Source organism: Phascolarctos cinereus, unplaced genomic scaffold (genome assembly GCF_003287225.1).
Source record: "Phascolarctos cinereus isolate Bilbo 61053 unplaced genomic scaffold, phaCin_HiC Scaffold_4;HRSCAF=312, whole genome shotgun sequence".
NCBI classification, from domain to species: Eukaryota; Metazoa; Chordata; class Mammalia; order Diprotodontia; family Phascolarctidae; genus Phascolarctos; species Phascolarctos cinereus.
In genome coordinates, this window is record NW_027555847.1 from 362,046,388 (window position 1) to 362,334,745 (window position 288,358).

General features: G+C 38.3%; 2 protein-coding genes across 12 annotated transcripts; both read right to left on the reverse strand.

The window, feature by feature from the left end:
• Positions 1-13,391: 13,391 nt before the first annotated feature.
• LOC110215964 (O-acyltransferase like protein-like) lies at positions 13,392-87,154 on the reverse strand. Its single transcript, XM_078151760.1, has 15 exons — positions 87,007-87,154; positions 68,243-68,382; positions 62,164-62,242; positions 52,716-52,841; positions 45,485-45,727; positions 42,414-42,593; positions 39,513-39,615; positions 36,578-36,679; positions 35,150-35,315; positions 24,346-24,425; positions 20,553-20,666; positions 16,494-16,626; positions 15,703-15,889; positions 14,710-14,852; positions 13,392-13,667 (listed from the first exon to the last, which is right to left on the reverse strand). Exons 1-15 carry the CDS (start codon positions 87,152-87,154, stop codon positions 13,533-13,535), a joined length of 2,079 nt encoding a protein of 692 aa, XP_078007886.1. The 3' UTR covers positions 13,392-13,532.
• A 17,756-nt stretch (positions 87,155-104,910) lies between these two features.
• ZNF532 (zinc finger protein 532) lies at positions 104,911-218,358 on the reverse strand. Of its 11 annotated transcripts, XM_020994915.2 has the most exons (12): positions 217,349-217,975; positions 216,805-216,829; positions 216,010-216,168; positions 215,360-215,468; positions 166,079-168,441; positions 153,451-153,632; positions 147,788-147,964; positions 134,382-134,544; positions 129,928-130,209; positions 114,565-114,677; positions 111,548-111,695; positions 104,911-106,897 (listed from the first exon to the last, which is right to left on the reverse strand). In XM_020994915.2, exons 5-12 carry the CDS (start codon positions 168,419-168,421, stop codon positions 106,403-106,405), a joined length of 3,903 nt encoding a protein of 1,300 aa, XP_020850574.1. In that variant the 5' UTR covers positions 168,422-168,441; positions 215,360-215,468; positions 216,010-216,168; positions 216,805-216,829; positions 217,349-217,975; the 3' UTR covers positions 104,911-106,402. The 11 variants fall into 11 exon arrangements, with proteins under 11 accessions (XP_020850574.1, XP_020850590.1, XP_020850582.1 ...); XM_020994931.2 differs by lacking the exon at positions 216,805-216,829; XM_020994923.1 differs by lacking the exons at positions 216,805-216,829; positions 217,349-217,975 and adding an exon at positions 216,830-217,234.
• Positions 218,359-288,358: the final 70,000 nt, after the last annotated feature.

The following is a 288,358-nucleotide window of genomic DNA, read 5'->3' on the forward strand; positions in this document are numbered from 1 at the left end:
TGGAGGTAATCTTTCCCTGAAACCAGCAACATCTGCATCTCTCCCTCTCCCCCTGCCAACCCTGCACTGGCTGATCTCTTGACAAAGAGCCTTTATGGACTAAGTCCTGGCTGGCCCCACCTCTTCTTGCTGCTGCTCTTCCAGAAATGTTTTCTCACTGAAGAGCGTTCCAGGTTCTCCATCACCATTGTCACATTCAATGCTTGATACAATCTCCCGGCAGTTTGTCATACACCACCAGAACCTGAAAAGATGGGACCTCTAGTCCCCTTTTCTTTCTCATTACTACCTGAAGTGATTTGCTTTGTTCAGAACAGCGTAGTAAAGGTAATCATTAAATCTTGGAAATGATTGTCTTATTAAGCTAAATATTATCCACACTGGGCTGTCATTGAGTACAGTGTTTCGAAAGTCCCCCTCGCCCCTCACGACTGTCAATGAGCTGGGTTCATTGTTCAGCACCCCAGACCTAAGGACAGAGTCCCATGGAAAGAAAGCCTGGACTACTCAGGCTTTAAAAAAAAAAATAGGTACACCCTTTACAAGACCTTGCTGCTGCCCAAGTGGAGGTTTTGCAAATTTAGAGTGTGGAGTTCAATTCTTTTGACAGAAAAAAAGAAAAATCAGCATTAGGGAACCCCTCTCAAGAATGACAGAGGCCGACTCAGCTAGTTGAAAAGATCCTTACTCGGGAGATTTGAGTTAGTTAATTGCTGGTGTTTATAGAGATCTGTTATAGACCAGGTGTATGCTGGTTCCAAGTGCAGGACCAGCATCTGGAATTCTTGAATCAAGGAGGAAGAAAATTGTTTAAAAACTAGTACATTACTAAATACAAATACTCAGCTAGGAGGTACATTGGCAAGTACAGGTCTCCAGGTCCCACTCCTGGGGATGCACCCAAGATGATCACAATAATAGCTCACAATAACAGAAATGAAACAGGAATGAAAGAGCTACCTTCTCTTTTTGAAGGGAAAAGAATAGGCCAAGGGTGGGGAATCTACAGCTACAAAATGTTCTATGATGTTTGGATTTAATCAAAGGGCTGTACTTGAGGACCTAGAGGGTCACATATGGCCTTGAGGCTGCAGGTTCCCCACCCCTGGAATAAACATTTTTTAAGTGCTTAGTATTTGTCACACACTGTACTGAGCACTTTACAAATATTATCTCATTAGATCCTCATAACAAGCCTGGGACGTAGGTGTTGTCATTATCCCCATTTTATAGTTGAGAACATTGAGGCAGGCAGAGGTTAAATGACTTGCCCAGAATCGCAGAGCCGGTAACTGTCTGAGGCTGCATTTGAACTCAGGTCTTCCTGACTCCAGGCCCAGTATCTTATCTACTGCACCACCCAGCTGGCTTCTCAAGAGTGGTTTGCATAGGATTTCCCAAAAAAGTAGGCCTCAGTGCGTTCAGTCTCTTCCCATTTTAGGTCTCCATAACTTACCAGTTAGCCCCTTAGGGCCCAAAGCCTGAACAGAATGAGTAACGCACAAGACAAGAGCTTTAAGATTTACAAAATATTTCACCCACATTATCTCTTTCAGTCCTCATAACATTCCTGTGAGGTTGTTAGTCCAGGTACAACGACTGCCATTTTGTAGATGAAGGACTGAAGCTCAGAAATCAGGTGACTTTCCCATAGTCACACAAGTAGTAAGTGATAGAGGGGAAATTCAAACCAGGCCTTCCTGATTCCAGATCCCATGCCGTCCCACCACATCATATGGCCTCTTCTAACTCGCATATTGATGAACTATATGATGTTAGGCAAACTCGTTAACCTCAATTTTCCTTAGATTCACTACTGGTAAAACGTGACTAACTACCCAAGAGGAAGTTCCCTGATTATCTCTGAGTCTTTTTAAGGACTAATTAATTCTAAAGGAAGACATTGTTCAATTTTTGTAGGTACATAAACAGTTACACTTCACTGCATTTCTCAGGCCATCTCCCATACCTGGAATGTCCTCTCTCTTAATCTCTACTGACTGAAATTCTTATTTTCCTTCAAGGATCAATACAGGTACCATCTCCTCCATGCAGCCTTCCTTGATACACCTCCATCCATGTCCCAGCTAAAAATGACCTCTCTCTACTCAAATTTTCTTCGATCATTTTATCTGGTTCTTTGCTTTGCCCCATCATATTCTACTTTGAATCAAAAGGATAGGGACTATACCTATGACTTCATGGATACAGGGAACTTTCAGATGAGGAAAATTCCTCTACCAATGTCAGCACCTTCTCTGCAACTCACAGTCTTAGAAAAATTAGAAAATTCCCAGAGCACTGACAGATTAAGTGAACTACTTATCCTTCATCATGCAGCCAATATGTGCTAGAGACAGGATTGAAATTCAGTCTTCCTGAACACCATATCATGGCTGCCTCTCATCTGTGTCATACCTGTAATGATTTATACAAGGGTTTTGTCAAGGGAATTCTTTGACCAATTTGATTATGTATCCAGAGTGCCTTTATTTGTTTTCTGTAAGTCGCTTATGTTTTATGCATTTTCCGTGGGGTGCTGTCCTATACCCAATACTATTTGTTATCCTGTGTGCTTGTGTAGGATCTGAGAACTCTGTTACATATATCAATGGAAACCTGAACATACATGAACTGCATTTAGAAATTTTTCCAAGTATAAACTCTGGGTAAAGGCAGTGAACCAAAGAAAATACAACCTTTTGCAGGAAGTCTCTGATGTCAGATCTGGTCCATGTGAGTCCAAAACTTAGAGCACTCTGGGCCATGATTTACATTTGAATGTGTCATATTCCTTCTAATAGGTTGTAAACTACTGTAAACTTAAGCAGGGACTGTTTGAATTTTTTTTTCTTTGCCTAGCACAGTATCTTGAACACAGTAAATGCATAATATATGTCTATCAACTTGACTGTAGATGAATTGAAATCCTAGTATGATATTTATTGCACTAGAAATATCCCATTCAAAAACCATGGGTCAAGAAATGATAGGTCGCTAGTCCCTTTCAGACTCTCAGGTTTTTATTAATAGGTCCAAGCACACATAGGTTCAGAATATGTTGTCTGTAATTTTGATGGAGGTTTATATGAGGCATAGTGCATAATTTGGCCATTTCTAGGGATGCAGAATGAAGCTGTAGGGAGAACACTACTTTGGGGTCTTTGGCTCTCTAGACCTAGTTTTGGGATAATGAGCCATTGAATATCTCTTCTTCCTCAAGATGTAGGAACTCACAGAATCCCTCTGAAAATCACTTAGGAATGCCATGCTCTTTATTGGAGATTGGTCTGATATAGGAAAAGGTGCCCCAGACTGTTAGCTTTATTTTGGAAGGAGTCTCTAGAAAAATGGTGCCTTGATGGGTCTAAAGGAAAGAACATCAAAAAAGTGAGCCACTTGCTTCCCCTTGCCAGATTTAGTCAGGCTCGCTATTAGCAATAGTCTGGGGTCACTTTTAAGCACATACAATGGGTCACAGATTCATAGACTATCAGAGACTGAAGCAATCTTAGGAGATGCTTAGTCCAAATCCTCATTTTCCAGATAAATGAATGAAAAAGTATGTATTGATTATTTATTATGGGCCAAGCTCTGTGTTATGTTCTGGGGATACAATTAGAAAAATAAGACAGCCTCTGCTCTCCAGGAGCTCACATTGTAATGGAGGAAAAGGGAGACCACAGCACATATGGGAGGTTTCAGCTGCAAGGCAGGTAGAAAGGCCCTAATGTCCTTAGGGTACATTAGCAAAGCAGATTGTAATGCCTCTTCTTTGATCATGTCTGTCTCTGATATTAAACAATCTGACATTGCCAAGGACTTCAGTGGCAAAAACTTTCTTTTCTGGGTCTTCTGGAAGTCTAGTTACTGAAGAGATGGGGGCTTTGGCCTCCAACGATGAGGAACCTGAAGCCCATGTAGGCCAAGGGACTGCATGGAGGTGAAGGGACTTATATTGTCATTATTCATTTTGCCCAGTGATGATTTGGTTGCTATCAAGAATCCTGGTGTGGAAGCTCTCTCCAGAAATGTCAATCAGCATGTAGTCAGGGAATGCTGGGTCACAGTTTACATCTGTTCATGTCACACCCCTTAAATTATGTTTTTTATATATATGTGTGTGTGTGTGTGTGTGTGTATGTATATGTGTATGAATGTATATATATACACATATATGTACATATACCCACATTACATGTGTTAAATATACATATACACACACACACACATATATATATATATAATGCAACATGTTAAAGGCAGGGAAGGGTTATTTTTCACCTTTGTGTAGCACACCAGCTTGAACACAGTAAGTATATAATAAATAAATGTCTGTTGACTTGAGCATGAAGGTTAAATGATTTGTTCTGGCTCAGACAGCTTTAGAAGTAGAATTTGAACTCAGATCTTTCTGGCTTTTAGCCCAGTCCTCTCGCTATTATCTCACATTGCCATTTTGTGTTGTTAACATAATGCATAAAAAACCACAACTGACTAAATTCTTGGTAGCAAAAAAAACACCTCTCTGTAGCAATCACACACAATTTTTTTGTTGTTCAATTGTTCTCAGTCGTGTCCAACTCTGCATCCCTATTTGGGGTTTTCTGGGCAAAGATACTGGAGTGGTTTGCCATTTCCTTCTCCAGCTCATTTAACAGATGAGGAAACTAAGGCAAACAGAGTTAAGTGACTTACCTAGGGTCACATAGCTCATAAATGTCTGAGGCTGGATTTGAACTCAGGAAGACAAGCCTTCCTGACTCCAGGCTTGATGCTCTATCTATTTACTGCACCACCTAGCTGCACATCATACACAATACAGGCAGGCAATATGAACATGTAAAACAAATTACATCAACTCAAATCCCTTTAGAACGACTGGGAAGTGTTAGGAATTTTCTGTGTTGAAGTGAGGCCTGATTTAAAAGCACTGACAGCATCAACTCTTCATCTTGTGATTAGAGCAGATAGCAGATGCATTGCCAAAATAGAAACTGCATCAGGCCAAGATGCTCAAAATAGCCTTGTTACATGCACTGTCCTGGGGCATATTTGCCAAACAGAGATGATATTATTGAGTGTTACGTATCTGGGTGCTGACAGCCCCTATCATAGTGCTGAGTCTTTCTTATCTAGTACTTTGCTTTGGGCTGTTTGGGGCTGGGTCAGCTCACCATCAGTCATCGCCATTATCCTCCATGTTATCTAATAATCAAGCTTCTCAAAAACTCAAAGAAAAACATGATGTAGGAAAGAAACCACTGACCTAAAATCTGAAAGATCTGGATTCAAATCCCAACTCTACAATTAAATAGCTATATGACTCCGGGCAAATCACTTCCTTCTAGGTCTCAATTTTCTCATCCGTCTAAGAGGGTGAGGAGTTTAGAACAGCTCTAATATTCTATCAGTGAGATGATAGATGTATAGAATTTTGTAAACCTCATAAATACAAAATCTATAGAAAGGTGATCTATTATTATTCTATTGCTAGTTAAGATGGATAATGGCTCTTAAAGAGAAACAAGATGGGAAAAATATCCAGATTGGACCAAATGTCCAACTGGATACAGGAAGTTTGTGTTGAAGGAAACAGAGTTGTGAAGGCATTGAAGAATTGGATCACAAGGTATACAGAGGGAAGGTAAACCAATCTGTATGGTAGGCACTCTGATAGACTCTAAGTAGGCAAAGACAGAAGTGAATCCATTCCAGACCCTGAAGATCTTACACTCTACAGCAGAGGGATACCATGTACATATATAAGTAAAATAGATATAATTTTCAAGGGAAGGCAATGACCACTGAGAGAATAAAGAAGGGCTTCATGTAGAAGAAGGTGACTGAGCTATGACTTGAAGGAAGCTGGGGATTCTGAGAGGCAGAGGCATTCCTGATTTGCAGGACAGCCAGTTCTAAAGTGCAGTGATAGGAGATGGCAAGCTCCAGGTGAACAAAAGTAAGAAGGCCAGCTTAGCTGGACCTGCAGTCCATTAAGGAAGTAATAAGGATGGAAAAGCTTACTGGGGCCAGAATGTGAAGAAAGTGCTTTGAAACACAACCGAGAAGTTTGCACTTGATCCCAAAGGCAATAGGGAGCACTTGGAGTTTATTGAGAAGGGGAATGACCTGGTCAGTCCTTCACTTTAGGAAAATCACTTCAGCAGCTGAGTACAAGATGAATTGCAGTGGGAAGGCAATTTGAGGCAGGGAGCCCAACTGGGAGATTATTGCTATGGTCCAAATGAAAGATGATGAGTGCTTGAACTAGGGCAATGGCTGTTTGGGTGGAGAGATGGATAAATTTGAAAGGTTGTAGAGAAATGACAAGATTTGGCAAGTGATTGAACATGTGGGATGAGGAGTGAGAAATTGAGGATGATACTAAGGCTGCAAACCTGGGTGCCTGAAAGAATAATAGTGGCTTCGACAGATTTAGGGAAGTTAAAAAAAAAGAGTTGGGAAATGACGATGGGAGCAAGTAGTATTCTGACTCCAGGCCCAGTGTGTCAGGCCTCATGAAAGAAGGTACAACCAATGATGGAAATAAAAGCTATGGACACAGTTTCATCTGGAGGGAGCCAGGTCTCCACGAGTGCCATAAGGTGGAAGGAGCACAAGAAGAAGAGGTCTAAAATGAGAAGAAGCTCGTTAATTATGAGATGGAAATTCCAGATGGTACAATGAATGGAGAAGGCTGGGTCAGAGTGGAGTGTTAGAGAGGTGGGGTATGGTGGCAGGAAATGAGATCACAGCAGCAAGGGGTGGGGAGATGGATATTTTACTTTCACGTATTAGGAATTCACTAACAATAGATTGGGAGAATAAGAAGGATGGAAGTTTGCTAACCATAGAAGAAGAGTCTGGGCAGATGAGACTGATCATGGCAGATGAGTAGAACATTCTACTTCAGTAAGTACCTTCCCTTGGGAGTCATACTAAAGGCATAGGGAGAAAAAAACCTCAAACCTTATTATTCCCTAAAATAAATGAAAAAGAAAACCTCAACAATGCCAATCTAATGCCTACTTTCCCATCTATATAAAATTTCAAAGAGACTTATCTACACATGAATTAATGACATCCTCGATAAGGATATTATTAAGGAACAAGCAAGCATTTGGAAGCGATATTCTGCAATATCAAATTGGATTACAAACAATATTCTGTAATACATCATAAATTTGCTGTTTTGCAATTTACTAAAAGATGTAGAGAATACAAGATTCTACTGTTTGTTGTTTGTTGACTATGAAAAAGCATTTGATGCAGTATAATAAAACATCATCTTAAAAGTTTTCTTCCAACAAGATATCTCCCATTCATACATTGAAATCATTCAAAATTCCTTGAAAGACATAACAGAAATAATCCCGTCCAACAACTTCCTGGTCATAAAAATCAAGCAATGCATGAAATAGGATCTGTTGTGGTGTGTATCTGAACACAAGATAATGGTGATGACCATTGTGATAGAGGAGATCTGTCACAGAGTCCAGGTTAATGAGGTGGAAAGGTCTTCCAAATGTTTCTGTAGATGCATCATGCTGGATGCATTAGTTCAAGACCCAGATCATTGCAGAGTCTTCTGGAATAGATCCATAACCACTGAAAAAATTTTCCTGACTTATGATGAAAAATGCCATCTACCTCCAGAGAAAGAACTGATGGAGTCTGAATGCAAATTAAAAGAACACTTTTTAAAACTTTCTGTATAATTTTTGGTTTTTCAGTCTGCATTTTCTCTTGCAACATAGCTAATGCAGAAATGTTTTACAGGACTGTACATGTATATTCTATAACAAATAACAAATTCTATAACAAAATTCAAGAAGGGGACAGAGGAGGGAGAGCTTGAATTTAGAACTCAGAAAATTTAAAAATGAATGTTAAAGATTTTTGTTTATATTTAATTGAGAAAAAATAAAATAAAAATTAAATGTAAAATTAAAAAGTTTACCCTGACTGTGGAAAGACAGAAGGAAAAGATGGAGACAGATGAAGAGCGTCTGTTGCAATCTTTAGAGTTTGCCCATGAGTATATTGAGTTGAAACAGACAGCACAAATGGACAACATATTGAACCTAAAATTAAACGTGAGTAGGAGAACAGACTGGATTGCCTTTGAGACTGAAAAGCTCCTTTAATGACTCTGAGCTTCTCCTAGAACTAAAGGCCCATGTTTTTGTTGTTGTTGCCTGAGTGTGAGACATGGAAGACAATAGTCTCCGAGGAAATGAAAATTAATACTACACAGATGGCAATTAAGAAATGCATGGCGAGTGTGAACAGTCTGCAACATATAATCAATAAAGAACTTGGAAGAACCAGAGTTAAAGATTTCATCAGAGAAATGTAGGAAAGAAAGAAAAGATGGGCTGATCCTATGCAAAGTGAGAGGGATGATAGATGGACAGTCCACATTCTCCACCAATACCTTATCAATGTAATGAGGCCTCCAACACAATGAAGGTGGACCATATGTGGATAATTGGTGGGAGGACATGGACAGGTATGGCCCAGATAGGCTATGATCTGCATCACTGGAGAAAACATCAAGACAGATGAGATCATAGATCTGTTTGAGTATTTGAGAGAAATCTAGTTAAAAGTTTCCTTCTGATTTTATTAAGTCTCCCCAGTGAGGCAGGACTGGGACTGAGCTTTCATCTCAGTCTTATTATAAGATCACACCATTTTCCTCTGAGCACCAGTTTTACATTTCACCAAGACCAGCTGCAAGGTGGTTATTAGGCTAAGTGCGCAGAGACAAATGAGGAAGGGGCCAGTCACTAAGTAGCTACTATCTGGGATAATTGGATAAGTGACCTTATTTATAGCCTCTTAAGCTTTTTCTGGGAGAGTAGACAGCAAGATAGCTCAGTGGATAGAGCACTGGACCTGGAGTCAGAAAGACTTGAGTTTAAATCTAGTCTCAGACACTTCCTAGCTGTGTGACCTTGGGCAAGTCACTTAATCTCTGTTTGCCTAGGAGGCAGCTAGGTGGCTCAGTAGATAGAGCACTGGGCCTGGGATTAGGAAAACCTGAATTCAAATCTGACCTCAGAAAATTACTAGCTCTGTGGCCTGGGCAAGTCACTTAACCTCTGTTTGCCTTATTCCACTGGAGAAAGAAATGTCAAACCACTCCAGTAGATACTGGGTACTTGGTAAAGATTTACCAAGAAAACCCCATGGACCGTATAGTCCACAGAATCACAAAGAGTCAGACACAACTGAATGACTAAATAACCACAACACTTGAATCTTAAAATCAGACAATGTTAGAGATGAAAGGGATATTAGATACTATTCAGTTCCACCCTTGTGCATTATAAATGAGGAAACTGAAGCACAGAGGTAGGAAGTTTCCTTATGCTTTGTATACACGAATATATTTATATCTTGTCTCCCCTAATCAACATAAGCTACTTGAGAGCAGGGCTTCTTTTTTTTCTGCCTTTGTATACCCAAGATCTAGATAAGTGCCTGGCACATAATAAACAGTTACAAATACTCCTCGATTGTGTAAGAGGGATATGTCCACATGGATTGTCTAAATATATAGGTGCAGCTTGAGGATGGTATGGATATATATGATCTGAGGCCTGGCCTGCCTCTAGGAAAAAGAGGGTGGTCTAAGGGCTGTGACTAGCCCAGCAGGCTGGTGAGGAAGAGGAGCAGGCAGGCTTCAGTACAGATACTAAGGCTGGGTGTGCTTTTCTTTAGTTTCCAAGATGGGGTATCAGGAGAAAATTATATCTATCTGCTCCCGTCAAATGTCTCTGGTCTAAGGGTATGGGACTGGTTTCACAAGGAAAAACACTTCCTAGTCACTCTTAAGGGAGAGGGCTAGCTTTAGCTTATACCCACTAGCTCATCTGCTTCATGATTACACAAAAGACCACAACAAAGAGCAAATGACAAGAAAAATTATTTATCCAAGCAAAACAGTGAAAAGAAATGGCAGAAGACCTACAGAGCAGAATATAACAAAACACAAGAATAAATGAGCTGTCAGAAAGAGAGATGGGGTGGGAGGGTGGGGTATGGGGAGACAGAGAGAAGGGGAGGAAAGGAGACAGAGTGAGAGAGGGAGGGAGAGAGAGGAAGAGAGAGAGAAGGAGGAGAAAAGGGGATTGGGAGGGGAAAAGAGGAGAGAGGGAAGAGAGGACATGAAGAAAGTGAGAGAGGGAAGGAGGGAGAGGGAAGGAGGGAAAGGGGGAGAGGCAGAGAGAGAGAGAGAGAGAGAAGAGAGAGAGAGAGAGAGAGAGAGAGAGAGAGAGAAGCGATCTTACTCAGAGAAGTTTCTCTAATTGTAAGTGATAGAAGTCCAATATTTTGAGGTGGTTGGATTTCCCTACATGTCTACAGCTCTGGAAGACATTCAGCACTTGCTCTTTCAACTATTTCTCTCCTCCTTTAGAGTATCTTTGGTGCATTTTATTAAGTTTTAATCACTGAATGGGTACTGCCTCAGTTAAATTTTGTACACATTACCATAAAGCAAGAAGATAACATAGTACTTTCCAGCTATCTCTGTACTTAATTATTCAGCCAGTCAACTAGTATTTATAAAGCACCTACTATGTGGCACAGACGCTGTACTAAGAGTGGAAAAATAGCATTTATATAGTATTTAAGGTTTACAAAGCACCTTACAAATGTTCTCATTTTAACTTCACAACAACTCTAGGAGGTAAGTTATATTATTATACTTATTTTACAGCTGAGGAAACTGAAGCTGACTGTGGTTAAAGTGACTCACCCAGGATCACTCAACAAGTAAATGTCAAAGACCACATTTGAATGCAGGTCTTCCTGATTCCAGACCCATTGTTTCATCCACTGCAGCACTTAATCTGCCTATACTTAAGGTCCCTCATCTCTAACTACAATCTTCAAAGATCTGAAATCTCTGTGTATGAAAAATAAACAGGGATGCATCCAACTTCACAGTCTCTAGTTTATATTTTCCGAAAGAAGATATCAGAGTTGCTTTTGATTTTCTTAAAAAGGAAAAATTTCCCTGAGTTGTGTTTGTAAGATGATCTCCAGGCTTGATTTCCTTTGGATGCATGTGGCAATTCTGCTGCTGAGCAAGGCAGTCAATTGCATAATTTCCCATAAGGCCTCATCTTTATTGCAATATTAGTCTTTGTGATGCCACTCTGCCCACCACGTCACCTTCCAGGCCTTATTACAAGCAATGGCATGCAGGTGCTAAATCAGCCACCAGGGGGCTCCCATGGAGCTCAATGAAGTCCTGATTCACCTAGAGAGCCCCAAGGCTTTATGTAACAAAGAGATGTGAAGCCTGGGATGAAAGGATAGATCTCACACTCTGGCCAAATTCTGTAGCCAGTATAGGGCAGCTTTCAGGGAGGTGGCAAGTCCCACATTAGTCGCTCCTGATTCGCCGAGCCAGGCTGAAAGGAATCCCAGGATCATAGAATATTAGGGCTGGAAGTAAGGTTGCCAAGTCCCTGGGTCTTTGCCCAGCTTGGCTGGTATTTGCATCACAGACGCCAGTTTCAGCTAATTGATATGTCACGCTATAGCTTATTTTGTTTTCATTTGCCTTTTTAAAACTGTGGCCAAAAGACACGCTAATGATCATCTAACCCAACCCCTTCGTTTAACAGAGGAGGAAAATGAGGCCTCATCCTCACCCCCCCCTCACCCATATCCAACCTGTTCCCAAGACCTGTCAGTTTTACCTTCTTAACATTTCTCCCATATGCCCCTTCTCTGCTCCGACAATGCTCCCTGTCTGGTGCAGGCTCTGGTCACCTTACACCTGCTGGTGGGTGTGCCTGTCTCAGGTGTCTCTCATTCCAGATCACCATTCCTTCAGTAGCTAAAGTGATCTTTTTGTTGTTCCTGTTTTGTTTTGTTTTTTAGGCAATTGGGGTTAAGTGACTTGCCCAGGGTCACACAGCTAGTAAGTGTTGAGTGTTTGGTCTGAGGCCGGATTTAAACTCAGGTCCCCCTGACGTAAGGGCCGGTGCTCAATCTACTGCACCACCTAGCTGCCCCCTAAAGTGATCTTCTTAAAGGGCAAGTTTGACCATGTCACTCCTCTACTCAGTAAACTCCAGTGGCTCCCTGTTGCCTACAGGATCAAATATAAAATGCTCTGTTTGGCATTCAATTCATAACCTATTCCCCTCCTACCTTTCCAGTCTTCTTATACCTCACCTCTCTCTTCCTCTTTCTCTGCCCTTGATCTTTAAGGGCTATGGAAACAGTTCCACCCTTTTTGGATCTTTCAGCCTTGGTATTCTTTTCTTCTGTTTTTCTCTCTTGGTTTTCCTGGAGGTGGGGGGGAGGGGATGTAAGAGGATGGGGGACAGGTGGTGGAGATTTCTCTTCTTTCTCCCTCTAGCAGCAAGGTTAGCTTAAAAAAGAAGCACATGGCAGCTGGAAACATGTTCTTACCTAGGTGAGTGTAAAATTGGTCTTTAATCCTCCAGTTGACTTCTTCCTTTCTTTTTCTGAGTATAGGTAGGTTGCTAGAAAGCCAGAGAAATGGATATATTTCCAGTGTTAGTGTTTATCCTGAGTTTGAAAGTCCCTGAATCCAGGGCTCGTCACCCAGGAAAGAAATTATTTTTTCCTTAACAGCATGCTTCATGGAAGAGAGAAGAATATCACTGCTAGGATTATCTTGCATCTGAAGAACAAAAGTCCTGGCTGTGTAAGGGATATGAACCTTGCCAACCCTCTGTGATTATTGCTTTGAATTCCTTGGGCAGTGTGAGTCTGAGATGAATGCAGAATACCTGTTCTTCAGCACCGCAAAGGAATTTACCTTTCAGGGAACTATACTGAGTGAAATTAGCCAATGGAGTATTTTATGCTTTCTATATTTGTTCATGTATGCCTCTTGTGTCCTATGTAAACACCAATGTTAAGGAAATAAACATCTATCCTATCCCTGTCACCCATATTATACACTGAATACTTTTTTGGGAGGGCATCCTGTTTTCCACTTTTGGAGAAACTCCATATATGAACCATACCTAAACTTTGCCTTAGAGATTTCCCTGGAGTTTTAATCCAGAGTTGGGGCAGTGCCATAGAGAGAAACAGGACCACTCTGAAGTCAGACTCAACAGGATTGAACCACATACCCTGAAGGGGATATTCTGGGCTTTGGAATATATGCATAAGAAAATATAATACATGGAATTATGGGTCATGCTTTTCTCAGTGGAAGGTGAAATGATAGGTAATGTTATTTCATTATACAAAACATTAAATTTACCCTGTTTTGACAGTTTCAGATGATCTTTATTGTACATGCATTAAATAAAATATATAGGATTACAAAGAAAACTAATTATGTTGAAATAGTTATCAAAAATTTTTTTTAAATCCATAGACTCCAGATTAAGAACCCCTGTTTTAAATAATGAATCCCCACTTTTACAATAACTAATTCATACACAATTTTTCAGGAACACAACTACTATATAAGGCAAGCTATACATGTGTTGGTCAATCCCATCCTCATGGTGTGAGGATCATCCATTCTGATGACTGGTGAACACTGCCCCAAGAAGATATTGCTTCAATTCTTGAAAGGGCTTCTCAATGAACATAGTCAGGACCAGTCCAATGGTAAATGTCAAAAAGCAGTGTCCAGAGAAAAGGTAGAACTAAGGAAAGGAAGGAAAGGAAATCAGAGTGGATATGATTGTTCTCTAGGGAAAAAAAAATTGACTCATCTTTTTTTTTTTTACTCAGTAAATATGCAATTGCAAGCAGGGCTTCAATATAAACACATGTTTATGCGTGCATATAGACATAAATGTATATAAACATATGCATTGGAGCAGAGCCATTCACACCCTTGCCTAGGATTCCCTTTAATCTTCATAACACACTTCTCTCTGATGGAAACTGTATCCCCCACACCCATCCCTCTTCCCCCAGAGATCTAAGCTTGCTATAAGACAAGTTGCAGATTTGTGTGAGAATTTGCCATACTGATGAAATCATAGGTCTAGACCAAATAATGATGATGAGAATAGTAGAATGACCACTGTCAGTTATATTGATTCAAACTTTGATGTCAATATTTTTAAACCCAAAGGACAATGACAAATAAAATGCTTTGTAGTAATAGTATAAAATGCGGTCAGCTAGATAGCACTCTGGATAAAGCATCAGGCCTCCAGTCAGGAAGGCCTGAGTTCAAATCCAGCCTCAGATACTTACTAGCTATGTGACCCTTGGCAAGTCACTTCACCCTGTTTTGCCTCAGTTTCCTCATCTGTAAAATGAGCTAAGGAAAGAAATGGCAAACTGCTCCAATATCTTAGCCAAGGAAACCCCAAATGAAATCATGAAGAGTCAGACACAACTAAAACAATTCAACAACAACAACAAATAGTCTGAAGTGCTATTTATCTATGTTTCCATTTAGATCTTGATCAGTTCCTCCCCTCTCTAAATTCTATAGTCACAGGATTTGCCACTGTGACTGCATCAACTAGCTCTGCTGACCAGTTGGCCCCCAAACCCTCGTTACACTAAGAAAAATTATAGGGATGTCATGCTATGCCAAAACACTTCTTCTACCCTCTTTCAAAGAAAACCAAGAACAATTAGGCTCAAAGAAAACGGCTTTTTATCGCCTCCTTTTCCCAATGAAAGAACAGATTGTAAGTGTCACAAAGAGCCAACAGGAGAACTTACCATGTTGGTGTCAGTGTAGTGAATAAGAGTTTCCTGAAGGCCATTGTAGAGTATGATCAGCATCGGATGTACCAAGAAGCAAGCGTAACTAATGTTGGCAAGTAAATTCCAAATGTCACAAGAAAGCACTTGATTCACCAGACCTGTGAAAACACAGTTTTTGACTCACTGTGGTAGTAAACACTTTCTTTTTTTCATTTTTGCTTCCTCTGGCTTAGAAGTCAAAATCTGGGAAAATTATTCTAAGGAAGCATCTACTTATTTGGATTTAAAAGGGTTTAACACCATTATCAAAACACGAAGGAACAGCTTCTTTTCACTACTAGTGGGCCTAGAGAGGTTAAGTAATCGGTTTGCACCCACATCCCCTGACTCCAAATTAACACTTCCCACCATGCCATGCTGCCCTCTTTTACCAGTCTTCCTAGCCTTTGAAACTAGGCCATGACATGGACATATCATTCATTTCCTTATTAACCACTATGGTTACTAGAACACCACTGGCCATACTTCTTAAACAGACTGTGTCTTTTTTCAGAACTCACATTTGTAAAAAGAAAAAAAAAGATTTAAACAAAACATTATACAGTTCTAAAAACAGAGCCATAAACATGGAAATATGTTTTGCATGATTGCACATGTATAATCTATATTGAATTGTTGGCCTTCTCAAGGAGGGGGAGGGAGGGAGAAAATTTAGAACTCAAAATTTTTAAAGAAATGTTTAAAATTGTTTTTACATGTGACTGGAAAAATATAACAATTTTCATATTTAAAAAAAAAAACAGAGCCATACAGTGGCTTAGCTACAGTAAAATTTTACAATTTTTCATCACTGAGCCAACATCATTCAGTGACTGGTTACTTCACCGATTAAAAAGTCCTTTATGGTCATCTTGTGTTTTTCCTTTTTCCTATTTTTTTTTTACATTAGTCACCTTCCAAGAAACAAGACAAATGACTCAAAAATACACGTCCTGTGCTATACTATACCTCCATGGCCTTCTTGACATGCAAAAATGATCCAACCCACAGCAATAGCCCACAGTGTTCGGTGAGTTGCCTGATAGATGGCAGCTGCCACTGAGTAAGTGTCGAAGGAGTCATCCACCATATATGCCAGAGAGACAACTGCTAAGAGGGTGAATAAGCAGCAAAGCCACCCGGCAAGAGCCTGTACCTGGGGGAGGAAAATATTATTTATAGCTTCTTTGGTACTGTCACTCTTTCTTTCTTCCTTCTATTTTTCCATATATCTCTTTATTCACTGCACTTGTTAAAGCTGTCTTTGTGGTATATTTTGCAAGCCCGTCTCAAGGCCAAAGTATGGCAAAGAGAGCATCTTGGATGTGTGTGAGGAAGGAAATTGTGGGGAGGGACATGGGATTTGTAATGTTCTGACTCCAGTCTATGTCACTAGCTCTAGGACATCCCAAGAACTTCCTTTCACTTCTACTGCTTGAACCCCAAGGTGTCAGGCCCTGGAAACATGTTGGGAAGTTGTCTGTTGCCTTCTCTGACTTTCTTCTTTCTGGTTATCTGCTCCAGATGATGGGCCAGAAAGGAAGAGGAGAAATCATAACAACTTTTAGAACTAAAATAGGTCTTAGGAATTATTTTATAATTCCTCTCCCGTTTTGTAGATGAAGAAACCGAATCTCAAAGAAGTGAAATGACTTGCCTGTAGTCACACAGCTAGGTAGGAGCAGAGCAAAGCTAAACCCTAGGGCTTCTGGTTTCCAGTCTTTGCATTGCCCTACACAGCCTCTCAAGGAAGGACTTACCTTGCTCTTGAGAATATCAGCCTGGTCATTGTGGTGCATGAAGATACTGAGTAACACACCCACAAGGAAAGGTCCGTATCTGCAGTAGGGCTTGGTGTAGTACTCCAGGAAATACAAGACAGCTTCATGTTCTCTGAAAAAATTTAAGGAAATTAGGGAGGTAGGTGGCTCCGTGGATAGAGCGCTTGCCCTGGAATCAGGAGGACCTGAATTCAAATCTAGCCTCAGACATTTACTAGCTGTGTGATCCTGGACAAGTCACTTGACCCTGATTGCCTCCCTCTACCACCACCAAAAAAAAAATGAGGAAATTAAGGTCAAAAGATTTAGGCAAGAGAGTTGAAAAGTAGCAGAAGCCCATAGATTCATGGGAACGGGGAACAGTGCAAGTCTGAGAAGCAATTTGATAAAGCAGGAAGATAACTGGCTCTAAGATCAAAGGGCATGGATAGGTTTGGATACCAGCTTTGCTACTGAGTGACTCCAGGCAAGTGATTTCATCTCCTTTTTTTTTTTTTGGTTGGGCAATGGGGGTTAAGTGACTTGCCCAGGGTCACACAGCTAGTAAGTGTTGTGTCTAATGTATTTGAACTCAGGTCCTGCTGAATCCAGGGCCAGCGCTCTATCCACTGCGCCACCGAGCTGTCCCCTATGCAAGTGACTTTATCTTGGTGAGTCTCATTTTTCTCAACTATAAAATGAAAGTGTTAGATTAAATGATTGCCAAGTCCCCTTCTAGCTGCCTTTAGGTTACACAGTGGATAGAGTGCTAGGCCTGGAGTTAGGACTCAGACACTAGCTGTGTGACCCTGGGCAAGTCACTTAACCTTTGTCTTCCTCAGGTTCCTCAACTGCAAATGGGGATGATGATTAAACCTACCCCTCAGGGTTGTTGTGAGGATCAAATGAGATCATATTTGTAAAATGCTTAGAGTGGCACCTGTTACATAGTAGGTGCTACATAAATGTTTATTTTCTTTCTTTTCCCTTCTAGCTCTAAAGCCTGTGAGCCTTAGAAAGAAGCACAGCTATCTTCAGAAACTAGAGAGAAGAGAAGACAGGAAAATATTAAGGTATGAAAGAGGGTTGAGGAAGCTTGAGTCACATGGCCTTGAGGTGAGATCACCTATTAGAGAAAGAGAGATTTTGAATTTGGACAATTAGGAAAAAAAAATATGTATATATATATATATATATATATATATATATATATATATGTATGTGTGTGTGTGTGTGTGTGTGTGTGTGTGTGTGTGTGTGTGTGTGTGTGTGTTTAAAAAGGCAGAGACTGTCTGGAAGCCAAAGAATGTCATAATGTCATAACTATGTCTATGCTCTGTAACTGCTTTTGGCTTTTATTCCAGAGCTGCTGACCCATTAAGAAAAGCACCAAGACTTGTTCTTTTGTCTTTATCTATGTGAACTCCACATCAGCAACCATCTCCCCATGCTGTCCCTCGCATTTCTATAAGTAAGAGACACACATACTTCATATCTGAATCCTCGGCAAATATAGAAGTGGCCAAGGGAACAGCTAAAACCATTCCCGTAATTGTTGCTGAGTTCCCACACACTTTGGAAAGGCTCCATGGAGCAGCTGAGGGTAGAGCAGTTTTGAAGGAAGAAAGGGCCTTGGTATGGTATGGATGGAAGTTCCACTGGGTGGGAGAAATCAGAAGGAATGGAGGGGAAGGCTTGGAAGAGGCAATGAATGGGTCCTGAGCAGAGAGACTGGCTGGAACAAGAAAAACAAAGCTGGGAAATACAAGCATACCTCATTTTATTGCATTTCGCTTTATTGTACTTCACAGCTATTGTATTTTTTACAAATTGAAGGTTTATGGCAACCTTGCATTGAGCAAGTCTATTGGTGCCATTTTCCCAACAGCATGTGCTCATATTGTGTCTCTGTGTCACATTTTGGTTTTTCCTGCAATATTTCAAACATTTTCATTTTTATTAAATTTGCTATGGTGATTTGTGATCAGTGACCTCTGATGTTACTATTCTATATATAAGACAGTGTACTTAATCAGTAAACGCTGTGTGTATTCTGATTACCCCACAACCAGCCATCCCAAATCTCTCTTCCTCTCCTCAGGCCCCCCCTGCTCCCTGAGACACAATGATATTGAAATTAGGCCAAGTAGTAGCCCTACAATGGCCTCTAAGTGTTCAAGTAAGAAGAGTCATTCCATATGGCAAACTCTGTTGTTGTTTTAGTTTAAGAAATTGCCACAGCCACCCCAACCTTCAGCACCCCCACCATGACCAGTCAGCAGTCATCAACATCAAGGCAAGACCCTTCACCAACAAAAAGATTACGACTTACTGAAGGCTCATGATGGTTAGCATTTCTTTTAGCAATTAATCATTTTTTTATTTAAGGTTATGTGCCCTGTTTTATTACACGTAATACTACTGCAGACTTAATAGCCTATGGTATGGTGCGAACATAACTTTTATATGCACTGGGAAACAAAAAAAAATTGCGCAACTTGCTTTTTTGCAATATTCGCTTTATTGCAGTGGTCTGGAAACAAATCTGCAATATCTCTAAGGTATGCCTGTGTAGATTTAGGAAATGAGGGCTAGGTAGGGGGGTTAACTAGTGAAGGGCCTGGAAATTCAGAATAAAGAGTTTTATTGGGTTCAAGGGATAATTGGGAGCTGTATTTTTCTTTTATATTGTCACCCTTTGTGAAAAGAATTTTAAGAGTGAGAACAGTCCATGTTTCCCTTGTATGTAAGTATAGAATTCCAGATGAAATCTTAATGGCTTAGTAGTTTAAGGTGAAAAATATATTTAAAATTCCAACTTGGATGAACATTTACCTCAAATATACTAATAAGAATAGGGAATAGATTGTGACTTTATTGGTAGAAACAACTGGCTGGTGAAGAAATTCCCTTTACTAATAAAACTCTGCACCTTCTCAGAAGCCTCGGTGGGTCAAACTCCAATACATGTGTGTATGTATGTGTGTGTGTATGTATATATGTGTGCATGTGTGTATATATGTGTATATATAGACACGTGTGTGTGCGCACATAAATACATATACGTGAGCATACAGACATATAGTGTTTTGAGGTTTACAAAGTGCTTTCCTCAGGATACACCAGTGAAGTAGATAGTGTGAGAATGCTAAAATGTGATAGCAGTAGTGATAGTGATAGAGAGTGAAATGGTGATACTAGTAACATCTACTACGTTAAATCATTGTGAAGATCAAATGAGCTAATGTATTAAAAAACCTTGTAAACGTTACATTCTTTTGTAAATTTTGATTATAGGCAGGGTTGTTGTTCAGCCCTCTGACTCTTCTTGACCCTGTGGACCATACTGTCCATGGCGTTTTCTTGGAAAAGATACTGGAGTGGTTTGCCATTTCCCTCTCCAGCAGATTAAGGCAAATGGAGGCTAAGTGACTTGCCCAGGGTCATACAGCTAGCAAGTGTCTGCAGCTGGATTTGAACTCGGGTCTTCCTGACTGCAGGCCCAAACTATTGAGACATCTAGGTGCCCCATAAGTAGGGCACACATTGCCAAATCTTCTTATCATCTCTTTCTAGTGCCCTGACAGGGGGGCCAAGAGCAGGATTAATCGAGCCATCATTAAGCATTTATTTACCACCTACTACGTGTCAGATACTATGCCAGATGTTGGGGACCCAGACACAAAAATGAAGCAGTCCCTGCCCTCAGTGAGCTTACATTCTATCGGTGGAATCTACAGTTACACATGTAAAGAAATGAAAGATATATACAAATAAATGCAAGGTGATTGGGGTAGGAGAGAGGCACTAGAAGCAGGAGGCAGAGGAAAAAGAGGAAAAGCCTCATGTGGAAGATGGCATTTGTGTTGAACTCTGAAGGAAACTAGGGAAGCTAAACGGTAGAGGCAAAGAGGGAATGAATGCTCTTCCAGGCACAGGGAAGAGCTTTCATAAATGCACAGAGATAGAGACTACGAGTTACGTGTGAGGAACAGCAAGAAGGTTAGTTTGACTGGACGGTAGAGGCCAAAAGAAGGGGATGTGGAGATCATCACTTACCTTGCTTCTGATGGGGATGCCACAGGAAGTTTCCAAGCCAGTGAGAGCTGAGCAGTGATGGTGAAGGATGTCAGGAAGAGTACAGTTCCCAGGAATGTCAGAGCACATTTACCTCTGGGGAGAGAAAAGGGACCACTCTGAAAGGTGGACCCTCCAGCTTCCCGAGGCTACAAAGCTTCAACCTGAAAGGCTGGGAGAGGAGCAGCAGCCTGAGGGTAGTTGCCTAAGTAGGCAATCAGAAGATATTCTAAGCACAGAGATCTCTAGGTAGAGCCCTTTCTGGAGGTCCCCAGTTGACTCACAGTTGCCATGGTTCTGAGACGGACCAAAGCATCATGCTGTCACTCACGGGCATGTAGACACACTTTCTGTCTTCCCCTAGGCCTTCGGAGCAGTGAGTGAGAAGAGCATCCCATTTCTACATTTTTTTCTACATTTTTCTACATTCTAACATTTTTTACCAGTGTTTTCTGGTAAATATTTTGTTTGCTTGTTTGGTAGGGGGAAAATATGCCAGGGCATTCCCCAACTCCAACCTCTGCCTCTCCTCAACTCTGACTGGACTGCAGGCATCCCAGCACTAAGAAGTGTCCAAACTTTAGTCAGTGAAGAAAAATACTCCAGAGCCTAGTCCAGGATTCTGTCAAAGGGCCACACTTGAGGACCTAGAGGGCCACGTGTGGCTTTGAGGATGCAGGGTCCCCACCCTTGCTGTAGTCCTTTACTACGCCTCTTCATTTGGGAAACTCAGGATGTATCTACAGGTGGGGAGGGAAGAGGGCATTTCCAGGTCTGAGCTTGGGGCCTGGATTTGTTGCCTTCTGTAACGACTTCCTACAAATCTGCTGAACATGACCTAGGGACTCCAAATGGGTACATGGCCCACTGGTTATCATGGTTATGACCATTAGTCCCTGTTCCCAAACTAAGAATTCAGTCTCTCCATCCTCCCAGAACGTTTTGAACTTTTCTGTTAGACTATCCAAAAGATATCAAATTCAATTCAATTCAATAAGCATTTATGAAGAGTTGATTATATGTCAGGCACCATGCCAGGACTAGGGCAGCCAGATGGTGCAGTGGATAGAGCACCAGAGTCAATCAGGAGGACCTGAGTTCAAATCCAGCCTTAGACACTTAATAGCTGTGTTTGCCTCAGTTCCTCGTCTATAATACAAATTGGAGAAGGAAATGGCAAAGCACTCCAGCATTTTTGCCAACAAAACCCCAAAAAGGAGTCATGGAGAGTCGGACACAACTGAAATGACTCAATGACAATGATGACAAAGATAAAAATAAAAATAGTTCCTGTCTTCAATGAGCAGGGAATGCTGAGGGAAGAGAAAAGAGAACATGTACCCTGCAAATAAAACTATGTAGGGAAGAAATGCAAAGGAATCTGAGGTTTGAAAATCACTAACAGTTGGGGGAACTGAGGCTTCAGGGGAGGGAAGTGTTCTGAGAAGCGCAAAGGCATGGGAGTGGGAGGTGGACGGCATGTCCTGCGCAGAGAACAGCAAGTTAGGCGATGGGCTGCAATACAGGAGGGTCAAAGGCGATCAACTTGGAAACAGAGTCAGGAGCCAGATTGTGAAGGGCTTTAAATGCCAAACAGAGAGTTTGCATTTTATCCTACGGACAATAGGGATCCACCACAGCACCTTAAGCAAAGAAGAGTGCCACAGTTAGGTCTATGCTTTGAGACCATTCATTTGGCAGCTCTGTGGAGAGAGGCTTTGAGAAGAGGGAGGCTGGATGCAAGGAGTCCAATGAGAAGGCTACTGTGGTAGTCCGGGAGGGAGGTGATTGGGGTCTGAACTGGGCTGATACAAATTACTACAGTTGAACTTCATGAAATTCCCCTGGAATGCTGGACTGAGCTCCTGGTCTCTGTTCTTAAAGATAGACAAGCTCTTCCTTGTCCACATGAATTGAGGCAAATGGTGGCACTGATAATTTGGAGGCACTGAGCAATCCAAAAGTGGTACGTATGTATGTACATGTATGTATGTATGCATATGTGTATGCATGGGTGTATATATATGCATGCATACATTTGGTATGGGAATGTATTATTTGCTGGGGGAGGGAAGTAGAGTTTCAGATTATCTTTTGTTTACTAGGCTGTTGATAGCTTCATATTGAAATCAAAGTGTGTTCTTTTTTTCTGAATTTGCTGGGTGACTGGAGAAGGTGCCAAAGCAGACTGGGGGAGATCAAATAGATGAAAACTCTAACACAGATAATGCACAAATTGCAAATCCACCCATAGGGGCAGCTAGGTGGTGCAGTGGATAGAGCACCGGCCCTGGAGTCAGGAGAACCTGAGTTCAAATCTGGTCTCAGACATATAACATTCACCAGCTGTGTGACTCTAGACAAGTTACTTAACCCCAATTGCCTCACACAAAACAAATCCACCCATAAGTAATGAAACCCTTAAAACTTTGCTGAAACAAAATAAATAGAAGTGATTAAAAACTAGTGTTGGCAGGGTTCCATGGCAAAACAACGCATACATTGCAGGCTGGCATTTTCAATTGGTCCAGTGTTGCTGGTGAATAGTCTTGGGTGCTATGTATGTAGCAAGAGTTACAAAGCTGTTCATGCCCTTTGACCTGGTAATCCCATCCCTGGAAATATACTGAAGGAAATCACCCCAAAGGGCGGGAAAATAATCTGTGCAAAGTTATTCCTAGCAGACCTGTGTATGGCAGCCAAAAAACAAACAAAAAAACCCCTGGAAACATCCTGCATGCACTATAGTAAGGGAAATAGCTTATAAACTACGAGTTATTAAGATGCTGAAATATATAGGGATTTTAAAAGACTATCAGTATGTAAAAATGTACTTATGTGATAATATTTAATGAAAGCCATAGCATAAGCTAACATGCATACAATGACAGCAGCTGTAGAAAAACCTAGTAGAATGTAAGGTCCTTGAAGGCAACAACTTTTTTTTTAATCCCCAGCATTAGTACAATGCCTTGCACACAGTAGAATGTTTTCGTTTTTGGTTTTTTTGGTGAGGCAATTGGGGTTAAGTGACTTGCCCAGGGTCACACAGCTAGTGTCAAGTGTCTGAAGCTGGATTGAACGCAGGGCCACCTGACTCCAAAGCCAGAGCTCTATGCACTGCGCCACCTAGCTGCCCCTAGAAGAATGCTTTTTAGAGGTAGCTAGGTGATATAGTGTGCAGAGCACTCCAGGCCTGAGTCAGGAAAACCTAAGTTCAAATACAGCTTCAGATACTTGCTAGCTGTGTGACTCTGGGCCTCAGTTTTCTCATCTTTAAAAGAAAGGGATCGGACCATTTATCCCATTAGGCTAATTCCAACTGAATCTCTGATTCAACGGGACAGAAATGAGAAGGAAACTTTGAGGAATGTCACTAGGTTAGCATGTGTTATTCATTTTCTGTTTGTTTTTCATAGAAAGTACTTGAGTTGTTGTCCAGTCATGTCTGACTCTTTGTGACCCACTTTGGGGTTTTCTTGGCAAGGATACTAACTAGAGTGATTTGTCATTTCCTTCTCCAGCTTTTACAGATGAGTAAATTGAGGCAAACAGGGTTAAGTGACTTGCCTGGTATCACACGGCTAGTAAGTGCCTGAAGCCAGAACTGACCTCAGAAAGATGAGTCTTCCTGATTACAGGCCTGGCACTCTATCCACTGTGCCACCTAGCTGCCACTTGCTTAAGTATCTAACTAAAAAATCTTATTTCCTTTTACTAAGGCCCTGTGGAGAGGCGCCACCTTAGTAACAGCCCAGGCCCAAATGAAACTCACTTTCTATGGATGAAGATCACTAGAGGTGTCGTAAGATGGAACTGGAAATCATTAGCGAGATACCATGTCCAGCCATTGCACTGAAAACAGAGAGAAATAAAAAGTCACATCTTTCTCACACTTTCCAGCAAAAATAAACTTCCGGAAATCACAGCTTTTCCTGACTACTCTGGCCATGAGAAGGAGATGCTAAAGGGGAATATTTGGACAGCTGCAGAACACTTCTGTGGGCAAGCTGTTTCCAGTGGGGCTGAAAGGATGTTTGGGCAGCTGGGGGGGTCATTCTGTGGGCAATTTTTGCCCTCTGAGCAACTGGAGGGAATATGTATAGTTGTGTTCAGAGCTGCAAGCTGAGTGAGGTGACTGGGATTCTGCTACAGAGACATGACGGAGGAGGGACAATAAGCATGCTGTTTCCTCAAAGCAGTCTTTCAGCCCACTCTCCATGTACTTTTTGGTTTTCCTCTGGCCCAGGCCACTTGGCATAGCACTCTTTGTTCCCTTGCTTGATTAACCCTGGGCAGCCACCCTCCCACTTTCAGACTTCCATCACGATGGGGTCCCCCATTCTCTCAGCTGAGGCCAAATTTAGTCGCAGGGGAAAGAACAATCTCCCCTGGTAAGATAAATTATACATATATTTTATTTCATTTATTTAATTATTAATATTAATTACTATTATATCATTATAATTTATTATAATCAGTAATAATTAATAAATCTATTATTTAAGTGTATATGTGTGTGTATGTGTCTTAACTGTTTGGAAAATTGATACACATATTCCTAATACCTGGAGAATTTATATGGAGCTCTGATGGTGCGTATAGTCCTATTTCCAGTGTTTGATTAGAGAACTAAAAAACATGCTCTCTGGATTCATACTATGATGCCTTCAAGAGAGTGGACCTGGATGGTTCTTGGTTAGTCTGGCACCACCACCATCACCACCATCAGTCCCATCTAAATTTGTTTCAGATATAGGAATTTCTAATCATAGTTCTGGCCACTTAACAACTACTTAGCATCAGAAGATAGGAAGAATCCCATATTCAGCCTAAAATGCACAGGAAAAAGGAGTCACAAGAAAGGGAGAAGATAAGACATTCATTCATTCAACAAATTTTAATTAAACACTAACTACAAGCATGAATATCATCGAGGAGATCCTTTAATGTCCTGGGGTTTGTTGCAATCATCACAGTATCATCTACTCTCAGGAGCATCCTCTACATCTATAGGGATTCCCTTTTCCATTTGGACATTACACAAGACATTTTCCATGACATAGGAAACACCTTTGTTGAGTATTCTTTGTTCTGTTTTGTGCCGCATTTGGCATTAAGAAGATCACTAAGCAGAGGAATCGGAGATTGTGATCATTACAATTCATTTGTTACCTACTGGTATCCTTATAGCTAGCAAATTCCCACTATCTCTTACTCTCTTTATCCTTTGATTAATTAATCATCTCCTACATAAGAGTAAATCAAGTCTCAGCTCATTACAATTACAATCTCACACCCATGTTCCATTCCAACTCTGTGTACTTCTCCCATTGTGCCCTCTGAAATTCCCATTCCATAATGAACAAACTTCCCTTCATTCTGGATCTCTTTCTTTCCAGCTCCTTCCTCCTTCTGGAGCTCATAGGGACCTAGCTTCTTCTGGATGACACTGCCTCCCTGGACATCCTACATCTGTTCTTGATACCATTCTCTTCAGTCTTTGCCATCAAACTGCCCCCTCAATCATCCCCTTCCTTCCTCTAATCTTCAGTCTCTCTCTGTCTACTTCTTTCTTTCTCAGCATCTTCAAGCATCCTCAAGTGTCTTGGAACTTTATAAAAATTTCCCTAGACCCTACTATCCTCTTAAGCTTTTATTCTATATTTTTTCCTCCTCTTCTCAGCCACATTGCTAGAAAAACAAACTGTTTGCAATCACCATTTCCACTTCTTCTTCTCTCCCAGTCACTCCTCACCCCCTTTGCAATCTGGCTTCCAAACACACCACTCAAGTAAAACTACTTCTCCAAAGTTTCCAACAATCTCTTAATTGTCAGACTCCGTGGTCTTTTCTTATGCCTCTTCCTTCTTGACTTCTGTTGCATATGACAGTATTGATCACTCTTCTCCCTTTCTTCTCTCTGGGCTTTAATAACACACTACTCTCTCCTAGTTCCCTTCCTATCTGCTGTACATGATGACCCCTTCTCAGTTTCTTTTGCTGGATCAGCATCCATATCAAACTCCCTAAATGTGGGTATTCTTCCAATGCTCCATCCTTGGCCTTCCTTCTCTTTCTGTATTTTCTCTCCTGGTAACCTTATCATCTCCTGTGAGTTTAATTTGTCATCTCTAAGCAAAGACTCACAGATATCTACATCCAACCTCAAACTCTTTACTGAGTTTCACTTCTGAATGACCAGCTGCTTCTTGGACATTTCAAACCAGATATCCCAGAGAAACCTCAAACTCAACATGTACAAACAGAACTTGTTACCTTTCCTCTACAGCCCACCTATCTTCCTATTTCTCTTAAGGTGGACCCCATTTTTCTAGTCTCCTAAGTTTATAACCTTGATTCCCCACACAGTTACACCACACATTCAGTTGGTTGGCATATTTTGCTATTTCTACCTTGAAAATATCTCTTGTATCTGATGCCTTTTCTCTGCTTACACCACCACCTTATTTTAGGCCCTCTTCAGCTTTCATCTAAACTAAGTAATGATATATTTTCTTAATTGCTCTCCTTATCTCAAGCCTTTTGTTACTCTTTTTACTCCAATCCATCTTCCACCCAGTTGCAAAAGTGATTTATCTTAAGTGCAGATCTGAGCATTTCACTCCCCTACTCAAAATATGTAAGTGACCTCCTCTTGCCTCTAAGATAAGGCTGTTTGATTTTAAATCCCTTCACAACCCAACCCCAATTTATCTTTCCAGACTGATTACACATTACTTCCTTTTCCCCTTACTCTATAATCCAGGCAAACACTTTCACTGTAACTCATGCATGGTACTTCATCTTCTATTTTTGAGCCTCTGCACAGGCTCAAAATGGGTTATCCCCCATACACAGAAAGAACTTATTCCTCACCTCCAATGAAGTATATAATAAAAATCTAAAAACTTTCTAAGTTAATTTATATTTTGGTGCCATATAAACTACCAAAGTATTATATTATGGAGCTAAAAAAAATAAAATTCATCTGGAGGTACATAGGTCAAGGCTCTCAAGGGGAAATGATGAAAAAAGTAGCAAGGATAGGGGTCTAGCAATACCAGTCTCAAACTATTAGAGGCAGCAGTCATTAAAACTATTTGGTAATGGCTAAAAAATAGAAAAGTTGGGGCAGCTAGGGGGCATAGTGGATAGGGCACTGGCCCTGGAGTCAGGAGGACCTGAGTTCAAATCTAGCCTCAGACACATAACACTCCTTAGCTGTGTGACTCTGGGCAAGTCACTTAACCCAATTACCTCACCTAAATAAATAAACAGACAAACAAACAAATAAATAATAGAAAAGGTGATCAATGGAACAGATTAGGGACACAATAGAGAAAAGCCAACAAAACAGTGGCATGATGTTTGATAAACCCAAAGAATACAACTATTGAGACAATGACTCACTATTCAACAAAAACTGCTGAGAAAATTGGAAATGAGTCTGGCAGAAATTTAAACCACCTTCTCATACTATATGTCAAGATAAGCTCAAGACATGTACATAACTTAGATGTAAAAAAAAATCACACCATGAACAAATCAGAAGCAAGGAAGAAAATATCTGCCACATCTATGGACAGGGAAAGAGTTCAAAACAGGAAGGATAGAGAAAATCACAGAAGATAATAAAGTGGTACAAACAATATCAATGTAGTTAAAATAAGAAGGGAAACTATTAACTAGAGAAAAATATCTTTGCAACAAGTTTTTCTCATAGCAGTCTGATGTCCAAAAACTAATTCAGTTACATAACAAGAGCTGTTTCCTAATAGATAAATGATCAAAGAATATGTACAGGTAATTCTCAAAGGAATAAATCCAACCTATCAACAAGCTTATGAAAAAAGTGTTAACAATAATTAGAGAAATGCAAATTAAAACAACACAGGTTCTGCCTATGCCCCTCAGATTAGCAAAAATGATGATGATGATAACAATGATGACAATGACAATGATGACAACTATGGTCATTGTATTGATCAGAGTTTTTAAATCTTTATTTTTCTTTATAGTGTTATTGTTCTTGTATTATTTTCTAGGTTCTGCTAACTTCACTCTGCACCAGTTCAAGTTTTCCCAGGTTTCCCTGAAATTGTTTTTCCTCATTTCTTTTTAAAATTTTTATTTTCTTTTCTAAATTTTCTCCCTCCATCCATCCTTTTCCTACCCACTAAGAAAGTAAGAAATACAATACCCATTTTACATATTTTTCATCATTCCTTAAGGGGTAATAATATTTCATTATATTTATATGCCATAATTTCAGATATATACCCTATATACCATAATTCATTCAGACATTCCGCAATTGATTGCTATGATAAAAGGTGCGCTTTAAATACTTTTGTATATATGGATTCTTTTTCTCTTTCTTTGGTCTTTTTTGGGCTATAGGTCCAATAGTGATATATCTGGAGTACATTTTAGCAACTTTTAGGGAACAGTTCCAAATTCCTTTCCAGAGTGGCTGCACTAATTCATAGTTCCAGTAACAGTGTATTAATACAACATTTGTCCTACAATATTAAATTAAAAGTTAAATTAATATATAATGCATAATTAATTGCAAACTAAAGCTTTCTATAAATGTTATTACTATTGTTATTATTATATACAGTTATAAATGGCTCTGAGATATTGGCCTGCTCTATTTAGTTTTCTTCTGCCTAACTCACTTCTTACTCTGGTCCTTGATGTAGATTAAATTCTAGTTCAGAACCATGGAATCAGATAATCAGAGCTACCTTTTGCAGTCTTCCAGAAGCTGCTGCTTTAGCCATCACTATGGCATGCAAGACTTAGAGACCTACCCAGGGACTTTTCTACAACCTCCAAGGCAGTTTGTGATGTCTTCTCTGACCCAATGGCCGTGGTCTGGGAAAGCCTATCCTATGTCTCCCAAATTTACAGCTGGAAGGAGTCTTCCTTATTTGGATCTGAAACCTGTCTTTCCCCAGGTTTCAGGCTTACCTGAATGAAAACCACTGGTCTTCAATTTTTCTTTGCCATCTTTCATTTTGTTCAAGGCTCTGTCTTAGATCATCTTCTCTTCTGGACTATCATATTAGCCTTTTAACTCATCATTCTGCCTCCAGTCTTTCCTCTCTCCAATTCATCCTTCATACATCCCTCACACAAAGCAATATTCCCAAAGCACAGGTTTGACATATCAGCTCCTTGTTCAATTAACTCTCATGGTCCCCAGTTATTCCTGGGATCAAATACAAATTTCTTGCTTTGGCGTTTAAAGCTTTTCACAAGCTGGATCCAATCTAACTTTCTCATCCCCTTCATCCATTCCAGTCCAAACTAGCCTTTATACTGTTCCTCGTGAATGATGTTCCATAATCAAGTAAGCCTTTGCACTGGCTGTCCCACATGCCTGGAATCCACTCCCTCCTCCCCTCTACCTCTTAGAATCCCACACTTCCATCAAACCTCAACTTAAACACTATCTCCTTCCTATACGAGATCATTCCTTATTTCATGTATCTGATAGTGCCTCCTGACCAATATTACTTTTTTAAAAAATATATTCTTTATATAATTTCTTTAAAACATGCTTATATATATGTATGTTGCCTCTTCTGATAGAATGTGAACTCCTAGAGAGCAGGGATGCTTTTATTTTATATTCCCAGTACCTAGCATAGTTCCTGACACATTTTTGTTGTTTAGTCATGTTTCAGTTGGGTCTGACTGTTCATGACCCCATTTGGGGTTTTCTTGGCAAGATAAATGGAATGGTTTGCCATTTACTTCTTCAGCTCATTTTACAGATGAGGAAACTGAGGCAAACAGGGGTAAGTGACTTGCCCAGGATCACACAGCTAGAATTGTCTGAATTGCCCAGAAACAAGAAGTGGAGATCAGAACAGAAGCATTTGTCATGCATGACACCAAGACAGGATACCTGCTTCTATAAAATATATTAAATTGTTCTTATCCACTGGGAGTGTGATTAAGTATTGAGCCCCTTCAAGAAGCTGCTGCTAATTCTCCAAGCCTACCTTAGTTAGTTGCTAAAAATACCATTTCCATTATAGTTGTTTCTTTGCCTAGAGGTTTACTGGCATGAGTCATAGGTAGTTGGCAGTCACATGGTTTTTAAATCTAAGACCTCCTCTTCTCTTACAGTTCTTTGCATCATAAGTGTTACAAAGGTTATTCCTGATGCACCATCTCTTTTTAAAAGAGTATGCTGAGGGCTAGAAGGCCATGACAAAGAGGCCAACATAAGTGCCTTCTTCTAGGCCTGAAAGATCCCTTATTTTTGTCCCAATTAAAATATCATCCCATTTTAGGAAAGTTGAGTCATAGGTACCGATATCTACCAGGACATCCACTTCCCCAACATGAGTTAGGCTAGATTTTCCCTAAAAGGTAACAAAGCTGGAATTTGTTTGACCTATGGGTGGGACAAGGATTAAGCTGTGCCACACTTGATGCAGCTTTCTGGTGTCCTCTGGCTGTACTGATGGGAATTTTTGGTCATCTGGGGCACAAAGGGGCCATCTACATCGGGTGGCACCCTTTAGAATTGGTGTTTGCCTAAAGATATGTCACCATATCCTGCCCTGATGAACAGACTAGTTTCTGGGATGCCTAGCTAAGTCCTAACTATATTCAGGTTGTATCTCCTTACTATGTTAAGGAAAAATAAACTTCTTTTTGTTAACTATTCAATGACCTCTGAATCTCTCATTTCATTCCAACATCAAACCTGAACTAATAGAGTGCTGGCTGATCAGCATAAAAGCCCTGATCTGCTCCATTTCCAATTTGGTCTTATTTGCTCCACCTTTTTGCAACGTGGAGGGACCCTCTCCACCCTTAGGGGCTTATAAAATTAATGCCTAACTTAGTATATTATTAGCTTAGCTTATTACTGCTCAGACTCACCCCCTCAAGCCCAAGAGATGCTCCAGCCTCAACCTCCCCAGTAGCTGAGATTTCAGGTGTGCCCCATCACTCCTGATGCATTTCTTCAATAAGAAAGGAAAGATATCCTCAAGTACTTAAAGGCATATTCTGTAAGAGGAAAAAAACTTAAGACCATACAATCACAAATTTAAAGCTGGGTCATCTGTTCCCACCGCCCCTTTTACAGATGAGGAAACTGAAGCCCAATACTGTGATCAGATTGACATTTCTCATACACAGGAGACAATTTAAAAAATATCATCAAAATCTGCAAAGACAAACTAATCTAGAGAGTCATAAAGCAATGTAAATAAAATGATGGCAAGTTTCTAGGAAGTTTGGCAGGTTAGGGAAGGCAGTAGTCAGAAGCAAAATACTGTTACAACAAGAACAATGCTATTTACATAATACTTTCAGGTTTGTAAAGTGCTTTACAGTTATTATCTCATTTTATCCTCACAATAACCCTAAGATGTAGGTGCTATTATTATCTCCACTTTACAGATGAGGAAACAGAAGAAGAAACAGGCTAAGTGACCAAGGTCATACAGATAGTAAGTATCTGAGGTGGAATTTGAACTGTACGCATAGGAGCTTTGCCAGCGTTGCTAAGCCTTGTGATTACACCACCATATGTAAAGCAAAATTTGTATTGTGTTTGTGTTCCATGCTTCTGAAGCACAGTACGTGGGGCCTCTGACTTAGGTCCCAGTTACATCATAAATAAAGCTTAGCTTTCTTTTTCTTTCTATATTTGATTTCTGGTTTTTCTCGAAAAAAACAAAAGCTCCTTAGGGCCCAAAATGGATCACTTGGATATACCATGTGAACACCATTAAATCTTATGCTCCCATGTGTACTTTTTTTTTTAATTTTTTGGGCAATGGGGGTTAAGTGGCTTGGCTCAGGGTCACACAGCTGGTTAAGTGTCGAGTGTTTGGTCTGAGGCCAGATTTGAACTCAGGTCCTCCTGACTTCAGGGCTGGTGCTCTAGCCACTGCACCACCTAGCTGCCCCTGTAACTGAGGTAGATGGATCCTTTAGGACTGCTCTGGCCAGGACATACCAGCACTAAAGACAGTTCTGCTCCTTCCTTAAACTAGGAATATGGGTCCCTGATGCTTATCTCCCGGGTCTATAGTCCTAGAAGTGCTCTATACAATGTTGGACCTAAAAGGTTCTTACTCAAGGCTATATCATTTCAAATACTGTCCCTGTTTGTGCTAAATGAAGCAGCTGCTTTTTCTTGAAGCCAAGAAAATCCTTGGAGCAATTAATTTGATTTGTTCAGGGAGAGAAAGACCCTGAATACTCTCTTCCTGCAGCCTGACAGGGAGGGAAACAGAACAATCAGATGCAAGCACAGCTTTGCCTGTTGAAAAGGAAACTCCTGCCAGGGAAGGGATTTCGGGCACACTTGCTGCTGAGAACCTGAATAATTCTGATTTTGGGGATTCGTGGTGCCCTGTAATTGAAATTAAATGGCACCAGATTCATATCCTTACCACTCGGATTCCCACAGAGTGCCACAGGCTATACATACTGGGGCCTCAGTGACCATGCCAAAGCTCAGACTATTTCAGGGAGGACAGATCAGAACCATCCACTATGCTCTTGTACCCTTCCTCAGGGAACTTTCTACGCCTGCAGGTATTTAGACAGTGATTTATACTCTTGTCTAAACTCCTGGGCATCAGTGAACAGAAGGCAGCTGTTTTGTTTATCAGCTGGGTTATGTTGGGTAATTAGGAAGCTGCCACACATGAACAGTTTGCCATTCAGCAGATTTTGCAGCTACATACCCAGAATCAGGGACATCATTTAATTACAGGCATAAAGCTTTTATTCGCAAGAAGTGAATTACAAGAAAATTGCTTCAATGTCTTCAGAAGCAGCTATGGCACTCACTGCAACCAGTCCAGCTAGAAATTGAAGACCAACTGTGATGCTTGGGCCAGGAGGTAAGGGTAACTGACCCATATGTTGTGCTTTCTGTGTATAGAGCGACCAAGATGCACAATGTATCATGAAGCGTTCAGGAGACAATCCACTAATTAACCAGCATTTATTAAGCACCTACTATGTGCCAGATACCACGACAGGCACTGAAGATTATAAGGCAAAGTGAAATAATTTCTGATCTCACAAGGAGAAAGAACAAACCATAGGGCAAAGTTCAACACCTTATGACATGCATACTAAGATGTCTTGTAAATCTTTTGTCTTCCTTGCCTTCCTCCCTGCCACCTGAGAGGATCATCTTCTTATTCAAAAGTTAACACCATAATCACCCTTCCCCTATCAGATTGGCTAATATGACAGAAAAGGAAAATGATAAATGTTGGAAGGAATGGGAGGAAATTGAAACACTAGTGTACTGTTGGTGGAACTGTGAACTGATTCAACCATTCTGGAAAGCAATTTGGAACTATACCCAAAGAGCTATAAACTGTACACACCCTTTGACCCAGCAATACCACTACTAGGTCTGTGTCCCAAAGAGATAAAAATAAGAAGGAAAAGGATCTATACATACAAAATATTTATTTCAGCTCTTTTAGTAGTGGCAAAGAATTAGAAATCGAGGGGATGTCATCAATTGGGGAATGGCTGAACAATGGTATACGACTGTAGTAGAATACTATAGTGCTATTATAAGAAATTATGAGCAGGATGCTCTAGGAGAAACCTGGAAAGACTTACATAAACTGACACAAAGTGAGGTGATCAGAACCAAGAGAACAGTGTGCATAATGACAGCAAAATTGTGCAATGATTGGCTGTGAGTGGCTTAGCTATTCTCAGCCATGGGATGATCCAGGGCAATTCCAGAGGACTTGTGATAGAGAATGCCATCCATCTCCAGAGAGGAAACTGATGGAATCTGAGTGCAGACCAAAGCATGCTTTTTAAAACTTTGTTTTTCTTTTTTTTTGGGGGGGGGTCTGTTTTCTTTTGCAACATGACTGATAAGAAAATATTTTGCATAACTGCACACAGATAGCCTGTATCAAATAAATTGCTTGCCTTCTCAATGAGGGCAGAGGAAGGATGGAGAGAATTTGGAACTCAAGATTTTGAAAAATGAATATTAAAGATTATTATTGTATGTAATTAGGGGGAAATAAGTATTAAATAATTGAATTGTAAACAAAAAATTAAATTCAATTAAAAAGTTAACACCATAACCAGAGGTGTGCTGGAGCCAGCTCTAACTAGCTTGCAAGCCATTGTTAAATGTTTGGTGTAGCATTCACACCTCAAAAATCAACAAACTGCTACAAGTCAGGGCTTGATTACTGTTCTATTGCTCATCTGACTTAATGAAGTGTTATTAATGCAGACAAAACTTTAAAGTGTGTATATATACATACACACATATGTATGTATATACGCATGTATGTATGTATATTTCTCCCCAGGTGAGCCCTCTTGTTAAACATTTTCCATCACAGCCGTGACTATAATCCTCCATTCCCCACTGGCGATAGAATTAGCAGCTGGCAATTTAGCCCTTAAACTTCTAAGACATCATCCAGAGTTCACCATCAGCCCTCCTCTAGACCAGAAGCATACCCAAAGAAAGGGGATCAGGACCTTGGCCCATCACTTTCAAAAGGTTGTCAACTCCACAAGTGAAGACTTACAGGATTCTGTACAGAGATGAAGTTGTTCAGAAGGAGCAGATTCGTCCACCACATCCTCCTGCAGTTATCCAGATGGTATATGGGAATCTCCCAGAAAGCTCCCCAGGGAACAAGGGAATACAATCCAACTAGCAAACATACTGAATACAAGTGGAGAGGCTGCAACCTGGCAAGAGATCCAGGAGAGTGTAAATGTAATTTAGCGATGATCCATTTGATCCTCCACACGAGTTTTTCTGCTTGGTTTGGTTTGGACAGAGAGGTGGGCAGATCACCACCCTCTTCTCCCAGCTGTCTCATTCCCATGACTTGGATTACTGAGGTGATGAGAAGACAGCCCACAGGCGGAGTGGCAAAAATGCTGAATTTAGGGTCAAAGGTCTGTTCCTGTTCCTGTTCCTCTTCTTCCTAGCTATGTGACCTCAGACAAGTCACTGACTTTCTATGAGTCTGTTTCCTTAGTTGTAAAATGGAGATAATAAAATATAGACTGCCTACATCAAAGGACCATGGTGAGGAAGGAGTGCAAATGTTTTTAAACTCCTTTGTAAAACAGAAACCACTAAGGCCCAGGGAGGTGAAATTATTTGTCCCAAGTTCAGACAGAGCTAGAATTCCTAACCAGATATTCTTACTTGAAGTCATACACCTTCCAACATAACATGCTGCCATCTTACCCACAGCAGATGTAAAGCACATGGGGCAACTCCTGTTACAACTCATTTGAAGGAACCATCCCAATTCTTTGTTGCCTGAAAATTTGGTGATATGGAACACTGCTTGAAATAACAGATATCTGCTAGGTGTAGTGGTATAATCCCTGAGGTCCCTGCTACTGGCGATGTTGAGGCTGGTGGATCTCACACTTGGGAGTTCTGAGCTGCAATGAGCTCAGGAGATCAGGTGTCCAAACTATTGATGTTAATATGGTGAGCTTGGGAGCCGGGGATTACCAGGTTACCTGAGGAGGGAAAACTGGCATATGTTGGAAACAAAGTCAAAGCTCCCATGCTGATCCATGTGACCAGGTGACCAGGCCAATAAATAGCCTCTACCCTTATAGCCTGACTAAGATAAAGAGACCCCATGGTGAAAATAGAGGACAGGAAGGGAAGACTGGGGAGAGAAACCAAGACTTCTCTGAGAAATCTGTAGAAATTCTTACAACATTACTATAACTAGTCTTGACTCCTATTCAGCATCAGAAACCAAGTTGCAAAGAACAAAGTATCTTTTTTTATCTGGCTTTCCTTTTCATTGAGAAACCTTCCAGTAAAAGAAACTCCTTTATCTATTCAACAGATATTTTCTAAGTATCCACTATATATACAAGGCCCAGAGAAACATGATGCCTACTATATGAAAATATAAATTAGTCCTATATTATTACAGAGCAATGATAAAATGAAAATATATGAATAAACATGCCTTGCGAGTTGATTGAAAAGGTATCTCAGTATGACTTCGGGGGTTATTCCTTTTTCAGAATTCCGGTACAGCTCTAAAAATGACCTTGCACTTAAATAACCACTGAAAGAGAATGATAATTCAATTATCAAATGAGATTTACTTATTAAAAATACTACTGATGAAAAGAAATACCTCCCCTTTAATATTGTACCATATAGCTTTCAAAGTTCTTGCAATACATGATCCCAATTGATCTCCTCAACTGTAGGCTTGAACTATCACCCCCTTTTTACAGATGAGGAAACTGATACACGGTGAATTGAAGTAACATGCACAAGATAACATGAGTAAAATGCTTAACCCCAAATGATTTGGTGACAAAGCTCATTAGCTACATTTTACAAATAGAGAAACTGAGGTTTTGCTTTTAAGGTCAGCTCTTTTTTTTTCTTTTAGGTGGGACAGAGGGTTCAGATCTGTGAGTTCATCATTAAAGGGAACACTTATTGTGGAAACTCCCTCCATCAGTGAATATCAAAGACTCATCTATAGTATAGGCTTAAAGAGTTGTGCAAGGCACTGAGAGAGCTATAAAGTTAGCTAATAATTCAGGAGTAAAAGGAAAGAACTGAACCCAAATCTCCTGACTTGCAAGTCTAGTATTCCTAGCCAGAAGTCCTTACTGATAGGCAGCTAGGTGATACAGTGGATAGAGTGCTGGGTCTGGGGACAGGAAGACCTGAGATCAAATCCAGCATCAGATACTTACTAGCTGTGTGACCCTGGTCAAGTCACTTAACCCTGTTTGCCTCAGTTTCTTCATCTATAAAATTAGCTGTAGAAGGAAATGGCAAACCACTCTAGTATCTTTTCCAAGAAAACTCAAAAAATGGGGTCATGAAGAGGTGGACACAACTGAAAAAAAAAAAAACTGAAAGTCCTTACTGATTGTTTGATTAATGACTCAATATGTCTCACCCTGCAGAAAAAGGATGAAAGTGTCAGTGACAGGATATAAGGTGAGATTTCTAAGGAAGTCTTTCATTCTGTTCCTACTGTATTTTCCTGTGAAATCAGGTAGGATGATTCACGCTAGAAATTAAAATTATGTGGCCATCAAAGGAGATGTACCCAAAATCAGAAGTAGAACAACCAGTTCCAATTTCACTCCCTTCTTCATTTCAAGGTAGAATGAAGTTCCAGAGATCTTTAGCCTTGCTGTGGAAATTTAAATATCTTATACCAGCACCTGGTTTGATGTAAGGAGGGTGTGTGTTATTGTTTTCACAAGGGTGAAGGTAGGAACCACAGAGAGAACCAAACACAAGAAAAGGGAATCAGAAGAGTATAAACGATCAGAAAGGACAGAAAGACAGATAAACTTGTGAAACTGAGTCTTCCTCCTCCGAAAGGGTGAACAGAGGTCTATAAAGATCAACAGGAGGAGCATGGCACAACAGAAAGAGCCCTGACTGGTTGTTCTAAGACCTGTGTTTGTGCCCCAGCTCTAATATGTAATAGCTAAGTGACTGTGAGCAAGTAAGTTCCAGCCACTCAGTTTTCTGTAACTTGGGATGATTATATTTGCATTAGCTACTTCTCAGGGCTGTTGGGAGGATCTAACGAGATAATGTATATGAATGTTTTGTGTGCCTATAAATGGGAGCTGTCATTATTGTACAAGCTCTTATTATCTAACCTGAGAAAGTTACTTACCTCAATCATAAGTTAATAAGTAGAAATCATCTTTGTTCAAAAGGCAGTTTTATGGAGGTGGCCAAGCTCATTTGATACAAAAGCAGAAATGAAAGAAAATGTTTGTACAGATCAAAGAGAGAGGCAAGTGGGCTCAAGCTTGCTCTTGGGGCTCTCAGGAGCCCATTGTTAAATTTTCAGCATGAGAATTTACACTTGGGAAATTGGCAAGTGCTGCAGATTTGGTGCTTGGTTTGTTGTTTTATTGATAATCTAGACTCAAGTCAGTGAAAGAGAATACATTAATAATAGTACAGAATACTTAAAAGGACATAGTGTGTACTTTTTTTTCAGAAAGACAGTTGTTCAACATTTACCAGCACACTCCTGCAAAATATCCATGGGTACAAAAATTTATAGCAGCTCTTTCGTGATAGCAAATGACTAAACCTAAGGGAGTTTGCCTATCAATAAAGGAGTGGCTGAACAAAATGTGGTATATGAGTGTGAGAGAATATTATTTTGGTGTGAGAAATGACAAAAGAGTTGGTCTCAGAAAAACCTAGAAAGATTTGTATGCATTGATGTGGAAGGAAGTGAGTAGAACCAGGAGAAGAACTTGCACAATAATGACAACTTTGAAAGAATTAAGAATTAGGGGCAGCTAGGTGGCACAGTGGCTAAAGCACCGGCCCTGAAGTCAGGAGGACCTGAGTTCAAATGCGGCCTCAGACACTTGACACTTACTAGCTGCATGACCCTAGGCAACCCCAATTGCCTAAACAAAAAAAAAAAGAGTTAAGAATTCTGATCAATGCAGTGACCAACTACAAAATGATTCCTAAGGACTCAAGATGAAACATGCTTTCCATTTCCAAATAGAGAATGGATGAACTCAGGGTAAAGAATGAAACATAAATTTTTTGGATATGGACAATGGGGGTATTTGTTTTGCTTGATTATGTATATTTGTTATGAGGGTTTTGTTTTTCTGTCTTTTTCCATTAGGGAGTGAGTACCTGGGAGGAAGAGAAGGTGGATTTTTGTTAATTGAAAAAAAAAGTTTTTAAATAGGAAAAAAATGTTTGTGGCTTTAAAGCAGTGAATAGAAACAGGGAGAAAAATCAGTTACCTAAAATTAAATTTGCCCATACATCTTTTCTCACTGAGAAGATAATTGGGGGCGGGTGCCAGGAAGAGGGACAGGAAGGAACTTGAAAAAAAAAAGGAATTAAAAAAAAAGTCTGACATTATTTACCTGATCAAGAAAAATGTGTCAACCCCAAGGTAGAATGGACCACTTCGAGAAAAGAGGTAGAGGGGATTTTTAAGCACTCTGGTTTTCCATTCAAGCACATTGTCTACAATGATCATAAAAGTACATGTAAGACTACTTTTTCTTAATTTAGTCAATTTTACAATAAAAGATAAACATACACTAAGCATCCATGGCAATTTACTAATAACTAACACTTTAATCTCTTCCATCCCTTGTGATATATTTTAACAAGATCGGTGTGGATACAGGGCAATAAATTCTCTTCTTTTAGCTGCATTATTTTTCTCTAGACTTCCCCATATTTCTATATATTCTTCATATTTTCCCCTTTTGATGCCCATCATTTGGGGAATGGCTGCACAAGTTGTGGTATGTGATTTCAATGGAATACTATCGTGCTATAAGAAATGATGAGTGGGATGTTCTCAGAAAAGCCTGGATAGACTTGCATGAGCCGATGCAAAATGAAATGTACTGTGCACAAAGTAACAACAATATTGTAAGATGATCGGCTGTGAATGTCTTAGATGTTCTCAGCAATACAATAATCCAAGACAATTCAGAAGGACTTATGATGAAAAATGCTATCCATCCCCAGAGAAAGAAATGATGGTGTCTGAATACAGATTGAAGCATTTTTTTTAAACTTTATTTTCTTGAGATTCTTTTTTGGTATATGTTTTCTTTCACAACATGACTATTATGGAAACATTTTGCATGACTACACATACATAACCTATATCAAATTGCTTGCCTTCTCAATGGGGGGGGTGGAGAGGAAGGGAGGGAGAGAATTTGGAACTCAAAGTTTTAAAAATGAATGTTAAAAATTGTTTTATATGTAACTGGGGAAAAATAAAACAGTAAACAAACACATTTTCCCCTCTTAATGGTGATATAGCCTTCATTCAAATTTTTTTTTGTATGTCTGAGCTGTTTCCAGATTTTTTTTTTAGTATTGTAATTAGTACAACCATGACTATCTTTGTACAAATTGGTCTCTTTTTTGCTTCAAATCATTTCTTTGGAATATGTTCTCAGGAATAGAATTTTTTAGTCAAAGGGTCATAAGGAAGGTTGCCAGCCAGATGGTATTTGACCAGCTTGGCCAGCAATTTATCACGGAATCCGGCTGCTTCTCCCTGACAATCCATGTTAATAATGTTCAGTGTTTTATAGTTTTGGTTTTCATAACTCACTCAAAAGCCAGTTTTATGGCTCTTGCTGCATATTGCCAGATTGCTTTCCACAAAGTTGATACTAATTTGCATGGCCACCATCATTATCAATCACTAATGTACCTGTTTCCCCATGGTGACCTCTATAAAAGGTTTCATGATTTTTTATCTATTTTTGCTAAATATGAGTGTGAGGTAATACTTCATACTTGTTTGAAAATGAATTTCTTTCAGAACTATTGAGGTTAAAAATTTCTGCAACTATATATTTTTTTGCTATTGTTTTCCTTGTTTATGAATTGCCTGTTACTTTGGTCCATTGGGGCCTGGATATTACCTGTTCTGTTTTAATGGAAACAAGGTCATCTAATGTTTTGTGGTATGTTTGAAATAAACAAAAATAATGAGTTTCTCTCATGTTTGAAGGTTAAGTACTACTTAGGTCCCCTGGACAGCATGCCACAGTGGATAATGTGTTAGGCTTAGAATCAGAAGAAGTCTGGGGTTCAAATCTTGACTTAGTCACTTGCTGGCTTTTTTTGCCTGGCATCACACATAACTCTATGTGCCTCAGATAACTTCCTGGTTTACCTCGTAAGACATGGGTCAAGTTCTCTAGGGATATTGGATATTAGATCTCAAATGGATATCAGATATAATCTAATTTAGTTCTACTGTTTTAAAGACAAAACAGGGTCAGAGAAGTAATGATTGATACTAGTTGCAAATTAGAAAATGAAGTACCTCACTTTATCTAGGGATTCAAATTTCTTTCATTTTGGCTCAAAATTGTACATCATCCTTGCAAATGTAATTTTTTTTACATGATTTGTCATTAAAATTGTACTGTAATATAAATTCTACTCCTTCGGTTCTCAACAGCTATGCCAGTGGAGCATGAATTCAGGCAAGTCTCATCAAGCTAAAAAGATTTTAAGTACTGATCCAGAAATAGGCTACATGCCTGTTATCTCAAGACTGGCCATACTAAGTTTGAAGAAGCTTATCACCTGAAGGTTGACTATACTCAGTGACAAATATTTTTGGCCACAGTAATTCATGAAGATCGTATACTAAGTCATGGAAAGGATGTTGCCAGCACCAATGGACCTTTTGAATTATTGAAGTAACATTAGCTGACTGAAATAAAGAGTTCTACTTATCCTTAAGGAACATTGAGTTACTTTTAAATTGTGCTAATTTTTGGCCTAAATAGCCATGCCTATGGGTGGTCTGGGAGTTGCAGAAATGTTGAACTTGTTACCGCTGTCCACAAGTAGCCACAAAAGCTCCGGGCCTGAACTAGATTAAAATGTAATTGGGAAAGGTTTAATAAATAAAATACAATATAACAAAGATAATATTAATTTGGGTGTTTTTAAGTCAATATGTGGCCCACAGGGATCCATTTCTATTAGATTTTGATATCACTGGTTTAGACAATGAAGTACCTAGGTATCATTGGCAGGAGGGTCAGAAAAACAAGGCAGATGCTCAGAGCAGAGGCTTAAGGCCACTGAGTGAATAGCAAAATGACTAGTAAAAGTCTCTCTGCTCAACTTTCAATAATAAAATGTAGTACTGACCAAACTCCATCTGTGACTATGTCTAACAGCAAGATGCTCTCCATAATAATAATAATAATAATAATAATAATAATAATAATAATAATAATAATAATAATAATAATAACTCTCCATACCCAGAGACTGCCAGGCGGTCATCTGACTGGTGTGTCCAGAAATGACCCATAAGAGACTCAATACTCGGATGCCACTTAATGTGGAGCAGGCCCCTTCAGGGAGCTTCTGAGTCCAGACAGCATGCATATTCTTCTGCCAGGAAAAACATTTCAGAGTTTGGTCCAAGATTCCTAAGAAGGCTAAACAACAAAAATGGCTTCATGAGGAAGTCTGACCAAGGCAGATCATGTTTTCACCCCAGATGACATCTCTAGTGCTTTTATCAGTTGAACACACACACCAGGAACATTTCTGGTGTTAGCCAAGGAATGAGGACAGGGCCTATAATTTTATTGATGTAGTGATCCCCTAAACAGCTTTTTAAACATTCTTTTTATATTGGTAGGGGGAAGTAAGTTACTGTCTTCAGGGTTGCTTTTTCTTTTTCATTTAACTCAACAAACACTCATTAAGCATCAATTTTGCAGAATACAGAGACAAAAAAAATGAATAACTGTCCTCAAAGCACTTACGTCCAACAAATATATGTTTTGAGTTTTGACTACATACTGAACAACTTTTGCCCGATACTTTGCTAGTTCACAACTGATGAGAATTCTAATGGTTTCAGACAACGATAGCATCTCTAAAAGTTCCTGGTTTGTTTCCAAGAAATAACTTACTTATTATCAAGATCTGGCCAAACTTTTAAAATCACTAAGCTTTTCAAATCAAATATAATTTTATTTGATGAAAATGGAATTGATTTTACCAGAACTCTTATGGTCTGCTCTCAAATATTAACAATTTTCAGCCTCAGTTTCCAAATCTCTATTGTAAAATAGAGATAATAATACTTGCATTACCTACTCCACCAGGTTGCTGGAAGGATCAGATGAGATAATGTATGTAAAGCATTTTTAAAGCACAAGTCCATATCTTCATTATTTTTAGTAGTTCCATGTTGTTGCCTGGTTTCTAGTGGAAGTTGTTCTTCTCACTCAGCCTTTTTTCCCAGGCAGAATCAAGAGGCAATAAAGGCAGCTGCACATGAGCAAGAATTTCTCAATTTGCACCCTGCCTTGATCAGTTTTTTCTCTGGATCCATAGTGAGTGAGGAACCATACAGAACGAGGAAAGAGCTTTAGGTTACTTTAAAATATATTTTTAAAATTTGTATTCATGTCTTTTGTTTTCATATCACCTTCATTCCCAAATATGTCCCTCCCCCTCCCATACTCAGAAAGCTATCCCCTTTAATACAGAATAAAAGAGAAATTTTGTTGTTGTTCAGTTGTTTTCAGTTGCATCTGATTCTTCATGACTCCATTTGGGGTTTTCTTGGCAAAGATATCAGAGTGGTTTGCCATTTCCTTCTCCAGCTCATTTTACAGATGAAGAAACTGAGGCAAACAGGGTTGAGTGACTTGCCCAGGGTTACAAATCTAGAAAGCATCTGAGTCCAGATCTAAATTCAGGAAGATGAGTCTTTCCGACCCCAGGCCCAGCACTCTATCTACTGTGCCACCTTGCTACTGCTAAAAGAGAAATAGAAAAATGGAAAACAAGAAAGCAGTTCTAGAAAACTAACCAAAGCACCAACTTGTGCAGTGCCACACACACATAGCCCCCATCTCTCCAATGAAGGGAGGGAAGGAGGTAAATGGTTTTGTTGCTTCTTGTAAGCCAAGTTTGGTCATTGAGGTATCCATTTTCTTTGTTGTTATTGTTCTTGTTTTTCTTGAGGCTAGAACTTGGTAAGTACAACATACATGTGAGTTGTTACTTAAATCAGGCTTAACCGAAAGCTGAGCTAATCAGAGGATTACAGAAATTAGATCAAGAAAAGACCTTCACCAATCTCTCCACCCAACCAGGTCACATTATAGCTATTTCTGATTCAGTATCTGTGTTGTCTTGTTAGGTCCCTGGTATATGTATACCTTTGCAATCACACACACACACACACACACACACACACACACACACAAATAAACTTATTTCAGTAGAATTTACAGAACCTTTACCCTGTGTATAAAGATAGACATCACAGAATTATCACTTGGAGAATTGCTAGAAGGCAGCTAAGCCCTACTCTGCCCTAGGACTTTACTGGCATAGGATAAAGCTAGGTAATTATTAGAGAAGCAAAGCAGCATCTTTCAACAGTCATGCCCTACAACATTGTGCGGGACTGCATAGCAGGTGGATATATCCATGATAAACAAACTCTGTCTGTGACACAGTGGGAAGAGTGCTGATTTTAAGGTACAAACACCCTGGGTTCAAATTCCCACCTCTGATGCTTACTGTACTCATGTAACCATGGGTAAGTCATTTCATTTCCTTGAGCCTGTGTTTCCTTATTTGTAAAATGAGGGGGTTAGAATAGATGATCTTTAAAGACCCTTCTGAGCATATTGGTGGCACAGTTGATAGAGTGCTAGGCCTGGAATCAGGAAGACCTGAGTTCAAATCTTGCCTCAGACACTTACTAGCTGTGTGACTCTAGGCAAACCACTCAACCCTATTTGCCTCAGTTTCCTCATCTATAAAATGAGCTGGAGATGGAAATGGTAAACCACTCCAGTATCTTTGCCAAGAAAACTCAAAAAAATGGGGTCCCAAAGAGTCACAACTGAAATGACTGAGCAATAAAAGTCCCTTCTAGACTTAAATCAGGGGCCTAGATCTAGAGAGAGTGCTGGGCCTGTAGTTGGGAAGACCTGAGTTCAAATTTGACCTTGGATACTTACTGGCTGTGTGACCCTGGGCAAATTACTTCACCTGTCTATCTCAGTTTCCTCAAATGTAAAATAAAGATAACAGGAGCACCTACTTTCCAGGACACTTGTAAGGATAAAATGAGACATTTGTAAAGTGCTTTATAATCTTAAAAATACTCCATAAATGATGGCTTTTAACCATCCTACAATCCTTTCAAAGGCCTGGCCATATTGGAATATGTGAAAAGAGTCTAAAATTGCATGTGAAAGAATAGTCTTTGGCATGATTTCTCAAGTGAAACCTTGTCTCTAGGTCATATACTGGTACAAGCACATACACACACATATGCGTCATGGTGTCATACGAATACCTACTTTTTCTTCTGCAAGAGGTATTATCACAGGCTCCCGGTAGTGATGGACTACTCTGAGACTCAATCCATCCCATATTTCTTCTTGATCCTTCTCCCGCTCTCTCCGCCAAACTCCCATAAGAGGCCAGACATAAGTCAGCAGATGGCGATTCCCCACGATTTCTTGCCCAGCCCACAGCTGCCACATAGAGAGTACCAGCTGCTGGCAAGGCAATGAACAGCAAACTAATGCACCTGTAGAGAACAAGGACCAGGTTTTCTTCTGCTCACTCCTGCTTTCCCTCCCACCTAGAGCCATTCCTGTCTCCTCAGAAAGGCTTTATTCCTCCCAAATAGTTCAGTTCAAGCTCCTCTTTATTTTTTTATATGGTGCCACAAGGCCTATTCTAAATGATCTGTGCAGTAAGTCCTAAATAACTCTGTTTAAAAAGCCACCTTCTCCAGGAAGCCTTCTCCAATCAGGCTAGTGTTGCATTAGACTTTTCTATACATAATGCACAATTCACACACACACACACACACACACACACACATGTTTAGTTTATATAGTTAGTGCCTCAGCACTAACCCTCAGGGTTATTCAACAAAAGTGTGAAGTAGAAAAATGATGTTTGTCTTCCATAGTGTACCTACTCTCCTTTCTGTGTCTCTTCCCATTTCAGTGTTCATGTCAAGCATCTTCATGTGGCCCTTGCATGTCCAATGCTCACCTTCCAAGCTTTACCCTCATACTATGGAGACAATTGAATTCCTTACTGAAATTTCCTTGTCCTGTGTGTCCATCTATGAAGCCTTCTGAGGTAGTTAGATTGCTAATTTCTGGTGACCTATTTCAGCTGAGGCCCTAGCCACAGGCTCTATGCCTGTCGTTTGAGGACACATATCTAAGTTAGGAGAAGCTGTGTGTCAAACAATACATTTTTCAGCTACCAAGACTCAAAGAAGGATTTCCATTTACCTTGGTGGCAAAAGCAGATACAGACAAAATCACAGATCCTTGAAACTGTGTTTAGTACCAGAGGGGAGGAGTAACAGACAGTCCACTGTACTGTGTGCTCATCAGACCACATCTAGACCATTAAGGCCCAGTGGTGAGTACTATATTTTAAAAGAAGTCATTGACAAACAGTAGTGTGACCAGAGGAAGTTAATCAGAATTATTATTATTTTTTTATTTTTAGGCAATTGGGGTTAAGTGACTTGCCCAGGGGCACACAGCTAGTAAGTGTAACTTCTGTTACAGGGAACCCCTTGTTCCTAACTGTCTCCTCTGAAACTTTCCAATTTCTGTGTAATCCTTTTTCCAGATGGTATCCTTTTAGATATTTGAAGGTAACTATCACTTCCCCCTAAATCTTTTATTTTTCAGGATCAACATTCCCAGTTTCTCATCTGAAATGTGGTGTCAAGTCTTCTTATAATTCTGATTATTGGGGCAGTTGGGTGGCACAGTGGATAGAGCACCGGCCCTGAAGTCAGGAGGACCTGAGTTCAAATCCAGCCTCAGACCAAACACTTGACACTTACTAGCTGTGTGACCCTGGGCAAGTCACTTAACCCCAATTGCCTAAAAAAGAAAAAAAAAGAAAAGAAAATGCCTACAGTCCAGAGCTGGAGTTACTTGTGAGAGCAAGAGCAGGGAGGTCAGTGTCACTGGATCACAGTATGTCTGCTGGAGAGGGGACAGGGTGTAAAATACGAGAAGACTGGAAGGGCTGGATGTGGCCTCTTTATGAAGGTCTTTGAAGGCTGAACAAAGGATTTTATATTTGATTCTGAGCGTGATGGGGAGCCACTAGAGTTTATTGAGTGGGGGGAAGGAAGAGGGGCTGACATAGTCAGACATATGTTTTAGGAAAAATCACTTTGATAATCGAGTGAAGGGTGAATTGAAATGGAGAAAAACTTGAGGCAGGCAGACTCACCAGTAGGCTATTGCAATAGTCCAGGCATGAGGAAATACAGGCTTATACCAGGGTGATAGCAGTGTCAGAGGAGAAACAAGGGTATATTTGGGAGAAGTTACACAGGTAAAATGCACAGGCATTGGTTACAGATTGGATATGGTGGATGAGGGCAAATGAGGATCGAGAATAACAGAGGTAGGATAGTGGTACCCTCAACAGTAATAGGGAAGTTTGGAAGCTGGGAGGGTTTAAAGGGAAAGATAACGGACACATTGAGTTTAAGACATCAATGAGACATTCAGTTTGAGATGTCCAGTGGGCAGTTGGAGATGTGAGTCTGGAGGTCAGCAGAGAGATTAGGACTGGATGAGCAGATCTGAGAATCATCAACATAGAGATAATAATTAAAGAAAACCATGGGAGCTGATGAGTTAATGAAGTGAAATGGTAGAGAGGAAGAAGAGAAGAAAGCCCAGGACAGAGGTCCTAGAGGATACCCACACTTAGTAGGTGTGTCCTACTAAGATTCAGCAAAGGACACTGAGAAGGAACAGTCAGATAAAGAGGAGAAGAACAAGGAGAAAGTAGTGTCCCGAAAACCTAGCGAGGAAAATTTTTAAGGAAAAAGAAGGTGATCCACAGTGTCAAAGGCTTCAGAGAAGTCAAGAAGGATGAAGACTGAGAAAAGCCCAATAAATTTGGCAATTAAGTGTAAAGGGGGCTTGTCTTTGGATTAGAGGTGTAAAACTCTGGGGAAGGCTGAACCAGATTAAAATATAATTAGGACATATTTAACAAAATTTTAAAAAAAAGACAATTCAACATTTGTTGTTCTTCAGTAGACTTATGACCCCATTTGGGGTTTTCTTGGCAAAAACACTGGAGTGGTTTGCCATTTCCTTCTCCAGCTCCTTTTACAGATGAGTGCCTTTTACAGAGCACACAGGATTAAGTGACTTGCCCAGGGTCACACATCTAGTAAGTGTCTGAGGTCAGATTTGAACTCAGTTCTTCCTGACTCCAGGCCCAGTGCTCTATACATTGCACTATTAGCTGCCCGCAATACAACATAGATGTGCTAATTTGTGATTTCTAAGTCAGTATGCCCATTTCTATTTGAGTTTAATATCACTGCTTTATAGCATGCTCAGCTTGCCTAACATAGGGTACCCTGAAGGGCTTGTCCTGGGAGTATTGAGATCTCCAAAGATGGAGGAGCTTTTCCACTACAATCACCTTTGATTGGCTGATTAAACAGGTGGTATCTTTAAAATGGGAGATTGAGACATTCACTTTTTTTCTGATTCTCTGAATCAACTTCTTTCCTACTGCTTCCAGAGGGTGAAAAAATCACAGTTCACCCACAATGGGAGTGCCCTGAACTGAGCAGAAAGAGAGGGTACCATTTCTTCCCTCTCTTCTTTTCAATCCCCATGGATGGTAGTGTTTGTTTTGCTGTGTTTCATCTGCCCTCAATTTCAGGTCCCAACAGTGATCCCCACCAGACCTAGACATTCTAGCAATGGCGACCTTGGAGCTAGGATTCCAGGCAGGATGTTGCAGCCAGCTAGCTTGGCAGGGAAGCCTTGGGAAGCCAGGGTGTCCTGGGCCTGGAGCGCAAGGAGGGTTTTGGATTTGGAACTGGGACTATGTTCTATAAGAACCAAGCTAAGTTGTTTGTATATTTTTTATATCTTTGAAATAAATATTTCTTTGTAAAAGCTGGAACTACTGTTCAGAGGAGTCCCTCTTATACTTGAGGGAAATGCACTACTAGTGGAAGCTGAAGCTATTTGCAGAGTGCCTAGACACCCCCAATCACCTTAAGGGTACCAGAAATCCCCAGAGGAGGATTGAAATGTAACATGCATGGCCTTCAGGCAATAGGGACCAGGGAGGCTAGTTTTACAGTAACCATAGAAACTATATAGTTTCAATTGAATGATGAGGTTGGAAGCCAGACAGTAGAGATTTTAAAAGAGAGTGAGAGGATAGGAAATGGAGGCACCTGTTGTAGAAGATCTTCTCAAGGAGTTTGGCCACAAAAGGGAGGAGAACCATAGGATGATAGCTGGGGGTGGGTGGGGCATGGATAGTTAAAGAGTTTAGGTGTTTGTTGTTGTTTTTTGAAGTGGCGGAAGGATGACACGAAGAGATTAAAAGCAAGTGAGAAGGGGCAGCTAGGTGGCACAGCGGATGGAGCATTGGTCTTGGAGTCAGGAGGACCTGAGTTCAAATTCGGCCTCAGACACTTGACACTTACTTGCTGTGTGACCCTGGGCAAGTCACTTAATCCTAATTGCCTCACCAAAAAGAGGGGGGGAAGCAAGTGAGCGAGTGAGGATAATAGAGACAGCAAATCTGACAGAGAAGACAGGATGGAATGGGAGCACTTGTACATGTGAAGGGATTTCCCCTTAGCAAGGAGAAGGGAATTTCTGATTTGCCCTGAATAAATGAGCAGTTAAGTAGCAGTGCTACTTGAATTCACCTCTGTTAATGCCCAGTACAGTGGTCTTTCTATGCCATTTATTCATTCAAGAAACATTTCTTAAGCACTTGTGATATTGCCTGGGAACTTATAAGGCATCTAACATACATCAATAACTATTCTTTCAGTAACAAAGTCCACAGTACAATGCTATTTGGCACTTGAGAGAAGAAAGGTCATTACTGATAGGTACAATGAAGGAATGCTTCCTGGAGGAGGTGGCATTCAAGTTAGATTCTAAAGGATTTGTAAGAATTCAAAAGGTGGAGTGGGGAGTATATTAAACATTGGTAACAGCTCACATTTATAGAGCGCCCTGTATTTGCTCACGTGAACTCATTTCTCCAAAACAACTCTGTGACATACAGGTAGACATTATAATAATCATTTATAATAATTGTCAAGATATTGGGAGACACCCTGTTTTCCAGAGCTAAGGCCCAGCAAGCAGGCTGTGCCCTGAGTTTGGCATAACAACAATCCTTTGTGCTCCCCCTCTGGATGAATCATGTGATCATTGTATTGCTTTGACCGGCACCAGGTGTTCTCTGAGCTCAAACACCTGATGTATTCATGTTCCAGTCATGAAGTCCTACTGTGAATCAAACTTGTCTCATTGTTACTGTTACCCCTCACTGTCAGGGCTACAGCTCACTGTGTAATCACAGGTATAAGTATTGAGATCTAGTTACACTAAAGTGGGTTCCCCCACAAGAGGCGGGACCCTGGCACATGTATCCTTGCTTGAAAGCTGTTTTTCTCGCTTTAAAATTAAACTTCTGTTTGATTTCTGACTCTCTTGTCTCTAGCCTGCCCTGTTTGGCTCCGGCCATCTGCAGGTTAGAGGCCAGTTCCATCCAGTTGATATTAATTGGCGTCAGGAGTGGGACTGGACACAGAACTGGGCCATTGGACTCTCCAGTACCAGTGGGAATGAACTAGACACCACCAGAGATTTGTTTTTCCGGAGTCCATCCCCACTTTGTCTGGTGGGTCCTCTATCCTTGTTCCTGACTCTCCTGTCTTTAGCCTGCTCTGTTTGGTTCTGGCCATCCACAGGTTACAAGCCAGTTGGGTCCAGCTGACATAATTAATAAGCATAACATCCATTTAACGTCCACCTTACAGGTGAGGAAACTAAGATTTAGACAGATTGACTTGAGTAATTTGCCAATGGTCATGGACCTAGTGAATGTCTGAGGTAGATTTGAGCCCAGGCCTTCTAGTGCTTTAGTTAGCACTAAACTATGCTTCTTCTCAAAAGCACAGAGCTGGAAACATGCAGAGAATTTTATGAGAAATCACAGGACGGTGTGGGGATCTATGAGGTCAAAACTTTTTCCATAATGATACTAAGATTTTCTAATTCATTAGATTTCAATAGATATACCATATACATAAAAAATTAGGATCTTCATTAATTTTTAAGATTGCAAAAGGGTCCCAAAAGTTTAAAAAGGGGCAGGGGACAGTCATTTATCAAGCAGCAACTATGTGCCAGGCACTGTGCTAAGTGCCTTACAAATATCGCATTTGATCCTCACAACAACCCTGGGAGATAGATATTGTTGTTTCCATTTTATAGATCAGGAAACTGGAGCAGAGAGGTTAAGTGGCTTGCCCCCAAGTGTCTGAGTGCCAAAATGGAATTCAGACTGATGCCAGGCCCAGCACTCTAGCTTATTGTACTACATGTTCAGTTGTTTCAGCTGGTGACCCCATTTGGGGTTTTCTTGGCAAAGATAGTGGAGCGGTTTGCCATTTCCTCCTCCAGCTCATTTTACAAATGAGGAACGGAGGCAAACAGGGTGAAGTGACTTGCCCAGGGTTACTCAGCTAATAAGTATCTGAGACCAGATTTGAACTCATGAACATGAGTCTTCCTGATTCCAACCTGGCACTCTATCCCCTGCACCACCTAGCTGCCCCACTATGCTATACAGCCACCTCTTAAAGTGTCTAGTCTAAAGCAGTGACATCAAACTCAGATAGAAATGGAGGCCACTGAATCATATACACAGATCCCTGTGAGCTGCAAGTTGACTTGGAAAACCACATGTTCATATATTTCTTTTTTATTAATACATCACCTCATTAAAATTGGATAGGAACTACATTTTTATCCAGCTGGAACTGCCCTCTGGAATGTTATGGGCTGCCTGAGTCTCTGCAGGCCACATGTTTGACACTTCAGGTCTAATGTATGAAGTACCTGGAGGGGAATAGTATGAAATAAAGATGGGAAAGTAGGGTAGAGCCCAACTCAGAAAGATCTTGATTACCAGACTGGGGAATTTAAATTTTCCAAGCAATAGTGAGCTACAGTTAAGTTTCGAGCAGAAGAGTGAGAAAAACAGCTCTGTAAATGGAAATAACATTGCAGCAATGTGAAAAATGAGCCAGAAGCAGAAATAGTGGAGGCTCAAAGACCTTTAAGACTGCTCAGTTTTCTCATCTGTAAAATGAAGTGGGAGGGGGGAGTTAGGACTAAGATGACCTAGTAAATGTATGTTGAATGCTGAAAGAACAAATAATCTTTAAGATTTCTTCCGACTCAAAGGTTCTTCGATTTTCTACCCTAGTTATATATAAAGTCAGCTCTCCCCTTGGATGAATGAAACTATCTTGGGTCTTTTTTTTTCCTTTACCTTGCTTGGACTAGATTGTGATTTTTCAAAACAAAAGGCATCAATTACCCCAGAATCACCCAATAAATGAGAAGTCATTTCCATTTACGTTAAAGACTGAGAGGCTTATGTCACTGCTCCCCATGAAATATACCTTAATCAGTCAGACCGTGACTTCTATACTCACAGACACAAACCAGCAAATTCATCAAGTGGTAGAAGCCCAGGTGCACATCTGGCAGTGCACCACGTTGAGGAGGTTGAATTTAAAGAGAAGTCTAGAAAGGGGGCTGAAAATGAGACATTCCTGAATTTTAAAATATCTGCCAAAAGAGAAAAAAAATTATTAATAATAATGCTTTCTAGTCTTACAGTACTTTATGCTTTTCTTTTTAAATTAAATTTATTTTATCAATTATCATGCTTTTTTTCTCCTTACCACCTCTATCCTGCTTAAAAAAATAAAGAAAAGAAAAAGAAAACTCATGTGAAAAATAAACAGTTAAGCAAAACAAATCCTTGAATCGACCATGTCCAAAAACATGTGTCTCATTCTGTGTTTTAGTGTATTTCCTCTCCATTAATAAGTAGGCAACATGCATCACCATCATCATTCTGGAATCATGGTCAATAATTCTGAAAAATTGTCTTAGATCATTATCTTGCTGTGAATAGCTAAGCCATCCACAGATGATCATCATACAATGTTGCTGTTACTGTGTACAATGTTCTGCTCTCTTCACTTTGTATCAATTCATGTTAAGTCTTTCCAGGTTTTTCTGAAAGTATCCTGCTTATCATTTCTTACAGCACAATAATATTCCATCATGATCATATACCACAATTTGCTTAGCCATTCCCCAGTTGATGGGCATCCCCTCAGTTTCCAATTCTTTGCCACCACAAAAAGAGCTGCTATAAATATTTTTGTACATATAAGTCCTTTTCCTTTTCCTTTTTTTTTAAATTTCTTTGGGACCTAGTAGTGGAATAGTTGGGTCAAAGGGTATGCACAGTTTTTACAGCACTTTTAAGCATAATTCTAAATTGCTTTGCAGGATAGCTGGAGCAATTCACAACTTCACCAACGGAGCACTAATATATCTCTTTTTCCATAGTTCCTCCAATTTTTGTCATTTTCCTTTTTGTTTTTTTTTTTGGGGGGGGCAACTTTGCCTATCTGATAGGCATGAGGTCTGAGCATCCTCAGAGCTGTTTAAAGCCTTTATGCTTTTCAAAGTGCTAGCTTATCTTCGATCTTATTTAATTCTTACAACTTTTTTTTTTTAATACTTTAAGCATCTACGAATGCATTGGTTTGGGTACCTCCTCTACTGATCCATTGATGATAAGCCCTTGCAGGATTAGGCAGATGGGTGGTGCAATAGATAAGAGTACTGGGCCTGGAATAAGGAAGGCCTGAGTTTAAATCCAGCCTCAGACACTTAATAGCCCTGTGACCTTGGGCACTCCTTTGATAAGAGCACCTAGTTTGCAAGGCTTTTGTCTGGCATATAGGAAGCACTATATAAATGCTTATTTGCTTTCCCTTCATAGATTTAGAGCTGGGTCTAGTACACCTCCTCATTTTACATTCAGCAGCTGAATGTGTTTGTGGTAGTAGGCTTTGGGCTGGATGGAGTCTAGGATGCACATTCTCTCAGCTGCATTTGAATAATGAAACACACAGATCAGCAATGCAATGGTTAACCACATTTTTGTCTTTGAACAACAGCAGAACAGAAAGTAAGACAGAATCCTAAGAAATAGGGATCAGGAAATTAGCTCATTTATCTCTGGAGAAAGAGAACATCACCATTTCTGGTCTCAGCAGCATAAGTAGCTCCCATTACTGTGAATTTGCCCGGTGTGGCTTCCACATAGCTTAGCAACAGTCTTTGTCTTAGCATCTCGGCAATTCTTCCCCTGCCCTTAGGTTCATGCGGACAGTGCCCAGGCCACGCCCTTTCTCACTCTCAGCTTCAGTGCAAAGGCCACCATAGCCCCGGCTTCCCCCTAAGCCTCAGAGTGCTTGTACCACTCTCTTCCCTCTGATTCAGTTTTCATTTCTCTCCTGAGACTTCCTGAGACTTCTCTGCCTCCTTCCTTCAGGATTGGTGAGGTAAGTTCTCGAGGAATTCAGAAGATATAGAATGGGCATTTCCTGTCTTCCAGGAGGCTTGAGTCTCTACCAATATCCAACTGCATACAGATGAGGCAACTCAGACCTAGTGACTTGCTCAAGTTTACATAGGTGGTTGAGGCAATATTTGAAATCAGGTCCTCTGACCCTAGGGGCAGCTAGGTGGCGCTGTGGATAAAGCACTGGGTCTAAAGTGAGGAAGACCTGAGTTCAAATACCACCTTGGACATCTACTTGCTGTATGACCCTAGGCAAGTCACTTTACCCTGTTTGCTTCAGTTTCCTCATTCATAGAAAGAGATGAAGAGGGAAATGGCAAACCACTCCAGTACCTTTGCCAAAGAAACCCCCAAATGGGGTCACAAAGAGTTGGACACAACTGAAAAATGACTAAAAACTAAACACCTCTGACTTTCAGAGCAAGAGTTCTTTCTACTATACCACTCTGATATGAATGTATAAGGATATAGAGACAGGAATCTTCAATTACACTGGCCTAGGGAATTGCATGCAATGTGAGGAAATTTATTCTACCTATTCAGATCCACACCTTCTCTTTTGTTTATATTTTTAGAGAGATGTGTCAAAGGCCAGACTTGAACCTAGTTCTTCTGGACTCTGAGGCTGGCTTTGCATCTGCTATGCTATGCCACCTTTCGTTTTAAAATATATACAAGGGGAAAAAAAATTAAATCCTTATTAAAGACTCTATGTTACGTAATTGATGGTGTGGAAACTTCTTCTACTTGATCTTGCCTGTAATTTATCGTCTTAGAGAAGTATTTGGAGGGCACTGAGAGGTTAATTGACTTTCCCAGGGTCACACAATCAGCATGTATCATGGGCATTACATGAACTCAGGTCATTCTGACTCCGAGACTGTCTCTTTAACCACGTTACCCTTTGATGAAATCTCAGATCCAGACCAAAAAATTATGATGACTGCAAAACCATGCATGAAATTAAAGAACAAAGAGTACCTCTGTAGGCCCAGATTAAATTTCCATTATATTCCATGATTTCAGAAAGCATAACATTTCTCTCATGCTTGAGTCCTCAGTTTCCAAAGAGTACAAGTTAATAGCAGCTTGAAAAGCCTTCATTCTGTTTCATTTGAAAGCCTCTCTGCGTATAACTCATACCCCTACTCTCATTAGCATCACAGCCAGATGCCAAAACAAGTTACAACACAGGCTATCTCAATTATCCCAGGATCCAGCCTCCTACAGAGTTGGCAATAATTTGGAGGTAATTCTCTTAAGGCAAAAATCTGAAGCATTATTGCCCAGGGAGTAGGAGACGGAGCACTGGTTTCTGGACCTGCCCTCTGCTGTTAATAAATTGGATGAACTTAGTCAAAGCATTTAACTTCTGAAACTCAGCAACCCCACCCACAAGTAAGAAAATGATACCCTTTGTCCTTATTCCTAAGAAAATTCCAGGCGGGGTCATTGCAAAATGACTGAGCCATGGAGTTTCCTAATAGTACCAAGCAGTATGACCATGTATGCCTTGTGACTCAGGGAGCAAGCATTGCTAACAAGCCCCTGAGCATCTACAAAAGAAATGGGGAAATGCAGAACAGCTTGGAAAGCTTCTGAGGCCGCCCAGAGGCTCAGATGAGGCCTGCTCTGGGCCCAGGGAGTTTCCTTCAGCCTCCCAAGATTTGGATCAGGAGACCTGGAGGCTAGTCCTGGTTCTACCATTCACCGTCTAAGTTGAAGTAAATCATTTAACTACAGTACTCTGGGCCTCATTCATAAAAATGCAGGACCAAATGATCTCCATTGTCCCTTCTAGATACAAAACCCTATAATTCTCAATAGGATAAGAAAACTGGGGAGAACAGGGGGAACTTAAATCCACCAATACGCAATTTTCAGATAATCCAGCTCCCAGTATGTCTTCCCCTTCTCTGAACTCCTAAAAGCCTCCAATGTTAATTATTTTCTTATGTGTACATTTTGCCCCACTAATTAGATTCAAAATGCCTGGAGGGTAGAGAATGCACTCTTATACTTCTTTTTAATTTTCCTAAGTTCCATGCAAGGCATTTGTACCTAGAGATAGCATTGCCTGGTAGAGTCCTAAGTCAGTCACCTATTGCCTGTGTGACCTTGAACAAATCATCGCATCTCTGATTTTCAGCCTTCTTATCTTTAAACAAAGGCATTGTACTAGAGAATTGTACAGTTGCTAAGAAAACTTGAATGTTACTAAGGTTACAGAATTATATTGGATGGAACTACAGAGGCAATTTCTATCTGTATCTGAGCAAAAATTCCAACAACATCATTCCCAACAAGTGGTCATTTCAGAATCTTGGCTAAGAGACCTCCAAGGAGAGGGAACCCACTGTTGTCCCCACCAGTCACTTCCACTTCTGGGTGACAAATTGGTAGGTAGGCTTTCCTTGCTTCAAGTCTGAATTCGCCTTTTTGCAAACCACCTTTTGCTTCTTCAAGTCTTAATTAACACTCTAGGTGATTATTTTCTCATTGAACTGAACTAGACTGCAAGTAGGTGTCTGCTAAATGAGATCATTATGTAAAGCACTTTGTAACTAGGTCTCTATATAAATCTACATATAAATGTAACTCTATATAAATATAACTTCTTGTGGTGACATTCTTTGACATTTTTAAAATTCCTTAGCCAAAAAATACTACTATACACAAAATCAAGAGATCTAATGAGTTTTTGCTTCAATATTTCGGACAGTAAACATCTCTGAGAGAATGTACAGAGTATGGTCTTGGATTATACCAAGACAGAATCTTTGATTATACCCAGTTACAAACGTGACCAACAAAGGAGACTGAGATAGAAAGGACAGATAGGTTGGAGAAGAACTAAGAGAGTAGTGTTACAAAAGACATAGAGCAGAGCAGGTATGTAGAAGAGAAGGTATTCAATAGTGTCAACAGATTCAGAAAATCAAAAAGGTTGAAGACTGAGGAAAAGGTCAGAAGGAGAAAATTGAAGATTTAGCAATTAAGAAATTGTTGATAACTTCGGGGAGTTTCAGTTGAGTGATAAGGGCAGAAGGTATATTGCAAGGAGTTGGGAAATAAATCAGAGAAGAAATAAATGATTTCAGAAAGATTTTCCCAGGAATTTGGCTAGAGAAAGAGGATAATAGCTCGAAGGGATGATAGATCAAATGAAAGTTTTTGAGGATGGGAGAGATATGGCATTAATAGGCAGCAGAGACTGAATGAAAATTCATTATTTAAATGAATGAAGTTAATTCTTTTTAAGGGATAGTGGGAAAATAGGTGGTACATAGTTTCTCCCAAAGGCAAATGTCAAATGTCAAATGGGATTGTCAGTTAATAAATCACTAGATTTTTCTTTAGAAATTCAGAGCAGTGCATGTTATGTACACTCCCTTGCTCCCTTGTTGATTTATCTGTTTATGTTCAAAGTCTCTGAGTTTTCTTCATCTTGAAATCTTTGGTGCTTTCAGTCTTCCCCCCCTATTTTCCTTATCACTCACTTCCTGACTCCCTCCCCTCAGATTGTGATTTCTTTGTGGGCAGAATCTCAAAGCATCTCAGCCTTCTTCCATACTGGGCAATTCATGGTTCACTGTAGTTCACCTCAGCTGGATCTGTGCTCTTTCTCTCAGGCTTCATGGAGTGTTGTACAGCCCCGGTGTCTTGTCCTGGTGACTTGTCCCACTCTCTCTATTCCTGAGTTTTCTGGCCCAGCGCAGGTAGTTCAAAGACTCTTTTCCCCAGCATTGGCAATTCAGAGATTTGCACTGCTGATGCTTTCAGGCAGCCCCACCACCCTAACTCCCAACCTACTGCCTTTTGCTCCTGGTGGGTGGTGGTGGGTGGTGAGCGCATTGACTGTGAAGACCCAGGAAAATTTCTATAGCTTGGAGCCAGGCTGTCCACAGCGCTGGAAAGAGGGAGGGAGAACTGTGGAATGGGAAATAGTTTTGATGTAAGTCTGTGTCATGTCCTTAGGTCTGCTAGTGCAGCTTCACTCCCAGTAGGATGGGAGGCTGGGGAGGGGTTCTAAGTGAGCTTGGGGTCAATGAGCATCAATGAACCTGGGTTCATTCATTTCTTTTTAAGCTTTCTTTTGGATTTTGGGTGTCCTAGTGGCTTATCTTTGGCACATGATTTCCATTTTTGAGAGGTTTGAGCAGTTATGGGGATTGGAAATAATATCTGCCATTTTTTTCTCACATGACCCAGAAGTCTCTAAACATTTCTTTTTAAAGCAGCCTTCTCTAGAATGGCTTTTTCAAAACCTCCAAATGTTAATTTTCTATTTTCTCTGTTTTGAACAAAATTGAAGCTAAGTGTTATCTGCTTATTATTAGGAACTCATTAATCATAATTCTTTGCATGCAATCATAACTCAAAGAGCAGTGTGCAAAATCAAACACTCTCCCTCCCAAGGGAGGCCTATCCCCTGGTCCAAGAGACATATTCATTTCCATCAGCTGCTTTTCTACTTACGGTATAGAAATGTCTTAGAAGAAATCTAAATTTCACAAATAAATTCAAGACAAATCTGCTGAAATAGTAACTAGACTGTTTTCCTTTCTTTCCCCTACCCCAGCTCCTTAGGGATAGTCATCACACTATGATAGAAATCATATTATGGCCTAGAAAGGGACACTGAGCAAATGAATTTTCTTGGCTTGTTATTTGTTTATTATTTTAATTCTTTTATGTTCAATGTTAAGGGTTTTGTATAAGATTTTTCTCCTTGTTTTATATGCTTATTTATTTTTATTGTTATTAAACTCAAAATAAAAAATAATCTTTAATTTATTTTGTTTTCTTTTTCTTTCTTTCTTTTTTTTTTTGGTTCTTCAAAATAGGTCAAAATGTGTCAGTAATATTATATGCAGGGTGTCCCAGGGTATCTTATTGCAGTTTTAAACTATTTAAGCTATTAAACTTTATTACTTCATGAAGACTTTTAGAATATCCTATATATATTAATACTAGGCTACTAATAAATTCCAAACTCACACTATTATTTAAGGTAACTAGGTGGCTATAGTAGATAGTAGCAGACCTGGAGTCAGGAGAATTGAATTTTAATTGATACTTTTGTGACCCTGGATAAGTCACTCAACCTCAGTTTACCCAGCTATAACACAGGAATAATATAGTCTGCTCTCATAGGGTTGTAGTGATGATCAAATAAAATAATATATGAAAAGCACTTTGAAAATTTAAAGGGATATGTGTGTATATCTACACATATATACATACATATGTATGTAATCTACATATATGTACATATACATATACCTATATACACTTGCCCTTGTTCATATCCTGTGGCTAATCTTACTACCAGCCAGGCCCTTGTTCATATCATGTGGCTAACCTTACTACCAGCCAGACTTGGAAAATCTCCTGAAGAACAAAGTATGAATTTTCTCATGAACAAAGGTTGAGGAGGTATCACCTCATATGAAAATGCTAAGTACAGATGAAATGCCACTAATAATTGCTGATCTTGAAGGTGTGATTTAATATTTTCAAATCTGCATTTCTTTTACCAAGAAAGGTAAAGATTAGTTTATTTTAACAATCACTGGAGTTTGGACCTGGAGGTCCAATTACTCTTCTAACTGATACACATACATTAAAACATATGTAACTTCAACCCTGAAGTCAGAGCTAATTCAAGAGATAGGGCTGGAGGAGACCTCACGGAGTCCAGCTCCCATGTATAAATAGCTAAAAAGGCTGATGTTGGTGACTGTCTCCAGACCTCAAACTTAGCTGGGGGCAAATAGGGATAGAAGGCAGCTGTCTTCACTCTGATACCACCATACTCCAGTGCTTTCCATAGTCCTAGTGGTGTAGGATGGCCTTCAGGAGTTGTGAATATGGACATCTGGCCATTTGCACATGAGTATGTTTATCTGTGTGCTTATCTAACAGGGGAGCTTTTCCATTTGGGCCATATTGTAGAAACACTCCAAGTATGATGTGTCAAAAATAGACAACATATAAAGTAGCTGAAGGAAAGGTGACAAACCCAATTAGAACAGAGCAGATTTACAACAAGCTTTGTGATTAAATTTGTAAGAATAGCAGCCAGTCGCCAGTTGATTGATGGTCAAAGGATATGAAGAGGAGATTCTCAAGGGGAGAAATCCAAACTATTTAATGCCAAATGAAGAAAATGTTCCAAATCACTAATAATTAGATAAAAGCAAATTAAAGCAACTCTGAGATTCTTTCTTATACCCATTAGATTGGCAAAATTGACAAAAATGGAAAATGACAAATGCTGAAGGGGCTATGGGAATATAAGCACACTAATACACTATTGGTAGAGCTGTGAAATGGTCCAGCCATTCTGGAAAGCAATTTGCAACTATGCCCCCCCAAAAGCTACTAAACTAAATCCAGCTACTACTATCTCATAGAGTCAAAGAAAGAGGGAAAGGACCTGTATTTATAGCAGCTCTTTTTATAATGGAAAAGAATTAAAAACTAAGGAGGGTGGTGGGTATCCATCACTTGAGAAATGGCCAAACAAATCATGGTATATGAATGTAATGTAGTGCTATAGTGCTGTAAAAAATGATTAAGGGGACAGTTGCAGAAAAAGTTGGGAAGACTTGTCTGAACAGATGCAGAGTGAAGTGAGCAGAACCAGGAGAACAATTTATATTATAACAATGATAGTGTAAACAGGAACAATTTTGAATGACTAAATAACTCTGATGAATGCAACAATCAAGTATTATTCCAGAGAACTAATGATGAAGCATGCTGACAGAGAGGCAATAGACTCAGGATGTAGAATGAGACACACATTTTTGGACATGGCCAATATGGTAATTTGCTATGCACTATGCATTTTTTAAAAAGGTTTTCTTTTTTTCTCCACTGAAGGAATTGTGGGGTAGGGCTGGAGGGGAGTAGGGGGAATATCTTTTTAAAATTGTTTTTGAGAGGCAATTAGGGTTAAGTGACTTGCCCAGGGTCACACAGCTAGTGAGTGTTAAGTGTCTAAGGCCAGATTTGAACTCAGGCCCTCCTGACTCCAGGGCTGGTTCTCTATTCACTGTGCCACCTAGCTGCTCTGGGAATAGGGGGAATAAGAGAAGGAGAATAAGAAAATACAAATGCATGATAATTGAAAAAAAATTTTTAATTTAAAAAATAAATAAAAGCTGTGTGATCCTGGACAAATTATCCAACCTCCCTGAGCCTCTGTCTCTTTATCAATAAAATGAGGATAGTGGGACCAAGGTTGTCTTGAGGAAAGTACTTTGTAACCCTAAAAGTACTATATAAAGGCGGGTTACTGCATTATTTATCTTCTGACTCTTTTCACTTGTCCTTCCTTCTCAACCCACATAGCTCTGCACCGCTTAATTCCTGAAGGACTAATTCATTATTGAAGAAATTGTCTCTCTTCACTCCAGGAAATTGAAAAGCATAAAATTTTATACTCAGAACCCCCAATGTCTATAAATCAATATGTATTATTTTTTGTCTTACCTAATTGTGTCATCAAAGCTATATCCTCTTCAGTGCAGGAGTCAGGAACACACAAGCCAATACTGTAGCCAATGCCACCCTGGGAAACATTATGTTGAAAACCTTGAGTCCAAATGGTCACAAGGACATATGTAATATTTTCTTAGTAATTCTATAGCTGATCAATTATAAATCAATTAGGTTGGATAAAGTCCTTCAAGATTGGACAATCTCAATACATCCAACTCTCAATTTTCTGACAGGGGCGAGTAGCAGATCTTGTTCTCAACTATTTCTTGTTGATTTTCTCACTCTGCTTTTTCCAGCTGTCATCATTACCAACAGTGTTTTAACATTGCTCCTGTATACAGCCTGAAGTCTAGCAAGGCCTGGATAAAAAGCCCACCCCACCTCTTTTTTAACATTTTGTTTTATTTGTATTGATAACTTTTATTTTTATATAATATTCTTTTGCAAATACAGCTTTCTCTCTTTACTATCCAGCAAACTACCTCTTGTAACAAAGATTTAAAAGAAAGATTTTAAAAAGCAGCTCAGCCAAACCAACCACCACATTAGCTATACATGACAGTATCTAAAATATTCTACATCTGTTGTCTTCCCAGGGGGGAGGTGAATTTTATCAACTCCTCTCTAGGTCCAATCTTGGCCAATATAATTACACGGCATTCAGTTTCATTGGTGGTGGTGGTGGTGGTGGTGGCAGCGGCATTTTTTCTGTTTACATTAGTAATTCGGTGCTCATATTGATTTGCATAAGACTCTTATTATTGGTAGAAATTGATTACTCAATTCCTCATGCCTGTATGAGGAATAGAGTTGGGGAAAGCTTGAGATAAATGAGAGGTTTGTTGGTCTTCTGGCTTTCAGCAGCAAAAGAGAAAATGTGCAAATCCAGATTTTTTTTTGGGGGGGGGATAGAGTCCTGAAGGGAAAGAAAGCTATGGAAAGAAGCCAGCATGTGGAACAGCCAGCTTTTTGATCATGTCCCTATCCCCAGCTTACCACAATAGAGACTTTGGGCAATTTCCTCTTGCATAAGACCTGAAACTCTTACTCTTGAGCTGAGATACTTTGCATCCAGTGGGAGAGCTTTTACTCTGTGTATTGTCACAGAGGTGGGGAACCTTTGGCCTTGAGACCACATGTGGCCCTCTAGGTCCCAGGTGCAGTCTATGAAGTTTGGATTCAGTCAAAAGGCTGCACTTGAGGACCTAGAGGGCCACACATGGCCTTGGGGCCACAGGTTTCCCATCCTTGAAACTCTAGTACATTCTTACCTATGTAAATTGCTTAACTTTTTTGTTTGCTATCAACTGGGATAAATGAGTTTATTTGCTATTCGTATAGTCATTGTATAAGTAAAATTTGGTGGGAAGGGAGCTAAGCCTTAGATATATAGTTTAGGTACTCTTTCCTTGTTAAGAGATAGAAATCAGGTGGCAGCTAGGTGGCAGCTAGGTGGCGCAGTGGATAGAGCACTGGCCCTAGAGTCAGGACGACCTGAGATCAAATATGGCCTCAGTACGAACACTACGCACTTACTAGTTGTGTGACCCTGGGCAAGTCACTTAACTCCAATTCCTCACGGAAAAAAAAAGAGAGATAGTAATCCGGAGGGCAGCTCGACCCTAAAAATTCTTTTCCCCAGATAATACAGGGTGACCCAAAAGTCTTAATGTAGGTTTTAAGCTATTAATCAATCAATAAACATTTATCAAATACTTACTATATTCCAGGCACTGCACCAAGCACCAGAAATTGCAAAAAGAGGCAAAAGATAATCCCTGCCCTCAAGGAGCTTACAAACAAAATATATACAAAGTAAGCTATATACAGGATAAATAGGAAATAATTAATAGAGGGAAGACACTAGAATTGTGGGGTTAGAGAAGGCAAGCCAGGGAGGAGTAAAAGTGGGAGAGCATTTCAAGCATGGGGGACAACCAGAAAAAAATGCCCATAGTCAAGCTTGGAGTTTCTTGTTCAAGGAACAGCCAGGCGACCATTGTCATTGAATCGAAGAATATGTGTTGGGGAGTAAGGTATAAGAAGACTGGAAAGGTAGGAGAGGGCTGGTTTTTTAAGGGCTTTGAATGCCAAAGAAAGTGTTTTGTCTTTGATTCTGAAAGCAATATTAATTCTTAAAACCTCACTAAGACTTCTGGGATGGTGTATTGAGGGAGAGGCAAGTAAATAGAATTCTATTTGTTACCTCCCTCTGAGGAGAGCAGAGTGGCCCCATTCCTGGTGGAGACTTGAGATGACATTCATGCCTCCCTGTGAGCCACATATAGATGGATACATGAGCACATACATAACCTCCATGGGCAGTGCGCATATGCGCATACACACACATACACACACACACACACACACACACACACACACACACCCCGTTACATATTGCTGTAGTCACTGTGTATATTTTTCTGGTTCTGCTTACTTAACTCTGCATCAGTTCATATAAGTCAATAGTATGTTACTGTGACAATACACAGAGTGAAAGCTCTCCCACTGGATGCAAAGTATCTCAGCTCAAGAGTGAGAGTTTCAGGTCTTAGGGCTTTTTAAAACAAAATACTTAAAAACATTTAATCCACGATCACTATGGAGGTATAAATCATGAAAAAAAAATCCAATCTAAGATCTTACTTAACTCTACTTTCATCATTCTTGAGATGATACTTTCTGAATGCTGTAGTGGGATAATGGCATAATGGGAATTATGCTAAGAGATGGAGGACATAGGGTGAGAGGCAGAAAGCTAGATGTGTTTCCTGATTCCTCCTGAATCAGGTCTTTTCATGAAGTGTAACTTCATCATTTACTTTGGAGTATCCAGAAATATCAGGTACCTCTATGTTTAAACAGAAGCAAAAAACCCCTGGCAAAAGCTTGAAATTTTTCTGTTCTTTTGGTTTGGGAGGAACTGCACCTGTGACTTTCTCCATGAATACAGATGACTATGATGCAACTGCTCTCCATATTTTGTATCAGCAATTTAATGTAAAAAATGTATCAACTACAGGTTTTATTAATATCCTAGGCTAATAAATGGAATGTCACTCCTGAGGAGGAATATATAACATCACAAATTAAAACCTCCGGCATGTTTTTGTCAAACCCAGAATTTGTGACCATTTTGCTTTTGATTCAAATTTATTAATCTGTTTCAAAATGTAAGAAAAGAAATTTGTATGCACTGATTAAAAACAATAAATCATCACCATCATCACCATTGCCCAACAGGGCCTCAGCTACAAACATAATGATGAAGATAATCTTCTTTGTCCATTCTCTTAAATAATATGAATCAGTTTGATAGTACTAGGGTGTGGCATATGTTGAAGAACTCACTTTTCTTATTGCTATTTTTATTTAATATTTGGTCTCCAAGAAATGTGACTTTCTTTTAGCCATTTGTAATGTTAATTTTTTTTGAGCTTAAAGAGAAAGTAAACCTTCTACAGCTTGTCAAAACAGAAAGGAAGTTATATGACTTCAAAATAGAAAGGTCCTTTATATTTTATCATTATTGATTACAGACTTAGAAATGGAAGGGGCGTTGAAGGTCGTCTAATACAGCACTCCCATTTTACTGATGAGGAAACTGCAGCCCAGAAAAGATAGAAGACTTGCCCGAGATCACATAGGTAGTAAAGTAAATAACAGAGCTGGGATTCAAAAATCACTTCCTCTAATACCAAATCCATTGTTGTTTTTCTCCATTTAATCTTACTGTAAATTATCACAATCATGCTATTATATTCTTGAGTCCAGTCTTCCAGATCAGCCCTAGCTTTGTGCTTCTGACCCTCTTTTCTTTTTTCTTTTCTTTTCTTTTCTTTCTTTAGGCAATTGGGGTTAAGTGCCTTGCCCAGGGTCACATAGCTAGTAAGTATTAAGTGTTGGTCTGAGACCGAATTTGAACTCAGGTCCTCCTGACTTCAGGGCCAGTGTTCTATCCACTTTGCCACCTAGCTGCCCCCGGACCCTCTTTTCCAGGAAAGGAATTGTTGGTATTGGGAAATCCAAATCTTACTTTAAAATCTCTAATAGTGGAAAGGAGAAAAAGCCGAAGACCTGGCAAAAGTGGCAAACATATGTTTATATTATGATTTCCATAGCCCTAAGCAACCTTTGGTTGCCCATTTATCTCCATTCAGCTTGGAGTGTTGACATAGTCCCTGGAAGCATAGAGAACAAGCATGGGTTCACTTTGGAAGGGTTGTGGAGATTCTCAAAGAGCCACTTCAGTGGTGAGTAGATCCTAATTAGTCTTTATGGCTCAGTAAGGTTCACTCAAACTGTATGTTGGATAGAAAAGAAAAACTGGAATATTGGCCATATTGTTCATTCTCCCATCTCCCTGTGACTGTAGGGAATTGGTGGCTGATTCACTTGCAAGAACCTTTGTCCTCACACAGACCTGAGATTCTTACAGCTGAGGAATCAATTCTCCCCAATCCTAGTGAACTCTAACTGTGGATAACAACATCTTACAGACAAGACCAGCAGTCCTATAAGTCATGTGGCCCACTCAGGCAGTTCTGAAGGGAGTGTGTTAGGAGGAACCTTCCAAGGCCTGTATTGTTGGTGGAAGGAGAACTTCTTGCAGTGATTTGGAATCTGAATTTGCTGATGTTGTTCAGTCATTTCAGTCACATCCAACTCTTTGTGACTCCATGTGAGGTTTTCTTGGGCAAAGATACTTAAGAGTTTTACCATTTCCTTCTCCAGCTCATTTTACAGATGAGGAAACTGAGGCAAAAAGGATTAAATGACTTGCCCAAGGTCACAAAGCTAGTAAGTGTCTTGAGGCCAGATTTGGACTCGTGAAGATGAGCCTTCCTGACTCCAGGCCTGGTGCTCTATCCACTACGCCACTGAGATGCCACTAAGTGTTTGTTTTTGTTTGTTGTTTGTTGTTTGTTGTTTGTCCTTCGTTCTCCAAGAGGACCAATGACATCAGGAGGGGGATGTCTTGACTTGCGAGGGCTTTGGATTTAAGTGAGGCAAGAGCTGTGCAGAGTCATCAGCCTCACTCTCTCCTCCAGTGTCATCAGAGTCCAGTGGCAAGACACAGGTCAAGATGACTGGCAATGGCCCAGCAGGAGTCTGAACATACAGGCTCAAGTACCTCCTTGCTTACTCACTCCTTGTGTGACCTTAGGTTAATCTAATTGACTTCTCTGAGCCCCAGTTTCCTCAGCTGTAAAATGGAAGAGGAGTGGAGGGAGACTCTAAAGGCCTTTTCAGATCTAAGTGATACTGTCATCCCAAGTAGGGTTTTGTTTTGGTTTTTTGTTATTTGACGCTCTGAATTAAGAGAATGCTCAACAAAGAACACAACTGGGGACATTCCTAAGCTTTAGCCAATGTGCAAAAAGTTCTTATACACTAGAAGAGCATCTAAGCATTTTTTCAAAGATAGATTAAATGTGAAAAGTTGTGTGGCCATGGGCACTTGGCTTCCTGAGTCTCCGCTTTTTCATTTACAAAATTGAGATGATCATATGTGCACTACCCAACTTACAGGCTTGTTGAGAGGGACGCATTTCGTAAATATAAATGTAAGCTATTTCATGTAACTTATCAAATACATTTCATTATCCTAATGCTGGTCAGTCTCATAAAAAAGAGGCCTTTTGTAAAAGAGATAGTCTTTATCACAGGGGAATTCACAAGAGGCAGCAGTTTGATATAAGATTTTTAGGGAATGGAAGTTCTAATTGAAGCCCTATTATGCCTCACAATCCTCAATTTATCCATTTGAGAAATGGGAATACTACTTTAGATCCACTTTTTGGGTGTATTTAATTGGATGACAATGGCAAATCACTTCCCAAAATTTTAAATGTTTAAGAGATAACAATCAAACAAAAGCGAGATCGTACATTTTAAAGTGCTTTTTGTCCTTCGAGAAGAACTCTACATAATCCCAAGGAATTATTCTTAAACCCATGTTAGTCTTTTGAAAGAAGTTGATTTTCATAGGAGAAGGAACCAGTGGGATGGCAGTGAATTACAATTATGTGCCAGGACCGCACACAGAGAAATAAATGGAGTAACCAACCTGCTGTATCTGAAGCTTGCAGTATTGCCCATGGAAATGCTCCCTAGGAGATGTGGCAGAGAGGCATTCGCTGTAAGATCCCAGTCTGTCCACATTCCCATTCAGGATGTTGCTACCCAGCTTCCCAGTGGCATCATACACTAAGGATTAAGAACACAAGCTCTCATGTAAAAAGGCTGAGCGTGGGAATCTCAGACTTCAGGAAGGGGCAGCTGATCTGTCCTTCTTCTGCTTAGGAACAGTATCTGACCAGGAAAAAACACATACTATTTTGTACAGACATCCTCCATTTTCTTCAGTGGATAATAAATAAATTAGATAGATAGATACATAGATAGACAGACAGACAGACAGACAGACAGACAGACAGACAGACAGATAGATAGATAGATAGATAGATAGATAGGTAGATAGATAGATAGACAGACAGACAGATAGAGAGATAGACAGACAGACAGACAGACAGATAGAGAGATAGACAGACAGACAGACAGACAGACAGACAGATAGATAGATACATACATACATACATAGATACATAGATAGACAGACAGACAGATAGATAGATAGATACATAGATACATAGACAGACAGACAGACAGACAGACAGACAGACAGACAGACAGATAGATAGATAGATATAGATAGATAGATACATAGATACATAGATACATAGATACATAGATAGACAGACAGACAGACAGACAGATAGATAGATTCCCAACTGGTGTTTTTTTAAACAAGTAGTTTCTCACTTTAATTTTTGTTAACAACAACATTATGGGAAGTAAAAAATTGTAGCTTAAATCAAACTTTAAAAAGAAGAAGACTAATATATATGCTTAAATGGAATTTTAGGAACTACCTAGTTCAACTACTTGTCCAACAAGTAACAATAACAACAATAATAATGGCTAGCATTTCTATATTATTTTAAAGTTTATGAAGTACTTTACAAATATTACCTCATTTGATCCTCACAACAACTCTGTGAGGTAGATGTTATTATCATCCCCATTTTACAGAGGAAGAAACTGAGGCAGACAGGGGCTAAGTGACTTGCCCTGGGTCACGCAGCCAAAAAGTGTCAGAAATCAGATCTGACCTCAGGCCTTCCTGGCTCCAGTGCTCTTTCTACCAGCTGCCTATGGAAGCACTTGGCTGCTTCATTGTATGGTTGAATGATTCATCTGGTGGAGTAAGAATGAGGCCCCCAAATGCCAGGCTTTCAATCTAGTCCTGCTCCCACTCTACCTCTTGTTGTCGTTGTTCAGTTGTTTTCAGTTGTGTCTGACTCTTTGTGACCCCTTTTAGGGTATTTTTGGCAAAGATACCAGGTGGCCTAACAACACTTTTTGGGGGGCTGTGGAAAGGAACTAGAAGTTATTCAGCATTTTTTCAGTCATGTCCTTCGTGACCTCACTTAAGGGGTTCTTGACAAAGATGCTGGGAGTGGACAGGGTATTCAGGGAGGACCAGCACCTCGGGTAGGAGGGCTTGCTGAGCAGGGCCGCTTATCCCCCTTTGGTGTCTCCTTGGCACTTAGCTCTCACCTATGGCTCCAAGAAGCTGTAGCACGCACAGCAGCCACACCCCAGCAGACAGGCTAAACCAGGTTGAGGGTAACTGACAGGCCACAAACCCTTCAGTGAGTTGGAAAGGGTGTCTACCCCAAGCATGTGAAGACTTCCCTCAGCAGAATGGGTGGAGGGGAACAATTTGTTCCAACAGCCGTAAAGGCGGCTGAAGCAGCACTGGGGAGCCCTTAGAGTCTGGTCAGACATCAAAGACACCGAGGTCATCCACTACATCCCAAGCCCTCACCAGTCGTCTTGACTTTCATCTTACCACTGGACTCTGACTCTGAGAGAGAGAATGAGCTACTTTGTGCAATTCTGCCTCACTTAAATACAACTCACCCAAGAGTCAAGACATCACCCTGTGATGTTGTTATACCTCTTGGAAAAGGAAGGACAAACAACAACTGGAGTGGTTTGCCATTTCCCTCTGTAGCAAACTTTAAAAACGAGGAAACTGAGGCAAACAGGGTTAAGTGACTTGCCCAGGGTCACACAGCTAGTAAGTGTCTGAGGCCAGATTTGAACTCAGGAAGATGAGACTTCTTGACTCCAGACCCTATTCACTGTGCCACCTAGCTGCCATAATGCCATGTTGAATGTAGAATCACTTCAGGAAGAGACTGAATTTTTCTGGGAGGCTATTCTCATAGTCTTCATATATTTCCTCCAGATTGTATTGTGATCCATTTTTGTGTGGTACAAAGAGTCCTAGGGAGCAGAAATCAAGAGCTGTAAGTTCTGATCCCAGCTCAACCACAAAAGAGACACAGACCTCTCCCATGGTCCATTTCTTCATCTGGCAAATGAAGGATGTGTTTCGACTACAGCCTCTAATGTTTTAAAAGGCTATGCTTCTACAATGTTACTAATTTAGACGAAGTGACAGAGAAGAGCACATTGGAAAGACTTGTGGATTTGCAGTCAAAATACTTCAGTTCAAACTTTGATTTACGTATTTATTGTCTGTGTGAATTTGGTCAAGTCCCTTACTTCTCTGGGCCTCAATTTCCTCATCTATAAAACAAGGGGAGAGGATTATATACCTTTAAGGTATTTCCAGCTCTAATCTATAATCCTATAAGCTTGTGCAAGAAGCTTGGTGGCACAGTGGATAGAGCACTAGGCCTGGAGCGAAGAAAACCTGAGTTCAAATCTAGCCTAGCTGTGTGACGCTGGGCAAATTACTTACTCCTGTTTGCCTCAGTTTCCTCATCTGTAAAATGAGCTGAAAAAGGAAATGGCAAACCACTCTGTATCTTTGCCAAGAACACCCCAGATGGAGTCGTGAAGAGTCAGACATGACTGAAACAACTGAACAACAGCGAAGTTTGTACTCCAAGTGCCTGATAAGGAAGTCTGTGGCAGCTGGCTCAGTGCAGTCTTAACAGACAGGCTCTGATCTCTGAAGGATCTGGGACTACAGTAAATCTAGAGAGATACTGTGCCATTTCATAAGCTTCAGACCCCTTTTTAATTAATAATCTTTCACTGAGTGAGAGAATTAAAAAATTTAAGCTTTTAAACTAATCAAAGCACAAAAGCCTAAATAATTGGTTATAAAATGGTATCTCATATATGGTAATTCACCACTTACGCTTTGGGCACTAAACCATGTTTTCACAGGATCATAGAATCTTAGGTTTAAAGCTGGAAGGGGCCTCAGAGACCACTGAGAATACCTCCCCCTTTATCTTACAGATGAGGAAACTGAGGTTCAGAGAGGTAAAATAACTTCTGCAAAGTCACACAGGTAGTAAGTGACTCTAAATTTAGTGTCCTTTCCACTGTGTCAGGCTGTTAGAGTTGCAACTTCAGAACTGAGCTCCTAGAGCTCTCTAGAAAGTTTAAGTGGAATCTTTTCTTTTCATAGGAAATCACCTTGAAGTGACTTAAGGTATTATTGGTTACTGATTGTGGGAGTGTTTTGTTTTGTTTTTCAGGAAGCCCTATGAGCCACCATTTGGAAAATATCATCAGACCTTGGTCAGGTCTGGTAACCAAATCATTGGTGCCAACAGACTCCTCTTCTTTTGGCTAGCTCTGTTGTTCAGGGGTGGAGGAAAACAACCAGTGGGAGTGAGTTAACATTGGCCTTTTGGAAAGAGGTTTGTACTGTTCCAGGTTGTTATCATGTGATGGGAAGAACTGCCCACCCCATCCTCCTCCACACACGTTGGCCTCTGCACTCAGAAGTCTTCAGCTAGAAGCTGGCTCACTCATTTGCATGTGCCCTCCCTCTAGCTACGAGGCTGAACTTGCAGAAAGGTTCAGTTGAATACCCAAATTCAAATCCCATGAGAAAACATTGCCACGTCTCACCACTGTGACTCATCAGAACATAAATTTATAATCAGAAGGGACCTCAGAAGTCCTTGAGTCCAACTATGTCATTTTACAGATGAAGAAATTAAAGCCCAGAGAGGACTTTAAAAAAAAGTGAGGGTCAACTAGAGCGAGGAAGGAAGGGAATAAGCATTTTTATATAGTACCTTCTACGTGCTTTGTAAATATTATGTCATCTTCACAACAAACCTGCAAGGTAGGTAAGTATTATCTCCATTTTACAGTTGAGGAAACAGGCAAACAGAGGTAAGTGACTTGACCAGGGTCACACAGCTAATAAGTGTCTGAGGCCAGATTTGAACTCGGGTTTTCTTGACTGTAGACCCTGCACACTATCCACTGAACCATCTAGCTGCCTCAGGAAGGGTCTGAGGTAACATTTCAATCCAGGTCTCTCAGTCTCCACTGATTCTCATTCCCCATCTCGGTGGAGCCTGGAGTTCAGAATTAGAAGCAATCTCAGAGATTATTTAGGCAGTAGTGTCAAAGTCAAATAGAAATGGAACCCTGCAGGCCATACATATTGACTTGGAAAACCACAAATTATCAATTATCTGTTTTACTTACTGCGTTTTTATTTATTTTGTTAACCGTTTCCCAATTACATTTTAATCTGGTTTGGGTTGTACTGGAGATTTTTGCTGGCAACAAATTCCACTCTAGTGGAATCCTTTCATATGGATGACAAGGGTCGTTTTGAAGTCCAAAGTGACTTTTCTAGGTCCACAGAGGTAATGAGATAGCAGAGCTGGAATTCAAAACAGGTGTCCCGATTCCAAATTCTGTGTGTTGTCACTAAATCATGAAACTCCATTTCCTGTGTCAAGTGCACGGCTTATTACTGGTTGTTGGGTGTTTTGGGGGTTTTTTGAGGGTTTGCCAAATGATGTAATTCTGAGTACCACAGGGAGGTTTGCTTTATATTCGTTTCCTTTCCTATTATAGACTCCCTAGAGCAAATTGCCCTTTTCTAGTTATCTCTTTAATATGCTTTTATTGTGGCCACAAGAGACCTAGAGGCACTTCTGCATTAAAATGTATTATGATGATGAAGATGAAGAGGAGGAAAAAGAAAAGTGATGATTAGAGGTACCTGCTATTTAAAGTAACATTGTGCTCATTGCAAGTTTTCATTTCCCGAAGATTAAAAACAATTCATTTCAATTATGTTGGACTAATGGCAGCCACATTTCCTTTTCCAAGTAGAAATGTGCAGACGTTATCAGATATTAGTTTCTGAGATGGGATGGAAATGAAGTAAAAACCTTGACCAAAGCACCTTAAAATGCCAAAATGTAGTCATCTATCTGAAAAATCTGAGGCAAGAATATCCCCAAATAATGTCTGAGGAAGCAAAGAACTTAGTCACCAGATGGCCCACCCCCCTTTATCTGACAGATAGAGACACCTTACAGGTTAATCAGTTTAGTCAATGTCACATGACTAATCTAAGGAGTCATATAGGCCAATGCTCAGTTCACTTTATCAAAATACAGCAGCATAGAAGTAAGTCATGGGGAAATGGCTCGCTTGAATAACAGTTTATAAACACAATTCGAAACCCAGCCTTTTTCCAAAGGGCTATTTATTTCATTTAACAAGAGCAGTGTGATCTAGTAGGAGTAGGAGTTTTGACGCACTGCTCTGCTACTAACTAGCTGTGCAACCTCAGACGAGTCTCTTAAGTTTTCCTGTGGGAGCATCAGTTTCCTCATCTTTGAAGCAAGGGAATTAAACTAGTTACTATTTTTAGTTGTGTGATTCTAGCACCGAACCCGGGGTTAGGAAAGACCTAGGATACACCTTGCCTCTGACATTTGCTAGCCATGTGACCATGGGCAAACATATAACCTCTCGGAATCTGTAGAATTTGTTTTAAGGAAAAATAAGGATTAGATTTTATTAAGTTTTAAAAGTAAATGGCAAGATTAACAACCCCATTGTTTTAAGGCAAGGAAGGTAGGTGGCTAGTTTAGAAGTAATCCAAGAGTGAAGAAAGAAAAAAAATTAGGTAAACTGCACCTTATAGCAACCTCTTGTTAACCCTTCCTTGACATTTCTGATCATGAAAAGAGAAAAGACTATTCAAACCAAAAATGTCTTGTAACTCCCCCAGGTCAGAGATCCTCTCTCTCTCTCCCTGTTAACCCCTCTCATCCCAAATCAGATTCCAAATACAGGTGTTGAAGAAAAAATGCTGGAAAAATAAAGAAAAATTCATGTAGGAAAACATGAATTATATTCCAGTTGCAGAAATTTATTAGCTGTGTAATTTTAGGCAAGTTATCTTATCTCTGTTTGTTCCAGTTTCCTGATCTATAAAGAGAAAAATAATAATGGTACCCACCTCCCAGCATTGTTGTAAGGATCAAAATAATATAATGGTTGTAAGGTGCTTAACACAGTAACTTGTATATGCTAAGCACTACATTATTATTATTTCTTTAATTGAATGTAACTGTTCCATGCCTGATAACTCTAGAGTGGTTTTAAAATGTCAAAGTGGTAAGATCAATGATTTTTGTTTGGGATAATTTGGAAACACAATTGATGTCACCTGAAGTTTTGTTTTATATTTTAAATATATAATATTGTTTATGTTGTTATTATATTTCTAAATTCTCTTATATTGTGCAATTTGAGAGACCACTGTAACAGAATGCTGTTAGACAAAATCAACTTTTTAATCTGAATGCTATTGAATTGGGCTTTTAAAAGGATGTAATAAAAAATACATATTAGAAAATTGTTAAATATTTTAATGAGGTATATTTTGTTATAAAGCAGATAATATATATATAATAGCAAATTTTCATTTAAAATTCTTGGCCATTACAAAAGTGTATATGGTGTTTAAAGATGTAGCTTCAACATAGTAATGATGAGTGAGCTATTAGGTATTTGCTGCGTGGGAAGCCCCAGAATATGGGTGGTTTTAATGTATAAGTAAGGTTAGTGAAGTTTTGCTATTTAAGCAAAAATTCTTCGGACTGTAATTTACTATTGTTTTGAGCTTTGATTACAAGGATAGTTGTCTGAATTGTCATGAAGCCAATAGTAGAAAATGGCATGTGCTGCAGTCTGGGAACTGCTAAAGGTGTCTGTGCCTGGGAAAGGTTTTGGGGATGACTTTGGCAGGGCCAATGTAGGATTCTCCCGACCCTATTTCCCTATTGTGCTATTTCCCTTCTGAAAAGGAAAATTCCCACCTGGTTAATCCTGAGTCTTGCTTTTAACACCCTGTGACTACATATTTTACTAATAAATTCTCAAAATTGGATTAAGATTTTACACATAAATTATATGGATAATGGTAAAGAAAGTGAAATTATTTTCCCATTATTAAAGTATCTATCTGATAATTATAAAAGGCAGAAGAACTCATTTTATGGTTGGATTCTCATAAATTTTTAAAAGATTCTTATATCAGCTACAAGATTTAGGTAAGGATAGAAACAGCACATGTCATGTAAACTAAAATTCTCTGAAGTTTCAAGATTGGAGAATCAAATTTAAGTGATTATACTAAATTATATTAAGTCAGAATTACCTAGGAACCTCTAAATTTGGAACCAGAGAAGCACCTCCTTTAGAGTCACCCTGAGAATAAAGCCTGCTGTCCAAGAAAAGATATCTAGGGATCAGACATTTGGGACTCAAAATGTGCTGGTTAAATGGATATTGAGAATGGGTTACTAGGATACAGGGAGACAATGTTAGCTAACATTGGTGATAATTATTGTATTGCTTTGCATAGTTTATGTTTAAGTTTTCTTGGTTACCTTGGTGACATGTAAATCTCCTTTCTCAAAACTCATCCATTGCGAGTCCTCTAAGTAGTTTGATCTGTAACATGACATTAATGTGACCTCACTTATAATTATGCAATTATGGGAATTGTGAGAAAACCTTATTGTATTGTTTGAAACTAGCCCTGTGTGGCTGGGAAACCAGACCATCTCTATGTGCTAGACCTTTAACCAAGAATGCTGACTAGAAACTTAGATTCAAAGATTGATGCAAGGAGTTTTCTCACAATTGTACATCTCAAGCTAGGGACCCCTACCAGGTCCTTCTAACTATTCTCATAGCTGCCAAACTTGTGGGTATGGACTCCTGGATCATCTGTAGAAAGCCCCTGGTCCTGAATGGATGACAGAACCCTCCAGGGACCTCAAGGTTCTTCTAGTATAGGCCCAGAAGCAGCTGACATCCAGAAGAGATAACTGTCCCAGGATTCTGGACGAGGGTTGAGTATACTGTCCTAGCTTTTCAGCTCTTCCCTTTTATTACGTGCGCAACTACCAAGGCCCTGATTCAAGCATGTGTTAGCATTTTCTCCTTCTATAATCATTCTTGGCCTCCCTTCTCTTTTCTGCTTAAAAGCAAACAATGGCTAGCAATGCTACCTGGGACACACTTCCCCTATAGGTTCCCTCAAGGAGCTAATTCCCTGGACAACATCTTGTCCTGACCCAACTGGCCTCTAGCAGGATCTTGGCTTATACCTGCCTCTCCTTTATTGGCCAGAAGGGTAGGGATTCTTTCAGATTCCCTCTACCTTTGACCAAAAGGGGGAAATACCAAGGAGACACCCTGTTTTCCAGAGCTAAGCTCCAGCAAGCAAGCTGTGCCCTGAGCTTGACATAACAACAATCCTTTGTGCTCACCTTCTGGAACTGGTGGTCCCTGAGCTAGGGCAAGCACCAGGCCCAGACATGGAGGCCTGGTGTGAACATGAACATGAAGACATGAGCAAACTTTTTATCACTAGACAACCTTGCCTCACTGTTGCTGCTGTGCATTGCTACTGTTGTTACACTACACTGTTTGACTCTTTGTCTAGCCACAAACATATAAATCAAGGGTCAGCCATGCTAAAGAGGGTCCCCCCCCCCCAGCTGGGGCAGGGCCCCAGCACATATGTCCTTGCTTGCAAGCCATTTCCCTCACTTTGAAATTAAACTTCTGTTTGATTCCCGACTCTCTTGTCTCTAGCCTGCTCTGTTCAGCTCCAGCCACCCACAGGTTAGGGTCCAGTTTGGTCCGGCTGACAGTGCTATAGTTATGAACCTGACTTAGTATTAAATGCTATCCACTTCATTCAAGGGGATGGTTGAGAAATACTGCCAACTCTTAATTCTCCATGGCATTGGAGGTAGGCAGTTGAAATTCACAGATGATCCAGAAATGTCATCTCAGACAACGGTGTCAACTCTCTCCCTGAAAAACTTTTTAACAGATTGTCCTGCGTTTCGTCTTTTCTCTTTATTGGTTCCATCTCTAAGATGAACAGTTTCTCAAAGGGAATGCAGTTAGACAGAAGGAAGGGAATCCAGTTAGACACAGAGGCTGAATAATTTACAAGCTAGAAAATGAGCCCCTAACAAATCCAGAGTTGATTGTACTTGGGGAGAAAGAGAAGGAAGGAGAATAGGAGGAAGTAGCGGAACGTTCCTGTGAACCAGGTGTCAATAGTGCTGGGCAAGACACTATGAGAAAGATGAAAGGACAGCACATCTCTGGTCTGTCATTTATTACCTGTATGGCCTTCAGCAAGTCACTTCCTGCCTGGGTTTTAGCTTCTTCATCTGCAAGATGAAGGGGTGGGGAAAGTTGCTATACTACATACCCTTAGCCACTACTAGGCCAGATCAAAGAAAGAGGATAAGGTCCTACAGAACAAAAATATTTATAGCAACTCTTTTTGGGGTGGCAAAGAACTGGAAACTAAGGGAGTGCTCTTCAACTTGGGAATGGCTGAAAAAGTTATAGTATGATAATATAATGGGATACTATTGGACTAAAAATGACAAGAGATCATTTCAGAGAAACCTGGGAGGATTTGTATGACCTCATGTAAAGTGAAGAGCACAATGAGAATGATTTATACTGTAATGCAAATGTAAAAATGAAGAATTTTGAAAAACTTGAAGAACTATCAGTGAAGTTATAGACCATGAATCCAGAACACTGATGTTGAAGAATGCTACCTACCTCTTGACAGAGAGGTGACTAAATATGCAAAATGAGTCACATTTGGGACATGGCAGTTATAGGATTTGCTTTGCTTAATTATACTTACTTGTTACATGGGATTTGTTTTTATTTCTTTTTCTAAAAGCGGGCGATAGCATGTATAACCTATATCAAATTGCTTACCCTCTCAGGGGGCGGGGAGGGCGAAGAGAGTAGGAGGTAAAGAATTTGGAACTCAAAATTTTTTAAAAATCAAATGTTAAAAAATAGTTTCTACATGTAATTGGGGGGAGAAGTAAAACATTCATAGAAAAAAGTGGGTGATAGGTGGAAAGTAGAAAAAAATAAATGCTTGGTAATTAAATATAGAATTTAATTTAAAAATAAAAGATTACAGCTGATAGTAGAAATTAAAGCTTAAAAATGAAAATAAAGGGGCTGTATTAAATGACTTTTAAATCCTGTCATTCTTCACAGTCTTTTTGCCCTTCATGAACTTCTGATCTAGTGGAGAGATAAGACTGATGCACAAAAGACAGTTAAATAGCAGTGAAAGGCAGGACCAAAGTGAATGATATGGTGACTGCCATTCAGAGTCAGAGGAGGTCAACATGAGTTGGATAAGTCAGAGGATGGCATGATGGAGGAAGTGAAACTTAAACTAAGCCTTCAACGCCAGGTTCTGACTGAGGGAATGAAACTCTAGAAGTGGAGTATTTCAACAAGACTTATGGTCAAGAATGAGTGTGATGTGACTTGGAGAGGACAGTGAAGAGATGGAAGGCAAAAGTACAAGTTTCCTGTTGAGAAGTGGAGGAGGTTAGTTTGCGTAGGCAGTATGGGATACTAGGCTATGGAAAGCCTCATAAATTAGGCTGTGGAACGTGGACTTCAAGAATTTGCACAATACAGTGGGAAGATAAATGGCTCTTGAGTCAGAGGACTCTAGTTTGAAGTTGACATTTCTACTTATTTCCTGTATGACCTTACTGAAGTCCCTTGACCCCTGACCCTCAACTCCTTCACTGTAAAAGAAAAGGTCAGGCTAGATTATCTAGGGTTACTTCCAGCCTATGACTTTATCCTCTAGATCTGGGAAAGAAAACTTTCGGTTTTCCTAAAATGGGTCAGAATATCATAGAATGTTATAACTGGAAGGCATCATCTAACTCAATGCTTTCATTTTTTAGATCAAGAAGATGAATCCCCTAGAAGTTAAGTGCTGTGCCGACCATGCCAGCAACAAAGCCACTTCTGGTCCCTAACTCCTAGTCTGTTGATTTTTTTTTTACCCTATCACAGTGATCAACAGAAATAGTTACAGTCTTAAATTTAAAGCTCAAAAGGGACCTTAGAAATTCTCTAATCCAATCCTTTTATTTTATAGATAAGCAAACCGAAGGCCAGAGGTGATGTGATTTGCTAAAGGTCACATAGTCAGTAAGCATTGAAGGGTGGTGGTTTTTAGTTCAGGTAGGAGAGTTGGATGTGGAAAGGACAATAGGAGAGTTTAGCTCAGCAGACTGGTTTAGTTCAACCGCTGCAGTCGTTGGCTTCTTATGGAGAAGTGTGTTTTTTCCAGCTGGCACTGCCTTTCAGCTTCCCCTAAATAAACTGCAGCCAGACTCCTCCCCACCTTCTCTATTTCCCTGGCCAAGTCTTTATACTCCTTCCACTCCTTGGAATTTCAAGGAGGGGATAAACCCCAAGGCTCTTTCCTAAGCAGGGCCTCTTACTTTCTCCTTTGGTGACCTCCACTGCTCCTGAGGTTTCAATCATCACCTCTATGCAGATGACTTCTAAACACTTCCCTCCTTAGCTCCCTGGAATTCTCTGCTCATTTCCAATAGCTTGATGGATGTCTTCCAACTCAACAAGGTCCAAATCATTCTCACCACCCTTTTCCTTAAACCTGACATTCCTCTTGGGGAAAAGGGGATAAGAGCAGTGTAACTAAATGAGTGACAGTTTTATGACAGAGGTTTGAGTGATCTAAGGTCCCTCCCAGCTCTAAATCCTAAAATTTTTAAATCTCACGCCCCTGATGGCTATGCTTTTAATTTTTTAGACTTCAATACCATGCCTCAGCTGCAGGCTTACACTGGACCCTCTCAGGCATCTTTCTCTCTGGTCTTCTCACCCTGGACTATCTCTCCTCTATGTTGGCCCCCTCCTTTTATTATTAAGTTCCTCCTGGTTCCTTTGCTTGGGGAGGAGAGATACTGCAGATATGAAGTGACAAGTGACTATATTTGTATAAGAAGGGTAATGAAGGCCCAGATAAAGAAAATATATTTTTAAAATTTTTACTTTTAGTTCCAAATTCTGTCCCTTCCTCCACTCTTCCCCACCCATTGAGAAGAGAACAAATATAATACCCATTATACATATGAAATCATGCAAAACATTTCCACATCAGCCATGTTGGGGGGGGGAAAGCAATAAAAAAATGAGAAAAAATATGCGTCAATCTGCACTCAAGAATCCATCAGTTCTCTATCTGGAAGTAGATAGAATTTTTCACCATGTGTCTAAAAAGGATATTTTGAAGGAACAATCAACAGGACTTGGTAACTTGGAAATAGAAGAAGGAGAAAGATTCCTTCTCCAATTGTCTTCCTAAAAGATGATGCTCATATGTATATATGAGGTTTTGTGTGTGGGTAACTGGTGATCCCATTAATGTAGATAGGTAATATAGGAATGGAAAGCTAATTGGGAAAGAAGAAGATGATGAGTTAAGTTTTGGATATCTCAAGTTTGAGGTGAAAGTAAGTCATCTAACAAATGGACTGTAACACAAGCCAGGCCTGTCGATATAGACTTCAGAGTCATAAACATAGAGCTGATCTCTGAAGTAATGAAATGGCAGGTGGGGGTAGGGGGAGAGATAGAAAGACAGAGAGAGGCAGAAGCAGAGAGAGACAGAGACAGAGAGATGGAGACAGAGACAAAGAAAGACAGGGAGGGGAGAGGGAAGAAAGGAGGGAGGGAGGGAGGAAGGAAGGAAAGAAGGAAGAAGAAGAAAGGAAGGGAGACAGAGAAGTGGAATGAGGAGCCAAACTAATTTAGAATATAAACTCATTTGTAAAAAAATAGCCAGAGCCTAGCCTTAGCACAGACTCAGGTTAAAAAAAGAGAGTTATCAGAGGGCACCAAGAAGAAAGAAACTAAAAAATGGGAGGAACTCCCAGAAAAAGTCAGTGGCAAGGAACAACAGAAATGAGGAGTCTCAAAAAAGAAAAGGGTTGTGGTCATTAGTATTAAGCATCACAGAGAGGTCAAGTAGAATGAGGATTGAGAAAAGGTAACAAAATTGACCCAGAGTAAGGTCACTGGAGATCTCGAGAGAGAAGAGAAGAGTAGAGGGAATAGAGCCTAAATTGTAAGGGACTGAGGAAAGAGTGGGAGTGAGGAAATGGAGCCATCAAAATAGAGGTTTGTCACTTAACAGGAAGTGGAGAAATAGAAGGGTAACTTTTGGAGCCAACAGAATGTCAAAGCAGTTAGGTTTGGTTTGTTTTTTAAGATGGGGAAGGCCTGAGTTCTTTGGAAAGCAGAGCAGGGACCGGTAAAGAGGAAGTGATGAAACTTCCCTCTCACACCTGAGTTACCTTAATAGATTAGTCAGCAGGTATCCCTTCCTCCAGCCTGTCTCTGTCTCTCTATTTCACTGGAACAAGTCAAAAATTCTCTGTTTGTCTTTCTGTCATCTGGGTTCACCCTACCTTTTCAAGCTTATTTTCCTTACATAGATAGATATTTAGATAAATAAATAGATAGATATAGATATAGATACACACACACACACACACACACACTCATGTTCTCTATTCTTTATTGACCTGCTCACATGTTAAGCTTTCTTCCACATATATGTCTTTGCTGATGTAGCTTCCCTTCATCTTACCTACCCCTATGCAACACCCAAAGCCCATCTCAAGCCTCACTTCCTCCTTTATGAAGCCTTTTCTGATTAGTCATGGCATTTCTCCCTTCTCCTAACTCTATGTTCAAATACTACAGAGCATTTTCCTCCATTTATAATGTTATTATTTTTCTCTACCTGGGCAGCTACGTGGTACAGTGGATAGAGCTCCAGGCCCAGAATCAGGAAGACCTGACTTAAAATCTGGCCTCGGACACTTAGTAGCTGTGAGACTCTGGGCAAGTCACTTAACCTCTGGTTGCCTCAGTTTCCTCAATTGTAAAAAAATGGGGAAAATAACAGCATCTACTCCCCAACATTGTTGCCTGGCACCTAGTAGGCACTTAATAAAACTTGTTTCCTTCCTTTCCCACAAGATTGTGAATTCCATTAGGACAAAGATTGTGTCTTATACACTTCTTCATAGCCCAAGCCCTAGAGCCCATCTCCAACCTAGGCCCATAAGGATAAAGATTGGACCTGAGTCCATTGAGGAGAGGGAGGGTAGGAATAAGCATTTATATGGTGCCCACTCTGTGCCAGACACTGTGCTAATTACTTTACAAATATTATCTCATTTAATCCTTACAAAAACCCTGAGGTAGGTGCTTTAATTATCTCCATTTCACATTTGAGGAAACTGAGGCAGACAGAAGTGAAGTGACTTGCCCATTGGTACATGGGGCTCCCAGATGAGCAGCCTCTCTCTCCCAGTAGAAAACAGTGCTCTCACTTTCTCTCTCCAATTTAGAGAATTGTCTAGAGAACTGAGAATTTGTGACTTTCTCTGGATCACACAGGCTGTATGTACTACAGGCAGGATCTGAACCCAAGTCTTCCTGGCTTCAAGGCCAGCTCTTTATCCACTATACCAGAGGTGGTAAACATGCTGCTTGTGACCTAGCAACACCCCAGAGTGCATCCAAGCTAGATTAAAATGTAATTGGGAAATATTTGACAAGATAGGTAAATATACAAAAAACAAACAAAAAAACCCCAGAAAATGTTACATTTGAAAACAAAGTCAAGGGCACAGCTAGGCTGCGCAGTGGAAAGAGCACCAGCCCTGGTGTCAGGAGGACCTGAGTTCAAATCTGGCCTCAGACACATAACACTCACTAGCTGTGTGACTCTGGGCAAGTCCCTTAACTCCAATTGCCTTCCCAGGAAAAAAAAAAAAAGAAAACTAAATCAGTATGTGGTCTGCGTAATCTTTTGACACCTCTGGGCACATAATCTGGGAATTCCTCCATAAATACCTGTTAGTTTACTCATTTATTGATGACCACCAACAGCAGTCATTGCTTGCTGATTAGCTCCACTTTTTTTTTCTCCCTAAGAATTATTGTTACTAGAAAAACCCAGCTGAAAAGATGGGACAGAATCCCAAACCACGCTACAAAAAGACACACCAAGTTCAAGAGCAGACACTGCTTAAACCAGGACTAGCTGCCGCATGAGAACGGAAATCAGTTCAGACATGCAGGGACCTAAATCATATTCCCCATATAGCCAAAGGACACAATGATTCATTCTATTCATTTTGGGACCAAATAACTCTATCCTATTTTTAGCTTTGCAAAAGAAAACATGCTGTCTCTTCGTCCCGTCCCCACCCTTCACCACCAATGGTCAATTTTCAGAGTCCTACACATAACACAACCTTCTTGACATGATATTCAAGTAATGAAGCAGCAAGATAAGTAGCTGAAATGGAATGGAATTAGAGACAAAAGCTCTGGGTAATCATCCCATCAGCAGATGCTGCTCTGAAATAGGTCGGGTCCAGCCTACTGATTTGGCCTTCAGTTTACCAGACTATTCCTAGTCAATATCAGACAACTCCATCAATTCAACAAATAGTAATTGAAATTACTTTGCTTATTGGAATCACTTCTTACATTTTTCTTAAATAACAATAGAGTTATCAGACATCTGGCAGAAAAGATAACTGTTTCAAATTCCATGATGTCATGAATAAGCCACTGTTAGTGCAACTGGGTTTTCCTGCATTGTTATTGTATATTGAAATAAAGTATATCCTTATTATTATCATTGTATGTTTATAAGAAGTAGGACATGGATCCTAAAATGAATAAAAATGGAAATTATCATTTTAATTATTCTATATTAGAAAAAGATGAACTTTTTACACACACACACACACACACACACACACACACACACCCCTACCTTGACTCTTTGTCTTAGATCTGGGTTTCCACTGACATCACGGTCAAATTCAATAGACATTTAAGTGCATACTATTTTTAAGGCACTAGGATGGCCACCCATGTTGCCTACAGTAGAGGTGTCTAGCACTGGTGTACAATACTCTCAAGGGCCTTCAAAACCAGATCAAAATGTAATGGGGGGGGCAGCTAGGTGGTGCAGTGGATAGAGCACTGGCCCTGGAGTCAGGAGGACCTGAGTTCAAATGCGGCCTCAGACACTTGATACTTACTAGCTGTGTGACTCTGGGCAAGTCACTTAACTCCATTGCACAGCAAACAAAACAAAACAAAAATGTAATTGGGAAACATTTAACAAAATAAACAAAAAAATAACAGAACATAAATAATGTTAATATCCGGTTTTCCAAGTCAATATACTGCCTGCAGGTATACTTGGGCATGGTTCAGTGGACCCCATTTCTATTTGAGTTTTACCCCACTGGTCTATAATGAGGATGAAGAGTAGGCCCAGAATGGAGGAGGAGTATTCTATAGGAAGATAAAATCAGTCAATCAATCCAACTGCCTCATTTTATAGATGAGGAAACTGAGATGCAGAGAGAAGGTGACTTGACTAAAGTTACGTAACTAATTAGTTGTAGAGCTGGGCCTGGAAGGCAGGTTGTCCTGTCTCATGGAATCAGATAATCTTACAGTTGGAAGGGACATCACAGGCCATCCAGTCTAACCTATACCTAGCCAAGAACTTCCTTTATAACATCTCCAACAATCAGTCATTCAGCTTTTGCCTAAAAACCATGAATGAGGGAAAATCCAAGACTTCTAAGGGTAGTATATTCTACCTTTAGAAAGCTCCAATTGTTAGGAAGTTTTTCCTTGTATAGAGCCAAAATCTGCCTCTTTGTAGCGTCTACTCATTGTTCCAACTCTTGCCCTCTAAAACTGAGCAGAATGAGGTGAATCTCTTTCACATGAAAGTTTGAAAATAGTTGACACATCCTCTGAAGTCTTCTACAGCTAAACATCCTCGATTCCTCCCGTGCCATGATGTCAAGGCCCTTCAACAACTTGGATAGCTTTCTCTCTATGTTCTCTAGCTTATAAATATTCTTTCTGAAATACTGGGCTCAGAACCAAACATGGCCCAAGATGCAATCTCTTAGCGCAGTGTTCATTCTGTGCTACTTCTTTATAAATGAAACATATGGTATGGCCTTGGGCAAACTGACTTACTCCTCTAGGTCTCAGTTTCTTCATCTGTCAAATGAGAGGAACAGATTAGATAATCACCATGTTCCTTCCAGCTAATTTAGCATTCTTTGATTCCAAAATTCTATATATTTGTTTTTGTCCCACCCCCTAGGAGAACCTCTGGGTCCTTTCTGTTTAGTTGGGTTCATGGGTGATCATGGAGAATAATTTTGGGAAATCAATGAAGCAAAAATATTGCTTACCAGTTTATCCAAGCTTGCCCAACACTCCTTACGTTCCCCCCATCCCCCCCACCCCCAGCCAGCTTTGGCTATTGTACAGATTCATTGACAACACTCTATAGGATTTTTTTAATGGGCTATTTAGGAAGCAGGATTTATTGCCTGAAAAATGAGGAAATGAATTCATTTTATAGATTAGGCTAGACATGAAGAAATCGAGATTAAACAGTCATTTCTTACAATTCAGTAGAGTATTATTCATTTCAATTAGCACCAACGGAAATGTATTTTGAAATGAATAATTTGTTGAAACAACAAGTATATGTTTTAAAATAACTTTTATCCTGTTACAGAAGCTGGTTCTAATATTATTCTTTCTGGTTAGGTTTGCAATCACTTGGAGTCACCTTTAAAAACCAAACACCTCAATTTCTCAACGTAATTGGAAAACATTTAACAAAATAAATAAAAACACAATAGAACATAAATAATATTAATATGTGGTTTTCAAAGTTAAAATGCTGCCAGCAGAAATCTTTCTACATGGTTTAGTGGCCCCCATTTCTGTTTGCATTTGACACCAGTGGTCTACAGTGAATATGAGAAGTAGGCTGGGAAGGGAGGAGTGTTATTCTGTAAGAATATAGAATCAATCAATCAATCCAACCCTCTTCTTTTATAGATAAGGAAACTGAGAACAGGATCCCAGTGCAAATGGAAAAAGCAGGTTTGTTTTCCCGGTTTTCTTTTGAAAATTCTTGAATGTTAAAATAATAGCAATAATAATAATACTGACATTTTCCTAGTGGTTTATCTCTTGCAAAGTGCTTGGCATATATTATATACTGGGGGTAGCTAGGTGGCACAGTGGATAAGCTCCAGCCTTGGAGTCAGGAGGACCTGAGTTCAAATGTGGCCTCAGACACTTGACACTTACTAGCTGTGTGACCCTGTGCAAGTCACTTAACTCTGATTACCTCACCAAAAAAAAGGCAAAAAAAATACATTATCTACTGTCAGTTTAACAGAAAACATACATAGTAATTATTAGAATGGTATTCCCATTTTATAGAAGAGACAGTTTAGGCTGAGAGAGCTTGAGTGACTCATCTAGGATCCTATAATGAATAACTCTATAAGGCAGGATTTGAAACTGTCTCCTGACTGCAAGTCTAGTACTGTCTCCTCTGTATCTCCCAGTATGAACAACTGCACAGTCCTTGGGCTAGTTACATGTCAGTTTCCAAACCTATCCACCTATAACTGCCCTGCAGCCCACCCCCAGCCCCTGCCAAAGCCCACTTACTTCTTATTGCATACGCCTTGGGAACTACTGAATTCAGATCAGAAAGGAACTCCTCAGTGTCTTGAAAGCACCCCAAAGAAAGGTCTCTTGCAGAAAAGGCACAAGACCAATGAAGAAGGAGCCAAAGTGCTAACAACCTGGGGGTCATCGTTCTCCCTTTTACCTGCCCAAATGGAGTGCTCTTCTTGGAGATAGAACCCTATATTTATGGAACAGTGGCCTTAGACTGTGCGTAAGAAGAAAATGTAATCCTTCTTTCTCTTAATTTACAGAGACAGGCTGTGTTGTCTCCAATACCTGCAGAATAGCCAAGATGAACAAAGCGTGAAAGGCAATTTATATACAATTTATTACTGTTGAATAGAATAGATCTCTGGATTCGTGTGTTCTCCAGAGCACCTGGCTTCCATTAGTTTTGCAGATCAAAATATCCATTTCATGTAGAGAAGCCTAGTTTCCTTCAGTTGGAAAGCTCTATGTTATATGCTGGGGTTTTAAATATCCAAAGTATGTTCCACTTAAACTACTCAATGGTAACACTTATTTTTTGCTCAAGAATGACCATAAATTTAACTCTTAAAATAGATAAACACTAAGGAAGCAATTATTGTGGCCCCCCATTTCTTTCTGCATGTAACATCACTGAGTGTGAAGAGTAGCCTGGGAACAGAGGAGTGTTATTCTATAGGAAGTTAAAATCTTCCTTAAAGTAGACAAACACTAAGAAAATAATTATTGTTTATCTGTGCACATTTGTATATATGTAGTGCCAAACTTTATATAGAAGTATGTCCTTAATTTCCTTGGGAATTGATATATTCTTCTATCAGATTTTTGGTAAACATGATTTTTTGGGGAGAAGATTCAGGTCAGAAAACAAGGTAGTCTAAATTTTATTTTTTTCAAAACTAGTTTGCTAAAATCATGCCATAGGAATAGTCCCAAGTCTAAGAAAATGTGACATGTGCAAACACATTTTTTTGTTCTTGTTCAGTTTCAGTTATATTCAACTCTTTGTGGCCCCATTTGGAGTTTTCTGAGCCACTTGCTGCCCTAAACATAGACTTACAAAGTAGAAAAATTAGAGTATGACTATTATATCCTAGAGTAGAAGGGTAGCTAGGTGGTTCAGTGAATAGAGTGTGGGGCCTAGAATAAGGAAGTCTCATCTTCCTGAGTTCAAATCTGGCTTCAATCACTTATAGCTATGTGACCCTGAGCAAGTCACTTAACACAGTTCACCTCAGTTTCCTCATATTTAAAATAAGCTGGAGAAAGAAATGGCAAGCCATCTAATGTCTTTGCCAAGAAAACCCCAAATGGGGTCACAAAGAGTTGAACATGACTGTAAAATGACCAAACAACAAAAAGAGTTATAGAGCTGGATTGGCCCATAGAGATAATTTAATTTGACCTATCTAATGGCTAATTCTCCTTTATGAAGCCCTGGATGTTACATCATAAGAACACAGATCCAGAAAGGGCCTCAGAACCTATATAGTGCAACTGCCTCATTTTACAGAAGAAGAAACTGAAGCCCAGGGAGTTTAAATGACTTGGCTAAGGGCATATAGGTAGTAAAAGTTGGAGATGAGACTTACTCTTTCTGCCATATACACTGTCTTTCAACAGGTCACTGTTGTTGTTGTTGTTTCTCCTTTGTTTTTGAAGAGGACCATGGCATTAGGAAGGTGGTGCCATGACTTGTAGGTGAATTGGATTGAAGTGAGGGAGAGCTGTGCAAAGGCCCCAACCTCACTTTCTCCTCCAGAGCCATCTTGGTCCATTGACAAAATATAAATCAGGACAACTGGAGATGGCCCTGGATGCAGTGGGAGACCTTGGCCTTTTTAAGCTCAGGCCTTTCCCACATTTCCATTTGACTGAGGCAACAATAGGTCATCTACCTTCTGCTTAAACACCTACAGTGCCAGCCCGCAACTCATAAAGCAGGCCATTTCATTTTTGGAAAAATCTAAACTCTAGGCAGTACTTGCTTATAGAGTTGAAATTTGCCTTCTCATGACCCACTTGTTGACTCTGATTCTTCCTTTTGGAATGAAGAATAACAAATTTAATCTCTCTTTCAAGTGGGACCTAAAAGGATTCTGTCTTCTTACCTCCATATTCTTCACTGATGACAGAGGGAGGCTGAACCTCAAATCCACACTCCTAGACAAAAGCCTAATTAACCTAGTCTGGGGCCAGATTTCACCAGCAATTGCTGCCTTAAGCAACCTGATCAGTTCAGACCTGTCCTGACTCCTTTCACACACTTCAAAATAAATACAGAAAGCCAAAGTGTAGCAAATCTGGTTCCCTTATCTTTTCCTTCTTCTACTCATCTCTGGAGATTCCCATTTTCCCAGAAACTCAAGAAAGAGATATATTTCTCTTGGCAAAAAAGGAGCTTATTTAGCTCACCAGCATTTGACCCTTTGCTGATTCTGGATTAACCAAGATGGCTGCCCAAATGGAGGCAAGCAGATCAGCTTCCCCACACCAAAAACCTAAAAATCACAGCAGGCTGACTAATGATGACTAATAATGTGAAAGTAGAGTAAGTTACTTACTTCTTCTATGCCTAGAACTATGCAAAAAGTTAGCCAGATTCCCATAGGCAACAGGAAAGGGAACCGCCAGCTAAGTCAATGCCAGCACAAACAATCATGGGTATGCTGGTAAATGTTTAGCAACCTGCACTTCAGGAAAAATGTATGCTGGACACACTTTTAAGTTTCATCTGCATTTTTAACATTTTCCTTATCACTTTCTTAAGTTTAGACAGTCAACAAAATAACAGATCAAGCCCTGGTTTGTAGCTTTGCCAGTTTCTGAAAATCTAACAATTGGCTCAGTGAGCTTGAGTTGGTTCCAGTACACCCCTACAAACAAGCCAGCAGCAGCTCAGCAAGATCAGAGAGAGAATGGAGGCACTAGCAGCCTGCAGGGCTCTTTATCTGGAATCAGCAAGAGCTGAGGGCTTTCCCAGAAAACTGGGTAGTTGAAAGCCAAACCAGGGAACCTTAGAGGCCATCAGCAGTGGCAGGGACCAACGTGGGCCTGGTCCTTACTGTTGTTGTTCTTCAGTCCTGTCCAACTCTTTGTGACCCCATTTGGGGTTCTCTTGGCAAAGATAAAAGAGTGGTTTGTCCTTTCCTTACCCAGCTCATTTTATAGATGAGGCAACTGAGACAAATAGGGTTAAGTGACTTACCCAGAGTCACATAGCTAGCAAAAATCTAAGCTCAGATTTGAACTCAAGTGTTCCTGATTCCAGGCCAGATGCCTTATCCACTTTGCCACTTAGCTGCCCCATGGGTTTGGTGGCCCTCAGAACGGACACCCTTAGCAAGGCTCCAAGGACCCTAGCATTATTTTCCCTGAGATATCATAGAATGCCATGCAGATCCAGTGCTCTGAGCCTCAAATATCTATTTCTGAAGGTACTTAACCTCAGGCAGTATGGGTTAATGCAGGAACCCATGTAACCCAGGTCAAGAATAACTAGCATCCACAACCCCATCCAAAAATGTGGCAGGACCTGTCCTTGACATTAAGCTTCAGTTCAGGAAATAAGACTGCAGTGCAGAGTAAAACAAAGAAAACACCAACCACTATGAAGAACTATTATAGATCTAGAGATATAACAAAAGCCCAAACTAAAAAGTGACTAGCACTGTAATAATTTCAAGTAGAAAATCAAGGGAAAAAATTGATTTTCCACAAGGACTTCATGAATACCTAGAAGAAATACAGCAAGAGATTAAAAAAAAAAGAAATAAAAAAACTTTACTGGAGTAAAAAATAGAAAAGAGAATAAATAGCTTAGAACAGAAAATGCTAAACCTTATCAAAGTAACAGATTTCCTTAAAATTAGAAGAGACCAAATAGAAATAGCTTCATAAGATAGCAAGAAATATTAGAACAAATTCAAAAGATTGAATAAACAAAAGAAAATGCAAGATACCTAATATCAAAAAGAACTGAGCTGGAAAACAGTTCAAAGAGAGATCATTCATAAACTTTTGGACTCCTTGAAAACCATGAAAAAAAATCCTGGACACTATATTTCAAGAAATCATAAATGAAAACTGACCAGATCTATTAGAACCAGAGGGCAAAATGAAGACAGAAAGAAACTACTGATGACTTCCTGAAAGGAAAAGCCCCAGGAATGTCATGACCAAAATCCAGAGCTTCTACATCAAAGAAGAAATGTCATAAACATTCAGAAATAAGAAACTCAAATAACTATGAACTACAGTCATGATCATACAAGACCTGGCAGCTATTACGCAGAATGACAGGAAACCTGGTAACACAATATTCCAAAACACAAAAGACATGGGTTTTCAACAAAGAATAACTGACCCTGAAAAGCTGAGTATAATCCTACAGAACAAAAGAAACAGGCCCTTAGTTGAAGAGACTTTCTTTTTCATTTCATTTTATTTTTAATTTAGGAAATAAAACAAGCATTTCCATAACATCACAGAATAATAAAAAAAAAGATAATTGTACATGAAATTGCAAATCTATTATGTACTACTTATTCCTTTTAAATACATAATACATTTATCATGTAAACTTTTTTTTTCTTCCCTCCCCTCTTGCCCTAGAGATGGCTATCATTATACACAAATGTGTGTGTGTGTGTGTGTGTGTGTGTGTGTGTGTGTGTGTGTGTGTAAAATCATCCTATACATACTTCTATTTATCAGTCCTTTCTCTGGGTGCAGATAGCTTCTTCCCTCATATGTCTTTTGTAGTTAATATGGGTATTTATAATAGTCAAAATGACTTAGTTGTTCAAGTTGTTCTTAAAACAATATTGCTTTTGCTGTGTACAATGTTCTCTTGGTTCTGCTTATTTCTTTCTTCATTATTTCATCCAACTCTATCCATGTTTTTCTAAGATCATTGAGCTCATCATTTCTTATAGCACAGTAGTATTCTATCACGATCATATATCACAACTTGTTCAACCATTCCCCAATTGCTAGGCATCCCCACAATTTCCAGTTTTTTGCCACCACAAAGAGAGCTGCTACAAATATTTTAGAATATATAGGTTCTTTTCCTTTTCCCTAATCATCTTTGGAAATAGACTTAGTAGTGGTATTGCTGGATCAAAGGGCATAGGCAGTTTAATAACTCTTTGAGCATAATTCCAGATTGCTCTCCAAAATGGTTGAATCAGTTCACAGATCCACCAACACTGAATTAGAGTTTCAATTTTTCCACATCCCCACGAACATTTATTGCTTTCCCCTTCAATCATTTTAGCCAATCTGATAGGTGTAAAATGATATGTCAAGGTTGTTTTAATTTGCATTTCTCTAATCAATGATTTACAGCATTTTTCATATGACTAAATTGTTTTGATTTCTTCATCATAAAACTGTTCATATCCTTTGACTATTTATCAATTGAGGAATGATTCATATTCTTACAGATTTTACAAAGTTCTTTATAATTTGAGATATGAGGCCTTTATCTGAGAAACTGTCTAAAAACTGTTTCCCAGTTTTCTGCTTTCCTCTGATCTTGGCTACATTTGTTTTATTTGTACATAACCTTTTGAATTTGATGTAATAGAAATTATCCCTTTTATACTTTTAAAGATTTATAAGTGAGAATTCTGAAATACAAATACTAGTATCAACAAAAATCTAGAAATGTAAGTTTATTTGAATAACCAGAAGGGGCTATAAGATGATGTGGTGCTACCTATCTATTAGGAGAAGAGGAAAGCAAGTCTCCTTTCAAAACATTAGTGTCTTCAGAAGGAGTGAAAAAAGAAAAAAATATATATTATAGGTCCTGGAGATGGATTGTTTCTCTTCTGAGGGTTTAAGAGGGGAAAGGCAAGGGAGAGAAAAAGGAATATTCTAGTATAGAAGGGAAGAAGAAAGGGCTAGAACTTGATTTTTTTCATAATTATTGTGTGTGAGAAGAGTATACAAATATGGAGGAAAGAGTTGGGACAGTGGGCATCAGATGAACTGCACCCTTATCTGAAATGGACAAAAAACCAAGGAACACACACACACACAGAGCTTTGTGTAGAAAGAAATCAAACTCAATAGGAAACAAGCAGGGATAGGGAAAGGATGGCTAAGAGGAAGGATGATAGGAAGGAAACAGTCACAAGCCAAACAAGCTGCCTGATCCCAAAGCAGGGATTAAAGGATGGGAAAATGAAACAACTGGAACCTAAGGGGGTATCTATAAATTAGAGAAAGGCTGTACAATTTGTGGTGTAAGAATGTAATGGAATAGTACAGCTGTGCAAAATGAGAAAAAGAGATGATTTCATAGAATCCTAGCAAGCAGGATTTCATGCAAAGTGAAGTGAGCAGAATCTGGATAACATATACAAAGACACCATTATAAAGAAAAACAATTCTGAAAGACTTATGAACTCTGATCAAAGCAATGATTACTCATGTCTCTAGAGCCCTAACAGAGACGCGATGGACTGAATATGCAGAAAGAGATTTATATTTTTGGACACAGGCACTCTGGGAATTCATTTTGCTCAATTATGCTTACTTGTTACAAGAATTTTTTTCTCTGCTTTTAATGATAGGAAGTAAGGCAAGAGAGAGGTTAGCAATAGTGATGAGAAGAGAGCAATTTAAACATTTTGAAAAATGCACAGAGCAAATAAAAGCATATTCAGAAGGAAGCAAAAACAAGCAAGATGATTTTGAAAGTAACATGAGGAGTTTTGTATCCATACATGCAGATATATGCATATAATAATATAATTAAATAATATACACATATATATTGCACCAAGTGGTATGAAATGGAGACTTGCAGTTTCATCCCACTTTGTGTTCTTCTCTCTACATGGAAATACTGTTTCTTGTGCACGTGGGTGTGTATGTATGTGTGTGTTTGTGTTTAAGTTAAAAATATTTTTAAAAAAAACCAAACAACAGACATCGACTATTTCTGGCAGGGATCACTGATTAATAAGCACCTTGGGTGTAGTTGTGCTTCATGTAAGGTTGCTTCCAGTCTACTACACACCTGCCCCCTCACCTCCCCTGGGCATCTCAGCTGTAATAACCTGAATTAGTGACAGCTGTTGATTAGTGGGCATGGCTCCAGTTAAGCATGTGTAGATATGTTTACCTCCAGCAGCACCTGCACCACTAGTGCCTCAAGGATTTTCTAATGTAGAGCTGCCTCCATTGTCGACCAAGCAAACCCCAAACCACTGACAAGCCCTTGAGATATTTGAAGACAGTGACTGAGTCCCTGACAATAACACGAATTTGATTAACAAAAAAAGGATTGCTTTAAATAGCCACCTGTAAATAGTGCACACACAGAAAAGCTAATTCACTTAGAATATGACTGAATTGACAAAAATTGAAACTATGCTTCAAGAATACTTGTATAGCACAGAGCAAGTCACATGATCTCAGCACCTTTAATCTCTAAAGTATGTGCAAGGCACTGTGCCAGGTATGAAGACAGGTCATCAACATAGGTAACAGTTACTTCTGAAAATAGGCATAGAAGTACATCTAACTTATGTTTTACCCTAAATGTGACTGGTCACCTAGATGCTAACGTGGGTGGCCCTAGAAACTCTCCTTTCTTCCCAGAGGCCACTCCTGTGGATTTTTTTCCCTGCTCTTTCCCCCTCCTTGAAGCATTGCTGGCTGCTGCTTGGTACCTCAACTTTCTCTGAGTTTCTCTCTCTGGTCAGCTTGACTCAGTGACAGTACAGAGCAAGACGGAAGATGGCAAAGAAGCGCGAGGGAGACTTTCCTTGTCATCCCAACTGTTGATCCCTGAGCTCTTGGTGGTGTCCTGGCAGTATTCTTAGCTACTTCTCCTCCCTTACCTCTTTCCTTCCTTTTCTTAGGGCAATGGCCCCTTCCTCCCCCATCCCAAAGCCTCAGGTACAGTTCCCTTGAGGAAGTGTTTAGGGTACTCACTGGAATAATATTGTTCCAGTAAAATGTAGACTCTTATTCCAGTTCTTTAAAAGCTACAAGACCCTATTATGCACCTGTGTGCAACAAAGCAGGGGTGGGGGAAGGATTTGAAGTGAGGGAGGTACAAAGGAAGAAGACTTCTTAGACTCTTGATATTTTTCTGTTTCTAGCCATAAAAAAGTTGAGGAAAACTTCAAATGCAGTGTGTGCTTGCTTCAGAAATAGGAGGGTAAATGGGAAAAATTATAAGACTGCATTTTTTCCTTTGTTTCACAGTGGATCAGAGAAGGAGAAAATGCCTGGTCAGAAGCAGAAGATGATGTCCATTCAAAGAAGCAGGCAGGCCAGTTGATAAAAGGAAGGAAAGTCCTCAAAAAGACTTGATAGCACATCAGTCTTGACTAAAATGTGTTCCCTGGGATTTACCTTAACAAACAGAAGGTTCTGACACTTCCCCATAAGCTTCTCACTAAACCCCTGAAACCTTGGCTCCTGACTTAGAACACTTTTGCCTGTCTCAGTACAACTAACTGGCCCACCTTCCTGAGGCCATGGAAGTCACCAGAGGGAGGTGAAGGAAAAACAGAGGAAAGGATAGGGAAGACCCCATTTCTTTCCTTAGCCAATTCTAAAGTGAGAGGAAATTTACTGCTGGAATCCTGAGAAAGGTTCCCCTCAGATGCAGTAAAGGAGTAAAAAAAGTTGTGTGGGGGCCTTGAAACCTAACCATCTCCCTGGATCTGTTTGTTCATTTGTAAAATTAGGAAGTAAGACTAAATTATCTCTAAGGTATCTTTTCAGCTTGAATGATCAATTAAACTTCTACAGATGGTATTGTTTCTATAGGAAAATGCACTTTAGATTTACAGGCTCAAAGATTTAGAACCAGAAGTTTCTTACAGGTCTAGTCCAACATCCTCATTTATGAATGGGGAAACTGAGGCCCAAAGAAGGGGAGTGACTTATCTATGTTCACATAAACAGTAGGCAACTGAGCCATAATTTGAACCCAGGCTCTCAACTTCCAAATCCCATGTTAATTCCACCACAACATACTACCAAATAAGTGACTCACAATGACTGGGAATAAGTTATACTTGCATATCACTTCCTAAGACAACAACAAGAAATTTATTGATGGTCATTAATTCTGCCGAATTTATTTTATTTTTAATTCTGCAGGGTTTTTTTGTTTAAACATTTTAATATAATGTTATTTTATTTTTCATTCTGCAGAATTTTTAAAAATTTTTAAATTTTCAGAATTAAAAAAAATCTTTGAAATAGCTCTTGCTGATTATAATAATTCCACACATGGAAATTTAACACATGTAAATCTATTGCCATAATAAGAAATATCAAAAGAACCTAAAAAGTGCCTTAGTCAAAATTGCTTGTCTTATCAAGCAAAGAGATGTAGCAGCCAAGGTCAACAACAATTCAGAATATAACCTTTTTTTCCTAAAAATCTCACAGCGAAAATGCTGGAAGATTATGAGCAATATCACCTCATAAACAGAGAGGAACAATCGAGCATAAAACCAGTTTTAAAAAAGCTTGGCAAGAGACCCAATGAAACAAAGTCACCCTGAGAGCATTTAAAGACAAAACTGAAAGGAAGAAAATAAATATCTGATGAAAGGTAGAAAATATCTGTGCATGGTGAGCGTAATCAGGCTGGAACACATGACAAAGAATTATGGAGGAGGTCTAGAGTAAAAGATATCAACAAGGAAATGTAGAAGCAAAAACAGATGTTTGGTTCCATGGAAAGGTAAAGAGACAACAGGTGAATGACCCATGTGTTCTGTAGTGTGCTCTTGATGTCAAGAGAAAGTGAGGAAGGCTCCCAACAAGTTGGGTGTACTGTGTGTGGTGAACTTATGGGAAGACATGGATGAATTAACTGAAGGGCAAGCATGGATGAATTGGGTTTCATATTATTGGAGGAAACACACATAGATGGGATCATGGATCTATTTTGAATGTCTGAGAAACAACTTCATGAATAAAGTAACAATATTAAACATCTTAACATCTGTAAGTGAAATTGAGAAAACATTTTATCTTTGTTGAATCAAGAAAGATGTCTCCAATTCTACAAAATATATATGTATATGTGCGTATGTGTGTGTGTGTGTGTATATACACACATGTAATATATGTGTGTGTGTGTGTGTGTGTGTGTGTGTGTGTATATACAATCTTCATTTAGAATGTTTTGCTTCTAAAGTGATGGAATGAAAAGTAGTTGCCACTTACAGTGTCAACAAATGTTACACAGATTGCAAAGCAGGTGGAAACCACAAACCATAAGAGAGTTCTGCACAGGGCAACTGTTTCAGCCACCAGTAGTGCATGCATTTCAATTTATCTCAGCATCTAGACCATCTCTGTAATAACAACTGAAACTGCTAGGCATTGTTTAGGCAGAATCTTCATTCATTGTGAGACATGATTAGATGAATGGAAGCCATCCACCATGTTGTATTGGTGCCTTCCCTGTGTAATAATAACAACAGTTGTCATTTATATAGCGTTTACAATGTGCCACACACTGTGCTAAGCACTTCACAAATATTATCTCATTACTCAAAGGGAGCAGGTCAGAAAATTCAAAGCTCTCAAGATTTTCCCCCACAAAGGAGATAAAATAGTACCTTAGGGCAAACAAAGTGCAGGTAAAAATAAATAAGAATACTGAGTCACAACAGGGATTCCCCTGGGACAATTTGAGAATATCAGAAGAAAAATCCCAAAGAGGTTTGGTCCTAGTGAAAAGTAAACACCTCCAGGCTACGGTCCGGGTTAACAAGGGCAAGCCCTGGGGTTAGCTGGTTTGTTAGACTGCCTCGGCCCCAGACACAGGGACCTTTGCCCCCGAGATAGAGAGGGGAGTTGGGTGTCTGAGCCCGGGAAGATTGAAAGAACCTCTGCTGACAAAGAACCGAGACCCAGCTGTGCTGCTGAGAGGGGCAAGGGTGAGAAGGAACCAGCACAGGCCTGGTGAGTGCAGAAGCAGTGGGGCAGAAGGCCCCTGGCTGTGGGCACTTACAGGAGGCTGGAGGTTTGGCTTTGGTTCCAGATTAGAGGGGAGAACTGAAGATTTGGGGCAAGAGGCACCATCCTCCATACCCCAGGGCTAGAGGTGATTACAAAAATCAAGCTATTACTAACAAAAAAAAATGCACAGGCAAAGGAGAAAGAACTCAACCATAGAAAGATATTATGGGAAGACAGAAGACTAGGGTTCATCTTCAGAGCTTCTGAAGCTCTTAAAGAAACCTCCTTGTACCCCAAAGAATAATGTCAAATGGTCACCTGCCCAAAAAGAATTCATAGAAGAACTTTAAAAAGACTTTAAAAATCAAATGAGAGAGATAGAGGAAAAACTAAAAAAAGAAAAAAAAAGAATAATCCAAGAAAAACAAGAAGATGATGAAAAGAAAGTTAACCAATTAGAAAAGGAGATCCAGAATCTTGGGGAAGAAAATGACACCTTGAAAATTAGAATTGGAAAAGATGAAGCCAGTGAAGAGATAATCAAACAAAATATGAAGAATGAAAAGATAGAAGAGAAAGTGAAACATCATATAAAAAAAACTGATCTAGAGAACAGACCAAGAAGAGAAAACATAAGAATAATTGGATTGCCTGAAAGCTGTGATGAAAAAAAGAATCTTGATATTATAATACAAGAAATAATTAAAGAAAATTGTCCTGAAGCATTAGAAGGGGGAGAAAGGAAGGAGGGAGTAGAAATAGAAAAAATCCATCTATCATCACTTGAAAGAAATCCTATGAGGAAAACTCATAGGAATATTACAGTCAAATTCTGAAATCCCAGCTCAAGGATAAAATATTAAAAGCAACAAGAAAAAGAAACAATGTAAATATGACAGTGCCACAATTAGAATCACACAAGACCCAGCAGTGGAGGCATTAAACGACGACAGGTCTTGGAACATTATATATGGAAGAGCAAAAGAACTGGGGCTCCAGCCAAAAATGTCATACCCAGCAAAGTTAAGCATAATCCTGAATGAAAATAAAATGGACATTTGATCAACTGTCAGACTTTCAAGACTTTGTTTAAAAAAAAACAACTTGAACTTAATACAAAATTTGACATACAAGAACAAAGAGAAGCATAAGGTAGATTCCAAAAACTGATTACAAGGGGTTCAATAAGGACAGGCCATTTACTTTTTATACATGTAAAATATAAAATATATGTCTAAGATTGTCATTAGTAATTGGGTAATTCATAAGAAAGACTGGGATAGACCTGAGTATTATATGACTTTAAAAAGTAAAACCATTTAGGAACAGCTAAAAAGAGTAATTATTTTGTACAAATGATGTGCAAGAGGAAGAATCCATACAGAGGAACTAGATGGGGGAGGAGGGCTGGCACTTCTGGTAACCTAATTGCATTGGGAGTGGGTTTAAGAGGGAACAATATATATACATACATATATATAGGTATATATATGTGTATACACACACACACACACATATATGAGAGTATAAAAATCTAAATTCAGAAGAAATAAATCAGTAAGAGGATAGGGAGCGGGGAAAGAACAAGGGAGGGATCTCTAGAGGGGAGGATGAGGGAATAGGTTATAGAAGGGTGTTTAGATTTATGGGAATGGGAAGATAGGGGCGGGATTCTTAGAGGGGTTAAGGTAGGTTAAGTAATAGGAGGGCAAGGTAGAGGGTAGAAGTAAAGTAGAGGAGTTAAGGAGGGATAGGAAACAAGAGATATGCACAAACATAAAAACAAAGATCAGGAGTAGAATTTGTTAGGGAAAGTATATATGTATATATATGTGTGTATATATATGTATATGTGTATGTATATCTATATCTATGTGTATGCATATCTATATCTATATAGAAATATATCTGCATTTAATCGTAGCCTTCAGGGGCAGGGAGAGGGGAAGGAAGGGCAAAAAAAGAACAAAGTAAAAAAGTGCACAGCAGAAAACAAAAGAAAATTTACAAGAAAGCAAAGAAAAGATGGACAACTTTCAACACAACATATAGTCCTTTCATACAGGCTTTCTTGAAATGAAAATTTATCGTTTTCATATTTTGAATCCTTTCTTATGTTCTGCTATGCACACGACATGCCTTTTTTCTTACTCTGTATTTAAGTTCCAATATTTAAGTTTATGATGTATTTTTTTTTCTTTTCTCTATTTTGTATTTGTGTTCTGGTGTCTGAGTCTAAAATAAAATTAAAAAAAGAAAAATGAAACAGAAAACAACAACAAAAAATATCTCATTTGATCCTCAAAAGAAGTCTGGGAGATAGATGCTATTGTTATCCTTATTTTATAGTTGAGCTGAAGCAAACAGAGGTTAAGTGACTAGGCCAGGGTCACACAGCCAGTGGGTGCCTGAGATTGGATTTGGACTCAGTATTCCTGACTCCAGGCCTAGTGCTCTACCCATTGTGCCACCCAGCTGCCTTACAAGCTAGTTTTCTCCATTAATCAAGAGGCAATTGTCAACACTGCTGGTTCTACAAGTGAGCCAATATGGAAACATCTCCTTTCCTTTCCTTTCCTCTCTTAATCCTTCTCTGTGACCCTTAACCTGAGATGATGATTAAGCTATGATTGCTATAATCTAATGACCAAAGGGGAGAAGGGAAAGAACGAGCATTTATTAAGTGCCTACTATGTGCCAGGCACTGTGCTGAGGCCGTACACGTATCTCATTTATCCTCACAACAATGCTGGGAGGTAAGGGCTATTATCCCCTTTTTACAGTTCAGGAAACTGAGGAGATGGAAGTTAAGTGACTTGTTTAGGTCACACAACTTTTTGTTGTTGTTCAGTAGTTTTCAGTCATCCCAACTCTTTGTGATACCATTTAGGGTTTTCTTGGCAAAGATATAGGAGTGGTTTGCCATTTCCTTCTCCAGCTTATTTTAAAGATGAAGAAACTGAAACTGTGCTAAGTGACTTGCTCAGGGTCATGTAGCTAGGAAGTGGTTGAAGCCACATTTGAACTCAATGCCTTCCCAACTCTGGCCCAGTGCTCTATCCACTACACCAAACAAAAACAGATTGTTTCTTAAACTTGAGGAATACCCTGAGAAGAGATACAGGAAGCGATACTACATACCACCATGTGACCCTGAGCATCTTTTTTTTTTGGGGGGGGCTAGGCAATAGGGTTGAGTGACTTGCCCAGGGACACACAGCTAGTAAGTGTTATATGTCTGAGGCCTGATTTGAACTCAGGTCCTCCTGAATCCAGGGCCAGTGCTCTATCCACTGCCCTACCTCACTATCCCAAAGTCTTTAAAGGCCTAAGCAAGGCAATATAGGACCAGACTGCTTTTTGCAGGGGAGGCAATTGGGGTTAAGTGACTTGCCCAGGGTGACAAAGCTAGCAAATGCCTGAGGCTGGATTTGAACTCAGGTCCTCTTGACTCCAGGGCCAGCGCTCTATCCCCTTTGCCACCTAGCTGCCCCAACCCTGGGCATCTTTGTGACACCTTTGAGCCTTACTTCCTTATCTGTCAAATGAAGGGGCTGGACTAGACCCCCTAATGTCCCTCCCAACTCTGGGTCTCTGATCCTATGAATTTCCCTTTGATCACAGAACATAACTGACTCATAGTTGTAATATGGCCCCTCACACCTCCCCCATACACACATACATGTTCACACACATATGCATGTATATGTAAACGTATACACACAAACATCAGAGCAGCAGAAACACAGTAGTGGAACGAGCATTTGATTTGGAATAAGAAGACACTGATTTGGACCTCGATTCCATACTCTGTGGCTGTGTTGACTACTGGAAAGTTAAATCATTTCTCTGAGCTTCAGTGACCTAATCTGCAAATTAGAGAAAAGTATATTTACACATCTACTTCACAGTGTTATTTCACAGGATTAAATGAGATAATTTATAGGCATGCATCGTGTAAGCTGCAAAGTACTATAAAAATGTGTGCTCCAATTTAAGGAGATACTGATGGGGGAGAAGGGAAGACAAATTGTACCTAGAATCAATTCTCAGTCTTTTGACTAAGATCATGTAAGTATACAGAAAGAGGAAAAAATAATTTGCAATTTGAAGCAGCAGATTTCTCACCCGAAATTGTTATCCACATTTGTGCATCAGTCTAAGCCAGCTAGCCTTGATCTAAAATTTAATCATTTTTTTTCTGGGATAAGAAAAATAAACTTTCAGCTTTTTATTGGCTCATGATCCCATACTGCTTATAGTCCACTTGCAGATGCACTGTGGAAGGTAAGATGAAAAGGAATGAAATAAGAATTTATTAAGCACCTACTATGTACCAGACACCGTGCTAAATGCTTACATACGTATCTCACTTGATCAGTACAACAACCCTGTGAGGTAGGTAGCTATTATTATCCTAATTGTACAGATTAAGCCAGAGGTTATGTTACTTACCCAGGGTCACACAGCTAGTAAGTGTCTCAGGCCACATTTAAGGTTTTTTTTTTTAATTTCAATTGAATTGTATATTTACCAGATTTTTTCCTTTCATGTTGGGATTGATCCCATAAGCACTTGTAAGGAAGACAAAGTGGGAAATCTCTAAATCATTCCTTTCAGTCTTCATGAAAACTTCAATTTCTTGTTTTCCTTTCCTATTTTTCCTTTCAATAACTAGCTATACAGAAGTAGGATAGTTCAAGGCTAGTAAGGTGATTATATTAATTTGAAATAACCTTCCATAATTTTAAACAGCTGGCTGCATGTTATCTTTACTGGTAAACTCAAATTTGGTTAAGAACATTAGAACACAAGCTGTCTGGCTTTGCTTTGAAGCTTCTCATAAATAATCATTAATGAGCCACTACAAAGCAGAATACAAAGACCTTTCTTTCCCACCATATACTTAAGGAATTAGACTATTTTTCATAGGGGGGTAGGAGCTGTTTTTAGAGAAATTCTTTGAAGAGTAGTATACACTAGACATTGAATTGATAGCATCTGAGCTTATTTTTTTCTGAGACTGATTTAAAAAGAAAAACAACACCTGTTTTGGGAATATTTATTTTCATACATTACTCATATAACAGGTGAAAAAAAAGCAAGGATGAATGACAAAATACATGACTGATAAAAATATATGCATGTCTAAAACCAAACCCACCATCTTCCCCAAATTTCTTACCAAAACTTTTCTTTGTCCAGTCAAAATTTCAGAATAATTTCACTGTCACTTTCACCTAATAAATCCAATTAACTGCCTAGTTCTGTTGATTTTAGCTCTAAAATATCTTCCCTAAGTTCCTTTCTCTACATAACTTCAGTCACACTACATACAATTGAGTCTTTGTTATCTCTTAGTTACTAACACTTCTATTAACTAGCTTCTTGCCTCCAACGTCACTCCACTGTCCCCCTAGTCTATCTTGCCATCAGAGGTCTGCCAGCATTTCTCATTTCAAAATCCCCACTAGCTCCCCAGTCACTTCCAAACAGTCAAAATTCCTAAGCTGGGATTCAGATCTACTTTTCTAGCATTATGTGCCACTATGCCTTCACTTACCCTTTTTTCTGGCCAAACTGGATGACTTGCTGTTGCATGAATATGCCTTGGGCCTTCATAACCTTTCTGTCTTCTATTCAGGCCTTTCCCACCACTTAGAAAGTCCATATTCCTCATCTTTGCCGTTGTTCAGTTGTATCTGATTCTTTGTGACCCCATGGACCATAGTATGCCAATACTATCCATGGAGATTTTTTTTCTCCACTTAATAGCATTTTATTTGTCAAGTTTGCCATTTCCTTCTGCAATGGAGTAATATAAACAGAGGTTAAGTGACTTGACCAGGGTCACCCAGCTAGTAAGTATCTGAGGCTGGATTTGAATTCAGATTTGACTCCAGGCTCAGAGCTCTACCCTCTGGAGCTATGTAGATGACTCCCGAGCTTTGCCCTGTTAAAAAAAAAAACCTACTTTTCCTTCAAATCCAGCCCATCTTAATGACATCATATAAGAAGTTTTATTTCCCTTCCCTCTCAGAAATTCTCTCTCCTCCCTACTAACTCTCACATTATTTTTAGGTAGCTAAGTGGTACAATGGATAGTACTGGATCTGGAGTCAAGAAGACCCAAGTTCAAATCCAGCCTTACTTACTAGCCTGGATAAGTCAGTAAACCTCAATCTCCCTCAGTTTCCTCATTTGCAAAATCGGGACAACAATAGCACCTACCTACCCGCCATGGTTGTGTGCAGATAAAATGTAATTATCTGTAATGTGCTTTGCAAACTTTAAAGTACTATATTAATCCTAACTAGTTATTATTTACCATATCTCTCCTAAGGCCATTATTATTCTGCCTTGTAAGATAGCTGTTTGTATATATTTCATCTCCCCATTAAATTGTAACCTTCCTAAAGGCAGTCTGGTGGTACAGTGGCTATAACCATAGACCTAGAGTCAGGAAGACTGGAATCTGAATCCAACCTCAGATATTCACTAACTGTGTGACCCTGGACAAGTCACTTGGCCTGTTTGCCTCAGTATTCTCAAAACTATAAAAATGAGAACAGCACCTTCCTAAAAGGGTTGTTGTGAGGTTCCCATAAGATATCTGTAAAGCACTTAGTATCAGTGCCTAGTATACAATAAGCACTTGTTTAATCCCTTCCCCCATCCCCTACACCAAATTCAACCACATAGCCTGAGAAAGCCTAATGTTGCCTTTTACCTAGCAGACAGGCTTAAGAAATATTTGTTAAATGAATAGTGGAGATCCCCAAATAACCAGCTGGTGATGGGAATGAGCACTTCTATATTTCTAGGATGAGGATTTTAAAAATCATATTCTTACAGTCCATTTTCTAGTAACTAATAGCTTTCTAAAATTCATAAAGTTGTCAGAATTCAACTATAAATAAAAGTGACTCACAGACGCACAAGGGCAAAATGTGCCACATTTATTTACATATGAAATGTGTTTAATACGGTTATAATGAACGTAGTGTATAACATCTGACAGCAGCAAGACCCTTTAAGGAACGGAACGATAACTACAGTATATCATGCAAGTATCTATATATACACAAAAGTTTTTTTTTAAAAAAAAGTACAAAACTTGTTTAGGGATAAATACAAGATATAAAATACAAAACAAAAAAACACAAAAAATATAACTCTCACAGAGAACTATATATGGAAGGGACAGAACGGTACCTTTGCTGTGCTTCATTAAAGCATAACTACCAATGTTAGATATACTTATTGAAATGACAGAACGAAAACCTGGCAGCTGTGTGCTCAATCTGAAATGGCCAATTGTGATTCTATAGGCTGCTGTATTAACACATCGATGGATAGCAGCTTCAGTTGCGCATCCTAACTCTAAGTACCAGAACATTTGGCATTAGCACCCAGAATAGGAAAAGTCAATTCTTGAGACAGCACAGGGTTAAATGAACTATTTTCTTCCTTTAAAAGCCAAAGAAATACTTGGTTTTTTATTTGTCTCTATGTTTAATAAATTACAAGACAAAAACCAGACTGTATAAAAATCTATTGATCTAGTTACATATTTGTTTCTTCTACAGCAGTCCAGCCCTTTCATCAAGCTTACATCCCTGTGATCTTAAAACAGTCTTGCAAATATATATGAAAAAAAATTGCCAGCCCACAACTCTTTCTGATCTAATTTTACAATGGACTCCTTCCCTTTCTCTTCACAGACAACATTAAGGAAAACCATTCCCTTCTACTTGCCTGGTCTAAGTTGTTATCCACCAGTGGGTTATTTGCAAGACTGCTTTAAAAACTTTCTCTTGTGGCCCTAAAAAATACCTAGAGATGCACAGATATGCAATGATGAGTTTCGAGGCGCGCACATACTTCTTTCAAAGTAGATACACTGAGAACTAGTGCTAAGACACTTGAAGAGCCTAGTGTTCTTGACACCTAAAACCAACTACAATTTATGTAGTGAATTCTAAAAAATAAAAAATACTAAAAAAGGCATTATGTTAGCCTGTAATTTAATTAGCTAAACCATTCAAACTCATGGCGTACAAAACAGTTTATCTGAATCCAAGGAACTGCCCCCAGTGCTAAGAACTCTGTTTTAAAGAAACTTAGTACAAAAAAGAAAAATACTAAACAAAAAAAACCTTAAAACATTACCCACTAAATACTGATACAAACACGTAACAAAGAGTATAAAAGTTATTAGTTTAAATATATACAAACTCTTTTTAAACTCAAATACTGTTTTAATACTTATTGAGGGTATATACGATGAGGTGAAGAGGATACATTTAAGGAGAATATATTGCAACAGCCTAAACAGTACTGTCAACTCTATTATACTGCAAACTTTCTGTAACAAAAAAAAGTTTTTTCCATTCCAATGTGGAGAGAGATTTTCCTTTTGGAATACTCATTTTTCAGCTGAACTCATTCTTTTAGACTTAATGAAGGCCATGCCATGTGTTCTCATGTGAGTATTTAAGGCAGCTTCAGTTTCAAATGTCTTTGCACACACTTTGCATTTTCTGTCTGACATCAGGCTATCAGATGATTCGTCTTCATGACTGGGTTTGTTTTCCTGTTGATTATCTTCCCCAGAACCATTCTGCTTAGACACAGGTTGAGGTTCCTTTAATTTATGGACTATGAAGAGATGCCGGGAGAGAGACACATGGGAGGTGTAGCAAAGGCCACATTCTCGACATTGGTAAGAAGAGCCGTCAGACTTATGCTGAGGGATGTGTTCGTGAAACTGCAGAAGATTTTCTGTTGTAAAGCCACACACAGCACACTTGTGAACTTTAAAAACATTTATCTTTAGTTTCTTCAATGGCTGAGTAATTGCTCCTCGTGGGGGTCTGAATTCTAAAACGGGTTCTTCTAATTTCCGCTTTGGACTGGGGGCCTGATAAGAGACAACAAGCAAAAAACATTGATCAAATTAAAATAGTCCTGCTATTTTCCTGAAGAATGATCATCTCTGATTGAGCTAAAAGACAGTAAGATATGATCACATTTTGGCATTAATAAAAAAAAAGACATGCTTCTGCAATGTTTTACCCTGTTTCCAATATTAATGTGATCTCACTCTTACGCTGTCCTTAATCTTCTGCCAGTCACAGTTCAATATACAGACATCTATCTCTGGCTGAGGGCAGCTAGATGACACTGTGGATAAAGTGCTGGGCCTGGAGTCAGGAAGATCTGAGTTCGAATGTGACCTCAGACACTAGCTGTGTGAACCTGGGCAAGCCACTTAACCCTCTTTGCCTCAGTTTCCTCATTTGCAAAATGAGCTGGAGAAGAAAACAGCAAACCACTCCAGTATCTTTGCCAAGAACATCCCAAATGGGTTCACAAAGAGTCGGACACAACTGAAATGACTTAACAACAAAAATCTCTTGCCGATAAGAATACTACAAAGACCGTACCCTTGGGGCAGCTAGGTGCCCACTGGATAGAGTGCCGGCCCTGAAGTCAGGAGGACCTGAATTCAAATCCAGCCTCAGGCCAAAACACTTGATGCTTACTACCTGTGTGACCCTGGGCAAGTCACTTAACCCCAATTGCCACCCCCCCCCAAAAGACTGTACCTTAGCTCTGATGCTTATTATCTGTGATCGACCTTACCATTTTTGCCACCTAACTACTCTGCATCTGTTTCCTCATGTATAAACAAGAAGGCTGGACTACTTGATGTCTAAGCCTATGCTCAGTTTAACTACAAATTCCCCAGGGAAAGGTAATACAAAGGAAATGCCCAGCTCTTTCTATTTCTTTCAGTTATAATGCTTATTTTAGGCAAAGGTCTTGTGCTTTAAAGGATGAAACTATTGCCAAATGTTGGAAGTAGTTAATCAGTACCCAGGAAGAGAAGCTGGTGTTCCAAGCCTGCTGAAACCAGGGGCCTCAGTTGCAATAAAAACATGTTGTTGAATCTCCCATGTCTTACCTCCCAGCGCTCTCTTATTCCAACTCGATGCTCCTCCCACCATCCCCCCTCAAATTTGTTCCTGCTGTTCCTCTTTTCTCCCCCTCTCTAATTAAATGCTTCAAGACCCAGCGGCACTGCTTTCCTAGACGGTCCCAGCTCACAATGATCTCTCCCTCTCGACTGTACCATTCATTTGGCACTAAATCACTTATTGCTTTGTACCATTGGTTCTCTCTCCACAGGTATGTCTTCAACAACTTCAGTTTAATTCCACAAATATGTATTAAGCATCTTCCATAAGTCAGCTAGTTGCCACAGTAGATAGATTCCTGGGCTTAGAGTCAGAAGGACTCATTTTCCTGAGTTCAGATCTGGCCTCAGACACATCCTAGCTGTGTGACCCTGGGCAAGTCACTTAACCCTCATCTGTAACCCTTATCAAGTCAGTTTCCTCATCTGTAAAATGAGCTGGAGAAGAACATGGCAAACTATTCCACTTGACAAGAAAACACCAAATGGGGTCATGAAGAGTCAGACATGCCTAAAAACATGCCTAACACAACTCAACAACGTATCTCCCATAGAATGGGAGATACTGAGAGACTAAAAAACAAAAATAAATATAGTTCCTGTTGTTCAGAAGGCTAAGATTGAATAGGTGTTAATGCACTTTACATAAAAATGAGACAAAATAAAATATGACCAGGCTAAGATCAAGACAAATCTTAGAAGAGAGAGAACTTACTTTCCCTTGAGAGGGGAAAGTGAAGTTATTTATACAGCACGTGGATTGGGCTTCAAAGAAAGAAAAGGATTTCAACCGGTGGAAATGAAGAGGAAGAACGTTTCAAGTGTACGGGAGGATCTACATAAAAGCACACAGATGAGAGCGTACAGGATGAAATTGGGAAAAAGACAACAACTCAACGTGGCTGGACCACAGAGTGTATAAAGGGGAGTAGTATGAAAAGAGTGTACTGTAGCCAGATTGTTGGGGCTTTAACTGGCAGGTTAATAGTTTTATTTTATCCTGGGCCAGGGCTTCTTAAACTTTTTCCATTCATGACCCCTTTTCCATTTGGGCACCAGTGCCTTGGAGTTGTGTGGCCTGAGGACATGTTTTGTGTTCAGAAGCAAGGCTACAGATAACACCTCAGATTCATTCTGTGTTTGATTTTTAATTTGGCTGTTGTGCATTCTGAAATCTTTTACTCTTGCCAAATTTTTCATGATCCCATGTGGGGTTGCGACCCACAGTTTAAGAAGTGCTGCTTTAGGCCAAAAGTTTTCAAAAAGTGACCCAGGGGTCCCAGGTGGGGGGGAGGGGGCTGAGACATTTTAAAATGTTCCTGAGGTCAAGATTATTTTCATAATACTAAAATGCTTTTATTTCTAGTTTAATAAGTATTGATAGCTATGACCCACATAAACAAAAGTTCTTTGGGGGATCCTCAATATTTTTTAAAAGTATAAAGGGGTCCTGAGATGAAAAAGTTTGAAAGCCGCTGCTCACAGCAATAGGAAGAATCGATATCTGGATTAAAGAGGGTCAAGGTAGAGATCAGTTAGGAGGCTATTATAACACATTGTGCTATATTACATTACATGTATTATATTTATTACATTACTGGATGACCACCAATAGCACTACACTGTCTTTCAGTACCTGACTCACAGTACCTGGGTTCCAATCCCACCTATGATATGACCTGGGTGACCTCAAGAAATTCATTTATCCACGTGGGCTTCAGCTTCCTCATCTCTAAAATGAGGCAAATGGACTATATATTTATATTGCACCATATCATATCATATATCATATCACAGCATAGTTAATATTAGGGCAGCTAAGTGGCACAACGGATAGAGCGCTGAGTGTGAAATCAAGAATGTTCATCTTCCTGAGTTCAAATCTGGCTTTAGACACTTACTAGCAGTGTGACCCTGGGAAAGTCACTTAACCCTGTTTGTCCTGTTTCTTCATCTATAAAATGAACTAGAGAAGGAAATGGCAAACTGCTTCAGTCTCTCTGCCAAGAAAACCCCAAATAGGGTCATGAAGAGTCAGACATCACTGAAACAACCGAACAACAAAAATATTATAATATTAAATAGTCCAGGTGCTGTTAAAGGCCTGAACTAGGGTGGTGTGATAAATTAGCTAACTAGAGCAGAGGGGATAGGTATAAGAAGTACTGTGGAGGCAGAATCCTTAGAGAGGGAGAAAAGGAATGTTAAAGAGGAGGAAAAAATTTAAAATGTCTGAGATTTTAAGTTTTGCATGAATCGGGGGGGTGACAGTGTCATCAACAGATACAGAGAAGTTGGGAAGAGAGGCGAATGATATTCTGAATACATTAGGTTTGAAGTGCTCGTGGGACATCTAGATAGTTACATACATACAGTTATGTATGGGGCTTAGGGAAGAGACTCAGGTTGAATTCTGTAAAACTTCTCTTTCATCCTCAACTAAATCATCAGCTCCCGAGGGGATTAGAACAGCAAGTGGTAGTGGGAAATGAGTGAACCACACTAACTCCATCTTATGACTCAATTCTAAAGCTAGACTGGTTCCCTTTCTATTCAATTATGGGTCTAGTCCAATTTTGTTTTGTGAAAAAACTATTCAATTGTGGGAGCTGAGAGAAAAGCTTCTCTTTCACCAGCCACACTTCCTAAGTACAAAGACCATATCTTGTACTTTTCTCTCTGTTCCCCACAGCACCTAGAACAGTCCTCTGCATAGAGGGCATTCAATAAATATCTGTATATCTGTATATGGATTTAAACTGTAAATCTGATCTAAGGCCAAAAGACAGAAAAAGTGTGAAAACACTGGGATAGTGTATTTCATCCCTGACACCAATAAATTTCCAAGTGCTGATTTATATTTTGTTGTTACAGCTATGCAATTTGTAAGAAGCATTATATCAAAGAGGATCATCGAAGCATTTTTTAAAATGCATAGAAGATGGGGGCAGCTAGGTGGCACAGTGGATAGAGCACCGGCCCTGGATTCTGGAGGACCTGAGTTCAAATCTGGCCTCAGACACATAACACTTACTAGCTGTGTAACCCAACCCCCACTACCCAACTAAAAAAACCAACCAAAACAAAAAATACATAGAAGAGAACAGAAGGAAATTCAGAAACAAACACAGACAAGCTGGACAGATGTGAAAGTAACAAGTTGACATTTATTATATTCTTTGTTTAAAAAGTAGGCTTGTACACAATAGAAAATTGCAGTTTCACATATAACCTTTCTGTTCTACTTTGTATAAGGAAAGGTCCTCTCTTTTGTTATTTGTGGAGTTCAGAATTTAAAAAATTAAACTAAAAAAAAATAAGTAATGTGTTGCAGTGTTGTGCAATGGAAAAAGCACTGGACTTACAGAGTCCAAAGGCCTGGTTTCCAATTCCCTACTAGCTTTTCTCAGGATGTTTATCAAATGATGGGGTGAGATCAGGTGACTTCTAGGGCACCTCCAGCTTTGACATGTTATGATTTTCTGTCACATATCTATCTTTCACTGTATTAGAATTAGCATTCAGAGATAAATCTACCTAGCTTCCTATACTAATAGTCACTGCAAAGAGAGCAATTCTTATGTGTTTTACCTTGGTCTCTTCTTTTATTTCTGTTTCCTCCACACTGGTAGATTCTGTCATTTCTTTTAAATCAGGGTCCTTAATCCCATGCATCAGCTGAATGTGTTTCTCTAGCATTAACCGTTTTGTAAATGTGCGCCTTGATTCTGGGCAGTGCCTACATAAAACAACAAAAGTCATGTACACATTTTGCTTATAGGGATTTTCAAAAGAACTCTAGGCCCACAAATATGTTTACTGGTCTTCAAGATCTTCACAAGCCAATTTCATACTTACCAGTATCAAAGGCATAAAAGAGCAGCAACAGCCTAAGAGCACTGGCTCTGGAGGAAGGACCTGAGTTCAAATCCCATTTAGGACACTACCTAGGTCACCTGGGGAAATTCATTTATGCTCCCTGGGCTTCAGTTTAATTCAGTTCATTTCTAAGATGAGGCAGTTGGACTAGATAGGCTCTGAGGTCCCTTAGAAGCTCCAGATCCACAGCCCTGTTGTTCTTATTTCCCATTTTATTAAACATTTTAAATTGTTAGTGTCACTTTTTTTTTTTGTAAACTCGGATCATTTTGGTTCAAGTGCCTTATAAAATATTCCTGGTTAAGCACCAGTATTCTCTACTTTCTTGAAAAGGAGAAGCTCTCAATTTAATTTTTTTTTCCCTTTAAGATGACTTTAAGAGCATTCCTGCAGAGGTGCTTTAATATGAAAGAAAGAAGGAAGAAGATGGTCTTCTACCAACTATTAATTAGTGATGCCAGCTATATAACACAGAGAAACCTGCTCTTTATCATCTGAAGCATGCAGCATGGGCAATTCTTCATGAAAATAATAATCATATATATATATATAAAACTTTAACTTTATGGATAAATTGTTTTTTAGTGGTCAACCAATGGGTTAAAATGCAGGCATTTAAAAACATTGGTCTATGTTGAGTGAGAATATCACAGGTAAAAGGAAGAATACAATAAGCTCCAATTTAATATTGTACTTTACAAAGCCAAAGCTTATAGACAAGAAGTGACTTGTTCATGGTCACACAGCTAGGAAATGAACCTAAAGTCTTGGGACTCCAGTCCAGTACTTTTTCCATTTTACTACCCCTCTTCTCTAAAAACAACTCTGTAGTAGCAAGGGATATATCCATGTAGACATTATTTTGTTTCCTTTTTTTTTCTGAAGATGAGAAATCATCACTTTTTAGATAATAGCTTCAGAAATCCTAGAGTTTATTAACTCAATAGCTACTTAGAGATGTACATTATAATGTAGACACCAAGAGCAGTGAAGAAACAAATAGGTGACTGAAAATTCTACGGGCTTTTTCAGAACTAGATTTGCTACTTTCCAGAGAGCTCAGAAGAACTTGATATGTGCACTAAAAAAAATAACTGAAACATTTTCTAAACCCTTCTGCGCAAGCAACAAATGAAACCAGCACTGATACGTAGGGTGACAACATTTTTCTGTTCAATCATTTTTAGTGACTGCAATTTTGCTATCACCAATGAGTTTGCTGGATGTTTTTGTGAGTCTACAAATGACTTCCCTGTGCAATAAATATACTGATTTTATGCTTCTACATAAAAAATACTAACATTGTGTTTCAAAGCTAGAGTTTCACTAGGGCCACACTCAATCACCTTAAAGTCCACACCTTCTTCTACTACTCAGTCAAGTCTCTCTACTTATCCCCTTCTAAGCATCACTCCCAAACTTTAGCCGAATCCCTGGCTATACTCTAATCATAGAATGCAGTCACCTCAATACACTCTTTTTTCCTTTTACTCAGAAAACTCCCATGTCTTCTATTAAGTTTCCCTGACTAACCTCAGGAGATGCAGGAATTCTACTTTGCCAAAACCTTGTCTAAATGTGAAATTCCCATGACTCAGTTTCAAGATGTAATGTCAACTTACAACTTCTGTATTTACTGTGCATATATGAATATATGTAAGTATATATACATATACACACTCAATTTCTTTACCAATAAATTTTATTTAATATGTATGTATCTATGTATATGTCTGGTGTTTGTCCAATCGTCTTAAGCATCTAAAGGGAAGGTACCACATTTTCTCAACTCACTTTGGGCAAAAATTAACACAGCAACACAAGCAGGCTAACTACTTCAAAAACACTTTTTACTGATAATAATGTAATGACACTTTGACCTTAATTACCAGATGATATTAGTGACTATAGACTGATGATGAATTTAGGTCAATTTCTCTTTTTACTGATTCCCTTCTAACCAATGCCATGAACTGGCAAGACAATTTGCATGGGTTACAACTAGACATCTCAGGGCATGGAAAAATGTTTCAGATGAGGAATGAACCCACGACCTTATTCTTATTGGCATAAAGCCTTAAACAAGTAGGCACTACTGAAGATAAGGTTTTACAGGTGACAGCTTGGCACAGTGACTGGAAAGTCAATCAGTTATTCTGAAGAAATGTTTTCAGTAATACAATCTATCACCATATGATACTGCACTTTTTAGGTTGGGTTAATATATTAGCATAGGGCAATCAAGATTATAATGATTATTTTACCTTAAAAAAATTCTGTTAACATCACATAGCATATCAAAGAACCAGGTGACAAAATGGGTTGAATTCTAAAGCAAAGCAGAGTGGTACAGTGACACGAGCCTTGACTATAGCTTCAAAGAGCATGGATTCACATCCCTTCTCCAATGTTTATTACCTGTGTGACCTTGGGCAAATCCCTTAACCTTTCTGGTCTCAGTTTCCTATTTGCAAAGTGAGGAGAGTGAGTTGAACTAGATGGGCTAAGTTTTCTTCACTTTCCAAATCTATGATCCTATGATCTATAAAAATGAAAGCGCTAGAGGAGATGGCCTCTGAGGTTCCCTCTAGGGGGCAATGTAGGTGATGTAAAAACAAAAGGTATCAATAAATATTAATTTTAAAAATAAAGAATCAATATAAAGTCAAACAAAGAAAAGGTCTTCTTTTAATTCTCTCATGACCTTTATATTAACAACCATCACTTACGAGCAGGTGTAAACTTTCCTAATGCCTTTGTGTTTGATTCGATTATGGCGACAGAGGCTGTGCGATGAGCTGAATGATTTGTCACACTGGCGGCAAGGATGCTTCTTCATTTGCTTTATTAAAGAGAAGAAAGGAAAATGTCAGCGGCAGATCTTTAAAACCAGAACACACTTTTAAAATGAGAAACCCTGTGTTATAAGCTGAATTTAACAGGTGCCTGGTAGGACCTGACAACTCTTCAATCAATGCACCTAGATGGGAAAGGGGGAAAAAAAAAAAGAAAGAAAAGTTTGGTTTCAGAGAGCTAAAGGAAACTTTACCAGGAGAGTAGAAAATTAGGATTTTGTAGGAAGACTTTTTTTGGGGAGAGCGTGGGAGTTAAATGATTTGTCCAGGATCACACAGCTAATAAGTATCTGAGGCTGGACTTGAACTCAGGTTCTCCTGATTCCAGGGCTGGTGCTCTACCTATTTATTGCACCACCTAGCTGCCCTTCTAAGAAGACTTTTAAGTTGAATATCTCTTTCAAAACACAAATGCATGGTTTTTCTAAGTTACACCTATCTGAAATGAAAAAAAAATTATCCTTTAAACTTTACCACAAAAGCAGGCAGTAAACACAATACTGCCCTTTCAATACATGCCCAATAAGCATGGCACGTACATAGAATCCATACTGTTTCATTTGTGAATCATTTTAAATTAAGTCCCTTAAGGAGAAAGTCTACCTGACTAATTTTAAAATTCCATTTCCCTCACCCAATACTATATTGATTGAGTAGGGACAGAACAGAGCTGAGATTTCACTAGTGTATAGTGAGGAAATTCCCTTTAACAATGATGATCAACAACTTTTATGGGCTCAGTGCTCTGGGACACTGAGATTAAAGTGACTTGCCCAGGTTTACACAATTACTACTTTTCAAAAATGAGACTTGAAACTAGGTCATCCTGACTCCACAGAAGACAAAGCCAATGGTTTGCCAAAGGGCTTTCTGTGTGTGTGTGTGTGTGTGTGTGTGTGTGTGTGTGTGTGTGTGTGTTATTTAAACAGAATCACTAGATTTCCCATGAACACTAATATGGGAAACTTTCCCAAAGGAATAATTTTAAGAAAACAAAAATAACCACATGACATAAATGTAGTCAAGTTTAATTTCCACTCTACCCCTGAAAAGAATGACAGCTTATCCCCCTAAAACATATTTTAATCCAAGAATTGACCTTCATACCTCTGCAAACTCAACTTAAAATAACTTAATCTCTACAGGTATAAATTATAGAGCAGTTGCTGCTCTGCACTGGTAGAGGAAGTTTCCTAATTGGAGTTCCCTGACCAACGATGATAGCCCATGCCACTTCCCAAAAGTGATGATGGTGAAGAGATACAAAAGACAATAATGGTGCACTGGAAGAAAAGCACTGAACCTGGGCAGAGGCAGAAGATCTGGGTTCTAATCTGGATTTTCTATTACTCTTCCTCCTAGAGCCTCAATTTCTTTACCTGTAAAATGAGGAGGGTGACCTAAACTATTTCTAAGGTCTTTCCTAACTCTAAAATTTTGTGATTTTTAGACACCTCTGTTTCTCTTCTTCATCTTTGTTAAATATAAACAAATGCTGTAACACAGGGAATATAAAACAATAGTCACAAAGTGCACAGTCCCAAAAGTGTTTATGCTGTTAAGTGAGGACATCATGGAATCTTGGGAACTTTCAGCTCTAAGATTTTATGTTCTTAAAGCCCATATATCCTAGAGCACAGCACAAAATTTACTTAGTTTTACTTAGTTTGGTAGTTTCTACTGGTTTATACGTCTAAAAACCTTAGACAATTCAAAATTATTTTAGATACACCCAAATGTATTCATTAAAATGTATTTTTAACATGACAGTGACCACTGATTAAGTAAAAAATGTGATAATGATTAGTGACACCTATAGGAATTAAGTGAGTAAAAATCGCCATGTGGAAACCCATGATAAATAGGTGTTATACATGTCCTGCTAACTTTTTCTGTGCAAACTCTCAATTCTCGTATCACACTGCAACCCTTAAAGCCACCCTCTCAGCCAACATATTTTCACAGAACTATTTTCTCACCATTGCCACAATCCTATCATACTTGTGCAGTTTATTTCTGGAATCCAAATACAGGATTTTTCACCTCAAGGTATTAAATTTAATCTTAAATGCATCCCATTGTTTCAGCCTATTAAGATCTTTGGGAACACAAATTACAATCTGGCTTATACACTCAGTAAACCAGTAGTTTATACTATTGAAATTAAGAAATCATTCAACATCACAGTTATCTTCCCCAAGCTTCATGTCATCTAGTAATTTGATAAGTGTGCCCTAAGTCACTGATTAAAAATGCTGGGTTGAACAGTGCCAAGGATGGAAACCTATGACACCAAATCAGAAAGCTCCTTCCAGACTAGCATCATTCCATGAATCACCAGTTTATGTGGTAGAGTTGGTCATCCATTCAAAGGTCAGCTCAAGTGCCACCAACTACCAGAACTAGTTCTTAATTCACCTTGCCCTTAATGGTATCCCCATCTTACTCTATCCTGCAGTGAAATGACTTGGTACAGCACGTAGCCTGTACCAAATAGAATGTATTCCCAGAGCCTAAGATAATGCCTTGCACAAAAAAAACATTTAATAAATGCTTGCTGAACTGAATTTAACTGACCCTTCTACCTTCTAAATGATGAAATTATTCAAAAGCAAATTTCAATTTCTCTACATTTATGAAAAACATCTGGCAGAAATACGGATGGTGGTTGAGCAGTTGGTATATGCTGCCACCACATCTCTTCTTTTGTCTCTTTTTCTCCTTCTCCAAATGATCTTCATCATGCTTCTTCCCTTTGGATTTCCTTCCTCTGTCTTCTTGATATACAATGCTATTTCAGTAACCTTTTTTTTTCTACTGAATAAATTGCCTTCCATCGCCTTATTCGAGTCAGGAATAAAATCTCATTAAACATCAAGGATGCCAATGAGTTTGTATTTTCCTCTCTCAATTAAGATTTCAAGGTTCATTTTTTTCCTAAAGTACCTATCCTCAGTGTATTTGGGTAGAGACATGTTAGGGCATGAAAAATGTCTTTCTTCAATGTTTCTTGTGAATTAACTATTATGCCATACCTGCCACTTCCTCTGGCTTAGTCCTTAATGGGGCAGTTTTCTCTACTCCACTTGCAGTATAAAATCTCCTTGATCAGATTGATAAACCTCAAATAAACATTCTTCCCTATCCTCACTATGTCTGACAAGTCTTTCACGTTTTCCATTGTGCACCAGATACACTGGTCATGTAAGCTCACTACCCTGTGGCACAGTCACCAAGTACCTTTTCTTGTGACCAGTAACAGAGGTATCTATGTAGCCTCACTACCATTATATGACACAGAGTCCATTTCCTCCTCAGATGGTCCAGCTCCATACTCTAAGGGGAAGTCTTAAATCTCTTGAGAAGGTCACTAATAATTTACTAATGGCCAAACCCAGTGGCTTTTTCTCAATTTTTGACCCCTTTAACCTCTCTGTAGCATGTGACACTAGTTACCACACCATCTTTCTATGGTTTCTATTTCATTGCATTATCTTGGTGTTCTGCCTCTGATAAACCTTTTTTTTTTCTTTTTAAAGGGAATTGGAGTTAAGTGACTTGCCCAGGGTCTCACAGCTAGTAAGCATCAAGTGTTTGGTCTAAGGCCACATTTGAACTCAGGTCCTCCTGACTTCAGAGCCGGTGCTCTATCCACTGTGCCACCTAGCTGCCCCTGATAAATCTCATTTAAAATCTTCAATTAATCCTCTTTCTTCTCTTGCCCTTTACCTTACATTGGTCATTCCTCAAAGTTTTTCATTCTTCGCTGTTTTCTTCCTATCATATATATCCCTCTCCCTTGATGATCACAGCCATTCCCCAACGACTAATTCCTAAATCTATATCTCCTGCACTATAACATCTCTGCCAAACTACAGTCCCTCATTTTTGCCTTGGGGGCATATATTGTGTATATATCCTTATAATACTTGCTACAGTGCAAAATGTTGAGCATATACTTTATAAATATTTGTTGAATGAATGAGCCATGTATAATGAATGAGATTAAGATGATCAGAAGTTAAGCATTTCCAAGGTATGAATGAATGAATGTCCTGCATGAATAGTTTCGAAAACACACATTGTACCTACAGTAGGCTTATATTCAAACAAAAGGCAGGAAAAGAACAGAAAGATAGCATCACATAAGTAATTCAGCAACAGGTTAGAAATTGAAAGACACACAGTTCTAACTTGGGCTTTGCCTTTATCTTAGTTTTTTGTTTTAATATTCCATTTTTTCTTTCATGTCCACACAACTCCTTTTCTTCCCATTTGCCTTCTTTCATTCTACAAACCTCCTACTTACCTATTCCTCCCCCATTACTACCATATTTGCTTTCCTATAATATAATCAGATAAAACTAAAATAAAGTAGGACTACACTATGAAATTTTTAAAAAAATATTTATTAACAACTAAAATCTTAACAATTAAAGAAACAGATATGAAATTTTAATCTGAAAAGTCTTAAGGTAGTACTCATTTTCTGACCAAATAAAATCTTAAGCCTTCAAAGATAATTTTTGTATCAATACTTGCCTCCAAGACTATAGTAAAATTTCATCTGTATCAGTTCATAAAGTTCTTGTTTTTTTTAAAGAATTTAAATTTAAAGAATTTCTCACATTCTTTACTTGTTGGAACATATAATATTTTGCTTCTTATGCATGGCTCTTGTTTGTTTTTATACCTAGCTTTCTAATCAAGCTTAAAATGTAGCAATACTTGCCTAAAATCTAAGTGAATTAAGATCTGGCCTTTGGGGCCATAACAAGAATAACTCCTTTTTACCCACATGTACAAAAATATTTATAGCAGCTCTTTTTGTGGTGGCAAAGAATTGGAAACTGAGGGAATGCCCATCAATTGGGGAATGGCTGAACAAGTTGTGGTATATGAATGTAGCGCTATAAGAAATGATGAGCAGGTGGACTTCAGAAAAACCTGAGAAGACCTGTATGGACTGATGCTGAGTGAACTGAACAGAATCAGGAGAATGCTATACACAGTTACAGCCACGTTGTGTGATGACTAAAGTTGATAAACTTAGACCCTGTCAGCAATGCAAGGATCTAAGACATCTCCAAAGGTCTCATGATAGAAAATGCTATCCGCATGCAAAGAAAGAACTATGGAGTTTGAATGCAGATCGAAGTATATTATTTGCTATTTTTTTTCTTCTGTCGTGTTTTGTTTCCTCTTTCTGGTGGTTCCTCCTATTGGTTCTAATTCTTACTTACAACATCACTAATGTGAAAATGTGTTTAATAGGAATGTATACGTATAGCCTATATCAGATTGTGTGCCATCTTGAGGAAGGAGTTTGGCAGGAAGGGGGAGAAAAATTTAAAACTCAAGAGCTTATGGAACCGATTGTTGATAAAACAAAATAAATTAATTTTAAAAATAAGTTATGTCACCTAAAAAAAAAAGTATAGCTCCTTTTTGATCTCTCCGAGAAGTATATAAGCTCCTTGACTCCCCTCTCTATTCCTAAGTTCATAATAATGGATACCCAAGGGCTGGCCTCAGAGTGTGGATGATTTAAGTTCAAGTCAAATACTATATTTGATACATACCTAACTTGAGGTAGCTAGGTAGTATAGCAGATAGAGTGTTAGACCTGGAGCCAGGAAGACCTGAGTTCAAATCCTGCTAAGATACTTAATAGCTCTGTGACTAGCAAGGCATTTAATCTTTCTGCCTCAGTTTCCTTATCTGCAAAATGTGGATGCTATACCACTTACCTCCTAGGGTTGACATGAGTATCAAAGGAAATATATGCACAGTGCTTTCCAAACCTTTAGAGTGCTATATAAATGCTAGCTATTATTTATTTGTTATTAATTTTATTATTTTATTTGCTAATTAATTTTATTTGCTACTATCACAAGTCCTTTAAATTTATAGTGTGGCAGGAAACTCTCCAAGACCATAAATTGCAGAATAGCTGCTAATTTAAATTGGTAGAGAATTTCCTCACTGGAAGCTTCCTATGAAGCCAATGAAATCACAGGTACAGTCCCAAAATATATATGATAGATATAAACATAAATATGAATGCAGGTATACAGACAGTTACATGACTATGTATTGTTAAATGTGATGCTGCAAAAAAAAAAAGGGAATAGACAAACAAAAAGACATTAAGTAGTTAAATATTTCAGGCTTTGTAATTAGAATTTATAAAATGGAAAAATATGCATAATATCTGAACATGAAAGAACTTTCAGAGTCAGGATTCATAGGCCAGTCTGTATATGCACAGAAGCATGGATAAAAACTCCTTGCTCATCCATGTGTTTCCATATCTTCTCTTCTCCAGGAGAAGTATCCCCAGATCTTTAATCTGATTCTCATGACACTTCTCTGATCCTTTTACCACCTTTGACTACTCTGGGTTCTCTTAGCTTAGAGCAAGCCTGCACAACCCATGGCTTGAAGCCTGTCTGCAGACCAAAGGATTTCCAGCAGCCCCAGAAAAACACAGGGTTGCCACTCCCCCACACTCCTGTTTGTCACATGACCCATGGTAACCAATCACAGGTAGTCTGTCTCTAGTCTAACCTGTCATGTGACCCACGGTAACCAACCATGGGCAGTGTTTCTAGTCTAACCTGTCACGTGACCTACAGCAAACTATTATCAGTCTGTTTCTATAGTTTACAAGTTGTGCAAGTGTAGCTTAGAAAGACCCTTCCCAAAACATGTCATGTTGAATGGAAGATAATACTACAAATATGGTCTAATTGGGCTAGAGCTATTTTCTTCTCTCTCTCTCTCTCTTTTTTTTTGGTGGGGGGGGCCTGCCAGGTTAACAAATAACAAGAAAGTGAGATAATAAATGACGTTAGCAAGGGAATTTTACAAGATAAACTCATGAAAATCACCTGTTTTTACATGCTACTTGAAAAAGACCAAGAATTAAGAGGAAGAAAAATAGGCAATATTTACAAATATTTTACCACTACAAGGATCTCTAATTTATAATTAGTATCAACACCTTCCAACAATGAAGATTATAAGCCCACAACAAATTAGCAGACAGTCCCAAAAAAGAGGCAATGACAAAAAAAAAAAAGTATTGCTAAGCCTCTCCAAATTTAGTCAGGACACTTCTCAAGTGATAGAAATATAGTCCACCACTGGATGGATACTTAAAAAAGTCCTGCAAGTTTAGTAGAACCCTGGCAAACTTGCCAAACTTGTGTGCTATCTGCCTATCCTCTAAGAATCCAGAGTCATATTCATGCCATAAAATAATACACTGCATTGAACTTTATAGCAGAGAATCAGTTATAAAAATGACCAGAAAAAACCTAAATATATGTTGGTATTAACTTATGAAAGCACACATATAATGACTTTAAAAGTTTTTTTTTCTTTTAACATAAAGAGCCAAACAACTGGAGAGATATTCCCTGTTCATTCTTAAAATAATCTATTATAATAAAAGTGCCAGTACCTCACACGTTAATTTATAGATTTCATATAATACTAATGAAAATACTGACTTCTGGGTCACATTGAGTAAAAGAGATGGCAAACTACATTTTCTCTGATCCCTACAACCTCTCAAACCTCTCCAAAACAGAAATTATCCACCAAAGATAGAGCAACTTCAGTTTTTTTATGGTCTAGGACACCCAGAAACCAAAAGAAGATTTTTAAACTCTCCCCAAGCCCAGGAAGCCCACTGACTCTGAGCTCACTTAGCACCCAACTGCCCTGTCCCCACTCTACCAGCAGCAAGGTTGCACTAGCAGACCCAAGGACACAATACAGGCTTACATCAAAAACCATCCTATGCTCCAGTCCTCCTTCCCTCTTTCCAATGCCATGGACAGCCCTGTTCCAGGTTGTAGAAGTTTCCTTAGGCCTCAACAGCCACCTTGGTCACAGCCCTTAGAGAACAAAAGCCTGCCAGGGATTATAACCCGGAAGCATCATTGCTGCAAAGCTCGGAACTATCAGTGCCAGAAAATACAGCCTCTAAATTGCCAGTGCTGTGCCAGAAAACCGAGGCACAGAGGGAGTGGGACAGATTACCAGAACACACTGTGCATGTAAGGGCTGTGTAGCATTCCGCCAAGCCTGAGGGAAAGAGCACAGCATCCAGCTAAAGCCAGTTCTAACACATTAAAGTCAATGGGGGAGAGACCTAGGCTGGGAACTGGAAACCGCCCAGTACCAGAGAAGTCAGAGACATTGAGATCAAGCCCTCGAGGAAATCATAATCACAGGGGACAGAGTCAGGATGTGAATGAAAAGGAAAATAAAATAGGGGAAGGAGAAGGAGATCCTGAAAGTGTTCAAGATTTCAGGAAGAAAATTCTAAGACTTTAAACATAAACAGATAAATTAACAGGAAAAATAACAACAGAAGGAAGGATGTCCTCTGAATCTAGTAAACAAGTTCAGTCATCTATGAAGAAATACTGCAATATAAACGAAAATGATCAAGGCAGAAGACCCTGTGAAATCTGAGAACATGAAACCCATTATTCTTGAGTAGTTCAAAAGAGAAATGAGAATTATAAGAGCAGAAATTATGTCTTTTACAGCAAAAATAATGAGATAAACAAAAAAACTCAAATCTGCAATGGCAAACCTCACCAAAGAAACAAAAGAGAGAACAACAGATTGGGAATGCAAACACACAGAAAAGAAGGACGACTTAGAAGAAGAAAAACAAAAAAACAAGAACATTAAAAGAAATTTTGTTCATTCTGCAAGTAACCCGTACTGAACTTGAAGACAGGATACACAGATATAACCTCTAAGGATCACTGGTCTCCCAGAAGAACACAACAGGACAAAAAACCCTAACACTATAATGAAGGAAATAAGAGAACTTCCTAGGAAGTTTAAGCATAGGAAACAAAATTCCAATTGAAAGAGTAAACAGCTCACCTCCAGAAAACAACAACAACAACAAAAACCAAGGCTCAAACTGCAAGACACAGAGTAGTTAAATTTAACAATTCAATTTAAAGACAACAAATTCTACAAACCATGAGGAGAAAGACCTTCAAATATCAAGGAGAGGATATTCAAATAAGGCAAGACTATTTTGCATTCATTAGAAAAGAGAGGAGGGAAGGGGATAATGTGTTCCAAAAAGCAACATAAGTCACGTTGTAGCCCAGGGTGACCTATCCTGCAAATCTGAGGCCAACCATACAAGACAAAAATGGATATTCGATATTAAAGAAGCATTTGAAACATTTTTGGAAAGAAAATATTAGAGTTATTTTATAGTACTAGATAAAATGATCAAATTTTTATTAACTATAGGCAATTCTTAAAAGAAGAAATGTAAGATCTCTAGAGCTCTGTAAGAAAAAATTCTCCAATTCCTTAATAATTAGAAAAATGTAAATTAAAGCAATTCTGAGGTTGCACTTCCCACCCATCATACTGGCAAAATTTACAAAAAAGAAAAATGACAAATGTTCTAGGTGCTTTGGGAAAACAAGCACACTGATAGACTGTTGGTAGAGTTATAAACTGGTTCATTCATCTTGGAAACTAATTTGGAATTATGTCCAATAAGTCATGAATCAGTATGCATCCTCTGACCACCAACACTCCCCTCCCCCAAAAGAAACTTACTACTTGGTCTGTTTTCCAAAGAGATCAAAAAAGGAAGAAAACATCCCATATGTACAAAAATATAAATAGCTGCTCTTTCTGTAGTGTCAAAGAACTAACTGTAATTTCTTTTTTCTCAGTGAGCAGAAGGGATTAGAAGAAACAGATTTTTAAGAAATTTAAAGCTGAAGGGCAAGAATATAAATGGGAAACTATATTTAAAAGTTGAGGACTCAACCTTCCAAATTTCAAAATATACTCCACAGTAATATTTATGAAACTGGTAACTGGATTAACAAAATAGAAAAGCAGATCAATTGTACAGAATGGAAAATACAAAAAAAAGAACCAAATATCCACAAGTTTGGTGTTGTAATTTCAAGATTATAAAATACAATAACAAGAAATAATTTCAATAAAATTATTTTAAAATTTGAAATAATGTAATAAAAATGAATATAGGGCCTGGCATCATACTATATACAATAATAAAGCCCATCTGCATCAATGGTCTAAATATTTTTTAATTAGAAAAAAGTTAAAAAGGATAATATTTATCACACTTGAAGAAGAGCTACATTTTTAAATCTATCACACAAAGAGAAACATTACTGGAAGAAAAGAAATAGATTCCACTATGTAAGCATTTTAAAAATTCTGCACAACAGAAATAAATTTAAAAAAGTGAAAGTTTAAGATTTTTAGCAGGAAATGCATTTAGCAAAAATCTGAAATCCAGATTTTTTGAGGAACTCATACAAATGTATAACAGTTAATGTCCAATCCTCAATGGATAGCAAAGGACAGAAATAATTTATAAAAGTGGAAACACAAACTGTACAGACTGCCTTGGGGAAAAAATTTCCAAACAATAAGAGAAATTAAGTTTAAAATGACTTTGAGGTCACTGGGTCATTATCTTGTATGTTGCAAAAAAAAGAAAAAGAAAAGAAAATGAAAAAAATTCAATGATGTTGGGAGTGTGGGGAAATAGGCACTCTATTATTATATGGAATTATAATTTGATGCTATTTTTTGGACAGCAATCTTGGCAATATTTCATAAAGAACTACAAAACTGACTATAACTTTTTACCCAGTGAACTCATTAACAGGGGTACACTTTAAGTTCACAACCAAATTTCTAAAATATTTGTACAAGTAATGTAGAGTTAAACTGTAAACTGGTTTGGCCATCTTGGGGAAAAATTTGGAACTATGCCCCAAAGGTTTTTAAACTATGCATAGCCCTTGACTCAGAAATATCACTCTAAGGATATTGCTAGGTCTCTATCCCAAGAGAGCAAAGGAAAAGGTTCCTAAATGTACACAAAATATTTATAGGAGTTCTGATTGCCTTGGTAAAGAATTGGAAGCAGAGGCACTATCCATCAACTGAGGGATGGCTAAACAAGTTATGGTATAGGAATGTGATAGAATACTATTGTGCTACAAGAAATGATGAAGGGAATGAGGTTTTTTAAATTGAATTTTTTTCAGTTCCAAATTCTCTCCCTGCTCTTTCTCTACTCAATGAGAAATCAAGAAAAATAAAACTCATTACAAATATGGTCATACAAAATAAATTCTCACATCTGCCATGTCAAAAAGAAAAAAAAAGAAAAGTAACTTTTTCACTCTGCACTCCAAGTCTATCAGCTCTCCATCTGGAAGCGGATAGCATGCTTCATCATGAGTCCTCTGGAATTGTGGTTGGTCATTGCACTGATCACAGTTCTTAAGTCTTTCAAAGTTGTTTACCATTATAATACTGTTGTCATTGTATAAATTGTTCTGTTTGTTCTGCTTCACTTCACTTTGTATCAATTTGTACAAGTCTTCCCAGGTTTTTCTGAAACCATCAAAGGGGGATGGTTTTCAAACAGGCCCTCTCAAGACATTTATCTCAGAGAAGTTTTCTCTCAGGTCCTTAGAAGTCTGTGTCTCTCCTTAAGCATTTTTATCTGAAAGGTTGACTGGTTTGTGGCAGCGTTCTGTGCAAAAATTTTCTTTCTCTGACCTTTTCAGTAACCCAAAAATCTCTCAAAAATTACCTTGTTCTCAAAATATCAACTCCCCCCCTTAAATGTACTGGTCATTACCTGCACTGGTATTCTACAGGTGAAAATTTTCACATTAGTGAAATGTACACCTTTATGTATACCTTAGCAAGAAAACTAACATTAAGATAAAAGCTTTGACTAGGAAAAGAAAAAGAAAATCACACAGTATAACCCAGTTTATTTTCTGCTTGTACTACTTTCCATTAAACCAGAAAAACTTTCAGTAAAAATGGCCATACCAGTTTCTATCCATGGAAATTGTTACCATCAGTCATTTTGTAAATCACTGAGTATAAGAGAAATGAAAGCTAATATTTAGAAAATCACTGCTATTTCAATAGCTCTTCATTTTTTATGCTGTACTTAAAAAATTCTGAAAAAGTAACAAATTCAAAGCCAGTAATTTATACCACTAAAATATTTTTAATGGGTTTAATCTTTACTAATATTAATGGAAAATCTTGGTTCAATGCAAAAGTGCATTAGTATTTATAGGAGAAAGTGTGCAAGAAAAACATTTAAAATGGATTTAGGTGTAGGATCAGTGAAAAAGTTTGGAAATCAAGAAATATATACACAGAGTAGCTTAGCTATGCAACAAATAAAATTGTTGATAGTAAGTTCAATGTAAAAATCTGAACTTAGAAAAAGAACAGTAGATTTTTAAAAATGAAATTATTGTAAAACATATTTTCTAAACTAATAACCTTGGTATGGGATCAAAACAAGAAAGAAAATGTACTATATTATACCTGTACAGGTTTAATAATAATTATGTTGACCAATGAGGCATCTAGGATCTGTAGGCAGAAGATGAATGCAAAGATTGACTTGAAAAGCTTTATCTCATGGCTCTTTGAGGCCATTACATGATTTAGACAAAACCTTTACCAAGTTCTTCTGTATTATAGTTAGCTGAATGTGACCAAATTATTCACCATTACATACAAACACAAACACACACAACATCGCATTATTGAAACCATTTATATATTTATGGCACATAGGTTAAAAGTATCTCTGAACTTGTTATAATACATTTATGGTATTTACTTTAATCAGAGTCAAATTAGATCTTCCCAAAAAAGTTTGGAATCATATAACTTCAGATCAGTGGGAGAAAGGAAGGAGGGGTGGTGGTGAGGTAAATGGAATCTTTCAATTGGACTCACATGGCAGAATGGCTAAGCTAACAATGACATTTTGTGCTGCTGAGTTTATTTGTTCAACAGTTTTTTTTAACCTCTTTCTTAGATCAGAATACACGTGTAGTTTAACTTGTGATCTAAATTAGTTATCAGTAAGAATAAATCACTATTCTAGAAGGCATGGTCTCACCTTTCAATTCTGATTTCTGAATTCTATAATATCACGCATTTTTCTCCCTTTGATTTCATTGTCATTCAATACTTGCACACACACTGATACATGTAGGCACAAATATACACATCATGGTATCAATGCTAAAGCATAAAAGAAATAAATTACATAAGAATTAAATTCCATTCTAGGAACTTATTGCTCAAGTTAGTCTTTCAACATCAATTGTTTATATCTACAGTCTTACTGATTCCAAATTAGTTTTTAATTCTGAAAAATATTTTAAAATAATTTCTGCTTGTTTCACTGAAAAATCTATTTTCTGTTTTACAACCTGCTAAAAAAATCATTTTTAATTTTTTAAACAAGTACAATTCTACATCTTTGGTACGCTGCTATCAATAAATTCCTAGAATACTATAAGGCATATCTTATTTATCTTTGTCTCTCCCTGCAGTGCCTATTAGCTACATTACAATGCCTGGATTTCAAGGACCTCCATAATCCATCAAAACATTCCTTTCTAACCTCATTCCATATAGATGTCCTCCATACACTCTTTACTCCAGGCAAACCAGGAAACTTATCACTTTCCTTATTTATTCCCAGACTCTCCTTCCTCCATGACTTTGTGCTGTTCCCTATACCTAGAATCTCTGAAACTCTTCAACTGGTGAATTTCTACTTACTCTTTAAAGTCCACTTCAAATGCTACTCCTTCCAGAAATTCATCTCTCACTCTCCCATTCAGTCATCACTTTCTCTATCTCAGGTCTCATACAGCATAACTTTGTTTGTACATCCCCTTCTATACTAACCTCGTATTATTATTATTATTATATTATAGTTCTTGCGTATGTGTCACTGGATTCTAAGTTCTATGAAGACAGTAAGCAAGGCCTTGTTTAATTTTTTTTAATCTATTTCAGGCATAGCAGAGAATTATGCTGACAGGAGAAAATTAATGTCTATTGACTCAAATTACTGAGAGATTAAGGGATTTCCTCAACAGCTAATAAGTAACACAGAATATATTTGAACCCAGGTCCTCTGACTCTAAATCCACTGATCTCTCTTTTTATACCACACTGAATCATAACTGGGGTGATATTCTAACCCTCCTCCACTCAAAAAACAAACAAACCCACCCCCAAAACCCCCATCACTTGACAAGAGCCTCCAAACCAAGTCAATATATGCATGGATACTTGAGGATTACAAGAAGAAGATGGATACAAGACATGATGGCAAAAAGTGTATTGGAAAATATGGTCAGGATCAAGAAATGAAAAACATTAAAGAGTACACAAACATCTCACAAGTGTCTATGTTGAATACTTTCTTCAAGAACAGCTGAAAGGTGCTGGATATGAAATAACAATGCACATGCATGCCTAGAATTTCCTTTATGAAAATAAGCGAAGGAAATAAAAAGGCTTTCATAAATGGTTTTCTATATCAGATAATACTTTTATAAACACATAATTAATCGAAAGTTGTAGAAAATACAAGATTCAGCTATGTGTATATTAATATAAAAACATTTGATTCAATAATGTATTTGTTGATCTAGAGCTGGAAGGCATTTCTAGTACCTTAAGAGTAAACTAAAACAGTTTTCCTCAGTGACCCTGAGTATCATTATCAAGCAAGGCATAAAACAGGATACCAGCACACTTGAGGTTAAGTGATTTGCCCATAGTCACACAGCTAATAAGCATTATGTGTCTCAGGCCACATTTGAACTCAGGTCCTCCTGACTCCAGGGCCAGTGCTCTATCCACTGCACCTCCTAGCTGCCTTGTACCTATTTCTTAAAAAACACACACAACAAAAATATGAATGTATTTCCCTTGTGTATGGCCATCAATTCATTTTCTTCTTTGATCCCTGGTACAGATGGAGAGACAAATCCCAAGATCTAGAACTAAATTATGATCTCTCATTTTTTTCTGTGACTATGTCTCAGAATATCTGTTTATTCTCAACTTCCTCAGCTAAAAAAAATTAGGTAGGCAGAAGAATATAGTTTAGATATCTAAATGCTAAAAATAAAAATAAAAAAGGTCTATGGACTCACAGAATATCATAAATGAAAAAACCTCATACCACATCCCGTCTGACCCCTTCAGTGACTTGCCCAAGGTCATACAGCTAAGGGCCAGCTAGTAAGCTGTAGTACAAATTCTGGGATCCTGATTTCTGCTCCAACATTCTTTCCATTTTAAAGGTAGAAGAAATATTATCATTTTACTTACTTTCCCATGTTCTTTCCTCATGTGGGTTATGTAAACATCTCTCTGAGTGAACAGGCGGTCACATTCCCAGCAGGTCCATCCAGGATTGGCTACTTTCTTGGATTCGGCTACTTTTTTCACAGGAGATGGCAATTTCTTTTCAAGCTTCTCTTTCCCATTGATGGATTTCGGGTCTTCTTTGTTATGGCTGGTTGAATTTTGAGTTGTAGGCTTAACGCTAAAGGGCAAGTTTATTCCCAAGTTTGGAGGCCCTTCAATACTTTTCAGTGTTCCATGCATAGACTACATGGGGGAAAAATGTAGAAATCATATCACTAAAAGTATAAACCTTTTTTTAAAAAACAATACATTAATCTATTATCAGCTTTTTGCTAGTTTATAAATTACTTTTCCTAAACAAACTCCTTTAAATTAGGAGAAATTAAAATGTGCAGACTTAACTTTAAAAAAATAATTTGCAACAAAAAGGGGGTACAAAGGATTACTTCAGAGGATGCTACAAATTAAGTATTTTAATTCCATATAATCAAAAATGGTTTTGGTATTAAAAAAAAACCTGGTCCAAATCTAATCTTGGTATGCTACCTTTCCCCCATATGTGGCAATTCTCTTTTAAAAATAGGAGAGGGGAGATTACTAAGCTACAGTAAACCTAAATGATTCAAGCTAGTTAGCAGGGGTGGAATTGGGGAGAAGACCAGTTTTATTAATTTCAATTTCTGGCATAAAAGGATCTTCTCCAAACCTATTCTGATGGCTCTAAAATTTTTTCAACAGTGTAAAATGGTTTCTTTTCTTTGGATTTTTAATCATTTTCTTTCTGATCTTGTTTTGTTGCTGTTCTTATTAAGGCTTTTTTAGTCTGGACTTGTGATTTCATTGGTGTGATAGACTCCTGGTATGTAAACTTCCAAGGATGCAGAAGGCTAAATATCAGTAACTTAAAATCTTAAAGAAATGCTCAGGGAACTAACAGAGAGATTAAGTGACTTGGTTAGGGTCACAAAGCTAGTATGTGTCTGAGATGGGACATGAAAACAAATATTTTTGATTCCAAGTCACTCAATCCTCTATACCAGCTGCCTCTGTGTAAGCTAAATGACCATTCCTAACACTGTGCCCTGCACATAACAAGCATACAAAAAGGTTTCTAAATAGATCATTAATCAACCTTTTCTTCATAGAAAGTAGAAAGGTAAATTTCCACCTAGCCTTGACGCACATGATCTCAAATTCTCCTGGAATCAAATGAATGAGCTTTTACTCCAGAGACAAGGCTGCCTCTTTCTATTCTGTTTTCAAACCTGTTAAAAACAAGAAAATAAGAAGTACAAAGGACAGGAAGAGGGCAATTTTGGGTTTTAATGAACAATCCATCACTGAACAGGAGCCTTTCGTAATATAAATCTTCCAAGTTTGCTATGACTCCTTTAGACTTACAAGGAAGCTAAGATAATATCTCTAAAACAGTTAACATAAATGCAAGTCTTTTATGTTATTGAAATTTTATGCACATATATTAGTTATATAGACAAACACACCTATGTAATATATGTATATATTTAACTTCATTGACATAAGAGACTTGCATTTATGTAAACTACTTTAGACACTTCTTTTGATATTGCATTAAGTCTAATTACAGTCTGACAAAACACTTGGAAGATTTTTATGCCAAGATGCACCTGCCCAAAGCAAGACTCTTCATTATAGTAAAAAAAAAAAAGTCCTCTTCCTGTTCTATGTGATTCCTGTTTTCTCATTTAAAATTTCTGCCCTAAACTTCAGAGGTTAACTATTCCAATGAATGCTACTGGAAAATGTCCATTCATTTTCATGAGAGCTAGCCTTGTGCCACTGTAGAATGTTCTTTAGGCATAGATGATATACCTAACTTTTCCCCCATTGCCTGTACCCTCGTGAGTGGGATTATTTAATTTTTTCAGCACTAGGAGTTTCATTAGTTAAAATGACTACTAATGATCTGATAATGAAAATTGTCTAAATTAAAGTTTTATACCATGTTCCTTTGCAGAACAGAGGGAGAAGGAATGGGTAAGCAACATCCAAAGGCTATGTACTGGGTTCTTTTTAAAATGAAAGACTTATTCCTTTTATGTTTAAATGGCCATAATAAGCCATACATTTTCAAAATCAAAAGTCAATGCAAACTTTCTTCAAAGTCCAAGATTTATTTTAAATCATTTAAAACACAAAAGAAAACAAAAAAAATCATGCTCCTAAAAACCTGTAACACATTCTAATTTCAAAATATGAATAGTGAATAAAGAACTAATTCTTGTAATGTAAACTATAACTTGATAACATAATAATATCTGAAGAGAATAAATGAGAAATTCTGACATGGGAGAAGAGGACATGTATGAGGGAAAAATGATTATACTTTGCAATATCTGACAATTTTATACATTAACAAAAATATTCATCAGTAACAACTGCTTTTATGTATAATTTCAACCAAATACATTTAAAAATTACTTTTCCCTAGATACTACAAAAACAGCAATTTTAATAATGTGATGTTAGTTTAAAGTGTATGTGACAAAACTGGGATGCAAGTGTCGAAAATTTGTTAGAAAACTTGTCATTTGAACAGATCAAAGCAATGATGGAATTTTGGATTAAATTGGACTAGCAAAGATGTATCTTGTAGATCTACCTTGGAACACTTAAATGAAGAAAGCAAGAGATACTTCCTCTCTCCTATTCCTGATTAGTTCTTTTTGCATAAGGACCTCGCAGGTAAAGAAATTTTTGGTGGCAATTAAGTGAAATGGAGGGTAGCTATGTATTTATCTTGAAATCTTATCTCTTTTTCTATCCTCTCTCCCAAATGAAAGTATAGAATATACATGAAATGAGAATGGCAAGAGAATATTCTTATTGTTCTGTATCCTATATCTCTGTGAAAACTCAAATTAAAATATACTCCCTCCTTGTGCTCATTGGATTTTACCACTCTTTCAGTCTCTATTTCCTAGAAACTCATATTCATTCCTCCAGATTCACAATGAATGCAACAAAGACCTTAACCACAACAATGACCCTATGTACAGATTTAAAGATGTGTTCTAGAATGAAAATACATTTAAAATCCTCTTAAAAATATTTGCCTGTAATTTTCCCCCATTTATTTTACATTCAAATATGTGGTAGCAATTAAGTTTTTATTTTCCTCTTTAAGATTTCTGTGAAAGAATTTTTCATAAGCAGATGGTCCCGTGAACATTTACTTTTTAGTGAATGAAAAGTGAAGATATGGAATTTATCTTTAGTTCACTTTATTCACATTTTGCCTTGCTAGAACCAGCCCCTAGCCAAAAACTCACCGAAGTCTCAGAAGAGTATGACTAGGCTAACAGGTTTTGTGGAATAATTTGCCTACCTCCAATGTGCACTGTTCAGTCACGTTCAAAACAGAGGGCTTCAAAGGCTAAATATCTATTCATCTAGTGACAAAAGCCTAGAATAAATCAGGGACTTCATTTGCTTTTAAAAGTGGCCTGTCTGAAGTTATGAAATTTTACCCAATCTCCAACTATAGCATCAAACTGGAATTAAAATGAAAAGTTCTAGTTCATTTTTTTTAAGAGATAAGACCTTGATTCTATGGAAATTCAGGACCACTTGTTTTTTCTTCTGAAAAAAAAAGGTGCTTTTAGCATGTCTGAGCACCCAATAAAGGGTATCATCACCTAATCACACAAGGACAAGATTGCTTAGCCAGGCAGACTGGTCATTGGAAAGGTTGGGACTAAAACACTGGCCTTTTGGGGGAAGTCTGAGTAACTCCAAGTGCATTTAGATGCCTGTACCTTTTTTGAAAAGTCCAAATAGGTCATTTATTGGCCAGTTTATTTGCAGGCTTCAAAGAAAGAACCTAAAAAGATCAAGGGATGAATAATACTACAATGAGAATTTAACAACTTAGGTAATAATCAAGAAAAATTTTCATTTTTCTATATATATACATACTCACATCTACATCAGTGTTTTCTCTACAAATTTATTAGTTCATGAAACCATAAGGCAGGTACAGTACATACTTCTATGATGTACATAGAAATAGCACACTGTCACTCCTCAGTAAATATTCAATAACAATATTCAGAATTGGAATTTCCACTAAAATGAATGCTATGTTTTTAAAAAGTTATTTCATAGAATTATAATTTATTTTTGCTGAAATTTGGGTTATCTAATGACTACTCAAATTCAAGTCATCTGCTGACTACTCAATATTAAAAAAAACCAGCATTTCATATTTCAACTGATTACAAAAGTCTGCAGGTTACTCCTGAATAATTAATGCCTTGCATCCATGCCTAGTCTCGATAGTGCATGCTTTCAAACAATTTACAGCCTCAATCTATAACCAATGAATGTATCTACCAATTAATTTAAAGGATAGGAGTTGATAGATGCACACACACCTTGATATGGTCCATCATAAGCTGCTTCTGTGCATATAAAAGAGAACAGTCTGGACACTTGAAAACAGACACCTTCTGGTTTTCAATGTGTTGGTCAAAGTGGCGATACAGCAAGGTTTGCAGAGTAAACACAGTGTCACACATGGAACACTTATATATTATTCTAAAAATAGAAGAAGTGCGGTAAAATAATGTCAGTCGACCTGATTGCTCAAGTTAAAGGAATTGCAACTTTATAATTTTGCTTTCAGGAAGTAGAGGCACAGTGAGAATAAACATACATGATAAAATTAACAACACAGCTTGGCTGAGGAACAAAAATTTTAAAGGAAATTGTTATGAGTCAGCATATGACCAACTTTGTCATTCCAAGTAAAGGAGTAACTACCTGATCTTAGAAGTCAAAAATAATGACCTTTCCCCCTCTTATAGATTTATAAAGAAGCACTGGCCTAATGTCTTAGACTACTAATAGTTCAACAAGCAGGCACACCCATGATTTTTTAAAGTTGCTTCTGAGCATAAGGGATAGTTCCATGACTACATTATCTCTGAGTGTTGGCATCCTGGCCTTGATTAATAAAATTTGTTAAATGATCTCAGTGGGTTGCTATCCTCTATTTGCCTGGGTTCATAAAATGGACATTCCCTTTTTAAAATTTTTTAAAAAACCCCACTCCTGTATCTAGTCTTACTACAGTGAATAACTATTCTTTTAAGAACAAAGTAGAAAATACACACATAAATGTCATTAAGATTTTCAACAACCAAAGGATTATTTTATTTTGAACAGTTATACTAATCCCTATTAAAATGCATACTGTCACATTTAAGGGGACTACTAGGCAATTCATAATATATTCTGAACCTCAGTGGTCATTACCGCTGCCACCCATCATCACTTACCAGTGATGCCCTGGACAAGAACTGTCTAGAAGCGTTCTGACCTCAAATTCTTCCTACCACCATCCTTTCTCTTGAAAAGGATTTTATCAGTCATTTGTCAATGATTCTACCCACAGTAGGGGACCCTTCTGTCAGCCATTGTTCAAATTCATGTTGGTCCTGAACCTTCTTTGAAGGGCTGTGAGAATAGGCACAAAGAATTCTATGGGCCAGTGAGGGAAACTGATTGATAAAACAGGAATGTGAAGGTCATGGAATGAAAGAAGGGGGGAAAAAAGAGTAGGAGCCTCCCTTGGTTCATCTATGGTGAAAGCTAAGAAGAGAACTTGCACACAAAAGTACAAACTCCAGTCTTCCACAAGGCAATTCTTGCCTGTATCTGAAACACTTCATGGACTATTTCCTGTGTTGAAATAATTTTTATAAGAATTTTGCTGTTGCTAGAATTTTTATCTTCTGATGTAGTTAATTTATTATTTTAATTTGGGGGTATTTTCTTAAAGTTTTGTATTTAACAAAACAGATGTCTCATGTAAGAAGTTAAAATTTATTAGCTACTCAAAAATTTTCAGGATCTAGTCTCACATTTACATTACACTCAGAATGGTGTAATTATATTCAAAAATGTTGTGCTTACAAAAAGAACAATAAGCTATTTGATTCTTTTGGGGGGGGCAGTAGAATTTTGAAGGCAAAGGAAGATCAGAAGATTTACTTAGTTGGGTACTTTCTGGTACTTTTTCCCCCCTCCAAAGTATCAAAATAATTCTAGTTAAGTTGACAAAATTATACCCCTTTGCCTCTCAGAGAACATTCCAGGGGTGGGGAACCTGTGGCCTTGAGGCCATATGTGGCCCTCTAGGTCCTCAAGTGTGGCCCTTTGACTGAATCCAAACTTCATTTCCAAACTGTGAACTTTGGATTCAGTCAAAGGGCTGCACTTGAGGACCTAGAGGGTCCAAAGTTCACAGCTTGGAAATGAAGTTTGGATTCAGTCAAAGAGCCACACTTAAGGACCTAGAGGGCCACATGTGGTCTCAAGGCCACAGGTTCCCCACCTCTGTATCTAACCCAAGAAAAGGCACAGGGGTGACTAGAAAATCTATCCCTTTCAGCCATCTTTATTAATCTTCTTCTTCATAAATATCCCATTAGAAAAAATAAAAATCACAAGGCAAATTAAGCAAGTAGAGGACATAAAATGCTGGGCTGGAAGACAGAAAAACTGGTTCAAATCTCACCTCTGGAACCTACTAGTGCTGTGACTCTGAGTAAGTCACTTATGCCCTATGGGACCAAGCAAATGCCCAAGGCTTATCAACTAAGTCATGAGCTGGTTGTAATTATTTAAGGGTTCCCAAAAGAAGTAGAACTCTTTGTGGTTCTCCACAACGATAAAATTATATATGCTTGGCCTAATAATTTATTTCAACAGGCAAACAACAGAATCTTTAACCCCTAGGAGTGTATAATGCACTCAAAACTTTCCTCAAACTTTACACTTTTCTTTGGTATCTACTATACATGCTACTGATACCACCACTTTTTACCACTAGAATGTATTTGTAATTCTCTAAACCATGAAGTGACTATATCTCTTTTTGTCCCTATGTAATTGTTTAAAAAATAACGTGAGCCAATATTTAAATGTTATGAATAAAATTGGCCCTACCAAAATAAAATTTTTCCATGCCACCATTAATTAAACATTAAAAATGTGAAAATAATATGCCAAATGTTATCAACTATATTACACAAAATTAGAATCACAAATCTAGAATAAATTTTGAGAATCTGCTTACTTCATCAATTATTTCCTATTTTTAAAAGTTTTCATATAATAAATCATGTTCCTTAATTTTTACTTATTTAAACTATAGTGGTTTAAGTAGGATATATTTTAAAACCATAATTAACATTTATTTCAAGTGAGGTAGAAAGGATAATTAAACTATGGCTTTATTCATTCATTACTAGGTAAAGAAAAAATTATTTTAGCAAAATAAAAATGGTATTGATTAAAAAACCAAACATATAGTATAATATAAACTTCATGATAAAATTTGTGAACACATTTTCCTTTATTCTAATTTTTATATATTAAATAACACATGTCTTAAAACAATATACTTTTTAAAAAAAATTCTTACATTTATCATAGAAAACAAGATTAGAGAAGACAACAGAACACACATTTAAACTATCACTTTGAAATAAAGGGTATTGTATGCTTATCCTAAAATATGACTTAATGATTCACTATGGTTTCAATTAATGTTGGACAATTTAATTCACTGTACTAAATGATACAAGTTCTGCCTAAACTTAATAATTATAAAATGGTTATGAATCCCCAACCTTCTCCCTCAACAAGCAAGCATTATAACAAGGTTTCAGAACAAAAAGATTCAATGCTCCCAAACAGGAGAATTCATATGACTATGTCAACCTTGACTCCCTCTAATTTCCCTCAAAAAAAGGATCCAGGATGATGAACACATCACATTCCAAGGAATGGTGAACTTTATTTAATAGCTTTATTTGGGATCACTGAGAAGCTGAAAAATTCTTTATTTCTCTGTGTATTTTATGTTATCTTCCACCTTTCTGGAATCCTAATGATTGACTACAAACATATGTGAAGGAAAATGTGCAGTTGTGAGGGGTCCAAACAGGTAAGCAGTCACCTAGGATGTGTTTTTACAAGCACACTAAATTAAATGTCACATGACTGATCATAACTTGCTGAGACAGCCCCTATTCATGGTGCCCCAAAGACAAGCTACAGAACACAAGATAATCATGATTTTCTGTTTCATGTTATCCTACCACTTGAACATATGTGAAACTAAAACAGATGAGAAGCTAGTTGAGGTGGATATTATTATCCTAGTGAGGATGACCTAAGTTTACTTTTGAATAAGCTTATAACTCCACAAAATCCAAATTACCTGTGTTTATTTTTTAAAAATTATTAAATTCAAAAGAAACCACAGATAAGACTTTTAAAGTCCAAGTAATTTTGTGAGGATTTTTGCATATTACTCTAAACAAATATGTAACATAATTTTACACTTCTACATGTCTACAGTCACAATGTTAAATTCAGGCATAATGAAAAACTATTTCTATCTTCCTCTTTAGTAAGTGAAATGAACACTGAAAAACCTACCTTGTTAGAAGCCTCCTTGGGCAATACTTTTTAGTACATCTTTCATGTTTCTGTAATCACTTAAGCAGTAAAATTTTAGAATTTATTATTGTATACATGAAACATGCTTGCTGTGTTAAAAATAAATTTAATTCTGGGCCAGGCTCTGATGTTTAAGGTGGAAAAGTTATAATTACTAGTCATTCTGTCTACACTGGGTTTGATTATGTATTGCACTTGGGAAGTAGGAGTCGTTGAAATATATTTTCTGAAATTTTAAAATAGTGAATCAAATTTTTTTTCACCAAAAATAACTAGGTTTTTAAAAAAATGTAAACCAGCATGTTCTAGCACATTCCCTCTATTAACAGATGAGGGTGTTAGACTTGGACTTGGGAAATATGTGTTAAAATCCTGCAGAGGACAAATCTTGCGACCTCTCTCAACCTTAGATTCCTCATTTGTAAAATGGGGCATTGTAATGGTGCTTGTACTGGTTATTGTGGGGAAAGTGCTTCGTAAACCTGAAAGTATCAACATGAGTTATTAAATAGATTAAATCACTGTCAGTGAAGTAGCTACTGCAAAGTTGACATTCATGCTTCCCCATCCCCCCAAGGCAATATGGAATCCTCCATATGCCTTCAAGGTAACTATCTATGCATCAGTACATCTAGGGATTTATTTTCTTCTAAGCCTCAACTGTTGATGTTTTCTCCAAGTCTTCAAAACTTTATAATTTTTGTCATTTTTTGGTCATAATTTCACTAATTCTCCAAACTTGCTTAATTTAAAGATTAATAAACTTGTTCCCCAGTGGGCCCAGAGAATGATTCTGAAGATCTGAAACTTTGTTTGGTTTCAGCAAAAGTGTCCTTTAAAATCCATGTGTGTGTGTACATGTATATATGTGTACATGCATATTATGTGTATGTATGTATGTACACACATATGTATTCTATTGCACAGAGAGGCAGAACCTTGAAACTACATTTCCCAAATGTTTGCTGCCCCTTTTAATTTATCTTTTATAAATAGTTTTAATAAATAGCAACATGTTTACAGAACTTTCTAAGGTTTGTAAAGTGTTTTCCAAGCACTAACATTAAGAAACAGATAATGAAAATATCAGTCTCTTCATTTTGCAGATGAGGAGGAGGAGGAGGAGGAGGATGTGAGATGTATCAGGCAGGATCTTGAATCTGAGTCCAGCACCCTTCCCACTGTGCTACAATGTCTCTAAACTAATAATATGAAATTTAATACAAAAATACCAAGTTAGTAACAATTTACTTAGATAAGCATTTGTTAAATATCCATTATGCCGAGAGCTAGGAATATGAAGAATAAACTAAAATAATTCTTGCTCTTACAGAGCTTATAGTCTCCTGGATACAAATAAATGAACAAAGAAAAGCCTAGAACTTGTCATCTGAATGATTCTGCTTTATGGAGTAAATAAAATTTTTTTTAAAAATCCTAAAGGAAATAAATGATTTATTTCATATAACCCTCCAATCTCTTTTGCATTTGTGTATATACTTATCAGTTTATGTTGTTATCTTTGTGTATGTATGTATTATGCGTGTGCATATGGACCTTTCATACACCAAAGGAGCACCAGAAAATGTCAAAAATCAGTTCGTAAGCCTAATGCCAATCTATCATAAAGTTTGGCGATAACACTACTAATGTTTTCAAACATTACAGCAATTATCGTCCTTTTATTCCTGCTATAACTCTTCCTTTCTATAACAGACCTGTATCTGATTCCAGCTCCCTTTTTTTAACTCGCCCACCTCTAGTACAGCTTTAATCTGCCTTATTTCTGGGGAAAAAAAAACTTGTCATTTTCACTGTAGCCCTAATTTTTACTTTAGTTTCAACTTCTGACTTATATAGATACAAGTATACCCTAAAAGGCACAAACACATACTCATACTTCCTAAAGTGGTGCTGATCATTTCTTTCTTCTCTTTCCCTCTTCCCCCCTGCCGCCCGTCACTTACACACACACCATACACCACACACACACACCCACACCCTTCTCCAAATTTGACACAGGTGCAGGACAAGGAAGTAGCAGTATGGAGAAAACATAAAGCAATGTTGGAAAGTGGAAGGAGTGACTCTGATTCCCTCATTTTCACAGTACCTATCACTTCAGAGGTTTATGAATGTATTTTCCTCCAGAGGAAACCTATGTGTCCTGCTTTGAAAAGTTAAGTATTTGATATTTTTTTAAAAACAGGTCCGTATTTAAGCTCAAGGACTGCTGTTGGTTAGTGCCCATGCTGTCTCATGTGATATGAAATTGGAAATTAGTTTTGGAATTAAGGACTAGATTCCAATGCACACCAGACTGTTTTCCTATGGAGAGGTTTTTTTTTTTTAATGAAGAGGGGTTAAATGAAAAAATGAGCCCTTTGCTGTAGTTCATTTAGTCATATTCTCTTTTTAAAAAATATCTCCCACAAAATTAATTTTCATATTCAGAGGTGTTTTTGTCCCTAAGGGAAGAAAATGAACTCACACAGTTTTAAGCAGCAGGTGAAATTCACTTTAATTCAAACACTGAATAAATGTTTGTTGAACTGAATTGAATAATCATTAATCAATACAACTATTAATACTAATGAGAAAGAGTATAAGTATAGCAATGCATAAATATGTATATAGTGTTTTATAGTTTACCAAGTACTTCCCTCACAATCTTAGGGCTGGAGATAGCAAAAAAATAATTTACTATATTTTCAGACAAGTAAAATAATCAACAATGACACTGAAGAAAACAAAGTTAGGAAGAAAACTGAGCTAGACCAAATACAGTACAGTATACACAGATAAGGTCCATGTTAGAGATCATACAATTTTTAGGGCAATGAGATATAGAATATCAAGATATCTCTGAAAGGTGAGACTATATCATATGACTGGAAATATTCAAGAATGTTATTACTATCTCAAAAAAGCCAATCAAAAAGATGCCTAAAACTATCAATCCATGTAACCTATATTCTCATCACTGCAGAGCTTTATGAGAATTATTTATACATACATCTTTGATGATGATAAGAAAGAAAGGGACATTCTTTCACAAAAGATATTTTACAGTAGATAACATCTTTACAGTTACAGAAATTGATTGAAAATTATAGAGAATACAATATGCCATTACGTTTGTTAATTATTAAAAAAGCTTTTGATTCAATAGAGCCAAATTTAACTTTTAAAATCTCCCTTCCAACAAGATGTTCCCAGCATATAAGTTAAGATCATTAAACATTCCTTGATAGATGCAACATCAAAGATAACTTTGTTTAACCAGCTTTTAACTATTAACAGCAAGCAAAGCATAAAACACATGCTTGCCAAAAATGTTTCCCACTGTCATGGAGGATGCCCAAGGTAGACCTTAAGAGGAATAGTGTAGTCAGTGGGTGAGGTCTTTCAGATGCTCCAGTATGTGGTTGACATTATGTTGACTGCAATAACAACAACAGAAACATCACAAAGTCTCCTAAATGGGATCCATAATCACAGAAAAGAATTTGGCTTAACAACCTATATAGGAAAACTGAAATGAAAAGATGTGGGGGTCACATGACCAATAAGACCAGAACAATGGAAAAACTTTGACGTTCAGACACAGAAGGGAAGGGAAAGATAAAAAACGGTAAACATGAATGAATAATAATAAAGAACTAAACAAAGACAAATTCAGCACTTTGGGAAGTGTCAGTAAGGAATTTGAAGGAAATCTGAATCAAGAATGAATCTATGTGTTTGTGCCTTTTAGAGTATACCTGTATTCTACACAAGTCAGGGGTTGAAACTAAAGTGAAAAGTTAGGATAGAGTAAAAATGACACTTTTTTCCCCTCAGAAATCAAGCAAATTAAAACTGTATCAAAGGTGAGTTAAAAAAAAGGAAAATGAGAACCAACTTGTAAAAAGAGCCATTCCCCAATTGGTAAATGGTCAAAGGATATAAATACGCAGTTTTTAGAGAAAAAAATCCAAGCTACCAATAACCATATTTTTAAAAATGCTCCAAATCACTAGTAATTAGAGAAATACAAATTAAAACAACTCTGAGGTATACCATCTCACACTTGTCAGATTGGCAAAAAAGGAAAATGATAGATGCTAGAGAGACTACAGGAAAACAGGTATACTAATGCACTGCTGGTGGAGCTATGATTAGTTCAACCATTTTGGAAAGCAATTTGGAACTATATCCAGAAAGTTATTAAACTGTGCAATACTACTACTAAGTCTATGCCTTAAAGAGATCAAAGTAAGAAAAAAGGATCTAAATGTACAAAAATATTTATAGCAGCTCTCTTTTTAATGGCAAAGAAGAAGAAACTGAGGACATGCCCATCAACTGGGCAATAGCTAAAAAAGTTACGGTATGTGATTGTAATGGAACACTGTTGTGATGTAAAAAACGATGATGAGAATGATTTCCAAAAAACATTGGGAAGACTTACGTGAACTGATGAAAAGTGAAGTGAGAAGAACCAGGAGAATAATTTATACAGTAACAGTAATATTGAAAAAATAATCAACTTTGTAAGACTTAGTAACACTGATCAACACAATGACCAACCACAATTCCAAAGCACTCATAATGAAACACGCTTATTCACCTCCAGATAGAAAACTAATGGATTCAGAGTACAAACTGAAATGTATTATTTTCTTCCTTTATTTTCTGCACATGGCAAACGTGAGAATCTGTTTTGCATGACTATACATATATGTATATATGTATATATATATAAATTTTTTTTCTTTATCAATGGATAGAGGAAGGGAAGACAAGTAGAAAAGAATTTTAAACAAAATAAAATTGAATTTTTAAAAATGATAAGTGATAAAAAACCAAAAGATCAACAAAAACTTATTTTAAAAAAGAACTACCTTGTGTTGTTTTCTGAGGAAATCCTATAGAGAAGTTTATAAAGAGAATTCAATGACAAGCTTAAGAGAGCCTGACTTTCCTGTGATTACTAAAAAGACAGGAATATTAAGATGTTTAATAGACTTTATTAACTGAAATGAGTTGCATAATTTGAGACTGAGTATATAGACAAGCGAAAAAGAATTATTTATTGATGTATGAGGATTTGAGGTGACGTAGGTTTTGATATTGGTTATAGAAATACCTTGTTATTTATTCCATTTGCTAATAAATTTCTCTATTAAAAATTAATCTAACAAATATTTACTGAATTAAGTGCTTGTAGCAATGCCAGGAGCTATGGGCAGTATAAGATGAAGAGTAGCAATGATGTTAATATTTGTTTTGTGTATTTAGTTTTCCAGTAACAGTGTCCCTGTCTAATTTGGTAGACTAGCTTTGGTACCCCCAAAAAAGGTACCACAAATTACAGTGTGTTTGCACCTATATCTAAGAATGGAATCTGGAGGATGAATTATACAATTCTCTTTAGGATTTGCCCCCAGCCCTCCTTTAGTGATAACAACAGCACGAGGCTTTAAATCAAAGACCAATTTATTTTATGATGGAACCACAGGAGTCAAAGGGCTCTTCAGAGGTCATGTGTTCTATCATCCATCTTCAGGCGGAACAATACTTAAAGTACCCCTAGAGATTGTAATCTGCCAGCTCTACCTCCACAGCTTCCCTCAGAAACCAACTTTAATAGCGTAATATTCTCTCTCCTTCCTAACCCAAATCACTTCATCTGAAGCTTAGACCCATTTCTTTTTGTCTTGTCATCAATAAAAGAAAAAGAGCTACTTATTCTCCTTTACAGTAATTAACCTCAATACAATATGCAGTTACACAAATGTAGTTTATATATTGACCCAAGATCATCCTGGTTTGTTCCTGACACCCAGAAGACTTTCAGGTCCTTTTCTCACTGCCTTCAGTTAGTACATGCAAAGGGAATTCAGAGTAATTTTAATTATACCTGAAGAAAAACATAATTAGCAGGATAACAGTTATAAAAAGAAATCACTATAAATGTAATACACCAAAGCCAAATACAATAATATTCCATTTATGGGCATAAGGAAATGACTGTAACATTTTTTTTAAGCATCAGGTTTTTTTTTTAAGAACAGTCATTTGTATAGACAATTTAGCATAGTGATTATATGGCTGTTCTTGCCAATTTTTTATTATATCAATAAAGCAAATGATGCATATAGTCCTCTGGAGAGTCACACAATATTTTATATTACATTAAGACAATGACATATTAGGTAAGCGTATTAGAAGTCAAGAAGACCAAGGATCATTCTTGCCTCTAATAGAGTAGCTATAGATCCACAGACAAACTGTTTAGCTTTTCAGTGCCTTGGAACATTCTCTCTCCATAAGTTGGAGAGTTGCTGATATGAGTAAGTGAAGAAAATTTCCAAACTGTTAAGTCTCCTACACTAATGAAGTCACAGGTCCAGACCCTCCCTCCCTCACCAAAACACAATATAAACACCTTGAATTTATAATCAAATGCATAATATTAATAATAACTACAACTTTTACCCCATGAAAAACTGATCCTTAAATTTTCATATGGGTAAATATGTATTTGTTCCCTACCACAACTTACATCTTATATTTGGGAAAAAAATAGTAATGTCCCCATTAATCTGGAGGTTAGATTCTGGCAAACTCAATCCTCTAAAACACAGTCCCAAATTGAAAGTAAATGAAGAAGGCCTCATGGTTGTTACAAAGCCCCCAAATCAGTTATAAAATTAATTCCTTAAGTTCTCATTCAAAATTTTCCTGTCCTCTACTTAACATATAGGGGTTTTTTTGGTGTTTTCTTTTGGGGGGGGTAATAGTGAGGCAATTGGGGTTAAGTGACTTGCCCAGAGTCACACAGCTAGTAAGTGCTATGTGTCTGAGGCCGGATTTGAACTCAGGTCCTCCTGACTCCAGGGCCAGTACTCTATCCACTGCACCACCTAGCTGCCCCCAACACATAGTTTTAATAAGCTTGATTATGTGGTTTCCCCACTTACAGCAGAAAACAGAACAACAAACTAGAACTAGAAAGTGTCAAAGAATTGCTGTTAGAGGAAATCCCTGAAATGTAGACATACATTACCTCACAGCCCCAAAGCAGATATGTATAATGATAATTCTGAAACACCAAGAATATTTATTTAGAAAGTGAGCATGATGCAGTGGACTTCAGAGTTAGGAAGACCTGAGATTAGAGCCTGCCACTTATATAAACTAATTGTGTGAGTCTGGGAAAGTCAGTTGACTCAGACAACTCCTTAAGACTATAAACTGCAGAACAGGTACCACTTTGCATTGGAAGAGAGAGTAATTTCACCTGAAGTTCCTACATCAGTGAAATTACAGATCTGTACTAAAAGGTAAAATAAAACAGAACTTGAGAATGAGTGTATCCCAAACAACGAAAGTAAAAAGCCTAGTGCATTGTTTCAATTATTTAGAAAACAAACATATGTGGAAATACATAATTTCCAGTGTTCCTGGATCAATGAGAAACTACTATAAAATTACGTGGTGATTGTCCACTTTTTCTGGTTACCAAGATACAGAAGAATGAAATGTGGAATTTTAGTCTCCCTTCTTCCTTAAAAAAACACTGCTCAAAAAATTATGTAAACATTTTGAGTCTGCTTATCAAGTGGGTTAGAAATCTTTGCCTGTCTTCATGAAAATTGGTATCTGCCCCCACAATCTTTATGGAGCCAGTTTCCCAAATAAATATACATGAGCCTGGATTTTCCATCAACAGATGGGTGGGTAGCATTTTTAGATATTTAAAAATATTAAGTTGTTGTGTACACTGCATCTTTTTAATGGAACAATAAGATGGCAGGGATGCCTAAGAGCCTCATGGCCATGCAGATGGCAAACTAAATATGGTGGTGATTTTACCAACATCTTGAGAGACAGGAGTTCAATTTCTACTAACTATTCCTTTGCCAACTTTGTACTCCTTCTGAAGTAGCCTTTCTTTGCCACTATATCTCTTTACAAAGATCAAAGTGGAGGAATTAAGAGAACAGAGTTACAAAATTACATAATTGAGAATTGGAATGGATGTAAGCTACTATCTAATCTAATCCATATACAGGGAATTCCTAATTCCCTGGTCGTCAGGGAATGACCTGATGGTCCTTCAATGGTCATCCAATCTCCATTTAAAGACTGTCAAGGAGGGAGGTCAATGACCTATCAAAGCAACCCACACAATTTCTGGACAGTTCTAATTATCAGGAAATTTTTCCTTACACCAAACCAAAACATGCCTCTTTGCAGCTTCTCTTGGTTATGTACTTTTGGACTAGCCAGAAAAAGTTTTCTCATAATACAAATCAGTACTAGATCAAATCAGAGTTATTACTGGTCAAACTATGTCCCTCAAATCCCTACAGCAAAAGCCCTACAAGATTAGCCTACAAGGCATTAGTCCTCTACTCAACACTCAGCTGATAAAGCAGTTCCATTCTATTTCCTCCAGATACTCTCATGTGACTTTGATTTGATTTGTAAAATATTTTGATTGATATCAAGGGTCCTTAACATGTTTTATATCATGCATCCCTTTAGCAGTCTGGTAATGCCTATGGATCTCTTCTCAGAATAATATTTTTAAATGCTTTAAATTAAATATCAAAGATTACAAAAGGAAATCAATTGTACTGAAATGCAGTTATCAAAATTATTTTTATAAAACCAAGTTTACAAACCCTAAGCAAAAAACTCTCCTGCTACATAATTAAAGGAATGAACCTACCATAACATACTTGTAGCAAGTACTTTCCACAATTCTTTTGTATATGAAAATTTAAATTTAAATTCAGGCTTTAACCATGTAATAACATAGACAATTGGGATATCTGAATAGGTAGGACAAAGACAAAATGATAACCTCATCAAAGCTATACAGATTACAAAAAAAATTTAGTAAGCAACATTCCCCACCACTCTTTTCCATTATCTCTCATTAAGGAAAAATGAAAAGATACCTGATTAGAAATTCATCATACCAAAAGTAAAAGGTATAGTTAAAATATTCCTTTTCCTAACAAATTTTATTTATTGAAGGAAATTTTAAAAAAGGAAGGAGGTGGGAATGATTTTTAAAAACCTGCTTATTTGTTATACATTCATGAAAAAAGTATATGTAACATATTACATCATTTATGCTCATCATTCAAGAAAATATTAACTTTCAATTAGCATATAGCAAAATAATAGCAATGTGTTAGATTTCATGCTGCATCAACATATCTTCAAATATCCTTAAACATACTTAGCAGTCATAACCTCTTTCTATAATCAAAAAGAGGAAGAATCACAAATTAATATAACTTACTTTGGTTCTCCTATCTTAATGCCAGGATGTTGTGTGTAGGCATGTGAATGGGTACTTGGAGCAGATTTAAATGCCATTGGACAGATAGGACACTTGTAGAAAACCTCACAATGAGAACCTTGAATATGAGACTTCAGGGCTGCCACATCAGAGTATACAACATTGCAATGTACACATCTGTTTAAAAAAAAAGCATTAATAGAAGACAGTTAAATTAATTCCAAATAAAAAATGAAGTCACTAATATCGTTTTTTAAAAATTCAAATGACATATTTTATTTATCTTTTCAGATTTCTAGAGCCTCTCCATGAGTTTATTTTGTTTTTTCTGTGCAGTAAAACTCTTTTTGAGGATTGAGGAATACCAAAGGAACTAGTGATGATATTCAAATGGTTCATTTGTCGCACAACTCTAAACCTTGCAGGGACAAAGAACCTGACTAAGGTGATACCAGGTGACCCTATGATTTGTTAAGAGCAACTCTGCTCAAAGTGATTGTTACGTTGGAGAATTGTTGTGCAGTGTGGGTCAGTTCTATGATCTTGGGGTTTTTTTCCATCCCTACAGCTTAAATCACATCTTCAAATGGGGAATGGGGGTAACCCACATTCTACTACAAGGTGGCCTAAGAGACCACACCAGCCAAGGTCAACTGACACCAATAACATGGCTGATGTGGACTTCCTCTATTTGTTTTCCAACCATATGTTGGCTGTTAATATGTCAAATGATTTGTTCCACAGGTACAGAAAGATGTTAAGCAAAGTTAACCTTTCACTGTATTACCATCTGGCTTTTATCTACAGAGAAATATTTTTCATTATACTGGTCCAATTTAATGGCAAACATTTTAAATGACAACATTAATTGTAACCCTAAAAAAAAAAGTATTCTTGGACAAAAAAATTGCTTCTCCACCTCCATGGCATTATTCTTCACACGTTATCTCTTTTATATTTGGCCATCTGTCTTTTGTATTCTTGGACAAAAAAATTGTTTCTCCACCTCCATGGCATTATTCTTCACATGTTATCTCTTTTATATTTGGCCATCTGTCTTTTTTTCCTTCAGGATCATTTCTCTAACTGCTAAATTTTATTTGAATCACAATTACATCCTGCAGATTTTGTCTTTACTTCCAATCCCCCTTGCTTTTACCTTCATTCAAGGTAATTCCATTCTTATATTGCTCATTATGGCCTTTATCTGACTTGAAGTCTTTCTTTTCTAAGCCTTCAAGGTAGCACACATCAGACATTTTGTGAAGTCATTTTCATTCTGTTAACACATGTCATGTAAAGCTTCCATTCAATTTATTATTCGTATACTATAGGAGCAGTATTATACAAAGAGTATTTTAAGAATAAATATCGTTAATATCATCATATACATTATTAATATTAAAGCTTTACCTACCTGCACTAGTTCTCTAGGGTAGAAAAGGGATGTAAGCAAACTAAAATCCTTCTGGATTGTAAGGGACTAGTATTAAATTAAAGAGAGAACCATTATGGTAGAATGGAAAGAGCACTAATTGGATAGATATGGTAAGGAGACCCGGGATCCTCCAAGTCTGATTCACTACCCCTCTCTGTGTCTCAGTTTTCCTCCCTTTTCTAGCTGGACTGGAGAATCTCTAAGATTCCTCCCAACTATAAGATTTTTAAATGTTTTGAATTTAATGATTCTAAGATTAAGCCAATTCCACTATTATTCATGAGTTTTAAGTAACACAATGATTTGCTTCACAGTATAACAAATTACTTTGTTGTGGGTCCAAGTTCTTTTCCTGAAGGCATGCTCATGGTACATGCCATTGTCAGAAAATATCACTTATCACTAGCATGGCCAAAGCCACGTGCACTCTGGGGCTCACTCAAGGCATAAACCAAAGGTTTTTTAGCATTTCTCTCTTCAAGAAGAAACACAGAAGCATAATAAGTTATTCATGTCTTTGCTCTGAGTCTTTCTGAATCTTGACAGAAGCGTATTTAAATAACTGCTCTTGTAGAAAATCTCCATTACCATCCAATCAATACATTAAACTATAAAAAAAAGTCAGTGATTTAAAACAAAGAAGTAGATGACTAGGGTTAGGTCCATATGTTTAAAGGCAATGTAACCTAGTGGAAAGAGTGTTGGACTTGGAATCAGGGGACCCAGTTTCAAATCCCCTCTGAGATCTCTATTAAGCCATATGACCATGAGCAAGATATTTATTCAGAATCTGTTTCTTCATTTGTAAAATGGGGGTAGTAATACTCCTATAGCCTATCATGTAAGATTGTAATAAATGAGGCACTTTTAAAACTTTAAGGAGCTACATAAATGTGACTTGTTATTCATTTTTAGACATGCTTGGTGGTCATGCCAGGAGACAACATACAAATAACACACTTGCAGAATGATGAACAATGAAGAGGTAAATAAAAATGTGAAGTTAGGTAAAATACAAAAATAAAGGGAGCTCTAATGAGACAGAATAATTTTTTACTCTAATGTAAAGAAAAGAAACTCCTATCCACAACTTAAAAAAAAATGATCTTTAAAAAACAGAGGGGAATCCAGGGTTGGACAAAAAGGATTCTATAGAGTAAGAATGATTCTCTGACATGAGCTAGGAGGAGGGTTAGTCCTTAAAAAAAGGAAATCTGGGAGTCAAAGTACCTTTAATACCACAATCAATATTTCTTTTGAATATTTTACTGTCTTTAGAATCTAAATTACACGGAGCTCATGGGAAACAGAACCGCAACAGTAGTGGCACAAGAAAGTAAAGTCATAAATAAGGACTTAGGGAAAGGTGCTGTGGTATTGTTAGTGAGATGGTCATGGTAAAATTTGTGGGGATAGATGAAAGAAAAGGAAACTGGGTTTCTGAGGCTACAGAGGCAAGGGGGTAATTGGAATTAAGAGAGAAAAACAGGACACAGACCTCAGCCAGAGGAAGATCCAGTTGCTCACCAAATTCTCTTCTATCTATGAATCACTTCATGAATCTCAAGTTGCATTGTGTCAGGTACCATCAGGGTAAAAAGAGGGCATATTTAAAGGGTACAAAGATACAGTCATTCCAATGAAGAAAGTTTCTGTGTAAAGAAAAAGCCACCAGAAGTAGATCCAGTGTAACAAGTGGGTGGGAACTACAGGCACCTAGCTGACCAAAGCCAGTGATCCAAAGGTCACTTTATATTGTTAAACACACTATGGAATGGGAGAACTGGGTGGAAGCAGTCTTTATCATTAAGTCAAAGTATTAGTCACCATTAACCACCATCATGCAAGCAATGTTGAAAATTAATTGCATTGCTTGGGTTGAGGGTTGGGAGTGTGGCCATAGGAGAGAGTGTATCTATGTTAGTAACAGAAAAGTATTTAGGCAAGAGATTTAGGTATGGTAGACCACAACTTGAAAATTCTGTGATTAAAGAGGAGTATTTTTTTTTCCTTTATAAAAGGCACAATGTACAAACAGTGGAGTGTTTGAGATGGCTCAAATGAGATCTCACAAGAGCCAACTACTAAATTTTCAGGGTGAGCTTACAACTTGAAAACCAGCAAACTACAAATAAGGGTTTGACTTTTTGTTATGTTTGATGGTTTAGGCTTAAGAGAGTGATGAAGAAAGTGTTAATAATGCACACTAACTTAAAAGTATATCATGCTTATTTTTCTGAGAGCCAATTTTTAACATTTACCAGCATACTCTATCTACAAACTATATTGTAGAGAAGACATGCATATCTCTATAGGTCCACAGCCTCAGGACAAGACGAAAATTTGCTGTTTAAAAAGATTTTTACTAAAAGTTATAATGCAAAATAATGGTCCTTTTCAAGTAACTTGAAAAAAGTAAATGAGGTTACAATTCTGTGAAAGAGTCAAGGACAGAATTTATAAGCTAATTTATTTCTTTCAGTATACTCATAGGGATAATTCTGAGAATTAGAAAAAGAATAAGGTGTAGTTAAAATCAGTTAATTCCACTTTTCCTTCTGAATTCATTTCAACATCTTCTACTTCTAACATGCTCCAGACATAATAATATTTCAGTTAATATTTAAACTATCTCTCTATATATATATGTATGTATATCTCAGTAGCAAAATTTAGAACCTGTTAAAATCTACGGGAAAATGTTTGAAGTTGATTTTTATTAGGAAATATTAATATCATAGTAACCATTAAAAGTATATGACAACTAAAAAATAGAATTTTTATGTTAATTTTTTGTTAATACATTTAACATAATAATTAAGCTACCTCAGATTTATACCTTTCTTTATAACAACCCAATGGTTTTCATAGCAATTATTTCATTTTTAATCTAATAATATTGTTATGGAGTTAAGATATCAACACCCCTATTTTATGGGTTGGGGCATCATGCATAACTCAGTTATGTGACTTGTCCAAGTTGATGGCAAAGCCAGAACTAAAAAACTCGGGTCTCCTGATTTCTAGCCCAGGGCTCTTTCCACAAGATACTGAATGAAATAAAACAACATATCAGGCTTTTGTAGAAAAAAGTGAGGCTGTAGTAAAATAGGGACTACAGTATAAATGTAGGGCAAACCTCATAGTTTCAGATATTAGGAAAGGGAAAAGGCTACTGTGGATTCAGAATTCAACCATGAGCAAAACTGAGCTCCCACAAAATTATCCCATTGTTGGCACAACTTAATTTTAGTGCATTTAAGTAACAAAGCTTATAATAATAAAACCATCTTTGAGTATAACACTTTGAATATGAGTACCACACATACACAATACTTATTTCATGTTTGATATAAAATACAGTAATACCTCTATTAACAAGGAGCATGTATTCTATAAGATTTGTTCTCAGAAATGTCATTGCCGGAGGCAGATTCTAAGCAGCACATATCAAAAAGTAAAGGAATTAGTTTGTAAATATCAAATGCTGTGTCGGAAAGCAAACTGTATATCTAGACATTGTGGAACACAGAAAAAAAAATTAAGGTTAGGGGTTTGGGGAGGTAAGCGATACTCTATCCAAAAGATGAGAGGACAGGGAGAGCTCCAGAAGGGATCTGTCCAGTAGGATGGGCCCTAAGGCTCCAGTCTTAAAGAAGAGACTGGTGGTAACAGTACAAACGTCAGATCTTTTCTTACAGTGAAAGAAGATACTATATGATTTAAGTGAAGTGAAAGAGCTTATATCAACACGGAAAAAGAAGAGTAAAAGAAGGACACCTAAGAAAAACTTCACCAATTTAACAATATTGCCTAGCATTAGCTCTGTTTGTTTCTGGCTGTGCTCCACGCAAAAGCTGTGTGCTGAAGTTTAGTTTGTTTGTTTTTGCATAGCTCTACATAATGCGTCACTTAGCAGAACACTGCCACTGAGACCCAAGGTGCACAAAAAGGATGCTCAGTATATATGTGTTTTTTCATTTGTTTCATCATTGTTACTTTACAGAAAGCTTACAACAAAGTTTAAAAATTGTTCCCAGAGGATTCGTTAATTGAGGTATCACTGTATACCAATGAAAACTGTGATAATTCAGCTTAATTGAATTCAACCAACCTTTATTAAGCACCTACTATGTGCAAGGCACTGTGTGCATGGACCACTCAAAATGAGATCTAATAACAAACAAATAAATATTACTTGCACACAAGCAAATGACATACTGACCGAAAACCAACTCTCCGAGTATAGTGCAGACAGTTCTTGGTGACATGGGTCTGGAAGTGGACCGATCTGCAGATTGCCCCACACTCAGGGCACGTATATGGAGATTTGTGCTGATGGATTCTCTGGTGTGATGCAAAACTGCACTGGTTAGGAAGCAGCATCTGGCAGATATTGCATGTCTTCTAAATAAACCAAAAGGGGAAAAAAAAGTTTGGTCCCACTACATATTTTCTAATCTGCAAAGAACTTGTTAAAAACCTCAAAAAAAAAAGATCCATCTTATTTTAAATATTATTATTACTGAGGCTAAGCTAAGCCCAAGGAAAAATGCAAACTAAAGAACTAAAAATTAAACTTGTCACTCCCTAACTTGTGAAATACAAAAACATATAATGTATTAAAGCCAAACCAAAAGTGGGAGCTAAATACTACTACTAGTTTTATATAGATCTTCTAATTTTGTTAGTTTGTGGCACTTGCTTAATGCTACCAAAATGCAACAGTTTGTACTTAACTTTGTCTTGTAACAGTGAGGAAAAAGCATTTTACCTACAATTAAAGGTTAGAGACTAAATTTTACTAATGCTCATACAATTAAAAATCATGCTTAATTTTTTAATGCAGACTTGTACCTTGGCAGTAGTCACAACCCCAACCAACTTTTTTCTTTAAAATACTAAGAATAAATTTATAATCCATTCTCTGATTTATGTCATTTCAGTCACATGAAATCCAAAATACAGGAGTGCAAAAGAACATTCATACTAATTAGCTGTTCTTTTTTTCTGTACCTTAACTGGTCTTTTAACTGATAAACAGACCTTTTTCCTTTTCCCTTACAAGTGACTAAGATTGCTGATATCAGGGTCAGAGATTAAATTCTATAGAAGAGCTTTAACTTACAAGACTGTTCACATATAAAATGAAAATATGAGTCAGTATGACACTGTCTTTAATTTTAAAACCTAATTAAAGCCAAAGCATATGAATCCAGGACTTAGCTATTTTCCCTCATTGAAAGATACAAAATACATTTTGCATACAGGATCGTAGATTTAGAGCTGGAAAGGACCTCAGAGGCCACGTGGTACATTCCCTCCCCTCATTTGCCAGATGAAGAAAGTAAGGCTCAGAGAGGTTAAATGATTTGCCTTAGCCAACATGGTCATAGCTATAACTGTGAGACAAGACCTGAACCCAGGTTTTTCTAACACTCAGTCCCACACTCTAACCAGTGTACTACACTGCCTCTTATGTACAAGACTAAGGCTTTTTAGAAAATCTAATAAAACTTGACAAATGTGTTCCCTTTAGTCTAAGGTCTCAATTGTGGATTCTTCCAATCATTTCATTCACATGTCAAAGAATTTGGAAGTGAAAAATGTGTTCTATCATTAGTCAACTTTTGGCTTTTAATCATAAGACCGCTATTTAAATTTCAAATTTAACACAATTACAAAATTTTGTAGACTAAAAATAATGTGCAAATGAATTTTATACTGATTTCTCCATAAAAAAGGCAGCACAGTTTGAAGGCTGGAGAGCCAGTCTCAAAGATAAGAAGATACAAGTTCAAGTTCCAACTCTTAAGTATATACTATCCGTGGGCAAGTCATTTAATCTCTCAACATTCTAGGAAACTCTCTAAGACTATAATTTGAGTTGAAGACCTGCATTTGTAAAGGGAGTTTCCCATGGTAAAAAAATTATAGGTCCAGTCCCTTTCCTTTTGGCCTTAATATTTTTAAAGCCATACTTCAAATTCATTAAATAATAATTACCATCAAACAAAGACAGCTTGTGAAGATCTTAGAAATCCATTTAATTCAATCCTCTCCTTTTAAAGATGAGTGATTTGCTCAGTCACAGTGATAAAAAACTGACTATAAGCAAGGGCTCCCAATTCTCATCATACTCTACTTCCTACCACAAAGCAAGTATGTTCCAGACAGTTCTCATGAGATACAATCCCTTTAAAAAGATGGCAGTCTCCTTTGTAAACACAAATAAACATACATGCAAATTCATTCATCAGGATCCTCTCTATAATTTCACTTTTAAAATAACCATTTGTTTCTTTGAAATAAAATCTTCTGCCTTCATTGTAGATTGTCCAATGTCTGGTACTGAATGACAATGACTGTATTTCCACAGTATGTGAAGAGTTTCTTTAACTGTCATAGGTTGAGACTGTCAGTGTTTTCACATGTTAATCTCTAGAAGCAAAGCACAGGTCTTATTTAAGCTAACAACGGTGTTCTGCTTTGCAATATATAACCATAAACCAAATTTGCTAATGGTTTCCCCTCTTGCAAACCTGAGTAACATAAATATAATCATGGGCTTGTTGGTTGATAGGAAAGTTTTATTGTTTTTAACACTGGATGTTATTAATTAGTGCCACTCATTCTTTTGATGTCAGACAATTCAAAAAATGTACTTTTTTCTGAAATATTAAGAATCTTTACATATAGGGTTCTCTACTCAAAAAAATGCAGAAAATGTTTTTAAAATCTACATGTGCATTTTGTGTTCACCAAGGTCATTCAGATGCCAACAAGCCTATACAGCAGAAACAAATGGGTAGGAAGAGAACCCTTATCAGAATCACGGTCTACTTATAATGTACTGGACATGGGGGCAAAAGTAACTAGTGAAAAGTTTATGTTAAGAAGAAAGATTGGCTCTTATGTTCTTCCCCACCAGAGATTCGTATATAACCGTGTTTTTAGCTGTTTCAAACTCTATTTTCTCCTTTTCATTTAATAGATTTATACCCCCTTCCTTCCTCAGCAGGAGTATGGCAGTAACAGGACAATAACATAGCTTACTCTGAATCCTCAAATTGAAAATAAGTTAACTTGATCATTCTTAAATCTGGGGCATCTGGTGGGATATTTAAAATATTTATTTCTACATACATATAAACAGACCATATTTATTCACTTATTTCTCCTCTTCAAGTATTTTCCTTTTTTCCCCCAACACTATTCTGAGGAAAATTACTTAAATTTTCTCCTTTATTCCCTACATCACATCTTTGCATCCCCAAAGCTGCCTTTAGCACAACAGTTGTCCTAAATCCCTAATGACCTGAATAAACCTAAGGATTTTTAACTTATCACTTACAGCACATAGAGAACCAATTCTTGCACTGAATAGAGTTGTGATCTAGATCAAGAGTTTTTAACTGTGGGACCTATGAACTTAAAAAAATTTTTATCACTATATTTCTATGTATTTGGTTTCTTTTGTAACACTATATTTCATGCATTAAAAGATATTATTCTGAGAATAATGTCCACAGGATTCACCTGACTGTCAAAAGCATCCATGACACAAAAAATATTAAAAACTGCTGATATCATGGCTTAATATGAATTGTCACTCTTGTTTTGTGGGGGAAATAAAACTCTTACTGACATAATATTCACAGAAAATGGTGATGTGTTTTCCCGACAGTACTGAGGGGACCTATCCTGCTGACTTTCCTGATAAAAGCTGGAATTCGTGGCACTGAATGGCATATGTGTTTTGGTAGGGATATCCAAAGTTTAAATATTTTTTAAAGCCCTATGAAATTTTGATTAACTCTGCTAACCCACCCATGATTTCCCTTGAAAAGACTCTGGAATAACCATATTATATTCATCATTTTGCTTATTTGTGTAAGTGGCTCATTATCTTTTGGATTAATTGGGTATTGGTAAGTATAACACATAACAGTGAACAAAAATGAAAACTGGGAAAAATCACTGTAATTACTATTTATTGGGGGCAGATAGGTGGCACAGTGGAGAGAAAGTGGGACATGGAATCAGTAAGACTGGAGTTCAAATCCTGCCTCATTCATTTACTTAGCCAACATGGGCTAAATCCTTTAACCTCTCTGTGCCTCAGTTTCTTCTGTAAAATAGGAATAGCACCTACCTCACAGGGTTATCGTGAAGATGCAATGAGTTAACATATGTAAAGCACTTTACAAACAATATAAATGCTAGTTACCATATAAATGCTAGTTATTGTTGTTGTTAGTAACAACAGCATTTTCCCTGCACTTATCAAACCTTCATAGCCTTGGCTGTACAGGGAACTTCTCTAGTGTCTACAGCTATGCAGTATCATGGGAACATGGTATATACTATGCCTGCTAGGTTTCACTGTCAGAGGGACATGACAATAATTCCATACCTCTGACTTCCTCCCAATCACTCTTTAGCAACAAAATACTTTTTTGTTACGGTGGAAGAGAAATATGCAAGTAAATGTGGCACATATTTCTTTCTGTTGAGAATTCCAAAACTGACCTTCCCTATAACATATGCTCAAAGTAGACTATATTAGCCTGAAATCAGTACTTTAATTAGGGATCTAAAGGTCATATAGATGCTAATAGTTTAACATGATGACCCTTATTTTTAGTGAATTGGTTCTGTTTCCTGACTGGTCAGGCAATCTACCATGTTATATCTGATTTTTAACAGATTTATATGCTATTTTGTTTCCTGACTTTTTTTTCTAATTTCAAAATGAAAACACAAAGCATTTCATTTCATTCCCTGATGTGTACTAAATGTTTAAATTTAAAATATTTATATATAATTTCAAAGGCAATTGTAATTTTGTAAAAAGAAAATTCTATGGTTAAGAGAAATGCTTTTAGATTTTGACTTATTTTGTCACAGGCTCAATTAAGAGCAAAAGCCTAAGCAGAACTCTGTTTAAAATTATCTTACCACATTTATTGAGCTTCAGAACCAATGCCACAATTTATCTTTTTGCCATCTATGCATTAATAAGTAGCAATATAAAAGTGGAGAATCTGGAGTATTCTTTGATAACATAAGAAAACGGCAAAAATAAAACTTCTTATTCCAATAATAAAAACATATGGATATTTTTTCATATTTCTTCCAAAGCATCTTTCTTTGCAGCACTACAAAAGAAAATCTAAATGTTATGCCACAGAAAAAGCCACAAACCAACCATATGAATTATCTTTGAAATGATCGAGTAAAATAGTTCACAGTACTAACAACCCCACACTTACAACCCCACCTCCACTGTTAGCGTGGGTCATAATTTGGCTACCCATAAAAGAAGTAGAAGTGAAACTCTACTAGCTTTCAGGGGGAAAAAAAAAAAACTTTGTTACTGAAAATTCAGTTAGTGGCTAGTTTGTGATTATTTTTCGCAAAGATTAGGGACAAACAGTGCATTTTTTATCCCCAAACCCCCTAACTTCATCATTTCAGTTTGACAACAACTATATACTGTCATTATGGGACTACAAAGGAGCAAAACTTAGGGGACAGAAAAGATGGAGACAGAAAATGAAATGATATTTCTTTGGTCTATTGTGTTTCTAACTCATATAACCCAAAGCCCAAATGATAATCACATATTAAGTCTACCATATTCAACTCTAGGGGCAACTGTACTTCAAAATTTTTCCAGATATGCATACTTTCAAAAATAAACAGTATTTCTTAGAAGTGCTTCTCATCTCCAGAATTCCTTGCCTAGTCTGAGAGATTCCCTGTGTTTTCAGCAGGAAAGCAAAGAGTAAGACTTACCTTTTTTAGTTAACCTATCCTGATGAAGCAGAGATACGAAGCTTCTGTTATTAGCTTTCCTATTTCACATGTTACCCATTGGGGGGTGGCACGAGACAACTGGGGTTAAGTGACTTATCTAGGGTCACAAAGCTAGTCAGTATCATGTGTCTGATTTGAACTCAGGTCCTCCTGACTCCAGGGCCGGTGCTCCATCTACTGTGCTACCTCGCTATCCCCCATGTTATCCATTTTGGTCATGCTACAGTTACTTCTCATAAACATTTTTAATAAAGGACATTTCACTAGACCTACATACATCCTGGGGCTTTAAGAAGAAAAAATAAAATCTATTTATTTGATGAAAGAAACATCAAATAAAGACAGGACTGATATGGGGAAAATGTTTTGCGATAAAAAGGTTCAAAGTCTCTATTTGATTAAAAGGCATTTTCACATTCATTCTCAAGAAGGTAGCCATCATCAATCAGAAGGTGATAAAAACAAACCTGCAATTTCCTTGCTTCCAAGTACTAGAACCTTTCCAGGTTTACCATCTTTGACGATAGAGTCAGCACTTGGAGCTTTTCCAACAGGTTGGTTGCTGTTTTGTGAAGTAGGTCTCCCTCACTTGACTTTCACCTTAACCTGACTGCTTATTCCTGCCTTCTCCTGTTCTCTCTAAACTTGAGAGTCTTACTAACTAGGGGTTTGGTGTAAAGGCTGAGATAACCCACTGCTGCTGTATGAACTTGGTGAGCAGTCACACCCTCCCCATAGTTCCAGAGCACAAAGAACACAGGACAGATTTTTTTTTTTGTTCAGATACATCAGCCTACACTTGTGTCACTACAGTCCACTACAGTTCAACTCAGAAGGCACTGAATATCAAACCTAAAAAAGACTCAAAGGCATCATCATTTTTTCTCATTTTACAGATGAAGAACTAAACTCCAAAATGGGGGATGTGATTTGTCCAAGGTCACAGCACCATCAGTAGAATTCAGTTTCTCTTACTACCAACGCTTCCCACCTACACTATGCTAGATTCTTTAAATGTCAGAATCACATATTTTAGACCTAGAAGAGACTAGGAATTCACTATGCAAACATGCTTTAATGAATGTGTTCAATGGAAATTTTTTTAGTTATGCTCGATTCAGCCACAAGTCTAAAGACACATTCTTAAATATAAGCTAATTTCCATTCATTATCAGCAACTTTGTAAACTGTTCTTTTGTTGGCCCTTCTATTCTAAGGTTTGCTTATTTATTTATTTGTTTGTTTGTTTGTTTATTTATTTATTTAAATGCAAGGTACTGTTCTCATGAGCTTTTAATCAAAAAAATTTTTAAAACAAAAGCAATCAGGCTGGAATTATCATTCACAATTATAATGTATTACATGTTGAATTTCAGTGAACTTTTAATATGTCAAAAACCACTATTAAGAACAGTAGCCACCAGCTTAGTAAATTAGAGATTTAGGACAGAAATTACATATATGAACAATCTATTAATTCTCAGACTGGTGAAATGCCATGTGTTCTAATAGAAAGAGTACCAAATTGTAAGTTAGGAGCTATGGATTCTAGTCCCAGATCTGAGACTAATTGATTTTGTGACCTTGAGTATGTCAAAGCCTCAGGATCTCCCTTAAACTTTTAAAATTCCTTAATTTCTGACTTATGACAAAGAATTCATCTTTTTCTGTGGCTAAACAGACTATTCTGGCTGCAGGCCAAGGAAATAGAGTGTGAGCCTATAAACCTTAAACACAGTATTTTGAAGATTGAGAACACATAATTAGAAAATGGAATAACAGCAGGAGATAAGAGAATGAATCTCAGTTTGCATTAATCTATATCTATCTAAAATATTTTTAATTAATTTATTTATTTTTAGTTTTCAACATTCACTTCCACAAGATTTTGAGTTCCAAATTTTCTCCTCATCTCCCCAAGATAGGGTGCATTCTGAATGCCCTTTCCCCCAATCTGCCCTCCCTTCTATCAACCCCACCTCTTCTGTTATCCCCTTCCCCTTCTGTTTTCCTGTAGGGCAGGATAAATTTCCATACCCCTTTGCCTATATACAGTTTAATTAAAGAGATTAAGTAGTGATATGCCAATGCACATGAACATTAATTATTAAGGCTGATCTCAAGTCCTTAGCACTGCTTTACAATTTAAGAAAAACACCAAAATATACTTAGAAAAATGCCTTCTTTCTATACACAGAACAGACCCAAACCTAAAGACTCGTTCTGCTAATTTATTCTTTAAAAAAACCTTACAATTTTAGTTTTAGGAAGCTGAGCTCTCCAATCAGAAACTGAAGAACTCTCAAACGAAGTCACAGCAACTTAAGTATACCCTTCTCTGTATTAAGAGAACATACTAGATCTCAGCCCAGGTATGGTCAACATTATTCATAATTAATGTGCACAATTTAGTTGAGTACCTATTGACTGGTTCTATATAAGAAAAGTATTACCAAACCACCCATGTGTCTGGCTCAAAAACATTTGAGTTTGTTTTGCCATCTGTGTCAAAATGAAGTAGCTTGAGAGCCAACCATGAATCTTCCGTCTAAAAGAATTCTCCCTTCCACTGTGGCAAAAATACTTTGAAATAAAGGTGAACAAAAGGTTACATCCACATGCCTTAGTTTATCTGCTGCCAAGATGCTGGTGTGTTACTGGGTAGACCAATCCACTAAGTATAACAGTGGCATCAATGCCAACATTTCAGCCTCAAGTCCAAGTTTTACTATTCAAAAAATCATGAGAATTTGAAATGTTTTAACTATTCCACTTCTTAACCCTTTTTCAAAACCAAATTATATGTTCCTGAGAGGATGCTCTTTTAGCTTTCCTCTGCACTACTGTATAACATTCCAAGGCTCTCTTATTACACATTATGTCTTGTGTTTTACTTTAAATGCCTTATTTCTCCAAGTTGACTACAAGTTCCTTGAGGAGGACAGGAAGTATTTCTTATTGTTACTGCTGAAGTCTATGGTGTCTAAGACAGCACCTCACATATAATAAATGCTCAAAAAATATTTGTCATTTGACAATGATAATTGAACACGTGTCTAAATAAGAATCTACATACAAAACACACAGAAACATACTTAATACACACATTAAAATCTTATTCCAATGGTTTATATTTATCCTTGGCTCTCAAAACCTATGACAGCAAGAACAATTTCCTACAATGTTGACTGAGTATGCGGTCAGCAACAACAGACTGTGTGTTTTGTTCTCTGAATACCAGCCTAGCTAAAGAGTGGGGAAGCACAGCATGCGAAGACTGGCTATGCCACGATTATTATTTTTGGCCACAGCTACTGGTGACAACCATCTACTAAATAAATTATGGAGAATGGGGACAATCTGTGCTAACAAAAATTTCACCAATCAAAATATTCATCTTTCAAAGTATGGGAGTATGTGCCTATGTGTTATGTGTATACAACATATATATGTAGATATACACATATGGATACACATCTGTGTATGTGTATGCATTATGAAATTAGAGCTATGAGAGAGATCATGACTTACTGGAAGAGCCTGTCTTATCAAGAAGACCAGGGTTTAAGATCTACCTCTAATACATACTGGTTCTGTGACCCTGGGCAAGCCAGCCAATCCCTCAGACTATCAAACCACTCTCAAAGACTATAAACATTGCAGAACAGTTACTCATCTGCATTGCTAGAGTGAATTTCCTCACCAGGAATTCATGGAAGCAACAAAATCACAGGACTGGACACCCTCTCCAAAAACAATAACAAAAAAACCCTTTCATACCAGAAAACCAAGGTCATCAAATATTTTCATGTGATAATCCTCTGATCAAGTCAGAAGCCTCAAACAAAAGATTAGCCTCAGCATACACATGTACAAAAGCACATTTGTAACCTGTACCATAATGTGTACATTGATATTTTTACTCTGACTATACTAAAACATATTAATATTGCACTACTAATAACCAATCTTAAGATCTAGAAAGTATTTTAGTAACATTATTTTTAAAGATTTCTAGAAATAATTTCATATTTTGGGTCAAATTTCTATAATTATGAAAATGAAACAATGGAAATTTTTTGACAACTAGAAAGTGTCTTTTTGTTAAAGCACAATCAGAGATAGTCTGTTTGAAGTCAAACTATGCTTAATGTTAAAACAGTTCTGTTGATTTGTAAGTTATTCACAAATATCATGGCCGACCTGGCATTAACATGTGAAAATTGAATGGAGAATTAGAAACCTCCCTGAAAAGCAGATCTAGAAAAATAATACTAAATAAAATGTTTCACTTTCCCAAGGCTAATTCTTCTACTTATGTCCTCAGCCCCTTTCCTTCTCAACTATTCCTGGTACTTGAGTCATTGATCATTCCTCTGACTCCTCATGGTAAATCTCTTCCCATTCACTTGTTTCTGACTCACTGCTTACAAATACAATCCACTCCTATACCTCCAAAAGGGTCAAAGAAAAAATAAAAGTAAACAAACGTACAAAAATAAATTATAGTAGCTCTTTGTTTAGTGTTTAAAAAACCTGGAAAATTAAGGGGTACCCATCAACCGAGGAATGACCTAACAAATTATGGTATCAGAATGTAATACAACACTATTTACTATATGGTAAGAGACAATAAATGGTTTCAAAGAAACCTGGTGGGACTCCTGTGAACTGATGAACAGCGAAATGCGCAGAACCAGGAGGAGGACAGCAACAATATAAAAATGAGAAATTTTGAAATAGTAACTCTGATCAACGTGATGAGCAATCATAATTCCTAAGGAACAAAAAAAGGAAGCATGCTACCTATTCACCACCACCTGATAGAGGGGTGATAGATTCAGGATTCAGGATAGGACATACATTTTTGGCATAGCAAATGTGGAAATTTGTTTTGCTTGACTGAGTGTTTGTTTAAAAGGATTTGATTTGGTTCGGTTTTTGGTTTTTTGGGTTTTTTTGTAAGGGATTGGTTTTCAATTGGGGAAAGGAGAAAAATAAGTACTTGTTGACTGGGGAAAATGAAAATTTTTTTAAAAAAGAGAGAAATAAAGGGGGGAAAAACATAGTTCACTCTCCCCTATCCTTGAAAAATCTTTCCTTCATTCTGACAACCACCATCACCCTTGATCCACCCTCTCTTTCACTGTCAAAATTCTAGAGTCATCGATACCAGATGCCTCTATTGCCTTACCAGTGATTAACATCTCAATACTCTATAATCTGGCTTTTTAACACATCACTCTTTTGAAACTGTTCTTACCCATGTCACCAGTGGTCTCTTACTTGCTAAAACCACTGGCCTTTTCACCTCAACTTTAACATTTCATCTCATCTGTACAAACCTGTAGCATATATCCTCCTCATCATTACCTCGTTGAATCCTTATCTTCTTTCAAAGGATCACCTTCTGATGAAGCCTTCACTGACTCCTATATCTTCTCTCACTTCTCTTCTAGTTCCTAATGAACTTGCCCTCCTCAAATTTACTTATATTTCCTTATCTGTGTAAATGTTATCCTTTCCCAGTAGAATGTAAGCTCTTAAAGGAAAGGATCATCTTTTGTCTTTCTGTTCCTGGCACCTAACCCAAGTAGGTGCTTAATTAATGTGAATTTGCCTTTTTAAAAATTGGTTTAACTGGGGAAATCTTATATCTGTCAATATATATAAAGAAGGGTTAAAATTAAGAGAAAAGAATTTTTCGTGCCTTCCCAAATCCCTTTCCTAAAATATCAAATTTGTCAACATGTTTACAAAGAAATGGGAGGAAATACAATAATTGAAAACCAAAGAAGACAAAACCGTAGTCAATACATCTAGACTTGTATCTTTTTAAGACGAAAAGAAATTCTGCCTTTTGATGAAGCAGTGACAGTCTAAGAAATTTACTCAACTGAAAGAATACCAAGCATTATCACTGGAACATCCTAGGATATCACTGTATGATTCTCTTCATTTTGACCCATCAAACTGCCCTACTCTTCTTTAAGGGCTCACTATTACAACAGAATATAAAAACTCCAAAAATGCTGTCAAAATTTAAAGGTTGAATTACCATGATACACTAAACACCTCTGAAATACAGTGGAATGCCTCCTAATAAACTTCCTTTAGGAAAGGTGGAAAAAAAAATTCAATATAAGCTTCAATATAATCTTAAGGTCCTAAAAAAGCAGATTTTTTTTTTTTTGCTGTGGGGGGAGCTATCTTGAGCTTACTGCATTTTGTCAAGTAACTTTAAAAACAATACACGACTACTCAAATATTTTAAAAGGCTAATCTCATTGATCAAGCACCCATGGAGAGAAGCAGCAGGAAATGAATGAAAAGCTACCCACTGGGAAATTTATTTCACTGAATATCAATTCATACTTGTTAAACTATACCCCCCCGCAAAAAAAAAAGGCTTGCAAATTCCAGCAGGCATTCCATTTAAATGGAAGGAGGAGTGCCACTTATTCCTAGCTGAGATTCACTGAAGTGAAATATATTACTTTGAATTTAGTTCCTGGCTATCCTCCCAAACACACCATTAAGCAGGGCACCAATTAAGTGTATTTGACTGTACATAGAAACTCCAACAGATACAGCTGAATGAATATAATAAAAATACCCAAAATTTGTCACTGATGCTAAGAACCTTTGACAATGAATCTGGACGCTTAAGCATATAGTACAATATGAAGAACAGTTAAACTATCTAAAATCTCAGGTCAAATCCTAACCCATGTTCCTGTGAAAAGATTTCTTTCACTTATTCTAAACTTACAGTATAACTATTGTTTGTTTACTTATTTGGTATACCAAGACATTCATTTGTTTAAAAAAAATCAACTTCCAAATAGTAGGAAAAAGAAGCTATTTGTTCAACGTGGCTCATAACTAGATACTTTTTCTGTAAAAGTGTACATCTTATACTCACTTTCCCCAGCCTCCATTTATCAAATCATAAATTCATCTTATTTCTATTGTACACATACTGAGATTTGTGGCTGAAAACATGGAAATTTAAATATAAGATACTCTACTTGTCCACTTGTGTCTGCAGCCTGCTGGAAATGTGTAGCCAGCGACGTCTCATCTTGGAAAACTTCATTACACTCCAAACATTTCAGACTATGTCTACAGAGTTTGGATGGGTCTTCATCTAGAGGCATAGCCGGAATTATAGGTGTACTTGAGGGAGCTGAGATGACTGTCCCAGTTATGCCAGACTGAATTTTTGTTACATTATGTGTGCCACCTCCTGCAGAATTCTGCAGAGTAGATGTTGTGGAAGTATTGCTCGAAGGAGAAGCTATCATTTGATCTGCTGGGACTGGTTTTAAAATTAAATGGGAGCACTGCATCACAACTCCTTTTTCCTTATGTCCACGAGCATGGGAAAGCAGACTGCATTTGTTGTAAAAAACTAAGTTCTTTGTACAATGGTTACATGTTACTTCAATGCGTACACTCCGCCTATCATAATGCTGAGTCAGACTCTTTTCCAGAGCAAACGAGTCACCACATTCCAAACACTTGTAACCCCGGGTTGGTAACGTGATCCCTGCATTCGCTGGAGGACTAAGGTTCGGGATGTAAACGGGGACTGGGTTGACGCTACTCAGCACCTTGTTGAAAGCTTCTACGACAGAACTTTGCAGAGAAGATACCACCTGGACTCTGGACACCTTTTTTGGTGGCTGCGAGGCTGCTGCAGAAATTATTGCCTGCTTTATTTGCTGCTGAGGTTTAGTGAGCACTTGGCGGAGTTCAGAGGTGGCTTGGGCACCTTGAGGCAGAAGATTAAGGTTGGCAAGGTGCACAGTCTTTGGCACAAGTTTAGCATTAGCAAGGCTCGATGCGGGCACCACCACCGTTTGCTGCTGAATAGCATTGGCAGCTTTTATGATGGCACTGCTGGCACTCTGGACAGAAGCAGCAGAGATGACGGTGGCTTTCACTGTAGTATTGTTAGCAAGCTTCAAATTAATCACTTGGGACCCTGCCGTCTTCACTGCTGAAACAGGAAGGAAGGCAGTAGCCACAGGCTTGATAGTGACCTGTTTGGGAGCCAGTTCTGCAGAGGAAACTGTATTTGTAACCACAGCGGACTGCAGGGGTGCTCGTGGGGGAGAAGCCAGGACGGTAGCAGAAGTGGGTGAGGATAAAAGTGATGTCACTGAAGCCACCATGGAAGGAGTCTGCTCTGAAGGCTTTTTTCCAGAGTCTGGGTCAACTTCAGGCAAAACCCTCGTTACTGTTCTTTTGATTTCTCCAGAAGATGTCTTGATGGTTTTTATGCGGACTTTAGGGATTGCTGGTGTTGACCCTGCAGGAGAAGATGGAGATCCCTTACTGCTGTTTTCACTGGAGACGCTCCTGGGGCTATCAGGTGGCTTTACAGATGTCTTTTTCGCACCATCAATAAGACTCTGAGACTCAGGGGACTTTTCAGCAGCACGAGGACTATCATTCATTTCTTTTGGTAATGGAGAAGGCTCTCTTGAATTAGCCACTGGCTCCTTACAGGTGTCTGTGGCAGCTTTTTTAGCACTGAGAGCCGCAATCGCAGCAATGCATGAAGATAACTTGGCTGATGATTTTGCCTTTGACTGAGCAGCACTGGCAAGACTGGCTTCACTCTTCTCAGAGCTGAGCTTTCCATCAAGTACCCTGCTGTCAAGCATCTTTTCAGAGTTTTCTTTCAATTTATCTTCTACTTTTCTAACTTTGAAGGGCTCATACACGCCCAGGGTTATGGAATTTGTTTCTGTTTCTCTTTTAATAACTTTGTTTTTGTCTAAGGTGGTAGCAGCAGGAATTCCCGGCTTGATTAAAGTTTCCCCTCCAAGTGCTTTTAGTTTTTCATAGTCCTGTTGGGAAATTGATCCTGTCAACACATTTGCTCTGAAGTTAGAACGAATTTCCTCCTTATCAGGTGGGTCATCCACCTCTATTTTCTCATCTTCATCAAACTCTTCTGCACTTGAGATAGGACTAAATTGATTGAAAGTTGTCTCTTTAAGTTTTACCTCAGGGGCTGGTCCATCATCTTTCAGAGACTTTGTTCCATCTTTATTATAGCTTTCTAGTGTGGATGCTGCCAGGAACCCATTATGTAAACCATTGCCTGTAGAATGGTGGCCATCTTTATCAACTCCTTCAGAAGAATCAATGTTCCGGACATTTTTAACAATAACACTGACACCAACATCGGAGGATGATGGCGCATGTGAATCCTCATCAACATGAGCATTCTGTTTTATGTGACTTTCATGGTCATCATGGCCGGACTCAATAGCTGCTTTAGGATCGACCATATCTGGGATGTCAAAAGCTGCAAGAAGATCATCAAAGTCTGGGGTCTTCATATCCCCCATGGTCATGAATTTGTTTAGAAGAGGCTCTGTAAAAATAAAAGAAAATAATTTCATTAGCACCTGAATAAAATATATATCTTTTAAAAATTATTCCATAAAATTGATAACTATTAAATACAGTTGTTAAGATATTGGTAAATGTGCTTATGAGGACTAGACTGGCAGTCACAAACTCCTAGGTTCAAATCCTGCCTCTGAAATTTGCCAGTTTTGTGACCTTGGACAAGGTCACCTATCTGGGACTCAGTTTCTTCACTTATTAAATGAAAGAGCTGACTAAATAGCTAACTTGACCTACAGCAGGAAGAATATGCAGATTTTTCGTTATTGATTAAAGAAATGCAAATCAAAACAACTCTGAGGTACCACATCACACCTATCAGATTGGCCAACATGACAAAACAGGGAAATGATAAATGTTGGAGAGGATGTGGGAAAATTGGAACACTAATACATTGTTGGTGGAGTTGTGAAATGATCCAACCATTTTGGAGAACAATTTGGAACTATGCCCAAAGGGCTACAAAAATGTGCATACCCTTTGATCCAGCAATAGCACTTCTAGGGCTATATCCCAAAGAGATCAAACAAATGGGAAAAGGACCCACATGTACAAAAATATACATAGCAGCTCTTTTTGTGGTGGCAAAGAATTGGAAATTGAGAGGATGCCCATCAATTGGGGAATGGCTGAGCAAGTGGTGGTATATGAATGTAATGGAATACTATTGTGCTATAAGAAATGATGAACAGGCTGACTTCAGAAAAACATGGAAAGACTTATGTGGTCTGATGCTGAGTGAAGTGAGCAGAACCAAGAGGACTTTGTATACAATAGCAGCCACATTATGCAATGACTAAGAATGTTAAACTGAACCCTTCTCAGCATTACTACGATCTAAGATGTCCCCAGAGGCCTCATGATGGAAAATGCTGTCCACATCCAAAGAAAGAACTATGGAAGTCGAATCGCTCTCACTTATTTTTACCTTCAGTTGAGTTTTGTTACATCTTTCTGATGGTTCCTCCTATTGGTTTTAATTTTTACTTACAACTTCACTAATGTGAAAATATGTTTAATGGGTATGTAAATGTAAAGCCTATGTCAGATTGTGCGCCGTCTTGGGGAGGGTGGGGGGGAGAAAAAGGGAGAAAAAATTTTCAACTCAACAGCGTATGGGAAAAAAAATCTAAATGAATAAAGAGAGAAAGAAAGAAAGAAAGAAAGAAAGAAAGAAAGAAAGAAAGAAAGAAAGAAAGAAAGAAAGAAAGAAAGAAAGAAAGAAAGAAAGAAAGAAAGAAAGAATATGCAGATTTTTATTAGTGGTACATATGATAAAAAAAAATCCAGATAGGTGTATAGGGGAGGGGTGGTAGGATGGACGGGTCTTATGATTTTAATTTCATGGTTCATAGTAGCACGGCTTGGGAGGGAGCTTAAGGATCATCTAGTCCAATTCGCTCACTTTGCATTTTATAAACCAAGGCCCCTAGAGGTAAAATGACTGAAATAACTGAAATGACCAAAGCAGTAAATGGAAGAGCCAGGATCTGAACCTTGACTCTAAATATAGCATTTTTTCCATTGCCCTTTACATTCAACTTTAATTATAATTACTAATTGTTCCGAATTTGCTACCGTAACACCTGTTAGCAGTTCAGTTACACAACTATGGTGGTAGGCAGGTGTTTAGGTCCTGCTGTTCCACTACTTCACCAGTGGGAGCTAATTAGGCAAAGAAAAAAAAGTTTTCTGTTAAAACTCTCAGGAAAGATGAATATGATCTACAACCTGGATGCCTAGGTCTTAGAAAAAAACCAATGAGTTGGTAGGATAACTGTAAAATGTAAAATCTGTCAGAGACACTGGACAGACTGCTTTCATAAGCATTTACTTCCAGAAATGTTACAGGAACACTTCCCTTTGATTGCTATTAATTCAGCTGACAAAATAATCATTACTAAAAACCTCCAGATTTTTAGCCAATATTAAATTTGACTCCTCATATATTTTGGGTCACTGAGTTAAAAAAATAGCAATAAAACAACCAATTAAAGATTTCCATCCTCATTCATGGAAGACAGAAATTAGTCAATAAAATGGACCCAAAGGATATCTCTTACTAAAATTAATTAAGCACTATCAAGGTAGCTAGGTGGCAGTGTGGATAGAGCACTGGCCTTGGACTCACAATGACCCAAGTTCTAATCCTACATCAAATATTTACTGTGTAAGCCTAGGCAAGTCATTTAACCTCTATCTGCCTCAGTTTCTTCAACTATAAAAGGAGATAATAATAGCATCTACTTCCCAGGGTTATCCTGAGAACAAAATGAGATAATATTTGAAAGGACCTTGCAAATCTTAAAGTACAATATACATTAATTTAGATTAATACTATATGTTGTTGTTCAATCTTGTCCAACTCTTCATGACCCTATTTTGGGATCCTCTTGGAAAAGATACTAGAGTGCTTTGCTGTTTCCTTCTCCAGTTCATTTTACATATAAGGAACTGAGGCAAACAGGGTTAACTGATATGTCCAGGGTCACCCTGCTAGTAAGTCTAAGGCTGGATCTGAATTCATGAAGGTGAGTCTTCCTGATTCCAAGTCCAGTGCTGTATTCACTGTACCACCCAGCACTATATAAATTAACACAAATTAAATTAGGGCACTGGACTTGGAGTCATGAACCCCTAGGTTCAAATCCTGACTCTGAAATTTACCAATTTTGTAACCTTGGATGAAGTCCAAGGTTACAAAATTACTATTATTCCTAGCTACTGTTCCTATCTATTATTAAGGGGGGAAATTAGGTGCTTTCTTCTTTGTTATCTTTACCCTGAGTTTTCCTTTTCTGCTTTAAATGTCATCAGAATAAGTCACGCTTGCTCCAAGCAGAAGAAAAGTTTTCCCTCCACCATTCCCCTTTCCTATTAAGTACAAGCAGCAAGCTGACTTTCCACCTGCCCTCAAATTATCACTCAGCTGACAGAGATGAACTTATGACCAAATGGAAGCTGAGAAAAGCCCCTTCCATAATTGATTTTCAGCATGTGAAAATGGGCACACAAGAAGAGCTATCACTGTACACTTCTTGGCTAAGAGGGAAAGACAGATTAGGAGCTGCCAACTTTTTGTGAAGAGTTATTTCCAACTCCTTGAAACTGTGAAACCAAGGAGGTGGGGAAGGAAAAGGGTTTTTCAGAGCAAAGTGTTTGGAAAGTGAAATATTTAACAGAAGCTGGAGAGAGTGTTGACCATCTAAATCCCTGAATGAAGGAGAAGAGAAAGCTTCTGAATAACCCTTTGTCTTCCCCCATCCTTGTAGTCCTAAAAACAAATCATAGAGAACGCAGCAGCCATGGGTCTAGGTACCTTAACAGGTAAAGACTGGAGATTTTGAATTGCTGGTTGGGGATCCCAAATTAGCTAAACTAATTCCAAAGTTAAAATTCTATCATTTTTCCCTACTCAGGATATTAGGAGAAAAAGTATCAATAAAACATAAAAAACTCACAAACCAAAGTAAAAGGGAATGAAGTTAAGGCTGTGTTGGTACAATATTGGCATCATCATATAAAAATTAATATGTGTATCTAAAAAATAAGTTGTGAATCATGGAGTCATATATAATCTACTTTTTGCTATGCTTTGTGTACTAAAATGTTCCAAGTCCGATGTTATTTATTAAATTCATCATTTTAAAACTTTTCAAAAAAATAAAAAGGATACCATACTTTGAGAGAACTGGATTCAAATCCTATCTCTAACACTTACTAGACGTGTTACTGTAGTAACAAATGTAGGAGACTCAAAAGGAAAATGAGCACATTAAAGCACAAATGTATTATTTTTCAAGTACTCTGAATATAAGCACTCATTGACATAAAAAGCATATCCAAGACAAACATAACTAGCAATGTTCTATACAGACTCCAAACGGAAGAAAAATCTCTTGTAGAAGGTGAACTTTTCCAGATGTTTCTGTTCACAGGTGACATTTTGTTAATTGAACAAAACACAAAATACTACAGGGCTACTTCCTAAATAAGATCCACAAAAAATGAAAGATCAGTGTAGTATTCTGAAGGAAAAAGTAAGCAGACAAAGAATGCTTGGATTGCACTATGTCATAGGATTGGGCACCTCAATGAAGAAGTACATCAGTGCCTATGTCTTAGGTTATATCAATGGCGGGCAAGGGACCGGATGCAGAATTAACTAAGAAGGCAAGAGGAGAGAGCTGGAATGAATCTGGACTCTGCTGGCCTTTAAACAAGTCCAAACTATTACCTTATATCAAAACAAAACAGAACAAATCTTTTTAACACTAATTACATCCTTGTGATAATTGTAAATCACAAAATCTATGATTTTCAAAGAGTGAAAACTGTGGCTAACTCAAAGGGCAAGACTGAAATGTGGGGCAGGGGAGAGTGCGGAGTGGGTTGTAGCATATACCCAGTGATGTGGTACAAAAAACATGACTAAGGAAAATTATGATTGGAGAAGGAAGTGTGTCAATTGTGTAGCATAAGTCAGGAAGGACAACAAGTGCACAGTTTGGGTGCTGCACAAAATGTTACCCACAAAATGTTCAAATATTGTTATTACAGTTGTTTCTGACTCTACGTGACACCATTTGGGGTTTTCTTGGCAAAAAGCACTAACATGGTTTGCCATTTCTTTATCCAACTCATTCTGTAGATGAGGAAACTGTGGCCAACAGCGTTAAGTGACTTGCCCAGGGTTACACAGTTAGTGTCTCAGGCCAGATTTTAACACAGGAAGATGACTCGTCTTGACTCCAAGTCTGGCATTCTATTCACTGTGTCATCTAGCTCCCCTGTTAAAATATTTACAGGAGCCTTTAGTTAGCCATCTATGGAGAATTTATTCAAAGACATCTTTAAAAAATCAACCAGGATTTGAAGGCATAGATGAGTTAAAGTCTGCAATAGTGAAGGGAGTACCTTCATCAGTGAAACCAAAGGACTGAAGTCATCAAAGTACTGAAGTCAGAAACAGGACAGTAGAATTTATTATCTATGCTTTATTGTATTTTAACTTATTTTGTTAAATATTTTCCAATTACATTTTAATTTGGTTTTGACTATACTCAGGAGCGTTCTGGGCTGACGGTAATGTATGATCTAATACAGATCATTCCCTTCTCAGTAACCACCAAGTATACTACACTTAATTCTACACTAGAAACCACTAATATGTTGTCTTCTATATTTTCCCCATGATATTTACTAAATTTAAAACATGTATTTATATGTATATTTATATATATATATATATACATATATATACATATATATATATATATAACTGTAATGCTATCCCATACGTGTGTGTGTGTGTGTGTTGTGTGTGTGTATGGGATAGCATTACAGTTTCATGAATAAATTTTACCTGAAAATATCTGCTTAGTCAACAAGTATTTTTAAACACCTACTATAAGCTACAAACTATGCTTATACCTGGGATCAGAGTGGGGTGTGATCCTGCACAAATGAGATGATGGATATAAAGCATGTTACAAACCTTAAAGTGCTATGTAAATGCCAATTATTATCATTATTATTATTATTGTTGCATAATGTTAAATAGAATACCCCAGATGTGCTTTCTGAGCAATACAAAGCATAGTGAGACTTTCATCTTCCAAGCCATAGATATTGTTCTTCTCTTAATATTATTTCAAAACTGTACTACAGACATATATAACACTGCCAGCGTATACTGCAGTGGAAGCCAAACTGTCCCCATCCCCGCCGCCTGCCAAAATCTTTTTCAGATCAATTTCTGTGAGATCATGTGATCATGTGAGATCATAAACCCTCTCATCTGATAGGTGCATATGTGTAGACACACAGATATGTATGTATAAAATGTACACTTGTGTGCCTAAAGTAATGCCCATTATAATAGTAGTAGCTAGCATATGTAGCATCTTAAAGGATGCAAAGTGCTTTATATGTTATCTCATTTGATGACCACCTTAACCATAGGAGGGAAAGACTATTATTGCCCCCATTTTACAGATGAGAAAACTGAGGCTGAGAGACATTGTGCCCATGGTCATAGAGCTATAAAGTGTCTAAGATAGTATTTAGATTCAGATATTCTGTCTCCAAGTCCAAAAATTTTATCCAGTGCACCACCTGACTGCCACAATAAGACTGATGACTATTTCTAAAAATTCAATGGACATTATTTAAGACTAGAGATGTGATGATCCCACTATATTCTGCTCTGGTCATATCATATCTGGAGTATTATGTTCAGGTCTTGGCACATTTTAAGGATATTGATTATCAGGAGCACATTCAGAAAAGAATGACCCTGGAGGGAGAAAGTCCTCAAGACCAAGCTATATGAAGATTCCCTGAAGGGAATGGACGTGCTCAGCCTAGAGAAGACTTGACAGGCATGTGATAACCATGTTTAAATATCTGAAGGGCTACCACGTGGAAGAAGAGAGACTTACTCTATTTGGTCCCTCAGGGTGAAAAAAAACTAAGAAAATATATTCAGGTGCAGAATGGTAATTATAGGCTTAATGTAAGGATAAACTTACAAATAATCAGAGCTACCAAAAAGGTAACTGACTAAAGGAGGAGAAAGTAGGTTCCCCCTCACAAGGGGTTTTCAAGCAAAGGCTGGATAACCATTAGTCATAGATGTTAAAGAGGAAGCTCTTCTTCTGCTATAGATTAAATGGGATTTGAAGTCCCTTCCAACTCTGAATTTTTGTAACGTGATCTCTAAAATTGAATTTTTTTTTTGTTCTTGGAGGCAAACAGGGTTAAGTGACTTGCCCTGGGTCACACAGCTTATGTCTGAGGTCACATTCGAAATCAGATCCTCCTGACTCCGGGGCAGGTACTCTATCCAATGTGTCTCCTAGCTGCCCCTAAAACTGAACTTCTTATCCTTGAGACACATTGTGTATTTGCCCATATCTCTATCTTAACTCACAATGTTGTTTTGTTTTTAACATCTCCACCAGCTTATATCCCACCTAGCCTTCAAGACCTAGGCCACATATCATTTTCTCCCTAAAACTGTTCTTTCTTTCTTTCTCAGTGGGAAATGATCTTTTCCTCAACCAAACTGAAAAATACATTCTTGCTACATTATAAGTAGTTTTATATTCTAATTTGTGCCATATTAATTTACATACATTTCCTATCATCCTTATGAAATTTATTAAATGATCCTCAAGATGAGTGACTGTTTTATGTTATCTTCCTTCTTAGTATCTAACAGAGTACACTGAAAGGTTTAATTAATGTTTTTTAATGTTTATGAGTAAGAAATCTTTATGTCAATCTTTGTCACTGAAGGTCAATCTCTCTGTCTTCCACTTAAAACCACCTAAACAATACACCTACCATTAGGAAAACATTCTCTGATCCATCTTAACTAATCGTGTTTTCCTCATTTTGATGATAAAAGTCATTCTTCCTCACTTTCCAATTACACTCAATTTATGAAATTAATTCCCCCTTTATAAACTTAATCGTTTACGAAAACTGAACAAGAGACATTACAGAGTACCAAACAATTCATAGACTGTCAGACTTGCTACCAGATAGATGTCAGAGATGAGTCAAATACTCAGTATAGTAACCAGAATATCCCATGAGAAGGTGAATACTTAATAAAATGTTTTCTGATGGTAATGAAAAAAAAGATATAAAATAACACACAGGGGAAAAACCCTAGTGAGCAATAAGCTATGTTGAGGTAAGTACTGGTTGTTTTTATGTATAATACAGGACGCTAACTTGGATTTTTATGTGTCAACAATTATTTACACATTCTATTGACACATGCTTGATGGCTATTACGGAAAAGGAAGAGGAAGAAGGGGGGAGGTTGGGCAGGAAAAAGGAAGAGGAAGAAAAAGTGAGGAACAAAGAAAAAGAAGGTCAGACTACTATAGCATTTAGTAATTGTTAAGTCTGTGGTTCTTAATAATTAAAACACCTTCAGTTTTGTAGCCCTTAAAGCTCTCTTCTCACAGCAGCTCTGAAGACTGCAAAGTCAAGCATTCCCATTCCCATTTGACAGACTCAAAAAAACCCCAATCCAGGTCTCCTCATTCCAAGTCCAATGCTCTTTCTTCTATGTCATTCTGTTCAGCTCTTTTGTGTTGGACTTGGCCAAAGCAGCTTTTCTCTTTCCTTTAAACAGTGTCTGAAAACACTGATGAAACTACTGGAGATAGTTGTTGCTTTATGTAAACTCAATTCAACTCCTCTCCCTGCCTCCAACTCAGGCTCCTGGTAGGGCCCCTAGCAGCAACAGGGGCCCCAGGCCCTGAAGCCACTCCAGCTGCTGGCAGTAGAGCTGGGGAAGGGGCAGAGCCTTGCAAAGCCCCATGAGGGGAAGGAGAGGTCTGTAAGAGGGTCCACTTACGTTAAGTGAAGACTGACTGCCAAACCCAAGATTAAGTTCACAGATTCATGCTAGGAAAATATTGTTTTTCGTATCACACTGCACATTACATTCCTTGTAATGAGGGGAGCTTAGGGTCTGGCAACAAGGAGAGATACACTACTGAACTCGAGCCTGTGTTAAAGATGGGGCCCTAAAACAGCCAGTTCCTATATACTACTGTCAGAAACAAGAGTCCTTCCTTGTGCATTGATAAAAGCCATTTCTGTCTGGCTGCAATGCACTTCACAAGCTACTTTTCTACAAATGGCTTAAGCCCATGTCTTGGAGGAAAGGGGGAAGGAAAAAGAGAGTGGGGACAAGTGAACCAAACCAGGGAAGAAAACTAATGAAACATCTTGGAAAGATCGAAGGTCTGCAAATGGATTTCCAGTAGTTTTGAGAAATAGGAGTTGGCCTCTTTCACTGACCTAAGTTTCAGCTATAAACAAAAAATGCATAACTGGCATAATGGTCTGAGTACACTGGCCAATTTAGAAGGTATCACATTGTCTGAAACATAAGAAGATTGCTTTTCTGAAGGTTGGTTCTTATCTCTGGGTTTGTATAATATGTAATAAATACTACCATCTGTAACCTCACACTTCTTTTCTGGTTTATAGAAATGTTCTTCAAACCCACAATCACAATGTCCTATTACCCTTTACCTTCCCACATTCTGGAAGGCAAAACGAAATTTTCCTGTTTAATGCTCTCATTTAACTTCTGAAAAGCTACGTCTAATATGAAGGGAAATGATGATAGTTACAGGTTTCCCTACATGCTACTGTTCTAATTGTTTTCTTTTTAAATCATTACAAAAATAAATCTTGGATTTTTTTTAAGGAAAAAAAAATCCTGAATCAGACTCCTAAGACTCTTAGCAATTTCCTTTCTAGAAAGAATGTTTGAGTTACTAAAACATAATTAGTCTTCTAATCCATCTGTATCTAGTAAAACACATCTTCCCCCAAAGCATCAAATGATATCTTTTCATTTAGGTATAAACCCTATAAAAATAACCTACCATTTCACAAATAAGATCTGCATTTGCATTATATCATTTTATCCAACAGCTTTTAATAGCTCTGCATGCATACATACATACATAAATTTAGACTGGCACAATTTACAGTAAAGGAAGAAGGAGCTTACGTCATTTGCCCAATGTCACATGGTAATTCTATCTGCCATAGAAGGTAATAAAATGAAAACCTCTATAATCCTTTCCATCACCTGTCATAATCACCAAAAATACAACCTTTCTCTCTCTCTCTTTCTTACACACACACACACACACACACACACACACACACACACGTAAATACTGACTCTAAGGACAAAGCTGCCAATCCCAGAATTAACTCTCTTTATCTTGCTCTGTAGCAGAGAACCATCCCTCACAGAATCCATTCTGAATTTCCAACTGAAAAAAGCTAAGCTAATGCAAAAGGCTCAGGCATGAAAGGAGAATCTGGGCTAGAAACTGCCCTCAAAGGAAAAGATTACATACCTGAAACACAGCCAGCAAGATGTTGGCACTAAGATACTAGCCAATATATGAATCCATAAAGGTTATCCAGATGAGTGGCAGATAATCATTATCATCTTTAACTTAATTTAATATGTTTTTAGATAAATATTAGGGAAATGTAAATCATCCTAATGCATTCTTTTCACTAATCAAATAATATACTGGCAATGCTATATAAATAAAATAATGATAATTCCATAAAATAATGATAGTGTTAAAACAAGCCCATAATCCTCTTCTGTGGAGGGCGGGGGTAGTGCTTTTCTTGCCACTATTTCATTTTTAGAAACATCTGGCTGGCTGAGTTTTGTCAGTGCCTACTTTTTTCCATTGGACCATTAAAAAAAATCATTCCCTCAACAGTTAGTTTTAACAGATTTCACTATTTAGATTTCCCTTTATTTTCTTCTAATAGCAGCTTTAGCTATTTTTATTTCACATATCCATATGAAAACTTCCATTTTAAATCATACATTCAGAGCATTTTATATTTTTAATTTCTCTTCAAAGAGTGAAAGAAATGGAAAAGATGAATAGAATCAACCCCAGTGATTATTTTTAAAAGCTACATGGGTAGGGGACAAGAAATGACGTTTTCTTGTCTTCTTGGATTTTAACAAGTGTCCTTTCCTACATAAAACCTTAGTTTTTTTCTTCATCCTCCATCCCCATTCCCTTCTTATTCTCTGCAATGTTCAGAGCTCTCACTCCTGCTTCATTTATCAAAGGCTAACTCAAATGAAGAGTAAAAGTCATTTCTACCCCATTCCTTATTCCCATCTGCCCCTACCCCACCTCGACCAGACTGGATTGCTAACTTAGGGGAAAGATCTACTCACTGCAAGTCCATCTGAAGCACTAAGTCAGGAAAGCTACTTGTGCAGTGCCTCTGCTTCCTTCTTCTCAGCTTTTCCTAGCCCAGCTGGGAACAGATGTCAGTTCTGTTGCCAAATGAAAAATAACTGACCGGCTTCATCTCTGGAGCAGCTGTAGTGAACTATGGCTGCAGTGCTCTAAGGAAAAAAAGGTTATGGCTAGCCCTGAAATAATTCCACTCAAAGCTGCCATTTCTCTAGTGTGTGTATGTATGTATGTATGTATGTATGTATGTGTGTGCGTATGTTTGTGTGTGTGTGTGTATATATTATATATATATATATATAATATATATGAAATATGTGTATGTGTGTGCATATGTATATATGTAAAGTGTTTATTAGCCTACTGCCTGGAACATAGTAGGTACTTTATCATCATCATCATCATCATCATTATTATTATTACACAGATATGTGTGTTCACACAAACACACACAGACATAGTAAACCTTTTTTGGTGAGCTCTCTGACCCCTCAAAAGCAAATTGTTGTTCAGTTCATGTCTGATTCTTCATGACCTCATTTGGGGTTTTCGTGGCAAAAATACTGGAGTGGTTTGTCATTTCCTTCTCTAGCTCACTTTACAGATGAGGAACCAAGGTAAACTTGGTTAAGTGACTTGTCCAGGGTCACACAGTTAGGAAGTGTCTGAGGGTAGATTTTAATTCAGGAAGATAAATCTTCCTGACTCCAGGTCTAGCACTCTATCCACTGTGCCATCTAGCTGATCCCAAAAAGTGACTAAGGAATGTGAATTTTTTTTAAAGAATTACTTATAGATCACCTGAGGATCCCACAGAAACTAGGGGGAAAACGTTGTTTCATTTGTCTTAAATCACAAATGCAATGAGGTCTGGGCTTTTTGCTCCCCAGTTAGAGTGTGCTAAAAAAAGAAACTGGCTTCCATCTTTTCTGCTTGCCTATGGCCAACCAGTCATTTTCTAGTCACTTGAAAGCAGCTGGTATTCCACAGGACTACACACCTTCAACCACACACCTCCTCTTCCCTCTCTCATATTTCAACCCTTGCTGGAGCAGACAGGTACATAAACAGCCCAGTAACCTAATCTTGCTTAACCACCTACAATACTGATTTATGTGACATGTAATTCAACTGAACAAGTATTTATTTATAAAGACCCTGCCACATGCAAAGCACTGTGCCTCAAAGCTCTGGGAAAGACACAGACTCAGAAGATACAATCCATAATCTCACAGAGTTTACAATCTAGTAGAAACATAAAGAAGATGACTTAGTAAATGTTCACAAGTCAACATAAAAGGTGGCCTCTGCTACTAATTCCGTTTTTGTTTTGTTTTGTTTGTTTTTCTTTTGAAATACCAGTTTTCTCCCAATGACACTATAAGGTTGCAGATCATGTAGTACCAGAACACCACTATTGATGGCAAAAGGTCTTTACTCAACTTTTGGGGCATAAGGCTACCATTAAACATTTATTAATTAAATTATTCTATAAGAAAAAAGTCCAACCAGGTAGAGTTTCTCTATGTCTTTGGAAATCTCTTTGATATAAGTGATTCTGGAGTGACAGTTTATAGTTTTCTGAATCAAAGACAAATTTCACAAGATAAAACATATTTACAAAGTATAGGTTCATTCATTATACAGAGCTTATATCATCAAACAGAACAATAATCATTTAAAATGTTGGCGCACCCTGGAGAATCATTTTCCTAAAACTATTCAATCTTTTTTCTATCACTCCCTCTAAGAATTCTCCTTTCTATCAAAGGCGCACTCAAGAGATACTTCCCTTAACTGAAGTAATCAAAGGCTTCTCTTTTCAATACCCTAAATCAGGTTAAGGCAGAGGAAAAAAGGTATTTCTCTTAAATGAATCAATCAAGGGCCTCCCTGTCATTGTTCTACCATCATCCCAACTCCATGCCCAGGGAGACCAGAATTCCTTCCTGAACTTTTTACCCAATTTCTTCAAAGAAAGGCCTTTGGCATGAAGAAAAAAATGGCTTAATGCAGGGGACTGGATGTTGTTTCTTCCATTAGACAGTGAGCTCCTTGAGAGTAGGCACTATCTTTTACATTTCTTTGTATCTCTAATGCTTAGCACTTGTAGGTACTTTAAAAAGTTAATTAGACACTAAATTCTTTGGGGCAGGTATGTGGCTCAGTGGACAGAGCATCAGGCCTGGAGTCAGGAAAACCTGAGTCCAAATCCAACCTCAGACACTGCTGGCTTCCTTTCCCTTCATGTATAAAATGAGCTGGAGAAGGAAATGACAAACTACTCCAGTATCTTTGCCAAGAAAACCCCAAGTGGGGTCCCAAAAAGTTGGATATGACTGAGTAACAAGTTCTTCACTGAAACAAGTCAGGAAAGAACTTCAGATTGGAAAGTCATGTATTTCTTAATATTTTAAGGGGGGAAAGGATACTTTATGTGTCTCCACATCATCACCTCAAAAAAAAAATCAAAATTGTAGGTGATCCAAAGGAAAATGGAAGGTAAATGTTAGGAATAAGCAAGTTGCCATGTTACCAATGATGCCTTGCATTTGAGAAGTGGAATATACTATATCTTCAAGGATATTTATGATTGGAAAAGGAGAAGGAAAGGTGGGGCATGATGTTAATGATACAAAGTGTGACAACGACATCCATAATTTTTTTTTAATTTTTAAAAAATTGACTTTAATGTTTCATCTATGTAAAATTTAAAAAGCCTAGAAGGAAGCTTCCAGTACATTGAATAAATCATCAATGGAGGATTTATGTGACTACATAGACAAGAATCACAAAACATAAGCAAGTATGGTGGGATTACATCCTGCAGCAGTCTCATGATGATATGGATAAAGATCCACTCAAGTACTGAAGAATAAATATATGTTGAAGAATTAATTGATTACTCTATGTTCTTCACATTTAATCCAGACCCTGTTACTCTTGCAGCAGCCAAGGAAGAAGCAGACCACAGACATGCTAAGTGGTACTATAGCCAAGTTCTTCCCTGCTCTGAGTAAAAGTGCCTTGCTCAATTTTTAGTCTTTCATTCTGGTCTGAAAAAACAAATGAGAGCAGCAACAAGTTGGGTGAGGTTAGAACACTGCAGGAATGGAGAATGAATGCATTAATAGAAAATGGTTCCAGAAGGTTGGGCAGGTGATTTCCATCATTTTATCTAGAGTCAGCAAAGTTCCCCATAGGAAAGACAATGTCTCATACGTCTTCATGGTAGCAATGGCTGGTCTATCCATTGCCCATTGCTGTTCTAAATAAGTTCCAGAAAAATAACAAAATTAGAAGGTCTAAAAGTGGCTCAGTGGCCAGAGAGCCAGACCTGGAGTCAGGAAGACCCAAATTCATATCTAGCCTCAGACACTTACTAGCTGTGTAACCCTAAGAAAGGCAGTTAGCCCTGTTTGCCTCAGTTTCCTCTTCTGTAAAAATAAGCTGGAGAAGAAAAAGGCAAATTACTCTAGTATCTTTGCCAAGAAAACCCCAAATGGAGTCACAAAGAGTCAGACGTGATGGAAACAACTAAATAACAACAAAACCCTGATCTCATTTATAAATGGCTAAAGGGCTGGATTTCTGCTTAATTCCTTCTCAGGGGATATTTAATGCATTTATGGATTGGTTTTCTGCTTAGCCCTCTATTCTCCAAGTGATTTTTTTTATTTGTTTAAGTAAGGCCTATTCCCAGTATAACTGGCTTCCCAATATGAAACCTGTGCACTTGAAATGTATTTCTAGAAATTAAAACTGTATCATTCACTAATGGCCCCTTATCAAGGCAAAGACACCTCAGTGGGCTTCAATAATAAGTGCAAACAACGACATTCAATTAACAAATGTGTCAATTGTTCTTTCCTGTGAATCTGCTTTAATAAACATATATAGACAGTTCTTGCTTTGTGTAAATTTGCATTATATAGATTGAATTAAGAAACAAATCTGCATTCAAAAAAAACCCACCTATATTAACTTTACTGTACAGCATTGTGCTCTTTCTTTCTCCATTCCTGTCCCCTGACTTGGTGCTTCTTGGCCTCTCATCCCCCCTACTAAAAAAAAAACAAAACACTTAAGAAAGTTTTCTAACCTCCAAGTAAAAGCAAAAGAATAAGCACTAGGAGATCTGGACCACTAGGGTACAGTGGGATAGGCACTTGGCTTGTGACCTCTGGGCATGAAGAGAGGAGACCTACACCCTGCTCCACCCACCTACCTATATCTTCCCATGCTCAGGTATCACATGTCTGTCCCAGGCCCACACATGGTGCTCATCCCCTCCTGTCTGTGTCTGTGTCCAGCCCCCATGTGTCTGACCTTCCAGCCCACGCATTCTTCCTCTCCACTCTGGACAGGCTCACACATGGCTGGCCTCAGCTCGCGTGCTCCTTGTCCTGCTCTCACTTCTCTGTCCCAGCCCCACATGTCCTTACACCATGTACAGGCCCTCTTCCTCCAAGGGTGTTTGGTCTTCTTTTTCCTTCCCTCCCTCCAACCCATGTTATATAAAAATTGCTTTACTTAGAGGTCTGCCAAATGGTCTGCTTATGTGAAGTGAGAACTGCCTTACAATGTGACCACTTGTCTAGTATTTCCAAGCGAGGCAGAAACAAGAATACAACCTTCTGTGGTGACAACTTCTATATATTGAATCAGGGGTTTTGCTTAATATAACATATTTTTTTTACAAAGAACAACTGCCCAGAAAATAATTAAGTCATTATCCTAATAAAAAGGAGGCGACAGGAATTGGTAGCAGTGAATAGAACCCTAGGTCTGGAATCAAGAAGATCTGAGTTCAAATTTCAGACACATACTAGCTATGCAACCCTAGGAAAGTCACTTAACCTCTACTTGCCTCGGTTTCCTCACATTTAAAATGGGGGTATTAACAGTACCTATCTTAAAGAATTGTTGTGAGCATCAAATGTAGTAATGTTTGTAAAAAGCTTAGCACAGTACCTGACACATAGTAAGTGCTATATAAATGCTTATCCCCTTTCCCTTCCTGCCATAAAGCTACCTACTTTTAATAGTCCCTTACACTCTGGTTTTCATATTAATTTTTTTATCATCTTTTTTTAAAAAATCTATAAAATGAGGAAAACTACATTGACTTGACCACAGAAAAGCTGTATGCAATTTATTTTTAAATTGAGAATTCTTGAAAAACCATTAAGTCTTTTAGACAAAATTCTGCCTGGTTCAATAAACTACTACAAAGCAATTAGTGCTGGACGCTGATTTTCATGCAGGCTTTCTAATCTCTTCATCTCTACAAACATCATCAGTCATAGATTAGAGACTCTATCTCGCCTTAAGATCTGCATAACATTTTGGTTTTGTATTTTGATTATGGGTGAATTATCCTCCTCCAAAAGAACAGTTTGTGATTTAGTCATAAATCTTCCCAACAGACTCTTATATTGCTCCAGATCTACATTCTTAATTCCAAAAAGCAACAGTACTTTAGGAAATTGAGTGGGGGTGGGGATGGCAGGTGGGGAGGGGGAATGCAAATGAATGAAAATTCATATTCTCTTTTCTTTCAGAGAGAGGAAATAATTTTTTTTAAAAAAAAGTCAGCAGCAGCTAACATTCATAGAGTATGCTGTGCTGACCAAGCACTTTACAATTATTAGCTCATTTGATCCTCATGTAAGACTGGGAGGGACGTGCTATTAAAGCTGGTCACCAAAAAGGTTTTTTTACAAAAAGCAAATGTAGAGAGGAAACACTAATATTTTTCATTTTAATGTGTATTGTTCTGGTTGCCAACACTTTAATTAAATATAACATTCTTTTCATTCCCTGAAGAAGGCCTAACTGTACCTTAAACTTTAAATCCAAATCTCCAGCACAGATCAATTTTATTTCACTTTAATGTATTGGGGTTTTTTAAACCAAATACTACTAAACAAAATAACAAAAAATGCTAATTAACTTTAATGTAAGCTTCCACCTACTTAAAAGCATATTAAAGTACAAAATTCCTGGAAAATGTACTTCAGGAAACATAAATAACACACCAAAAATATCACCAAACTGAAACCCAGACTTTATACCCAGACTCCTTTGTGTAACGTGATGGATAGGATTTAAATCACACCCACACTGTACTGTATGGTGCTGTACTGCTCAATACCTGACCCCAGAAGATACTTTTGTATTCATCTACCATTAGTCTTCTAAAGATATTACTACTACAGAAATCCAAGTCAAGGGCTCATAAGCCATCTTCTGAAGAAGTTAAGGTGGGAAAGAGAATAAATGGGTACAGATGACAAGTGTAGACAAAGTATAGATATTTGTGGGACTGTTCATGAGTTAGTGAGAAAGAGGAAAGGAGTATGTTGAAAGAGCAGATTGATATGAAGTTGGGAGAAAGCAGTTGAAGTGAAAGAAAGTATGTATTACAGTCCTTCTAACACATTCAAAGAACATACCATAATTCAGGTGGACTAATGGTTATGACAATGGGGAAAATATTCCTAAAATGTCTAAATAATAAATAAATGCAGAAGGCGGGCAAAGGAGTTTTTAAATTTCTTATCTGTTATCAACATGTTTCTTTTGTTTCACTCGTGCCAGTCTTATGAATAAGTCTCAAGGGCAAATATTCAGGAAAATTTTTTTTTAACATTTGAGTTCAAATATGATCTTTTCCATCTAGTATTTTCAAATTGGCCAGTACCCACCAGTGAGGAAAGAATGCCCATAGACCAGGCTGAGTTTCGGTGGTAGTCTTTAGCATGCCAACCTGATTACTGCTAACATTAAAAGTCTGTATTACTTGCTGTCTTATTTATACCCTACACAAGCATATGGCTGACTAATGTGTTTCTTACTCACTAAAACAGGAACCTTGTGATCAGAGATTGATGGATCATACACTTTACCTTACAGGCCATCTAGTCCAATCCCCACATTTTACAGATGAGGAAACTGAAGCTCACAAAGGTTGAGTACCTTGCCCAAATTTACATGGGTATCAAGTGACAGAATGAGCATTTGAACCCAGGTCCTCTGCATCTAAATCCAGAACCTGTCCCCATCACCAAAACTTTTCCTTATCAATTAATAACAATGCTGAATGAGTTAATTGCTGTGACCATTAAATAAGGTATGTCTTACAGGAAAAATTAATGTCAAGGTTAAAACATAAAATTTTTAACAAATGCTGAAAGAAATCAGTATCACCTAGCAGATAGGTCAGGGATAAGCTTCAGGAAAACCCAGCATATCCTTAAATGCAGATATTCCTCAAAGCTCAATCCTGGCCTCTCTAGGTTTTGTCAGTGCTTAACACAATGCCTGGCATATAAGTAAGCCATTAATTAATTGACTCCCTACACTATTTCCTTTGGAGATTCACTCCCACATTTATCACGGCCTCAATTATCATTCTATGTTGATGACTCCCAATTCTAAATCTGTAGCTGTTCTAATTTTGCTCCTTGAGTTCCAGTCCCCAACTCTCAGGGAGATTATTTCCAACTGGATAATCACTTTAAAAATCACTTTAAAAATCATTATGTCTAAACCAAAATTCATCTCCTCAAATTTAATTCCTTCTCATACCTCTCTGTATCTTTAAATGCTATCATCTCAAGTGAGCAGAGGCCAGGGATGAGTTAGGGATGGGCAGAGGAAATCAAAGAAAGGATCACAGATTTGAAGGTGGAGGGGATCTTAGAGGTCATCTCCACTCATTTTACAGATAATGAAATGAAGAAATGAATTATACTGCCACTGAAGCTTGAAATCTGAATTATCCTAAACTCTTCTGTCACCAAATCCTATCATCTCTTCAGTGTCTTTTACTCCTATCTTTTTTTTTAATCTTCATAGTCACCCACTAGTTCAAGCTCTTATTCTCATTTTAGGTATGAACCACTTGCTACAGTGTTTTGCATCTAAAACTCTTCACAACGTGGCCCCTTACTCTCCTTCCAATATTCTTATACTTTGCCCCCCCACCCTGGTAGTCTATAATCTAGATACAATTTGTGATTCTTGACCATGAGATTCAATCTTCCAAATCTGCATTTTCAGTTCCAGGAGGTATACTTTCAATGCTAACTTGGTAATCAATCTCAAAGAGCTCTCAGCTTCTGCTTTACAAAGAGCAGTGTCCCAAAAGTCCATTAGCAAATCACAGAATTTTATAGTTGGAAGAGACTTGAGTATTTATTTCATAGATAAGCAAACTGAGACCCAGGAAGTAAGTGGTATGTGCAAGCTGGCTAAACTGGGACTATACCCAGGGCTCTGAACTCCTGACTCTCAAGTCAATACTCTTTCTATTATCATCTTCCTTAGCTGTTTGGAATTTTTAACACAATCTCATAGTAATAATGTTACAAATAGTGGATAGTTTGGAAAGAGCACTGAGTTTGAAGTCAGGACCTAGGTTCAAATTTGAGCTCTTTCTAGCTAGAATTGTCACACACTCGCTAACAGTGTGACAATGTGGAAAGTCTCTTCACCCTAATTTTCTCATCTGGGAAAGGAAGTTGAACTGAATTATCTCCAAAGTTTCTTCCACTGCTAAGCAATAAAGGCTAGTATTTGTGAAGCACTTTAAGGTTTGCAAAATGCTTTATAAGCATTCTATTGCTTGATCCTTACAACAGCCCTATGATGTAGTGGCTATTATTATCCCTCATCGAGTTTTCATGACTCCAGATCCAGAATTCTATCCACTGTACTACCTGGCTGCTTCCAAAGTGGCTTTGGAGTCGAAAGATCTTGCTTAGAATTCTGCCTCTACCATTTAGTACCTGTATGAACTTTGGACAAATCATTTCATCTCCATGGGCTTTATTTCCCCTATCTATAAAATGAGGAACTCTGACTAGATGGTGTTTAAGCTCTAAATCTACAGTCACACAATTAGATACTTTATAAATTTTAATTCCACCTAACGCCAAAATTACATCGTACTTACTTCAAATGTATTTTGTACATATTTATATGTACACGTGGCTTTCCTCCATAGAATGTAGGTCCTGAAGGGCAGACTTTCTATTTTGTCTTTGTATGGCTAGTACACCTGGCATAGTGCCAGGCACATAGTCGGTGCTTAATGACACACGACCTTTATGTTTCCAGTCAATAATCAGGTGCTAACTAACTAGAGTCAAGGCTGTGATCCCAACACCTCCTCAAAGCACCTTAGCAGACAGACACGTATTCCTGGGTTTCATCCCAGGGTGGTTACAAGGCTTAGAGGTTACAACTTCAATTGATAAGCAGGCTTGAAACTCAAATTGGCCCTAGGAGGCCACCCTGGCCCCAAACCCTAATTGGTGTTGTGGGGCCAGGAAGGCTCTACTGGACCCCTGGAATGGGGGAGAAATATAGAAAGAGAGAGAGAGACAGACAGACAGACAGACAGATGATAGTTATGTATGTGAGAGACAGAGGCAGAGCGAGAGAGAGACAGAGAGAGAGAGATTATCCCAAGGAAGTCATTCTAATGGAGAAAACAGCAAATAGAAGAGCTGGAAAACAGAGAGAAGAATACCTGATTTCAAGACCTTAATAACAAAGATCTGTATTTCAGGATGAGAAAAGACAGTTAAATCGTCAAAACATAAGTTTAGCACCATGGTGTGGAAGAGGATAAGAGAAATACAGAAGCTTTCCAGCGTGAGAAAGAGTTACTGAGGACTTCAGGCCAGAGAAAAGGGAAAAGCTCTAACTAAGCCAACCCTCCCTTCACGCAAGGAGGCAGGTAAAAGTTAAAGAGAAAAGACTTTAAACTGATATAAATAAAAAGGGAAAAGGAGTCTCCAGTTAGAGGGCAGTTGCATTTGTAAGCTGAAGTGTTTCCAAGTCCCCTTTGCACAGGTGGGCTTTTAAAGCCCTTCATAACCTTCCTACCATGCCAGTCTTCCTAGACCTTTGTTGTTGTTCAGTCACATCTGACTCTTTGTGACCCCATTTTGGGGTTTTCTTGGCAAAGATACTGAAGTGGTTTGCCATTTCATTCTCCAGTGAATTAGGCAAACAGAGGATAAGTATCTTGCCCAGGGTCACACAGCTAGTGAGTGTCTAAGACCAGATTTGAACTTAAGTCTTCTTGACTTCAAGCCCAAGGCTCTATCCACTGAGCCACCACCTGCCTCCCAGGCCTTACTCCCCCTCCATTACTGTCCAGTGATTCTGACCTCCTTGCTCTTCCTTGCATGAGACGCTCCCACCTTCCCTGGCTATCAGCCATACCTGGAACTCTCCCCCCTCCTTGTCTCTGCCTCTTGACTTCCCAAAAGCCTGCCTTCCCCCAATACCCCTTAATAATACTTTTCTTAACACCCCTTAATGCTAGTGCCTTCCTTCTTAGATTACCTTCAATTTATCCTGATTATATCCTGTACAGCATTTGTCTCCCTCAACAGAATATGAGTTTTTTGGGGGACAGGGACTGTTTTTGCTTTTCTTTGTACCCTCATCTCATCATAATATGGGTATATGGTGTTAATAAATGCTTGCTGACTTGCCTTTGGCTTTTGCCACCTTTTTTGGCTTATTCCTCCTACTGTTCTTTAACTTTTTTTCTTAATCTCATATAACCTGAGTGGGAAAAGATGTTTCGTAATGTTATTTAATTTTTTCTGTGTTTATGGTCTTCACAGACAATAGATTTCTTAAGACATTATTACTGTGAGTACATAAGGGTCAAATAACTAGCAAGGGTACTCCCATAAGTAATAAAGTGATAACCCCCTTGGACTCTACGACATTACTCATCTGCCTTAGGCTTAAAGATATGCCATGAAAAGTTGAAACCAAGAACAGTATGCAGGCTCCTAGTTTGGGTTTCAGCATTTCCGTGTAAGAATTAAAAAGAAAAGCTGAACCCTCCCCTTCCCCCCCCCACACACACACACAGAGGAAAGGAAGGGAACACTGGGTAAGTTACTCTCTTTAACTTCTGGGAACAATTACCAACATCTCGTGGAGAACTGGTCAGATTATTTAGAATATAATGCATATTTCTTTTAATATATTAAATACAACTTGATAGATTACAATAAGAAAAAATGCATACACTGATGCTGACATTTAAAATTATAAGCTTATGTTGTTACTGTGTTTACTAACAAAACTGTTGAAAGTGAAATACAGTAAATTCCATTCTTTGTCAGACAATGTTATGTAACTGCAAATATCACAGTTCCTCAAATAGTAACCTTAGTTAGAGAAATTGTATTCTATGAATATTCAAATAGGAGTTTAATTGTGTGTAATTCCTTTTTAGTTCATTCTCTCCCCAACCCAAATTTACTTAGGAAACCCTCAATTCAGTGAGAATTTAACATATAGAAGGAATAAATTTTACTATTTTCAACTATTTAAATGCCAGGGGGAAAAAAAGCAAAATAAAATTATTTGCTAATCCATATGTTGGGCAAAAACAGTTCAAGTTTCATTCAAACTTAATAATGCTAGCAAACACATAGTAAAATATTAATACAGATAATAATAATTTACCTTTAGAATAAGAGGAAAATTTTAGCCAACGGATTTGTTTGTTCAATATCCAAGAATAAACTTCTAACAATTATTTTTATGATAATAGAATCAGAGATCTAGAGTCAGAAGGGACCTCAGAAGTCTTTTAATCTAATCCCTTCATTTTAGATAAAAAAAAAAAGAGGACTAAGAAATTGAAGAGACTTGGTTGGCCAAAGCCACATAGGTAGTCAGCTTTAGAGGAAGGATCACTCTTCAATGAATGAGTATCTGTAGGGTTTCTATTTACAAAAATCTATATTTTCTCTCTTATCCTCCCACTGAAAAAGATCATGTCTTTTCAACCTGCTTCCTTCTCTTTACTTATGCCACTCCCTCTACTTAGAACGTGTTCTGTCCTCCCTCATAAATCTACACTTAGGAGATCATGATTCCTATCAAGTTCCAATCACCCACATGCACTGGTGGAACTATCAGTATAGAACAGTGCATATGTTGTCAAATTAGACTGATATGCCAGTTAACTTTGCTAAACTGCTTTTTTTCTTCTTTGTTACAAGGGTTGTCTCTCTGAGCATGGAAGAAATGAAAGTAATGTGAAAACAAGGAATATCTATAAAACATTTTTTTTAATTTAAAGAAGTCCCAATAACTCTAATTCTCCTATCTTCTCAACATTAATGAAAACATATTTGAATTATTTTACTTTGCATTTGTTTGTCTTTCTTTGTATTGTATTCTTATTATTTTTCCATGCTTCTCAGGTGGACCATAAACTCCTTCAGGGTAGGGATTAAATCATACTTCCTGTATATATCCTCAAAGTCCCTTGTACAAAGAGTACTATTTAGTGGGGCCATTTACACGGTATTTCAATACTTCAAGGGTCTGTGATTTTATTGGTATGGGTACTTCCTGCAGATCACAAACCTTCTGGATAACAGTAGATGGCCTTCCAGAGTTCCTGTAGCTGAAGAATTCATCACCCTGCAGGCAACCTAATGATCACATCGTCTGAACTTTAATAGTCCTTAAAAAACAGATACACAGTCCATCATCACTGGGCCTCTCTTCAAGGTCTTTCTAGCTTGACAGAGCCTTCGGGGCTTTTACTTTAGCATTTTACCTATCCTACTAAAACAAAGTTATGAGACTCACTAGCTGAAAATACCTTTCAAACCCTGGTAGTAAACATATATTAAGTTCCTAAAATGACCTTATATGCCTACTTCATGAACTTAAAAGCAAAAGCTTAACCACAACATAACTACCCTTCATTCAAAGCATCTGCCATGAGGCATTTTAAGAAACAAAATATAAGGAGACAAAATAATCAGAGCATCACAAATTTAGAACTGGAAGGAATTTTAGAGATCTAGTCCAACTCCCTCAATTTACAGAGAAAGAAACTGAAGCCCAGAGAAGCAAAGTGTTTTACCCAAGGTCATACTAGTTCGGTAAGTAACAGAAATGTGATTTGAATCCAAAGTCTCTGACTCCAAATCCAACAATGTTGAGTTTTCTAAATAAATCAAGTCTTACATACTCAAACTTGTAGAAAGCAACCATATAGCTTATATCCAACATCATCAAATAAATGATGGGACATTGATCCAAATCCTGAAACTTAATTGCCTTAAAAACTATCAAATTTTTGTACCAATCCAAAACAGGCAAAAGGATTTTGATCCTTATTCAAATACAGCCATGTGAAGAAATTCCTTAAGAGTTTCCACCTAATAGATGTTTATACCCAAGGATGGAGGGAGAAAAGGGAAGACAAAGTTAATAAGAGACTAATTAAGGGTACTATGATTCTAAATACAGGTTTTTTTTCCCTTTCCCTTTCCCCACAGGAATGAGGTTTTTCTCAGACAGTTCCTTTCCTACTACAAATATCACAATCCATTTAGGATCAATTTATAGCCCCTAAACTATGTATATTGGTTCTACAATGCTGTAATTATGATATAGTTAACCTAAAACAAATTTCCCAAATTCCTAGAAAAATCTAAGTTTAGCTATAGTTATAAAGTGCCAAGAAAATTCTTAAAAGTACAAAATGACCTCAAGTTTAATGGACTGACACCTGGGAAGAAAAAGAGAAGACCAAAATTACAGAAAAATAAAGATAGATATGATACTTTCTTTAAGAAGAATGAGGCTGCCAGTACTGTAGAAATCTAACAAACCAAAACTCATTCAGGACAAGTTATGTCATATTGTATAAAGAGTAAAAAAATTTTTTCACTGATTTTAATACTATTCATCCTGGGAAAGGAGAGATCTATTAAAATTTTTCTAATATTCATATTTATTTGCAAAATTGTTCTAAGTGGTTTTCAGATGAATCAAGCTAGAATGACTTCCTGCATCCGGTGAACAGTTAAAAACCAACAGATTTCTCCAAAGCCACTGCCAGGACAAATGTTTCTCTTTTTCCTTCTTAAATAGTTCTAGTCAAGGATAAGAGAGGTATTAGCTTTATCTTAAAAATAAAGGCAGCAATAATAATGGAGACAGGATAAGGAAGAAGTTACAAGGCAGAAAATAATTTTTTCAATATCATGGTGCAAGGGCTCTTAATCTTTACTCTTTTAGAAGTCTGGTAAAGCTGAGAGACTCCTTCTCAAATTGTTTCTAAATGTGTAAAATAAAATACACAGGATTAGAAAAAAATTAATTATACTGAAATACAACTATCATTAGTTAAAAAGCTCTGACATAGTGAATCATGTTAGAAGAGAAGACCCCACACTAATTAAAGGGAATATCTATCATAGACTATGTATCTCACCCAAATGCAGATGTACCAACCATTACCCAATTTGATACTTCAGAGAATTGTAAGCCTAATTTTTAAAAAGAAACAGAACAAATTTCAAGAGAGGCATTTTTTTCCAAGTTACAAATTAGAAGGTTCAACAAGAAGCTGGAGTCTGAACGATACCACTGCATCTCTGTACTTAGGCAAGCATCCAAATGTCTTGAGAGAGATGCTTTCTAAATTTGTCTAATTTATTTCTAGCAAGGAGCTACTCCATTACTACAATCTGGCTCCATTATATGAAATAAGTATGCAGATGCCTAAAGGAATAGTTATATAGGTCTCACAGAACCATACAGTTAAGAGTTGGAAAGATCCTCAGAGATTACCTAGTCCAGTCCTCTAATTTTAAAGATGAAGAAATGGAGATCCAATAAGTTTAAGCAATTAGCTCAAGGTTACATAGTAAATGACCTTGAGCCAAGGTTTGAAATTGCATGCTTTGACTCCAAATATGGCTTTCTTCCCATTCTACCATCTTGCTTCTATTTTACAAAGTGTTTCAAAAATGTATGTTACTTGATTTGTTACCATGGGTAGAGATCCACCTGTTTATTGTTGTTCAGTCATTTTTCAGTCATGTCCAACTCTTGTGACCCCATTTGGGGTTTTCTTGGCAAAGATACTAGAGTGGTTTGCCATTTCCTTCTCCAGCTCATTTTATAGATAAGGAAAATGAAACAAACAGGGTTAAGTGACCTGCCCAGGGTCACATAGCTAGTAAGTGTGTGAAGCCACATTTGAACTCAGGAAGAGGAGTTCCTGACTCCTGGCCTGGCATTCTATCCACTGTGCCACCTAGCAGCCCTTGGCGATCAGTTAAACAAGTATTTATTGAATATGTTCCATGTTCTGAGAATATTGTAAATAGATCAGGGGACCCCTATACATAGATTAGGATCTAGAAACTGTACCTGGTGAACTCCTAAGATACTTAATGTATTTAAAAAACTATGCATTTATTTAAGTTGGTTTTTTTTTTTTGAGAAAAATGATCATAGCTTCAATGGATTTTTAATGGTTATTTACATTAAAGGAACTGAAATTTGTAGTTGCTAATATTATATTTTAAACAATCTGACCAATTCTCTACAAGATGTTCATTAATGTTCCCTGAAGTTCAAGAGAATTTATTCAGCATTCCCTTCCTTGCTACCATATACCCTCTCATGGATTGCTGTGATTCACATCAAGTTCAGAAACAAACTCTTTCCCTGATATGCTCAGGAATTTTGCTATCAAGAATATACCCTTCCAAATTGAATACCTGTATGTGAAAAGTGACCTATAATCTTACCAGCTGCATTTTCTGATCCTATACATAAGCTTCTGAATTCATCTGGAGAAAATCATGAAGCCATGCCAAATGGGTCCACTTAGATTTCATGTTATCTGGCAACTCCCAATTGGACTCTCTAAGCTACACAGAAAACCCTTCATTCTTTTCTTATTAACTATCATATTCCCCATAATGGCTATTACAAATTTACTCTTTTTCTCATGTTCTTAATGTCACCTTTAGTGTATTCTCTCCAAATGACCTTCTCTCCCACTGCATTGAGAAAATAAAAGCCATCTACCATCAGCTTCCCTAACTCTTCTACTTCCTATCTCAAGACCTCTCTATATCATCACCTATTCTCTCTTCTCTTTCACTTCAGTCTCAAAAGATGAAGTAGTCCTTCTCTTTGCCAAGGCTAACCCTTCTACTTGGGCCCCTGACACGATCCCCTCTAATCTCCTCTGGGAGCTTGTCTATTGATCATAACCTCAAACACTTTTCATCTTAAATCCAGACCTAACCACCTGTTTCCCATTGCCAATTCCCTGCTGGACCTCTCCACCTAGATCTCAAATTCAACAAGTCCAGCCCTGAATTCACCTCCCTTCTCAACTCGCCTTTCCCCCAAACGTCCTTATTTCTATTGAGGAAACTAATAAAATCTCAAAGGCATGCTTGACTCTTCCCTCTCTCTCATCTATCATATCTAATCATTTGCCATGTCCTGTCCATTTTTACTTCCAAAACCTCTCTCGTATGTATCCCATTTCTCCACTTAACAATGACCACTCTAGTTCAAGTACTCAACACTTCTCTTCTAGACTATTGTAGCAAAATTAATTCATCACTCACTTCAATCACCCACTTAAAAGCTTTCAGTGGTTCCTTACTGACTCAGGAATAAAATACAAAGTTGTCAGATTGGCATGTAAAGTACTCGATGCTACTTTTGTAGACTTCCAGTTACTGTCCTTCACAATCATGACATTCCAATCAAATGGTACTACTAAAGGTTTTTCAAACTCAAGATAATATCTGTCTTCATGTCCACACCTGCAGTGACTCTCCTTTTTCATCTATGCCTCTCAAAGTTTTGATCTTCCTTGAAAGCCCATTGCAGGCAGAATATACTATGGGAAGCCGTTCCTAATTACCATGGTTCTTAGTGCTTTCTCCTTCCTCAAATTTGTGGCAAACGCTTTGTCTGATCTCTCCCTTTGCCTGTTTAGTCCCTAAATAGTTTGCTTATTATTATTTGTTCATAGATGTACTATGTACATTTTGTACCGTCCAGCAGAACTTAAGATCTTTAACTGAAGGGGCTGTTTCATTTTTGTCCTTGTTTCCACAGTACCTTGCACAGTGTACCACGTGGTAGGCATTTAAGTCTGATGAACTTCACTAAATTAAAGAAAGGGTTCTAAGCAAGAATCAAAAGGATCCTACACACTTTCCACCTCCTCCTGAGTCAGATGTTCAACAGACTTCAACAGCTTATGTTAAAACTCTAAATAACAGAAACATCTGGATATAAAAGTACAAAATAAAACCATATTGCCTGCTTCTTGGTCTATTAAGAATATTGCCTATCCTTCTTTAAAATATGATTTATTTTGTTCAATCGTTATATAAGGTTCAAAAGTAAAAAGGTCTGAGCCAACTAAAGGAGCCATTTTGTAGAAGGCAGCTTTTTGAGATGCATAATTCAACACAGGAAGAGAAAGGGAGTTCAGTTAGCACTCAAAGAGTAACAGAGACGTGTTAAGGTAATTAACAGTTGTCCTATAAATAAAAGCAAGGAAAAGACAGGTATAGAACCTTCTTCCAAGTATCAGTGAAAATCAGTGTTTAAATAAATAAAGTTTATGTGAGCTAATAATAAAGATACTTAATTTGCACTTAGAACTTTGCATATGTCATTCAAAAGCATATGTCCCACTTTCTTAATCATGTTTTTTTTTGTATAATATATTAAATGCTTGTATAGTGTATTACATGCTTGTTTTTCTCAGTTATCTGAATCTGAAAAAAGTCTAACAAATGGGCCTAACTCATGTCCTAAATAGACACTATCATTCGGCTAGTGTCAGCTAAAATATAGGCACAGTGCCAAAGAGCAGTTCATTAACCTCCAGAGGACTGAGTCTTGTTTCCTTTAACCTATTTTAATGGCAAAAATTTCACATGACCATTTGAGGTTTTCTCTAACACCACTACCTATTATTCCTACAAATAACTATATGTAATATCAATGTCTAAAATAATCACTGCATAGAAAATGAGTACAATGTTCCACAAAAGAAAGGGGGAAAAAAACCCAACACTTCAACTCACTACATGTTAGCACTATTTCTAAGGAGAAAAATGTAAAAGCAAACAGTATTTTGACATTTGCTGAATTTAAGGGACATGATGGCATTGATATGTGGAAAAAAAGAACACATTAAGGTATGTCTGTTTCAGAATTCTTTCATTTGATATTTAAAATTTTCAATTTACCAAATTTTCCTCTGTCAACTGAAAATCCTAGGCATTTTCCTATAGGCTGATTCTGCCTACACAAAAACAATGACTCTGTGAGAATGCTGTATTAGTAAAGAATAAGTAGATTTCTTTCCAATATTCCTTTAATTCCTATTAGAACAATGCCCTGGACAATCCTTTCTAGAAATTCTGCAAGTCTGCTACTTAGCTTTGAACTCCCTGACCTACCTCAAAACACAGGATGTCCACAATAAATGAAATGGGATGGGAAGAAGCCATTTCAAAGGATTTAGTGCCTATCCTTTCAGGTGGTTCCTTTGCCTATCACACTCTGCTAGATACAAAAATCAATCCTCATATCACAGTCATCATCAGGGCAGAATCTATTCAATACATGAGTCTTCAAAAAGCGTCACTACTTTAGTTTCCAACAGAAGCTTTGTCAGGAAGTGATTCCAACCACAGCCTGAACTGTGACTCAATGTGGTTTCAAACATTCAGTGAGGTACTATGATTTGGAAGAGGCCACGATAACCACAACTAGCAATACTGGTTATTCCTGCATAACACAGAAGCTCCTTTTAGCTCAGTTCAATCTTTTTTTCCAAATCCAGGAGGAAAATTAAAAAAAAATCCTCACAAATGTAGCTGTTAACTACAGGTAGGTTACTTGCTCATTCTTCTACTAAGTGTCAATTTTACCACTGAGAAGGGTTCCTCTTCTCAACATTTCTGACAGAAAACTAATTTCTCACTGTGTAACTAAATTTGCATCAAATAGAAACCAAATAATGCAATGCAAGTTCAATCTAAGGGGTCTTTTATTCTTCTTATTAAAGAGACAAAAATAGCCATCTGTTTACTTAGCTGTTGCCCTAAAGGTATTTTAATGCTGGTGTATCAATTTACTGAATATATCAAGCTACCAAAAATACTTACCATCCACTGCTTTTCTTTGTACCACCAAATGGAAATTTAAAGGACAAAAATAACCTCACTTAAATTTCTTTTAAATTTTATTGCCAACACTCAGATACAAAAGAAAAAGGTTTTAAGTTTGCTGACATGAAAACCCTCTGCAAGGGGAACTGCCCTTGGAGGACCTGACAACTGGCAACTGGGGAATGTTGCTACAGACAGTCCTCCCACCCAGAAACCTTAGCTCATTCATTTGGCTGTGTTCCCCTATAAGAGTGTTCTCAATTCCATCCCCATGGTTATTTCCAGGAACAAGATTAATTTACCTAGGTTACCTAGGTGAAAACTCCTCTCCAAAGTGCCACCTAGGAAAGAGAGTCCAGAGCCCAGTTTGTTGTACAAGACTTAGCTTGCCCAAATGTCATTATTAGCTACATAATTCACAATTATACACAGCACTTAAAGGATTACAAAGTCTCTTCTTCACAACCATCCTGTGAGGTGGTTAGCAGAAGTTTTATTTTCCTTATTTCACAGATAAGAAAGGTTGAGTGATTTCACACATCTATTAAGTGTCTGAGCTAGGATTTGAACTGAGTTCTCTTGACTCCACATCTCAGTCTTCTACTACTGAATACTGCCTCTGCATAATAATGAAAGTCTTCAATTCTGGAGAATATGAGCATGTGCAATTCCAATCCAACACCTGGGTTGTTCCAAAGAAGCAGTTCAAAACCAAATTTACAAACCAAGAGAGGGAACAAAACTTTCTATACAATCCTTCCTTGCCCAGAAAGGGAGTCAATGTATTACACCCCATTTCTGTGATTTTGTTTTCCTCTACCATGTCTAGAATTCACTTCTACCTCACCTCTTCTTCTTGGACCCTCTTGTTTCCTTATACTTTGCTCTAGTCATCTTCTACACAAACTCTAGATCCCCCACCTTCCTAGTACCCAACCTCCTCCTTCCACCAGAAGCTAACTAGTCCAAACCCCTAATTTTATAGATGAGGAAACTACAGCCCAGTGAGGTCAAGTCACCTGCCCAAGGTCACACAGAAGTGTCAGTCTGAATTTGAATCCAGGTGCTCTAGGTCCTGAGAAGGTTTTTATCTAACTACATGGATAATTTGAAAGTCCTTGAGGGCTGAACCTGTTTCCTTTTTTTTTTTGCATGCTAAGGATGTAGCACAATACCAGAGTGGGACAATGGAGTTGTTTAATATATGTTTATGGGTCAAATTATCTAGACTCTATCATCTACTCACAAATTTTAATAGTTATATCTATAGAATCTCTATAGAAAGTATATATTTTTTTTAAAAATTAACATAACATACAGTTAAAGGACCTCCAAAGGACATCTACTATCAGGGAGGTATGAAGTGGAAAGAGAATTGGAACCTAGCTCTACCACCTACTAGCTGTGTAACCTTAAACAAGTCATATGATGATTCTAGGCATGTTTCCTCATTTGCTAAATAAAAATCCTGAATTAGATGATCTTTTAAGGCCCCTTCCAGTGCTTAGCACAATTCCTTGTTATAGTATTAAAACATCTAATAAATGATTATTTAATTGAATGTTTTTTTTCTATGCACGTCTTCTGATTTAAATACAAAGGCTTGTGCTGGCAGTTTACTTACTAGTTTCATCCAAAAGAGGATGGACGAATTTCCAGAAGCATCCAAAGTTTCTATAAAGCAAGCCTATCTCCATTAAAGCTCACCATTCCAGCTTCCACTTCTAATGATTTAATTATTCAAACTCTTTCCCAGGAAGAATGGAAGAAATTCTTAAATTATTGGACTGTTGGGCACTGAACAGCTTTTTTCTTATTACCTTTAAAGAAACTGGAATCACGGAATTTTAGAGTTAGAAGGGACCTCAGTGACCACTGGGAATGGCCAAACTAAACTCCCCCCCAAAAAAGAATACCCACCATAAAAGAACTGCTCAGTCCTCATCCAGTGTCTACCTAAAGATTTCTGAGAAAAAACCCATTACTCCACAAAAGGCAGCCTGTTCCACTACTGGACAGCTCTAATTGTGAGGAAGCGCTTTTTTTGGTTTTTTGTTTGTTTGTTTGTTTGTTTGTTTGACACCAATCATAAATTTCCCTGTTAGCAATTTCTATCCATTTCTTCTGGGTCTAAACAAGGCAAATTTAATCCTTTTTCTCTTTGACAGCCCTCCACATAGTGAAAGCCAAATATCAGGCTCCCCCCAGAGACTTTTCTTCAGGCTAAACATTCCATTTCTTGAATCAGTCCTCATGATATATACTCAAGGCTTTTTACTGTCCTGGTTACCTTCCTCGGGTCACTCCATAGTTTATCAATTCCCTTCCTAAACTGAACATAATACTCCAGGTGTAAAATGACCAGGGCAGACTATAGTAGGACTATCAGTTCCTAATACACCCAGAAGGTAAGCCTCTCTTTTTGCAAAGCAAGCCTGCATAATTTTTTGTTTGTTGTTTGTGGGGTAGGGGTGGGAGGGGTGTCATATGACACTGCTGACTTTTGCTGCATTACAGTCCACTAAAAGCTCAAAAATCTTTTTTTCAGAAAACTGCTGTCCAACCATTTTCCTACCATCTCTAACATATCAGGCTGATTTCCTCCAACCCAAGTGTTAAGACTTCATATTTACTTCTATTATATTTTATTAGACTTATCTTAATCCTCCAGCCTGTCAAAACATTTTTGGAGCCTGACACTATTATATATGAACTTAAAACCTCAAAACTAAGCAATTTACTTTTTCCTGTATTGTTTAATATATGTAGATGTCGATATACTAAGATAATGCATATTTGTTTTCTGCAAATCTTAAACTGCAATATAAATGAGATATTATTGTTTGGCTAATAAGTAGTTCTTCATTTACAAATACAATTCAAATTTTCATTGTACAATGAAAATTTTATACAGTATTTAGAACTCATATGCTATAATTTAATGAATTTATTCAGCTAACAAAGGAAACAGAATTGGATGATCTTTTTATTTACATAACATCATTCCTAATTTGGAAAGTCTGTAGTTTACCTTCAAACTGGACTTGCAAGAGTGTTTCCAAATAGTATGGCCATTTATACAACTCCACAAAAATGTTTCTAAAGCTTTTGTCCTTGAAATGCTCTATTTAATCTAGTGGCTTTATTTATTATCTTTCACTTTCATAGACATTGATTTTGTACTTTTTAAAAAAGCAAACCAAGGACTGTTTTGAGCTACCTACATATAAGAATTCTAACTTGAAAATTACACAAGTGAATTCTGGTGGATTTGCACATTATCATTAATATGTTTTTATTAGCATTTTAAATTATTAGCATTTTAAAAAACATTCTGTTGGTGCCTTTTGTCATTTGTATTTTAAATATTGTGGGGCTTTGTAAAAAAAAATAAAGGACAGGGTATGTGCTTCCTTACTTACATTAACGGACTCTTTATTTTGGACCTTTCATTACAAAGAACTTTGAAACTCCTGGCATTACTATTCATGCCATAAAGCTACAGGAGATAGAAAGCTTGAATTCACTCAAATAAACCTCCCCCTTCAACAAACACCAAACCAGTGGCACTGATTGTGGAATAATCACCATATCATCACCACACTAAACTTTTATGGCTCCTTACTGTAAGGAAGAGATTGATTTAAAAGTTTCTTGTTGAATTTGAGTGGTATGACAAAGAAATGGAGACAGAAGAATAGGGTTTACATACCCCACTAAGCCATGCCCAATCCCAAACTAGCTAAACCCTCCCAACCACTTCTTCCATTTCACTTCCTTTGCTGACCAGCTTTGCCTTCTCCACTACAAATTTGGGTCTGCTAATTTCAGATGGATTCTTAGGCTACTCAGCAGTCCTCCTGATCTTTAGTGCATTCCCTATCACAATACCCACAAGGGCTACTCCAAACCATTTCTACACTCCTCAGTGTTGGTCCTAAAATGTGCTTGCTGAAACTGAATACAATACTCTAGAGGTATTCTACTGGCAGAGTGTAATGGGACTATATTGTCTCCCTTACACTGGGAGTGAATTGTTAATACCTTTGTTAATGTAGCCTAAGATTGTATTAGCTTGTTGCAGTTATAATGATCCAACTAAAAAATCCCAGAACTTTTCCACACTTGCTGTTATCTAGCCACATTTCAGCCATTCTGTATTTGTGAACTGATTTGTAACCCAAATTAGGACTTTATATTTATTCCTATTAAATTTTATCTTAAGAGAATCAGACTATCATTTTTGTCTGATAGATTTTTTTGTATTGTTACTGTTATCTAATGTTATAACTTTCCAATTTTCTTCATCTACAAATTCAACAAACATGTTATTCATGCCTTCATAAAAGTCATTCATAAAAACCTTAAATAGCACAAAACACTTCACCAGAAACTTCTCTCCAAGCTTCTATTGATTTGTTAATCACTACTCTTTGGGCTATTCAACCAATTCTAAGTCCACCTGATAGCACTATTATCTAGCCAAATCTACCCACCTTGTCCACAAGAAGATCATGAGAGACTCTGTCAATACTCAAGGGCATTCCTTTAATCCACTGACTAGTAATCCAGACAAAAAGAAATGAAATTGGTCTGACATGACCTAGTCTCCAAAAGTCATAAGATAGGATTCACTATTTTCCTTTCTACATCCTATTTACAATATAAAAATCCAGAATTTCATCAGGAATCTTGAAAGTCAATCATCAGACTACTAAATATCCCACTCTTTTCACTTTTTAAAAATTAGGATGTTTTCTCATCCCCTCTCCTTGGATACTTTTCCTCCATATTTCTTCAAATATCAAGGCTGTTTCCAATCCAAAACTACTTGAGGACTTGGATTGACAGTTTGGATAATAATAAAGATACAACAGCATTTATACAGTGCTTTTAAGATACATAATGTGAGAGAGGCAATGATTTCTTACTACTTTTCTAATCAGAAAATATTGCTTCCCTGGTAACTTTTGGTCGGGCCTCTAAACGCTCTTTACAACTTTCCAGATGGGAGTTCACAGCAGAAGGGGCCACAGAAAACAGTGAATTGGCCTTTATACAAAGTGTATATATACAAAAAGAACAGTACAGTGCTTGGAAATACAAGTTCTAGTGGGACTGAGTTTGGAGTAAGAGTAATCACTGAATATTAACATACTTATGTTTTAAGACAGTTTCTTGTTTTGTGAGATAGGTATACCAAGAAGTCTAAGGATATACAGTGAAAGGAGATCAAAGAGATGATCAGTATCATTTAACTCTATCCATGAGCCATTTTCAAAAGCCAGGCTCTTAACAGTAGAGAATGGTGTAAAACTCTCACCTGAACCAGACTGAAATATAATTGGGAAATGTTTATCAAAATAAATATACATAATATTCATTTGTAGATTTCTAAGTCAATATGTAGCCCACAAGGTTCCATTTCTATTTGGGTTTGATTGGTTGTAAAACCAGTATCTAAGCATGTCATGGATCTTGAGGAAATCATTGTTCACATACAGGCAATAACATCGAACTGAACAGGTTCATGGAAAAGAAGATTATAATTATTCTGTTCAGGGGCCAGAACTCAGATCAATGAGTGGATGTCACAGTGACAAAGATTTTGTTTCCACTTAAGCAAAACCTTAACTTTTAAAGGTTCCTGAAAATTGAATGGGATACATTAGAAAGTCAAGGGGAAAGCTATGTCTCCAAGTGGATAGAGCCCTAGGCCTAGAAACAAGAAGATTATCTTCCTGAGCTCAAATGCGACCTCAGACACTTACTAGTTGCGTGACCCCAGGCAAGTCACTTACTTAACCCTGTTTGCCTCAGTTTCCTCATCTGTAAAATGAACTGGAGAAGGAAATGGCAAAATACTCCAGTATTTTTGCCAATAAAACCCCAAATGGGGTCACAAAGAGTTGGACACAACTGAAAAAACAACTAAACAATAACAAAGAAGTGTTCAAGCAGAGGCTGGATGAACAGCCATGTGTTCGCTGTGCTGTAGATAAGATTCCAGCACAGAGAGTGGTTGGAACAGAAGTAACACTGATGATTATAATAGTCCTCTACTTAGGTTGCTGGATTATCAGCTATCTGCCAAGTCTGAGTCTATGATTCTGAGATACTTAACACATAGCCTTTCAGGATCTACTGCAGAATCAACACCTACATGCAAAATTTAACAAGCTAATAAGATATGTAATATAATCCCAGGGTAACTCAGAGATTCTATGGTTTTACAGCAATGAAGCTACAAACATGAGAAATGTTCTACTGAAAGAAAAATAATAAGCAAGAGGATGCTTTTAGAATGCCTAACCAGCAGCAGCAAGGTCATGATGAGCAGGTCTGGCAAGGAAATGTTATCAAAGCTCTCAAAAGAGTACAGGATAATAAATCTAGAGCCTAGAAAATGATCTTAAAGATAGACCATCTACTCCTACTTCCTCATTTTCCTATTGAGGAAACTGAGACACAGAAAAGTTAAGTGCCTTAACCAAGGTCACATAAACAGTGGGAGAGTCAGGATTTAAATCCAGATTCTCTGACTATAAATCCATTTTTCTTTCCATTATGCTTTCATCAAAGCAGCTTAGCTTAAGGTCTTGTGAAAAGCAATAACAGTAACAGAAGCAACAAGTTTTTACTTTCTTCAGCTACAGAATGAATGGCTATTTGACTAAAAGATAAAAAAAGCTAAAATCCAAACTTTATTAATAAACTACAACTCTAACATTTTATTAAATTGTCCACAAGATAACATCAACAAAGAAAATCACTGGCCCTTCAAATGTTTAGCTAATACAGCTCTAAATTTTATTTTTCACAAGATAAAACCAATCAGACCCAAGTGTACATTAACTGATATCCAGAGATTAGCCGATAATGCAGACATACGTGTATGTGGAAGCTAACATTTTTATAAAGGTCTTTAAGCTTCACAAACTGCTTATTTTACAATATCCCTATGAAGTAAGTAGGTAACACATTATCATCTCCATTTTATGGATAAGGAAACCCAGCATCAGAGAAAGGCATTAAGTGATTTGCCCAAGGTCATGAAGTTATTAATTGCCAGAAGTTACAAATCTCAATCTCTTGATGCCAAGTCCAGTGTTCTCTCCACTAAACCATAATTTAGCTCATCTGGTCAGAAAATGATGACAAGGAGGTCAAGGCAACAAATTTAACCTCCATACCATCAAGGAAAGATTCATACTCTGCTACTAGACTATACCTTTAACTAACCTATGATGATAATGATGGTTAGCATTTATTTAGCAATTTAAGGTTGTAAATCACTCTATATAAGTTCTCTTTTGAGTCTCACAACAGTCCTGTGAGAAGGGTGCTATTATTTCATAGATAAGGAAACCAAGGCTAAATCACTAAAATGAGGTTAAGCAATGGGCTCAGTATCACACGGATATCTGAATATCTGCAGCAAAATTTGAACTCGGTCTTCCTGATTCCAAAAATCTATTCAATGCAATCAAGACAGTCACCTACAAAATAAGTGTCCTCGACAATGAGACAAACTGATGGAAGAAATGTGATTGGATCAATGCAAAACATATCTTTAACCTACTAGGACCAAAAACTAATAAACAAATAAATTCCCCACCACTCCTTCTTCCCCCCCAAAAAAAAGTTGCAGTAAAGGAAGTAATTCCCAGCCTTAGGCCCAGAGATATTAATGGAAAAAGTGAGTCAATCAACATTGTCATAAGTGTTAATATACTGGACCTTCCATGGATTAACTAATTTGTGCAAATTACTTAACCTCTCAAAACCTGTTGTCCTATCTGTAAAAATGGGACTAGTAACACATGGATCAAATGAGATAACAGATGTGAAATCATTTCTTTAGTTGTAAAGTGTGCTATGAAAATAAACTATCATGGGGCAGCTAGGTGGTGCAGTGGATAGAGCTCTGGCCTTGGAGTCTGGAGGACCTGAGTTCAAATCCAGCTTCAGATGCTTGACATTTACTAGCTGTGTGACCCTTGGCAAGTCATTTAACCCCACTGCCTAGCCAAAAAAACAAAAACAACAAAATCTATTATTTATATACTGTCTTAACAAGCAATCCTTAATTTTCATTTCTTTTTTAGCAACTGGGTCCTTCATAAAATAAAGGCCTATACTTCCCCTTCTTCCTTGACCCATTCATTTCAGGAACTCTACCAATGTCTCAACAAAAGAAATATATCATATGTTAAAGATTTCCACCACACAACTTTACAAAGCAATCTCCAGAAACGCTCAAAGAACTATCCTGCATAACCCCATACCAATGAAATTAGTCAGCCCTTGTTCTTTGGATTCTGCCACGTATATGTGCAATCCTTACTGTATTGACCCTATTTCCCTTACTAGATTGAACACACCATCTCATGTCTACTGGAGTTTTGTTATGTGTTATGTGTTTGTGTTTTAATATCTCCCTTTCACTTTTTACCTGCCAGATGTTGTCACTTCCCCCAAAGCATACTTTTTTCACCTCAGACAGGTACTCCCAATTATTTGTCCCCACAATGAAGAGCTGGGCTGGGACTACTTCTTGCCTGGGTTTGAGTTATATAAAAGCTGTGGGTCCAAAGCAGTGTGTGGCTTCAGTTATCAGGGCTCTTCTTGCTCCTATTGGTTTGAACTTGGTTTCCTACTTGCCCTGCTTTGACCTTTCAGCCCCTGCATATCTCTTGCTTTCTATGCATTGGGATTTTCCATATTGCCTTGACCTTTAATCTTCATGTCTGTCTTGGCCTTTTACTATATCCTTTTCAAGTTGCACAACTTTATTCTCTCCTTCTGCGTCCTTTTCATCTGTCTAGTTTCTAAATCTATTTCCAGCTATTTATGGACATCCTGACTTTAATCTGCTACCTAGTTCAGACCCCCAATCTTGCTCTGCTATTGTTTCCTGAATCTGTCCCTACTCTATACTTCTTCCTTGATCCCCTGCTCTAGGTCCAGTCTATACCCACCATTAAACCAACTCTCTCAGTCTCAGTTTCTCTGATACGTAATAGCTATATGATCCAAGCAAATTACATAAAATTCTAGGCTTCAGTGTTTTCATCAATAAAATGGGGTATCTGGACTAGATGGCTTCAAGCACCTCTTTTAGCTCAAAATCTAGGGTTCTATAATCCAATAAATCTAGACTCACTCCCTAATTTACTGCTGATTTTATTAAACTATGCCACAGTTAAGGGTGGACCAACCTGGCATTTGATGATGAGGTGGTTCATTCTGAGCACTGGCCAAGAAAACAGCTCTTTGCATGTTGACTTAAGACCTGACAGTCTCTATGCCAACCACTAAATTACAACAGGTGGCTCCAGCCCAAACATCCCCTGGATCTAATCTCTGTATTGAATTTACCTTTTTATTCTGTCAACACTAGGACTTCAGGTAGCAATTGAAGATTCAGGGCAAAGAGCCAGGACTTGGAGAGCCAGGGTAAGGACAGGGGTACAGGAAGCAGAGATGACTTAAAGAATGACGACAAACCAGCAGTCAAGCCAGAAATAGGCATCTCGAATCAGGTTAGGAGGATGTGTCAGCATCAAAGGTCAGAGGTGGGCAGTAGATCAACAATCAATCAATAAACATTTATTAAGCACCTATTATGTGTCAGGCACTATGCTAAACTCCAGGGGAACAAAAAGAGGCAAAAGACAGTCTCTGCCCTCAAGGAGTTTACAATCTAATGGAGGAGCCAACATTTGAACAAATTTCTACAGAACACACTACAAACAAGATAAATAGTAAATAATTAACAGAGGAAAGGAACTAACATTAAGAGGGGTTGGGGAAGTCTTCCAGTAAAAGAAGGGATTTTTGTTTGGACTTAAAGAAAACTAGGGAGGTCAGTAGGCAGAGTGGAAGAGGATTTTCAGAAAGGCTTAAAAGACCTCACGTGATGTATCTTGTCCCTCTTTAAGGTGCTTATCAGGTATTACTGTGTATTACTGATATCAACATTTGTCTTACCTCATTGCTACAGTTTAAAATTTCCTTATGGCAGGAACTACAACCTATCTGAACTTTTATATGTCCCCAGGTACCCAGAACATCACACTACAAGCAGTAATTGCTTAACAAATCTTAATTTTAATTTGGCAGGTTATGAAAGGCCAGAAGAGGCAACAGGTCTGGAATCCAGGAAGAGAATCTGGTCTAAGATCCTAGGAAAGGAAACTAGACAACCAGGGCTTAGAAGACTGGAGTCAGAAGAAGCATGAATAACAGGAGTGGGAATCCAGTCTAGAAATCTAGACAATAAGCACCAGCAGTTTTATCTTTGTCAGATTCCTGCTTCGATCCTGAGAGTGTCAGGGACCAACCTTAGATTCTTTGGCAGGCATTGGTTCATATGAAGTATTGACAACATGGGTTGGAAGAAGCAGCAGATTCTGGTACATATGAGATACTTTCACAGCTATGCATTTTTCCAAAAGAGACTTGATCAGTAGTCCCCAGTAGTACTGCCCAATATAACAGAATAATCCAGTAAAATAAGATTTACCAAATCCCGTGGGATTTTTATCTAAATGCTTTATCACTCTATGAGGCCACATGGTTTCCTGTTGCCAGGGGAGAGGCAGCATGGCATACTAGAGAATAGGCTGGAGTTAGAAAATCGGAAAGACCCAAGTTCAAATTCCATCTCAAACAGTTAACAGCTATGTGATTTTTGAACAAGTCACTTAATCTTTCTAGGCCTCAGTTTCCTCATCTGTAAAATGCAGTTAGACTCAATGACCTCTAAGGTCCCTTCTAGCTCTAAATCTGTGAACCTATGTTAAATCCCTGGACAAGCCTCTCTGATCCAAAATTGCTCCCCATGCCCAATTCTCTGGTCTCACATGACAGTGGTCTTCACTGGAATAGAGGAACTTGCTATAATCTCTTTTAGAGAATCATCCCCATCTAAACCTCCAATCTGTTTTTATTCACTGGTCGCTGTTCATCTTCCTCTACCTTCTCTAAAAGAAGAAGAGGAGGAGGAAGAGAAGGAGAAGAGAAGGAGGAGGAGGAGGCAAAGGAAAAGAAAGAGAAAGAGGAGGAGGAGGAGAAAGAGGAGGAGGAGGAGAAGAAGGCTTTCTTCTCCTGCCCCATCAGGAAGATAGAAAAGTAGATGAATAAATTCTATGTAGAATCTCAATCCCAATGTGCCCAAAGCATCTGTGATCATTCCGATACCCTGAGTCAATATTTTGTGGAAAACTGGGAAAAAGGTTTGGCAATCGTATTGAAAACAATCTCCTATCCTCCAATCTTTTATCCACCCTCACCCCAAACCAGTAAGAATTTTAATATCCAAAATATGAAGGAGAAAAAAACTAGAAACATGTTTATTTGCTCACAGAACCCTCCCTCCTTTTTTTTTTCAAGATCCATGATTTCACCAGTGTAGAGTGCTCCAGTGTGGAAACTTCCTCTACCAATGCAATTCAGCAACTATTTGCAACTTAATAGCCTTTGAGAGTTCCCTAGAATACTCTCCTAACTTAACAGCCAACGTGTGACAGGCAAAACTTGAACCCAGGTCTTCCTGATTCTAAGGCAGGCTTTGTATCCAAACACTCCCTCTTATTGGCCTATATCTAGAAATTTAATATTTCTGGTGGAATGACTGAGGCAAAGAAACTCTTCTTTAATGCCTTAAGTTAACACAAATTACACCAAGGAATGATCAGCCAGACAATATGAATCACCAGCCGGTTTAAATGTTTCTTGAATCCAAGTTCAAGTGCCTGAATACAGCCTTAGCTCCCTGACTGCAAGGTATGGCCAAAAAGAAACAAATATACCCACTCTGGTCCCAAGTTTCACTTACTTTGGGGCAGATACAGAGTCACTGTAACTAAAGAACTCCAAAGATAAAACTCCTGGTATTCAGACTAGTAAGACTCATTATGAGTTTACTCCTACATACCTCCTCTCTTCCCCCTCCTCAAAAAACCTTGAAAACAGGGAAGGGAAGGCAGAACCCTCCACAATCTAAGAAAAGCAGGGAAGCAATTCTACTCCTAAAACTTAGAGCAGTGAGCGATTACCATCTTTAATGGGGACTACAGCAAATGAGGATTTATTTAATACCTCTTGTCTCTATGAAGTGACATGCATATTTCTGCACTTTCAAAAAAACAAAGAAAGTGGATTTATATATCAAATCCTGCCTGTTCTGGAGAAAAGGTTAATAATAAACTGGTCTATTTAAAGACAAACTGAAAAGAAATGAATATTGAATCCCCTTTCAGTGTCCCAGTCATCCATATGTAACTATAGTACCAAGGTAGCTAATTCTTAAAACTAGACACAACCACACATTTCATCCTTGCTCAGTACATAAAATTTTTAAACTTGCTGAACAGCAGAGAGGATGTGTGTGGATGCGTAAAATACAGGGTGTTTTATTTTTATTTTTCAGTTATCCTAATGCACAGTTCATTAAGGATTATAAAAGTGAACAAGACAACAAGGAATTTTGAGTTTTAATTATATTACAATGAAATCAATGACTAGAGCTAAGTTTCAAGTGAATACACATAAAAACGTGACCTATCAACTCTTCTAGAAAACAGATTTTTGTTCTTACTCTTAAGTCGCCCTAGTGCTACACAGAAACTTGAAGAAGACAGCATTTACCACTAGTCCAACTGGCTTGTCTTCCTTGAAAAGACAGTAGGCTCAAGGCAGCTAGGTGGCACAATGGATAGAGTACTGGCCCTAGAGTCAGGAGGACCTGAGTTCAAATCTAGTCTCAGACCAGACAGTTGACACTTACTAGCTGTGTGACCCTGGGTAAATCACTTAACCCTAACTGCCTCAAAAAAAAAAAAGTAGGAATCCCTAGAATATGGTATGTAAATATATTTCATGGAGAACATATGATTCTTTACCTAATACCTTTGCTACAATCTCTATCACGGCTTGATATTTGAGAAATATTATTAAAAATTTTGTATTCTTGGTCAAATAAATCCCTCACAATGCCTGGAATATTTCATACTAAAAATTACTGACATTTTACTTGACTAAACGAAATTGTATGAATCTTACTGGATGAAATAGATTTCATGTCTGTCATGGTCACCTCAGCCATCTACATTGCTAATTTACAAATCAAGATTTGTAAATCTTCAAGTGCTACACAGAGAGATACAGACACTTCAGGTATTGTGATCATTATTATTGTTAATAACAATGTTTTTTCCCAGTTCAGTTGCCAGTTGCAAGCTGCTAGCTACAGTCTCCAGTCCAAGCCTAACAACAACCTACTCTTTCTACCTCTCTATTCCTCTCTTCCTCAGCCTCTCTGTGTAATAAGAAAATCTGGTCAGTCTTGGCTCCTTCCCCCAGAGGAAGGGTGGGGTGAAGATGAGTTGACAGAAAGAGACAGAATGACTGACTAATCCACAGGTGTAACCACTAAGCACGAAAAGAACTGTATGGAAGTATATGGACATTTTTATTTTATTTAATTCTGTCTGATATAGGTCAAAGGTCCTTGGGGTATACTACATTGGTGTTATTGGTGTTTTTGTAAAAGACTCCAGCTCCCTTTGTTTACTTCTGAGGGTAAAGCCCAATATTTGGGGGCTACTTCATAGACAGTCTATAGTCTTGGAAGAGATCTCCTGGGTGGAACACATGTGAGGTATGACACATCCCTGAACCATGATAGAAGAGACCCAGACAGGTATGCCACAGGCCAGCATTTTGAGATCGCTAAATTATAACTAGGCTAAACTGCCTTATGCACTGACTTGTATGAGATGTGTCTTCTATAAATCCAGAATCCAACTGGTACACACATAAGCTTAGACCTTGGGACTAGCTCTTAGTTGGGCATAACTATTATTATTTAATATTTTAATGAATCTTAAGGCAGCTGTAAAAATTAAACTTCTGGAAATATAGCTGTAAAGAATAAAATACTTCAGTACTTTGATTTTTCTTGTTTTTAGTTTTATTTAATTTAGATTAGTTTTGGGTTATGAAGCATGTCAGCCCCATTAGACAATTCTCTGTTGTCACTTCATCTCACATTCTGATATCCATTCACAAAACTTGTGTTAAGCAATATGACTTCAGAAGTCTAAAATGCAATCCATAAGGCTGGTCTCTTTTCTGGTGACAAGGTAGTTTGCTTTTTTTTTTAATCCCTTAAAGCTGTTACTTCTTAATTCATGAGAAACATGATTATCTAAAATATCTGCACAAAGAAGAAAATTCATTAGGAGAGTTATAGTTAAGGGGAGTAGAAAACAGCAATACAGAATTATTTTAAATACCCTGTTTCCCTTTTATTGCCCACTTTTGGACCTTCTACATCTGGGCAACCTAGCCATCAAACTCTTAATGACTACATGGAGTTCTACCAAATACCATTCCTAGGATATAGGAAAGCTATTTGAAACCAACTAACAACATCCTATACCTCAGGGTAAAGCTCAAAGTATTTCAAGGGAATGACAAAAAAAATGCAGGCTGCAAAATTTTAATTTATATATAACTGAAATAACCTAGCAATAAAGGAAAAAATAATCTGTTAAATGTTGATGACTCTCTCCTCCTCCTCCTTTAGTATCCTGTTGAAAAGATATCCCCCCCCAAAGTGGAATGTCAAAAAAAAAAACTGAGAAGAAAAAAACCTATCTTTCTCAGCACATCAGATTTCATGAATGTTTTTTAAAATGCCATTAATTTAATGTATGTGGAAAAAAATAATTCTCCTAAAAGAAGATAAAAAGAAGATGAGTTTAAGACTCCAGTTACACTTTCTTTCCAGTTTACCTTCTGTAGCCAAACTAACACATTCTTTCTCCAAACTAGATTATAATTCATGCTCAGAAATACTTCAATACAGCTGCAGGCAATCTCAATGAGCTTTCTATTTGAGGTAGGGTAGGGCCTGCCTGCGAGCGCAGTAACCAGCTACCATCAAAGCAAGGGCCCTGAAATGTCTATGTCAACATTTTGCCCCTTTCCCAAGACTCAACATGCTAATGCATAATCGACCAGTTTGTATTCACATTTCCAATTCAGCTACCTTTCAAATGGGACCTGAAACTTGCTAAATTGTTGTGCTTCTGTCTAAATCCAAATACTAGAGACAAACCTCAATCCAAGATGAGCTCATGATTACTGATGCAGAGAACCAGCCCTCCAATGTTAAACAGCATTTTCAGCTGGAAATACTGGCCTACATACAAAAACCAAATGCTATTTTCCAGAAGATTTATGAAAACATAAAGCTAAAACCACCAACAGGACTTCAAACCAAAATGCTATTTAGGCATATTCTATGCGTGCAATTCCCAACAGGCATTTTTAACATCTCAGGAAAAAAACAAAAAACTGCCACTAGTCAGAGGTTTGTCTTTCAAATTTAAATCAAAAAGAAACATTGACTTTGAGGGAATGATTTCAGTGACCACAATTTTAAATCAGCTTATTGTTCTAAAATTAAGAGTGATTATGTTTAGTCACATGAATTTTGGTTGGCAGGACAGAAAATGCAACAAATAAGAGACGTAGATTTGAGTCTGCTTTGCAAGCATAATTCTATAGTGAAATACAGAACCTCTAGCATTTAGAAATGATACTGAATTTGAGAAACAATTTTAACAACATTTTAAAAAGAAATTCTGCTCCATTATTCTACTAGTTTAACAAATCTCAAAAGAATATCCATACAAAACACTACACAAAGTATTTTTTTAATCTACACTGCAATTTTCTTTTCCTTTGTTTATACTTCATTGAAATATATTAGGGTCTGAAGTACCACTAAAATTCTAAATAAATACATACATACATACATACACAACCACACCCTTACATACCTGCCACCCTTTAATTCAGCTATCCTGCCCACAACTACCACTACTTAACTTAATTTTAAAATGCTCAGTGTTTCTGAGATTGTCTACTCTTCTAAACAGGCAGAAGAGCAAAATAACCACTTCACCCTAATCACAAAAATTCATTTTCAATCATTCCCTCCATGCTCACCCTATGATTATAGTTTTACAAAGCTCCAACAGGCAAGACTGGTTATATCTGTTAACATCATTTCGGATAAGATTCTGGAGTTGCTGATTTCCTGTTTTTGGAAGTTATGGTCCTTTCGCAAGGATCCCTAAGGCAAAATGTTCAGTGTTCCTGGGTAAGCTTAAACACAGCCTTTGTTCTTCACTTTGCTACCTTCATGATTGCTTTCTTCTCTCTTCTCTTCCTCCAAAGCCTTTACTTTTCCATAATAAATTTAAATGCCAACTCAAATCTAAGAATACACTTTTAAGACATTAGAGACTTTTGCATTATCCATGATTGTGACGTTACATGTTGGAAATAGGCATCCTTTGGCAGAGGATGCCAACCCATCCTGTGTTCTTTTGGTATTTCATTATTATCCAGGTTAAAATGTATCCCACAGATAATCCACTAGAACATTCAATCCAATCCATCCCCCCAACACACCCATCACCACTACTAGCACCACCATCAAAATCACTAAAACATTCCTCTACTTGGTTCCACATGAATCCCTTTCAGGATAAGACAATGCTGCAAAGTAAAATAAAGCTGGTCAGTTGAATGAAGAAAATGTATGTCTAAGTCCAAAGTCTATAAATTCTAAAATGATGAACGAGGTGGCCTCCATTTGATGGGCAGTTACCTTTTATGTAACCATATGGAAAATGCTACATGGGTAGGACTGTGGTGCAATGCAAAACAATCCATTTTCCCCACAAGGCCCGTGGTTTCTTACCAGCATTTGCACTTGCCACTTATCAAGGCCTATTTCTTGAAACTGAGTAGCCAGCAAGATGCCTATGTACATGCTATTTAAAATGAAGCCATCCTAAATTAGCTCTGATAACAATGTCATCATAAAGTCATGCTAATCCCATTAAACTTGGATGAGTATTTCTTGTAGAGTCAAACCACAATTTCTTCACCAGTGAACCAATCAGTTGTCAGAGTTAATCTGTGTATGCATGTATCTTCAAATTATTATATTCATGCTCAAAATATCATATCTCACCTTGTGAACCTTGACCTTTTGGAAAGACTGATCAATGCTCAGTTACTGTCACACAGATGCATTACCTCTGCAAATATGAAAGGGTTAAAAGCAGCCCCAGTCAATAGGCCTACAAGAAAAAAAAGACAGTATGTATGCCTTATAGCATCACTGAAATGCATTTATGCTCATTCCTAGAACAATATTGTTACCTTTTGGCCTTCACAACAGTCAGATGTACCCCCCCACATAAACACACACACCCTTTTAAAGCATCTAAGATGAAAAGCACAAGACAGCACACAACCTGCAAAAGAAAACAGCATGCAAAGCAGCATTCTCCAAGTCACAAATAAAACTACAATTACAAAAACATCAGTTCATTTTGGTTTGGTTTTGTTAAAAGAGAGAGAAAGACTGCAAAAACCAAGTGTCCCCACCCTAGCAAAGCACATTTTTTTTCTTTAATAAGGGTCATAAATCTCAGCTCCTTGTCCATCCCTTAAGCAAAAGAAAAAGGCATGAAAAGCCCAAGTAACCTCAGATCCTGCAAACCTGTCCATTTTTTTTCCTCCTCTTCCCTACACAGAATCTTTTAGGACTACATTAGACACATACCAGTGCTGTGTGGTGTCTAAAGTGTGCATTCACATAGTGTGTTGGGATGGTACCTTCCTGCAAGCTCCTCTGCTTTTGGCTGCCATGAAGGGAGGAAGCTGCTATCCCACTGTAGTAGCTCAGTGACTGCATTGTGTTCAGGAGCTGATCTGCCTCAAACCAGTTTCAGCCGGTTCTGGTCACCCTACATAAAAAAGCTATGGCAACCCTCGCTGAGTTGCCAACAAGTCCCTGAAAATCAACAGCGCAGGGGGGATCTCGCTAGGGGTTGCTTTTTCCTTTTTGGTCCTGGTGAGGAAGGGGAAGTCATCGTGTATCCCCCCCCCTCAACACACATGCACAGACCCTTGAAATGCTCACCTTTCCAGCGCCCCTAAAGCCTCTCAGGGCCCCATTCCCCCCCTCCCTTCTACCCGAAGCTCCCAGCACATCCATTTCCCCCTCCTTCCTTTCCCCACTTACCTCCCACAACCTGGCTCAGATCTTTGTATGTGTGTGTATTTCTATGTGTGTATGTGTATCTCTGTGTTGGGAGCTAACAAAGAGCCCCCCAATAAAGAAAAATCTAGAGCTCTGTCCTCACTCTGGATGCGTTTGCTGCACACGACGGCCTTCAACCCCATAGCAGAGAGCTGCGGGCTTGTTGACCAGGTTCTTCTCTGCCTGACACCCCGACTCTACTCCACCCCACCTCCCTGCCTGCCCTCCCCTCTCTCCCAATACTGTCACCACCACCACCACCACCACCCACCACCACCACCACCACATGCCCCACACCCGCCCGCCCGCCCACCCAGCCAGCCAGCCAGCCAGCCAGCCAGCCACCACCCCCCTCCTCTTTCTCCAACCTTCTCCTCCTCTTCTTTCAAGTACCTGGGGAGAAAAAAAGTCCAAATCCCTTCACCCCAGGGAAGAAAGCTGGGGATGTCCATAGGGAGAAGGAAGGATGAAGGGGAAGAAGGGGAGGAGTGGGGGGACAGAGGCCCCTTTAAAATAAACAGTGTAGAGACAGTGCTGGGGGAGGGGAGGAGAAGGAGTGCCCCACTGCTCACGTGGCCCCCTCTCAGAAGCCGTGGGGCCTAGCTCCAGCGGCGCCCTTTTCCAACCCCCCAGGAAAGTGGCAGCAAAGAGGAGAGAAGCTCTCCCCAGAGAAGAGCTTGAAGAGGACAATGCTGTCAGGCCAAGGGGACTAAGAATCGCCCATTGCCACCTCACCCCTGCAGTGGTGGCAGCAGCCAGGGGCAGATGCAAACGCGACCTATGTCCCCCCCCACCCATTCCAGTCTTCTACCCAGAGCCCCCCTCTCCTGGTTCCTTCCTGCCCTCCGACCCTCACCTTTTCAGACACCCACACCTACATATACACACTCACACTCATAGGCGCACACCCACCCCCTTCCCGGTGTTGGCCTTTGCAGCGGTCAAGCCCGGGTGTCTGGGCCGCAGCTCGGATGACCTTTGTTTAGCGCGGCGCCGCCGGCTGCTGCTGTAGCTGTCGTGGCTGCTGCGGCTGCTGCGGCTGCTGCTACGGCGGCGGCGGCGGCGGCAGCGGCGGCGGCAGCTTCCATATTACGGGCGTGTCATCTGCATTCCCGCTGCCTGGGTCTGTGTGTGTGTGTGTGTTGGGGCGGCCTCGCCGCCGCCGCTGTTGCTGCTGCTGCTGCTGTTGTTGCTGCTGCTGCTGCTGCTACTACTACTACCACTGGCTGCGCCGCAGCTTCAGCTCCCCGGGCAGCTGCAACAGGAGCAACCACAGCAGCAGAGGCGCCGGGGCCCGGCCCCACCGCAACATACCCCGGGGCCTGGAAAGTCTGAAGCCCCGGGCCAGGCGGGCTGGCGGGCGCCGGCACTCGGGTCCCCGCCGCGCGCGGCCCTGTGCCTCTCTCCCGGGGAGCCGCGCGCGACGACCCAGGGCAGCTTGGCAGAGTAGGCCGCGCGCGGCGCCGCGAGCCCGGGGCTGAGCAGAAGCTGCGGCCTAGGGAGGGAGGGGAGGGTGCCGCCGTGGCCCCAGCTCGCCCAGGCACGGCCGGAGAGCCGAGCGAACAAAAGAGAGGAAAGGGAGAAGGGGGAGGGGGGGGGGGCTGGGAATGGGGGAAGGGAAGATTGGGGAGGGGGGGTGTTGGTTAGAGAGAAAGGCATGCAATATGCTATTATTCTTATAACTAGCTTAGATTATTACGAATTTTAAAATAAGTCTGACAGACCTGCCAAGTCTCACCCATATGGGGCTGCTGGATTTTAACTCTCGCCCTGGTGATGGTGGTGGTGGTGAGAAAGATGGAGAGAGGATTTTTTTTTGTCCAATGTGTATTTCAATCAGACATTTTAGGATCTGACTCAGTCCTTTAAACGGCCGCAAGCCGCAGCTACTGGAGAGCAAGGCCTTGCTAAAGATGGCTGGAGAATATCTAGAGACTGAGGGTGGGGGGGGGAATCTTAAGGAAAAGAAGGGGTGGTGGCTCTGTTAGCCTTATGATGGTGGCAAATAAAAAAGGGGAGGGGGAAATCTTAAGAGAAATTAATTTCAAGCTTCTCCCTTGAGGATAAAGAAGGGGCCTTTTATTTATAGGTCCAGCTTGAAGCCCTTTTGTCTTTAAACCTACCACAAAAGGAGTAAAGACACCCCAGTGAGGAGAATGAGTTAAAAAGACATGCATTTTGCTGTCTGAGAATAAAAAGAAATTGGGACTTGATTAAACTATGCCAGTTAACGTTTCTTTCGTAGTTTTTTAAAAGTGAAGACTGATATTAAGAAAACTCAGAGGGAAGGGAAAACGATGCAAAAAGCCCAAGTTTTTAAATCCTAGAAGCAAGGGGTTTTTTTAGATGTAACATATATGGTATTTTTAAAGAAAGAGCACACAATAGTCAAACACATATATAATACTGACACGTCTCAATCTTTCCATGTCTTAAAGGTGAGATTACATGGTTTTCTGTTGCAGATTGAGCCTCTTGTTTTATCCATTTGTATGTCATGGTTTTTGAAATGTCCACAATCTTTTTTTTTTTAGGAAACATCATATAAAACTGAAAACCAATTTAAAACACACAGTGCCAATTGAGCAGCCACTGGGAATAGAACAAAATGGGAAAATCTGTAAAAAAAAAATGCCTTTCTCTCCAAGTCTGCTAAGACTTCACTTGGCTCTATCACTACAAATACTGCATCAAACTAGGCTACACCTTTTTTTTTTTAAAAAAAACCTGCTATACCATTTGACTAAACTACAGTGGCAAAGAATATTTCCAGCTGATTCTGTACTGCATGAAATACTTCTGGGTGTTTCCTTTTGTTGGTTTTAAATTAGATTAATTAGTTAATGTCTGCAGAGCATTTGGAGGAAGAAAAGCCCTTGAAAGATGTGTACCTTATATTAACTTCCATTGTTCTTATGTTAAAGATTTAGAATTAAACATAACAGTTTTACTATTTAAAAAAAGCTTTTCATATGAATGAACTAAAATATGATCTCAGAGATATCATTACTCGTTAGTCTAAAATAACAAATTGCTTGTGGTTGCATATAAATTTGATTATATTTGCAGTTTTAGAAAGGTCTATGTAAATGGCAAAATTTTCTCCGGCATACCTCACATTTGCCAGTACCATATGGTAAAATGGAAGATCATCAAAGGCCTGAAAATAATCACTTCCACTCTTGTATGAATTATATTTTCAATTTTACTTGAACTTTGTTCTTTTTTTCTTCTACAGAACATGGATGAGCCCATGGCCCTAATCAGCTACAATATATTTTCTGCAACAGACTACTGGTATGTACTCATGGTATTGTTATATATTCTCTGGAAGTATATGACAAGCATGCCATAATATTTAATAAATGCTATAGCATTTAATAGACTTGGGTTCTGTGGTCAATTTGATAGCATTTCCCCATCCTTTTTCATTGTAGTTTATGTTACAGAACAGCCAAAGGGATTTGAAGGGTTCCAAGATTGTCAGTAGATGGAATGTTTTGCATGGAGTGTCTTCATCTTCAGAATTTCCTGATGGTCTCAAGATGGCAAAGATTGTTTTTGAACAGATCACTTTACGAAAACATTTCAAATCAAGACTTTCTCATAATAGCAGGAGTTTTAGGGAAAATTGGTTTGCAAATGTGCCTGAATTCACAGATAATAGATCCATTATGATAGTCTTCAAAACATATAAATATATCAAACTGGTAATAGAAGATTCAGTTTTCCTACAAATCATCAAAACCTTTTGTTTCTAGAGGGATTTAGATGAACCATTTTGCTAACCATCTTTGTTACTTATAAGACAAATAGACAACTAAAAGCATAAGCTCCAAAATGCTGCATTTCACAGAATTATAAAATTCCAGCGTTGGAAGGATTTTTTTTTTAGTCCGAAGTATAAAATAAAAAATGCTTTACCCAACCAAAAAAAAAATACAAAAACTGCTTGGAAAGATACATTGTATCCAACTGTAACAACAGAGGCCATTACCTGACTGTGCAAGATTGAAACAAATTATTGTTTCCGAGTGTCATGCATAAAGGTCAGAGCAAAGAAATCATGTAACATTAATGCCAAGTAGAAACTACAAGAATTCCAGTTCCTTGGGGATTTTGTTGTTTTGGAATTTTGTTTTGGGGATTTTTTTCCTGTATAAATCAAAAGGGATTTGATTTTTCACCAGACACCTATCAGTGGACCTCAAAATGCCAGCTTTGATTTTTTAAGATGATTTCTCTCTTTTGTAGACCTCATTAGTAAGGCATAGAATAGCCCTCCACATATCTTTCTGTCTTCCACATTCCTCAGTGGAAATAGGAAAACATTCTATAGACAGAGTACATAAGAGGTGACAAATACACTTTCCTAGGTGTATTTGCAGTGTGCAACTCTTCAAACTGAAAGGTCTATGACCTCTAAAGAGATATAGGCTAAATTTATCATTGATTTTTTTGAAGTATTGCTTACTTTGTCCTTTAGTCATGCAGTTTTAGAATTTGTATCCCAGTGGTCATCAAAAAGACCAACCAGATTTTATTTTGGTTTTAGTGATAATAAAAAGATTGCTATGATTATCTGGCTTGGCTAAAATGTAAAATTGAAGGGACTTATAACTAAATAAATACGATAAATCCACTAGAAAGATAGAGAGGATGGATATAATGGTATAGATTTCAATTCTGGTGATCCTAAATGAGCTAACAAAGAAAATCCCTTTGCCTTTCATTAACTACATAAACTGCATAATAAAACATCTCCCATGGTAAGGAGACTTGTAATACAGACACTACTTGGGCAGTCGATTCCTTTAGGTGAAGGATATAAAATTTTGATTCCTTTAAGACTGAAAAACTAATTTTGATGAATTTTGAAGTTTGACATTCAAGCTAAAGCATTAAAAAAATTAGTCTCTTGGACTTTTATGAGATAATTTCCTCAACCTGTTAGAAAGTGGTCCCAAGGAAGCCAAATCCATGAGTCTAATCCATTACAGGTCAGTAAGCCTAACGGAGAAAAACTTCAGTCAGGCTGCACTCATGATCTCAAAAAACCATCCTCAAAATCCATGCTACTGACCTTTCAGGATGAGGGGTGAGTGGGAATGGGAAGCAGGTGACATGTCAAAGTATAAACCCATTCCCACTCCTGGAAAGACTTCCAGAAAGCAATTTGGAACTATGCCTCAAAGGCTATTAAATTGCATATCTTTAACCCAGTGATACCATTACTAGATCTATATCATAAAGAGATCAAAAAGAGGAAAGAATCCATATGTACAAAATTATAGCACCTCTTTTTGCAGTGGCAAGGAATAAGTGATTGTAATGGAATACTATTGGGCTATAAGAAATGAAGGAGACAGTTTCAAAGAAACCTTAGGAAGACTTCTATGAACTGGTGCAGAGTGAAGTGAGCAGAACCAGAAGAAAAAAAATCATAACAACAACCAACCACAATTTCAGAAGACAAGTGCTAAAGTAATGTGCCCACCTCTTGATAAAGAGGTAATGGATTCAAGAAGTAGACCAAGAAATATTTTTTGGACATGACCATTGCAGAATTTGTTTTGCTTGTCTGGTTATATCTGTAACAGTGTGTGTGTGTGTGTGTGTGTGTGTGTGTGTGTGTGTGTTTTCTTTCCCATGGAAGGGAGTGGTAGGAGGGACAGAAGGCAAATATTCATTTGAAAATAAAATAGGGGCAGCTAGGTGGTGCAGTAGATAGAGCACCAGCCCTGAAGTCAGGAGGACCTGTGTTCAAATACGGCCTCAGACCAAACACTTGACACTTACTAGCTGTGTGACTCTGGGCAAGTCACTTAACCCCAATTGCCTAAAAAGAAAAAAAAAGAAAAGAAAATAGTCAATTCTGCTTTAACTTTTGTTTTGAAAACTTGAGTTTGTTCCAACAGGATTGATATATTAGGGAACATGTTGAGCGTAACATAAATTTTGACTTTGCAGATACTTAATTTCTTCCATGAGCAAGAAGGAAGAAAACTACACCACTTCACAATAACTCACAAGCTGCACACTTCTTTATGTCACCAGACACCCACTTCCACAAGCAAACTTCAGATCTTTGTCAAGAAAAAGTGCCATATCTATTGTATATCTTCTGGTGCAGTAGAAGCCATAGGGGGAGGCATTCCCTCCCCCACTGATTATTATCCAGCCCCAGTAGTAAGCCAAGCAGCAACCACCAGTTATTGTAGTATTTATTTATTTCTTAACCATTTAACATGTATAAAACTGTGGTACCACTTTTAGTAGATGCCTATCTTTTTAAAAAAAATATGTATCACTGATAAAATTCCTGAATGTAGGGCCCCTAAACTCCATTGTCCCAATAATCAGTGTGTTTTTTTGTTGTGAGAAAAGCATGGTGCTTTTTGGGAACACATGTATTGGGTTAGAGCATAAAACAAACTGTATTTATTTCAGAAAAAAAAATCTACAGCACACATCCACTGAGATTCTGGGTTGGGACACCATCTGGTCAGACTAAGCTAACACCAAACTAGGAGACAGTTGCAACTGGATGTGTTTGGGCAACAATTGACATTTGTCAATGACTTGAATGAAGACATAGATAGCATCTTTAGCAAAGGTGCAGATAACACAAAGTTAGGAGGAACAGGTTAGACAACATATCTAGGATGCAAAAAGTTTGTCTATGACAGTGGACTAGATTTAATCAAGTAAAGCCCAACAAGAATAAATGTAAAGACACATGATTGATTTTTTTTTTAATCAACCACGTAGGTACAGAATGGAGAAAGCATGGCCAGACAGCAGTTCATGTGGAAAAGAAAAAAACTGGGCAACAACTCAATGTGAGTTAGCGTGCCATGACAGTAAAAAAAAAAAAGCTAACAAAATCTTTGTATCAATAGAGGCACAATGTCCAGAACAAGGGAGGGGATAGTCCTGTTGTGCCAGGCCCTTCAGACCACATCTGGAGTACTATGTTCAGTTCTTGGCGCCATAATTTAGGAAGGCATTTTAAAAATCTGAGGGACTTCCCATAAGCATGACCAGCATAATGAGAGGTCTGGAGAATCAATGATTGGTTAAAGAAATTGATGATGTTTAACTCAGAGAAGAAAAGACTGGTAGCCAGTGACATGATAACTATCTTTAGTTATTTAAAAAAGCTATTGTGTGGAAGAGGGATTGTCCTTGTTTTTCTAGGCCCCAAAGGGTAGAACTAGTAGCAATAATTGAAAGTTGGAGAGAGGATTTTGCTTCAATGTAAGGAAAAAACTTTCCTAAAATTATAGCTATCCAAAAATAGAATGGATCCTCTTGTAGGGTCCATTGTAGGGCACCCCATGAGTGGAAGCTAGAAGACTTGTTGGGGATATTGTGGTATGGGCATTCCTGTTCAGGTATAGGTTGAACTACATGGACTCTGAGATCCCTTTTCACTCTATTTAAGTCTGTGGTCCTATAATATATGTTAAGTCCTGTCATCCAACGGGTAGCTCTAGGTTATTTTTTAAATTTTCATTTTATATTGTGAACTTAACATTCATCGATAGATGATGAAAGAACTGAACTGAAGAACTGAAGAGAGGATTATAATAGACCCTGGGAGCTTCTGTTGCAGAGGGTTGTTGGTTTTTTTTTTTTTAACATATATTGAATTTAACAAGATAGGAACTAGATTAATTATTCGTTGATATAACTCAAGATTTAAAGGACAAAACAGATTTCTCATACCCCAAAACTGAGCTCCTACATCACATCATTTCCTCATGCCACTTTCTCTGACAATACCCATTTCTCCCCTTCTTTTCTCCTGCATGTCATCAGTTTAAATGGCCAATTATACTTTATCACACTGTGTGGAAATTTCAGGGTACAAACTATACATAGTTAAGGTGTGGAAACATACTTGAAATATTTTTAGTTGAACTAAAAATATTAGTAAGTAAATATTTCTGTAGCCTAAAACCCTTTCTAGACTTTCAGACTTTTCCCCTTAGGAAAGTGTGCAGATGGTCAAGAAAAAAATCTTAGGAAAATGGATTAAGGGTGGAAAGCAAATTGATGACAAAAAATATTTGTATTCTAGTTAAGATCTGGCCACCCCAGCCACTGAAACAATTCACTCTATGATCCACTTGAAGATGGTGCCCTTTTCTACTTGGAGGAAGCGCTTTGAGAAAATCTGAGAAACTTTGAGAAGAGTAGTTAGTTTTAGTAAATTAAGTCACTATTGTTCTAGAATGTGGGCCCCAAAACTGTATTTTAACATATTGTGACCTTTTGGGGGTTCTGTTGCTATGTAACCTCAAACTGTCTTGGAATAAAGAGGCATTTCAGTAACTATGCATCAAAATGCCCTCATTTTGGGGAATTACAGCAGTTTGGACATTTCTCTCTCCACACTAGAAATGCTTGGATTTAGAAAAAAAAATTATTTTAAAAAATTCTCATAAACTTGTGCCTAAAACGTGCAGAGTACAGCATTAGTACTTTTCTTCAACAAAAATACACAGCGTTATTCCTGAGTTTGACGAATTAAAACTGTCCCTTCCAAATGCAAATTGCTGTCATTTCCAGTATTCAGGTTCTTCTGGCAGCTAGTCCTGGGTCTGCTTTCCGCTCCCAGATCTTCAGCCTTTTGTTGCGGGGGAGGAGGAAGAAGTCTCAAGAAAGCAGCAAAGTTCTTGTTTGGGCCCTAGCTTTCCACTGTGCTGACTCGGAGGCTTCCTTCTTTAGCAATTTATCTAGAGTCCCACCATTCCTGCCCTAAGAATGCTAGTTTCTGTATCCTGTGAGAGTCCCATAGAGCCTCTCTTTCTCTAGCAGGGATTGTCTTTTGCCTCTTTCTGTATCCTTAGCATTTAGCACAGTGCCTGCACATAGTAAATACTTATTAAATGTTTATTGATCAACTGATTCTATATTTAAGTAAACTGGATATTCTTTACTGCCCCGTATCTTATTTTCCTATCTTAGGATAAAGTAGTAGACTGCCATTTATGACTATACTCCAGATGAGCCATTTTTGGAAGTTCTGGGTTTCCTCTTGACCCTCCAGAGCTCCAAGAATGATTTTTTTTTCTTGTCACATTATGACTGCCAACAGCACTGGCATAGATCTCCACAGCTCTTTTCCTCAACAGAGGTTCACCTTCTTTCTCAGGCCAAGACAATAATAGCACTTTAAGGATTAGACTCCACTTTCCTCAAAACACAGCCCCCCTCCACTGCAGTCAATTCAATTCAACCAACATTTATTAAGCACTTATCAAGTGGAGGAGGGTTGAAAATACAAAAACAAAAATGAAATAACCTAGCCCTTTAGGAGTTACTGGGATACTGGGCTAGGGAGGAGGCACTTGTTTCCAGATAAGATAGAACATAAAAACAGAAAAGTAAATTTCAGTCTTAATCTCTCTCCCAACTCTCTGGATCACCAAGGGCTTACTTACTGTACAACTCCACCTGGTGTCCCATCAGGATCTCAAATTCTTTATATCAGAAATCTTCTGTGGCTTCCTCTTTATCTCCGGTATAAAATACAACCTCCTCAGATCTAGCATTTAAAGTTATCCACAATCTAGATTCATTCCGTCTTTCCAGACTTATTTTATATTACTATCTTTCAGGCATTTTCTATTCCAACCTATCTAGTCTCTTAGCTAACCCGCCAAACCAGCATCTCCTCTCACGAGTCTCAACCATTTTGCCTTAGCATGAGCATATTAGTACTTGTCGGGAATGCATTCTGCCTCTTAGAATCCTTATCTTCCTTCTAGGCTCAGGTCCCCTCAGGACCTCCCATTGCTAACAATCTTTATCAGCGCAAATTATCTTGCATTTACTTACAAACCAGCAGCAGCAGCAGCCCTGCAGAATATAAACTCCTAGAAGGTAGGATCTATTTTGATTCTGTTTTTGCATGCCCAGCATCTAGCATAGTGCTCTGTACATAATGGCACTTGCTGTTTATTGAATTTTGGGGTAATTTGAAGAAAAAGTGAGCACTATTAATTCTGAGTCTTACTGGGGGCATGGCACCTGAGTCTCTAAGGAAGATAAAGATTCTGAGAGCCTAAGGTGAAGAAGCAAGACATTCCAGGCACTAAGGAGAAGCCCACGAAAATGTAAAGAAATGAGAGTTGGAATGCTGAAATTGGGAACAACTATTATTAAAATTAAGTACTACTTGGCAATCTTTCTTCTATAACAGGATATCTGTGCCATTTCAATATCCCTACTTTAGAATTCATAATACATGTCCTCATATTTAAGGGAATCCCTGCTAATCCCATTATATATTTCAAAATGCTTCCCATCTCCTCTCCTCTGCCCCTGATATAGGAGCAGTCCCACAAGTGACCATCATTTTTAGAGGACATGGCATTTTACAGCAAGTACAACCTGAGAATTAAAGCCTGGAGAGCAAATAGGAGCCAATAAAGTAAAAAAGGAGACCATGATTTGAGATCAAGATCTTAAGTTAGTCAGTAAGATGTGATGGAGGGAAAGAGGAAATGACCCATAGTCATATCTCTAGGAGCCTAGTAGAATCTAATGCATTTATTTGAAATGGAAAAGAAAATACAGCTATGGAAATATCAACTCTCTATACATTTCTAGTCCAAGACAATCATCCAGCAAAGCCTTCATTATAATCACATGAAATCTGAGGGTTCAATACAAATGTAGAAAAAAAAAAAGTACTGTATTTCCATTGGTGGGAGGGAGAAGTCAAGGTTTTGTTTTGAGTAAGTATTTACATTGCCTACACTGGGAAAAGGGGAAGGGTCTGCATTTAATTTCCAAATAAAAACCCCTTCTTCTTTATTGTGGTACTTGCTAAAGGAATCATATACTCCCTCCCACACCTCTTTTGACAGAAATCTAATTTCATTGATATAGTCAACACACATTTATTAAACACCTACTATGTTCTAGGCACTGTGCTAACTGCTTACAATCTAATACATAAAAAGATGCTGACCTAGTGGTGATGGGGAAGAGAGTGACAGGAGCTAGAGGGGAAATGTTGAGATGGATGCCCTAGGGATTCCCCTGAAATGGACAATGTGGGAGGAGCTCTGCAATGTCTGCCCTCTACTCTGTCCAATCAGAAGGGCTCAGGAGGGGGTGGTACTGAGGAGATTGGAGTTTCAGTATTGATTTCATTTTACAGAGCAATACACTTCTGGAGATCATGATGAAGTTCAGGACAGCATCTGAGTGGGAAATTCTGGTGAGAAATGTCCCTTCACCATGCAGATCATACATGTTCTGTAACTTGGAGAGTTATCTGGGGTGCTAAGAAGTTAAATGATCTGTTCATCATTAGAGTCAACATGGATTGGAGCCCAGGTAGTCTTCCTGACTATCAGGCCTAGTCTTTTTCTAACATGGCGCACTGCCCCTCATGGATCCCTTTATCGCCTAAAAATAAAACCCTATATAAAGGGGAAGGGAGCATTTATTAAGTACCTGTTATGTGCCTAGCCCTGAGGAAAACACTTTACAGATCTCATTTGACAAAATAAAATAAGTAGAATCCTTTTTTCTTCCCTTAGGGATCATATAGGGGTATTGTCATTTTTATTATCAGTATCATGCCATCTTTCCATTTGCTCCACTGCCTTCTTCTAACCCCTACCCGTTCTTCGCTATCTCTAAGCAAGCACCCTGTAGAAAATCGTACAGTATAACTGAGCATATAGAACCATCAGAAGAGTTGTCACCATTTAGCATCATTCATGCATAAAGTATACTATCCTAGTACTGTAGGAAGATACAAAATAATTCTCCCTGTAGAACTTACAGCTTACTTCAGAAGAAGAACATATTTACAGACTAAATAACAATAGTCAACAATGGCAAAATGCTACAGTATCCATCTCATTCCAAGTGTCAAAAGTTCCACTACTACTCATATCTTGGCCTCCTTCAGCTCATCCAAAGACAGTCAGTTGTCATGGAGATTCATATACTTGCTTTCTGGCCCAGATACTAGATGAAGACCACTAGCATATTTCATAAGCTGCCAAACCACCATCATGGAGAAATTGTTTACAATTCCTAAAAGCCCAAACTGGATTGGAGCCAGAAGTGGCACTAAAAGATTAAATCCTTATTTTGCCAATGCCTTATACTTTTTGCTTTTTTTCCTGCAGGTGTGCCTGTACCATACAGCTATCATTCCCATCCCCTCTCCTCACTATTGCACTACTAATCTGTAATCTCTTGCTTGGACTATCTTTCCTAGCATACTGGAAAACAACTAGGCATCAATTAAAGATTGATCAATATAAGAAGATTAAGTTATTTTGGTTAGATCAGAATCAGCACCTAGAGGTGGGGCTTTTTTAAAAATTTTCTTTTAATCATTCATTTATATTTACTCAGCTGAAGAATTCTTGTGACCCATGGCATTCTACTTTTCAATGACTTTTCTCAGATGGCGGACAGCCAGAAAGAACACAATATGGAGTCCCAAATGCTCACCTCTTTCAACAGCCTTCTTTCCTCTGAAAAGAGAGAAAATTGCTTCTTTACTATAGTGACCCGTGCTTGAAAAGAGTTTTTATCAAAGGGAAGAGTATAGTGTAAAACAAGCCTTTGACCTGGAAGCTTAGAGACCTAGGTTCTGATCCCCACTGCCACTAACTAGCTGTTGGATTTTAAGCACTTACTTAATTTAACCTTGTTGGTTTTATATATTTACATCCCTTCTGACTCTCAAAGTCCATCACTCAAGTTCTCTTGTTTACAAGAGACCAAACACTGAAAAAGATGGTTTTATATTAATGTACATTTAAAGATATATTTTATATTCTCCCTTTAAATGAGTTCACCTAGAATTTATTTTATTTTATTTCATTTTTTAGATCAAACCAGTGATTTCATTGGTAGAGGGAACTCTTGGTGAAGAAATTCCGGCTATTAAAGCCAGTCAAGCACCTGCTTTGTAATTTATAGTTTTAGAGAGTTATCTGGGAATACTGAGAATTGAGTGACTTTACCGGGACTTTATAAATTCAGTTTGCATAAGAGATAAAACTGAAACAAGAACAGGTCTTCTTGACTTCAAGGCAGCTCTCTATCACACTGTCTCTCTCACCTAGGATTTAAATCTTTGGTTTAGATTATGAAGTCTGAAAACTCTAAAGAGATTTCAAAACCTGGCAAATTTCAAATTCTAATTGCTATGTCCTTTCAAGTTAATGGAAGTAAATTAGGCTTCTGAGATACCACAGTAAGCAAGATGGTGAGGGGAGCCCCTGGTCAATTTGCAGAATCTCCCAATTAATTTGATGATATTACAGGATATGGGTCTTTGTCAGAAGTATGCCTCCCACAGACCTACACACATGCCCCACCGTCTCACAGAGAGGACATAGGAAACTCTTGATTGGCTCCCAATGACTAGGGCTTCCTCCAGAATGATTGTCAACTGAGAGTCAGGAGAGATGGAGTCTAAAGACCTGCCCCAGGAGTAATATCTATCATCCTATGCTTGCCCAATCTCAAAGAAAAGAGGGAATTCATGAACCTCGAGCCTCTGTTGGAAGTATCTTGTCTTTATTGCCCTTTCTGAGCACCTATCAGAGTCTGGTGTTCCTGAGAATGGGTGTTTCTGTGCCTTGAAATCCTGACTACCAGATTTCCTTGATTAGAGGACACTCAGTGAGGCACCAGCCTAATGGAGGAAGATTTCCTCAACAATTTACTCCTTGAAGGAGAAGAGGACTGCCAATAGGACAGTGATCCCCGAAAGTCCAAGACGCCCTGAAATCAGGTTGGGGATCTGGCAAGAAGGCTGGACCTTGCTAACCTTGTTATTACCATAAGTTACTTGGACAGTGTAGGTATGCAGAAATATTCATGTAGGAAATATTCATTCAGCCATCTTTACCTTTCAGGAGGGACTTTGATACAATGAATACTGTTTCTATATTTGTTCATGGGCTCTGATGACAGCTTTGCATCTTATGCATTTTCTGTGATGGGAGAAATAAAGGCTGCCCAATAAATACCCAGTGTCTTTATTGTTTATTGAGTGAGGCAAAACCTGGACACAAGCTATACCTAAACTATATTCTGAAGACTCAACTCTGGGATGGGATATGAGTTAAAGAGAGAAAAAAGTCAAGGTGGGGAGGTAATCACCCAGTCTAGGACCTTGGTTTTTGTGAATCCAGAAAGTGGGGTGGACCGGTTATTCAGTTAGTCAAAAAACATTTGTTAAGTGCCTACTATGTAACAGACATTGTGCTAAGCACTGGAGATTGGGGTGGGGGGAGGAGGCAAAAGACAGTCTTTACCCTCAAAGAACTCACAATCTAAAGAAGGAACACAACATATTAAAAGAAACTTGAAAGGGAGTTGGGGAGAGGGTACCTGGCTCAGGGGCATGATATAGCCTGATGGGAAATATTGCCTTGGGCTGGCCCTTTTCCTAAATGGAGCATCTGGGAGGAGCCCTCTGATGTTCCTCCTCTGCCCTTTCCAGTCGTAGGGAAGGAGGGGCTTCAGGTACAGGGGTTACACCAAAAGTCATATGCTTCCCTGGTTTTTACATATTCTAACCAATTCTTAGCCTTCTTTGCTGGCTCTTTACCCATTTCTTCATTTATTATAAATGTGCAATCATCTTTGTTTTATTCTACTGTATTACAGAGATGCTTGTCTTATTTCATAAGTTAAAAATAAAATAAAAAAGTAAGTGGTTCCCCCCAAGGTTTTGTTTTATGTGGTTCTCTCTTTTCTTCTTTTTTTTGTCCTGCTCTCTCCAGTGCCTGGCACATTGCCTAACAGGTGTTTAAGAAGTGCTCTCAAATTTCAGTTTCTCCCTTGCTAATCTCATTCATTTCCCAGGCTTCAATGATCACTTCTAAGCAAATAATTCCCCCATCTTCTGCCCTGACCTTTATCTCAGCTTCTACACTCATATCTACAATTGCCAAACAGGTCATCTCTACTTGAATGTCCCAGTAGCAACTCCAACTCAATATAAAAAAATTGAGCTTATTTTTTCCACCAAAAAGATTCATCCTATTTTCATTATTCCTTTGAAAAAATACATTTTATCAAAGCAATCTGTTTTTACATGCCAGTATTTGGGGGAGAGGGAAGGGACCTCCCCTTCCTGAAGAGCAACCCTCCTTTGTGACAGGGTGACAATCAGGCAAAGCTGTCTGGTACTGAGGGCTGTTTCTGCCAGTAGCACTGCCATCTACCCAGGCTTCCATGTTCAAAACCTCAGTGTAATCTTTGAAGTTTTTTCTCTCTCTCTTTCTTATATCTAGCTGAGTTATTGAGTCCTACTGATTATAGTTTTATGTAAAATTATATAGTTTTAATCTGTTAAAGCTTTAAACTTCACTAAGACTTTCGGAACACCCTATATATCCATATTCTACTTATTATTCCTGCTGCCATCATCCTAGTATAGAACCCACATGGCTTAGACTATTACAATAGCCTTCTAATAAGTTTTTCCTTATGTGTTTCCTCCCTGTTCCATTCTATTCTTCACAACATTGCCAGACTCATTTATAGAACTAGTTGGGTCACTCCTCATTTCAAAAGTCTTCAATTGCTCTTATATTCACATTTATGCAGAGCTACTATATCCATAAAACAGTCAAAAGTAAATGTTGTAAAATTACAAATAAAAGGGCTCCAGAGAAGACAAATGAGAAGGCAATCCACCCCATTTCTGTGCAGAAGTGGGCAGTTCACAGGTGTGGTACATCACATATGTTTTCAAACTTTTAATGGATCTATCAGTTTTGCTAGGTTTTGTCTCTTCTTTCCTCTTTTTTTCCTTAAAAATTATTCATTACATTGGATGATTTTCTTGGGAGAAGAAGGGGGAGAGATGCTGGGAAAAACTCTGGTGATTTAAAAATCAAAAGATCAATAAAATGTGTTTGAAAATAAAATAAAATGTGCCTCCCACCTTCACAAAGCCTGCCTTCATCTTTCCATCTTCCTTGGGTCACAATGTAATCTCACAAAGCAATTTACTTGCAGTTCTCTTACACAATTATCATGTAATATGGTTGTTTGTCTGTCATATCTGCCAAACAAGACTGTAGACTCTAGGAGGACAAGACCATTTCTTATTTGAATTTTATATCTCTCCCCCAGTGCACAGGGCTTTGCTCTACCCACAATAATAAGTATTTGTTGAAATGTAAAAGGAAAAAAATAACACACATACAAACATGCACACAACAAAACTGAAAGATGTATAATTATAATGATCAATGATGGCTCCAAAAAGAGATGAGAAAATGCACTCTTTCTTTTTTGCAAAAGTGGGAGACTAGGGGCATATACTATTAGACTTATTTGATATCTTGTTTAGTTTTGTGGAACTGCTTTTTCCTTTCCTTTTTTTCTTTATTCTGAGAGAAGACTTTTTGGGTAGGGGAGTAGGAGGAATATATTTGGAAATGAAGATGATGGATGTAAAAAATCAGTAAAATTAAACATGTTTAAATGTTTGCTGAACTGAATTAATTTTATAGACAATTGAAGTATCTTGTTTTTTGAGGTCGTAGATCGCCAAATTCCAGCAATCCAAGAATCAGCACCAGAAAGAAAAAGAAAGACAGTGGTAAGAGACCCCCTAGGATTTCTCTCTCTCTCTCTGTCTCTCTCTGTCTCTCTGTCTCTCTCTCTCTCTCTCTCTCTCTCTCTCTCTCTCTCTCTCTCTGTCTGTCTGTCTGTCTCTCTCTCTCTGTGTGTCTGTCTGTGTGTGTGTGTCTCTCTTTCTCTCTGTCTCTCTCCTTCCCCATCTCCCTCTCCTTCCCTTTCTCTTTCTTCCTCTCCCCTCTTTCTCTCTCTTCCCCCATCTTATTCTTATGCTTTAGAAGTACAATAACTAGGATATAATTTCCTTACACATTATTTTCCTTCTGTTGATTTTGACCATCCTGAGGGCAGGGACACTTTCTTATTAATGTCTACATCTCCAACTCTTCACATTTTTCTGGGAAAGGTTTTCTTTTGCCACCCACCTTGACAGGGTCTTACCCTTACATCTTTGTGTCATTGCAAGAATCCATTTCCAACAAGTTGGGCACAAGCAAAACTAACTCATCTTGAACCTCAGGCTCATCAATACTAGGCCAGCAGTTCTAGACCCTTCTTTCACTTCCTATAACACTTGCTTCACTTCCTATAACACAAGTTTGGATGTATATCCAAAAATGTCTGTCTGCCACGAGGAAAAAGTAGTGGGGCATATTACTGGGCAGCCTACAGAGGACTGCTGAATAGAGGAGAGGACATAGCTAGAAGCTAATGGTAATCCTTCCTCCTTGAATCCTGAGGGCATTCCTGGCAGGTGGGAAGGTGGGGTTGGAAGCCATCTAATTTGGAATTCAAGCAGCATTCCCTGCTCCCAGATCATTATGACTGGACAGCAAGATATCCCTGCAAATGGATTCTGACCACATACAAAAAGGATTCTGATCCAGTTTTTACTATGTTGAAGGATCTTCAGTTTCTTCAAATCAATTTGATTCAACTAAATGAACATTCATTGTATTTTATACTATTATCATACTATGAATAAGGAACTATGCTAGGTATTAGGGGAATCATTAATGTGAAAAAGAAAAGATTTATACCCTCAAAGAGCTTATAGTTTAGCAGAGTAGGAAAATTATATCTGCTAACATAGCTACAATGCAAATTCTTTTTGATTTTAAAATGTATTATAAGCAATAGCTATTAATAAAGATAATCAAATAAACAAACAATAAGGAAAATAGTAAAAGAAAATGAGTAGCAATTAAGAAGGTAAAACCAAAAGAATTATCACACAAATGCATTTGTCATCAACTTTTTAATACACTAAGCATTTTCATTTAATTCTAACTATTTTAGCACACACATATTTGTAGACTTTTCATCATCCTTTGGTTCACCCAAAATCCTGATTCCTCAGAGATTTTGGTATCTCAATATTCAACACTACACAGCATCACTGGAAGAACATTTATTTTTAAAAGATGGGGCTTTGTGCTAGGGAGTATCTTGGGGTCATTAATAGTAAATGCACAATTTCCCAAATGCAATCTAACTCACATTATTTGGTTCTGGAAATGATTCATTGTCAATTTACAGTGTCTAACCTCGATATAAGCACACAGTCGATGAACTAGCCATTCAACTGCATAGTGAGTGTATAAGTAGGCTGCAGTATATTCTAATGATAATCTATGTAGGGAAAATGGAGGGAGTATATGATCAGAAACAGAATGGGGTCAGTTATGTGACTGGAGTGAGGAGTAAGAAATGGAAAGCTTAGGTGCTGCACTAAAGTCACAAAAAGTGAAAAGAAAGCCTTCTTTCTGCATAGTAGATAGAGGATCTGAGGGGTGGGAGGATGGACAAGAACTAAGAAGGATAAGAAAGAGTGGATGGGTTGAAGTTTTCACTAATGGAGAGGATACACAGATCAGTGAGATAATAGAGCCACTGAAATATCAAAGTGTATACTGTTCTGTTTTGTTGTTCTAATTTGATATCACTTCAGTCAATCAGTCATTCAATCAACACACATCCATCAGATGCTTACTGTATGCCTACCATTCTCTTAAACCCCAGGTATACAAATGTAACTTGAGTTATTTGGGCTCTGTCTCTGAGGGCTGGGCTGTAGCTTCTCAAATGCACATAGTAATCACAGGTTTCCAGAGTACTCTAAGGGTACTGTGGGGTTCTGTCTTTTCTCTATTACCATCAGCTCAAGGCTCCACTGGCTCTTCCTTTTTTTTAGAGAGCCTGTGACTTCCTAGTTTCATTTAAACACCTAACTTCCAGCAGTTTTTACAAAAGGATATTACTTCAAAGTTATAGTAAGAACAAATATCCAAACATTTTCCCCTATGTCATCCTGGGTTTCTGATGTGGATAAGGCTCAAAATTTAACTCTAAATTTAAATCCTACTTTGACCCCACAAAGTTCATTTCCATATGTGGCAGCCAGATGAACCAGCAGGGCTGGGGTCTTAAAGATAATTCTCTAATATAGCTTCTTGTTCCTTGGGGCATTGATGCTGTGCTGGATACAAAATCTGGCCTGTATTCTGACTCACAGATTACTGAAACTAGTTCTCCAAGCATTTGAAATGTCTGAGGTTAGGGAATCTACTTTCTTCACTTAGATGTGGAAAAGAACAAAAAATGGTCAAAGACTGAGGCCTGTATCTCAGAGTCACGTGGCCTCAGAAGACAAGGGTCCTAAGCCAACTCTGTCCTTGTAGATGATCTCTAGCCAGGTGACTGAGTCACCAAATGAGGTATAGGAAGACCTGAAGCTGATGCAGGTCTTTTTAAAGATGTCAAAAGTTCAGACTACAAAGCTTCCTAAAAAAGAATCCTAATCATTTGGCTAGCTGACTAGAACCAGTTATGAAATGTCTACATGTGAGCCATGGTCTCTCTACGGTATTTCTCTTATATATCATTATAATTCTCCCCAAAGCAAGCTCCCCACCATCCTCCATGTGGAGAGGTTGTATTAGCCAAGCAAGCCAATAAGACTTATGCATGCACTAGACCTCCATTATACTAAGAAAGGCAAAAACACAAAAATAGTCTCTGACCACAAAGGCCTTTCATTCTAACAGAAGAGACAATATGTACATAAATAGCTATGTATGCAAGAGTGAGGATTGAGCCAGTCACTCAAATAACACTACTCTACTTAGTGAAACTAATAAGATGCTATACTGGGTTACCTTATCAAGGTAGGAATACTTCTCTTGCAAGAGTGGGGAACCTGTGGCCTAGAGGCCACATGTGGCCTTCTAGGTCCTTAGGTACAGCCTTTTGGCTGAGTCCAAGTTTTACAGAACAAATCCTTTTATTATGGGGATTTGTTCTGTGAAGTTTGGGTTCAGCGAAAGCTCTCAAGGACCTACAGGGCCACATGTGGCCTCTAGGCCACAGGCTCCCCACATCTGTTCTATTGAATCAATCAATCAAAGGTTTTACACTAAACCTTGGTTAAGTCCTTGAAAACCACTGAATGAAATGGAATGACATTGCAAAGAAAGTGTGTTTAAATTGGTTTGGAGACATAGTCACAATGAATGAATGAAACCCAGAAGCTAGGGGTAAATTGGGAATTTGAGTATTTGGCATTTTAAGTGCTAGATGTCTTTTATCTAAGCTCCTGAGAATAAATCCCTTAATAGAGAAGACCTCTGGTCCTAGTCTAGCCGTATCCCGACCCCCCTTACTGGAGGAGGAACTTTCAAATTTTGAAGGACCTTGGCATAGTGCTTCCCCCCCTTCCCCAGAACAGCTGACAGCAGTGTCTGTATCAGAGGACAAAGACAGACTGGGTGACAAGAGGAAAGCCAGATTCAAGGCCCTACAAGGAGCACAGCAGAAAAGTTACATCAAACCCATGGGGAACTTAATGAATACTCTACAAAGGATAAAAAAACCCCAGGATTTGTGAGTTATTTCCTTTGCCCATATTCTCTATGCCTGATTTCATATTTCTCTAGAAACAGTATATATTTGTGGGATAATGTGTCACAGACTTTGGAGTGAGGATGAGGGTTTGTTTTAACTATACCAATACAGTAAATACCCATTAAAAAAAAACTAATTGTCTTGCTGACTAATTTATATGAACTGATTATAGTATGTTAAACACACTGATAGAGGTTCATGAGCCATAGCACTAGTAGTCACCATCCCAGTTTCCCATCACTAACCCTAGAGCTTTGAGGAAACATAAGAGCCATCCTTGGCCTTTCCAAGTCTGTCAGTGCCAATGGAAGTTGGGAGAATAGCTCTATCCCATGCAATATAAATATGCAATATATACAAGGTAGAAAGGAGATAAATGCAGAGGACAAAGCCCAAGACGTTTAGGGAACTTTGAAAGTTTTCTGCAGAAGGTAGTACTTCAATTGTGCCTTCAAAGAAGCCAGAAATATCATTTTCCAGCTTTATAACAGTACATTTCTTTAACATGCCATAGCTTTTCAGCCATTCCTCAAGCATTGATTATATAGGTTGCTTCCAGTTTTCTACTGTAACATATTAAATAGATACAACCTTATTGTGCAGATAGATCCTTTTTAAATGATTTTTTCTTTTAAAATCATTTTTTAATTTTTATGCCATAATACTATTCAATATCTCCCCACCCACCCAGTGAGCCAACCTTTGTAACAATTTTTTTTAAAATAAGCAGGTAAAAATAATTCACCAAACAAACCAAGATACCAGATATGTCTGTTAGTAATTGGAATATTTTACTCCCATGTCCCCCACCTCTAAATGAAAAGAGGAGGTTCATTTTCTCAGTCCTTCCCTAGGGCCAAGGTTGGTCATTATAATTACATAATATTCAGTTACATTATTTTTTATTCTTTCAGTTTATATTGTCATAGTCCTTGCATATATTATTTTCTTGTTCTACTTATTTCACTAAGAACCAGATCACAAATGTCTTTCTATGCTTCTTCAAATTCTTCATATACTTCATTTATCTTAAAGTATAGCAATGTTCCATCATTCATGTATCACAATTTGTTTTCTTTTTATAATTTCTATAGGATGTCAACCTAAATGGAATGGCTGGATCAAAGGGCTTAATCACTTTTATAAGCACTGTTGTTCACTGCCATATTGTGCTCCAAAATATTTAGTCCATGCTTTGCATGATTACACATGTATAGCCTATAACTGATTGCTTACCATCTCAAGGAGGGGGGAGGGCAGGGAGGGATAGAATTTGGAACTCAAAACTTTTTAAAATGTTTAAAAATTGTTTTAACATGTAAGAGGGGAAAATATGTTTTAAAAAATAGCAAAAAATAATTAGACCAGTCCCACCAACTGATGGGTCAGTGGATAGAATGCTGGGCCAGGCATCCACCTGTAGCCACATAACAAATGTGATCCTAGGAAAATCATGTGACCTGTATTCACCTCAATTTTCTCAACTGTAAAATGAGGATAAAATTGTACATATCTCGTAGTGTTGTTGTGAGGATCAAGTGAGATAATATTTGTAAAAAGCGCTTAGCACAGTGCCTGACATATAGTAAGTGCCATATAGAAGTTCATTCCCTTCCCTTCCTTTCCCTTCCTGTCCTACCCATCAGAAGTACCTATGATACAAATTAGAAAATGAAAGTGCATAAGTGTACAAAGTGCTCCAAGAGTTCAAAGGAGGGAAGGATCTTTTAAGATAACAATTCTCCACTTAGTACCCTGAAGCAGTTACTAAGTTACAGTTTTTTTCTTTTCATTTTTAGGCAATTGGGGTTAAGTGACTTGCCCAGCATCACACAGCTAGCAAGTGTCAAGTGTTTGGTCTGAGGCCAAATTTGAACTCAGGTCCTCCTGACTTCAGGGCCGGTGCTCTATCCACTGTGCCACCTAGCTGCTCCTAAATCAGTTTTAATAACATTTTTTTTTGCTCTCAACCATGGCAACAAAAATGGACTCGATTTAAAAAGCGAGACACACAGAAACTTTGCATATTGAATACTCAAGAGCTCCCAAGCATAGAGAGCTCTCAACTTGAATTGCATGAACTGCACAAGGGAGACAAACTGAGATATCCTCCCCAAGAATCTGCTAAAAAAGATCCTGAAGGCCCAAAAATCAGAACCAAAAAGGATAGAGAAGATAGAAATAGGACTTAAGATGGTCAGGTGGATTACAAGCTGCATTAAAGAATAATAGTAATATAATAAGATTTTTTTAAAAAGTCTGGTGGGAATCAAGGTATATTCCATAAAAGTTACGTCCCTATTTAGAGCAGAGACTAGAAGTGTGGCCTCTCTGGTTCAAGGAATATTTGCAATCCTGGGTCTTCATGGTAATAGAAGTTGATCACTGTTGCTGCACAAAAAATTTCCAACATGGCATATCCTGTCTGCTGAGGACTTTGTCTCTTATTTGCTGAAAAAATAGAGGCTATTCTATGGGAGCTTCTTCTTCCACCCTTTTCTTTACCTTATAGCCCATCCCCTAGTATCTCCTCCTTTCCTCTAGTCTCCAATAATGAGGTGGCCCTTCTACTTCTCATTGACAACCCACTCTTCATATGCCTTTGGTCCAATTTTATCTAGCAGCCCCCTTAATCATTCTTTCTTTGTCTTTGTCTTTGTCTGTCTCTGATGACTTGTCTCTGTCTCTCTTGCTCTCTTCTTCATTCATTTTCCATCTCTCCCTCCCTCTCCCTCCTCTTCTCTCCACTTCCTTCCTATATTCTACTTGAGCTAGCCAAGGTAGTGTTCTGCAGAAATCCTCTTTTGAAACTGATGGACAGATAGGGTGAGTGAGGTGCTGAGCTGCAGTAACTCTAATGCAGATCTGGTGTCCACAGTAAGCCTGGCACCAATATGATGAACTCTCAAAATTGTAGGACCACTAGATTGCCTAAGAAAAGGTAAATTCATCCAAATTAGAAAAACAAAGCAGAAAAAAATTTACATGTCAATCAGTAACAGTTCAAGCCTATACTTCAGCTTGGGTGAGACAGGAAAACACAGTTATTCTTCCCCCCCCCCCAACAACAACAACAAAAAGCAGCCTATCTCCCCCCATTCTTAAAACAAAACAAAACAAAACCTTCATTAGACTCTACTATCCCTTCAAGGTATTAGTTCCCTTCCCCACTACCAACCTTCCCCACCACCCCCAACCCCCAGCCATTTCTTGTGCTCTAATAAGGCTTTGTGAGAATTAAGACTTGGTCTTCAAGAAACTTACTGCTAGGAAAGGAAAAAAAGGCTAATACACATGAAGGAATCAAGAAGAATATAAAACAGTATATAATTAAAGGTCAAATGAGTCAAACAGATAATCAGTGCTGTACAATTTCAGAGGAGGGAGACATTCATTACTCTGGGATGGGGTGGTCAGAAAAGGAAGTGGGATTTGATCCAGACCTTGAAAAATGTATGGCATTTCAACAGGAAGAGATGAGGGTGGGTGGGGGAGGGAATGCTAGAGTGGGAAATAGCATCAGCAAATATGCCGAAGTGGGAAAGGAGCAGATGTGTTCAGGGAACAGTGAGTAGCCCAGCATCATAGAATAACAATGCTGGAAAGGAAACTGCAATCCAGACCACATGGTCCAACTCCCTCTTTTATAAAGAAGGAAACGAAAGCTGAGAAACTTGAAGGGACTTGTATAGTTCACACAGCTGGAAGTCAAGCTTCTAACGAAGATATTCCAAATGCAAGGTCAGAGCCTTTCCCACTCCACTCTGCTGCCTCTCCAGCTTGGCTCATGTGGCAATACATCTGTAGTCTCTGATTTCTGATATCAGGAGAACTTTCTCCACTGATGAAGACTATTTCGCCCTACAATTTAGTGGATAGAATTAAGAGAATCATCTCTGTTTGAGAGGTTGGGTGACTTTTCCATGGTTACAGAGATATGGTCAGAAGTAGATTTTAACCCAGATCTTCTTGACTCCAAGCCTACTACTGTATCCATTATGCAATCACGACTTGGTTCTTTTTCTTAGCAGTGGTGGGGGTGGGGGAGGGAACTGGAGAAAGGCATCCTAAGATACTCTGAGAATCAAAGGGTTTCTGTAAACAAGTCTGAGGATTGATCAAACAAGGGGTCATTTGATCTTTAAGTCTGGAAGATGTCTCTGTGTGTGTGTGTGTGTGTGGTGTGTGTGTGTGTGTGTGTGTGTGCTCTTGTGATGATTTTAGCTATATTTTCTACTTCTACATAACAGGGCTTCAGAAGTAGACAGCATAATGTATTATCAGAAAAGCTTTGGAGACATTGTAACTTGAGAACTGTTCAACTTATTCTCTTTGTTCTGTGTCTATATTTTTGTGTCTCTGTACTTTCCTGTATCTCTTTTAAGCAAGAAGATAAAATCTGCAAAAAATGTATTCATATGATTGCAAATGATCATGTGGTGATACAACTAAAATTCTAAAATTAATTTTGTTATCTAAAGTAAAATTGTTTATGACCCCATCCTCTTCTCTTTCTCTCTCCCTTTACACACACACACACACACACACACACACACACACACACACACACACACACATAATTCAACTGGATTGAACCAGCCTCTAACCTGTGAATGGCTGGAGCCAAACAGAGGAGACTAGAGACAGGAGAGTCAGGAATCAAACAGAAGTTTAATTTCAAAGTGAGTAAAATGGCTTGCAAGCAAGGAGGCAGATTAGATTCATGTATCAGAGCCCCAACACTAGTAGGGGTACCTGCTTTAGTGGGGTTGAACCTTGATTTATATGCTTATGGCTAGACAAAGAGTCAAACAATATAGTGTAGGCACAATAGCAACAGTGAGGCAAGGTTGTCTAGTGACAAAAAGTCCATTCATAGCAGGGCTTCATGTCTGGGCCTGTTGGTGATTCTCTGAGCTCAGGGGTATCAGTTCCAGAAGGTAAGTGTAAAGGATTGTTGTGATGCCAAGTTCAGGGCACAGCTTGCTTGCTGGGCCTTAGCTCTGGAAAACAGGGTGTCTCCTAATATCTTGACATTTCCCCCTTTTGGCTAAAAAGGAGATATCTGAAAGAATCCCTATCCTTCTGGCCAATAAAGGAAAGGAAGATATAAGCCAAGATGCCACCAGAGGCCTTTGGGCCAGGACAAGATGTTGAGTTGAATAGGTCTTGTCTAGCCATTGTTTGCTTGTAAGCAGAAAAGAGAGGGAGGCCAAGAATGTAGAGGGAGAAAATGCCAACGCACACTTGATTCAGGGTCTTGGTGGCTGGGCACATAACAAAAGGGAAGAGGAAAAAAAAACCTGGGACAGTATACTCAGCCTTTGTCTGGATTCTTGGGACAGCTGTCTTATCTGAATATTGGCTGCTTCTGGGTCCACATTAGATCAATCTTGAGGTCCCTGGAGGGTTCTGCCATCTACTCAGGAGCAGGGGCTTTTTTCAGATCATCCAGGAGTCCATACCCTGGATTGGCATACCAAGTTTGGCAGCTATGGGAGTAGTCAGAAGGACCTAGTAGGGGCCCTTAGCGTGAAATGTACAATTGTGAGAAAACTCCTTGCATCAATCTTTGCATCTGAGTTTCTGGTTAGCATCCTGGGTTAAAGTTCTCTAAATAGCACATAGAGATGGTCTGGTTTCCCAACCATGCAGGGCTAGTTTAAAAAAATGCAATAAAGTTTTCTCACAATTCCCATAATTGCATAATTACATTAAGTCAGGTCCCATTGATGTCATGTTACATATCAAACTATTTAGAGGACTAACAATAGACTAGTTTTGAAAAGGGAGATTTACATGTCACCAAGGTAACCAATAAAACTTGAACATAAGTCATGCAAAGTAATACAATAATTATCACCAATGTTAACTAATATCAAGTTTCTCTGTTTACTAGTAAACCATTCTCAATATCCATTTAACCAGCACATTTTGAGTCCCAGATGCCTCATGTAGTTATCTAGTTCCTAGATACCTTTTCTTAGACAATAGGCTTTATTCTCAGGACAGCTCTAAAGGAGACTTTGCTCCTCTGGTTCCAAATCTAGATATTCCTAGATAATTCTGACTTAATACAATTTAGTACAATCACTTAAATTTGGTTCTTCGATCTTGAAATTTCAGAGAATTTCAGTTTATATACCATTTGCTGTTTCTATCCTTACTAAATCCTATACCTGATATAAGAATCTTTTAAAAATTTATAAGGGTCCAACCATAAAATGAGCTCTTCTGCAAATTATCAGACAGATATTTTAATAATGGGAAAATAATTTCACTTTCTTTACCATTATCCAGGTAATTTGTGTGTAAAATTTTAATCCAATTTTGAGAACTTGTGACTAAAACATGCTCAAAGCCTGAATTTCCATGATAGATAAATTTGGAAGCCAATCATATAATCCTGTTGCTTTCTCAAATTTGCCTATTCCATTTATTTAGAAAACTTTTACATTACCTCTTTGTCTTGTTACTATGTTTAATCATTTCCCCCTCAGGAGGATCATCTTTATGTTATAATTTATTAATAAATATTAATTAATAAGTATTAATAAATAAATAAATTATAATTTAATGACAAATAAAGGTTAAACTTGTAAGATGTTCATACTTGCATCCTATTATAGTAACTCAGAGATGTTCCAGTATCAATCTATTATTTAATAGATTTAATATTTTACTTACAAAACTTCTTGATTATAGAAGTTAACTATAAAAGGAAAAGGTGACACAGTTATAACAATAAAATGGGAAGAGGGGTGGTTAGAGGGGAAACTCCCTTAGCTCTTTGATTCTAGCATGAATCATATCTAACAACCAATCATATAGTCACAGTGTACCGAAAGCAAGGCTCAGGATTAACCAGGTGTGGAAATTCCTTTTCATAAAGGAAATAGCACAATTAGGAAATAAAGTCAGGAGGATCCTAGATAGGCCATGCCAAGGTCATCCCCAAAATTTTTCCCAGGTACAGACACACCTTTACAAGTTTCCAGACTGCAGCACATGCCATTTTCTACTGTGGACTTCATGATAATTCAGACTACTGTCCCTGTAATCAAAACTCAAAACAATAGCAAATTACAGTCCCAAGAATTTTTATCTTAAATAGCAAAATTTCACTAACCCCAAAACTGACTAAAATATTTCATGAGGGAATGAGTTCCTGGTATTACCCCAAGTCCCAGGAGTTCTCCTCTGCAATCTTAAAATGATTAATCTTCAAACCTCCAAAATATGCTAAGATGTTTTTAGCAGTTCTACAAATTTTGATTATCTGACTTTTTTTCTTATTACCTAATCTCCCGCAGAAAGCCTAAAGTGGGAGTTAGTCCCACTTACTGGGACAATTGCTTCAAGTATGAAAGTTCATTCATCTTTCCCAGTGTTCTAAACTCTTTGGCTATAGCCCGTAGAAGTTTTTCTGGCTGGTTGTATTTTAAATCTTTCAAGGTAATAAAATCTACACAGCCATTTTACATGGCACAGAGGAGTCACAGGGGATCTCTGGTTTAAACATTTTACATTTTACTAAGACACAAACACAAACAAAATGACAAGACAGATACAAAGAGAACAAAGCACACAGTCATAGTCCATACAAAAGCACGTGGTTACAGAGGTGTGGCAATTTCAATTTTACAGAAGCATGTAGTTTAAAAAAAGAACAGAAGCACCCAGAGGGACAAGAGGTACACAGTTAAAATTTTACAGAGGCTTGCAATTAAAAAAAATAGCAAAGGCACACAGAGAGGCCAACTGACATAGGTGTGCATTTTAAGAAAGGATATCCTTACCAGAGCAATCTGAGACAAACCAGGTCACTAAAGGGGCCCTGGAGTTTTCCTCACAAAGAACGATGAGTTCAACCGAGGTGTGAGCTCTGGACTGGAGCAAGGAGAAGGGAAGGGGACTCACCAGATCAGATGGGGTTAGATTCTAGAGAATTAAATCTCCAGCGGTGCCTAGGCCATTCCCACTAGTACCAGAGTCCAATGGCCTGGTTCTGCATCTCATCCCACTTCTGACACCAATTAAATGTCCACCAAAAGAAACCAGACTCTAACCTGTGGGTGGCTGGAGCCGAACAGAGCAGGCTTAAACAGGAGAGTCAGGAATCAAACAGAAGTTTAATTTCAAAGTGAGGAAAATGGCTTACAAGCAAGGAAGCAGATTAGATACCTGTGATGGAGCCCCACACCTAATGGGAGTACCCACTTTAGTGTGGCTGAACCTTGATTTATATTTGTGGCTAGACAGAGTCAAACAGTATAGTGTAGCAACAGTAATGAGGCACAACAGCAACAGTGAGGTACAATAGCAACTATGACACAAGGTTGTCTAGTGACAAAAAGTCTGTTCATAGCAGGGCTTCATGTCTGGGCCTGTTGGTGCTTCTTTGAGCTCAGGGTTCATCAGTTCCAGAAGGTGAATGTGAAGGATTGTTGTTACACCAAGCTCAGGGCATAACTTGTTTGCTGGGCCTTAGCTCTGTAAAACAAGGTGTCTTCTAATATCTTGACAACACCCCCTCAACACACACACACACACACACACACACACACACACACACACACACCCCTTTTCCTTCCTTTTCTCTGTTGCTCTCTTTATCTCTTTTCTAAAATTATGTCTTTCTCACTTCTTCTTCCCTCAGCCTTTCTTTCTCCTTTACCCTGTTCGTCTTCTCCCATTCTTTGCTTTGATTCACCAATACTTTGCTCTTAGATTCACATATGGATCTAAGGACTGAAGATGTTTCTGACCCTTGGTTTTATTTTCAGAAAATAACTTCTTAAGAATTGGTGAAAGTACTTTAAAGAAGTGCTTGGTTGAAAAAGGAAGTGTGCCTGTCACACAGTCAGTTCTATATCTGATGAACTGATTGAAGTGTCCACTTGTCTCAACATATCATGGAAGCTGTCAATATTTCAAGAGAAAAGGTAGTGAGCTAGAGATAATAGATGGGCAATGTAAAGACCACACGGAAATCCACAAAATATTAAATGGTCCTAAGAAAGGTCTCCACAAATTGGGTAGATCCTGTTAACTTATGGAAGGACATGGACAAGGATTGCACAAGATGAGAAGGCAAAGAGGGGTAGAAATCTGCAACAATCAAGGTAATATCCATGTGGCTGAGATTGTGGATGAAGTACTAAAGTTTCAAAGTATATCTTCAAAGGTATCTCTTCATTAAAATTGTATTTCTAGGAAGTTGAATTTTTTTTCCTCTATGAGATGTTTTTTGATGGTGGTCTTACAACTTCACATTCAAAGGATTGTGTTTTTGTTTTGTTTTGTTTTGCTTTTAATTTAGGATAGCAGGAGGGAGAGGCAATAAATGCTTGCTAAGTGAAACAAATTAATTTAATTTAAAAAGTGTGTATATCACTCTGCACCTGGAGTAGCATTCTTTGTCATCAGTCCTCAGGAATTATGGTTGGTCACTGCACTGATGAACATTTTTCAAGTCTTTCCAAATTGTTTATCATTCCAGTGTCATTCCAGGAATTGTTATTGTATAAATTGTTCTCTTGGTTCTGCATACTTTACTCTGTATCTGTTTATATATGTTTTCTCAGGTTTCTCTGAAACCATCCTTTTTTATACTTTCTTATGGCACAATAATATTCCCTTACATTCACATAAAATAATTTGTTTATCCATTCCCCAAATGATGGCTGCCCTCCTACTTTTTAGTTCTTTACCTCTACAAAAAGAGATATTATAAATATTTTTGTACATTTTGGTCCCTTTCTTCTTTCTTTGGTCTCTCTAATGTATAGATCATATCACTGGGTCAAAGGGTAGGTGCAGTTCGGTGGCTTTTTGTCCCTAGCTCCAAACTACTTTGCAGAATGGTTGGAACAATTCATAACTCCACCAATAGTGCATTAATGTGTCTCTCTTCCTGCAGCCCTCCAACAATTGTCATTTTTGCCAAGCTGAAGAGTATGAGGCAGAATCTCAGAGGTGCCTTAATGCACATATTTCTAATATTAGTTATTTGGAGAATTTTTATGCTGATAGTTTATATTTCTTCCAAAGGTTGTATATACCCTTACCTAAACCTCTTGAGGGCTTAGACTAGCACTAGGTCAAGTTCCACAGAAGAACCTTGTTGCAGAAATCAGAAATGAAGGAAACATCCTATGTACTTGTCAGAAGCCAAACTCACTACAAAATCAAAACAGCAAGAAAAATGTCAAGGACAAAGAGAAAAATATAGCAAAAAGGCCTAGATAGATGCAACAAAAATCACTTATGTAGTACAACTGGGAGACTTTTTCATCAGTTTCTACTCCTGTTGGAAGGCATTAAAGAAATGCCTATAGACACATTCCAGTGTCAGGAACACCTCTGATGCTGGTGATCTGATTAACTGGCTGGCTCCATGACAGCTAAATCTAATAATCATAGCTAGATGCAATAATCATAGTGTAGAAGTGTGGTTTGTCAACATTAAGCTGGAGCAAGGCAATGGAACTCAAGAAATTCTCCCCCTTTTCCCCTCCCCCAACCCAGGTTTTAGGATCCTGATCTTTATTATTATTCTGTTGCAGTGAGCTTAGCAGTCAACCAACTAATCAACAAGTATTTATTAAGTGCCTCCTATGTACCAGGCACTGTGTTTGGCATTGTGGATATAAGTACAAAGAATAAAACAATTTCTACTCACAAGGAGCTTACATTCTAATGGGGAGAAGGGGAGATAACAAGTACATATAAAATTATATACTTGTTGTTCAGTAATTTTCAGTCATGTCCCATTCTTTGTGACCCCATTTGAGGTTTCCTTGGCCAAGATACTGGAGTGATTTGCCATTTCTTTCTCCAGCTCATTTTACAGATAAGGAAACTGAAGCAAATAGGGTTAAGTGACTTGGCCAGGGTCACACAGCTAATGTCAAAGGCCAGATTTTAAATCAGGAAGATGAATCTTCCTGACTTCAGGTCTGGCACTCTATTCACTGCATCACCAGCTGCCCTTATAATTTTACATACAACATGAATATAAAATTAACAAATACAAGCACATACAAAGTACCTAAATACAGAGCAGTTTGGGAGAAAGGACACTAGGAATTGGTGGAATCAGGAAAGACTTTATCTAGAAGACAATACTTGAACTACATCTTCAAGGAAGAGAGGGACTTATTAGGCAGAGGTGAAGTAAAAAGGGAGTGAATTCCAGGCATGTAGGACAGTAAAAGCAGAAGTACAGAGATGGAAAGTGCAGGGCAGAGTGTGAGGAACATAAGGCCAATTCTCAGACTGCAATGAAGCTGAAAAGATATGGTAAGGATTAGCAAATGTGGGGTTCTGCTAGTTGAATTTTGTCCTAGGAGCCATGTCCCAGCTATATGGGAGAAATTCTACTAGTCTTTCTTGTGGGTAGTAGAAAAGACCCAAGTAACTATGTTAGGTTGGTCAAATTGCTTGGGAGGGTAACCACTGACAGAAACTGGTTTAAGACTGAGCCAACTAAGTCATATCTGAACATCTCTAAATTTCCCTTTATCTTCACTCTCAAATAGCTAGGAAAGAAGATAGTTACAGTGAAAGAGAAAGTATATGTCTGTTTAAGTACCCAATTCCTAGTACAGTGTCCTATACATAGTAGGTGCCTCCAAAATGCTTTTCAATTAAATATACATAAAGTTATGGTCAAGTTCTGCTGTTTATATCATTTAATGAAAAACAGTGCTGGGCAAGAAGAAATTTTTTATAGCAAGGGATTTTATAAACATCTTAGAAATTGTGTAGAGATACCTAGCACCAAAACAAACAGAAAACAGCAATCTATTCTAAATCCATTGTTGTAGTGATTGACTTATTTTTACTGCCATTTACAACTGTGCAGTAAATCTGCATTTTTTTTTTTGCAACTTATGGGTATGGTAATCCCACTGTGGCCTTTAGTGTCTAGAAGAGCCACTTTAGTTTTTTGGAATTTTCAAGGGGTTTCACTGTTGCTTTTGTTTTGAGGACAATCATTTTTTCTTTCAAAATTAGAAGGAAATTTATCTTAAGTAGCCTCCAACCCAAATATTTAGAATAATTTGAAGGAAACTTATAGGACATAAATGACTTAAAATAATATTTTATTTTCCCCCAATTATGTGTAAAAAACAATTTTTAATATTCTTTTTTAAAATTTTGAGTTCCAAATTCTCTCCCTCACCCCTTACACTTCCCCCTACCTGAGAAAGTAAGCAATTTGACACAGGTTATACATGTGCAATTATACAAAACATATTTCCATGATGCAAATAAATTTTAAAGTGTCTTTAAAACAATATTTTTTACAGCTTTGCTTGTATGCTTAAAAAATGAAAATAAAATAGCTAATCAAAGAAAGCTATCTTTTTTCTTTCCTATTAAACAGCGAATATTAATATAGAAAAAGGATGATGGAATGGCAGAGCCCATTATCAATTTTTTAATGGTTGATTTGTTAGTGGTTTCAGAGAGACAAATAACACAATTTTTAAAATCCAAACAGGCCTCACCCATTGGATGTGCAACATTATTTTTGAAATCATAGTAATGTACCTACCTAGGTCTTGTCACAAAGGAGGGGAATCTTTGGTTTGATTTAACCAGAAAGAGATAAAGAGAGTTATCAGTAGTAGCAAAAACAGAGGAAACCTTTCCTACTGATTGCTTGTAGCATTGTGCTCTCCAATCTGGAAGAAAAGGCTTTTTAATTATAGTCGAGTATTTTTAGGTGACTGTAGCTTTTTTCATGGGATGTCAGAGTGACAGCTGAAAAATCTTTTATTCATTTATAAAGATAGCAGGTATGATATCAAAGAAACCAAAGGTTGAACCAATAAGTCTTAACCCAAGGCCTTAACAAACCTGGAGAAACTGCTTCTCACTTCAGATTCCTTATTCATTAGTTTTTCCTCTGCTTCAGATTGCAAGTCCTTCAAATAGACTTTGGAGACTTGGGAGTGGGGAGAAGGGGGAGGTAGAAGAAGGTTCAACTAAGGTCAACCCAGTGTGTTTGGAATACCTCCGCACTACAAATTTCAAGAAGAACTGTACTTCCTTCCATGGGTGGTGCTGAATTAGCACTTTCCAGGCATCCTGGACATGGGCTATTTTGATTCAGGTGACACACAGGAACATAAGGCTGCCTACCAACACAAGGTCTTGGGGACTAAGATTTTGAAAGTATTGGGTTATCGCAACTTGTTTGAATTTCTCCTGATTAATTATTCATTCCTTGCAAATTACTCCAAAACTTAGTAGCAATTATATTTTCACACTGAAAAAAAAACAACAGACTATCAATGGAAGTGTACAGTTGGACTGCCCTACAGAGGGAAGGTACTATGACCCAGGAGCTCTCACATAGTTGAGGCTTATTCCACTTTGGGGATTTTGCCTGTAGGGTCTTCAGGGGTACGGAACCTGCAGCTTAGAGAACTGAGGGAATCAGTCAAAGGGCCATACTTGAGGACCTAGAGGGCTATATATGGCCTCAAGGCCACAGATTCCCCATCCCTGGTAGGGCCAGCTCTTAAATACTGCTATATATCTTTGAGAAATCTGTCATTCTTCCCAGGGTCTTTCTGTCTTTTAACCCCAATAAGATTTCTATAGGAAGCTAAGATGCATCTGGTGCATCTTAGGCCATGGGAGGAGGGGTAAATCTTGCTCAGGATGCTTCAGAGAAGCCATGTGCGGACAGATCTGGAGAGAGCTCAATTTTATCTCTGGGGCCTTCCCTTGGTGACATCAGTCCTTCCAATTTCCTTTCTGAGTGCTTTCACAGTCCTAGAGAAGCACAACCAGTGGCAGTCCCCAAATGCTTCTCTCTCAAGGGAAACACATGAACCAACCAACCCCCACACAAAACATGGTGGACACTCACTTGAGGGTGAGAAAACAAGACCATTCAAGATAGCATAGCAGCATTGGCTCATGATATGGAACTATTCTGCCTCATCTTTCTTTTTTTTCTTTTTTAAAAGTTTTTTTCTTTCTTTTTGAGCATTTATAATTTATTTGTTTTTAATTTTCAGCATTCACCCCTAGAAGATTTTGAGCTCTAAATTGTCTCCTCCTCCCTCTACTCCCCCCTCCCTAAGACGGAGTGCAATCTGATATAGGCTATACATGTACAATCATATTAAACATATTTCCACATTAGTCATGTTGTAAAGAAGAGTTAGAACCAAACGGAAAACCCATGAGAAAGAAGAAATGAGAGAGAGAGAGAGAGAGAGAGAGAGAGAGAGAGAGAGAGAGAGAAAATAGTATGCTTCGATCTGCATTCAGACTCCGTAGTTCTTTGGATGTGGATAGCATTTTCCATCATGAGTCTTTTGGAATTGTCTTAGATCCTTGTATTGCTGAAAAGAGCTAAGTTTATCAAAGTTGGTCATTGCACAATGTTGCTGTTATTGTATACAATGTTCTCCTTGTTCTGTTCACTTCACTCAGCATCAGTTCATGTAAGTCTTTCCAGGTTTTTCTGAAGTCCACCTGCTCATCATTTCTTATGGAACAATAGTATTCCATTACATTCATATACCACAACTTGTTCAGTCGTTCCCCAGTTGAGAGGCATCCCCTCAATTTCCAATTCTTGGCCACCACATATAGAGCTGCTATAAATATTTCTGTACATGTGCTGCCCCATCTTCCTTGAGTTCAACACATTCAGATCTTTCTCTTGCTCCACTTATTGTTAGAGTGAAAATGGATCACTTTCTCATTTATTTATTTGTTTACTTACTCATTCATTCATTTGCTTGGGTTTTTTGGTTTTATTGTTTAATTACCAAGCATTTATTTTCTCTGCCTTCCACATCCCTCTCCACTTGGTGGGGAGGACCTTGTAACAAATAAAATTAGCAGCAGCCTTCAGGTGACTGGGAACTTAATCCTTACCTCTGAGGAGAAAAATATGTCCTCAGATATGTCTACCAACTCTCAAGCTCCATTGTGCCCCTACCTTTAACTCTGGCAGCCCTCATAACTCCATCTATTTTAGGTGATTTATTTGAAAAGACAAATGGACTAAAGCTTCTGTGTCAAAATGTTATATGTGTCTGAATTCCAGAGCCATGAATGGCTAGTTATTTTCTTCTTGTCCTTTGTGAGTTCATGAATTTTTAAGAATGAAAACAAGCACTGAAAATGCTTGCAATTTTCCAATTGAATTGTTAAGTGGTGAGACAAAAGGAAAGCATTTGTCAGAATCTCAAAATTGTTGCATGCCCTGTTGGTATAGGAAATAGCAAACAAGTTGGCTTTGAAATTTGTCATATTGTCCTGAGTAATATTGTACTGCCACTCACTTCATGGAACCTCAATTTTAAAAGGTATTTTAGAGGCACATATTCTAATGTGTGGGATACAAGGTAATGAATGCCAAATTAACAGGTATTTTTCACTCTCCACCTCCTTTCATCTAGATCCAGGGCCAGCTTTGCACATAGGCAGAATAGAAGCTACCCATATGGTATGATTAAAGAGAAGTGGGAAACTGTTTTTCCATACCTATAAATCATTTTCCCCACTGGCTTGGTTATGAGACCTGCAATTCCCATGTTCCTTGCTCTTTTGGCTAAATTATTGAAGGTCCCAGTTCACATGAAATGTTATTATGAAAGGACAATATGTTAAGCTCTTATAAACCATTCACATAGAAGCCCAATTTAGTTTATCAGATTAACCTTATCAAAGAACATGCAATTTTATTTCTCTCCTCTTGACCCCCTTTCTTCCCTGTTTGCTTGTCTCATCTTCCTATTTCCCCTCATATAATCTGCTTACCTCTGAACATATTACTTTCATGCTTCTTATGAATATCTCCTATGACCCCAGTGGCACTTATCCTCTCAGTTTACTGGGTTTGTATATATAGTCAGTTTACTGAATGTGTGTATGTGTGTAAAAAGATAGAGACAGAGCAGACAGACACAGACACAGAGAGTTGGGGAGGAAAGGAAGGGAAAGACAGAAGGAGAGGGAGAGAGACAGACAGACAGACAGAGAGACAAAGACGGAGACAGAGAGTCAACTATTATTAAGTGGCAGGGCTGAGACTTGAACTTGTCTTGTGACTTCTGGCTCAATACTCTTCACACTAGTTGCTATTGCCAAATACTTGAAATCTGGGTGTAACGGGGAACTTGCCAATGAGATGCCAGTCCTGAGAGCAGGTACACATGTGGGGATTTAGTGATCCTGCTTCTGGGAGTTCCATATGACTTGTAATGGAAATGTCTTGCTCTCAATTTCAGAACATGTGCAGCTATTCTATGGCTATTTCCAGTTCCTGAGCCAGACTTGAGTCTGGTACAAATGGCACTAACTTAAAAAATTGCTCTTTCCTGGTGGTGATTGAAGCAATCAATTCTGAAAGCCTCCAGTTGGGGAAAGAGATGGGAGGAGAGGCAGCAGTGACCTCCTGCTCAGCCTGACTTGTGACCATAGATGTGGCACCTCTATTATTCTGCCTTTTCCCAAGGTGTTCTGCCTTGTCCTTTCCTGCTCTTAGGTGAAGGAGTCTTTGAGATGGAATGATCTAGACAAAGACTTCTTAAGCTTTTTCTACTTGTGACCCCTTTTCACCTGAGAAATTTTTAGTTGACCCGAGGTACACAGGTATATAAAACAGGCATACAAATCAAACATTTACTGATAATAAATCATAAAGAAATTTATTTAAAAACAATTCTTTGGTACACATATAATTTTACCATTTATTAAAAATGAAAGCAAATGTACATACTAATGAGATGGATATGCATGTTCATTTTTACATAAAGAATTAAATCTTGGTAGAATATTTGATGCTGCAGGACATAGAGCATCTTCAATGTTTTTCAAAGTTGGTTGATATTTTGATTTTATAATCATCAATGCTGAGAATGCCACTTTGCATAAATACATAGTATAAAATGGCAGAAGTATGTTTAGGGCCATTTCAGAGATTGTTCAGAAATTGTTGGAAATTCTGTCTTAATTCTGTCTTAATCCCAAGCCAAAATTCATTTAAAAATTTTGTATGAACAGTAAAACACTGCAATTCATAACATATAGTAGTCTCAAATCTGAACCAAGGTATTCCCGGCAGCATTCGTTGGCATCACATTGTATGGCATGACAGCATGTGCAGTACAAAGTGCACATGCTTTCTGTTCAGAACCAAGGCTGCAATGAAGTTGTGCTATGCAACATGGGCAACCACTGCCAGAAACACCTCAGATTCATTACTCATTTGATCTTGAATTAATTTTTGGTTTTTGCGTGTTTAGAAACCTTTTACTGTTGCCAAATTTTTCACAACCCCCACATTCAGTTATGCGACCCCATAGTGACTGACTGTTTAAGAAGTGCTAGTCTAGACTGTGACCTTCTGAGCTTCGAAAAATAGGGAAAATGAGGGTCTAGTAATTTGGTGTCCATACTAAAGTTTGCTGATAGCCAAGCTAGGTCCTCACCTCTAGCAAGGCCCTGAGACCCAGCCCGACAGTAAATTGATTCCAAGATGCCGTGTCCTGTTGCAGCAAAGAAATGACTTCATCTATCAACTATAATGATTTTGGAAACAATTTTTAAGAGACAAATGCTTTGTGGCAACCATTTTAAGTGTGACTCAGTTGTCCCCAGAGCCCTAAGTGGTAGAGAGAGGGAATGTGCCCCTGGTTGCAGGAGGACATGTTGGTACTTATCTTCTTACTATACCTTCTCAGCAAACATTGCTTGTCCTTCATTCTAAAAGAGGACCATGACATCAGGTGATGCCTGGGAGGTGACACCATGACGTGCAGGTGAATTGGATTTAAGTAAGGCAGGGCTGTACAAAGTCACCAGTCTCACTTTCTCCTCTGGAGCCATCTGGGTCAAGTGGCAAGATACAGATCATGTTGACTGGAGATGGCCCAGGATGCAGTGGGGGACCTTGAACTTTTCAAGCTAAGGTCTTTAATAGGTCTCAGTATGACTGATATAACACCCATTTGAGTGAGGATTAAGACTTAACCACATTCTCAGTAAATATCCATTTTGTAAAAGAAGAGAAAGTCTTGTGGGGTTTTCAGGAATCCACCAAGTTATAAAAAGCCTGTAGGTAGGGCTTTTTATGCTCTTGGGTGCGCAAGACGTTGCACCGAGGAAGACAGAAAACAAGTAAGTCCCAGAGATAACCTCATAACATTTTAAGGAAAACTAATCCATATGGAGGACAAATGCTTTGTAGTGGTGTCATGTGTATATTTTATCATCCCAAGCAGACTGAAACATTCTTTAGGGCATCATTGTTGATAGATGAAGTCAATTCTTTTCTGCAACAGGACTTGGAATCAATCTATTGTTGGGCTGGGTCTCAGGGCCTTGCTAGCACCTCACCTAACCTGGCTGTCAGCAAACTCCTGTATGGACACCAATTAGTAGACCCTCATTTTCCTTATTTTTCAAAGCTTAGAAGGTCACAGTCTAGAGCAGCGCTTCTTAAACTGTGGGTCGCTATGGGGTCACATAACTGAATGTGAGGGGTCATGAAAAATTTGATAACAGTAAAAGGATTTATCCTGATTCATTTTTTCTTTTCTCATGAATTCCTGAAAGTGTGTTTTAAAAAATGCTTTCTACAAAGTAGAATCTAAGTAAATTGAATTGAATTGAATTTGAATTGAACTGAAATATCTCTCTAACTGTTTCAAGGATACTTGTAATTTGAGTCATTGCCCAGAAATCCAAAATCTTAGCCTAATATCAACATTCAGGTCCCTTCTGGAATGAAGTATACTACAGCTTATACATACTCCATGAAACTTAGGCCATGGGTCCCAAAATTCTTTCTCCATCTAGGTCAGGAGTAGGGGGGGAGAGAAAGGAAGAAGGAATATTTTTCCCAAATGTATACTTTCTCTATCTTTACATTTTTTATGTTGTCTTTATATCTCTAGCACTTTAAATAGTTCTTCTCACATAATAGATGTGAGATATTGATATTTTACATCCTTTCCTTGCACTTGTGTGACAATATTTGTTGAGTTCAATTTGGAATGCTTTCTACACTTGCCCTCTTGCATCACATGGACATTTCTAGCTGGAAACTATCTCTGTCTTCAGTCCATATTCTGAAACACCCAGGAACTTTGGAATCCCTTCCCTCATCCCTCTAGTTATCTTAAGCTTTGGTGGAAATAAAAGGTAGTTCTTCCTTTCCTCCATTCCCACACCCCAAGATAGGGTGGAAAGTCCTGATTTGATTCAGTCCATCTTTAACTATATGATCCAGTATAACTCAATATAATTCCAATACAGAATTACACACAAAAAATTATTAACCAATATACACCCTTTGTGACCCAGCTATACCACTGTTAGGACAACATAAAATAAAAAAAAAAAAGGAAAAGATTCTATATATACAAAAATATTTATAGCAACTCTTTCTATAGTGTCAAAAAATGGAGACTAAAGGGATACCTATCAATTGATGAATGGCTGAATAAACTGTGGTATGTGAATGTAATGGAGTACTATTGTTCTGTAAAAAAAGAGGAAATAGATGATTTTGAAGAGGTATGGGAAGACTTATATGAATCAATGCAGAATGAAGTGATAAGAACAAGAAGAACAATTCATCTTTAACAAAACTGTAGAGAAAAATTTGAAAGCTGAAAGAATTATGAAAAATATAATGACCATCCATGATTCCAAAGGATCAGTGATGAAATATAATCTACCTTCTCACACAGAGGTGATATATTTCAGGGTGCAGAGTAAAATGTGTTCTTGGAACACAGTCAATGAGGGAATTTTTTTTTTTGCTTGACTAAGCATATTTATTAAAAAGGATTATTTTTCTTTCTTTTTTTTCAAAGGAGTGAGGGTGGGGGTGGGAGGGAGAGAAAATAGATTTTTGTTAATTAAAAAAAACTATAAGATAAAAAGGAATTGAGCTAGCTTAATAGTTGTCCCAGCTTCTGAGTGTCAAAGACTACCAATGATATCAAGTACATGTGAATTAAGGGCTTAGATAATGATATTTTACATCCTTTCCTTGCACTTGTGTGACAACCAATATCACATCTGCAGTACAGCAAAGTCTTAAGACGTATTGTAATTCCCAAAGTGTGTGATGAAAGATGTTGCATGGCCATTCCACACACTGTGGTGTACGTTTCAGGGGCTCCTTGTGATGTTGTGAGGCATAGAGCTAAAAAAATTGAATTTAATCAGCCAAGAGATTCAATAATAGTCCAGAAATGCACTGCCTTGATTTTTTCTATTACAAAATGAAATTTATGAGGTACATTAAAAAACCCACCAGACCTAAATATGTATTACTTATATATGCAAAAAGCCTGTCTTGAAGCTCTGAGGGTTCCACAAATAAGCCCAACACATCTGCCTTAGATCAGCTGTGTAATATCTGGTATGGATGACCATGTGTCTGAGATGGAGTCAGCCTCTGATAAATCTATTAACTTTTTAATAACATAGAAGATTTTCTTTCCCTACAGTTTTGCTAATATAAAGTAATATCTGTCCTGAGACTGTTTTCACTATTCATTTCTCCAGCTCTAAGTCTATGATTCTATGACCCCTCTCTATAGTTAATCTACCACTGAAGAGAAAAAAAAAGACTTTAATTTTTAGATTGAAATGAGCTAAGTCATATAGCATATAATAGCATATAATTCAATTTTTAAACACTGCCAATGGTTAATTGTTTTCTGATTATATATGCATACATATATGTGTATCACATATTTGTGTGCACATATATGTATAAAGTATGTGTATATGTGTTTGTGTGTGTGTGTGTGTGTGTGTGTGTGTGTGTGTGTATACAGAGAGAGAGAAAGAGAGAGAAACTGTTGACCATTTCCTTTTTCTTTCTCAAAACTGACTCCTGCCCTTGGCATCCTGCGAAACTACATAAAGTATTCTAGTTCTCTTCCCACATCCCTAGTCATTCATATGGTTGATTTACAGAAGTCCCATTAGTTGTCTCATTTTACAAATAAGGAAACTGTGATTCAAAGTGGTAAGGTAACTTGCCCAGAGTCATGCTAGCATCAAGTGACAGAGCTGGGATTTGAACTGGGGTCCTCTAATTCCAAATGTTCTCCTCTTTCTGCTATACACACTGTCTCATCATTTCTTCTGTGTCTCTCCTGACTCCTCCTAACCCCTAACTGTGAGTTTAACCAAAGTTCAGGCCTTAATTCTCTGTTCTTCTCCTTCTACCTTCTCCTACAAAACCAGCCATTTCCCTGTTTCCAACTATCTCCTCTATGTAGATAGAGTTTACTAGACTGATTGATCTAGGGAATGCTATAGACAGTGTGTCCGAACTTAAGCAATCAATTCATATTACTCTTGTGAAAAAGAGGGGGGAAATGCTGGCTGGATAATAGCATATAATTAGCTGGGTTCATAGAATAAACACTTTAGAGTTAGAAGAGATTTTACATAAGCTAGTTGAATGTCCATATCCAAAAAGCATTGATTAATGGATTACTGTCAACCTGGGAGGCATAACAGGCCGCAGCATTTTATTACTGACTCAGATGAGAATATGGATAACATGCCCATCAAATTTGCAGGTGACACAACCCTGTAATATGTTACATAACAGAATTGACATTTAAAAAATCTTGGTAGACTGAAATGACGAGTCAAAACTAACAAAATCCTTTTTAATTGGGATACTTCAGTCCCAAGAAGCAATTGAACAAGTAAATACAGGATGGGGCAGGGTGTCCCTCTGGCTTTATAGTAAAGTATTAAAAATGACTTCAGAAGTAAGCTCAGAAGGAATCATTAATGTCACACAGATGCCAAAATAATCTCCGATTTCATAAATCACAGCATGATGTCCAGAATGAAGAAGTTAATCTTCATTTCCCCCCTGGCTGCTCTCTTCGACTTCTGGATCTCCAGAAACACATCATTCTGCCAAATGATGTTTGAAACTCTTCTCCCTCAGCTCCCTCTGCTTCTGGGACCCCTCCTTCCCTCTTACTGGAGAGGATAGAATGAGTACTTTTAGGAGCTCCATCCAGATCCTCCACCATTGAGGGCCTTCACCTCATCATTTTCCACTCCAGCTGCAGGGCTTTATCATGCACTTGTACTGGGTATCCTGCCTTCTCACCCTTCCTTTTAGCCTCATTTTATGTGCCTTTCTCCCATTTGATTATAAGCTCCTGTAGTTTAGGGATTGTCTTGTGCCTTTTCTTTGTATCCCCAGTGCTTAGCACAGTGCCTGGCACATAGTAGGTACTTAATAAATGTTTATTGACTCTGACTCTAACCTTCCTATTTCACTTGGGGTAACCAGATTGGTGAGCAGTCTGAAAACCAGGCCACATGAGGCATATTTGAAAGAACTAAATGTATTTAGTTCAAAGATATGAAGCCTTATAGTGCCATAATGTATGCTGAGGGTGAATAAGTGAGACTAGTTGAGTTAGAGGTCATAGAGAAATTTAGGGAGACAGACCAGTATTACAGAAAGAGCCTTGATTTTGGAGACAGAGGATCTGGGTTCAGATCTGACTCTGCTACTTTTTAACCTGGGTGACCTTGGGTAAGTTACTGAACTTTCCTGAGTTTCCATTTCATTAACTGTAAAACAAGGGTGGAGTGTGGATTAAATGATTAATAAGGCCTTTTCTAGCTCTGAATACTATGAACTCTTTTTGTCCCTGGAATTCTATCTTCTTCCTTCAGAACTGGCACTTCTCCAATTTGTCAAAAAGCCAGGCTGGAACAGGCACTTGAGATGGTCTGGACCAATTCAGCCTGCTGAGCAGGGTGCCAGGATGAGATGATACTCTCATTGAGATAAAACACCAGTCTGCAATCCAGAAAGTCTTGGAAAATGGAGTTCATTAACCTCTAAAAGACCATGGGGCATTGTGGAAGCCAAACAGCATACCTTATTTCACCACGTAATCATTACAAATTGTATGCCAGTTTTTTTTTCAAAAAAGTAGGGTACAACCATTATATAAAGCTTTTCAAAAAAATTGTACCGGTATTACTTAAAAATCATTTATTACTGAACTGTCTTTGGTGCAAGATTAGGATGCACAGAATACTCATCAACATACGTTAAAATTAGGAAGCTGCAAGTCTTACCATATTATGTGACTTACTCATGGAAGCTTCACCTACCCACTCACTCCCCTTGTGCCTGCATCTCTTCATTGGGTTGAGTGACAATACAGTTACTACTGCAGCACTCTAAACAAAATTGCAAGTCTGCTTATGGAAATACTGACTTTTGGAAATATCCTGACAATGCGCATGTTCTGAGAATTCTAGGCTCACAGCTTGCAGTGCTTGAGAGATAAATGCACATCCCCATGCCACTGGTGAATATATTACTAATCTGTTTACCATTTAAGTGGCCTGATGAACAGAATTATACCATGCCAAGATTACTCGATAGAAGGTTATAAACCAAATTTTGGAGTAGAAATACACACACACACACACACACACACACACACACACACACACACACACACACACACTACCCCAGGGTGCAATGATTATGTGGTGAAATATGGTAACCCAACATTTATATTAGCAGAGAGTTAGACCTGGAAAAGATCTCAGTGGCCATTTAGTCCAAACCCCTCATTTTACAGAGAAGGAAAGTAAGGCCCAAAGAGGTGGGGGAAAAAATTGTCAAAGGTTGCCCAGGTATCAAGTAGCACAGCTGGGTTTCAAATCTTCATCTTCTGACTTCAAATCTAGGACTTCTTCCATTGTACCAGGCTGCCTTCCATTGTCTATCCATGTAGGCCAGGCCAGGACTGGAAGGTTGTTTTCCATGATCCATCTCCTAGTGTTTTTCCTGATTGTTGTCTAAGGTGTTAGCTGATAAAACTTTACATGATAATTCCGAATATTAACTCCCCCAGCATTATTTTCATCATAATCTGAGCTTTGTACATAGTTGATTTCTCAGTATGTCTATCTGAACTGAATTGAATCAAATTTAATTCAATCCGATCAAATATAGCAAGTGGATTGAGATTCATTTAAAAGAAAAAAAGCTTCTTTGACTTCATTGACTATAACACAAGGTATATTCACCATGCCACTTTCTCTATCTACTAAATGAATTCAAATGAAAGGCTTTCCTTTATTTTCTTGATTTCCTATATTTCCTTTATCATAAAAAATCTCAAAAAAAAACCGGAAACAAATTTATTTTTAAATTAGAATTTGGAAATTTTAAGACGCTTCAAAATATCTCCAATAAAAATAATTTAAAAATCTAGTTGTTATCCTCAAATCAGTAAGATCACAGGATTCAATTTAATTTGTATCAATTTAATAAATATTTATTAAGCACCTGTTATGTACAAGGTACTGTGCTGTGTACTGGGACTACAAAGGCAGAAGCAATAATCCTTGTCCTTAATGGAATTATATAACAATGATAAGGGACACAATGTGCACAAAAGTAAACACATACAAAGTATACACGAGAAGATACAAAGATGAGGAGGGAGTGCATTCCAAACATGGAGGATCTCTCGAGCAAAGGCAGAGAGACTGGAAATATACAAGACTAGCAGGCCAGTTTAATTGGCACAGAAAATGTAATGTAAATGCAAAATGTTAAAAGAGTAATATGAAAAAAAAAGAATGACAGCTTTAAACACCATATTGAGAAGTTTGTATTTTATCCTAAAAGTAATAGGGAATCATTGAGATTTTTTGGTAGAGGGCAGGGTGACAAGGGCCAGCCACTTTGTGTTTTGGCATCAATGTGGAGTATGGATTTCCAGGGAGGGAAGGGGGAGGGGGGAATGGGAGGGAGGGGAATAGGATTGTATGATTGTAAGATTTAGAATTGGAAAAGGCTTTAAAGATGATATATCTAACCCCCTTGTTTTACAGCTGAAGAAACTGAGTCCCAGATATGTTAAATCAAGTATACTTAGGTCTGAATCTTGGGTTGTATGATTTTGGGGACTTTCTCAAAAAAGAGAAGGGTACTTCCTGGGGGTGTGCAGGGTGTGAGGGACTTGAGACAGAGAGAGACCAGTCCACAGGCTATTCTAATAATGCAGGTGTGAGATGACAAGGGCCTGAACCAGGGTAGGGTCAACTTTAGAAGAGAGAAGGAAGCTCACATGAGAAATGCTATGAAGGTAGAAATTACAGGGCTTGGCAACTGATTGGCTATGGGGGAGGGGGATTAGAGTAAGGACTTAAAGATGACTCTAAGGTTGCAAGCTGGGGTATTGGAAGAATGGTGGTACCCTTGATAGTAATAGGGAAGTTTAGAATAAAGGACATTTTATCAGTGAAAGATAATGAGTTTAGCTCTGGACATGTTGAGTTTAAGGTGTACTTGGGATATCCAGTTTAGGGTGTCAAAAAAAATGTCCAGGGAAAATAACATAAACAATGACTACAACAATGTAAACCAAAAGAAGTATCAACAACACAAACATAACACAAAAATAAAAATGAATCACTGCTTAATGAAAATGATCAGGCCTATCTTAGAAGAGAGAAGATACACTTCTTTCCCTTTGCAGAGCTGGGAGAGTGTGGGTATGAAGCATTGCACATACTGCCAGACTTAGTTTTGTTGAACTTTTTTTTTCCTTCTCTTTTTATTCATTGCTATAAGGAATAAATTGTGATTGTAGTTAGTATTCACAATTACATAGACATATTTACATGTCTCATTTCTCATGTTACCCTGTGAACTTCAAGATTAGGGACCAAATTTAATTTCATTAGCATGTATCGTTTTCTTCAAAACATCTGGTTTCATGTTATAGCACTCAGACCATTCAGCAAAGTTAATTGCTTGGCAAATCAACCAAGCTCAGAGAACCTGAGGACTCATATTAATCAAGCAACAAGAACTTATTAAGCACCTAGTATGTGCTAAGTATTGTGCTAAATTCTGAGATGACACAGACAAAAGTGAAACAGTCTTGCCCTCAAAGAGCTTATAATTTAGTTATGGGAGATACCATATGCATATATAAGTTTATCCAAAATAGATACAAGCTATATTGAGGAAGAAAGCACCCAGAGCTGGGAGATCAGAAAAGGTTTCATGTTGAAGGCAGTGCTTGAGCTGAGTCTTAAAAGAAACTAAAGATTCCATAAATGAATTTGAGATGAGGAGGGGAGTTGTGTTCTACCCAGTAAAGACAGGAGATGGAAAGTGGTATGTATGAGGAACTGTAAGAAAAGCTAGTTCGACTGGATTGTGGAGTGGATTTAAGGGACTAATGCTTAATGTTTAGAAAGGTAAACTGATGTTGAGAGATGTGAGGAGAGCCCTACAGAAGCTCATATTTAAAAATAAATGGAGTTAAAACGTCTAGCTGAAATTGCTTTGCATTACATAGACTCCCAAATCAGTAACAGTACATCATATTTGATAGTGCTTGAAATATTAATAGCACTTTTACATCAGTTATCTGATCTGGAAGTGGCTTGGTGGCTGGGTTTCAAAGCCAGGAAGATTGGGGGTGGGAGAGGTTCAAGCTCCCCTCACCTCCATGCACATACCTACTACCCCCTCACCTAGATCAAGTCACTTACTGTGCTTTATACAACTAATACTATAAGGTAGAAAAGGTAGTGTAGGGGGTGTTCTCTCAGGCAGGAACTCATTTTACCAGTGAAATTACAGGTCAGCCTCTATCCTTATTTCACTTGCGTAGCAAGGGAGTATGGAGCAATAGAAAGAGCGGTGGATTTGGGACCAGAGCCTTTGAATTTGAGTATGAGCTCTGCCACTTACTAGTTGTGTGATTAGTCTTATGACAGGCAAGTCATTAAACTTTTTTGAACCTCAGTTTCTTCATCTATAAAATGGGGATCTTAACACGGTAAATATTTCACAGGATTGTTGAGACAAAAATGCTTTGTAACCCTTAAGACTCTACAGAATTGTGAGTTATTAAAATTCCTTGGTACTTCCTTTATAATTATTAACAGATCTGTTGGGATAGGACTAATATTTAGTTTCCTGGATGCAGCTTCTTTTCTCCTCCTACAACAGGGAGAGGCACAGGCCTTTTCTCTTTCCTTGCCTTTAGGGATTTGCTTTCGCTAAAGGGGAGACAAATCTGTCTCCAGGATACAATTGGCTCCAGTTTCCTGGTGATTGTAATTTCCTGGTGATTCTAATTAGATTGTGAGCTCCTTGAGGGCAGGGATTGTCTTTTGGATTTTTTTAGAGGGGGGTATTCGCAGCACTTATCACAGTGCCTGGCACATAGTAGATGCTTAGTACATTTTTATTGACTGATTGACTAGTGATGTAAAGGCATAAAAAAAATCCTAGCCATGAATAGTCATGACCTTTCAGATTTGGTGGATTTCTTTAGGCCATACAAGTCACCATATCCTTCAACATATCCTGCCTTGCTGATCAGATGTATTTCTATTTAGAGATGTACAGTGTAACTAAGTGGTACTGTGTCTTTGTTGCATATTCTTGGTGATTTACGGCAAAGTAAACCTCCTCTTACGTGTCTCATTTTGTCCCAGCACCAAACCTGAACTAAGAGAATGCTGGTGGTAGAGCTTCGACCAACATTTGGCATAGTTTTGTCATATTGGGATGAATTGAAATTAGTCTTGTGGCTCAACTGGGTTGAATTGAGTTAAGAGTCCTGATAGAGAGTTAAGGTGATCACACAGAGGGATACTGCATGGTTTTCATTGGAGACAGCCTTCCTGATCATGTATAGTGAGTCCTCTCTATAGAACAGGGAGCAGGCTTATACTCAGGCTACTTAGGCCTCTACTCAGGCAAAGTATTTAGCTTGGTGGATGCTGGAGTAGACAGCATGAGAGGGTAAAGAAAGTGCCAAGTCCATCATACCCTAACTGTTGTTAACTGTTCTGCACAAATTGGACTGATGTGTCAGAATAATAAGACTGAAAGTAATCTCAGCCATCACATTAAGCAGCTAGAGACTGAGCTCTTGGCTTTCAGGGATCACATAATGAAAGCTAAGGAGCAGCTAATGGAACTGGTGGCCAGAAAGTGAAGAAATCTCTGTGCTTGGGGGGATGAGGATTCACAGGGCCCAGTCAGGAACCCTGTACTATGATCTCTGACTCATAGATTCCAATTCTTGCTAAGATCAGAGCCATGAGACTGGAGGAGAGGAGAGATGGGTAGAGATTTGGGAACTCCCATTCCACCCCACCAGTGGTCTTATTACCGTTCCAGGAGAAGGGTAACCGTGCCCTGAGGGAACAGGTGGTAGGCAGATCTTTTCTGTCAAGGATCTCAGGTAGTTCAAACAGAAAACTGTTGAGTCGTAGGAGCAATAACTCCTGAAGGAGTGGTCTAAGACAGACAATGCTCTACACAGCTGACTTCTATAGTCAACCAGTCAATGAACATTTATTAAGTCCTACTGTGTGTCAGGCACTGCGCCAACCTCTGGGGATACAAAGAAAGGCAAAAGACAGCCCCTTTTTGCAAGAAGCTTACAGTTTAATGAAAGACAATATACAAACAACTTTGTACAAACAATCTATACACAGGATTAATTGAAATAATCAACAGAGCGAAGGCACTCAAATTAAGGAAGATTAGGAAAAGCTTCCTGTAGAATGTAGAATTTTATCTGAGACTTGAAGGAAGCCAGGGAAGCCAGGAGGCAGTGATAAGAAAGGAAAGCATGCCAGGCATTGGGGACAACCAGTAAAATATGCCTAAAGTTGGGAGATGAAGTGCCTTGTTCAAGGAACAGCATGGCAGGAAGCGTCACTGGATCAGTACACAGGGAGGTGTAAGGTATGAGAAAACTGGTAAGGTTGGGGGAGGGCAGATTATGAAGGACTTGAGAAAAAAAAAGAATTTTGAATTTGATCCACTGTGGAAGCTAGGTGGTAGAGTGGATAGAGTGCTGGGGACCAAATGAGATAATGTTTGTATGTTTCTATGTCTGGCATAGCATAGATGCTTAATAAATGCCTGTTTCTTTCCTTCCCCCTTCCACTGGAGTTCATTCAATAGGGAGATGACTTAGTCACCTATCCTCTAAGAAAAAAACTTTGATAACTGAGTAGAAAAGGGAGTGGAGCATAATGAGAGATCTCTGGCAGGGAGACTGATTAGTCAGCTATTGCAATAGTATAGGTATGAGGTCATGTGATCCTACACCAGGGAGGTGGCTGTGTCAGAAGGGAAAAGGAGGCATATATAAGAGATGGTAGAAAAAGTAAGATGCGAGAGAAAGTGAAACTGACAGACCTTGGAAACAATTTGAGTGTGGGGGGAATGTGTGTTATTGAGAGTGAAGGGTCAAGGATGACACCTACATTTTGAGCCTGCCTGACTGGGAAGATAGTAGTGCCCTAAATGGTAATAAGAAAGTTTGGAACAAGGAAGATGTTGGGGACAGGTGTGTGTGTGTGTGTGTGTGTGTGTGTGTGTGTGTGTGTGTGTGTGTGTGTGTGTGTTTGAAGTGATGTACCTGTTTTGGACATGCTGAATTGAAGATGTCTACAGACCATCCAATTCAAGATATTCAATAGGCAGTTTGGAGATATGAGACTGGAGGTCAGCAGAGAGGATAATTAGATTTGAAAATCATTGGTATAGATATAACAGTTGAATATGTGAGAGCGTGTGAGGTCACCAAGTGAAATAGCATATATAGAGAAGTCCCAGGACAGAATCCTGTGGGACACCTATGGATAGTGAACATGACCTGGATAAAGAGCCAGCAAAAGATATGGAAAAGGAGCAGGTAGATAGGTAAGAGGAAACTCAAAGAGTAGTTTCAAGAACACCAAGAAGAGAATCAATTTTCTTCTCCACAATGTAAGAAGAAAGCCCAGAGATTTATTGGACTCTTCTGTTTTGGGAGAAACCACATTCCTCACTGGGTATCCTGATGACCCTTATTTATTGATTTATCAGTGAAGCTGCCTCTTTCAAGTAGGGCGCACAACTAAAGATAGCCCTGGAAGATAAAGACTGTTCAGCAGTCTTGATCCTTGGGCACTTATGACCCTGCAAAGCCCATGTTTCTGGAAGTCTCTGTTGTAAAGACTAAGCTGAATGGAGCCTTTGCCAGGCATTAAGAAGTGGTCAGAACAAGTAGCTATTAGGTTACTGGAGGCGTAAGTGGCCCCAGATAGTCCCTCATGATGCCACTTTTGAAAAGCAGTCGCTTGCCTATTCCTGGACCTAGCTGCTATTGAACAGTTGACAAAGTGTCATAAATCACCCTTTGTCTAGAGTTATTTATTATGGGTTGGTTCTTGCAAGCTGGTCCCTCTAACAAGATAGGAAGAATACCAGAGACTTCTTTGGCTAAATGGAAACAGTACATTTAAAATCATACTTGCCTGGGTTCTTATGGTGTTAAGACCTTTACAAACAGGTAGGGACTATGTTAGAGGCTGACACCTCCAACCAAGACCCTGGAACTCTGTCTCCTCTACTGGCCCAGTTAGCTCCCAACTATAAAGAAGAAGAATACACAACTGGACTTGAGCAGCTACTAGTCTGGTAGCAAGGGATACCCTATGGAATGAATGGGCCCTGCTCAAGACCTTCCATTTGACTAAGCTTCAGATTGCAAGAATGATAGAGGAGAGACCCTTGAGGGATCGGGCAGAAAAGATCTTTATCGATATTAATTCCTGGGCAGTGGCCATTGGTTTGGCCTAGAGAGCATAGGACTGGGCAACAAAGACTCTCCACTTTTGGATCAGGACCAAAGAAAGAGTTTTTCAGTACCTCCTATTGCATGTCAACATCCATCAAAGACATGATATGCTAAATGGTCAGGTTGGACCTTTTATAAAAACAGCAGATGTTGAGAAATGAGTACAGTGTCAATTTGGATTTTGAGATAGTTATTCCATGTTGTGCTGTGACCATATGATCCCCCTACCTAAGAACAAGGCAGCTATTTCTTCCCAACTGGGCTGCTTGTCACAATCAGAGCACCCACCTAATCCAAATGATCTTTAACTAGTCTCCAAATGGCCAAATAGTACTCTCACACTGTGAGGAAAGAGGTTCACCCCGTATTAATCAAAAGCTGCATCATCATGCATCTTACTACCCGGGTCAAGTGATCCAGTCTCCAGAGATCATGTCTAGACAAATCAACACCACCCAAGAAAGGGAAGGGCTCTTTGCTCTGGTGGTTTCTGGAATCCACTTTCCAGGAAAACTGAATGAATGAACTGGTTTTGGACATAGTTCTGGCTAGCCCTCTTTGGCCCTTCTTTATTCCTTTTCCAGTGCAGAGTTGCCTTGGCTTCAGAGTTCTTATCCCCTCAGAGGGCTCTATATGCCCCGGAGAGGGAGCTCATATGCCCCTCAGTCACCAGGCTTCCTTTCCCCCCGGGGAGGTTTGGGCAACTCCTTTCCAGAAAAGGCTAGGGGGACCAAGGGGTAGTATTAGGAGATTTCTTGCTTTCTAATAGCATGTGGGAGATAAAATTATCACTATCTATGGTAGGTATGCACTTACTTACTTATGAAAATTATTTCTTTTTAGAAAAAAAGGGGAACTCTTAGCTGACCTGGTGGTAATTCTGAGTCACTAGAAGTGAGTGAGGGGCAAAGTCCTTTAGTTAGCTCCTTTTAAAGAAAATAGAATCCCCTCTACTGATATCTCTAATGGGTAAAAAAAAAAAAGATTTTGTTTCATTTCCTTCATGTGGCTCTTGGGGAGGGGGAGGTTTTGACATGTTGATCATGTAATATGAGTGAGTGGTGGTACAGGGAGAGCCTTGGTATTAGAACTTGGGATAGGCTTCATGAAATAGGCGTCTGACTTCTTAGCCAGTGTAACTAGACGACTCTGATGCATGATGAAGGATTCTTGATTGTGTCATGTGTTCCTGCTGTGGCTCTGACGGAGTTGGAGCTGCTTCTGCTCATTGCTTGTACCTCACATCAGGAGAAGAAATCTGTGCAGGTTTCATCATCTGTCTTGTGGCTCTGGGGTTGCTGTTTCAGTTCATCTTCACCATTTTGCATTAGGAGACTTGCTGCAAAAATTTGGCATCATTCACCATGTGGACCAACCTATTGAGACTTGCGTCTTGGTTCTTCTGAAGGGGAGAGGAAGAGCCTAAGATCGCTGGCCTTGTTTTGTCCCAACATCAAACCTGAACTAAAGTAGTAGTGGCAATAAAGCCACGGTCAGCACCTGTGAGGTAGATATGACAAGTGTTATCCCCATTTTTTAGAGATGAAAGGACAGAAATCTAGAGAAGTGACTTGTCCAAGATCACACAGCGAGTAAACAAGTGAAGGAGTGTGGCTTAGTGGAAAGACCACTGGATTGGAAATCAAAAGGCCTAGGTTTGATTTCTGGATTTGTCACTTATTGGCTATGTGAGCTGGTGTGATTTCTTCATTTTTCTGATTCTCACTTTCCTCGTATGCAAAATGGAGGGGTTTAGAAAAATTGACCTTTAGCACTTCTTCCAAATGAAGCATTTTGTAGAATAGAACTATAGCCCAACTTTCTGACTTACAATCCAGTGTTGCTCTAAACCACATTGCCTATGGCATGTGAATCTGAGTCCATCAATGATATGCTATAAAGGACTGATAAAATAACATGCATACACACACATACACAGAGAGAGAGAGACAGAGAGAGAGAGAGAGAGAGAGAGAGAGAGAGAGAGAGAGAGAGATAGGAAAAGACACTGTTGTATTTTGTTTTTTAATATTCTAGGAACTTTACCATGAAATATTTCAATTGTGTACATCCATCTCTATTCAAGACCTACTATGATGACTCATTGTGGACTTAGGGTGACATTGAGTTCTCTATGCTAGTGGACCACAAGTTCTGGTAGCTTCTACCATGATGGGAAGGTTTTCAAATTCAGGTCCAGCATCAGCCCAGTGTCCATTCTTTAAAGGCCAGCCTAGTCAACTTTGGAGAGATTCATCAATAGGCAGTTTGGCCGCAGGATGACAAATTTTTTCTTTTAGCCCAAACAACTCAGAAAGACTAATCAACAAAGCCAAGGAAAGGATCCCTGGGGAAGAAATGAGAGTTTTGATCTGAGCACTGATCCTGCTTCTGATTACCAGGTTACTTCTCAGTTCAGCATCCTATCTACCAACTCTCTATTATTATTATAATACTCTTCCCATTACATCTGAATCCTCCTGGAGCAGAAACCTTCTAGATAGGGCTTTTCCTATCTAGAAATACAAACAAACAAACAAACAAACAAATAAATAAATGAACGAATAATAAATAATAAATAAACTACAAATAATAAATAATTATTTATTTATTTTATAAATAAAATAAGTAAATACATAATTGTATGTATTTATGTAAAATAAACAAAATACAAACCAAAACAAATAAATAAATAAATAAAATGCAGATAACAAAATAAATAAATAAATAAAATACAAACCAAATTGGTTGCAAATTAGAGGAAAAAATAACAAAGAAAATCAAAGAAAAGAAATTTGTGGAAAGCTTACAATGCATCAAATCACAGATCTAGAGTCGGTAGAGATTTCAGAGCCCAGTTCGGTCCAATCCTCCCAATTTTACACATGAGGAAAGTGAGGCCCAGGGAAATGATCTGATTTACCAAAGGTCACACAGGTTGTAAGTTCCAGAAGATGGATCTGAATACAGGTCATCTGACATGAGAATTAGTATTCCTTCCAGTGTACTACATTACAATTATTACATGAAACAAACATCTTGAAAAAAATGTTTAAAAAAGGAACATATATAGTGTATATACACATATTTAATGTAATATTCTTCAAAATACATAATGATAGTTTCAAATGTTAAGTAGAATGATACTGGGTGCTCCAATGAAAGCTATGGCTGATAGGAGTGGGGCAAACTGGGCAGGAGGGATATAGAAAATAACTGAGCTTAGCCCTGGAGCTCACGGAAATAGGGTTGAGCTCAGGCTTCACCAGAGGCCAAGAAGCAGCTGAATGTTGACTGAAGCCAGCCTGTGCAAGCTTGGGAGAGTTGATTTAAATTTTCGGTGGGAGCATTTACACCTCAGAAATCTGGAAACACTATAAATCAGGCCTTGATTTTTTGTTTTGTTTTGTTTTGATTGTTTTGACTTAAAGTTACAGAGAAAATATTAATAATACCGATTAAATTTAAAAGTGTGCCCTGAATATTTTCTTTCTCTCTCAAGCCAGTTGTTAAACATTTACCAGCACATTGCTGCCAAGAAGTCACTACTGGCAAACGCCCTGACAACCTGAAGCGTATTTTTAGCTCACCATGTCACTGGGGTTAACCCTGTGGGCCTCTAATCTCATGCTAACTTTGAGGTCCTCTAGACACATGTGTAGTGTGTCTACTGGGTAATGTGGCACTATTTCTACATAGCCATGTACTTAACTAAGCCCATGCTCCACTGAGAAAAACATTTAATTCATTGTGGGAGATAGGCCCAGTTTTGGTCCTCTATATTTCTTAGTACCAATGGAAACTAAGATAAACTTATACTATTCACCAATAAGTATCTTTTCAACATTCCATACAGCTCCCAAAAGACCTTTTATTATTCCTTGTATACTAATCTTAATAAATAGTATAATTAACCATAAAATAATAAATAATAAAAAGTCATAATGAATCATAATAAGTAATCATTAAAAATAACTGAACTGAGGTAGATTCTGGAAGGTAGAAAACATTTATTCTTCAGAAAAAAAACAGAGAATAACAAATAATAATGATAATAATGATTTTTAAAAAATCTCTGGGGAGTGATCCCACTGGTTTAAGGTACTCCAGAACAGAGGCTTGATAAGGCAGGTATGTCACCATTGGCTGCCTGATTAGATCTCATTTGAATGTCCTGGAAGGAAAGGGTGAGGTCATCCCGCTCTAAAAGGAAAGAAAGCTCTGAGTAAACGAATGACTCACATTCCTGGCTCTAAATACATGGAACTAACTGGCAGCAAGCAGAGAGATTTATTTCCTGCAAAATATGTAGATGCTCCAGGACATGTCCCAAGTCTAGCTGTCTCTATCCTTGTTTGGATCAGGTCAGTGAGCCAAGCCTGGAACAAACAGAAACTTTACATCCACTACTTCTATTTTTCAGCTAATCAGCAAACATTTATTGGGCTTGCTATGAGCAAGGTTCTTTTTTAACTACTGTGGGAGCATCATGACATGGTGGATAGAGAGCTAGACTAGAGTAAGGATGATCTGGGTGCCAGTCCTTTCTCTGACACTTACTGTAGGCAAGTCACTTCTTGTCTTTGTGCCTCAGTTTCCCTATCTATAACATGAGGATAATTAATTGCAAAAACAATGAAGGGATCAGAAAGGTGTTAATCAAGCATTCTTCCTTCCCACCTCTCATCTCAAGTCAGAGTGATTGAGGACTACAATTCTCTCTTCCACATCTACAGGGTTAGGGATGTGGCACCACCCTCGATCTGGAAAATACACATAAAAATTTTGGCCCTCCCTTTGTAGCAGAGAAGTCTAAATAATTATGGCATTAAAAGATAAAATATGTTTATATTACACAACACTATACATATATTCTATGCACTTCTGAGTTTCTAAACTTTTTCTGTGTCATCTGCTGTCCTTCGCATGTCATCTGTGATTTTCACAAAACTCTCCCAAAATTCCCATTTAATTTTTTATGCCCACCCAAGATATATCGAAACCAATATAGGGAAAGTCATTGGAAAGGATAACTGTTCTAGGATAAATATCACATACATTGTCAGATGTAATCACTATATCATGTTTTTTTTTGCTTAATTGTTCATCACATGGGAAGGCTTAATGGCAAAAGATTGAAATGTTGGTTGAAACAATGACAAAATATATTAGTAAAAATAATAAAAAGAAAAGAAAATGGGGTTAATAGTACTTATTGTATCTGTCTGTCAGAGATGTTAGGAGATTCAAATGTGATAATGTAGGTAAAGCCTTTTGTAAACCTTAAAGTCCTACTTAAATGTCATTATTAATACAAAATGGGATATAACTCAGTCTCTGTCTTCATGGAACCTGCATTCTAATTGGGGAGTTTAGTGGAAATGTGAAAGGGGAGCTATACCAAAAAATCATCGAATATTAAGTGTCAGATGAGGGATGCTGATGATTGAGGGACATTTCTAAGCTGGTCAGAAGAGACTTCATGGAAGGAATGAGATTTTGCTGGCTTTTGAAGAGAGGTTGGGATTTGAATAGGTAGAAAGTAAGGAGGACCTATCACAGGGTGTGGTAGCAGTGTGAACAAAGGGGAAAATACAAGGTCTCTTCACAATATCATAGAACATTAAAGCTGGAGAGGGACCTTAGAGATGAACTTCATGTTACAGATGAATTATTACACATTACATATTATTACATATTACAACCACAAATGGCTTTTCTATCCAAGGCAAATCCTTATGCTTTTCCCCTTGATCTCACCCTCTTCTATCTATTCTGACCAATTGTTCCTATAATCATAGCTTCTCTCTAATCTTTAATATCTCTGTATCTACTTCCCCATTTCCCTACTGCCTAGAAACCTGTCCAGGTCTGCTATGTCTTTCACAAAAAGATTCCCTCTCCCAGCTCTGAGTCTCTGACTCCTGTGGGCATGGCTAACAATGAAAACCAAAACAAAACATTTGATTTCCCTTCCCTCCCCCAAGGTTACTATATCTCTCCTTTTTCACAGCTAACCTCCTAGGGGAAAAATATCTGAACTTCGTGCTCCTACTTTCTCTTGTCATTCAATTCTCAGTCGTTTGCAATCTGTCTTCCAACCTCATCTCTCCAAAGTAACCAACAATCTCTTCCTTGTCAGATCTGATAGTCTCTTCTCAATCTTCATCCTTCTGGAGCTCTCTGCAGCATTTGGTACTGGTGACCACCCTCTGCTTCTGCTTACTGTCTCCTTGCTGGATTTTTGTGACACCTCTCCTTCTTGCTGGTCTGACCACTTATTCTCAGCCTCCTTTAGTAGCTTGTTATTTATGCCTGCCATCTAACTGTGTCTGTACCCCAAGGCTTTGTCCTGAACCCTCTTCTCTTCTCTCTCTATACTTTCACATCAGCCTGTAAAGCTTAACATATCAAAGACTCCATTTGTGCCCACAGTTTCCAAATGTTTCTTCCCAATACTCTGAGATTTCTGTGAGTTCTTGTTCAGAGAAAAGAAAAAGGTTTTGGGTATGACATCTTCTTTCATATTTACAGGCACAAATTTATAGCAGTTTGCATGAAGCTCATTACTGAAATTCTCTTTTTAAAAAAATCTCAATACCATAAAACCATCACACATGAAAAAACAGAATTGTGACTCTGGTCTATTTGAGAATCTATTTCTCTACCCCTGGAGGATAAGGAGAAATTGGGAAGGGCAGGATAGAAATGGCATCACATAATATTTTTAAATTACATAAAAATACCAAAATTTCTCCAAAAATTTTTGGTCCCTGTTTCTAGGAAAAATTAAGCCTTTCTCAGCAGTATGTTTCCAATTCAGTGGTTGGCTGGGTGTTCTTTAGCTTCTGGCTAATCTTCAAAGTAAAGATTCATTTGGTTGGAAAGTATGAGTGCATTTTCTATTATTTCTTTTTACCTTTTCTTAAATAAGAAAAAGGCAACAGAATACAAAATACTCACATCTTCTCTTAAAGCTGCTCTCTGTGGAACGGAAGCGGGTGAAATGCTAGGCTCTGTTTGAACCTGCTCAGGGATGTGGCTGAGTATTCTGCCACAAATGTTGTTTAATGTGTGGCATTGGTTTCCTCATTCTAAACCACATAAATGAATATACATTGTTCGTCTTCTGAGAAAAGAATTGTTTGAGAATGGGAAATAACAAGAAACTGAACTTTCAGCAATTTAAATCAGGAAAATTATCAAGTACAGTGATGATGGCAAATGATGGATTTCTCATATTTTGAGCAAATTCTCATTTTTAATTACAGTACATCACTAGTGCTCTAATAGTAAAGAAGATCTGTGATTTTGCCAGTGTGGGTATGTCTTCCTTCTACACAGATCCCTCCCACTCCAGATCTCAGTAGGACTCAGTAAAGAAATGATTGGGGTGACTTGTGAGCCAGTTCTGTTTTTTTTAAAGCTATAAAGGATGGAAGAGCTGCAGGAATGCAGAGACGGCAAACACTGCCCCAATTATTTAAAAAAGAAAGAGAAGCTAGTGGAGTCTGCAGACTATAAGCCAATGAGCTTGACTCCAATTTCTGGCCAAATTCTAGACCATATTATTAGAAGGATGAGTAGTTAGCATTTAGAAAAACAAATGGTAACCACAAAGAGCCAGCATTGACTCATTAAGAACAGGTCATGAGACTTATCTGAACTGAGTGAATGAAGTAAGCAGAACCAGAAAAGCATATAAACATTACAGCAATGTAAATGGAGAGACCCATAAAACAAAACTGTTCCTAAGTGGGCGGTGGATTAAAGTCCCAGATCTAGAGTCAGGAAGACTTGAGTTCAAATCTATCAGATACTGCCTAGCTGCATGACCCAGGGCAAGTCATTTAACCTCTGTTTGCCTCAATTTTCTCATCTATAGGATGGGGATATTGTAGAACAGCACCTTCCTCCCAGGGTCATTGTAAGGATCAAATGAGATAATTGTAAAGCACTTAGCCTAGTGCTTGGCACATAGTAATTGCTATATACATGTTAGGTATTACTATTGCTGTGGGTTCTTATTGTTAATTATGAGGAAAATTCACCTCTCTTTTTTGTTGCAGAAGGACTATGTGTGTGAAACATTAGATATGCTGGTAGTGAGTCAGAGGCAACTGGTTTTGCTGAAATCGGTTTTGTATTCAAATCAACCTTTTTGCTAAGGGAAAGCTAGATAGGGGAGGGAAGAGAGTTATGTTCAGAAATTAATATCATATAAAAATGAAAGGTAACAGTAAAACATAAAAAAAAGAATATCTCATACCAGACTAATCACATTTCTTACACAGAGGTATACTGGCCTGATGGATCAGGCAAATTCCTTAATTCCCCCAAGCATATATTAAATTTCTGTTCTGTGTAAAATTCTCTACTGAGCGCTGGAGGTATGATTTTTTTTTCTAGAACACACCTTTACTTCCCTCAAGAAGCTGACATCCTACTGGAGGGCATTACATGTAAACAGATAAAAATACAAGACAATTTGAGGAGGGGGAGAGGATTAAAGACCATGGGCGTCAATAAAATCTTTCCAAAGAAGATGGCACCTGATTTGAATCTTGAAAGAAATTAAGGAATAGAAGAGAAGAGGAAAGGAATTCCAGACATGTGAGTGGGAGGTAGAATGCTGAGTTCAAGGAATAGTGTGCAGGCTGGTTTGAGTGGAATGTAGTATAGTAGCCAAAGTCTATTCTCCAACTGGGGTGGGGGGGGCCTGGGTGAGGAAAGGCATTCTTAAACTAGGGCCCATGGACTCAAAAAAAATTGACAGCTACATTTCAATAAAATTGATTTCCTTTGTAATTCTATGTGTTTTGACTTAGGTATTTAAAAACATTATTTTGAGAAGGAAGGGATCCACATACTTCCTTAGACAGCCAAAGGGGTCCATGGAACAAACAAATGTGAAGAACCCTTAGTCTAGGAAAAGCTTCAGCACCCAGCCATATGTAAGATCTTCTTTGATTATCATCTTACTCTTTTTTACTAATGTTATGCGAAGAGTAAAAATAGTGGAATTGTAATCTGGAAACAGGTTGTAAAGCATTTTTTGTCTTCTAACTGAGCAGGAAACTGATATATAGTCAGATCTATGCTTCAGGAAGATGATTTTGGCAGCTGTGTGGAGGATGAGTTGAAAGTGGAGGAGACTTAAGAGCAGAGAGATGTCTTAAGAGATAGGCTCCATGCCTCCAGTTACTCACACATGAAGCCTCTGAAGGCAGAGTCTACTTGAAACAAGAGACTGTGGAAAGAGCCAAATAGAAACTTAAGTAGAAATAAGGCATGTGGGAAACCAAGAGCAGGAGGGGTCAGGGTAGAGTTGGAGGGAAAAGGGGTTCAAGGTCAGAGATGAGAGGGTCAAATGACAGCAGGGGGAGCAGCAGTTCAAAGCAAAGCTTGCGCTTAAATCCAATCCCCATTTCATCATACCCCTAACCACCATCATCCCCATCATGAACAATGAGCCAGTTATATCGAGAAGACATTGGAGATATGTTCTATGATCCCATGTCTTTGAATGGAAAAGCACTGGCCTTGGGATCTAGTCAGAGCCAGAGCTTCAGAGGAACATTGTCTGAGTCCAAAATGTTTCTGGCTGCATTGGGAAGTTTTGGTAAATCCTGCACTGGGGAGGGCTTGTCGACTTTAAAATTGGAGATATCTGCCACTCTGAGAGCAGCTGGAGCCAAGACTAGCAGGCACCTTGGACCGTGTCTTAAAACTCTCCTGCTGGATTTAAGGTGGTGTCTCTTGAATCCCCTTGGTGGAGCCTAAGTGCCTTGAAGTATCTCCTAAAACTCCTTCTATCTTTGCTTATAGAAGGCCTAGATCCAAGAGAAGCTTCATCCCAAAACCATGTGGTAGGTGTTCTCTTATGTATTAATCTTATTCCTTTTTGTGACTCTATGCACAGAATAAATATACTGTAACTAATTACATGTTTGTCTGTATAGGTAGACAAATCCCTCACCCTTGGGTAATGTGACTGGGGCTCAACAGAATAGAGACATTTCAGTGTGGAAGTGAACTTTTCTGTTATGTGATGATTCAGAGCTATTCTGTTTGGGTCCATTAATCATACCCCTTAGACTAATAAGAGAAGCACATTTACCTATGGAGAGACAGAAAAGAGAGATAAAAGGCTGGCCACTCTCTAAGAACCATTAAGAGCTTGACACTTACACTCAATTTCTTCTCAGTCTGGGTGGGAGGCATAACCACTAGAGTAAGCCTGGTCTTCCTAAGGCCTTATCCTTTCAGTAAATAGGATCAAGTTTGCTGGGGACAATGTGACTCAGTAGTTAAATCTCCCTAGAGGAGATAATCAAACCAATAAGAGTTGAAGAAATTAGCAACAGAAGGTATAAAGAAGAGAACTTGCTAGCTATAGGGTCCAGAGGGGAAAGGGAGGAAAGGGACATATGAAGAAGAATAACGGTGAGAACAGGGAGGGGTACAGTCACTAGAAATGTGTTATGTGGTTTTTTCTTCATTCTTGAAGAGGACCACAACATCAGGAAGATGATGCCATGACTTGCAAGTGAATTGGATTTAAGTGAGGGAGGGCTGTGCAAAATCACTAGCATCACTTTCTCTACCAGAGCCATCTGGATCCAGTGGCCAGACACGGATCAAGACAACTGGATATGGCCCAGGATGCAGTGGGAGACCTCAGCCTTTTTAAGCTAAAGTCTTTCTGAGTAGTGGCAATGAGGAGAAAGAACAGATTTAGGAGGAGTGAAGCAGAGAGAGAGAAGTGGAAGAATTGTGTAGAAGGCTGCGATCAGAACTCTGTATGAGAACTGTATGAGAACATGGCAATGTTGAAATCAACGTGTGTGACCATTCCTGTGTGGCTGAATGAAAGCGAACATTATAAACATGGTAGATATAAGCTGTCTAGATTTTAGAAGAGCACTGAAGTTGTTTGTGTTATTCTCATGGAATAGATGGAGGGATGTAAGTCAGATGATAGCACAGTTAGGTAGATTCATAATTGGTTGAATAGCCAGACCAAAATAGTCATTAATGGTTTAAAGCAATGGTGTGCAGGTAAAGATTTAACAATCAGTTCTGCAGGGGGGGAAATGTATACTGGATACACTTTTAAGTTTAATCTTCATTATTAGCATTTTCTTCATCACTTTCTTAAATCTAGACAGTCAACAAAACAGTACATCAAGGCCTGATTTGTAGTGTATGTGGATTTTCAAGGTGGAAATGCCCACACTGAAAATTGAACATTCGGTTCGAGGGTTCTTGCTGGCTCTAGCACAGCACTAGTTTAAAGTTGACCTAGAACGGAGTCTCTAGGGCAGGGGCAGAGAACTTGCAGCAACAATTTTTTTTCTGTGACGTCTGGGTTCTGTCAAAGGGCCACACTTGAGGACCCAGAGGGCCACAGGTGGCCTTGAGTCCTCAGGTTCCCTACTCCTGCTCTAGGGGAATGTTTGGTCTTGTTAACAATAACTGGGATAAAGGCATGGATGACTTGATTATCAAACTATCAGATGACACAAAGCAGAGTTGTAGCTAATACATTTGATGGTAGAGTTAGGATCCAGAAAGCTTTGCACAGGCTAGAACACTGGACCAAATCTAATAAGATAAAATTCAATAGGAATAAGTATGAAGTATTACATTTGGATTTTTTAAAAAAACGGTATCGCAAGTACAAGATGGGAGAGGCATAGTTAGATAGCAATTCGTCAGTGATTTTAGTGGATTATAAGTTTTGTTGCTGTTTTGTGTTCAGGTGACCAGGAAGTGGTATCAACAACCTAAGCCTTTAGTCCCTGCACCCATCAAATCTACAGGATCATTTCAATATCTTTTGAGGAAGACCTAGCCAAATTTACCTGGACACGGCAGTTAGAATATTGTTTCTACCATATCACCAGCAAAACTTAGATCTTCGATGAGATAGTCCTCCATGTAAAGAGGGTGCCCAGGCCAGCCAACTCTTCATTACTCACCTGGTTGTACTCCTTTGGATTTCTCCATCATGAGCCCAGATCTGTACCTGACCTCTTTCCCCCTCACTCCATTTTTTTTAGCTTCCTTTGTGTGTTATATGGGGGAATGGGACTTGGGGGTAGGGACTAGCTTTTTTTGGTATTTGTATCCCCTTGGCACAGTACCTGGCACATAGTAGGTGCTTACTAAATTTTTATTGGCTGACAGTCCTGACATTTTAGGAGTCAGTAGTTCTTATGTATTCTGTCTTGTCAAGCCATAACTGAAGTTTGTGTTCAGTTCTGGGACCTACATTTTAGGAAGACATTGATAAATTGGAGAGATTCCAGAATAATGAAGGAGCTAAGATGGTGATATATATGGCTCTGTTAAAGGACCTGGGAGGGGTAATGAGTTGACTAAAAGAAGGGAAGATGGTGGCATCATAGCTATCATCAAGTGTTTGAAATGGGTCTTGTGGAAGAAGGGCATTTTCGCCTAGAATCTGACAGAGTTCTTGTGCTCATTCTAGAATCTGAGAAATATTTGGACCTTTGGAACATATCTTCCTCCAATACAGGGGGTTTGTTTCTCTCATATAGTACTACTGAGGCATTAAGGGAAGTTGGAATGGGGGAACTTTTAAAAAAATAATGTCTTATTCTTTCCCCCAATTACATATGAAAACAATTTTTAACATTTATTTTTTAAAATTTTCTCCCTCCATCCATCCCACCTTTTCTCTTTCCTTACAAGAGTAAGCAATTTAATATAAGTAATACATGTGCAATCATGCAAAGATATTTCCATATTAGCTATGTTGTAAAAGAAAACACAAACCAAAAAAAAAAACCCTGAAAAAAAAAAGAGAAAAATAGTATGCTTCGATTGCAATCAGACTCCAGTTCTTTTTTCTGGAGGTGGGTAGCATTTTTCTTCTTAAGTCTTTTGGAATTGTCTTGGGTCATTTTTATTGCTGAGAATAGCTAAGTCATTCACAGTTGATCATTGTATAATATTGATGTTACTATGTACAACGTTCTCCTAGTTTTGCTTACTTCACTCTGCACCAATTCATATAAAGTCTTTCCAGGTTTTTCTGAAAGCAATCTGCTTACCATTTTTTATAGCACAGTGGTATTCACTACGATCATATACCACAACTTGTTCAGCCATTCCACAACTGATGGGCATCACCTCAATTTCCAATTCTGTGTCATCGCAAAGAGGGCTGCTATAAATATTTTTGTACAAATGGGTCCTTTTACCTTTTCTTTGATCTCTTTAGGATACAGACCTAGTAGCATTATGGCTGGGTCAAAGGGTTTACACAGTTTTATAGCCCTTTGGACATAGTTCCAAATTGCTCTACAGAATGATTGGGTCAGTTCACAACTCTACCAATGGTACATTAGTGTACCAATTTTCCCACATCCCAATTTGAAGAACTTTCAAGAAAATTATGCACAAAGGCATAATTGGCTTGGCTCTGAACCCCAGTCATCTAGACCAATTCTCTCATTTTATAGCTGAGGCAACTGAGTCCCTAAGAAATGAAATAATTTGCCCAAGGTCATACAGAAAAAAAGTAGAAGAAAATAGGACTAGAACTGAATTGGGAGCACCCAAGTGCTCTGACTGAAAAAACAGCACTATTTCCCCAATACCGCATTCCTGCCAAAGAAAATAGCCTGAACTGTGCCCGCAAGCTCCAGTTCTCAGTCAGCTTAAAAGCTTGTTCCCAGAGTGCTACATCCTCCTTCTGTAGTGCATGAAGAGTACCTACAAGGCTCTCCTGTCCAGGAGACAGTTTGAATAGCTGAGTGCAGACTAGCCCACAGGAGTAGAAGGCAGGCATAGTGATGCTTATGGATGGTGAGGATGTGTATGCAGGAGAGGGATTGAGAATTAGAGATGAGTTGTTGGGAAATTTTTCATCCTTGGTTCCTTAAAAACCCAGGAAAAATCTCACCCATCAGCAGGTCTGATGATAAGACCTGTAAAAAGTCAAATAAAATAAGTAATCAAACCAAAAGGAAAAGAAATTTATTAGTATGCTGAGGAAGACCGCTTGTTGGTAGCAGCTTTAGAGGTACAGATTTGGCTTATACAATGTTTTCAGATCCACCTAAGGTACACAGCCAATCAGCAGCATTCAGCAACATTTGAATGGACCAATGGGTTACAGTCTTCGCATTTAGGAATGGTAGTCTCAGGGCAGCTAGGTGGCACAGTGGATAGAGCACCGGCCCCAAAATCAGGAGGACCTGAGTTCAAATGCGGCCTCAGACGCTTACTAGCTGTGTGACCCTGGGTAAGTCACTTAACCGCAATTGCCAAAAAAAAAACCCAACAAAAAAAGGAATGGTGGTCTGTCGGTCTACTTGTTTGTGGAGCAAGTCTCTAGTGTGTGTTGTGTGAAGCTAAAAAGTGCTGTGTATGACGGAGTTTTGTGTATTCAGCATAAGGGGATGCAATTCAGTCAGGTTTTATTATTTAGTCTGCAGTAGAATAGGGAGAAAGGCAGGTGCAGTTCTGTCGAACAGCACATTCTGACAACAAGGTTCTTTTTCCTCTACGAGGTCAAGTAGAACCAGCTAATGCTCATTTTGGGCAGGTGCTTTGCCCAGAAAATTAGATAGTCTTGCAGGGAGATTGAAGATGAGGTCGAGGTAGAGGCCAGAAGAGTGAAGTCCCCTGAAGTGGAGCTAAATGGGTAGAATGGAAATTTTCAGGTGGGTAGAGGGTGGGTAAGAAGAGAAACAGGCAGGCTCCCACCTCTGAAAATTAGGAGAAACCTATAAAAGTTATACATTCCTTGAGGACAAGGACTGTGGTTTTTTTGACTTTGTATCACAGGGGCCTAACCCAGTGTCTGGCACTTAACAGGCATTTAAGAAATAATGTAGAATGAATAAACTAGAAAGGAAATCCTCACTTAGCTTCTGTGCCCCTGAGCTAGTGTACTGGCAGCTTCCCAGGTGAACTCCTTGGGTTTTAGAAACCTGAGGCTAAGCTTCCTGGCCCAAGTACAATTGTTTTTGGAACGCCAGCCCTTGGATTTCCTCACAGAATTAATATAGAAGGAATTCTCAATCAACTTCCTGGCGGGATAGGGTCGGAGAGGGAGGGAGAGAATGGCTGCTTTCTGAGCCCTGTCCTTTATGTTCTGGGACAACTCAAATGTTCTAGAACCAGGCTTCCTCAAGAAATTTTGGGGGATGATGATCTGCTGCAGAGGGAGGGTGCCAATCCACAGATTTGCAAATATCAGTAAGACTGCCCCTTCGCTTACCTTCCCAGTCTATGTAACCTCCACCTACCATGTATTCTTCAATCCAGTGACACTAACCTCCTTGCTATTCCTTGAAGAAGATATTTGGTCTTCCAACACCAAGCATTCTCACTGGCTATCTCTGATGTCTAGAATTCTCTCCCTCTTCATCTCTTTCTCCTGGTTTCTCTGGTTTCCTTCCAGTCCCAGCTAAAATCCTTCCTTCTGCAGAAATCTTTTCCTGCTTAACTCTAGTGCTTTCCTTCTATTTATTATTTCCTATTTATCCTTTGTATAGCTTGCTTTTACATAGTTGTCTCCCCTATTATATTGTGAATTCTGTGAGATCAGGGAATGTCTCTTGAATTTCTTTTTATCCCCAGTGCTTAGAATAGTGCCTGGCACATAGTAACCACTTAATAAATCCTTGTTGACTAACTTTGGCTCTGCTTACTTCACTTCACTTTGCTTTTTTTTCTTCTTCACTATATTCTTCAACCCTCAACTGATTGACCAACCGTGGCTTTATCATGACAGCAAAAAACCTGGATCGGAATACAGTGGACCATAGTTCTGAGAAAACATCAATGATCCCATTGATGCTCATCTAGATGGTGGTGGCCATGGACTTAACCAGTTGGAGCCACCAGTGCTTTCTGGTCAAGAGCTGGATGAACTCCTAATCCAGCCATCCTATTCTATTGTCATGGTGGGCTTGATGACCTCATAACCCTAAACTGATTAGAGAGAGAGAGAGAGAGAGAGAGAGAGAGAGAGAGAGAGAGAGAGAGAGAGTGAGAGAGAGAGTGAGAGTGAGAGAGAGAGAGAATGAATCAGCTCAAGTCAAACTTGGACTTGTAGTGGGGCTAAGCACCCTCCTCTGCTAAGTAATCAGTTCTAACCAAGGGAGAAAATTGGCTAATCTTAATATGGAGTTACTCTCCTCAGATCATCTGACCTAGCAGGAGTCCTCCTAGTTTTGTATGCTTTATTATTCCAGATCTGTTGTTTACCTTTGGACTCTACCTCTCAGAGATGTATATCCTTAAAACCATAGCCATGATGGATTCTGGGTCCACAGGAGAATTATTGACTAGGGCTTTGGAAGGCATGAGTGTAACCTAGTCTAGGCTGAGGCTTATTTCATGGTTACTGTGACCCTGTTCTGTAGCCAAGTGATATGTGACACCCAGAACTTGGGCACAGTTGGCAGTGACTATCTGGAAGAAATTGTCCTAGAAATCTCTAGCCCTGTGCTAGATTTTTACAATCCATGAAATAGTGATCTGGCTCTCGGCCACTGACTTCTGTTACCCAAAATTAAAGAGGGCTTCCTTACCTTTTGGCTCCTCTCTTTCTTCTCTCCCCTCAGTCCTTTCCATATTCCACCACCCCACACTCTTTTTTCCTTTGCCTTGCTTTTCAATCTGAAAAAAAAAACACACTCAAAACTGCTCCCCACCAGGCTGGGAGCTGGTGCCTAATGTGACTTTAAATGTCACTCCATACAACCAGGAAATCCAATGCCCTGCGGCTGACTGGCTGAATGGCAGCATTGTTTCTAGGGCCAATCTCTTTTGTCTGCTCGGTATCTCAAGTGACACATTTGGACACAAAGCTTCTAAGGCAGGAATATCCACACTCCTAGGGGTTCCTAATTTGGGGGTCAGGTTTATTATTTCAAAGTCTTCTTTCATGTGATAACGTTTTACTGCTAAATTTGGATATGAAGAAACAGAATCTTTTTTTTTAATGGAAAATTACAGCCTCCTGGAATAAAAAGGGAATCCTCTGTTTTAATTCCCTGCTGACTCTGATGCTCTCTTGCCATCAAGTTTCTTAAGCTCTGTGAAATATTTGTCATTATGAATTTGAAATCTTCCTTTATTAGGCAGAGTAAATAATGCCACAGGTCTTTGGGGAAAAAAAATTTCTTAGGGAATATAGGGGGAAAGACAGGCTCCCTTTTCTCACTGCCTCGCATCCTTAGTTCAGTAAATTCAGTGGCCACTTAGCTAGAGCAGAAAGAATGGATTAAGGAGCTCCCTCAAATAAGGACCTCGGCCTAAAGGTAGGATGTTAAGAATGCAACATTCACATTTAATTCCCTGTTGTTTTTCCCTAGTTGCAGCTAGTGATAGTTACCAGTTGGGAGTCAGGAAAACCAGAGTTCAATCCCATCTCAGACACTTCCTAGCTTTGTGACCCTGGGCAAGTCACTTAACTTCTCTCAGCCTCAGTTTCCTCATTTGCAAAATGGGAATGAGAATAGTGCCTATCACACAGGGTGGATCAAATGAATTAATATGTGTAAAGTGCTTTACAGACTTTAAAAGCCTATGTAAATGCTAACTATTGTAGTAGCTATTAGTAGTAGAAATAAATTCCTTCAGAACAGAGATTGTTTTCTTTTTGTCTTTTTATACCTAGTGCCTGGCACAGTCCTTAATAAGTGCTCCTTATAGACAGACAGCCTTGCTGCTGGGATCAGAAACCAGATTCTAGAGATTCTTCCCTCCCCCCCTTTCCACCCATGTTCCAGTGTTTTGATTGTCCTGATTGGTCACTGCTTCATCTGGCACACTATTCCAGACAGACTCTAGCTATAATTCGGGCCACTCCCCACTCCTTGGTCCTTTGTCCCTTGCCTAGAGAGAAATCTTGCCACCAGCCCCTCCCTACTAGGTCTGGAACCACAAGAGAAATCAATTCTGCCTGTGTTCCATTTCTTATTCCATTTCTTGCCCCTCCCTGGCCACCCTCTGTGTGTTGTCTCCCCCTATGAGAAGATAAGCTCTTTGATGACAAAGACTGCTTTTGTGTTTGCATTTTTATCCTCTGTGTTTAATACAGTGCTTGGCACATAGCAAGCACTTAGTAAGTCCTTCCTTCCTTCCTTCCCTTGTTCTTTCCACCCTCCTTTCCTTCCTTCCTTCCTTGCATGTCATGGCATCACCTCCCTGACATCATGGTCCTCTTCAAAAACGAAGTACAAACAAAAACAGCATATTATACTCTTGGAGTTGGAAAGGACTACTCCAACCTATTATTGGATGGAAGAATCTGTCAGAGCTGTTGATTTCAGCCTCTATATTTTCAGTGATATAGAGTTCAGTACATTTTGATGAGGCACCTCATTCCAATATCAACTCCAGACAGCAATGATTCTTAGGAAATTCTTCTTAGGGAGCTGAGCATTAGGATAGAGAGTCAACCCTAAGGATCAGAAAAATTTGTGTTCGAGGCTTGACTCTGATCCGTACTGATTCTGTGACTCTGGATAAGTCATTTAAGTTTTCAGTGCTCTAAGTGACCACCTAAGACCATAAGTTGTAGAAAATTGACCTGCATTGGTAGAGGGCGTTTCCTATGCTAATAAAATCAGAAGTTCAATCCCTCTCCCTATCTGAGACAGATCTGTAACTTCCAGCCATTGTGTCCTTTGAACCCAAGTAGAAACATATGGCCCTTTCCATAAGATAGCTCTTCAAATATTTGGAGATGCCTCTTATCTAATCCAATCCATTTCAGTCAACTCAAGTCAGCAATCAACTAGCATTTATTAGGCACTTAGTATATGACACACCTTGTGCTAAATACTGGGAATACAAATATAAGTGAAGACTGATCTTGTTTTCAAGGAACTTATGTTCTCCAATGTCACCGATCCCTCCATTAGGTGGAAGACTACACAAAAAGAAAACTGAAAAAGGTGGGGAGAAGGAGAGAGGAGAAAGACAAAGGTCCCCATAGCAGGGGGTTATGGTAGAAGAAGTCCAGAGTCCAGTAATGAAGAATGAGGCATACCTGGCCTGGACTCCCTCTTTAAATGGAGGTTCTGGGATAAGCTATCCAATAGGAGGGAAAAGTACCAGTGTGTGAATTCCAGGGCTGGAGTAAAGCTTCAGGATGAAAATCTGGTACATGGTAGAAGAAGTTTTCTTTTGTTTTCCTTTTCTGTGGAATCTTGGCTTTTCAGATGTTTATATTCAGAACAAGATAAAGCCTTCTATCACCATAATTAAGGCCCCCAGAGCACCAGTCCTGCTTTTAGCCCAGCCCCCACAGCCAGTTCAGGAAAGTCACCCCCGGTGGCTTAGCAATTGGTTTTAAGATCTTTCAGCCCCTGCACCCTTCACAGCCACAAGCACTACAAAACAGAAAAGAAAATTCTTGTCACCTAAGACCTCGATATTGTCAAATGATTCAACTAAAAAACCCAAAAAACCTTTGGTCTATTTTTATTAATGAAAATGGCATCAAAAAAGATGTATTCCCACTTTCTTGACTGCTTTACCATAAGAGTCACCAACCTTTCCATGTGATCTGCAGCTGACACCTCCCCTATGTGTTTGGTTTGGGGGGGGCATTTTTGTTGAGGCAATTGGGGTTAAGTGACTTGCCTAGGGTCACACAGCTAGTGTCTTTGTCAAGTGTGTGAGGCTGGATTTGAACTCAGGTCCTCCTGGCTCCAAGGTTGGAGCTCTATCCACTGTGTCACCTAGCTGCCCCAACCTCCCCTATGTGTTGTCTCCTTCATTAGAAAGTGAGGTCCTTGGGACAGCTAGGTGACTCAGTGGATAGAGCCCTAAAGCTAAGTGTCTTCTCCCCCTCCCTTCTCCTCCTCCTCCTCCTCTTCCTCCTCCTTCCTCCCCCTCCCTTCTCCTATTCCTCCTCCTCCTCCTCCTCCTCCTCCTCCTCCTCCTCCTCCTCCTCCTCCTCCTCCTCCTCCTCCTTCTTCTTCTTCTTCTTCTTCTTCTTCTTCTTCTTCTTCTTCTTCTTCTTCTCTTCTTCTTCTTCTTCTTCTCTTCTTCTTCTTCTTCTTCTTCTTCTTCTCTTCTTCTTCTTCTTCTTCTTCTTCTTCTTCTTCTTCTTTTTCCTCCTCCTCCTTCTTCCTAGCACTATTCATTCTAATTTCATTGCCCCTGATCCTCCCTCCATCCCAGAATGTTCTACCAGTTTCTCTATCTAAACTCTTCAATATATACGTTTAAGAAAACATTTATTAAGCACATATAATGTTCAAGGTACTATTAGGTGATAGTGATATGAAGATGAAAAATGACATAGATCCAATACCAAAGGAATTAGTTTGATAATGGGGGTGGGAGGTCATGACATACATACAAATAAATATGAGACAAATATAGCACATGCTATGGATTTCTTCTCCCAATTCCCATTCCCAAAGTTAGGTACCCAAAGCTCGGCTGCTACCTCTCCCCTTAAGGCTCTAGGGGTAGCCCTGAGAGGTTGGGGAGGGGTGTTTCTTTTAATACTGTAACTCCCAAGCTTCCACCAATGTTTTTTTTTTCATGGTTATCAGTTGACATCATGTAATTAACCAGACTGAATTAACTTTTAGTGAGGAATATTTGCTAAAGTGGTAGAGTAAGAACAGCTACACATTCCCTCTCTTTCCCCATCTCCCCAAAGTTAGTGATATACTCATTCTCAAGTACATACAGAGTCCAGGAGAAAATGGGTGCAAGC

Coding starts and splice junctions, on each gene's coding strand:
- ZNF532 (XM_020995001.2), bottom strand. CDS start 168,421: ATGACCATGGGGGATATGAAGACCCCAGACTTTGATGATCTTCTTGCA. Junction 114,678..129,927: donor TGAGGAAAGAACATGGGAAA/GTAAGTAAAATG, acceptor TCTTTAATAAAG/CAAATGAAGAAGCATCCTTG. Junction 111,696..114,564: donor AGGAAAGTTTACACCTGCTC/GTAAGTGATGGT, acceptor TGTTTTATGTAG/GCACTGCCCAGAATCAAGGC.
- LOC110215964 (XM_078151760.1), bottom strand. CDS start 87,154: ATGACCCCCAGGTTGTTAGCACTTTGGCTCCTTCTTCATTGGTCTTGT. Junction 45,728..52,715: donor ACCACTTGATGAATTTGCTG/GTTTGTGTCTGT, acceptor TGTTCTCTACAG/GTGCATTAGTTTGCTGTTCA. Junction 16,627..20,552: donor GCATCCCCATCAGAAGCAAG/GTAAGTGATGAT, acceptor AAATTTTTTCAG/AGAACATGAAGCTGTCTTGT.